Genomic DNA, 272725 nt, shown 5'->3' on the forward strand with positions numbered 1-272725 from the left:
CAGCTTTCCAAACACGAGCATCATCTGTTAAGCCAAAAGCTTTAGATAGGATTCCTGAATGCTAGCCCAGGAGTCCAAGCAGTACAGGGCATATCTTCCCTGTGTCAGCAGACACCTAATGTATTTTTAGTGCTGCCAGAAACAAACCACTCCTTGATATTCCAGAGGGGGGGAAAAAATCTTCTAGAAGTGGTGGTGAAGCTAATATTTTAAAAGACCCTTCCGAGAACTTGCCAGCCTCCTGGGGGAGCTTGTCAACATCTCCCACGTTAAATGAAAGCCACTTTAAAATCCACAGGGGTTTTAAAGAAAAGCTGGAACATATCAAAGCTGCTGGGATGGCAAGCTTCATAACGTGCACAATACATCAACACTTAGAGACAGTAAATCCTCCCCAGCCTCAGGGGAGCTCACAGCCCCCCAGAGTAAGCCCCTTCCTAATGTATCTCTCAAATGAACTGCTAATCTCCTCTCTAAACTTGACAGCTGTCCTGCATGCACTCAAACCCCTCTGTGCTTAATCCTTCTATCATTCTTGTTAAGTCGCTTGTTAGATCATTTTTGCTGTAATATGAAGAAAGACAATCTTTCCTCCAAACCCAAACAAAGGCCTCACTCACCTGCAGTTGGCGTGTCCATAGATTTCATACATATATAGATATGTGTGTGTGTGTGTGTGTGTGTGTGTATTCCCAGGAGCAATCTCGGGCTTTACAAATTCCTGTGGCCAGTGGGAACTCCCACACCAGTCCCCCCAAGCAGATTTCTCAGACCCTAGCAGATCTGATGGCTTCCTGTGCTCAGATCAGCTTGAATTTCTGACATGGTTTCTCGCTGCTCCAAGGGAGCAGAAAACTTTCCCCTTGGCTGGGCAGAGTTTGGCCCGTGGTGTTGAATTCACAGTGCCAACAGCTATTTTTCACTTCTGCTCCAGATGATAGTTTGCCAGGGTTGCTGTGCAGCCTTGCCACAAGAGCTCACATGAGACACCACCAAGACAGCTGTGGTCTCACACTGCCCAAGTCCTGACAAGGACTGCCTAAAGGGGAGTTTGGCATAGTCAGAAATAATCCCAACTTCCAGCTGAGGACAAAGCAGTAGTTTTTCATGCAGTTCTCAGTGTTTCAAATGAAGAACATTTCAAAGCACACCAAAACACCAATCCTTCCTAGAAGCAGCTACTTGTTCATTAGCTCTTCTTGACCACATATTTTATTTACTGCTTGAAACTGATGAAGAGTTTCCCCAAGACATTCATTTGTTCCAATTATCAAGTGGGATTCCCTGCTCTTGCACCAGCACTGTGACTGGGTGACCCCAATCAGCTGGCACGAGGTTGGCGCAAGTCTGACAACGCCTGACAGCTCTGCAGGGACCTAATGCCTGAGTGGAGCTGTTGAGTGCTAAACACCTGGAACATGAGGGTTCATGGCAAAAGTCTGGACAAAGAAAGCAATGAAATAACTTCTGCAACATACCTCAGCACATGAGCTCTGCTGAGCTGTTAGTCAAATAGAGGGTGCTGTTACCGTGGTGCTGGTGACAGGGGTCTATCCTTCACAATATTTTCCTAGTGAGGATATTTTTTATGCTGCTCCATGTTCTTCATCACTCCCTGCATTGGCAGTGAGGGGAATGGGACCCTTTTCCTCTCTGCCTGTAGCTACTCACACTGCTACATGTGATATGAAATTATTCACTCTGCCTCTTAAAACGTCTACAGAAGATGAGATACAACAATTGCTCCAGGAAGTGATGCTCAGCCACTCTGACTGATCACCCTGTGCCCTGTCACCCATCTGTTACCTCTGCCATTCGCTGCTGGCTGCAGTGCAAATCAGGCCCTGAAACACCACTGAGGAGAGCAAAGGTCTGTCACATAACTGTAGCTCGGAGATGAGCTCTGGGCTGAGCCTGACACCCCCTAACTGTGAAATGTCCCTGTGGTCACCCGGTGCAGAACCGTGTCCCACATGAGCACGCTCTGGAACAGGGCTTCCTCTGCAAATGTTTTCAGTACTGAAATGAGTCCCATTTTCCAACCAGAGAATTCATGCTCTGAAACACTGCTTCCAGCCAGCTCTGCTCCCTGCAGCCATCCTGATTGTTGCTTGGTCCTTGATACACCCACTTCCCAGGCACTTCATGCGGCTGGGGAGGCGTATCCAGCCTCGCAGCGCCGGAAGGTAGCCCCTTGGGAAGTATTCCTGATAGCTGAGCTTATGAAACCTGCCGATTTCAGATGCAAACAAAACACATTGGAAAGCTGCTTTACCCGCCAGAGGAACATCTGTTAGACTGACAAATCAGGGCCGTGCACAGGGGAGACAGATTTACTTCTGACAAAACTCCACCCACCCTGCTCAGCCCAGCAGCTCTCACCAGGGGCTGGAAATTAATAGGATCTTTGCATTGTCAACTCCTCTTGCTCAAATGGAAAAGCACACGTGATGTTTCCCAAAGGAGGATATGGTTTCTGGGTGGCCTGATGGAATGGGAACCATTAGGGGCAGCAAAGGGGACTTGCATCTCCCCACCACAGTCCCTTGTCCTGCAGCACAGCAGCTGCTCTGCGAGGACTGGCCAGAGGGGTGAGAGCTGGGCCACCAAAACCTGGGTTCACCAGGCTCAACAGGTGGGTGCTGCGGGACACTGCTGCCTGTCCTGCTGCCCAGGGTGCCTCTGCATCCACCCGCTGCAGACAGAGCACTCACAGGCACAGCACACTCAGGCCCATCCCTTTTTAGGGTTGAATATTCCAGACTGGTCCCCCATACCTGAGCAGCACTCCGGTGAGCGCATGTACCTCCACTCCAGTGAGGGCACGTACCTCACCTGAGACCCCAGACAAACCACCTCTAATTTAACTAATTAAACCCCACTTACTAAGAGGGGTCCAAAGAAGAAATCACCTCTGCCTCACACAACTTACGAGCTCCAAAGGGAAGGCACCTGCTGCCCTCCACGAGTTTACAAGGCTCCAACCTCTTCCCACTCGTACAGCACTGAACTTGTTCTGTCCCCGCATCGCTCTGCTGCAGGCGGAGACCCCTCCCTGCCAGTGCCGGCACGCTCGGAGCGGCACCGCTCCTCCCCGGCGGGCCCGTGCCTTGTCGGGTCCGGCTCACACGGGCCGCTCCGGGTCGTCCTGCGGCTCCGATCCCGACGCTGATCCCGGTCCTGATCCTGGTCTCGATCCCGCTCCCAATTCCAATTCCAATTCCAATTCCAATCCCAATCCCGCTCCCGCTCCCGCTCCCGCTCCCGCTCCCGATCCCGATCCCGATCCCGATCCCGCTCCCGATCCCGATCCCGATCCCGACCCCAGGCCGCCGCACCTGCCGGACAGGAGCGCGCCCCGACCGCGGCCGAGCCACGCCCCCCTGCGCTGCTCAGCCAATGAGCGCGAGGCGGCTCTGGCCAGCAGCCAATGGGAGCGCGGCAGCCGCGCCCCCGCCCCCTATTTGAGGGGCTCCGCGCGGCCGCGCGCTCGCACAGGCGGCGGCGGGAGCGGGCGGCGGGAGCGGGCGGCGGGAGCGGGCGGCGGGAGCGGCTCCGGGAGCGGCTGCGGGAGCGGACGGTGCGCCCGGCGCTGCCCCGCACCGCGCTCGAGGGAGGGGCCGCTCCCATGGAGGCATTCCCGGGCACCAAGCTGGAGCAGCACCGGCACCTCCCGCCCGTGGAGTGCCTGCCGGGCGCCCGCTACGGCGGCCGGAGCCACAGCGCCTGCGGGAACGTCTTCAACTCCTGGAACGACTACTTGGGGCTGGCCACGCTCATCACCAAGGCCGTGCGGCCCGGCAAGGGCTTCGGCGCCGAGCCTCCCTCGGTGGTGGTAGCGGCCGCCGTGCCGCCGGCCGAGGAGGAGGAGGAAGAAGAGGAGGAGGAGGAAGAGGCGGCGGGGCCGTACTTCGAGGGCGCGCTGGACTTGCACGACCTGGACCTGTGCGGGCATCACCATCACCACGGCGAGGGGCTGCTGGAGGAGCGCTTCGCCGACTTCAGCCCCTTCCCCGGGCGCGGCGGCCCCGCCGCCGTGGTGTTCGACTGCTCGGGGGAGCACTCGGGCCGGGAGGGTTCTGCCCACGCCTGGGGCGGCGTGGTGGTGGCGGGGCGGCTGCCGGCGCACCCGCGGGCCGCCTCCCGCCTGCTCAAGCCCGAGCTGCAGGTCTGCGTCTTCTGCCGGAACAACAAGGAGGCGGTGGCCCTCTACACCACGCACATCCTCAAGGGACCCGACGGCCGCGTCCTGTGCCCGGTGCTGCGGCGCTACACCTGCCCTCTCTGCGGCGCCAGCGGCGACAATGCCCACACCATCAAGTACTGCCCCCTCTCCAAAGTGCCGGCGGCCCGGCAGCTCCGGCACGCCCGGACCGCCCTGGGCAGGAAGGGCCGCTAGCGGCCGGGACCCCCGGGTCTCGCCCCGTGCCCTGGGGCGGCCCCGCTCCCTCCCCCGCTGACACTGCCCCGGCCCCGGGGCGGCCGCTGCGCGCTGGACCGCGCGGAGCCCGGCGCTGGGCCCGGGGACTGCGCGGCGGAGATGCGCTGTGTTTGTTTATTGTAAGAAAAAAATATATCTATATGTGATTTTTACGGAGACGGCGAGATCTGACTGGGTGGATGTCCGCGGAGGGGGGGGGTCCGAGGGTTAAACCCACGGCCGGGGAGGTGGCGGGGGTCCCCGGGTGCCCGCGGCGGGGCAGCGCCGCCCTCTGCCGCCCGCCAGCCCCGGCTCTGCCCGTCCCGAGCGCTCCGTGCCGGCGGGACATCGGGCGCGAGAGCTGTTCTTAATTGCCAGTTAATAGCAGGGTATTTAATTAGAGTACAACCCTCCGCCTTTCAGCTCTTAAAGCAAACATCCGAGCGATTTCCTTTGCCAGTTTTAAAACCGGTAAGCAAATCGCGATCAAACTTGCCTTCGGAAATTAACACCTGCTTCCCGAAATCGCAGCATCCGAGCTGGTGCGGTGCCCCGCCGTCACCGTTCCTCTCGTGGGTACCGATGGCGCTGGTCTCGCAGGTCCCCGTGTCGAATACTCAGCTTTAGGGAAAGTCTGAGAGGAGAAAACACCCAAGTGCGTGTATGAAAACGTGATGATTCTGGGCCAGGGTGCAAACGGAGCCCTTTCTGCTGACAGAAAGGCAGTAAGAATGACAAGAGAGCAAGCTTTAGTGCAGCTGTGTTTGTGGTGGAGAGTGAGACCTGGACATGAAAAGAAAGAGACCTGAACAAAGCAGAAAGCTGTGACCATAGGAGAATGGATGAAAGGGAGGTTGTATATTTTTCAAGAGTTCAGAGAATGTGGCTTTAACTCTTTGCAAGTAAAAGAGATCTATCGGTGTGGTTAACAAATATTCTTAACACTACACTGACTGTACAAAGCATAAGAATTAGGCTGGAGTCCTGGACCACACTGGGTGATGGCAGTTCCTGGGTACTGAGTATCAGCCAGGGCTATATCACTTCTAATCCCCAAGAGAAGATAAATTGCCTTTTTTTTTTTGTGTGTGTGTGACCCAGAGGTAGGACAAGGAGCAGCAGCAGTTTGTGGTTTAAGAGCCCTCTGGAGCAGAAAGATGGGTGCTGGAGTTTTCGGTGCAGAGGGTCATGCTGCTGTGTGTAATCCACACTTGTGTGGTTTCCTTTTGAACAGCTGCTCAGCAGGGTGGGAGATGGGGTCAGGAGAGCAGGACAGTCAAGAATGGAGTCAAAACATGTCTGGGATGGGCTGGGGATGAGGATCCAGGGTTCATTATTCATTGCTGCTATTGACTCGCAGCCACAGCAATTAGGAGGGAGAAACTGATTTTGTGTGGAAGTGTTCCCTTAAATCTCCATCAGATGGCTTCAAAGATGGTGTCACGTCTAATTACCAAATGCAGTGGGGCTTGCATTAAATAACACAGTGGCTGCAGCTACCCTTGTGCCAGCCTCCCTCTCCTTGTGCTAAATACATTACATTTTGTCTCTTGCTCTGTGGGGAGTGCACCACGGGCTCTTCTAAGCTGTTAGAAGTTAGATGTGTTTGGTTTTGTGATTCCTGGTCCACATAGGTTAAATCTGTGTCCACCACACATTAGAATCAAGCTCAAGTGTGATGCTGTGGGAAGTGTTTTCTTCTGTACTTTTGTTACCTCCTTCTGGGAAGTTTGAAGATCCTTATATACATTTTAATGCAGTTGACTGTTACTGGACACAAAAGCAAGAAAGATCAAAGAAAATCTGTCTCGGGTGTTTTCTGAGGGTTAACTGGCCGGGCTGGATTGGAAGTGTTTGCCATGTCCCTGCCCCACCTCTTCGGTCTTTAAGTTGCTGTGCAGTACCAGCCCTATTGCAATGCCTGGAAATCCCTCAGGATAACAGCAGATCCTGTGTCTTGGACGGCACTGGCCTTCTGCAGAGCCTGTGTCAGAGGAAAACTTGTATCCACGGCCTGTGCTGCTGCCTGTTGCTCCTGGTTCTGTTCTCCAAGTACTTGCAGCCTTGCTCTGGAAAGGCCAAGAGCTGCCTGTCGTCGCTGCTCCCCAGCATTAGGCATCTCATCAAAGGCTTAACAGGTAAAGTGGAAGAGTAACAGCTTCGAGACCAATTGGGGGTGGGGGAGGCAAAAAAAAAAACCAACAGACCTCAGACTATTGCAGAAGGATGACGAGATTCAGCAAAAGACAGCCCGACAGCAAGGCTCTTCAGTTACTTTATGTAAGCATTCAACAGGACAATTTGCCCTTTAAAGATTTACAAGTGTGAGTCTAACAAAGACCAAACCTTTAAGGATATTTTGATTGGGTTTTTAAAGTAAGCTTCTGTGATTTCTGGCACACCAGCACGCTCCTTGTGGCACTGAGTGAGCAGAAACATGCTTGTTCTTGGTCACTCTGAAAAGGTTATTACAATAGATAGTGTTTGTATTGCTACTTTGACTCTTTAAATACTGGGAACTATTTGCATTGGTAATTTAAATTCTAGGAACAGCAAAAAGCTTAATCTGAAAGCAGCCCAGGTTAGAGCTGCATTATGCTCCACAGAAGAGGTCTATGAAAAGTGAGGTACTGGCAAAAAAAAAGTGGGTATTGGCAAATCAAAATATTATGGTCACCTGTTTAAACCAAATACTATATCTTCAGAGAACTGCTTCATTACAGGGAAATATTCCTGTGCATGTAAGTGATAGAATCTTTTCTATAGTGATATTCTGGCAAGAGGAGTGAAGACAATACTGGATAATCATCCTCCGCTGGTACTAGTCTTGGTAAAAAGCAAGCTACTTCTAATTAGAAACTACTTTCAAATGTATAGATAACTTGGTTCAGCTGAAGTCAGGTAAGTCTGTCCCCATCTTTAGTGGAAATTTTATTTGGGCAGGTTGCTCTCAGTCTGCTGACCAGTGCCTCAGGTAGCTGCCTAGGACCAAACCACAATGGCTATAAAATGTCTTTTTTTTTCTTTTACAGTGCCAGTTTGACCCACCAGATATATAGATTAATTTTTGCTGGAGATGAGTTGCTAAGAGTTGCATGGGGAGGAAGGTAATTCTAAAATGCCTGTTGCCTGGACAAAACAAATGATACACTAAAAATGGAACAAGGTTTAGCAAAGCCGGTAGATTGTCCTCCTGCCCAAGAGAGAAAGGGCTAACAGAGCTTAAAGTGCAGCAAGGGAGGTTTTGATAAGCAAAATGCAGTGGAATAGTTTGTAGTTAAATGCATTACTTTTATTTAAGAGGAGGACCAGGCAAAGTGTAGAGCATTTCAGTTCAAGCTGGTCCTGCCATGGCAAGAAAGGAAGAATTGGGTGGTTTTGTTATGCCACTTGTGTGCCTGCTTCTTGCAATGCTGCAGTAAACCCCAGGATGGGCTCTAGTGCCCGAAGAACAGGTAAATTTTGGATCTTGCATTTCACTGACCTAATGCCTGCCCTTTGTAGGCTGACACCGTCCAGCAGTGCCCTTTAGGTACAGGAGGAAAACTTGCTTACATGCAGCAGTTCCTGCCAATGACAGCAGCCCAAGGACAGTGAAACAACAAAGATACATTTCATTTACAGCAAGACAAGCCTTCCATACCCTTGCTGTCTGAGATACCTCCTGGCTGCCTACCAGCCCACCCTAACATCCTCCTGGCCCTCCTCATGGCCTCATTGAGGCCACCAAGATTATCACATGTCCTGGGCTGCAGTTGTGGCTGTGCCCAGTCAGGAGTGACACCACTGCACCCTGACAGTTCTTATAAATAATGATTTTGTAAAAAAAATTATATCAGTTTTTATAAGTAAAGCACTTATAACGTTTAAAATGCCAATTATGCCCTCCTTCTGCTGAGAACCCTGATGGTCGTCACCCCTGCCCATGGGCTGGGTCAGTCCCTGGGCTGCTCCTGGAAGGAGCAGCACTTTTCATACCTGACACTGCCTTGCTGGAGATTTGTTTTAATCCAGCAACATCTGCATCCATTCAAACAGCAGCAGCCTTACGGTCTGCCTTCTAAATACAGCCTGTGACAGCTTGTATTCTTCTAAGGTTCACTGAAAATTTTAGCTGTTTAACTGAACATGACTCAAACAAGGCAAAGATTGACACAGAACTCATTTGGCTTCATCAACATTTTCAGGCAACCAAATTTTGTGCTCATGTTTAATGATGGCAGGAGGCGGAGGTTTGAGCTGTTTGATTTGGTCAGTAGAGGTTTTTGAGCACTGTCAGTATTGTGTCTAAACTGATCAAGCAATGAAATAAACACACTGGCATGTCTGCAAAGCTCACATCTCCCCAGCCTCTTCTCAAGCTGCCCAGTCCTTAGAATGACAACATTATCGTGATCTCAAATAAAGGAAATTAATAACCCAGATTGGGAAACAGAGCTGTAGCTGGTGCAGGGATCACTAACATTCATCCCTGTGTGAAAGTGTCTTTGTATGGATACAATTAAAATTATGGAACTGAAGGTATAATCACTATTTACATATTGCAAAGGCTGGAGAAGGACAAATGTTGTGCCCATCTTTGAGGAAGGCTGGAAGGACCATCTGAGGAAGCACAGGCCACGTGATTATCCCAGTCCCTGGGAAAATCAGAGGAAGTCCTTTCAGAATGCGTTTTTGGGGACATACAGAAGACAACTGGGAACAGCCAGAATGGAATTACTGAGGGTAAACCATGCCTGGCTCACCTGCCTTCTATAATAAAGTATCTTTGTGGACAAGGGAAGGAGCACTGGATGTTCTTCCCCTTAACTTTAACAAGGCTTTCAACACTGTCTCACACAATATTCTTGCACCCAGCTCAGGATGCTACAGCCCACATAACAAAGGGGGCAGAAAAACTGGCTGATGTCCAGGCTCAGCACCTTGGTCAATGGGCTGGGCTGGAACCATCCTCCAGGCCCTGGAGGCAGCCACAGGCTGACACTGAAGTGGGAGTTCCAGCCCACACCCCTGGGACAGGGCTGCTGGCCAGAGGGATGGACAGGAGCCTGGTGAATTCAACAGGGAGCAGGGCAGGGGCTGCCCAGCCAAGGAAGGAGCCCTTGCAGTGACACACTGGGGGCTCAAATGCCTCTGGGCCCTGGCAGGGGAAAAGGTGAGCATGAGCCAGCAGATCCCAGGCTGTTTGAGCTTGACACTGAACTGTTTGGGCCTGAATCCCAGCCTGTAGAAGGGAAGAATATCCCCTTCAGCTCATCTCATCTTTCTTGTATGCTGTTTGGGGTTCCATTCCCCCCATACAAGGACATTGCCAAAGCTGATTGAGTTCAGCAGAGGGCCAACACAGTATTCAGGGGCTGGAGCACATGCCTGGGAAAAAAGGCTGAGGGGGACAGGGCTTGTTCAGCCTGAAAGGAGGAAGGGGTTTGGGGGAGACCTCACATCAGCCAGCCATTTTCTACTAGGAAGCTACCTGGAAAATTCCAGCTTTCCACAGCAGTGCAGAGAGAGCAGAGAGACATAGGGTAGAAGCCAAGAGAGGCTTAAACTTTCTGAGAACCACAAAAATGACCAGAGAGCTAAAGCACCTCCCAGTAAGGAAAGGCTGAGAACCTGGGGTTATTCAGCCTGGAGAACAGAAGGTGTCACAGAGCCCTAATTGTCGCCTTGCAATCCTTGGAACAGGGCCCGTAAAAAGCATGGGAACAGATTTTCTGGCAATTTTGGTTTTTTTAAAACCAGTCAGATGTTGGTTTTAAACTGAAGGATGGTTGATTTAGATTTGATATAAGAGGTTTTCTAACAGTGAGGGTAGAAAACACTGGCAGAGGTTGTCCATGGAAAGAGTGGATGCCCCATCCCTGGAAACATTCAAGCTCTGAGCAACGCGATCGAGTTGAAGATGTCCCTGCTCATTGCACTTGATGTTTGGACTGGATGACCTTTGAGGTCCCCTTCAACCCAAACCATTCTGTGACTGTTTTCCAATCTGGAGCCAGTCAAACACTGGAACAGGCTTCCCAGAATAGTTGTGCAGTCCACAGTCTTGGAGGTCTTCAAAATCACACCGGAGAAACATGGTTCTAAGTGACATAGGAATTTCACAGCCAGCAGTGAAGCGAGCTCCTGGGTCCCTTCTGACAGCACTGATCTGAGCCACAGAATGCGAAGACAGCAGGAGGTGGCTGAAGAACAGCAGCACCCACTACTCCAGATCCAGTCAGCACTGTTACTGGATGTTCTCTAGTTCCAGACTTTATGGGACTGTATAAACAACAAAAAACACAGTATTTTTTTTTTAATGCTTGGAAAACACTATTGCTCTGAAGGAGTCCTGTGACTCAACCAGCAATGAAATGAAAGGATCCAAAGACACAAAAATCAAGCCCTCAGAAGATGGCTCTGAGAACAAGTTTTTCCCAAGAAAACTACTGGCCCTGGATAACCCAGAGGAGGGCAGGAAAAGGACAAGAGGAGTATTACTTCTGTTCACACACCAGGTTTCTCAGGGAGAAACTATCCCAGGTGTTCTCACTTTCTCCTTCAGCTGGTACAGAATAGGTCTGAGAACAGAAAAGGGTTGTTCAACAGCTGTTCTTCATGAACACATGGTGCAGGACTCACTAGAAAGTCAAGACACTGCAGCAGCTAATTCCTTAAGTTGTTTATTTATCATTGAAGAAACACACAGCAGCAAGTTCTGTGTTGGCTTCAGTGTGACCAGATCATTCCTCGTTGTTACTGCACCCCAGCTTTGAAGTCAACACAGCCATTACTACAGATCACTTTTTTGGAAAGGGAAAGAATTGACCCTGAAGACAAAGAATTGGAGGGGGAAATAGAACAATTTCTCCAAAACCACACATTTTAAATATGACAATATTTATAAATCCTTGAAAGGCATGAATTATCCAGTAATGGAAAAAGCAGTTATGATATTGGCAACAGAAAGTACATAGCCATATGCTTACCAAAACACTGAAATTGTAAAAGCTGCAAGTTTGATTTGTACACTGCAGCAGTGTGTACATTACTGGAACAATGACTGCAAAGTGGCCTCAGAGGCATTATGGATTCAAGTAAATCTACAGAAAATATCCCAGTGTAGCTAATTCACAATGTTTATTGTATTCAATTCAAATTTAAATAACTTACTGAATTTAGATAGTGATAAAGTATCTCAGAAACCGCTTGCCCTCCAAGATACCTATGTAAAAGAGGGCTTTTCTATTTTTTTGGCTAATTATGCAAATTCTTTTAGCTCTGCTTTTTCAATAATTCCACTGTGTGAACAGAGGCGTTTTCAAATTCATGTCCTGTGACAATAATACCCCATTCCAAACTAAGAAAGACTAAAAATAAAAAGGGCAGCCTGTTTTGGTGCAAGAGAGAAGCTGTACTGAAGACAGCTGTTGGGCTTGCTTCTTTTTATTTTAGCAACAAATGACCCATGAAATAAGCATCATTTGAAATTTCAGAAACTGGCATTCAATTTCCAACCTTCTGCTGTGAGTTTTGTGCATGATCAATCTATATGAGTAAGTAATTCATGCTTTCATGTTACCTCAAAACATTGGTTAAAGAATTCCAATTCAGAATGTTTATAAGCACAAATATAACCTGTGGATTCGATCAAATCAAAGCTAAAACATTGGTTAAACTCTGCGATTCCCACTTAACGTCGTACAGTGGTCCACCCTTCCTCATCTGTCTCGTTTTTAGTGCGGCGTACGGGCTCACGCTCCTTCTCTGTTTTCCAGGATCCTTTCTCCTTCTCCCCATCCCTTTCCCGCTCTTTGGATGCTGCTGGGGGAGCAGAAGCTGGAGGAGCAGCAGGAGCAGGGGCTGACCGCCGCACCGGTTCCCGTTCCTCCCCGCGCTCTTCCCTCCTGTCGTCAGCGCGTCGCCACGAGCTCGCTACGGCACAGGAAGAAATAAAAACAACTCAGTCGTGCTCCACCAGCAGCCTGCAAGAGTTCAAACAAACAGCCCCAACCCTGGCAGTGGGAGTTACTGATCCTCAGCCCTGCCAACAGGGAATACAATGACAACAGCCAAACACACGTTTTAATTTTATCGGGAAGAACAGCAGAACTACTCAAACCTCTTCTCAGATTTGGGATTGTGGTGAGCAAGCCCAGTGTCATCTTTAAAATGCATTAACTGCAGTAAGAATGTTCTACTGATGTACACAGTTTTAGGATGTTGTCATTGCCAAAAATATATACCATTATTAGCAGAATTAAAACACAAAAGTGTCCCCTTAGAAATGACTGAACTCTGAAAACAGAAAAATCCTTACTTAAGAACACTTGTGGAAAATGTTTAGGTGTTTGCTGTTAGGAAATTGCTCTTCACTCTACTGGAATCAGAGGTAAAATGGTACTGAATTACATGACTCCACTGGTAACAGCATCTACCACCCTTTACTGTAGGAAAAACAGTTCAATTCCACCAAAAAGAATGTTAAGAGTTCCATCCCACCTCTGTGTGAACAAAGCTGTGGCAGATGACAAGAAGTCAAATACCAAAACTTCTTGATATATTAAAAAAAAATCTCCACACTGAGAACATTCTGCTTTTCTGTCAGCAGCAGTCCCTCATATGATCCCATGTTCTGTTCCAGGCTGCTCCCAAGTGCAGGAACACCCACATTTGGGGAAGAGACAAAATGAGATTCTGAACGTAAGAATCCAGAATTGGAAGATGTGGTGGTCCCTCCAGGCTAAATGGATTTCCTGTTACTGTATTTTTAGAACATAGCAAAGGATTAATAAATATACAAAATTAACACAGGTCTGTAATCAAAACAGGTTATTCGTCAAAATTAATACCATTAATAGTGTGAAACCCATAAGGCCTCATTCAGAAGTATTTCCCTCACATTTTAATGGTTTTAAGGAAAGGGCCAGAAATTACTTTTCTGGGATGTCTGTCCTGATAATCTAAACACAAAGACTTCACACACCCAGAACATAATCCTATGAGAAGTGCATACTTGAAATGTTATCCTCCTGCTGTAGATGTGAAATGCTACTAAGATGGAAAAGAACACAACTACGAATAGTTAAGACTCGCTAAAGAATTCTCAATTACGCCAAAGGTGCTTTTTATTATTTTGTTTATGGAAAGGCAGTTTAAATAGCTGAAAATATAACCTATTCCCATGTGACCCCCTCCCAGCACTGTCAGGAAGAGGGAGGCTCTATGCTGGATGGAGGACTTTAGGGACACTGAAATGAACCTACGCTCTTCCCGCTCGGATCGGAGGGGTGGCCCTCTCCTGAGGGGCGGCTCCCTGTCATCGCCACGTCGGTCTCTCATGTCACGACCACCTCTGTCCCACTCCTCACGACGACTTGAATCCCTCCAGCTGGAAGTTTCCTCAGCTGGCCCTCTCCTCCAACCGCCGTCATCCCTTTGGCCATGCAAAACATAAAACTAAATGTTAAGGTTTTTACCTTTGCTATGGAAAGGAGCAGTAATATATCACAACACAGATATTTACAGACCCAGTGGGTGTCTATTTAACATACTTCCAAAATTGGTTTTGTTTTTCTGGTGCCTAATATGGAATTCTCTTGATAACAGGATAAAAATAAAAATTTAAAAGCATTTTAAGCATTTTGAAATTCCTCCTGTACAGAGAAACAGATAACATCATCCTAAAAATAACAAACCAAAAAGGCCCAAAAATGCCCTTAATCCATTTGCTGCCCTAAAGTGCTTAGTTTCACACGAACCAACCCTTGCTCCTTTCACTCAGCAATTCCACATTATTTCTGTATCAGCAGGGCCCTTTTTTTTTTTTTTTTTGCAGAAACATTCTAGAAGTACTTAAACAGAGAAGTCAGACCTGGGACGCCTGAAACGATCATCTCGATCAAAATCTCTCTCCCTGTCAAATTCCCGCTCCTTCTCATTTTCATCTCGATCTTTGTCTCGATCCCATTCACGGTCTCCTGAAGGTCTGGAGTCTCGGGGAGGGCCCCAGCTGTCCTCACGAGCCTTCTCTCGTTCTCTCCACCCCCCTGGAAGAAAGAAACGAGGAGTCAAAGGAATTTGTGACTGACCTCTTATCCCTCTTGTGGACAAAGAACCCTTTGCTTCTGTCACAGAAACTGGTTCTTCAAGTTTTGACCCGAGGATCCAACTCAAGATGTCTGTAAGAAGTTTGCACATTGAGTGGGAACCACAGAGAAGACACTGTGCAAGCTGCTAAATGTAAAGCCAGCAATGCACAGCTCCTGTCAGGGCTGCCAGGAACAGTCCAGCAGAGCTGGTTGCACCCAGCAGTTTTCAGCCAGAAGCCACAAGGGTCTGGTGCAAAACAAGTGCAAGAAGAAGCAAAGGGTGTAGCTTACACAGCAGATTCCTTTGTGAAAATCTACAAGTGAGGAGATTTTAAGCAAGCAGATTTTTAAAGAAGTTACTGCTTTTTAAAGCACTACTTTAACATATGAGTGTTGTTACCATCCCCTTAACACAGTGCACCCTGAAATACTGCTCAGTTATTTATGAATGGAAGTTCTTTCTTATGCAGCCTGCTTTGGCTTTAAATAGGAAAACTGGAGTGCAAGTTTTGATATTTATGGTAAGTTTTCTAAAGGTTTGGATTACAGAATTAGTGTCTATGAAAGTTGGTGTGGTGCCTGCCAATACGTAAGTGTAAAGAGCCAGGAAATCAAAATCATATCTAACATTTAAACGTCATCAACAGTTCTGAAAAGAATCAGAAACAGCTCTAGACACCATCAATGACACTTAAGAATAGAAATAAAGAATACAAGAATAGTATAATTCAGTTTTTAAGAGACCTCAGGTCATCTAATCCAAACTCTGCTCTAAGATGGACTTTCAGGAAGAGTTAAAAACAAAAAGGGAATGTTAATAACATTATCTCTGTACACATAGAAAGGGCTTATCAAAACCAGACCCACTTGAATGAGGTATCAAAACCCTCCTTTAGAAGGAGATTAACTTCAGACACATAGAAGAGGTAGGGAAAGAGTCCAAGGTGTGCTAATCTAGCGAGAATGTTTCTCTCCCAGCAGAGCATTCAACTCGTATATTTCGGTTTGGCACACAGGGAAGTGACCGGTGTTAGTGTGTGACCTTTAGGTATCTTCCAGACAAGCAATTTTTTTGTAATTTAACCAAATTAAAAGGTTTAATTATACTAAGTAGAGGAGTGTCCACATTAGCCAAATTAATCTAGATGTTTTCAGAGCTCATTCTCCCATCTCTGGCATCAAGTACATTACATCCATTATCTACAAGGTTAACACACACTTTCGAGGGAAGGTTATTATATTACTGTATTTTACCTGGTTTACCAAATGGTCTCCAAGGACCTGGCCTTGAGTCTTCACCCCCACGCCACGGGCCTCTGTCATCATCTCTTCTGGAGAGCCTGTCATCGTCCGCATTCCGCCAGGGTCCCCTGTCGTCATCCCGCCGGGCCATCCTGTCGTCATCCAGCCCACGCCGAGGCCCTCTGTCATCATCCAGCCCGCGCCGAGGCCCCCTGTCGTCATCTGCAGCCCGCCAGCTGCCCCTGTCGTCATCCAGCCCACGCCTGGGGGGCCTGTCCTCATCCAGAGCCCGGCGGGGTGGCCGGTCATCATCCAGCCCACGCCGGGGCCCTCTGTCGTCATCTGCCGCGCGCCAGCTGCCTCTGTCATCGTCCAAGCCGCGCCGGGGGGGCCTGTCATCATCCAGGGCACGTCTGGGTGGTCTGTCATCATCCAGGGCACGTCTGGGTGGTCTGTCGTCATCCAGGGCACGTCTGGGGGGCCTGTCGTCATCCAGGGCACGTCTGGGGGGCCTGTCGTCATCCAGGGCACGTCTGGGGGGCCTGTCGTCATCCAGGGCACGTCTGGGGGGCCTGTCGTCATCTGCAGCTCGCCAGCTCCCTCTGTCATCATCCAAACCACGCCGGGGCGGCCTGTCCTCATCCAATCCACGTCTGGGGGGCCTGTCCTCTTCCCCTTCTCGCCTTGGAGGCCTGTCCTCATCCCCTTCCCGTCGAGGTGGCCTGTCCTCTGCTGATTCCAGAGGACGCTCCTTTTCATCTGCAGGACCACGCCGGGGCAGATCATCCCCTCGCCGAGGCAGATCGTCCCCTCGTCGGAAAGGTCTTTCATCATCTCTGGGATCTCCTCGACGCCAGTCTCTATAAAACCACAGGGAACGAGTGAGAAGTGGAAGGTGACATCCAGGAAAGCTTTACATCAACAGTATCAAACCCCTCAAAGCCATTTCTGACTGCACCCACTTGGCGAGTGGTTCCAAACACAGTATGCAGTTTCAAAATACACCTTCTAATGCCCTTCATTGCTATGGGAAAGCAGTAGGTCACTGTCCCTACAGCTTCAGTAAAGACTAAGCAGTTCATCATCTCCTTCAAAATTACAGTTTGGACAGTCCCCTGTTGGTTATCTGCTGCAACACAACAGAGAAGAGGGTTGGCTTCTACACCAGGTGACAAACTTCAGTGAAGTCTGAAAGAATCAGTATTAAATAATGCCACAACCATCAGTTAAGTATGCCCCTTCTCCAAGCACATGCCACCCTTACACACCATTTAGTCTACTGCCTACAGGATTTTACACATACATTTAGACCATAAACCCTGTTTTTGTCACCAGATTAATTTCTTTATTTCAGGAAATTAACCTTCCTCAGCAATAATAAAAAAGAAACAAGGAATAGAACATCACAGAAATTTATTGGTACCTGCTTCCTGGCATAAGAAGAGAAGCTGCACTGGGGTTGAGTCTCATGGATTAAAAAAAAACCCAAAACATAACAAAAAGAACACCCCAAGGTTTAGAGATCCACTGTGCTACTAAAATGTAAACAAAACCCAGCAATGACTTGCTACAAAACAACAGATGTAGGAGTTGAAGAGGTGAGAACAAAGAGATAACAGTTTGTGACAACTCAGAGTCTCAAGAATTTTGAGGAATTGTAAGCAGTGCATTTCCTGGGTTTGGAAGAATAAGGGAGAATGCAATTATCATTGATCTGTGAGGTAAAAACCAAGCCATGGAGATCGTTAATTTCCATTTAGAGTCAAATTGGATAATCTTCCCCTTTGAAAAATCTGATTATTTTGCCATAAAAGACATGTGGAAGATTGGTTATAATGTTTATCAGATGAACAAGTATTTAATTCATTCAGATACCGTTTCAGGGTCTTAGGATTTTTAAATCTATTTAAACTATTACTTTTAAACTACCACTACTCTAATCCATTTCTAGAAAAGCTGAATGAGAAATGAGTAAGACAAGCTGTATCACTCTGTATGGAAAAAAAAAAAACATTGACGCATACAAGTAAGTGCATTAAACACTTCACAAAATCACAGAATGGTTTGGGTTGGAAGAGACCTTGAAGATCATCTCATTCCACCCCCTGCCACAGGCAGGGACACTTCCATTATCCCAGGTTGCTCCAAGACCCATCCAACCTGGCCTGGAACACTTCCAGGGATGGGGCAGCCACAACTTAGGCAGTATGTGAGTAGTGAAAGGCTTCACCCAGGAGTTTCATCCAACTGTTAGATTCTGCAGTTCACGAGAAAAGTGGATCACTACCAGGAATGGCAACACAGCTTTTAAGGAAAGATGGAATTCCATTTTGTTTATCAAGAGATCACACCCTTCTAAAACATTGTAAGAAATTACTACAGAGAGAAAGAGTCAATTAATTTGCTTCCACTGGAGTCAGAGTGAGCAGTAATGGATTTAAATTGCTTACTGGAAATTAGGCTTAGACACTTATAAAAATCTATATACCTGCAAGGCTAATTAAGCAATAAAACATACTGCCAATTGGAACCAGCAGTGTTATCTCCATCAGCACAGGCTTTTAAGAACAACTAGATGTGCACCACCCGAAATATTTTTAGCTACAGCTCATCCTGATGTGGAGCAAAAAAATGGACAAATGTTAAAAATCTTGTTTTCTACAATTGTATAAACACTGTTCATTATTAATAAACATATCCAAAATAGATGTAAACAAGTGTGAATTTATTTTTATTTTTAAATCCAAAGTAGCTTCAGAATATTCTTCCTTCAGAAATCTATTCCTCCCCGTTCAACACAGTTCTTCAGAACTTAGTTTAATATATGGCATGTTTTCTGCTCTGTGATTCACTCTGGGACTTGCATAGTTACTGTCAGTTTTCTAGATGGAAAATCTCAGAATTTCATCATCCAGGAAACCTGCATTTGCTTGTCATCCTTCCCCATTCTGTATTTATAGCACTGACACCAATGTTTGAGTGGGAGAGAAATTGTTAATTTAAAAAGGAATCCAAGTAAGCAAGTTGTTTATCACACACAGAAGGTGTCTGCTTGCCTTCACATATCTAAGCCAAATAAAACAGGAATGTTATCTGAGCATGGTTCCAAGATAAAACCTCTCTCTCATTCCGAGATTCTTACAAAGCAACTTTATAATAGAACATAATTTTCAGAGATGTAAAGGCACAAGATAATTACTCAGGGCAGCTTTAGCAGCAGCAACAAAATGGGAGTCTCCATACTTTGATCCCAATATAACTGGGGCTAAGTAACCCCTGATTACCTCTCCACTGGTGCTCGACGCCACTCAGATTCCAGCTCACCACCTCTTCTCCAGGAGCTTTCAGACTCCCTGTCACCCCAACGAGATTCCTGCGTGTCAAAAGAAATTAGGAACATTCTCTCTGAATACTTTAAAATGAAGATATTCAACATATAATTTACTTTTGAGCATGTTATGCCATTAAAAACTCACTTGTCCCACTGTAGAACACTAAACTATCAGGAGTTTGAGTAACTAAAGCGTGGTTTTAACTGACTTTATTGTTTCTGGAAGAGTTGAAACAATAATACGGTTCCCCCTGTGCCACATACTTTACCAGTAGGGTAGGATATATGCAAATACACTAAAAAGATTATGAACAAGTGTATGAACAATTGAACAACAGCTACAGTCAGCCATAGCCACTACCTGTTGACACAATGGAGATGTTCTAACAGTTTCACTTTTCCTGGGATTTTATGAGAACAGGAATGAACTTAAGGAATTATTTGCTTTTGTGCTTTCTAATCTCCTCAGGAAATGTAACTGAATACACTGAAAGCTCTCTGTGGCAAGGACAGTTTTGTTCTCAATACCCAGAAGAGCTGAGGTATTAGTGATTCACAACGGTTGCAGGGCAAAGCAATAATCAATCTGCATTCTTTTAAAATGAAGTTAAAATGTCTCTCTCCATTGACAGACAAACCATTTAAGCAAATTTTTATGCCTTAATTCCACCACAAGAAACTAGTTAGCTAAACCATCTAAAACACCTGATTCACATAATCGCACAACCTCTTCATAAGAAGGGTATTCCAGTTTTAAACCCCTCTTTGAAAAGTGTTTTTATTTGCTGATATGGGTTAACCAAGATCTTGCACATCCACTGCTCTGTCTCCTTAAATGCTTTTGAAATGACCCCAAATAACAACGGTGAGAAAAGAATCCCAAAACTGCAAATGGAATTTCTGGGGTGGTGCAGGTATCTCTCTCAGAACCCGAGCCAGCTTTTCCACATAATCAAGTGCCCACAGATAGGAGACCTCTTATGTGAAAAATACCCATCATGATTACCTTACCTGACGGACTATCAAAACAATTTATACAAGCTGGTAACTTATCTTCATGGCGTTACTCAATGAAATATGTATTAAACAAAGAGAAAAGCTGGAGGGGATGAAATTTAAAAGTAGTTCTCTTGAATGGCAGTTCTGAAAAAGTGGGAGTTATGGTACTTACATTCTTTTAAACAATTAAACATTTCCAAGTAACTTTTGTTTTGTTTCCTATTGGACTGGAATAACGAATTCTCCCAGTCCAAGTTATATTTGTTAACAGAAAGTTGCACACACCTCTTGGTTTTATGTTATTGCATATTTCTTATAAAATATAAAACTGCACTTTTATGTTTAATCTGGGGGGGATTTTCCTTGAATATCTACTTGAATTCCTGACTTTTGCATGAGTCACTGCACTTGCTTCCAATAGTTTTCTTTCTATGTTAAAGAAAATTTTGTCCAATATTCATTTCAGTCTTTATTAATTTAGTTTTTAAACAGCTTGGAGATCTTAGTAGTTTCTTTACTTTACTCTATTGCTAAACTAGAGATTCCAGATCCTGAGAGTGAGCTGAAACTGACAGTAATTTAACTATTAAATTAGCCACTCACACTACGACTTCACAAAAAATAAATAAACCTATGATTTTGCAGTGCTAACACCTTCTTTCAAATCTACAGAAGAAGGAGCAGTCAGAAAGAAACAAACCTGCAGGTATTACCCACCTTCCTTGAAAATGGGTCATCCAGACCTCTCCTTTCTTCTTCTCGACGGCGCTCTCTTTCCTCTATCTCCATTTCTCTTTGACGTTTTTTCTTCTCCAGCTCCTCCAGTTTTTTGACTCGTTCCTGGTACTCTCGCTGCTCCTGCTCGCGTTTCTCGCGCTCGATGCGCTCTTTCTCCTCACGCTCTGCACAGTTGGAAACACACAGAGAACTTATTACCAACACAAATTCCATTGCTTTGCTGTATCCACAGAAGGGTTACACAATACAATCTCTCCCCTTTGACTCTATAAAAAATAAACACAAAAAAATACAAGCATTTCATATGATGTGTTTAGCTAACCACAGATCCTGTTTTCTGGAAGTCTCCTAAATCAAAAGCAGTAAGAAAAGGAACCCTGATACATCCATTAATGAGACATCTTGAACAGTTAGCAAGAAAGAAAAAGGTCCAATACCTGTATGTTAATTCAATGTACACACCATAACTACCTCAAACATGGTAGAGGGTCCCTTCCTTAGGAAAGGCCAAACAAAAAAATCAGCTAACAGTGTCAGAAATGTCGATATTCATGACTGCTTCAGTTTTTGTTTGTTTTTTAAATACTGCATTATTATGAACTCTCATACATAAAATCTTCATCCTCCAATTGACAAATAGGGCAGAAATTCCTCCTACAGGATGCCAACCACCTCTTCTCTTCTAAAGCCCTGAAACGGGCTATATGGGCTACCACACAAAGTAATTCACAAAGAAAGGTGTGTGAGTCGTTTACACTTCCGGAGTTCTTGATCTGACACCACCGTTCCCTTTCTTTTCTCTTTAAGATGCGCACAAACAAGTGGCCAGAACTCAAAACTAAAGGCTAAAATCTAAGACTCAATTTTTCATTAGCCTCCCTTACTTCATCTCCTTCTTCACCCATGTCTAGGCGCTACAAAGCTTTACCTTCCTGTCTATGCTGCACAGGTAAGCAAGGAAGGTGCGACAACTGGAAGTTGAAAAGACTTCCTCCAAACTCATGAAGCAGGGAAACCAGACATTAGCTGTGTTACACAAATGGAATGGCTCGAGGATGCAAAGGATAAAAGAGTCACATTCTCAATCTCACCTTTGAGCAGCTGCTCCTCCCGTAGCCTTTGCTCCTCTTCCTCCTTCTCCCTGTAGTAAGTGATGCGTCTCTCCTCTTTGCGCTGCTTCTTGCGCTCCTCCAGACGGTTCCGCCTCTCCTCTGCCAACCGCTCCTGGAACTGCTTGAGTTTATCCTGAAATACCAACAAGACAGCTCAGAACACCACAGCTGTAATGTCTATGAGCTGAGCAGTTACACAAATTGTTAAATAAAGCTATACAGAAACTCGAAACAAGTGCAACATATTAATTTTGCTCCACTGAAAAATGACCTGTTCACCATTTCCATCTCTTCTGCAATTAATTTTGTGTTAGACAATATCCTCCAATTCAGAAGAAAGACAATTAAATCATCATGCACAATATTAGCCTTTTATCTGCTTTTTTGGAAAAGGGATTGCTTAACTAATAATTTATCTGTACTTAAAATACATTACCCAAAATTATCCCTATTATTGCAAAGAATCATATGCAGTTACTAATTTATATTAACATAATACCTCTTCTGCCTTTTTTTTTTGGTAAAGCCAGTTTTTACTGCAACATAGCCAAACAGTCAAAGCTATAAACAGTCTCAGGAAATGAAAAATTTTAAAATGTACAGCAAGAAACAAAGGCACAGTTCTTTCCCTGACCTTGTGGTCTGATTCATTTTTAAATTTTGGAAACACAAAACACAGCTTGAACAAACAAATACTTGAACTGTCAAAATAATTCCCAGATTCAAACATAATGATAATAAAAAAGAGACAAGTATTTCCACCTATTTTTCAGCTTCAGTATGACTGTCAGTATTTACTCCATCACCACAGTAAGTTCAAGTACTTCTGCAGACACAGCTGCCTGCCTATGACACCCAGTGATCCCTTACCAAGAGTATTGAAATCAACAATTTACCCCTCCTTTATTTTTCATATAAGCTAGTCCAGAAATTGTCAAAAATTTAAAGTGATAATACCCTAGGAATGGGCGTAAGAAATTTAATTTAAAAGTCAAAGCAGAAAATAAGCAATTCCACACTTCTGAACCATTTTAAATACTAGTTTGTTTCCAGTTTAATGAAGAATCCCTGGGTCTCAGTTTTAGTTCCTCACTTTAGGGCTGTACTTTGTTAACAATGCCTTGTCTCATGTACCTCATAAACTGTTCGCCGTGATGCTTTGAGCCTGGCTTCAAATAAATCTCTATCCTCCAACATCCTGGAGAGTCTGCTCTTGTGCTCAAGGGCTTTCTCACGCTCCAGCTGCAGGGTGGTGATCTGAAAACAGAAAATATAAAAGTATAACTTCACTATACCTTTGGATTCAATCTACCCCAGCCACTAGAAAGAGGAATTCTCTCTTCCTCTTTCAGAGCAAAGACAGAAAAAATTGCTGTCCACTAGAACAATGAAATCACAAAGCTAACATTTCAATCTTCCTTTCTTTTTTGAAAAGAGCTGGGGAAAAAAAACCAAACAGTGCAAAACACACTATTTTTCATGCATTGCTAATGCACTTTATCAACTGAACAAAAAATTCTTACCCTTTCTTCTTCCTGTTGCTCCCATAGCTCCATATCATGCACTCTTTGCTCCTCATAGGCAGTCTTTATCAGAGGAATTTCTTCCAAGCGTTTTGCTCTTTCAAAATAGTCAATCTGAATAAAGATAACACATCTTTTAGAATGACATAATGCACATAAACCCCTGCTTTCTGGAGAATCCTGCAATATATATAACAACCACACTGGACCATCAAAGGTCAACCCAACCAAGAACCTGCCTCTACCACTGGCAACTAAATGCACTCCCAGGCACAGATGCAGGAATAGAGACAGGCACATCACAATACTCTCTTCAGCATCACCCATTTTCAGCTCCCAGCATTTTCTGTGTTGGAAGTATTTTTATATTTTAAACATCAGTGGATTTTCTCTCTTGTCCTTCTGAACTCAAAGCTTTTCATATACAACAATGTACTTTGGAAAGAACTCCAGCATGTCTGTGGCTCACAGCATGAAGATCCAACTTCTACCTACGAACAGTTCTGAACACAGCTCCTGCTGGCTTCATTTGATGCTTCTCACTCCACTACCCGTTGCAGGCAGTGCAAGAACAACTGCTCCCACCATCAGCTCTTACAACAGGTACACTCTTACAGACTGGTACCACATCCTCTCTCTAGAAACCTGTCAGACAGAGGGGTACAATTTTACAAAGACATTTCTCCCACGGAAGCCAATCCGCATCATTGACAATTCTTGTTGGCCTCCTGTCAAACTTCCAGCTCAGCTGCATCCTTTTAGACATAAAAAACCAGAGCTGCAGAAAGTGCTCAAAATGCAGAAGAACCAAGTTCTCACTGCTGGCAAAGAATGTTAAGTTTGGAGGCCATCATTTAATATGCAAAGCCAAAGACTGGGAGACTTTTTTCCCTGCCTTCCCTATATAAAGTTTTTAAATCTATCTAACCAGAACATAATTCAAAGGCCTTCTTTTGTCACACTACTAAGTTGGGGTTTTTTGTGAAGAACTTTGTAAAAAGCTTTTTTGGAATTCCAACTTAGTTACATCCATCAGATCAGCCTTACAAATATGGTTGCTTTGACAGCTTCAGAGAACTCCAAGAGGAAGCCCTTGCTAACATTCCTTTTATAGAAGCTGCACTGACTTTTCCAGGTAGATCATATTCACTCAGGTGACTACTAATTCTATTGTTTAATGTATTTTCTGCTCCTCTGTCCAGTATAAGCAACAGCTTTACAGGCCCGCAGTGTCAAAGATTCTCACTGGAATCCTTTTAACTAACTTGCGACTTTCTACTTGCCATTTTTCTTCAAACAAGTTTTAAGTGACCCAAGTCACCAACTGTACCATAAAACCCCTGTTTCATTCCTGAATACGGCAGGAAGTCCTGGGTGAGTTTCACCTTGCCCAGGTCATGTGTTTCTATTTATGTCACATTTTCTCACACTTTTATAGCTACCCATGTTTCAGACAGATCCTTTTCTGCCATCTAGGAGGGCTCTAGCAGTGGAGTTTCCTCTGTTTCAGTGAGGACTAACACAATTAATTTAGCATCTCTGTAATGGTCTCACATCTAAACATTTAACCTATTCTGAAAATTTTTTAATTACAAGTCTTCCCAACTACGACTCAGTTCACATCCAGCTTAAGGGTCCTTTTTCAAATCAACTCCATTATTTAGAACGATTTTTGCACCGAAACCGGAGACCCAACTGGTATATAACACATTTACCTTTCCTTAGTATCAAACAATAACACTTCCAACATTATATATATATATGTGTGTGTATGCACATATACATATCAACACAGGAGATCACATTCACTAAAAAACTGTATTGACATTTGTACCCTTCCTGCTTTGTACCTTTTTCTCCTGATTCTTCAGTCGTTCCTGCAGTTCCTTCTTTTCTTTTTCCAGCTGTTCCACTTGTTTAGCCATAATAAAGTCAGGATCCAATTCCTCAAGATCCTACAACCAAGTAAAGTTATCAATACAAAAGGGAGAAGAAAGTCCCACAAAAGGTAGTCTTTACTCCCCCAGGCCAAAAAGGTCCCATCCAAACCCAGAACTGAAGTTTACTTACACAGTCTCATTTCTAAGAGACCGTTTGTAAGACCAATTGCAGGACAAACCCATGAAATTCAGGTAGCCCAGCAATGTAACACTGAAAGCATAACAAAATAACTTCCCACTGCAACAATAAATCACCTACCTCAATATCAATATCTTTAAATGCTTTGGCTCCCAGTTCAGTCTTCTTAATCTGCTCCAAGCGCTCCCGAACAGTTTTCTTTTTGATCTGCTCATGCTCCTGCAGGATCCGCTCCTTCTCCCTCTCCTTTGCCTCCTGGCGCAGCCGCTCTTCCTCAGCTTTCCGGACTTTTTGCAGTTCTGCTTCCCGTTGCTCCAGCTCTTCCTTTTCACGCTGGATGTTCAGACTTTCCAGGCGCTCCTTTCTCTCCTCTATGGTTTGACGGCGTGCAAGGATACGCTGATGCTCCTTCCTGGAATTTTTCAGGAAGGCGGTGACTGCCAGCTGATGTTGTTCTTCCTTCTCTTGCTGGATTTAAATTAAGAATAAGACGATGTAAACAGCCCCTCTTTAAAAAGGAAGAAAGCAAAGCAAATGCTTTTCAAGGAAAACGCGAAGTTAATTCTATTCTGCAAACTTGCCAACTGAGCGGAATTACAACTGTGACTGCAAATCTAATCACTCATCCAAGTGGCACCCGAGGTAGCACCAACTGCCTAGAATCACGTGCACATGGAGAAAGTTGACTGTAAAAGACAGCATTCTGCAACATGGCTTAGGTACGACAGTCTGACATTTTTCTGTCCAAAAATACTGCACACCCAGATGTTATTGATATTGAAATCTTTAACTGCAATGGGTGTGTGGGTTGTTTTTCTCTGTATTTGTTTGCAAGCGCATCACCACATGTACTGTATTTCACCAAAGCTGTTTTGTTCTTTTAAAGCTTTGTTATTTTCCAAATACACTAATAAAAGGGAAAAGTACCCTAATTGACACAAAGCACTATCTGTGAGATGATAAAAAATTAAGTCAACAATTTAAACATTGTCTTTAAAACCATTTTCATTACCTTATAAAAAGCCCTAGGCTTCTACACATCAGAACACAGACTGTTCTTTAAGCAGCCTTCCCACCCCCCAGAGCACCCCCACAGTTCTTTATGGACATTCATGCTGTACACTTGAGGAGGTGTCACTGTGCCAGCTCAGGGAGCTGCCCATTTCCATGAGTCCAGCCAAACACTGCAGCCCAATCAGCTCCCCACACTCCCCCAGCCATGCTGCTCCTGAAATGTGAGCACCCTCAGGGGTATTTTTAGTAACCTCTCACTTCTAGGGCATTCAATAAAAACACTGAAACATCCACACTTTGCTGCAGATATGCACACATTTAAAGATAAATAGAGGTACCGGAAACACAAAAGTAAAAAGCTTTAGACAAATTTAATGATTTTGTGAATTATAACGAATGTGACAAATTAAAAGCTTTTAAACACCTGACAAAAGCGGAAAGTTTTCACCTGAATAGTGAAGGAGAAAAGGGTATCAGCCTGTTCTGTAGCTTTCCTAACCACACAGATTAATATTAACCTTGATACTGTTCTCCAATTTTACAAGTGCAATGACCACTACTGAGTTAAATGAGAAGGATTTATGTCTTGTTCAGCTACTAACTGTACTAACATGTCAAGTGCAAGACTAATTGCCATTTCTATCCATGAATGTACAGTTAAAGCATATTTTTTCTTTCAAAATGACAATCTAATACAATTCACTAATCAAATTTTTTGAAGGGAAAATCTACATAGAAATATTTTTATCTTAAACACTATAAAACAACCAATACGTGTTCAACACAAGGAAGTGAGCATTAGGTGTCATGATAGAGTTCTATTTTTTGCTTTTATATCTAAAGAATATTACTTAGTATTTCAACATGTAAAAAGAATCTAACATGGACATCTTGCCATCAGCCTTTTTTCCATATGGAAAAAATATGTGGTATGTTTGCTACAAAATCTTTCATAAACATAAAAGAAATGAAAATTTACCACTGCTCTAGTAAGAAGTGAAGGTTTAACTTGCCACAACCAAAGCATGCTGGAAATCTGAGACTGATTTATACCTTGCTGCTACAGAACTCTGGAAAACCTCAAATGTGAGTCTGACCTTGAAGCCAAAAGCCCCAGGGAGGAGGAAAGGAAGTGACAAAGACAGGTCAGTTTTTGAGCTGTGGGATGTTTTGTTCTATAAAGCTACATTCCAGGTTTTTCACAACAGCAGTTTCTCCAGGAAGAATAAATGAAGCAGGCTCTTGGATTTTTAAAGACACACGCAAAATTTTAAACAAATCCTAGTTCTGTAGGCTCATGTATAGAGTTATTATTTGCTATATCCTAAGCCTGATATTTTCAAGACCGGAAACTTTAAATTCAGGCCTCTTGTGTATATTTTGCCATGATTTTAGTTATGACCAAACACTAACTAGCTGAGTGCTTTTAAGAATGACTTCTTTACAAGCACAAAAACCTGACTACCACTAAGCTGAAAAAAAAAAAGAAAGTAAAATGTACATCTAATCTGAGAAAACACATTCATTAAAATATAAGCCTTGTCAACATTTTCATAAAACTTTAAATGACTTACCATTAAGTGAGGAGGCTTAATGACTGCAAGAGCCTTAGCCAGAGCTGAGGACATGGCAGTCAGCTGGTTTCTGATCTGCTCAGAAGGCATGCTCTGCAGCTGAGGGCCCAGTGGAGCATCCTCTCTAGTACAGTAATTCAAATCTGAACCAAAACTCAGTGTCCGGGTCGTGTGATCAAGGCGAACCTTTGCAAAAATAGAAAAAAAGGAAGAAAAAGGACTGTACTGTTTATTGAACAATTTCTCTGTTGCTCTGCCTATGACCACCATGAGTCAACAGAAGCTCCAAGCAGAAATTACTTGAAAAAAATTTTGCCATGCCATTCTATGAGAAATGCCAAATTAGTAGGAGAAAAACAACACTTTGAATGAAGGTTTATTTCTATGGTTTAGGAAAAAACCAAACCCAAACAACAACAAAATCAAGGGAAGATGCTGAACTTTCAAAGATTCAATGAAATGAGCACTGAAAGACAGATCACTCTTGCCTCTTCCTCCACATTGGCAACCAGTTCCTTTCCATCTGCAATACATGTGAACCCAGACATCATTTCACACAAGTCTTTCTACAGCACTCACTTGTAAGTCACAATGCCTGGCTGCATCCACAATACAGCGCTCCAGCTGGAAAGCATCCACAAAAGGAACCAAGGTACACAGACGAGCAAACTCAATGCTTTGATAAATCTGGGCCACCTGAATGGGAACAGGAACATTAGGTACTTTTCCTCGATGAAAAGAAATCAGCAATAGAAGTTGTTGTACAAGCCTTAAAGTTAACTTGCTAAATTGTCAACAAATGAATACATACATATTAATGTAATTGTAAATACTCTTGCAGGATTTTATTTCTGTACTGTATTTAGATTAAACCCCGTTCCTGAATAGCTGCTTTGTATGAAGGAGACTGGCAGCAGTAACTACATCCAGCTATGCTGCTAATTAGCCTTCAACTATTTCTTTAGCACACCAGAAATAACACTGCTCATCACTGGTAACGAAAGCAGGTCAATGAAATGTGCATTTTATAATAAAATTACATTAAAACCAAAACCCAAAGCAAAATACCCAAGACCTTACTCCAAAGAGAAGTTTTAAGAAACTTGGTAAGTAATGAAGAAAATCTAGAGAAGAGACTAACTACTGTACCCCACTATCAAGTATAGATACTACAGCTGTACTTAAATGATGCACAAAACTGAAGATATGGGTTATATACTAGAAAAACATATTTCAAAAACAGTCTTCTATTTGATGGAAAGAAAAACTCTTTCAGCATTTAAGTTTCCAACTTAATCTTCCTCCAAAGCATATTCTAACTTATGTATACTTAGGAACATACATTTTCTTTACTCATACCTGCTGCAGAAGGCGAAGGATGGTGTTGTTTTGCAGGTGAGGAATGTACAGCTGCAATTCAGGTTCCTTTTCAGCTTGGTCCTTCACCCAGTTCAGAACCTATCAAAAGTCTGAAAAGTTACTCTATCTGCATTGACCTGTACAAACTTCACCATTAAAGTAACATTTCTGTTTATAGCTCTTGAAACAAGAGCACTTCTGTCCAGATACTGCCCTGTTTTACTGAAGTGCATCCTTTGATCAGAACACTTACAGTTACAAAGCAGAGCTGACAGTTTTTGTATGAAGGCGACTGACAGTACTGGCAACATTTACCACACTGCTAATTTACCTTCAAGTTCTTTTTAGCACCTCAAATATCTTTGTTCCCACTATCAAAGAAAAAGAACATGATGTGCTTCATCAGCTGCAGAATTTACACTACCTAATCAACAGGTCTCACATTATTCTACCTCCAAACACTCTACCTTTTAATAGTAAAACCAGTCATTGGTTTATCTTTCCACTTAGCACACAACCCACTTGCCAGCATATGCCCACGTGTGCACAAAGCCTTCTCATTTTGCACCTTTACACAAATTAACTCAGTATCATCTCCACCAACAAAACCTTCTGATACATTCCCAAAACTCTGCACCTTTATGGAGCCCTCTGAATAGCACCCAAAAGACCCGAGTGAATTTTCATTCTATTTCAATAACCTGGCTTACTATATCAGATGTCATGTACATGTCATGGTAATGGAACTTCACCAAATCAAGGCTACTACTGAAAAATCTGGCAATAGAAAAAGCTAGTTGATATTTACCACAAATCAATATTCAAATAACAGACTATTAGTCAAGACCAATACACACAGAGCCAGAAAAAACCTACCTTGCTGACACGGGCACTCAACTTGAGCGGGTGAAAGTCTACTTCAAGCCAATTGTAAAGTTCTTTCACTTCTGGGACAACATATTGCACTACGTTGAACCTGACCTACAGTCAACAAAAAACCCAAAGATCTCAACATAAATACAATATTAACCAATAGTTATGCTTTAAGAATTTCATATTCAACAAGTTAAACAGGCAACAGATGTGCTTTTTAATACAGGAGACTACATATTTTTCATTACATTCTTAACTGCAGTGACAGTAACTCTACACTACACCACTTAAATGTACTTAAAAATGGAAAAGTAGACAACATAAACAAGGTAAACAGACTAGAGTACCATCCTCAGCCATTTCTAAGACACAAGGCTTACTACACAAATGTAGGCCCACATCCAATCTAAAACCACACATCTCTCTGTTCATGATTAAATTTCTGAAGCCTTAAATTGTGGGTTGGAGGCAAACTGGAGAGGTGATGCAAGAAGAATTAATTCAAATTGTTAAATGAGCTTTGAACCTAAGTTTCAGATATGAGTGCAAATGACTCCAAGAAATTCAAACATTCTCTGAAACTACCCATTACTTAATATCTAATTTGTTTATGAGCATCGTGGGAGGTCTGAGGATAGATAAATCTAACATCCCTTCAAATTTAACACATGAAGTTTTCATGATCACTTAGATCGGTATTTTCCAACATTTGACATCTGACCTGTGCTTATCCAAAACACATTTAAAACAGAAAAATAAGCACTTGGTTCAGTTAATTACCCCCAAAAAACCCCAAAGTTCTAGATCACATGTTTCAGACACCTCAGGGTTTCGAATCAGTATTTGTTGCTTGGGTGACATAAAGACAATATTGAATTTGGCTCTTTAGTGCACACGAGCATCCACTGCCACTGCCATTTCCAAACAGTCCTTGTGAATCTGCAATTAAGTCCCAATTAACCATACAGCCGTTTTAGCTTGAAAATTGCTGTCCCACAGCTAAGCACAGTGCTCTAGAACAGGACTGAGTGTTAGGAAGCTGCTCACCTGAGCCCCAGTACCTACCATGTCATTGATGAGGCTGGCCCGGGTAGGGGGGGCCTGCAGCCCCAGCAGCGTGGCCAGGCGCCGCTGTTTCTCCACGATGATTCCATCCATATCCAGGAGACGAGCAATGTCAGTTCTCTCTGGAGTTATGGGAATGGACAGGGTGGCCAAAAGGACTCGAGTGGACATCCTGGTGACAGAGCAGAAGCACAAGAGATGAACTGCTAGAGAACACTTACTAATTCCTGTTCATAAATGTGCCAATTCAAAAGAGGAACAAGGAGCAGCCATGATGCAAAGCTGTGTAAAAACACCAGAAATAACAGAGGAGACACCAACTGCACCATGAGAGGAAACTGTGAAGTCTTGTGAAGAAAATACCACCACTCAGAAGAGAAAAAGGAAACAAAACCCCAGATATTTATTGACTTGCTCATCTTCTCAGTCAGTAAAGAGAAGGAAGCTTAAACTAAGGTGATGCTAATGTTCACAATACTTACACTGTAGCTTTGTAAAACATCCTCCTTGCTCTAGATTTCTTTTGAAGCAATTATTACTGGCCAATTTAGGAAGAGCTGCTCATAGCCATACAAGTCATCTGCTTCTTTTGGGGTACAATTTAGTTTATTTTTGAACCTAGGGGGTTAAAAATAGATTCTAAGATCACAGCAAGTATCTTTCCCCACCTCTGCATCTCCTCTTGTGTGAGATTCTTTCGCATTTCTCTTGATAAGTGATAAAGGCGGTGAAGGGTGGATGCATGAAAAAGAGCATTTCCTGATTTCCAGAAGACAGTTGAAACTTTGTGATAGTAATTTGCCATCAGCTGTGGTTTGGGTGGTTTCTTAGACAGTGCAAACAGTCCATGAATATCTTCCACTGCTTTGAAAGCTTCCTAAAAAAAACCAAAACAACCAAATACACTACTGTTAGGAAGTTTTTTGCAACACCCTAAAAAAGGAAAAATATGAATTCATTAAAGGTTATAAGACTATAAAGTATTTAATACTTATGAAAGTTGTGATCCTCAGTTTTGTCAGCTACATGAAAATAAATACTTCTTTCCTAATAAATTATTTGAACATACTCCATTAACTATCTGCTTAGAATCTGGTATTTCTGAAAAACTTGTTTCATCTGGATTTTCAAGCTACAAACCAAGAGGAGAAAAAAGAAAAAACAAACAAAAAAACAACGAAAGTTCTACCAGCAAAGCTTGGTTTGAAATGCTGTGCAGAAACACCAGAGTAAGCATTCAATATTCTAGATATTAAAACTTTATTCTTTAGCTCTTATCCTTTCCTCATCTTGGTGCGTGTACCATGAAACATGAACTGCATGGAGCAGAAAGGCTGCAGACCAAGTGTGATGGGGAGCCCTGCTGCATACCTGCCACAGCTCCATGCTGATAGCACTGTCCAGCTGCACCAGCCTGGTCTCCAGGTGCATGGACTGGCTGTCAGGATTGTTGAGGTTGATGGCTGTGCTTTGGTTGTGGTGCCGCTGGATCTGCCCCAGGTGCATCCGCAGGTTATCGCAGAGCTTGCGGAACTCCGCTTTCCGCGTGTACTGCAGGCAGAACTTGAAAGCTGCAAAAATGAATAACGTAAATTCAAAGTGCTCACTAATGGTGACTTCATGGTAGTTCTAAATGGGATTCAAATATGTAAATCAGTACACTTAAAGAAGCTTCATTTGCAGTCAAAAGACATCTCAAACATGATACAATCTGTCACACATAATAAGTGACAATGCAGAGCATTTTCATCTTGACCCCAAAAGACGAAGATGTTTCTACATAATTAAGCTTAAAGAGCAAAGGGAATACTTTAAGTCTCTTTAAAAATGTTCTAATTTATGCAGTGATTCCAGCTTTTAATTTGAACTAAGAGCAAACAAAATCCTATGAATGGCATGAATTCAGGTTTTGGCTTTGTAAAATGTGGGAAAAAATTCTCACTTCATTTAAATATGGTAAAGTCAAATGAAGCCTTCAAATGACTGGAAATGACACAGACAAGAACCCCATCACTAATCCCACAGTTCCTCTCAAAAACCAATCCTTGTTCTGGCTTCTGGAGATATGCACAACACAGCACAAGTGCAGGAAAGAGGTCGAGAAGAGGGGACGGACTGTAGAGGGGGGTTCAAGACCACCCAAAACCTTTGAAGCCCTCCAACCCACTTCCAGAAAGGTCAAGAACAGACTGAGCATGAGAACTGATTTGCATAACAAGTGAGAAACTTATCTATGAAAAGGTCCCCCCATGAAGCCCAGATGCATGTGCACCCCAGGACTCTGGACACCCCATCAGCTGGATCAACACTGGAGTGAGGACTGGTGATTTCTCTCCTTTTCCCTCCCATTCTTTCTCTCTAACCCTCTCTTTAATTCAACCCTCTCCTCTTCCATCCTATTCCTTTATCCAAAACCCACTGCCATGTGCTTAGGCTGGGAGGTCAGGGACTAACATACCAATTTCCATGCCAAATGCGTCATTTACTACTAAAACTTTGTAAACTTTTGAGGACCCTCTGATTCTTGTTGTTCCTTTCGACCACAAGCATCTACAGATCTTGGATATTCCCTTCCCCTTAACGGGGGACACACACCACATCTTTATAGTTCAAGTTTCCATCTTTTGGACCTACCTTGCTGTGCAATGTCATGGTACAGGCGTTCTACTCGAGAATTATTTCGGAGAAGATCCAAACACTGTCTATAGGATTCCCATAGAAATTTAACCCAGGGTGTCAAAAGCAGGCGGTCAGTACGATCCTGAGTGTCTTCTCCACTTACAGCACTCAAAAGAACACTTTAGTCAGGGCAGAGGGGTAAGGAAAAAGAAAAAAGAGAAGTGGTTTATTCCCTACAATTCTCATCCATTTTTCTTACCAGGTTCTAAGATGAGACTGGACAAATCTGAACAGCTACTTGCTGCTGAGTAGTCTATTGCTTATGTTCAAAGCAGTCCCTCAGCTCCCTTTTCCCTTAAAGGATGTAGATAATTATTTCAAACTTTTAAGTTTCAAACTTTGGCCACTGCACATACGACTGACATGTTCAAGCTCCAGAGGTAAGACATCAGAAACTTGTATCCTTCACAAGTAAGCCAAAGGAAACTAACTCCAGGATTTTCACCTTCCCTTTCCTAGCAGGGAGCTGTGTCCTGTACCTCTGCTAGTCAAGTATCACTGCCAATGCAGACACTTTAGTACTTGCTGACACTTCCCTTTTAGTCACCAGCACTGCTGCCAGAGTTCACTTTGTGCCGACATATGACACAAGCGCTGTGTTACGATCCGCACACATCAGAAACCAGACTACTCACATTAACATTTCAAATCCTTTACACATTCTGACATGAAAAAGATGCTTAAACATGTCAGAGGTAAGATAAGATAATCTTTCATTTAGAACTTCATTCCCTCATCACAGAAATGTAAGACTGGGGGAAGCATTCCCAAGATACTGAGACCAATTCAGTGCTATGTCCCACAAGATCCCTTTCTGCTGAACAATCCACTCAATGTGTTAAACTCACAGAGAACCATCTTCCCTAAGCCTTAACTTTTAAAACTATTTCTGAACTGTTTCTAATCTAAAGTCTCAACTCTTGTAACTCTTCTACACCATTTCCAGTTCTGATTTGCTTCCTTGGGTACTACATACACTATTAAACACAACATGTCACCAGTGCCTTCTCCAACACATCACGAAGTGAATCCAGCAAAAAAGTATGAGGAGTCTAGAAAACAGGACCTAAAAAACATTAGATAAACTCTGCTTGTTTAGATGAGAAGTGTGACTGAAAAGATCCATTCTCTAGTCCTCTGTTATAGAAAGGAGAAAAAGGAAAAGAGAGGTCAGTCATCTTCACTGTTTAACTATTAGTGGATTCCTCTGTAACAATTTCTGGCACTGGAAATAGCATGAATAGCAGTGTCCCCCTATTGAAGACACATCTGTCACCTTTTCTTTTTTGCAAGTATTATTGTAAGTATATACTTGTAAGTATTATTTGACTACTACAGCTCTATTCCTACACAACACAAATATCCTCTACTTCAGTAATTTCTTCCATTTTCTATCATCATTCTATGTTCTCATTACCCATCCTATTAATTCTCTCTTGAACGTACTTTTCATGCCCTTTCTTCTATTATCTCATCAGTTAACCAAGCAAGTATAAAGTAACATTTCCTTTTCTTTGTATATGCACAGTGTGGTCAGAAGAAATGGAGGTTATCCCATACAGGAATTACATTGGCCTAATATAATTAACAGCATTTCTACATGAACCATTAATGAGGAGCTTACCACAATAAACTCTCCAATACCACTACAGATGCAAATCCAAGCAGACACTGGAAAGCGGTGACCCAACTCCCAGAACCACCCCCACTGCACATACATTTTGTATTCTTTACTGCTTGCTTTCTTTACTTTTCTTTACTCAGACTTGAGATTTTGTTCAAAGTAAAATTTCTGCTTTTTTCCCTTTCTTTTAAACCTCTAGAACACCACTAGTATTACATTTCAAGTCTACCACATTTATATCTCAACACTGTGAATAAAATTAAGGATACTTTCTGTAAATTGCTACATTTTAAAGACAGGCTGCACACCTTTCTGGAGTCTGAATGTTATCCAAGTCTTCTATGTCCAGTACCATCTGCTGGGATTCTTCCTTAGCTGCTTCTGTTTTTTCTTCAGCTAATTTTAAATAGGCTCGAACAACATCCTCCAAAGATTTGATGTTAACCTACAGCAAAGGCAAAAAAAGGTGAAGATGTTTCCACCCACAATAGGCAATAAACGTTTAAAATGTAAATGCTATAAACCCAAGAACATCTAGAAGGCAAATTAATCCTAATTCACGACAAATCAGTCACTTTTAGATTATATCAGCTGACAGATACCACACTTGCTATAAATAAATTCAATAAAAAATCCAAAGCCATACCTGCTGGCAAATATTCTTGTACTGGTACAATCCTTCTTTTGCCAGGTGACTCTTGCGGAGATCCACGCAGAGTTCCAGGTACTTCAGCATAATTGGCTCGTGGATTTTCTGCCATGTTCGGTGTTTCTTACTTTTCATAACATCATAGAGAACATCAAGGGCAGGCTGCTTTTTCCCAACCTCAAGAAATTCTGAAAGTAAAATCCCAGTTAGCAAAAGACTTGCACACCAGAAGATGCATGTGTTATGCTTAATACAGGAAACATCCAGAATTTAATCAACTCTACCCGAAGTGCATTGATGGTTTGATTTAGCTGGCCATATCAAAAACGTTGGCAACTCAGTGCCAGTCGTTCAGTGACGTAACTGGTAAACAAAAGCTGACCAGCAAATTTACATGGGAATTTCAGGATAGCAGAGATGTCCCTCCATCCATCCAGGCATGACTGAGCACTTCATACATGTGAATAAAATGGACACATCCAGTTTTAAAGCTGGTTCCATCAAGGACAAGGAATACCTACCAGGAGGCTGGTGGGTACAGCACCTACCAAGGGCATTTAATAAGGTGCAAAAAATACAATGAATGTGACTGAAAGAGAAAGTCCTGCTCTCAGGTGAGACAGGGAGGAAGGAAAAAAACTTCACTCAGCAAAGTTGTTCCTTTGTTGGTTTTTTTAACTTCTGAGTAGTTTAGCACTTCAGTTTACAGAAGTTATATCAAAAGCTGCTGCAGTTCAGCTGAAGGGTTGGGCACTTTTTAAATCAGCCTTGCTGCTGAAACCAGTGCCCCATTTATTCATCCCTAAGCAGCTGCTGTTATTAACAGGAGCTCTCAGGATCACAGAAACTCCCACCTCTGATACCCCGCACATTCTGCTTCACACAAAACACAGCAAACCACCCATGAGCAACCACTGAAGCAGCGACCCACATACACACAGACCCTGCTCTGAATGTACTCTGCACTGCAGAACAGCAGGAGAAATGAACACACAGAATGAGAAGCAAACAGGTTTAATAGATAAGATAGGTCAAGTACAGCTAGTGGGAAACATGCCTATTCTTAAAGGCTGAGGGGTAGTTAGTACTTCCCATCAAGTACTTTGGAAAGCACTCCATTCCTAAAGAAATAATGGCAAAAACTACTAGAGTAGGGGCCTGCTCAAGGGGATCAGACATCAGACAGAGCTTCCAAGTTTTGGAATCTTGAAGTTAAACATGGCAAAAGATGTAGACTGAAAGCAGCAGAGTGGTTTTAATTTAAGGACCACAACAGCTCATAATCAGGACTCAGTTTATGTAAATAATGAGCTGGCAGAAGATGAGTTAGCTCCTTTCTAGAGAAAGCACCCTGATACAACTGAAGATAATCAAGGTTACAGTGTGACAGTATCCAGCAGCACTTTCTTATTCACCAAGGGAATTTTAAGAAAGCCACCCTCCATCCCATAATTTACACTCCTGTTCTATCTCAGAGCTGCTTTTGAGACAATTACTGCTTAGCTTTACATTTTATTTATGAAAATTAACTTGAAAGGCAAGTTTAATCCTGCAACAATGCCAGGGCATTCCAACCACAGCCCTCAGTGGTCGATAACCAACTGGACAAAGCACAAAATTAATTCATATTGTTTTGAAACTTTTAATTAACTCTGGCCAAGCAGGTTCTTACAAGTAATTCAAATAATTAAGGCTCATTTAAGAGACACTTCAGTAAAAGCACAAAATGAACCTGAATAATGAAATACAGCACACAACACCATGCTTTGCAGCAGGAACTCTTTAAGTTATGGAAACTCAAACCTGTAACATACAAACTGTAAAGCTGAGCCCATAAATAGCAGTAAGAGTTACCTTCTATTGGTCTTTTTTCTTTCATACTACTTAAAATGCTAACAGGTATCCAGAGTAGCAACTGAAGCTGAGTGGCCAAGAACAGACAATACACATCAACAACTCACCTACTGCTAGCCCAAAATCCTGAATTAAGCTCAGTTTTCAATCTGAGAAAACATGTCATTACAAGAGGTGACAAAGATGCCATGTGCTTTATAGTATCTCTAATACTGAGCAAGCTCAGTATCTGCAACAATAAAACACTCCTTAAAGTTGCATTACATCCCCAGTACAAAGCAATGCCAAATATTAACAACAGCTGAGGGTTGGCCTTGACCTACATTTATCAGTTACAAAGAAAAAACAGCTTTTCTTATATATCTGTATATACTTAAAATCCTTCAAGCTCTTTCTATTTCCAAACATCACCTCTGTATGTTGAAGTCACTGAAAATATGAAGCATATAGTGCTTCTAATGCTCACTTGAGCCTTAAATATAAAACACACACACTGAAACTCTGGAAACTGCACTGAGTGGTCCCATTTGAAATGTCAGTTTAACATTAAACTGCTTCCTGCAACACACAATCTGCCTTACGTACAACTTTCCACCCTTTATTATGCTTGGCTGTGGTAAGACTGAGCCCCTGCAGCTTGTAAGACTTGACACTGCTTGTCCTGTTTTCCATTCAGTCCACTGAAATTCAGGATTTCCAGCATCTGTCTGGAGAACACCTCCTTCAGTTCAACTCGACTCCTTCACTTCACAAAATTTAGTAGACTTGCAGCAGTATAAGAAACGTGAATTTAAATACCAGGAAAGCATCAGTAATAATAATGAGCAGTTTAAGGTCAATATTCCAGAAATGCAACTTGCACACCAGGTACCACTTACTCTACCCAAGAATTCTTAAGTATAATTAAAGTTTATATATTATGGTATGTGCATCTTCTCCAGTGAAAGGACTGATGCAACACATCTTCACCCCTGAATGCTGACTGAAGCTGATTTCATCTTTCATCTTTTTATCTTTGTGGGAAAGACTTTTACTATGAATTTTTGATTAAAAGTCTTAAGGACGTGCAGTACTTTCACATTTTCTTATTAATATACTAAGTACTTGAATAATGCACAGTCCCCAGACCACACAGCCTCTTCTGCTGTCATTTTAAGACCCATACATCATATGTAAGTTGTGGATGTCTGTAAGTGTCATCTTGAGATCAACCCTGTGACAATGAAGGGTCTAAATGGTCTTGCTAAGGGCTTAAAATAGGATACTATAAAAAACAGAAGCGTCAAAGCCATATGTTTGGCCCGAAACGAGCCAGCTGATAAATATAACCAGGCCAGCTTTTATGTGGCAGTCAGCAAGCGACGGCTACAGCGCTGGATTGTCTCCCTTGGTTGGTCTACCAGAAGCAAACCAGTGTTATCAGCCTGTGCAGCAGCGAAGGAGTTTTACCATTTGCGTTCTTACCAGAGTCACGGGAAGGCCGGCATACAACATACAAAGCCCACAGGGGACACAAGGGCGCGGGATCAGCCCGGGTTTGAGATCACCCCGACAGGGCAGCGCGGCCCGACCCGCTCACGCCCAGCCCCGGTCGCCCCTGCCCGCCAGCGGGCTCAGACGCGCGGGATGAGGCCGTGCCAGAGCCGGCCACGGCGGCTCCCCCTTCGCCCGTAGGCGGCCGTGGGGCCCAGGGGAGCGGGAGGCGGGGCCGGGCCCGCTCCTCACGCCCGCCGGGCCTCCCTCGCCTCCGCCATGCGGCGCGGCCACGCCGGCCCGGCCCGGCCCTTTCCCCGCGCCGGCGCCGCGCCGCCCGCTCCCTCCCGGGCGGGCGCTCCCGGGCGGACTCCGTTCACCGCCGCGGAATTCCGGGTGGGCTCTCCCGGGCCGGCCCGGCCGAGGGGTCCCGGGGCGGGCGCGGCCGGGAGCCGGGGAGCGGCGCGGGAGGCGACCCAGCGCTGTGTGTGTGTGTGGGCGCGGCCCGCACTGACCGTTCGCCCGCTTCAGGGCGTTCTCGGGCCGCTGGAAGTACACCGGCATGATGGCGGCGGCGGCGGCGGCGGCTCCTCACGGGGCGGCGGCGGCTCCGAGCTCCAGCCAGGCGGCGCGCGCGGCCGGAAAGGGAGGGAGCGGGAAGGGAAGGGGAGGGAAAGGGGCCCGCGCGCGCCGTGACGGCGGCGGCGGAAGCGGAAGCTCCGCCCGGGGCGCGCGCGAGCCGCCAGGCGGGACCGGGAGGGGATCGGGATCGGGATCGGGATCGGGATCGGGACCGGGACCGGGAGGGGACCGTGGGGGAATCGTGGAAGAAGCGGGAGCGGGAGTGGGACCGGGACCCTGAAGGGATCCTGAGCTAAGGTCGTGGGGAGATCGGGGCCGTGAGGGGGATCGGGATCGGGAAGCGATCGCGGGGCGAGCTCCACAAAGCCCTTTGTCTGAGTGAGCCTTAGACCATACCGGGGTACAGGGGGGTTTGCCGGGGGGCGGTCGGGTGGCGCCGGGCCCCGAGTGAATCATTCGCCTGTCTCGCCCACTCTTGTTATTAGCACTGTTCTTACTGTTCGTTTTTTTACTCTATTGCTGCTTCTAGTAAATTGTTCTTAGCCCAACGCGTGATCTTTACCTTTTTGTATCTCCAACTCTCCATCCTATCTCAGGAGGAGGTGGGGGGGACGTGAGCGAGCGGTGTGTGGTCTGGGGTGTTTCACTGGGGACACTAAACTGGGGAATTCCATTCCTAAACCATGACAGACCTGTATTTTAGTATGGTCTGCATGAAGCAGAGTCATCACTAAGGTATTTATAGTGCCGAACAAGTCCTTTTCTTGTGTTCATAGAATTAATTTAAAAGTCAGCTACCTGAGGTCTGGGTGGCAGCTGTCCCCAAGTGGCTGGGGCCAGTGCCTGTCCTAAGTCCTTGCAGCCTTCTCAGGGGGACAGCTGTGCTCTGATGGGCACTGCAGGTGTGCTGCCCGGTATTTATTGCTGGGTTGGAGCAGGATTTGCTATTGGGCAGCCCACTCCGTGTTTTTGGATCTCTCTGAAGTTCCTGAAAGCCCTGCAGGCTGGGATCAAGACGATTTTGTGTCAGGAGCAGCTTTTATAGTCTGTCTCATCATGTCTCTACTTAGGTGGCAGTTGAATATATTAAATGTGTGTGTTTCATGACTTCCTGAAAATCACATGGCAGGCTGCCCTTTGGTGTGTTCCCTAGCCAGGCAGGGACAGGCCTGGCCTCTCCCAGAACTGCACGTTTTCTTCAGCAGTTTCTGATGCTTCTCTGGTTATCCCAGTTATTTTGGAAGTTTCTTCTAATCAGTGTCATGGTATTCCTAGAATCATTTAGGTTGGAAAAGACCCTTAAGATCATGGAGTCCAATGTTCAGGTACCACTGATCATTCAGACTTGCAAATAAGCTCTTTACATTCTTAATAAGCTTCCTGATGCATGGAGTTACTCAGGAATAGTTGTTCTGCTTCCGTGAGTGTTCCTCACACTCAGTCCCCACTTGGGCACAAGCCAGCCTGTGTGGAAACACAGGGATGTCTGTGTTTTGGGTTGCTCAGGGGTACAACTCCTGGCCGTGACTCCAGGAGGTGGTTGCCAGCAGGGCCACCTCCTTTTGTGTCACATTTCACATGAACCGTGCCCCGTGACTTACAAAGCGAGGTAGCAGAGGGCTGCGGAGATGATGACGGCACTGGAGCTCCTCACTTGGCGAAAGGCTGAGGGAGCTGGGCCTGTTCAGCCTGGAGAAGAGACAACTAAGCAGGGGTCTCATCCATGTCCGTCAGTGCCTGAAGGGAGGTGTCAGAGGATGGACCAGGCTCTGCTCGGTGGTGCCCAGCAATACAAGAGGCAATGGGGAGGAACTGGAACACGGGGAATTCCACCTGAATACAAGGAAGAACTTGTATTGTGCAGTGACCACGCATTGGGACAGACCGCCCACGGAGAGTGTGGAGTGTCGCCCACTGGAGATGTCCAAAAGCCGTGTGGACACACTGCTGAGTGCAGGGCTCTGGGGACCCGCTTGGGCAGGGCGGTGGCACCGGCTGAGCTCCGTGGCCCCTTCCAACTTGAACCATCCTTGGATTCTGTGACGCAGACAACAAAAAAGACTTCTATTTTTCCCAGACCCTTTTTTCCCCCATTACCGCCAGAAAGCAGGCGGGCGGGTCCCAGAGCAGGAAGCCGCCGGGAGCGGGCGGGCGAGCAGCGCTCAGTAAATGGCGGGGAGGCGGGCCCGGGCGGGCGGGCGGAGCGGGGCCGTGAGGGTGGAGCGGGCCCGGGCGGGCGGAAGGCGGCGGAGCGAAGATGGCAGAGCCGGAGGCGCAGCTGCTGCGGGCCGTGGGGCTGATCGGTGAGGGCCCGGGGAGCCGGGCCGGGGCGGGGGCGGTGCCGCGGCCCGGGGCGGTACCGGGGCCCGCTGCGCTGAGGCCGCGGGCCCGGGCGGTGCTGGGGGTGCCGGCTTTGCCTGCTGTAGAGCTGAGCCGTGCACAACTCGGCCGAAGTGTCTGAAATTCGCGGCTTCCGAGGTTTGTGTTGCGAAATCAGAAATAGGGAAAATCATAAATAAGCTAGTCTGGGTGCTTTTTCCTCCATACCGTGCTCATGTTGAATGTGCATTCAAACTTGGTGCTTCTTTCACCTCGTGAAGCAGGTCAAGAATGGAGATTTATTAATATTTAAAAAATAAAAACCGTATCAGAATTCCTGCCTTAAGGCTTAAACCATAGTGGCAGAACTGGATGTCTAGGGTCAGGGTAAGGTGGAATTTTAATCTGATTCCAGGAAACAAACCTGATTAACCCATCAATTTACTTCCTTGCTGCTGTTTGGCATTCTCACAGTGAACATCTTTCCACCATAGAAAAAGACACCAACGGAGATGCTTTGTGGGTTTGGTGTTATCCATCCGTAACAGCTGACCTGAGGACTCTGTTGCTGAGAAAGTGCTGCCTTACAGATGAAAACAAACTGCTTCATACGTTTGTATTTGGCCAGTATAAAAGGTCTTGGTTCTACATCACAACGGTAGAAGTTCAAGATTCTCCAGCCTTGAAAAAGGTAGGACTTGGTGGAGTTTTTCAGGAAAATGCAGGGAGGACTTTTGTAAAGCTTCCTCTGTGGGTTAAGCAGTGTTTTCCCGTGGAGGGAAATGTGAGGAAGAGAAGGGATTCAGGGTCTTGTGTGCTCACAGATGCAGCTCTGTCCAGGTGTCCAACCAGTCTACTTTTCATTTGGCACCAAGACATGGAATTGCAGAATGATTGAGATATTCATTACCCGATTTAGATTCCTCATGTTAATATACAAATGCTATTTCATGCTGCTATTTCTAGTTAATTTGCATTTCAAGTTCAGCATTTTTTTCTCTCTACAAAGTTTGTTTCATAGTGTCCAGAATCTTGTTCCAATAGAACTTGATGCCTTTTTTTCCCAAAGGATCGAGTTATGTAGGTACTTTCTTTTCCACTGCGTTGATTACTGAAAGACAGCAAATATAGTTGTATCTTCTATCTTTTCCTTGTTATGAAAATTATTAAACTGTTCGTTAAGTCTGTTCAATTTTCGTGTTTTATGCAATGTTGTTAAGTAGAAAGATAATGTGGAAATTTTGCACGCCCACAGCAGAATGTTGCTTGCCTTTCCTCACTCCAAGTTTACATTTCGTATGAAATAAAGTAAAATAAAGTGTCTGCCTCCAACAGTTACAGTGGGAGATGCTATTTCAGGAGGACACGTGAGCCTGGTCATTGTCTGCAGACCTTCAGTCTTGTACTCTCCCAGCCCACAATCATTTGATTGAGGAAGTTAGAGTAGTTCTGTTTGTGGGCCTGCTATCTGTGTATTTTTTTCCAGTCTCCTTCTAAATGTGTTGATGCTGTCTGCCTCCACAGCTTCTTTGGCAACAAATTCTGGAAGTTTCCTCCCTGCTACAGGGAAGAAAAATACTTTTCTGTTTTTTAATAACCTCATGAGATTAGAGGAAAGCAACTCTTGTAGTGTAGGTTAAGCAAAAGATAGCCTGTACGGGAGCTGAGTCACATCAGAAATCTGCTATCCAGGCCATTGCTGCACTTAGGAACTTGGAGCCTTGACAGTAAAGTGACCAAGACTGTTCATGTGGGGTCATTAACTGAGCTCTGTGTGTTTCTGTGCCTGTGTCATGTGCAGGTGACCCACTTCTCCATTGTCCTGACAGCCAAAGACTTCAACCCAGAGAAATACGCAGCCTTCACCAGGATCCTCTGTAGGTCTGTATAACAGCTGGCCTGAGGTACTGCCGTGTGCATGCTTAGATCTTGCCAAAGCAAAAGGTTAAATTCATTGTGCTGTGTTTGTTCAAACAACCTGCTGGAAACTCAGTCCTACAAACAGAATCAGATGATAAAAATCCTTGATTTGAGCTTGTCATGAGTTCATGCAGTAAGTGTTGGGTGAATGTCAGATGTGTGTTGGGTTTTAATGTGTGTCTTCTCCAGACACACACCACCACCCTCACACTCATTTTCTCTGAGAATACATGTTTAAAAAGTGTAAATGTTTGGGAAGATGTCAGTGCTGGACTTAAAGGTCACCATGTGTATGGTGAATGACTTGCATCCCTCCACAAGATCTTTCTAGATGCTGCTTGCAGCTCCTTTGAGCTCAGCACAGCACCCAGGGATCTTTTTGCTTTTCCTCTAGGGAAGTGAGAGCCCTCTTCCAACCAAAAGACCTCTTCTAATTTCCTTGTCCTGTTTACTCACTTCCCTTCATGTTCTCATTCTAATGCTCTCTCTGCTTGTTATTTTGCTTTTCCTTCAGTTTCCAAATTAGTTTGGTCCCAGTTCTTGATACCAAGAGTGTTCCTTGAGATTTTGCAGTTAATTGGATGCAATTGTGAGGTTGTTGTGCTCTTGGGACTTACTATATATAATGTAGACTTGGGAATGCCTTGAGGCTTGCCAGTCCTGCAGGGTACAGAAAAACTGAGATTTGTTCTTTTTTGGTGATACATGAAATACTCAGATTCACTGTAGATCATGTTGTTGCTGACTTACCAACTAATACTTCATTTCAAATCCTGGGTGGATTCTTCCAAGCATGATAATAATTGAGTTTCAAATGTGATGTAGCTTTGTGCTATAGCTAACATGGAAAATGTGTAGTTGACAGCTTCAGAGCTATTCCTGAAATATCCTAACCTGTAAAATAGGTTACAGTGTCTCTCTGCTTCCTGGAAGACAGCTGACAGTGCATGGGTTCTCTTGGTGTGTGGTTCTTCTGTGTCATTTTGGGTTCTTAATAAGTGTCAAGGACATACCTTTCTTTCATCATTTAACAGAGTACAGAAGAATTGCAAATGATACTTGGATGAATAATTAAAAACTACCTAGTCATAGTCTGCATGTAATAACAGGAGTTACTGTGGTAGTTGCTTTTTCATAAAGCAGACACCTTCCAAGTCTGCAAAGAATCCTTTGTCTGGACACCTGCCTACACCTTTGGGGTGTGTTTCTGTCTTAGTCCATGTTGGTTCGTTCATAAAATAGAAAGCTGAAAGAGGAATACAGGGTTATTTTATATTCTAAAAGACAGACATGTTTGTGTGCATTGGAAGACTTCTAGTTTAGTATTTAAAACCTCAATCAGGTGTCCAAAATAAAAATTCTTGCCAATAATATTGCTATTTATGATAGCAATATTATTGGCAAGATTTTTGATTTTTTATTTTTCATATATACATTGGTGCACCGATTGCAGTTAAAATACCAGACTCTCCCCTTTTCACACAGAATCTACTTGAAGCATGGAAGTCCAGTTAAAATGATGGAGAGTTACATTGCAGTCCTTACAAAGGGCATCTGCCAAAGTGAAGAAAATGGATCCTTCCTCAGCAAGGACTTCGATGCTCGGAAGGCTTACCTTGCTGGCTCCATCAAAGGTTAATCACTGCCAGAGTCTCTGTTCTGATTCCTTTCTTACAGCATAAAATACAATCTTGTTTTCATGTATGCTTCAAGTAAACACTGCTAACACTCTTACCTGTGCTATTATTATTAAGCTTCTTCAAAAACATCGTAATATCAGCCTATATATCTTCTATAAAACTATTTCCCGTCTTTTCTAGATATAGTGTCTCAGTTTGAAATGGAAACAGTTATTTTATATACAGCACTGATGTTAAAGAAGAGAATTGTAGTGTACCATCCTAGAATAGAAGCTATCCAGGAATTTACCAGGTACTTCATCAATTTCTTCCTTCCCACCTACCCACCCCCAGAAGCCCAACAAATTTTGAACCTTCATTGAGAGAAAAGCCTGTATTTTAGGGAAAAAAAGAAATCTATCTTAAACCTATTTATTGAAATTCTGCTAAATCCCTCTTAATTCTTTAGCTGTATGTTGCTCAACTCAGAGAAATTTAATGGTAGAATGAATGATAAACTCTGCTTGCACTGATAAATTGAAATCTCTGTAGTTCACACATACATATATATACCCCAAATGAGACCTAGTCATAATTGTTCTTTTTCATGGCATGCAATTTTTACTGTGAAGCTTTAGTTAGTGTAAGTAAAGTTCTACCATGTCTCAAGTTGCACTCTAATCTCCCTTAGGACTTTGCCTGCTTTAGTGTGGCATCGACAAGACTGGTCAATTCTTCATTCATATGTGCATCTAAATGAGGAGGAACTGGAAGCCTTAAAAGCCTGCCCAGGTAGTGATAATTTATTAATAAAAAATTAAAATTTAATTTCAGTTTCTGTTGCTGCAAGGTCTTGCACTTTGGAGGGAAAAAAAGGTTATATTGCTATTAATGCTGTTGATCAAAGTTAAACATAATTTGCTTTGGAAAGGGCAAATCAACTGAACAACTTTGTGGGAAGATAATTAGTTCATCTGGTGGCTTTGGGTGGATCCACATCAGTCTGTCCCTAATCACAGATGCGAAGCAGCCTTGAGACTTTTTTGATGCTTTGATTGGAGGGATTGAAAGTCTTCCTGTTGTACAGAACCAGCTCACTTTGATAAGGTCCATTGTTTCCCAACTTCTGCACATCAATAGTAACAATCTTTTTTTTTGAATTCCTAACTCTGAAGTCCCAGACTTCTATTTGATGTCAGTGAAGTCTGTGGCTCCTAAGCACAGGTAGACTTTACCTGTAGGAGTTTGGTCTGTGTGACACACTGCTGTGTGTGCATAGTGCTTAATGCATGATCCAGGAAGAGGCTCTTGCTTTATGCAGAGGTTACTATGACACATCATGTGGCCATTAAGAGGCTTCTTTATATAGAACATGAGCACGGAGACTACTCATCTTCAACATTTCTACAGCTCACTAAGCATCTTCAATGGAGAAAAACTGCTCCAAGTTTGCTCATCTGACATGCTATAAGTAAGAAAATCTGTTGGGTTTATTCCTCTGTTCCAGTCTAATACTGACTTCGTGACAAGAGGCTCCAGGGTAGAGATTTTTGTAATGAGAAAGCTGCAAATGAGTAATTTTAGTAGGAAGGTAGGAAGAGTTTAAAATTTCAGATTGATAACTTGGTGATTTTGATGTAGTGTTAGCAGTTCATCCATGTGGAAGGCAATTTTAGAAGTTGATTATTTCAGCTCCTTGGAAATGAAGCATCTCCTGAACACTTTTTGAATGATAATATCAGAGCAACCTCCTGGGTCCAATGAGTATTTTGTCAAATACTCTTAGAACAGACTGTAGGACTGTGGTTTTTTGTTTTATTTATGAAGATCCTAATCTTGCTGAATTCTGTGCTCTAGGTTACATCGCTGGATTTACAGACTCTGAAGTGAGCAGTAGATCAGACCTCTATGATGTGTACGTGAATTTGGCAGACAGTGAGATTACTGTTTCCCCTGTAGTAAAAGGTTGGTCACTGTTTATATTTTGGATTTAGAGGCAGTTTATTCCAGAGTTGACAGTAATTGCTCAGCCTTGTTGTAGGTCAAACAATCTTGATCCTTCTTCCATCCAGGTTTTGAAAAGTCAGTATGTAATCTTCTGTCTTAATTTTATTGCCACCCTGGAAGACTGGGTAAAGTTGGAATTTGGAAAGATGTTCTTTGTCTTCCAATGAATGCACAGTGGAGATTTTTGTAACATCCATGTTAGACGTGGAAGAGACTTTCAGCTGAATGGAGAGATGAGTCTTTGGAAAAACAGGGCACTAAATACTTGAAGACTGGGGACTACTTGAAAGAAAAGCTTCTATGTTCCTTATCATCTGCTTAGGGCCACTTCAGAGGTACTGGCTGTTGATACAAGGTTATTGCTTTTACCAACAGATTTCAAATGGCAGTCATGAAGAGATTCCTCAGTTTGGTGTGTTATTCGTATGCATTTCTAGGTATCACAAAAAAGGTGATTTTATGTGTGGTATTTGGTTCTTTTTCTTACACAGAGGCAATGACAATGGGAAAACTTCACAAAGAAATTGGACAACTAATTGTTCAATCGGCAGAAGATCCAGATAAATCAGACAGCCAAGTCATTAAGGTTAATATTTTATTTTTAAATCTAATTATCTTCTATTGCTAAATCTTGGCAGAAGGAGAGAGTAGGAGGAAGAGTGTCCTGAGAATCAGCCAGTCTCTTCTACTCTCTGCCTTATTACAAATGAGCATTTTATTCATCATGCAGGTTTTTACAGATAACTTACTTAGTTTACATTATCTCTTGGGTAACTACATTGCTGAAGGAAGTTCGGAAATTCTGTTGATTATAAAGACTGGTTTCTCAGCTTTATTCCACAAGGCATGGATTTTGCTCAATGCTGTGCCAATAGTATTGGCAATACCTTGAAAAGGTCCTGCTAAATATGGCTTCTTAGCTATAAAACCTGATTTTTATGATGATGGCATTTTTTCACTTCTTCCCCTATCTAATATTGGACATTTCACAACTGAGTGAATTAGTCACAGAGCTCAGTAAGGCTAGGAGAGGAGTGGCTGTGCTCCCTTTATCCAGTATGGCACAAGAGCAGGCTGAAGAACTGTTGCAAGTTTGCCTTAAAGCAGATTTGGTCTTTATTTTAATGAGCTATTTTTTAATCATTATTTCCTGTTTTGTTCTGTATTGATTGTTTTTTATCAATGTATGTGAAAACATTATAATATCTAATACTATATTCATGGTTGCTTGTTTTTCTGCTCCTTAAGGACATTTCTCTGAAGACAAAAGAAATCTTGGCTACTTTAGCCTCACTTACTGAAGTTTCTGATGGCAATGAAAAGCCAACCCTTAACGCCGAGGCCCTGAAACAAAAGCGATTTCCACCAGCCACAGAAAACTTCCTTTTTCATTTAGCAGCTGCTGAACAAATGCTCAAAATCTGATTGTGATGCACTACAGTGTTACGGATCAATTCAGAAAAGCTGTCTCTGCCATCCAGATAGGTATACCTGGTATTTTATCTGAAAAACTAAAGGTATGAGTGAATGTCATAGTTACCATGATAAAATGCAGAATATTGGAGCTTGACTGGGAACATACGGAGACATATTTGGGAACATTCCTGGTGTCATTATCTCTCCCCAACTCTAACTATGTATCTGTGGCTCCTGTATTTCACACCACAGAGTGGATATCCAAGCAGCACAGGCCAGTGTGTCCAGGCTGTGGCAGACATCAGGGTTGTTTGTCGTGTACATTCCAGAAGCTGGGCAGCTCTGACTTGCCTGCCTGGGGCCTGGAACAGGGCTGCAGCACATGTGCTGTGAAACCAGCACAGCTGGGATGTGCTGATCTCTGCACAGGGGTACCCTGAACATGCAGCTGGTCTGAGTGCTCCTTCTGGGCTTCCAGGGATATCAGCCTGTCAGATGCTGTTCTTGCTCTGGACTGCCTGATACCTGGAAATCCCAAATAAATGGACAAGTTCTCTCTTTCTACTTGAAAGTGTCTAGGTGTGAATAAAGGATGTCTGGGAATATCTGATGTGGTAGCCTTAGTATGAAAAGGAAGGGATATTTTGAAGCTCAGGTGTGAGGTGAGCACCTCTTTTGGACTCCTGCCTTAGAGGTTTCCCCCTTTCACTCCGTCCCATGCCTTTGATGGAGGGATAAGATACACAATTACTGTGCTTGAAGTGGGGCTTCCTAGGGGGGTCATGGACAAGTGCTGCCATACTGCTGGAGTCATTTAGGAAGTTGTTGGGGTTCTCAGCTGAGAAGAGACCTGGCCATTCATTCCTGATCCACATGAGAGAAAGATGAGTCAAAGCCTTATGGGCTTTTGAGGAATGCTCAAATGGCCAGGTAGCACAGGTAGAGCATCAGCTTCTTGAATGACTGGGGCTGTAACACAGGTACTGTCTGATGGTGCTCTGTGTAAACAAAATCTAGATGGAAACTTTTGAAGTCATAGTGAAAACTGGGAAAGAGTTTAGAGAAAATTAAGATTTGCCTACTTGTTTGGTTGCACAGCCATAAGTCAAGAGAATTTTTTTTCTTTTTTTTTTCCTTTTTTACTGAACAGCCTGAAACTAACTGCTTTACAATCTTCTGAGAAAAATTTAGAGTCTTTGTAGGGAAATGCTCTGAGCCAAACAATCTGTATTTGTTCAGAAATGTCCACAACAAATCAGTCAATTCTGCAGTAGCACTTTGTTATAAGAAAAAAATAACCTTTTTCCTGGCCTTTGTACAGATAGGCTGTAGCATGTGGTTTTACATAGAGATTTTATACTTATGATTAAAACTTTAGTAACCAATATTTATATTGTTAAATAATTGGATGTTTGCTATTCTGAAACTGGTAGAGCTCATCAATAACTATGTGCAGGCAATATTGGAAAAAGAGTTGTCCTTTTGCTATGTATGATACCTTAAGGAAATCTGTTTTAGAATGTGATTAAGGAATGTGGCATCTGTTGTATAAAATGGGTGGTTATTACAGTCAGGAAATGAAAGTGCTTCAGAACAATCTCCTATTTTCAGGGGTGTAAAATTCTACTTTAAACACTTAGTCTGAAGTTTAAATTCTGAGCACAGTAGCATGTAATTTTATTTAAACTTCTGAGAAAAATATTGCAACTGCCTTTGTTTACCTGTAAGTGCTCTACAGCTTTTTTTCCCCTTTTGCCCATTAATGGTTTTTGTTAATGGTTCTTTAATATTGCTGCTTCTGTTTTGGGACCTATAAAACAGTCACAATAGAAGAACTGCAAAACTATGCTGAAAATTCTATTCAGGACCTACTTTAAAGTCCACTGAAATGGAATTCTTTCACCAAGGGAAACCTGAATCTGCTTCAGCGAGCTGTCTTAGCACCACAGTGCAACTGAGAAGAAATTCCCATCGTTTCTTACTAACAAACTGCCTTAAGGCGTATCTAGAGACAACCACACAAAGCAGAGAAGCTCAAGTGCAAACTAAACCTTGAATGCCTGTTTTGATTTCTGTTTTGGAAATGTTCCAGTTGAAGATCTCAGTGTTGTATTAGATCTCCTGATGTTTGTGCAACACAGATGAAATACAATTTTGCACTTAAGGAGCTGGACTCATAGCATGGTTTTGCCTATTAAAAAATTCCTGAACAGTCTAGCCTTTAATTTATGTAAATTTATTCTTGAATAGTTGTGACCATGGAGTCACAGGCCTTAGCTCTTAGTTTTGCAATACTTGGATTGAGCTATGGTTTGGTATTTAGGTTGGAAATGTTCAGACACTTCTGTCATTGCTGATTTTATCATCAGCACTGTACAAGATTTATTGGCCTCCCTCAGCTTCAGTGCATTCAAAGGATTGTCTTAATGTTCTTGCATTTTCCTAATGACTTTTGACACTGTTTCTTCTCAAAAAGGTTTAAAATAAACCAGAAAAATCTGCAAGGTCAGAACAGGAAAAGATTTCTCTACTTATTTCTTGCTTCCCTTTCCCCAGGATGCACACAAGCAGACTGTGGGTGCAGTTGCTCTTTTGCAGTCAGATGACATCCTTTGTTCCTCCTAGAAGCAAAGACTGTTTAAAAGGGAATTTTTATTGATACCTTTCATCTTACTGCCTTTCTGTTCTTGGAGAAATACAAAATGGTGAATGGTTCCAGTGCCATAACATCTCCATTACATTTGCAGAAATTGGAAGGTAAAGAGTGAGCAGGGCAGAGGCCTGTAAAGGGGAGCAGGATCAACACTCAGTCCCTGCAGTTGAGATTTTGCTGACTAAATTGGGTTACTTGCTTTACTGCTTTCATCCCTGTGGTTTTAGTTCCTGGTATGAGCTGCCTTGTTTCCCCTGCAGGCAAATATGTGAGGGGGATAATGTTCAATGGAGAGCAGTGTAATGATTTGTAACCTGGAAAAACTTGACACAGGACATCTGACAGAGTCCATCTTAAACGTCCTGGCTGCTTCTGCTTTTAGCCTCTGACTGCTCCTGAAATGGCTACTGGGGGTTTGCTAATTGAAGCAGCTCGATTTCTAGATTAAAAACAAGCTGTAAAGCTCAGTGTAGGGAGTTCCCAGCTGCCTCATAGTGCTTTACACCCTTCCCTAGGCAGCTGTCTGGCTGAAGTCTGAGTCAGAGCATCTCTGGTCAGGTGAAGTCATTCCTTGGAGCTGCTGCATGATGTGGGACTCAGGAGGAGACTCCAAAGACTGGGCAACAGCTCATTCCTGAGTGACAGTGCAGCACATGGTGTTTGCTGTCTGAGTGGGAAGGAGCTGCAGTGCAGTGCAGTGCCTCCATCCTTCCTTCCTCCACCCCCGGCATGTGGGGAAAAGGGAAAAGCAGCATGGATGTGTTACAGGCCTGGGGGTAAAGCAGGGACACAGCTCCAGCTGAGAAAGGCTTTGATCTCAGTATTTCTTAACATGGGAGTGGCTGATTTTTTTTTTAAGCTACATTAAAGGGGCCTGAAAGCCTCATTGGATTTTCCTACATGTCAAGATGACAAGCTGAGTGGGTGAGGCACAGCATCTTGTGCTGTACTAAGACTTCTGTTTTCCTTGAAGCTGAAAGCTTCCATCTGTTGTCATTCACCACAACTTAAACTGGTTCCACCACTAATGCAGTCTCTTAACACAAGGGCTAGCTAAGGCAGGAGACAGACCTGCCTTGGGCTGGTATGTTGTTAATGTATTCCACATTAGAAAGGGGAAGATTTCCTGTAGTTGCTGACTCTTCCCAGATCCCTCAACCATGATGCTTTGCTGCTTGTGCCAGTCTTGTTCCCTGACTTGTACCTCTGGCCTGTCAGGTGTCTGGTCCTGGCAGTTCTCATCTCAGGGACTAGTTCAAGGCTGAGGATGCCAGAGCCTTTTCAGCAACGCATTTTCCCTGCCCCGATTTGGGAAGCAGCTGAGTCACCCAGGCTGACAATTTAAATGGCAGGTGCCTGCCCTCCTCTTCTGGAAAATTCTGGTTAGGGCAATAGAAGCATTTATGAGAATGGGGGAAAGGGGTATTTAATAATCCTGAGGGAGCTGAGTTTAATATGGCAAATTTCAACTCACGTATTCAGTAAGAAGCTGGTGGAGTTTGAGAAGGGGCAGCTGTAATAACAGACACTATTACCAGACCTATTCCAGAAGCCTTACTCATGGAGTTGTAATGACATCAGTTTGCTTAAAACATCCAAGTGTGGTGCCAGTGAATTTATAGCTTGTCTAGTTACCACGATGATCCAAAGTTCACCAATATATTCTCTTCTATTTGTTGGCCTTGGTCTACTCTTAGGTTTTGGGTTTTTTTCCTTGTTCCCACTGTGGTTCATGTAACTAGCATTTACTTTAGCCACTCTTAAATTATGTTTTAAAAAGGAGTGGGGAGTGCAGGTCTTCACTGTAGTGCCAGTTCATGTTTACTGAGCGTGGAATCACACCCCTTCTGCATTTGCCTTTGGTATGTGACTGAAATAGGATTAATAGAGAAACATGGGTTTAGATGATTTAACTGTAGGATGTTATCTGTGCCTCTGCTATTAAAGGTTTGGAAGGAGACAAACACTTGACTCAGAGAGGCAGGCTGAGGCTTAAGCCTATTCCACCTGACCCTGTGGTAGAATCATGGAATGGCTTGGGTTGGAAGTGACCCTAAAGACCATCTAGTTCTAACCTCTTGCCATGAGCAGATGATGTTTGGCTCAGCAGACCCTTTGGTCTGACACAATACAATTATCTTGTTGACCCTGATGAGATTTTACCATGTACTGAAGACCATCACCCACAGAGGCTCAGTGGGCCTGCAGAGTTCGGTAGGTGTAAACAATCCTTTACCTTTCAACATTCACTATAGTCCTCCAGTGGAGCAGTGCAAACTCTGCCAGCTTACAGACAGTATCCATATGGTAATCCTGGAACAGCCTTACAGCATGTTCCCCTCTAGTTCTAGGTCCTTAATATGTGCTGCTGCTCCTCTCTCCTCTTCCCTCATCTGACCTTTCCCTCCAGTAAGTTGTTAGAGGAAGGCTCAAAAAAGGCAGAACTCAAGCAAGAAATTAAACTCAACCCCCAAACTTCCTGCTTTTGTTCAGTGCCAAAAGCACAGCAGAAATCTCTTCCTGCAAGAGCCCAGGCCTGCTATTTTCCTTACTTTGCTCTATGCTGCTCTCTTCCTGTATGATGGATTGGGAAACCATTGGTTTCCTCACACTGCAAAACGAAAGCTAATCCTTCAGCAATAGGAGAGCAGTGACCTGTGTATTGTGCCCCAAGGAAGTTAAATTATGGCAGGCTTTGGAGGCTGCACTTAGGATAATCACTTTCACATAAATAATTTTACATTATTTAGTGCATTTCTGTCCTTGTCACACAGCCGTAGCAGCACTTCACGAAACTATAGGCAGGGGTTGTAGGAGAGATGGCTCCAAAAAATCACTGAAGATGTTGTCATAATCACAGGGTCTCCTCTAAGCTCTTTCTGCAGCTCTTCACAGACAGCTGAGGGTCCCTGAATAATTTCATAGGGTCAGCAAAATGTATCACCTCGCTGACCAACATACCAAAATGATGCCACATATCAAAAGAGCTTTCTTACCATGGATAAATACTGCCAACCTGGAAGAGTGGGAATTCCTCATTGTCCATCACAAGGTCAGAAAGACATGGGATCTCCTCATGGCTTCAGTGTAAAAAACCAGGTTCTAAAGCTCAAGGGACATCAGGCCTCACAACTCCTTCAAGGATTTTCAGAAAGCCAGGAATCAACTGGTAGTTAAGTTTGACACTAATTTCCTGAACACTTTTTAAAAAACTAAATTAAACCAATATTCTATTGCCATCAGGGGTCCTTTGTCTAATACTGCTTCAGGGGCTGCCTCACTCACATCTCATCCTCAAAATGGGCGTTTTCAGATCACTGAAATACACAAAGTGTTCTGAGAAGAACCAGCTGGACTTTACCCACAGGAGTACTGATGTCAAAGCCTTCACCAGCTGGGTTCCTAGAAAGCAGTGTGTCAGAAGTTGCAGCAGCAGAACAAAACTTACGTACTCAACAGTCGTTTAATTAAGAAATCAATCACCCGAGGAAGCAGAGAACACAGGTTGTGGCAAAGGCTGTGTTACAGTGCTTTTCTAGTACTTTTCAGCATCAGGTGGGGTGTGTTTATCTGCTCCAGGCTGGGGCTGGCAAAGCCACGTTGCCAAGTTCTGCCTCTTGACAGGCCACACCATCGTACACCAGATCTGGCATGTTTGCCACCACAGAATCACAATTCAGTCACAAATGCCAGTGGTGCATTCAGAATTCACTTGGATCACATGTTTATATATAAATTCCAGGCTCTAAATTCCCCTGTTGTAGAAGAACTCTGTTTCTTCTGTAGATGACAAAATTTCCGGTTCAAGATCTGCTCGCTTTATCTGCAACATAGGAAAAAAGGGAATCAGCACCACCACAGCCTGGTAAGTGAATGTTAAGTCCTTGTTACTGCACTGCACTTTGCACAAATTCAAGTACTGCATTCAGTATTTGGGACTTAGAGCTCTTTGTTTATTTGGGGATTTGAGGGATTTTTTGTTGTTTTGGGGCTTTGTTTTTTTGCTCCTCCAACATTTTCTACATGTGCACACATATGGGAAGCAATATTTATTATTTAAGAATAGTGACATTATCTCCATTCACTATAGAATGACAGAATCATTTAAGTGTGAAAAGACCTTTAAGATCACCAAATCCAGCTGTAAATATATTTTGGTGACACCCAGGAGAACTTCTGCTGTGGGCTGAGTGAGCCATTGAGAAGGAAAGGGAACAAACCAGCCCTACTCTCAGTACATAATTCCTCAAAAGTCCCCTCATTTATGTTCAGTTTGATTTGTTGTCGTAAGAGATCAAGAAATCAAAAAAAAAAACCCCAAAATTAAAATGTCAGAAAGTTTAGGCAAATAAAAGAAACCACTGAAAATTGCAAGAGCCCAGTCTGTGATTTGCTAAGAATATTCACAGAGTGCTGATAAGGGAGAGGAAACAAATGCAGAAAGGCTCCTCTCATCTGGCCTTCTCCAAAGCCCAAGGTTCAGGGGCTACATCCTCCATTTAAAACCTGCCAGGAAAGCCTTCTTTCCCAGGAAACAGATGACACTTCCCAGTTCAGCAAGGCACAATGAAGAGATGTCCCATGTGAGCAGGTTTATCTCTCCAGTGAGCCCATGCTGACTTTGTGTGAAAGAAAAAATTCTCATCTACATCTTGCCTTTCTCCTGCAGGACTGACCACAGTGCTGAAAGAGCACTTAAAGATTAGTTCTGACCTTGCTTGCTTCTGTTGTGAATGTCTGATAAATCTACATTGAAAAGTGTAAATATAAATAACACACAATGCAACTCAGTCCTGTGAGCCTCTGCCTGGTACATGGGCCTTCACAAGCAGCCTCTCTGCTGCTGCCCCATTTTAGATGCACCACGTTAATCCTGTTGATTTTTTTATACATGGCCTTCAGACTGCTGGCCATAGTTCTGAAAGGCTGATTTAATGTCACAATAATCCTAAATCAATTCCTGTGAAAGGACTTACCTCCCCACACTGCGGGAACATACTAAATGAGACTGGCAGCATCCCTGCTAGGACTGACGTAACCACAAACATTCTCACTGGACCCAAAGCACGAGGATTTTTAACAAATCTTGCTCTGTCCAAGACATTGAAAAAAGTATGTCAGTATATTGAAAAATAACCTGACAGTGACACAAAGAGCATTAGCTATTATTTTACTGGTTGAAATTACACTGAAATTAGTCATAATCTAGGTTTATGGTTCCTAAAGATGTTTCCTTACTCCATTTCTTATGTTCTTACTCTTAACTCCCCGTGCTTTCCCTTTATTTTGTGCTTGCCTGCAGCATTTTCCAAGCCCAGACAGTCAAGATTAAGAAAACAACCAGCAAGATCCAAGTGACAAAAGGAGAGAAAGTACATTAGTGCTTTAAAGTGTCTCAGTTCTTTGATTAAGATTTTTCTTGCATTACCCTCTTTCCTTACACATTTAGTTCCTGTGGACAGTCCTGCTTTGCCTTGTGCAAAAATTTATTACTTGACATATATATTTAAAATTTTATTTTACATCTGCATTTGTCTTCTGGTAACAGGAGTCCCTTAAGCTGATAGGGAATCAATTTAGGCAATACCAAATTAACTGACAGAGATGATCCCTACCTGTACTATTTACATGACAAAGATCATGATCAAAAGCTCAGGGCGGGCTAAGAATCCTCTCATAAAGCATACAATGTATTCTTCCTATGATACAGGGGTTTAAAATGTTGCAAAAGCAAGAACATGGTTTACAATACATGGAAAATTTGGAAGTTGAGATCTAGCTTCAGTTGCAAATTCAAGTGCCACATTACCTCTTTTAAAAATACAAACCTAAGCTAAGTGCTGTGAACAACCTTGATACAGACATTGGAACTCAAGGTTAGGGAACCAGAGGTAGGTAGGTGCTGGAAAACAGCTTGTCAGGAGAGAACAAACATGGTTCCTGCATGGGAGCAGAGAGGAAAACCTCACTCCTGCAGACCCTCGAAGCATGGGTTCAGACATAACCAGATCCACTTAATGATCTAAAAGAATCACAGCAGCAGAACAGCAACTTCCCACATCATCCCTGCTACCAAGGCAAGCAATACTGCAAACCAACAAATGGCAAATGGTAACAGCCAGACTGAAAACCAGAGCACCACTGACCAGGCAGCCCCAGCCCTTTGCAGTGCCTCTCACCTCTGCACACAGTACATGAGCACTTCTGGCAGGAGGAACGTTGTCCCAAACAAGACTGCTCTGGACAATGCCGTTTCCATAACAGCCTTCGGGGAGAGAGCAAACAAGTGGTGTCAAAGCAGTGCTCTGGGCAGCTTCAAACACTGCCTGCTTCCCTGAGTGCTTTTCTGTCGAGCACTCTGGAGTTTAAAGCAACAGGTTAATGAGGGATAAAAACATCTATTAGAGAAATTCTTTCTTAAATGGAAACTAAGAGACAAATACTCTGTTTATTAGTGAGAAATTCCTTAAAAGGGAGGTGAAACTACTGATGGGTTTTCCTGCCATGATAATAATTTTGCTGAGACTTGCCTTTTTGAAGTTGTGCTGAACTTCATACAATTGGTTATACCTTCTGGGCATCCTAACTAGCCTGTGTTAAATCAGAAGTTCTCTCTCCAGCTGTCCCCAAATCCTTATGCTCATCCACTTGTTTCCACAATACAGGGCTTTTCTCTGAGGTGTCTCATCAGAAGACCCAAGAGTCTTACCTCCTTCTGGAGGTGACATGGGAAAGCAGAAATGCCTGTGCAAGTGTCTCTGGTACTCACTACATTGGTCTGGGGAGGCAGCCAACCCTTGAAGACACAAGGGTTGTGGAACTTGGTTCCAGAAACCTAATCCAAGCCTGCCCAAAGATTCAGCACCTGATGTGGGATTCCTTATTCCATGTATCTAACCCTATCTACCCTCAGCATCACATTCTGCTCTTAGCAGGGAATGAAAGTCACATCAAAGAGTTCTCCACCCCCTCACCTACCTTCTCACCAGCCTTCTTAGACACTCCTACAACCTTGCCATTCCTGTCCATCACTTCTATCCCATTATCAAATTCTGGGCTTCTCACCATTGCCACAGTAAATGCACTCGTCAAACCTGCAGGGTTAAAGGGGATTTTGCTTATTAAATCCAAAAAGACTGTCTCAATAGTAACATTCATCATGATGTGCATTTTACATTTCCAGTTCAACAGTTCACAACTGAATAACGTGACAGCTTCAAAAGAGACTGCCCCATAAAAATCTGCTTGGGATGTGAATCTTTATTTCAGAAGCTGGATTGAGACTGTAAGGCTTCAGTCCTAAAAGGTGCTTTGTCATTACAGTTTCAGAGCTATAAAATCATTTCCATCCAGCTCAAACCATGAGAACTTTGTTCCTAAGAGAAAGTAGAGGGATTTTTGTTGTGGTTAGGTTTTGCCCTGCTCAGCACAGAAGACAAGACCCTGAAGGGAATAGGGTTTCAGTAAAGACTGCATCCCTGCATTGAAAGGAAGGGCATAGACTGGCAAACTGACCTTGCCTGAAAAAATAGATTTCTCTTTTTATTAGTTGTTGGTAGGGCTGTTCAATAAAGACATCCGTGTACCAAAGGACACTTTGCAAATGCTGGACTAGCATTAGTCAATTATCCTCAGGCTTCTCTCTACATTTAAGAAAATGGAAGCACATTTAACACCTGCTTCAAAGGAAACAAGTCAGAAACCTCTAATGTACGTCCTCAGAAAGATCTGAGTAGGCATCTCACATAACTTGAAACAAAGGAGATGACGTGTTTTAATTTTATCTATTTTCCCTTAAGAAAGGCCTAAATTTCTATAATGGCAACAGAAACACAATTAATGACATTAAATACTTAAACATGTCCTGGTGCAACTTCACCACGGCAGTAGAGCTGTTGTGGTAATGAACTGAGTCCCACTTTCCTTGCAAGATTAATAATATCCTGCTGGAACACAGCTCACTTCCTGCACTCCCAGAGCGATGTCGCACTCTGGTGTCACGGATGTGCCACGCCAGGTCATGTCAGTGCCACTGCTACTGCCCTCCTGATGTGTCCTGGTGCTTTCAGGTATGTGTACAAAGGTCACAAGAGTGCTCTGCAGCTCTGAGACTAAAACCAGCAAGAATCCAATGAGGTTGCGGTCACTGCACAGTGAGAGATGTCTCCCACAGAAAGGAGAGGGCCAGCAAAGGCAGCCAGAGAAGAAACAGTGAGACCACACCTGTGCAAGAGCAAGAAAACTCTACAGTCAGGCAGGCAAATGGCCCTCAGACCAGCTGCATGATGCACAGTTTGTTTCTACTCACCAAACAGAGGAGCAGGTAGCAGTTTTCTGACAACAAATTGCATTAATGGGCTCTTCAACATGTAACGATTCACGGAGATAAGAGGGAAAGCCTAAGGCATGGAGAGGAAACAGGCACCTTTCATTGAAAAAATGTGCAGCATTTCAGTGTAACAGGTTAGGAAAATAAATCTGTGACTTAGTACATGGTTACCATCTATGAAAACAAACAAATGCCTTGGTTTAACATTCCAACAAAATATACACCTTGTCTAGTTAATGAAGGTGCCGTAATCATTCTTTTAGATAAGAAGAGAAAACATTATGATAAAAAAAGCATTCAACATTATTATGTAGAGGACAGCAGCAGTGTGAATACAAAGACAGAAAAAAGAAAAGAATTACCTCTAATAGTCCTTGGACATTCATCCAACTGCACTGTGTCACACACTACTCTCTCCCCCAAACAGGATGTCTGGTTTACTTCTGTATTTTTCCTGATTCCTTGCAGTTTTAGCCCAATTCTACATTCCCATAATAACACTTGCAGGATGTTTCATTTAGGAATAAATGGCCAGGACACCACCTGGCCCTTAGAGTCTCCCTTGGAGGGCAAAGGGAAGCACTCCCACAGTGACCCATGGGCATGGCTGCCTCCCCAGACCTCTGTAAGCCCTGAGCAATCCTGGCCAGCTGTTTTGCTCAATGGGTAGAGGTGAAAGTCCCTCTAACAGAAGCAGGGACAATCACATTTTTCTGCCAGCAGCTTATGAAAATCACTGCCTCATGTGGAGAGTGAGGAGAGGCATTACAGAGCCATTTACACTTGTGATGAGTGTCATGAGGATACCTGAGCTCATCCTGATGTAGCAAACTCCAGAAATCACAAATTCCTATTCCAGCAGAGGACACAGTGTCAGCTCCCTCCTGGAAGGCTAATTTCCCTGCATCCAGTGCAGTATTTTCATGGCTATGCTGTTCCTGGGATTTGGGCAAACACTGTCCAGCACTGATGCCTGCAGATTTCACCACTTGTTTGGAGTTAGATCTCCTCCACGGCACCACATCAAAAATCAACTACAACACCCCAGTGGCTCACTCTGTGTTTGTAAACACTGGCCAGTTCCTCTCACTACCTGTTTTCTAAGCTTGCAAAATAATAAAGAAAATGACACAAGAGGCAGCATCAGAGGAAGCCAAGCAAGATAATGGCTGACAAAGGATCAGAAAGAATTCTTATTCTGAACAGTTCTGTGGCAAGACATCAGAGTGGAGCACCAGAGCAGAGTCCTGAAGGGTATCTGGCACTGTGGTTACCTCAGTTCCTACTCCTTCTCAGGAGAGCTTGTCAGGAAGGCAATCATTGAGCAAATACTTACACCAACACAGGCTGAATAGGAAACAGCTCCCAAGCCAAGAAAGAGCTGCTTTCGTTGAAGTGAGTATTCCTAAGGAGGACAGAAAAACCACACTGCATAAGTACATCATAAAACACCTGTAAATGAAGTTCAAAATGGTATTGTACAATTCAGATGATTACAGAAATAAAAATCAACACATACTTCAGCCTTTGGGGTGCCATTTCCATTTATCAGGGTGAATGCTGTGGTGTATGTGTGAAACACGAACTGCAGAAACAAGAGATTGTAAGAAAACATGAATTCAGGATGGAGACTAGAAGACCTGTGAAAGCAGAAAGAAAGAAGCAATTACCTGCCAAAAAAAAGAAGGCTTTGCCTCACGCTGAACAGATGAAATGATGACCTAAGAGGAAAAATGCACAAGGAAATGAGGTTTGATGAGTGTAGAAGTTTTTGGTGCAGGAGCACCAGGAGAACTGCTGAGGTTCCACTGGCAGCAGTGTCAAAGGCTCCAGTCAGTGCCCAAAGCCACCAGCCTTGGTTCTAGGCTAGCACATTCTCTTGTTACAGAGCTGACATGCTCATTTTTCTATTCAATAGAAAGCACACAGACACATGGTGGCAAAACCTGTGCAAGAATATTGCAGCAAGATGCTTTCTTACCCAAAAGAAAAATGCATTTGTGCCATGAAGCTTAAATAGATGCAAATAAAATAACTAAGGTAGCAAAAGGCTAATTAAAGAAATGATTGAGAAAGGGTGAGATTGGTTTTGCTGGGGATAGGAAAACTAGATCTAACTGATCAAAGATCGAGGATTTTAGGAGTTAATTCCCAGCTCCTTCTCAAATTCAGACAGTGAATAAGAACTTCAGCTTTAATAAACCACAGCTTTTCTTGAGGCCTGACCTCCCAAGCTCAAGGTGTGTAACACTTTCAAAAAACGGAGTCAATCAAGATAAGAATACAAAATATCAAATAAGACGAAGGCTAAGAATCTCCAAAGCTTCAGAGAAAGATCAGTAATTGATTTAATTTTCATTGATCAACCATCTTTATTATTAATGCCAGCACTGACTCTAACCACATCTATGAGAGCACATTAACGTGTAAATATAAAGAAGAAGTATTTCTATTAATTCTATTAGTGCTCTTAATGAATTTAACAGCCATCAAGGCTTTCATTATAGTTTCTAGCAGTGCCATGTAAGTTCATTCTGTAATGTCTGTATGGAATGACGTATCTCAGGATGTACACTCATAGGCCAAACCCAAAGAATCTAAATGAATAAACATGCACATAAGTAGTTACAAATTTCATGAAATGAAATGGTGCAATTTTTGAGCACAGTAACGAGAGTTCATTTTTATATCTTTGGTAATTTATTGACAACACCATTTCCTACTTGCCAATGCACCAATTATCTACATAAGAAAAAACTGATATTCTGGGTCTGAAACAGAACACAAGGCTCCAACTCCTTCCCACTGCAGTTCCAGATTTTTGAGGTTGATTTTTGAGGCCTTGCTCTCAGTGCTGAGCAAGTTCACCTTGCATCAGAAAGCTGTCCTTCACACATGAACAATCTCTTGGAATGCTGCTGGAGAAGGGTAGCTAACAGCTTTGGACTTCCAGGGAGGTTCTTTAAGGGCTCAATTTCCAGGTTACTCAGCACTTCCCATGAAACAGATATCTTTCAAACAGCTTGTACTGAAGCTACAATAAAGCCCCAAAACTTCTATTCCCTCCCTCCATCCCCTGGCCATGGAAAATGTAAGCCTTGCTGGCTGCACACTGGCATCTGTTATGATTACTCACCAAGGGAAGAGTTATGGGCATGAAAGCTATAAAGAAAGAAAACTTTATTTCAGTAAAAATAACGTCTGTGAGTGTAGATGGATGGTCTTGAGCAGAAAATTCCCCTAACTTCCCCCTCTGGTTCCATCTCCAAGTAAAAAACACTGCCCACAAACCCCAGCATCACCATTAACTTCAACCCTAAGCTTTGTCTCTCACTCCTCACTCAAGAAGCCACAATCCCTGCTCACAGTTCACAGCCAAAAAGAGCCCTCCTGAACTCCACTCACCAGGGCTGCTTGGAAACCTAATAACTGAACACAAGTCCAGCTCTCTATTCGAAAAGTGAGGCAGTAACAAAAGCTGCCACAGTTGTGAGTGGTCACAGGAGATAATCAGTAAATAGGCTCAGTATGGTTATGTCTGATGAACAACCTGTGCTGCCTTGGCTCCCTAAACAACACCCCAAGCATGCTCTGTCTGTCACCAGAAAGTAAATTCATCCAGCAGCCACAGCCATCAAGGGAAAAACTTAAATTATAGTAGACAATTAAATGTGGAGGAATTTGGGAATTTATTCTGCAGTGACAAGAAACAGAAACTGATCAGTGTTTCCATCTAGATGAGCAGATTATCCTTAGGAAAAATCCCTCAACAGGACCATAGGAATAAATAAATAAATCTTCAACACATATAACAATGCAACTAACAGAACAGTCTACCTGCTTTTCTACATGGAGAAGAGTGTCACTGTGCTATCACAGCAGCTATTTCCCATGAGCTATTCCCCCTTGATGCTTAGTCACACACACAGAATTTCACTTACAGGAACCTACCTGGAGGTCTGAACAAAACAGGAATTATCTTGTCTGTATCAGGATGTACACTGGACTTAAATAAAAAGAAGAAAAAAAAAAAAGCAAATTAGAACATCTTTGCCATACTTGAATAAGGAAAAAAAATTCTAAATATTTTGTAAACTTACCAGACTTAGCACGAAGGCTTGTTTGGTCTACAACAGTTGGAAAATTAGGTCAGTAATTAAATTTCAGAAGAGACTGGGAAAAATATTCCTTTTAAATTTATTTTATGTCTTTTTCTAATAACTTCCCTTTATACAAAGTATATATATTTATGTATCACTTTAATTATATTTTCCCCTAAAATTTCTCTCTATATACTCCCTGTTGAATATAAAGCACTCACATCCCATGGGCTGTGTAACAGCACCAAAGCACACACTAGGGCAGAACAGAAGGTTAATCTAAAAAAGTTAAAACTAGTAGGTACTTTAAAACATAAAACAACAATTAAGTATGGCTAAACACTTATGTTAAGATTTTAACTGCAGTCCAAAATACCTGATTATTCTGTATGGGCTCACTTAGGGTCTTCTCATTGGTTTGTATTAATAACCTGGTGCTTTTTATTTCATTCTGTATTTGAGAAAAAAAAACAAACAAAAAACCCTCAGATTTCAATATTCTGAGTGCAATATGTAAGTTATAAAACACTCTAAATACAAACCTAGAAACTAGTGATGCACCTGTTCCTCACCTGACCAGTGAAAGCAAGAACACACCTAGACACAACTGACAATCATAGAAACTTTTAAATTATTGGGATAATTCAACTGCTGGCACAGCAGCCATGGGCTGAGCAGGGCTCCTGAGATGGTTGTGCCTAGAAATGTCCCTTGGTTGATGTGATCCCATACAGAAGTGCATACACGCGTATTTCTGTTTATCGTAGAACTGTGGAATGCTAAGCTCGGGTTGGGAGGGACCTTAAAGCCCATCCAGTGCCACCCCTGCCACGGGCAGGGACACCTTCCACTGTCCCAGGCTGCTCCAAGCCCCATCCAGCCTGGCCTTGGGCACTGCCAGGGATCCAGGGGCAGCCACAGCTGTTCTGGGCACCCTGTGCCAGGGCCTGCCCACCCTCCCAGGGAAGAATTTCATCCTAATATCCAATCTAATACTGTCCTCCGTCAGTTTAAAGCCGTTCCCCCTTGTCCTATCACTCCGTGCCCTTGTCCAGCTCTCTTGCAGCCCCTTTAGGCACCAGAACATTGCATTCACTGCTACATTTCTCATATATTTCATTTTCCCCATTTCACAGCCCGGCAAAGCCACAATCCCTGAGGTCTCTCGCTCATCTCGACCCTCCCTGCGCGCTACTCACGGAAGACTTCAGGAGCAGCAGCGGATCCAACGCATCCGCCCAGAGGAGAAACCTCTGGAAGAAAGACTGAGGAAGACACGTTTAATAGAGACGAGGCGTTATTGCGGACCTGCCCTAACCACGCTCCGTCCCCACATCCCCTCCCGTCCATCCCCACTCCCGACCTGCCCCTCCGCCCTCCAGAAGCGCAGGTTGGCGTCCATGGAGCCGCGGCACCGGAAGGCGCCGGCGGGCCCGGTCCGGCTGCCGCACGCTCCGCCCGGGCGCGGAGCCGCCGCGCCACGGCCCGCGCTGCCGGCAGCGCATCGCGGTGGGGAGAGGCCCCATGGCCTTTTCCCTTTCCAGCGGCTTCCCCCGGGAAGGCAGAGCGAGGAGGCTGCGGAGAAACCCCCGGGTCCTCCGCGGGATGGGGGAGGGAGGAGAAGGCCAGGCCAGGTGAAGGTCAGGGGGTCGGGGCCCCGCAGGCACAAACCGGCCACCCGAGGTGTGGCAAAGTTCAGGTTTATTGGAAAAATTCTATGGTTACATTTCACAAAACAGCCAAACAGTGGGACTGAAAAGACTTGCAAGTACTGGAACCTGGAGCATCAGCAGGCACGGCGGCACATGAGTCTCATTTTTTTATCATTTGTTACCTGGGAGCATTGCTCCCCGTTCTAGAGCTAACCTAGGACACACCAACCACGTTGCCAAGGCGGTTCCCTTGTGCTTCTCTGCTCAAAGGGACAGAAGATGAAAAACAGAACCCCCGAGTGTTGTATTGATCTGTGCAGCCCTCCAGCATGGGTTGGTGTCCATGGGCTGCTCACCATGGGCCGTGGCAGCTGTGAACCGCTGTGAACAAAGGCGCAGGACGGAGCTCCCGAGGCAACGCAACACATCCAACTTCCTCAAAACGGAGAAACAGGACTCGGGGGAAAGTGAAACAAAAGCAAAGCACCACACCAGCTGCTAGTCCATGTTAAGATTATTTTATTATAGCTATCGAGATGCTACATCAGTTTCAAGCAGCACAAGAATCAAGCAAATTCAAGTGACAGTAAACTCGCCCTAAAGCTCCAGTAAGTGCACTACGGGGGTTCACGTTTTACCATCTCCCAGACAGAATTAAAGTTCATGCTTGTCAGTGCTCCTGAGTAGCTGCACCTGTTTTTTTTTAATGGCACATATTTACATTCATTTCATGTTTTAGTGCATTTACCCACAAAACCAATGATTTTTAAATTATTTTTACTTGTTACATTCATCTCTTCTTCTGCAAAGTTCATTCAAAACAAACCATGTATCAAAATTCTATCCTTGTATTGTGTCAAACTTTTAACAGATTTTAATGTTGTGTGAGAAAAGGAAACGCAGGACATTTTCTGGTCCTAAACTAGTTAAGGAAAGAGGGAAAAGCCAGTGGAAGGCAACTGTAACTTGTGTACTCATCACATTCAGGAAGATGATTAATGGTCACAGAAATCCATGAAACTGAAGCTGCAGAAGATAGGGGGAAAGCCTTAGTTTTACCCTTTTTAAAGCAAGACAAGGGAGTCAGTAAATATTTTAGCATTTAATTTCTCCTCAAACATGAGAAGAGGAGAGCTTTTATTTTTATTATAAATTTTTACAATCACAGCTGTTTTCCTAATGTCTTCAGTGTATGGTAACTAAGGGTTCTGTCCACATATCTGAGTGTTTATTTATGCACTTTTTCAAAATATTCTTTGGAACCTTCTGGGCTTGGTTTGATCTGTCAAGAAAAGAAAGTTTAGTTATTACTTGGTACAGGTAAGATAAAAAAATGACAGATTTGACACTTTATCCAAGAAAATCCATGCATACTTTATGAAAACAGTAATCTATTTCTGTTTCTGCACTTGGTTGAAAGACAAAAGTCTAGATCATGTACAACTCCTACTTGAAAATTTCAAGTATATAACACATTTTTCCTGTTAAATTACAATGTATTAAATAAGTAAAAAAACCTGAAATCAGATAATGGAGACTACACGTCAAATTTGGAGTTCTAAACACAATTTGCATATCCTAAAAGGAAACCAGTGAACTTTCTTCACAGAAATCCAACATTAAGTATCAGACAGACCAAATTGGTCCAGCCAATAAAAGCTTCATGTTTAGACAACCGGCAGGGATTCAGTCAAGCCGCTCACATTCGAGTGGATCCCAGCCCTTCAGACATGCACAAACAGGGTTAGGATTCTATTTCGGAGGATTCTATTTAGCATTCAGCAGGCACTCACCGTTGGGGAGTCTGGAGTCCAGTTAGCTGGGCACACCTCTCCGTGTGTCTCCACGAACTGGAAAGCCTTCACCAGGCGCAGCGTCTCCTCCACGCTGCGCCCCACGGGCAGGTCATTGACGCTCAGGTGCTTGATGATCCCGTTTGGATCAATGATGAACAGACCTCTGGAATGGAGCAGGAGTTCAGGGAAGGCAAATCACATTTCAAGGCCAAAGAAACTGGATGCACAATTTCAGCAAGGCAGTTAGTCCTAGATGCATGTATCAGTTAGGAGCAGAACTACAGCATTTGGTATCTTGTTTGCTAGCAAAGTGATCAACTGCTATAGTACTGTGAAATTACGAAGTACACATGGAGACACTTCAATGGAGGCAGAGCAAAGGGAGAACTCAAAGGTCCACCTGTACTTCAAAATTGAAAGCTGGCATCCTGCCCATGTCTTTTTGATCAATCCTGTAGGTACTGAGTGAAGAGCTGCTTGTGCATTATGCTACTAAATTAAATCCTGTTGCCTACAAATATTTGTGAAAACCAAAGTCACAATCTTACCATACTAATTAACTTAATCTGTCAGTAAACAAGACAAAAGTTCCTGATGCAAAGAGATCAGGAACTGAAGGTCTCCAGGAGACTCCTCTCCAATCCACTGTTTCTCACGGACTACTATGGAAAAAAAAATCAGAAATTGCCCTTCTATGCTGCTCTTTTTCCTTAGTGACATGGAGCTCTCCCCCTCTCTCAGAGCAGAAGGGCTGGCTTTTCCCTGCACACTTTGTCAGAGAGGCCTGGACCCGTTCCCAGCCATAATGGCCAGGTGTCCTTTTCCTAGGGTGGGATCCAGCCATCCTGCAGCAGAAGTGACATCTCAGAGTCCTCACTCGATGCCAGTTCCCTGCAGGAGGGCACAGTGTGGCTTATGTTGGTTAGACTGGGTTGGGTCACATCACACCAGAGCTACCAGCAGCCGAGCCTTACCTCAGTGCTATGCCAGGTCCTTCCAGCAGCACCCCATAATCACGGGAGATCTGTTTTGTGAGGTCTGACAGAACTGGAATATTCATTTTGCCCAAACCGCCGCTCTAGAGAACAGAGTAAGGTTCCACTTGGTTACAAAATGTTTCATAGGATCCTCCTTCCTGGGCTGCTGGATTCCATGCTCTTGGGGGTACAGTAACAACAAAACACAACCATTCATGCCATTCTGCTCCATGAAAGGAACCAAGTGTGTGTGGTGTAGCTTGGGTTTGCTTTCTTTGTTTGTTTTAAAGTAGTCAGGGACATTTTGTTTCTTTGGAAAGTGAAAACTTCTTTTGCACTGAGCATTTTAAAATTGCTTATTTTGGTGGTAAAAGGCTACCAATGGCAACAGCCATAAATTTCCAGAAAAACTTCCTTTGTACCCTATTCAGGAGCTTTGAATAGAAAAATTTCTACTGCATATTTAAGTGATGAACATGATGCAGTACTGCATATTTTAGGATGAACATGAGGGGGAGGGAAGGGAAACAAACCTGTGAACAAAGAAACTTTGGAGCACATGTCTAATGAGGAACAACTGAGGGAGCTGAGGCCATTAGGCCTGGAGAAAAGGAGGCTCAGGGGTGACCTTATCACTCTCTATAACTGCCTAAAAGTGGGTGTATCCAGGTAGGGGTGAACCTTTTCTCCCAGGTAACAAGGGACACGACAAGAGGAAATGGCCTCAAATTGCACATGGGGAGGTTTACATCAGATGGCAGGAGAAAATCTTCACAGAAAGGATTGTCAGGCATTGGAACAGGCTTCCCAGGGCATGGGAAAAAACACGTGGATGTGGCACTTGAGGACACAGTGGTGAACATGGTGGTGAGTTGGACTTCATGGTCTTAGAGGTCTTTTCCAACCTTAAAAATTCTACAATCTCAAAAACAATGCTCCTACCAGCACACTCAGTATGTCAAAGTTCTGCTGCTCTATTCAGTGCACTTTTTTTGGTTTTGCCTCCCAGAAATCAATTTAAATATTATTTGAAGAGTCAAACAAGATTTCTTTCAGTTTTGCCACATACTGAGACTGCAAGAGAGATAAGCTCTCTAACCTTGAAACAAGGCTGGAGTTTGTTAGCTTTGCTATTCCTGGCATCATCAGTGAATTACTGTGTAATATCAGCCACTCAGACCCTGATCCTGCAAACACTTGTCTGCAACAGAGTTCCCTACAGAGCTTTGAGCACAGATGTCAGAGGAACCAAGGTTTCAGCTTCTCTGGGTGTCAGTTTCCTGCCTGTGCCACCATGGAATTCTTTGCACCCTTTGCAGGGTGTTTTGAGTTGGACTCGATGATCCTTGTGGGTCCCTTCCAACTCAGAATAGTCTGTGCATCTGTAAAATATTATGTGCATGACTGACATACCCTGAACACCTGTGAAGTCAGGCCACCGTCACGCTGCTGAGCTTTGAACAAAGCATGCAGAAAAGAAATACTCTTGACAGGCTCGGCCAAGGTGTATTAAATCCAGCAGACTCTCCTCCCTCTCCTGCATGTTCCAGTGGTGCCAGAAGGCATCCAGCCTGCAGGACTACTGCACACTGCTGTCCACACAGGCCGGGACTGACGGCACAGGTGCTTCTGCCCCTTCCTGGGACACTTGTGGGTCTCTGAAACTACCTAAACTAGACAGATGTTTTATATCATCTAAAGCATGTATTTTTACACACATCTGAAAGAAGCTCCTCTCCAGTAAAAGGCTGTCTTTATCTCTTTCTTCCCCTAAAGAAAGCCAAAAACCTGCATTTGTACTGCAAGAGCGGAACCCCTTCAGCAAGTAAGAGTTAATGATACAAGTGCTCCAATAAACTGGTGGTTCTTTTGCTTCCATCCTGAAGCCACCACTGTTGGCTATTTGTTAACAGCAACGACCACACAGCTGCTGCTCCTTTTCTGTGATAGTTTTTGTGCATTATCAGCTGTCACAGGCACTTTGGGAGAGTGACATGTAAACTGAGCATTTGTCTTTTGAGATAAATGCTCAAGGATACAATGTAATCAACAAGACTATCATCACAGCAAAACAAGTTAAAAACCCAAACCAAATAATTAAGAAAAAGAGAAAGGAAACAAAAGACAGAGGTCAGAATTATGTCATCAAATGTAGAAGTTGATCACATACCACTTTAGGAAATCTTTTAAAAATCAGCATCGGCACAATTGTTTATTCAACTCCTCTTCTCTGGAGCTCTTGTGAAAAGAAACCAAACCAACAGAGAAAGCCCCCCAACAAATACTCGATTCATACCTTTCGTGGTGTATTTATCCAGGCCAGATGACTAAAATGAGAGTCCACCGAAACTGCCACCACCTCACAGTTCACGTCACGGAATTCATTTGCTTTGTTACTGAAAGCCACAATTTCCGTGGGGCAGACAAAGGTGCTGGTGGGAAGAGAGATCAGGCTGTAACAATTCTGCCATCTTCTCTTGAGAAGACTCTCATGTCTGTTTCTAGGCACTAATGCAGAAGAGCATTTTCTTTAGACTGATAATTTTAGCCATTTCCTGCTCATGATTAGTTTCAGTCTCAAATAAACAGTCATAGCCACTCAGATGGCACACCAGTTACCATCTGTCAGTTCTAGGCAGATTCTTTACAAGCATGGAGAAACTGTTCCTGCTAGGGACAGAGTTTTTGGAAACTATAGTAGAAAGGACTGCAGGTTAAGCCCATCTCCATGTGCCCAAATGCACCAGGATGCTCTTGGCAATTCAAGTCTTCTGGACAGACTGACCCCCATCTTGTCATGTTTTTCCTTGAAGCTGTGTAGCTGCAGTTCTGCTGGCCCTGCTGCTTCAAGGACAGTCTCCAAGGCAGCCCCTAACTGCAAGGCAATGCCCTCACCCCTGGGATCTGACTGTAACAGGAACAACAGCCAGCTCCTGACGCAGCCCCTGCAGTTAGAAGATGCTCTCCAGACATCCACTGCTTTAACACACAATGGCCACGTGCCCCCAATCTTATCACTCACGCTCTAGAAACAGGCACATCTGCCTTGCAAGACCGGCCCAAATCGGGCAAAACCAGGAACGACCTGCAGCGCTTGTGATGACCTTCAGCAAGGCAGGAGGCCCGTCGGGAAGGGGAGAAACCCGCACTCACAAGTCCAGGGGGTAGAAGAAGAGAACCAGGTATTTCCCCTTGAAATCATCCAGACTCAGCTCCTTGAACTCTCCGTTAACCACGGCCGTTCCCTTGAAGGACGGGGCGTGCTGGGTCACCGCCGCGGCGAACCGCGAGGCGCCTGCGGAGGGGAAAAAGCAGAGCTGCGGGCCGGGCCCGGGGGCGCTCCCGGGGCGCGTCCCCCGCCCGCCCTCCCGCACTTACCGAGGCTGAAGGGACGGCGGGCGCAGAGCGGGGGCCGTGCCGTCCCTCTCCTCCCGGCGGCGGCAGCCACGGGCACCTGCGGGGACAGGGAGGGTCAGGGCAGGGCGGCGCGGGCAGGGGGCCGGGCCGGGCCGGGCCGGGCGGGCAGGGCCGCGGGCGGGCCCTCACTCACCGCGGCGCGCAGCAGCCTCCCCAGAGCGGCGGCCATGTCGAGCGGCGGGCGGAGCGGGCGGAGCGCCGGGGGCGGGAACCGGGGAGGGGCGGTGAGGGACGCACAGGCACGGAATCACGGAATCGATGGGGTTGGGAAAGGCTTCTGGGACCATCGACTCCAACCTGTGGCCGACCACCACCGGGTCAACCAGACCATGGGCACCGAGTCTTTCCTTGAGCACCTCCAGGGACGGTGACTCCAGCACCTCCCTGGCAGCCGATTCCAATGTCTAATCACCTTTTCCGTGAAGCAGTTCTTCCTAATGTCCAGCCTAAACCTCCCCTGGCGCAGCTTGAGGCCATGTCCTTTTGTCTTGTCATTTCTTACCTGGGAGCAGAGCCCGATCCCACCCGTTCTGTCAGGGAGTTGTGGAGAGTGATAAGGTCCTCCCTGAGCCTCCCCCAGGATAAACACCCCAGCTCCCTCAGCCGTCCCTAATAGGACTTGTGCTCCAGACCCTTCCTCAGTTCTATTGCCCTTCTCTGGACCTGCTCCAGCACCTCAGTGTCCTTCCAGAACTGAGGGGCCCAGAACTGGACACAGCACTCAAGGTGTGGCCTCACCAGTGCCATGTCCCCGGCGCTGTGCCCGGGCTGAGCCCGCCGGCCCCGGCCGCGCAGGGCTGGGTGGCCTTTGCTGTGTGCTGATACAGCCCAGCTTGTGCTCAGAAACCTTCCAGATACACGCCTGCAATTGGCTCTGACTTTATTGAACTCACTCGGATTATAGTTACACAATCACAGAATATTCTAAGTTGGAAGGGATCCACAAGGGTCATCAAAGTCCAGCTCCTGGCCCTGCACAGGACACCCCAAGAGTAACAGCATGTGCCTGAGAGAGCTGTCCAAACACTTCTTGAACTCTGTCAGGCTTGGTGCTGTGCCCACTTCCCTGGGAAACCCATTCCAGCACCCAACCACCCTCTGGTTTTTTTAAAACCTGGTGGTTTTTCTAATATCCAACCTAAACCTCCCCTGACTCAACTTCAGGCCATTCCCCTGGGTCCTGTAACCGGTCACCACAGGGCAGAGATCAGTGTCCGCTCCTCCTCTTCTCCTCATGAGGAAGTTGTAAACTGTGATGAGGTCTGCTCTCAGCCTCTTCCAGGCTGAACAGACCAAGTGCCCTCAGCCACTCTTCATACGGCTTCCCCTCAAGGCCCTTCACTATCTTCAGAGCTCCTAGCTTCTTTCTTTCTGTTCCTTCATCTAAACAGTTAAACCAAGTTGAACCCAGTTTCTCTTCTGGGTTTTAGTAATTTCTGGTTTCGTATATTTATTAATATCCACAACATTTTAGAAAGGGTGGACCTTGTGAACTAGAGAAAAGTCTGGCTCTGCTAGCAGGATAAGCTCAGCCATCAGCATCTGGGGCCAAAGCCAAAGGCAGCCGGAGCAATGTCAGCTACCCCTAGGATGAACTTAATAAATGCTAAATCCGTACTTCTGAACTTATTTCTGCTACTGATCCGTCTGCATGGTCCAATCACCTCGGTAACAGTGAACCCTCTGAGCCTTCAAAAGAGGGAGGGCTGTGTTCAACCTGCCTGTCAGGGTTGATAAGTAGCTCGTATTAACTCTCTAGTATGCCCAGGAACTGTTTGGGGCAGCTTTAGTTGATGTTGTCCAAAAGTGTGCTGAGACCTTCCCGGGCATTTAACATCATGGCCAGTTTCAGTCACTGGCACCTTTCTGGGACACTCCTGAATTTATTAATCCAGGTGTAGACAATGACAGCTGGAAATGTGGCTCTGATAATCTTCTCAAAAAAAAAAAGTAGCTCCCAGTAGAGCAGCCAGAATAATGTTATCTACTCATACATGCACAGAGATAACTGCGTGGGCTTGTGATGAAGATGGAGGTGCTCAAAAGGGGATGATGAAGATGGAGGTGTTCTGCAAAAGGGTATGAGAGATGAGATGTTCTTACAGTCAGGGTGAGGTGAGGGGGAAGAAAATGTGGACAGTACAAGACACAGATACCCCAGTATGGGGTGCACCTGCATAGTAGTGTAACTGCTTCCTGCATGCACTGATTTCCTTTAACTCAAATAGGCATCACTGGTGCTTTGGATTTAGAGGCTGTTCCCTTCAGGCTCAACATCTGCTAACAAGCTCTGAGTGCACAAGCACAGCATGGGGTCAGGGAACTACCAGGATCTGAGTTAAGGAACTTTACCAACCCCTTGCTTCTCATTAGCGCTTCATTAAGGAACACCTGAAGGTGTGTGAGAGAGAAGTTCAGTTTTGAGTCTTGCTGATAAACCAGGGCTGCTGGAAAGTGCCAGCTGGAGGGGGACTCTGCTGGGAAAGTCACTGGCTGAGCGACAGGTGTTGTTTGGCAGAGCTACTCAGATTATTTGCATGTTGCCTAGAATTTTGGGGCACTTTTGCTTAAAAATCCCTCAAAATATGAAAGTGGAAGCCAGTAAACTATTTGTACATTAGAAAGTATGTCAGGTAGAGTGTGGGTGAGCTGTGCCCTAGTCTGCAGCCTTGGATTTGGAGAGGGAAGGAGTGATTGTGGAGATTGTGACCAGGGTAGAGGTGTAGAAGGTCTTTGTGCCTGCTGCCAGCGGAGCAGTGTGCAGTGAGGGTGAGCCTGGGACACCTGTGGAGCAGTGGCTGTAGGTGGAGAGCAGCAAACCATCAGCCATTACCTGGGCTGATTCCTTTCAGAGCAGTGCAGGATGGCATGAGTGCATTCGTGTCTGAAACCTGGCACATGCCCTTGGACACAGAGACGAGCTCGCCCAGACGAGTGCCCTGGGACTGGGCAGCAAACTCTGTGCCCAGGGGAGGCCGGGCTCCTTTCCCTCAGCTGTGGGAGCTGCATTGTGGCAGCCAGAAAAGGGCTGTTGCTCGGATTTCCTGAGGATGGCTGTCTCATCCACAGATGATTATTCACAACTTCTAAGTTGATGTATTCTAAACCGATGTCCTTCCCCCCTCCCCGGAAAGTTGTATTTGTTTAAAACTCTTTGTTTAAACTCTTGGCTTGCAGGTGGGGAAATATTGCTCACGCTTTGTTAAGAGGCAGCGTAATTCAGCTCAGACCTCTGTGCAAATGCTTGAACTACTGCCATTTAGCAGGGGGTATTTTCCATTTTGCTTTTTACTGAGCATCCCTGCAATCTGAAGATGGACCTTGTCACTACCAAAGAGCACTTGATAAAAGTTCCTTTTTCCTCAGCTCTGGCTCTTGCACAGGTTAGAGCAGCTGCTAAACCTGGTTCTTATTGACACCCAAAGCTCAATCTACCGAGTGATCAAAATCAATCTATCGAGTGATACCACATGCACATCTTTTTCCAAAGCTTTTTGTTGTCTCCTTTGCTCTCTTTAAGCCTGATTCAAATTGAGATGTGAAGTTGGTGAAAGACTCTCCAGGGGTTTCTGCAGGCTTTAAGCAGAAGTTGGTATACAAGGTGCAGAGTAGTCCATAAGGCACTTGAATAGATAATGGGAGATGTGAATGTTCTTTTTGGTTAGGATACTTATCTGACTGCTCCCATTTTGTGCCTCTCTTTTCCTGTCTGGGAATAATTAACTATGTCATTCTGGTGAAAAACTACAACATTGGTTGATAAAAAATACTAGATAATGCTTGTGTGACATTTCCATTATTGTTTTGTAAGTGTTAGATTTTAGAGAGCTCTTTGAAAGATCGTCATTCACACAACAAAATTTTAGGGGAAAAGTAGCTGTTTCTCTCTAAACTTGACGAAAGGGATAAGGAAATTGCACATCAGAACTGCTGCTGTGGATCACTGAGTGGCAAATTCTGTGCAGAGTATGGGATACCTATGGCTGCTTGCTTAAAAAGAAAATCTGCTCATCTTCTACAAGGTTACTTTATTCCATGTGCTCAAATACTGTAACAATCATTTGTCCTCTACCTTGAGGAAACAGGTAAGTGAAAAAGAGGCTGGGAAATGGAAAAAAACCAACAGAGGCATAAACATTTTTATTTAAACCAAAGCAAAAAGTTTGGCTTAGGCAACACGATGCATCACCCCGTGGCTGTTGGTAGATGGCAGCCTCTGTCCTTGCACACAGGGGCGCTGGAAAATATTCCAGCTGCCTGCAAATGCTCTCACAGGCCTGTGTGCTCCCACCTGCTGATACCCAAGCTCAGCAGGAGGAGAAAGAATTTGCCCATTCGTAGTAATAAGTTTCAGAAGCAATTCCAAGCACAACCAGCTTAGAGCTAATCATGAACGGGCTTTACTGCGTTAATTGAGTGTTATAACATGGATTTAGGAGATAGCTGCTCTTGGGGTGTGTTTCCAATTGATAAGTATAGGCAAAAGCCTTTCTGACATCTGGTTCGCCAGGGGTCTTACCCTGCCATTTCGAGGCGGCCGTGCTGAGGCCAAGCGGTTTTTCTCTGGTGGCAGGATAAAACTGGGTGTGTTGCCGCTGTGTTTCTGGCTGGAGCTGTGCGAGCCCACCCTGCTGATGACTCATCCTTGAGTGGCTCAGAATATCACACTGTGCCTTGCTGCTTCCCTGTTCCTATTACACTGATGCATTTGGGTCTCGCTTGGTGTTGGCGTTTCATTTACAAACCTCACTTTTCCTATAAAGGAAAGATGGCTGCCAGCCCTGCTTTACCCTGATGTTCAGCACTTTTAGGTTTTTAGGAGTCTCTCCTGAATGACTTCAGATGGAAATCTTAAAGCAGAACGATTAAACACATTAAGCACCTTTGAAAGCACATTTTTCAGAATATGAATGTTTTGCTGGTAGCCTGTCCTTTTGTTTTTCCTTCCAATATTGGCTGCTTCTGCATGTGATTCAGACTAAATTTTCCTTTTTCTCAAAGCAAGGGTTGAATCAGGATCTTTAGGCCAGCAAAAGAGGCCTGTGTTCCTTCCCTGCATTCCTTCCCTACCACCCTGTCTTTGAGTCCACGTATTTCAGCACCATTTTACAAGAGTGAATAGAGTCAGATAAGCAGTGGAACAGATTTACAGGTCTCCTGATTCCTTCTCCCTCATTCACAGAGAACCTGACTGTTCCATTAAATCAGGTGTGGACATAGCTTGAAATTAAAGGACTGTGTCACCACAAGAGAAAATGGATATAAATAAATCTACCTCTTCCTAATTTTTTTTTTGTTGGTTTTGTGAACCAGTTGTTCCAGGTGACAGGAGAATTAAGATACTGACAGCTGTGAGGCAGTCATGAGGTAAGAGTCCAAATGCTGCAGTGGGTTTTGCAACAGCCAAGTGATGGACTTCCTGTGCAGTGGTACTTGCTCTGGCTACACATGGGAAGCCCCATCCATGAAAGGGGCCATCCATCTCAGGCCTGTGTCATACATCAAGGGTATAATCAGGCTTAAAAATGCAGTAGGAAAGAGAGATGCAGTGAGGACTAATCAATTTGATTTTGTTTTTCCAAGTAGCACTGGTGAGTGCTAGTGAACACATCTCCTTCCGTGTCCTAGTGCACCACAGTGAGTTAGATTTATTAGAAACAAAGGGGGTTTTGTTAGTTAACGTAAGAATAATGAAAAAAACCCTCTCCATTGCTCTTCCCAATAACCCTGGAGTCAAAATTGCTGCTCTCCATGTAGATGTGTAACTAAGACACACATATTATTGCAGACCCTCAGCAGCCTGGTAGCAGAGCTCAGCTATCTCCACTCCCTGCGCTCAGCCACATTTAAGTTACGTGGCTGCCTCGGGTCCACTTCAATGCAAAGCCGTGCAGCTGAGCTGGAATAACCCCTGTGGCAGCAGCACACGCTGCTGCTTGGCTGTCCCTGCTCCTGTGGGAGCTGGGTAAGTGTGCCTCTGGTTGCCAGGATCGTGGAGCACGCTGGAGCTGCGCCGCACATGAACACTAGGTAGCTCCATGGGATTTCCAAACTCCAGACAGATCTGTCGTAACTCTTTTGATAAATATGTTTGCCCTTTCAAGAATTAAATATTTGAAAGTATACAGGACAACATCAGCATGCTGGAGTCATACTTTTGTCCCACAGGGCAACACTGTGGATACCTCCACATATCTAGAGGTACATATAGATATTAGATAAAAGAGGAGCAGAAGAGCTGTTTGGTGCACATGCTGATTTCCAGTGCAACTGATACTTGAGCTCTTCAAGATTTGCCCTCTTCATTCAGGCACCTCCATAAAAATAACTCACCAAACACAGTCAGTGCTCCCTGTGGAGTCTCCCATGAAGGTAAATCCCTCTCCACTGGACAGCCTCATCCTGAGGTGCAGCAGACGCAGTAATCCCACTGCTGCTACAGTGAGTGGTGCTTTACAAAATGGACACTTAGACACATGCCTTCATTTGTTCTTTGGAGAGAGGAGTTGCTTGTAGCATTAAAAACATTCCATATAATAAAAGTTCTGTCTTCCACCATCAGCCATGTTGTGATGTTTGCATTGTCCTTATGATGATCATTAGTGGGAGGCTGGGCAGGGATGTGAAATGCACTTAGAACTGAGCATAATCTGCTCTGTTTACATCAGTGCTTGCACAGAAGAGTTCAAACAACAAGCAGGGCAGATGCTCCTTAGGAGCCTCGTCTCTGTGCTAAGGCTCTGGTTTCCAGGAAGCAATTTCTCCCTCAAGAATTATTTAATCAGAGAAAAATCTTCCGGTACTTACAGACACAACTGCTGCTGTATAGAACTTGTATTACAAAGAAAGTAACCACAACATGGAACGGCTCTGAATGTTTTTCTGAAGCTACAGGAGAGAGGCTGTGGAAGATTGTACATAGCAGTGCCACCTGCTATGCACAATAACTTTCAAAGGTCAAACCTTTGACACTTAATCAGGTACAAAAGGCATTTATTGTAGCAATTTTACCCCCAAGGTATTATTCATTAAATGCATTTCTCATCTATTTCCTATGCTCAGAAAATGTGTTCTAGGCAGTCTGCAAGCTCTGCTATTGCAAGTCATTTCTGTGTGGCTGTGCAAAGAAATAAATTGGTACAATAAAAAAAAGAAGAAAAAAGTAGTGTCTATGCTCCACTTACAAGAAGGTGCATGTTAATTTGATTTGCTTCGTGTGGATTTAATCAATGCAAATACAGATGGGGGAAGAGTGTCAGTGGGAGTAATGGGTCGTTTTTATTCCTCTTTCATTGCTTGACCTGCTGAATCGATCTACCCCGTTGCTAGGAAAATCAGAATCATGCTGACATGAGCATCTGTCCTATGTAGACAGGAGAGAGTTTATGTTGTAATCTAGCGCTTAAAATTCACAAACTTTCCGCAAGTGGCCGATGCCTCACACAGCACCTTACAAGGGTGAAAACAATAGTGTGGCAGAAGACATGGGATTCCCTCAGGTTCTTCCTTAGGGGGCTTTTGAGATCCCGAGAAAGGCGAGAAGCTCCGGCCCGAGGAGAAGGGCTGAGAGGGGGAGGAAGAAGTCTGCCGGTTACCGGCGACCCCTTCCCACGGGTGTGGGCACCTGCGGGGCGGTGACGAGCACGAAGAGCGGGGCCGGGGAGCCCTGGGCACGGCGGGCAGGACAAGGCGAGCCCCGGGCCGCCGCCGCGGGGTGGAGCGCGGCACCAGGGCTGTGCCGGGGCCGGGACCGCGGGAGCCCCGCGCATCGCCGGCACCGAACACCCACCCCCGCCGCCCGGGACGCTCTGGCCGGCCCCTGCCCGTGCCCCTGCCCGTCTTCTCCCCCTCCCCGAGGCGGGCAGTGACCGCCCCTCCCTGGGGACCCTGCGCGGCTGTGGAGCCGGCGCCAGGTGCGGCGAGGCCACTCCAGGACTACACGTCCCGGCGTGCCCAGCCCGGCGGGGCCGGCGCCTGCGCGGGGCTGCGGGGCCGCTCCGCGGTGCCACACCCCCGGGGGAGGGAGGCAGGAGCGCCCGAGCCCTCAAACCACCGGGGGAGCCGGCGGGGCGGAGGATGGAGTAGCGGGGCGCGGCGGGGCAGGCAGTGCGGGGAGCGCCGCCTCCGCCCGGGGAGCGCGGGGGAGCGGGGATGATGCGCGGGGGGACAACGCGCTAGGGGCAGGAGGCGGGTGGTCGCCCGGAGACTCCGCACCTCGGAGTGACGTCCTGCTGCAGTGCCGCTGTCTGCGCTGCCCGAGCTCGTCAATGGAGCTGGAAAACATCGTTGCCAACACCGTTTTGCTGAAAGCCAGGGAAGGTGAGAGAGCGGCGGGAGGGGAGAGGGGGCTGGAGCATCCTTGTCGCAGTCGCCTCTCCGCGGAGCGATGCCCGCGGGATGCGGGCGGGCACCGGTGGGGATGCGCGCCGGTCCCGCCGGCGGCGGCTGTCGGGGTGCCATGTGGCTGTGCCGGCGTTGGAAACGGCTTGTTTGAGACACAGCCCCGGTGAAAAGGAAAATACCTCTGTTTTTCCCTGTGCGCGGGGGTTTGGGAAAGGAAGTGAATGAGATTGCAGAGATTACAATATTCACCCATCTCTTCCTTCCCTCTTCCCGCCTCCCCCCCTCAAATCTGGTCCCACAGATTGTGCTATTTCAGCGTCTATTGTTAAAGGTCAGCTGCAGATGCATTCATTCAAAAGGGCTTAGCAAATCTGCAAATAGCTTTCCGCGCCGTGTGGTGAGACCGGCAGGATCGTATCGCTTCCCCGTACAGTCATTGCCTTATTCGGCGTTATTAGGTGAGATCATGTTGCTGCAAACATGCCCATTGTTGAGAGCGTGTTTGTCCCCAGCCGGAGCCGGACAGAGGGGCTGGGGGTTCAGCCCCCAGCCCGCGGGTGGCGCGGGGGTCTCCGAGCGGGGGCTGTCCCCCGCGGCCGCCGCCGCGCTCGGGCAGCGGGGATGCTCCGGGCGATGCCGGAGCCGCCGGCGCGGAGCCGCCGCTGCTCGGCGCGGGGCGCCTGCAAACACGCTCGGCTGCCGGCTGCGGCGGGGGCTCCCGGCAACATCCCCGTCCCGACCCCGAGCACTGGCAGAGCCGAACAACCACCGGCGGATCGGGCTCCCGGGGCTTTCTTTCCCCCCGTCGGGAGCGGACGCGGTTTCCTCTCTCCGCGCGGGCGGAAATCCTCCCGCGGTTGCGGAGCGCGGGGCCGGGCGCTGGGCACGGCGGGGCCGGGGGCTCGGGGCTCCCCGCCGAGCCCCGTCCGCCCGGGAGCATCCCTCCGGCTGGAGCGGGAACGCCACGCATAAGCAACACGTCTTACGGTTGCGGCATCGCTGCCAAGACGCGATCGCCTTCTGTCTGCCCCAACTCATTTTTATGTTTTTGTTTATTTACTTGCTTACTGCTTAAAATAAGGCATTTTTCCAAGCCCTTGCTCAGAGTTTCTTCCCTGAAAACACTTGCTGGACCAGGCGGTTTTAGGTGCGGTACAACCTGCAGCCTGTTTTCCGCTGTCTTCCGAAGCGCTGGAGCTGCCTGCGAGCGAGGCTGATCACCGCTTGGGTGGGCTTCAGCTTCGGTCACTCTGAAGCTGTGGAAGTACGAGTAAAGCAGCGTTCATTTTGTAAGGGAGATCATTCAAATAGTCCTTCCGTGGAGCGATCCTTTCGCTGGGAAAATAACTCAAATTGTAAAATAGTGTTTATATAACTCACAGGCTGTTGAACTTTTGAGGCTTAGCTAAAGAGTAAAGTCCTGAGATCCTCTCAAAAAAGCTCTACAAATAACAAGGGCAAAGGTGTTATCCCATTCAGCATATCAGTGAATTATAACGTTTTGACTTCTGATGGAGATCTTTTATTTTCAGTTGTCATTGTTAATGTTGTTTAGGATGCAGTTGTTGCTACCAGTTATACAATGCCGGTTTAGATTTCAGTAGACTTTAAGAGTACTTTAAAGGACTGGTATTAATTACAGTTATTGTGTGTTGTTTACAGAGAGCTGATACTTTGCAAATAATTTCAAATCTGCCGCTCAGTTTTATGGTCCTTTTCTACCATTCTCAGGAAGATGGTTACAGTCATGTTGCTTTATTGTGTTAGAGTTATATTAAAGAAGCTGTCAGCTATAATCCAAATGGCAGAAATTTATCAAGGTTTCCTTCAAACTCCATACCAACTATTCTTTAAACCATGTATGAACCTCTAACAACATTTTTTGGAGGCCTGGTGCTAATTTATTTTTAAAGCCCTTTTTTTTTTTTTTTTTTTTTTGAGAGGATGTGAATTTTTTTAAATGAAGAACCAAGGGCAAATGATGTACCTGACATCAGAGCCACAAGTATTATTGCTGTATTAGATAGGTTGCCACACTTTAGTTATCATTGCAAGCTGCTGTGAGTAAAGTTGTTTTAAAATTTGCAGTGAGTAATGTAGGTGGCTTTCGTTGCAGATGAAGAAGACAGACAGCCTATGGAAGACCAAGAGTAAAAGCAAGTTAATATACTGAGGATTCTGGTATCTAAAATTAAGTTTGTTCCAGGTCCTGCAGACTCCATCAATAGATTTAGCTGGGTGGACACGTAGCCTAAGCCAAGTACGTGCCTGTGTGTTTCCACTTGTGAAGTCAAAATTAAAGCTGTATTAGCTCAGTCACATGCTGGTTGGTGCCTGCAATGGGGTTCCTAATGTTAGGAGAAGAAAAATGATGGGATCCACTCTGCAAATGTTAGTAAAGGCAGAAGTTTTGTCAGATTTGCAAGGGGAACACAAACCTACTCTCAGTAGCAAAGAGAATTTCAAAGAGAGGTTTAGGTAGAGCTGCAGTGTGAAATCCAGCAGTGAGGACATTCGAGGGAGTCAGAAGTAGGGCTGAGTGGCCACCACAAATGTTTTATAGCAAATATTGATTTAAATTTTGCAGCTCTTTTGCTCTGGCCTTGGTAGATTTTTTTTTTCCTGTGGTCCCTTGTCTAAGTTCCTTCACCCCTGATGTAAAGTGAGCTTTTGAGCTGAAATACCAGGGGGCAAGTTTTACAACTGCTACACAAATACTTGCACTTAAATCCTTATGATCACAATGAGAAGCACACCCAGAATTAACTGATGCCATGTGATACATGAGTAATCTTATTAGAGCAACAAAAAGAGTAAATGTGGTTCACATACAAAAATGCATTTCAGTGAATAATTTCAAGCAGAGAATAAATTTCAGGAAATTTTAATATTTTTGCAGAATATGAAGGTTTTGACACAAAATTACACATAAGGTACTTGTTATACTCAGAAGTCTGCCAGTCTGAACATGTAAGAATGGAGATTTACTGCATTTGAAAGTCCATTCATTATTTATTAGGAGCAAATTTATTCTGTTTCCTCAACTATAATTTCTCATTTCTTGAGTGCAAAGTCCCATTTCACAAATCACTAATCCCTTTTCAGACTGAATAGAAAATACATCTAGTTTAATTATAGAAACCAAATAGGTATTTGGGAACTATCTAGTATTGCCTGGGGAGAAGAATAAGATCAGAAGGGAAGACAAGAAAGATGAGAGTCATAAAAAGAAAATCAAACCAGTAACAATTGCAGTCATTTTGTGTTGAGTAAGAACCCCACATTGTATGGTGGTAAAACATTTATCTGGATCTTCATGGAATCACAGAATGGTTTGGGTTGGAGAGGACCTTAAAGCCCATCCCATTGCACCCCCTGCCATGGGGCAGGGACACCTTCCATTATCCCAGGTTGCTCCAAACCCCATCCAACCTGGCCTTGAGCTCTTCCAGGGATGGGGCAGCCACAGCTTCTCTGGACAACCTGTGCCAGGACCTCACCACCCTCACAGGGAAGAATTCCTTCCTAATATCTAATCTAACCTTCTGCCAGTTTAAAGCCATTTCATTGACCTTTCTTTTCATCAGCCTTCTTGTTCCTGAGCCTCAGCAATGGTGTCTGAGCCACAGAATCACCCAGCCATGAGTACTGGAGATCCACCACGCTGTCAGCAGCAAGTCCAAGTTGGGCAGTGAGTCCCAGTTCACTTTCCCAATTTGTGGCTGTTTTACCACAGGGCATCATCAGAAGCAAGGAGCCAGGAGAGACCAAGAACTGAGTCTCAGAGGAACTTTATCAGCCCTAATCCACGGAAGTTTTAATCATATCCACAGTCTTGAATCTGCTCTTGCCTGTCAAAAACAATAAGCTGATAAAAGACAAGTTTTTCAAAGAGATTGATGATTAAACTGCAGTGTTTGTATGAACAGTAAACAGTATGGTCAGGAAAGCATGACCAAGGCATGGTGATTACCTGAGTACTCTTTCTCATGAGCCATTCCTTCCCAGCTGTAAGATCAACCTTCCCTGATGTTTCCTGCTGCTTCTGTGGGCATGAGCTTCCTCAGACAACCTGAAACACATTTCAAAACACAAATACAACTTGACTCTGAAATTGCAAAATCCTCTACAAATTTGTACAAACATACAGACAATTCTCACCACTTTGAAGTTTTAATGACAACTGTGATGTATAATTTAGTAATTAGTTTTAAAGCAACCACTTTGTAAGATGAACTATGTTTTTTTGTCAAACCCAGAGTCTCTAAAGTGCAAAGTTTACCATATAAAAGGAAAAAAAACCTAAACCTTCAACTGAAACCACTGAAACACACTGCAAACGCAATGCAAACCACTGAAACACAATGCAAATGCTTTTTTCCCTTTTTAGGTAGACTGGAATTCTAAAATAAGCTTATTTATGGCACCCAAGCAGAGCCTTCTTTTGGCCTAGACAAAAGGGTGACCTTTTATATACTCTCAGAATTTTTTGATGAGTGCACACTGATGCCATATAACATGCAAAATGTGCCTGTTCATAAATTGCTGTATTTTTAGCTTGCTTTTTGCAGGATGATCACAGGAGAGATTTGTGTGTGTCCTTATTGGCAAAAGACTAGCAATAAATCCTAAACATGAAGCGTGACTGCTTTCCAAGAACTTGGCTGCAGAGCAGTTGGAAAAAGGGCAGTAGAACAATGAAAAGCATATTTTGAAGGAAAGAAGGTGGCTATAGTGGCAGCCAAAACTCCATGGAGAATATGGTTATTGCAACTTCATTAACCAGTGCATTGAATGCAGAATCTAAGACCCTGTCCTCCATCCCTTGACATAAACCCGAAATACTTTGTATGGAAAATGCTGGCTCTGTAAGCAGAGGAAGCTTCCATGTGGTGTCTCAGTTTACTTTTCTTTCTAGAGTTCAAGAGAAACTCACCATTGTAATAGCTTTCAAAAAAAGTATTTCAAGAATGGAATCAGCCATTGCTTCAGATGCAACAGGGTGCTTTTAAGCAGTAGTTTAAAAAAATTAGATTCCTTTTGAAGCCCAGGACCATTTCTTTCTGGGGAAAAAAATTATCCAGAAGAGTCAAGACTATTTCATTATATTTTAACTAAGGTAATTCAGAAACAGGATTTTTTCGGGCCTTTGTGGAAAGAATGTATAAGTCTGAATCACTTCACAATTGCTTTTTAGAGACAGGAACTAGTTCTGTAGCCACACTTGGCTTAGGGCAAATGTGTGTGTGTAGAACTGGCTCAAAATACCTTTCCTGTGTCCTTTTTTTGTATTTTTGCATAGCAGGGCTGATGGAGAGCAAGGTAGAGCTGTAGCTGTACCCTTGGTGGGCACTCTGGGGTTCTCCCTGTGGCCAGTCACCTCAGTCTGCAGTCATGGGCAGCAGAGCTTGGGATGTGGCAATGCTGGAGAAATCAAGAGCTCTTCCATCCAATCTTTTTCACTGGAGACAGGGCCATGCTCCTTCCTGTGTTGTTGTGTGGAACTGTTATGGCCTGATTGGTATCTGCCTTGTTGGGTTTGTAGGCATCTAAAAAATATTTAGTACTGAGCCAGGTTATTAACACAGAGAACCTATTATGTAGTAAAACTTTTAGTACAAATGTTAACTGTGGAAGTTTGAGTAGAACTACTTACATCTGCTCCATTAATCTCATGGGATTGCTTTCCTCAAGTGCAAAATAATAAATCTAGGAAGAGACTGCCTGTCTCTGTTATCAGTATGTTCTTTTTCTGAGAAGGCTTTAACTTAGTGTTGCTGAAATTATCCACTCGGAAAGGAAATTTCAGTACTTATGCAAGACATTGACATAACTTTATGACTTTTTTTTTTTTTTTGTTAGTTAAGAATACTCTGAGAACTTAGTCAAAATTACTGGAAAGAGGTGGTTTTAGTGATGCTCTGCTGAGTGTTGCCAGAGCAGCAGCACGTGGATCAGAACTAACCCACGTGTCTTTGTGATAAACAGCTCCAGAATTAAAGTCTCAAACACAGTTGTGCCCCAAGATGAGCCCTAGCTGTCCATGCCTTTGTCCCTAGTGAGTTTTGGATGGGCCTGTGCTGTCCCATTTTGAAGGAGAAACAGCTTAAGAGGAATTCAGCAGCTCTGACTTTGCTGCTTTTAGGGCCCAGGGGTATGTTGCACCTGTTTGGTGGCTCATATTGCTTCCTTTGTCTTGTATACCTGTGGACAGCACAATGTGTCACTCCTGGGAAAAAAAAACACAACAAAGACCCCACACTTGCATCCTGTCTGACTTCTTGGAAAATGAGCTCCCTATCCAGGTACTGCTGTGCTAGCTGAGAGCTGCTAATGATCTCTTCCCAGCTCAGAGGATGAAGACCTGTGTGCTGAGGACTTTGATGCTTGCAGTGAAGGGTCTGAAGCCCCAGTTGTGTTGTCAGACTTACTGCAGATGTGTTCTGATCCCCACAAACCTCATGGTACCTGCATGGGTAGAGACAGAAGTTGTGGTTTTGTTGTTTGGTTGACTGATTCTTCTCCCACACTGGTTTTCTGCCAGTGTTACTCTGTGAATGACTTCTGGTTTGTATTGATCCAGGGAAAGCTACAATATCACATCCGGATCCATATTGTTGCACTGAAAAAGTTTAAAAGCAGATTGTTTGATCAAAGCAGTTACTGTGCTTGTGTAATATTAGTCAAATCCAACCAAATAAACACAGGTTCTGGACAGAAAAATGGGAGTTAGGGATCTAACTCATGCTCATCTGAGATCTTGCCCTGGATCTTTATTTTGAAAATATTCTGTGTGCTGTATGAGTTTTCTGTGTGGCAGTGGGGAAGAAGAGAATCGGTTGCCCCTTATTTTTACTGGCATGTAATCTAAACAATAACAAGATGATATAATCCTAATATTTCTTTAAGACCACAGGATGTGAAATTAAATTAAAAGGCCAGGAAAATAAAGAACCCTGCAGTTTGATTACACTCAGCTGGATTATCTTTGTAATTATTTTCCTTGGAAGATTTAAAAATGCATACAGCTTTGTGAAAAAGATTAAGCAGGGAAACCAAAATTAAAGTAAACAATCTAAGGAAAATATTGCAAAGATGATGGTATATTACTTAATTAAAAAAAATGCACAGAGTTGCCTGTTCAAAATGAAAGGATGGAACAAAACACAGGTGAGGAGGAAGATGGATGAGGCTGTTCAGCTGGCTCAGCTGCTTCTAGCTCATATAATGTCCTTTCAGATATAGATAGGTAAGAAACTGTCAGAAGCAGTTATTCAGGGAAGAAGGGCAGGCTGAAAGGAGCAGAATTACAGGTACTCGAGCTTCAATCCAGACCTGGAAGCAAATAATGCAAACAGTGAAGGAAGGCCTGTTGTCTGTGCTCCAGGATGAGAATAGTTATTCACAGCTAACTTTTTGGTGGTGCAGCCAAGGCTGAAAAATTTCTATATCCATCATTTCCAACACCTAGGGATGTGTTTGCTATGCATGAGTAGTCCCATGGACTTCACAGGGGCACTGCTTGCTGGTTGGAAATGCAGCTTGTTTGTGCTCAGGGATCAGCCAGTTCTCACTGCAGCAGAGCTGTTCCAGGCAGTAAAACCACATGGATAGAGCTAAAGGGAAACTACTGGAAGCCATTGGGGTAGGCCTGCTACAACATCTTGTCCCTGGTCTGCCATGTACTTTTTAAGGTATGGAACATTTTGGTATAAAAATGACTCCTTTTATGGGTCTGTCTCTCTAGATTTTTTTTAATTAGCCCAAGAAATCTTGTTGGTTTTTTTTTTTTGTTTTTTTTTTTTCTGGTTGAATTTCCCTTACTCCCATCTCCTTTACTCATGTAATCCCTTTTGTACAGTTTTCATTTTTCCAGGTACTTCTGTTCCTCACCAGTTAAGGTCTTGCCAAGTTTAACAGGTTTTGTTCTTTCCTCCTTCCAGCCTGTCAGCTTGGATGGCCCAGCTCAGAATTCTGTGCGTTCAGTCCTCAGTTGGAGTTCCCTCCCAGCCGTGGGTTCCTTGTGCCGAGGGACAGATTGGCCATGCAGGGAGGCTGAACCTGCTCCTCACCCTACCCCACCTCAAAACCAGCCAAAACAGCTGCTGTGGTGGGGATGGACCCTGGGGAAGGGGCAGGACCACAGTGGGTATTTCATCAGGGTATTTCTGAGCAGTTTTGCCTTCTGAGGTTGCTGGTGGAGCTCCCTGTTGTCCCCAGGATGCTGGCGAGGCAGTTAATAAGCTGGAGCAGCTATTTTTGCCTTGGTTGAGTATTCTCTTGGGTCCCATTGAATGCATGATTTCACTGTGAGCTTGGCTTTTCCTGCTAGGCTGAGGTTATGTTGCAAGTTCTAGAAGTTACCATATTTTTCATACAATTCCTCTCTTGCTTCACTACTCAATGAGCCAATCTTTACCTTGTGTGGATGTGGAGAACGACGAGTTCTTGGATGCTGTTTGCTAGTTCCCACTGCTCCTGAACCCATCCCTTTTTCCTAGCATCATTCTCCCAGTGAATAAATTTGGATGATTTTATTTCCTCTCCCTGTTGGACTAGTCTAAACTTTTCTAGACTGAAATTCCCATATTTTGTTCTTCCCACTTCTCTGTCTAGTTTATTTTCCCTGTCTTCTGTTTCTGACACCACCTTTGAATTCGAGAAGTCTTTGATGTACTGTTTAAAACACATTTAATTAGTTTGGATTAAATGTCAGTTTCCTGGCCACATGTAAGGCTTTATGTATTTACACTCTCCTATTATCCTTGGTTGCTCTTTGGTCAGTGTTTAGTCTGTGTGACAAGGCTCCTGTCTAAAATTACTGAAACTGTTCTTTTTTTCCTCTCCATGCATCTGTTATGGGAGACCTTCATGGCTTTATAGGAAGTCTTTATTTACAGTGAAAGCTTTAGACTCTGCCTGCTTCAGAGTGCTCCCTCAATTTTATCTTGTGTGTCTTGGGAAAGGGCCTACCTGCCAGGAGAATGGAGAAATTCTGTAATGTTACAGCGGTGTTCACTTGGCTGCATCTGCAGAAGGCACTGATGGAGGATCTCATCTTGTGGGGAAAAAAAGAAAAGGTTAAAAAAGGAGAGAAATGCAGGTGGAAGAAGAGGAGATTCAGAAACAAAGGGAAGATGTCAGTGATGCCAAGTGAAAACAGCACCAGTGAGTCCTCTGTGACACTTCTGTCAAAATATTCCTGTAGGCAGTGCAAGGGAACTGACACCTGTAACAAGCAGATGAGTTGGAAAGAATGGATGCCAGGCTAAATCATCATTTACCCAAGGTTGCCAAAATATCTGTGGAAGATGAATATATATAGATACAGATTCATTCATACTGGTGTTGTTTAATGCTTGTCCTTAGCTTTCTGCTGATTGCATCTTCCTCTTCCCTCTTAGGTTAGATTTTGTTTCTTCCTGGGAATGAAGTTTATATTGGTAATCTTTTTCAGCCAGTGTTCTCTCTTCCATCTTCTTCAGCTTTGGTTTTTACAGACTTGGTTTCTTTATTTTCCCAGTGTTCTGGCTCTCTATGAAGGAGAAGAGGTTCTAGTGACAAGCACTGTGGAAATCAATAGGGTTGCTTTTTGTAGGGATGATCTTGGTACTTGCAGGGCAAACCTTTCTTCAGCAGAAATCAGTGGAACAACCTACTTTTCTTCTTTTGTTGCACAAAAATGCAGCTGCTCACCCTCCAAGTTTTGCAGAGGAAATTTTACTTGGCTATCAGTTATGGAAAATTAAGGGAATCTGGACACTCATTCTTAGTCTTCCTATGAGAGGAAGGATAGTTGCCAGTGCAGCATTTGGAAGCTGTGAAAAAGCTTACAAATACAGGAGTTTGGACTAATCTATGAATAAACCCTTTCTATCTCCCTCCTTAGCAATTCCACATCTACATTCCATCTTTGAATCATGGTTTTGTGTTTTCTGAGGATGCCAAATTATAAATCATACGTTGACTGGGAATTCCTCATGAAGCACACATCTGGGAAAGTTTGTGCTTTGTTTATTTCAGCAGCAGCAGAGTTTCAGGAAGAACTATCCAGATGATTTACATATGATGCAAGGTTCTCTCAGGGTTACCATACACCTGTCCTGGAAGCCTTGTGTGTTTAGTGCACATCTCCTTTCACTTTTTGCTGGATGAGAGACAGGAATGGCTCAGGAATGAAAAGAAAACCACAAAACTTTAGCACTCTGGTTTGGAGAGCTGGTGATAGAAGAGAAAAACATTTGAAGTAAATCTCCTTGTCACATGTCATTGATGGGCACTGAAGAGCAGCAGGTGCCTGTGGAAAGGCATGGATAGCACAATCCTTCCTCAGGCTGATCTTTTCAGCCTCCCACCTCGAGGGACGTCCTGAGCAGAAGGTGGCTTTACCCTGTGGAACTTAATAGAGGGATCTATCCTTTGTAAATGTATTTAATCCAGTTTTTGGATCACATTTCTGCTTTTGGCCTGAGCAGCTTTCTGTGGCAATGGGTTCCATCCTGTAACAAAAGCATGCAAGCTTCCCCACATGTGTCCTTCATGAGGGACTTGGTCAATGTATGACTTATGTTTTGGCAGCCTCAAAAAGCAGTCGTTGTGAAGACGTGGAAGTGCCTTGGAGGGGGAAAAAAGGGAATTATTCACAAATCAATCAAGTATTTCTGGGTTTTTGCTGTGTTGGTTTGGTTTTTTGTTTTTTTAACGTGTTGATTTCATTTCTTTTGCAATTCCTATTAGATTTTATAACCTTTTATCATGTCCTCTAATAAATACTGTATCTCCAGACAGAAAGTCCAACTCTGTCATCTCTGTCCCTTTGCATCTTCTAATTCTGTGTCCTTTTTGAATTGGGTGACCAAAACTACCTGACACTGGTGTGCACTGTGGGCAGTGACACAGTAATGCTGACCACATCATACTTTCTTCTTGTCACCATTTTAACTTGATGGATTTTTGTGTTTTTTCCCCACTGCCACAAGTATTCATTACTAGGCCTATTGCTGGTGACCTCAGACATTTGTCTCCCGAGCTGCAGTGTTTAATTTGGAGCCCATTTTTTGGTGGATATAGCAAGAGTTGTTTTCCTTCATGTGCAATACTGTGCTGTCTGACACAGAATATAGCTTTTTTTTTTCTTCCTAATTTTTAAGTGATTTAGAACTGCAAAATACTCCTGCAACTCTTCGCAGACTGTTTTTGTTACAACTGTCCTGAAGAAATTAATCTTGGCAGCAGATGCCAGCTTGTTTTTTATCTCTTTTCCAGACCATTTATAGATACACTGAATAGCCCAAGTCCTGTTGCAGGTCTCTGTGGCACCCTGTGAGCAGCCCTGCTCCACTGTCAAATTCTAATCCCTGATTTTCCATCTTGTCAACTGCTACTGACTCACAGCAGGGCCCCCTCTCCAGAGACAGTTTTGTTTCTTAAGAATAGTTGGGGAAGGTGACTGTCAAGAAAATCACTGTTCACAAGTGTCAAAATCCACCTGCCCAGGCAGCTGTGAGTACAGCCAACTTCTTCCAGAGGTAGGGAGGAAAAGGGAATGAGAAATGTAGGAATTTGCCAGCTGATGGCAGTGTTCGAAGGAGCCATTCCTGAGACAACTGAAGATTGGCAAAGAATTCAGGGTTGCACCAAGGGCTGAGGAGCAAGGTCCCAGGTGAACACTCTTAAAGTGGGCACTGTAAAATGTACCCATCAAATCTCTGAGCCTGTTGTAAGGTCGGTGGTCACTCCAAATGCCCCAGAGGAATGTGGTACCTGCCAGTGGGCCACTGGCCACAACACGCTGAGAAATAAACCCAACCCAAATCTTCCCCCGTCCCCAAACCCTGCCAATCCTGGGAACCAAAAAAAAAAAAGAAAAAAAAAAGAAAGAAAAGAAAGGTGCTTTCAGGTAATTATTCTTCAGGACCTGTACACTAAATACTTGCCTCTGTCCATGCATGCATGCACAGGATCAACCTCTTTCATCAGACAGCCTAATCCAAAATCTCTAGCAGGTCTCGGGACATTTGTTATTCTGGCTCATGCAGACCTCCAGCTGCAGAATGTTTATTTGGCTGTGAAAAGTCTATGAAGTAACAATCTTTGATGGATTCAGCATATTGTTTTCCTTTTTTGGGATGCTGTTTGCCTTCAGCTGTCATGGGGAACACATCTCTCTTTCTGTGTATCAGAAATACCAGAGGCCGCAAAGGGCTGTGGATGTGGCACAGGTAGGAGCCTGCACTGCACAGAGCTTGCCTAAAAGTAGTGCTGTAATCTGACTGCACAACAAGTTAATGTTTAACCTTGGCAGCATTTCAGGTTGCTAATAATTTATCCTTGCTTAGTAGCAGCTTATGGCTTCAATAATACCACGACACTGGGATTGTTCATGGAGGCAAGTGAAGGAAGTAAACTCTGGCTCCGTGAGCATAGTTGGGAAAGCAGATAGGGAAATTTATTATTTATTGAGTGACCTCTCCGAGACCTTCGTGTGGTGGTTGATATAAACAAACTGGTAATTGCAAAGAGTGAAGTAAGTAGAAGGCAGCTTTTTAAAACTTATGGGTGTGCTGTGTAAATGATGCTTCCAAGATGAAGCTCAGGTCTATATGATACAAATCTTTTTCAAAGGGATTGTTGGAGTATATTTTTAAGCAAACGTTTACCAGCTGTGTGAAAGCATGAAGCTTGTTTAAAAGCCCAGAAATATTTTACAAGGTGAGGACAGAGCAGGCTTTTGTTCAGAGTCCCTGGCCTAAATTTTAAAAAATACTTAGTGATTTTCAAAGAAAATATATTTCAACTTTTAGATACAATGAGCTGAGAAGAAATTGAAACAGGCAATTAAATACTGGGTGTTAAACTCTGTTAAAATGTGCATTCTGTGCAGGGAAGAGGTAAATGCTGGAAGTCTGGCATGTTTCTAGGGCCAGATACCAAGGAGGGCAGACAGCAAAGCTTTGATCTCTGCCCTTTGTTCATCTCTGTGCTCTGGTTATCGCTCGGATCTTGGGTTGCAGCATCACATCTTGAAAGGGGGAATGTAGAAATGCTGCCTGTGTGAATCTGCCAGTGCAGGTGCCAGCTGAAGATGCCATTGGATAAACACTGAAGCAGGTAATAAGTTTCAGACGTGAATTGTCCCAAAAGGTGAACAATTTGTTGACAGAGGCAATTTGAGCAGTTGCTCATCAGTGAAAGTAAATGCTTCCCATTCCTCGCTCTTGCCTTCTTGTGTAAAAAAAAAAATCCCATTTTTGTATAAGTTAGTTAGAGGGCCTGATGCCTAATTCCAGCAGATAATTGTGGGAAGACTGTTTTTTAAGGAGGTTTTGCTTGTTTCATTAAAAAAGTGATGAGATTTGCAGATGCTTTGCTAGCATAGATATGCACTATTACTACTGTTACCTTTTCATCTGGACTGATTGCAAATCCATGACTGTGTTTTAAAAAACACAAACAAGTGATGTATTAACTCCTCTAATATCTCACTGCAGATGAAGTTTCATTTGATCTTAGTAGATGATGTTCAGCTGGAGGATAAAGCTAAGTTTTAGGATTGCAAAGTTTTGCACAGGAGTGAATTTTACTTTTTATAAATCTTACTGTTTTCCTCTAGGGAGGGGGAAGAGGGAGAGAAATAGCTTGACAGGAATCAGTTGTTTTGCTTTAAGAGAATGTGAGGAAACGGTATCTTCCAATAAATACAGATTTTATTGAAGTTGAGTACTGTGACAAATAGTTTAGACTTAGAACGTCAGATTTGGTATGTAAGCAGAGCAACTCCACTGAGATTTGAGTGCATTGCTAAGATTAATGAAATATACTTTGTAAAGAAAGGCAATAATTCACTGGGTAAAAATAGGCAGCATCTTAAAGACCTTGTAAACACAGCTATTAATTTTACAACTAGAATCTTATACTCTTTGTCTTAGTCTGAGAATAATGCCACTGCATTTCCTGACACTACTCAGTGGGTACAAATTCAGCTCTTAAATAGATTTTTAAGTAGATTTTGAAAGTAGCCACAGTTGCATTTTTGTTTGCATGCTTTGTCCACACTTTGGAACAGCTTCACGATACTTCTACTGTATAAAATATTAATCTCTTCCCTCTTAAGCCATCACCCACACCACAAATCCTGCTTGATACACTTGCTGCAGACACTAAGAACAATACAGAAGGAGCCACAACTGACATGCCCCTACTTTTCTACCTACTTACTTCAGGATTTAGCAATCTAAAAAGTACTCCTTGGTGTGAGGCACTAAGTTCCACCCCCCCGCCCCCCCATTTTTGATTCTGCTTAATGCTTAGTTTGATGCTGTAGTTCACGTTTGATTTGAGGGAAGAGGAATCTCTTCCCCCTTTTCTTCCATAACCTCAGGTCTTTAAATTTTTATTCATTCTTTTCAGTATGAGAGAGAAGCTTTCTTTAGCTTGACACAGCTTTGTGTTGATCTTTCCAACAGCTCCTGTCTTATGCCACCATCTTGATCTTCTACATGAAGTGTATATTTGTTTTCTTTCAAAAGAAGGAAGCCTCAAAATTCGGGCAGGAGTGAAAGGCACAATTCAAGATCAATGGTATTAATTTTTTATTTAATGGAACATGGCAAAGTCACCATCATTTTCCATTGACCCCACTGGCCATGAGTGCCTTTTTTTTTTTTCTTCTAAGCTAAAAAGCACAAGAAAGCATATTTGGGTGCCAGTTCCTTTAACTTTTGAGAAGTAAGCCAAAGGCTCAGCTTACTGCTTATGCAGGAATATCAGTAATCACTTTATGTCAGTGGGGTGAGCACAGAGATCACAAATACAATTTACTGAACTCTGTGAATTTCATTGGGTTTTTTAAGATTTTCTCCTCGCCTTTGCAATTTACTGTTTTTACCATTCTTGCAGGGTCCTAAACCTCTATTTTCAGACTAAAAACCACAATCCGTTAATTCATCTCCATGCAGTAACCTGCCTATATGAAGAATCAGTCCAGATGGCGAGACTGGTATCTGGATATTTAAAACATAATCAAATGCCTGGGCTTTCATGTTGATCTGTAACAACTGGCACAGACCTCAGGGTAATTTGTGCTCTGACTCCACCTTGTTTTTAGCAGTGAAGGAGTGTTATTTGACAAGCAGCTCCTTTTCTGGCCAGGGTAACTCACATACCAACCACTACAATGTAGTGAGAAGTGATGAGATGTGACCAGGCTGTCATTTATAAATGTTCCTGTCTGTGGCTGCCTGTGTCTGCCTGTGGTCATGCTGTACACGTTTTTCATGAAGACATCATAGTACTTCTTGAATAAAGCCCCCTTAGAGGATGCTGTAGCTGGCCTTTTGAGTGGTGGGAATTACTTTCCCTCTGCTGCATCCCAGCTGTGCAGTGCCATGGGGCTCATGGTCCCTCCTTGCCAGCCTGGGATGGGGCCAAGTGAGAGGGCTCAGGGTATGGCCTCTTCATCCAGCACCTGGGAGCAAGAAACTTCCAGGCCTAGGAGACATATCAGGGACTCACAGCTGCTTAAGAGGGGTCTGGGACAAGTTAGAAAGTGAGCAATTTTTCTAACTGTGAGTAAATCCTGCAGCTGGAAAGAGGAAAGGACTCAGGAGACTGAAACTGGAGTGGAGCAGGCCACCAAGCACCATTCACAGTTGTGTATCCCAGCACTGGCATAGAAGATGGGTTTTTTTCTGCCTTTTAAGTTGTGATGGATGAGGCTGGAGATCAGGAGCATGGTCTCTACCCCCAGTTAACGTTGTGCATCTGAGGCAAATGTTTCATCTTTCGTGGTCAAAATCTCTTCTGCAACCGACCTGTGTTCTGTAAAGCAGCTGAACGTAAGGATCTAATAAAGGAATATTAATGCAGGTGTCTCTGTTACATGGAAAACAGAGTATGCAATGACATTCCCTTCTGCTGTGGGAGCAGCATGTGGTTTTTATTTTCTGTGTATAAATCAGCATATTTTATTTGTTTTGTAGTAATTTGTAATACATGGATCAGTGTATTCTACAGGAACTTACACTAATTGTTCAGAAATGATCCCCTGTTTAATTGTTAGGACTAATTTTTCAGCCTGGTTCCTCAATTAGCTGTGCCATGTAAGCAAATTTTAAAAAATGCATGTCATCATTAATTATCTTATAGAGGAGTCATGATTAATGCCACACTGACGTCCAGGCAGATCAAGGAACATTCCTACAGCTGACACCCAAGGAACTTTCCCTTTGAAGTCACTGTAGACTTTGGCTGGTTGAAAACCTCAGGACTTTGCCCAGGTTGGTTGTTCTTCTCAAAATTAGTTAAACCAGGTGAATTCTTTCTGGTTCTTTATGACATTTTTTGTAGATGACTGCATATCATGTTCTTTCTGAGACACTGAAACCAAGCATAACTCACATTTTCTTAAGTATCCATATTGGACCACCAAAATTTGTAATTTTTCTTTATGGAATGGCTTAATGAAATTCTTGGAAGTTTTCTGAAAGCTTTAGAAAATCCTGGTTTGCTTTCTCAGTTTTGGGCAGCTCTGTGCTGACACGTGAAAGGGAGTATGCACATACCTTATAAGCTTACAATAAGCTCTCATATATTGAATTTAGCAACAGTTAAAAGCTTATAGGTATGGAAAGCCTCATGTTGGCACTTAACCTTTCCTCACAGAGTTGGCTGCTAGAGGCTATGTCGACAGCTCAGTAATTTCACAGAAGTGACCATTAGTGTTTCCTGTCCTCCTTATGAACTTTAAAAATATTCAGTGTTTACCTCTGATGATAGTAGCACTGCAGATGCAGAATCCTTCAGTGCTGCTCAGTACTGGCAAGCACAAGGAAAGATGAGGCAGCCTCTTCTCTGAGCAGCATAAAGCTTAACTAATCCATGGGCCCAGATGGGCAAAGTGCAGGGTGAGGAGCAGGCCCTTGCCTGTGGTCCTACAGAGCACAGAGAAGGCAGAAGGAGGAGGTCCCTGGAGACTGTTGATCAAGGCACTCACAAATCTCAGCTTCCCCACTGTAGCAGCCATTTGCAGCCCATGAGGTTAATTCATGTTATTTTACCTCTTGGCTATAACCAGTGGAGAAAGGTGTCCTCTCATGCAGCTTCAAATTCTTGCAACTAAGAATTTGAAATTGCAAATAGTTCTGTGGCTGGGAAAGCATTTTGCCATAGCTGCCGTGAGGTGCAAAAGTGTGTCGGTTGTAGGGCTGCTGGTTTCCTCCAAACAACTTTACCCAAGCAGATTAAGATCTGAGGTTTTCCAAAGTACAAGTGCAATAAAACACAGTGGAAAACAAGAGCTCTGCTATACTGTGGCTAGCTATTGAACTCACAAGGGAATTGAGACAGAACGTGCTGCCCACCCCATCTGACAGCAGTGGGATTCAAATCTTGGTTTGCGTCAACACAGTTGTTGACAACAAAAACTGAAGAACTGCTCTGGAAAGCACTGAAGAAATAACTGTTATGTGGGAACCCACAGCTTCTCAGGGGAAGGAGTAGAAAGAAGGAAGAGAAAATCCTGGGGCCTTTGTTCCCAAATGATAAAACTCAAGACTCCACGTGTTCCCTGTCGGGAAGGTTCAGCAGTGTCAGGTGGATTGCGCCAGTGCTCCGAGCAGTGAGTGGGGCTCCCTCTGGCTAAATCATCTGCAGCTTGGTGCCACTTGTGTCTCACTGCTTCCCTGAGGCGGTGTCAAATACCAGCATGCATCAAAAAAATAATGGTGATAGCAAGTTTTATTTGCAACCTGCTCTTTTCAGTAGGAGTGAAGGTTTTCAGGCAGTTCAGCAGAGTTAGGGCTTGGCTAAGCTTTACATTCACACAGGTGCCTCCCTGTGATCTGCAGAGGCTGTGAGTGAATAGCTCCCAGCAATAATTGCTGCCAGTGAAATATGGAGCTAATAAATGTCTGCAGTTAGCAGCAAACTGAATAACATATTTTAAATAGTAAGAGTAGTTTGAACTCCCCTAAGTGTAACAACATGTAGCTGTAGACTTTGTTAATGAATAATTACACTGTAAAATTAAGCATATGGAAAATATTTTCATTTCTGTTTTCTGATTTATAACTTAAACACTTAGAGACAATGTTCTTTCCTGCAAAGAAAAATAACTGGTGTATGGACAGGTTATTAAAGATATTTGATTTTCACCTTGGAATATGACTTTATTCCCTAAACCCTTGTGTGTGGGGAAATGTATACATGTGAATAGTTCACTTGCTTCAAAGTAGAACACATCTGGCTTCAGGGTCTACCTCTGAAAGGTGACTTAGAAGCAAAACCTGTAAGAATTTCAAAAATTCTTCTTAAATCTTTGTATCATTAGGCAATCATCCCCAAGTCATTCTGCTTCAAGGTCTAGTCTGGGACCTGTTTCCAAAGTATATGAACACCAGTAGGTTTTGCCAGTTGGCAGCCTGGGACCTGAAATATCTGTTATTACTTAGTGCAAGTACACCATGCTACAGACTGTGATTTAGAAGGCTGGTGTTTGCAAATCATTTATGAAAACTTTCTTTTGTTTCATCTTGTAAAACTTCGTAATTCAGCTGCTGCCCAGGGTATTGTTAAGCTTGAGGGTATTAAGTGTTGCAATGTTTCTGTTTTAAAATCACAGTTTTAATGCATTTTAGGAGTTTCGAATTCCAAAAGCATTCTCAGAACATGGAACATTTCTCATTACCAAAACTGATGCTGAAATAAAGTATTTTTTTTTCAAAAAGTGAGTAACCCAGCTCAGTCTGTGGTGTCCTATAAAACCTTTCAACTTGGGGGATGGCATGTATATGTAAGTAACAGGCTCCCAGGCTTAGGGCAAGATGTTTTGATGCTGCTGATGCTGCAGAGGCAATTCTTTCTCAAATACTTCAAATCAGTGTAACTGGAATTTTGGCATCACTGCCTTACATTGCTCCATGTCAAGTCAGGGTATTACTTTATTTGGTTTAGGAAATGTGTTTGTGCAGCCCCTGTTTATGAATGGTACCATAGACTGGGTTCCTCAGCCTAAGACAAATAGCAGTGGAATCTGATGGAAAATGCACAGCCTTAATAGATGTGCTGGTATGCCTTGTTGAATTGTGTTGTTGTATTTATTTTGCTGGGAAAGAGAAAACAAGTAATTAGCCAAGAAAGCTCACAGCTGCATAGCACACTCCCCTCTCTCCTATATACACACAGTCTATTGGTGTACACAAAACTGGCACTAATGAAACATAAATAGATCCTTTTCCTGTATGGAAAAGACTTAGCATTGAAAGGGAATGAAAGCAATGGGATTCTTTGGAAATCCTAGTTATTTGGGTTCCCACTTTGAGTGTTAGGCTCTAAAGCTCTCTGTGGTTCCATACATGGTACGAAGTCTTCCTGGGTTTCTTGGGGTTTCTTTTTTTTGCTTTATGTGTTTGCTTAGACCTGTTGGGAGATGGGATCCTTTTTCTGGATTTCTGTAGCCACATTATTTGCTGCTTCCAGCAATGACCCCTTCTTCCAGAATCAAAGCTCCTCCTCCTCCCGACAGCCATGGAGCCTCCAGCCGTGTTTTAATGACATTCACCCCTAGAACAACAGCCAGGTCCCAGCTTCTTTTGCTGTTATCTGCCCCCATTTTAACTTTCTGCCTCAGTTCCTAAAAGCAGTGTTGAGCAAGAGGCTTGGCAGCTCTGAGCAGTGCTGTTCACACCATGCTGTTGCCCCTGCACCTTGTTCTTTCTCAAGCTAAAATAGCCCCACTTGCAGACCTGGCTGTACACCAGGTCTCAGCCACTGGCTGTCACGTCTGGTCTGTCCTCTCCTGCTTCTCTGAGCAAAATGCCATCATGTCCTCTGTCCTTTCTTCACCTACAGCTCCTCTCAAGATTATTGTTTTGAGAAGCTCAGCAGCAATGTAATGAAGTCATGGCGTTTATTTCTAGGCCTCCCTAACATTTCTGGTCAGAGATGCCTCATGTTCCAGGAATAGCAGGGTCTGCACTGTGGTACTCTGTGCTCTTCAGGACTTTGAATAAAATTCAAAGAGATCTTCTGCATTTTATTTTAAAAGGGGAAAAGGTGATCTGGCTTCAGATAAGACAGGTTGGATTCACTTACATAGACTTCATGAAACATGGCAGGATCCTACCCTTCAAAACCCTCCCAGTAGAAACAAGCTAATGAATTCCCTGTTACTGTTCTCATAGAGCACCTCAGAAGTAGATAGTTTTCTTCTTTAGTGAAACACATTTCCTTTCAAAATCTGTGCTTTTTTAACAATTACTTTTCTGTTCAGGCAGTCCCTTGACATCAATAGAAAACCTCCTCTGAACACCTTAAACCTTCTCTTTGAATGCCTCTGAAAAGTTCATGCAATTGGTTAGGGAGGTGCTAGCCCAAGTTCAGCCCCAACTTTCCTGTTATCTAGCAGAAACCCCTCATTCAGACTTTCTGCACGTTGCATGGAATTTTCTCTTCTGTCTGCCTGAATTTTTGGAGAGCCTTAAACACTGGCAGTGGCTCTGCAAAATTTTTCTGGGGAGCTTGGTAGAAGCTGAGCTGGAATGGTGACTCAAAACGAAAGTAAAGACCATAACATCACATAATTCCCCAGGAGACTCAGGTTCTGCTTTCACTTTGCCAGCCTTGTGGCTCTGTGTGCAAAGCTGGGGCTGTTGGACCCTCAGCTCCACAGAGCTGCTCTCAGTCAGTCCCTAAGGGCTCTTGAGGCTTAAACCCTCCCACCTTTGTCTCAGAAAACCTTCCTTTAGCAGTATGTGCACTAGTAAAGTGCAGCAGGAAGGTGGAGGATAGCTTATAGACAAAGATAAATTTTCGAGGGGTTTCTTCTTCCCATAGGCAGAGGTGGCATATACAGGAATAATTTAACTCCCCCCCCCAACTGTTTGTGTTTCGTGGTGACAGATTTGAAAGGTACCAGTGACTAAGTTAGATAAACTTTGAAATGCCTAATTGTTCTGTTTTTCAAACGCACCCTCGCAGTAATGTTCAGTACTTTAATAACAGTTTCCTTAGAAAGTTCAAAATGTTTTACATGTCACGATGCCAGAAAAATCGGCTTGTAGGGAAACAAAACAAATATGTAACTCTTAATGGGAAAGGTCACTTTTCTATCCCTTCCTCCTACCTGCTGAAAAGAGTTATTTAACTGTGTGTGTTTGGCCATCTGAAGTGGTGCCCCCTCAAGCTTTTCTGCCTGCGCCTCCCTTTTGGTGAGGAGAGTTTCAGTCTCTTATCACGGCCCTTGGCTCTTTTGTGTGTGTGGAAACAGCTGTTGCCACATCTTTATCGTGAGTCCATGAGCAGCCCAGCAGCAGCCAGGGGAGCCTCGCTGGCCACAGCAGATTGTGGCACCGCAGGGGCAGTCGTGGGTGCGTTGATCCCCCCATGGCTCAGGGAGCCTTATCTGGCCAGGACCTGGGCCAGGCTGCACGGAGCTCTCACTTTGTTTTCCCTCCTCACAGGGCTCCTGTCCCCACCAAAACTGCGGCCCTCAAGTGCAGCGGGCGGTCACGTAAGAAAAAACATCAGGGAAATGCTGGAGCGGGGATAAGAAGAGGACGTAGGCTGGTGATGAGATCTGAATTGTGCGTGCTTGGCAGGCTGATAAGGTGGCTGAGCCTAATCAGAGAGTGGCCAGGCACTGTTCGGGGGGACAATCGGTGTCCCCGGGACACAATGGGAGGGGAACTACGTCCTCGCACGCACACAGAGGGAGGAAGCCTCCACTTGACAAAGTGGATGTTTTAACTGGAGTTATTTTCTCCAGTTTCGCCACTGCGCAGTGGCAAAGAGGCTGCTCTGAAAGAGCAGCCAGAGGAAGTGAAGTTAGAGAAAAGGATCAAAACGGGTAATCACTGAATAGCTGCATTTCCATCCTGTCTTTGTATGACACATGTTGTTGTTACGTACAGACACAGGAACATGCAGTCAGCTGAGTGACAGTTGCAGAGAATTAGTCCTTTGCACTAATGGCTGAAACCGCTCAGAATTTGTGCAGGAGATGCCAACACTTTCTTCCTGGCTGTGATTCCTCTCCCTTTGCTGCGGCATTTCTTGGGACTCTCAGCTGGCCTTGCGGTGATAAACTCTGGTTCTTACATCTTTATCTCGAGGTCCACAAGCTCTTCTGCCAGTGCCATCACCCCATGTTTGCCTCATGGTACAGTCTGACATGTACATAACCATTTGCCTTGTTTTGTGCCATTTATAACACTCAATTCCCATACAAAACCCCTCTTTCTTTATTTCTCCACAGGAGTCTCTTCAGGGTTTATTATCTTTTATCTTCTGCCACTTGATACATTCACAATTTAAAAAAAAAGAAGTGATGTCTTGCAGAATGCTACAAAAGGCCAGAAAGCTTTAGGACCTCTTGTAACTATTTTACGGTAAATCCTGCTCAGCAATCCTTTGAGCACACCTGCACTACATCTGGCTCTCCAGTAAAGGCTAAACTTGTTTGCCTGAGTTCTTTTACTTTTTAATAACATACATAATTTGGACTGTTTGTATATTATATTAGGCACTTAAGAATTGTAGGCAATTTTGCCTAAACCAGAGTCACATCTTGGACTGTACTACTGGTCTCTGAAATCTGGATTTTTTTCTAGTGACAGTAACTAGAGCCAGATGACTGGGGAAGGTGTAATGCTTTGACTGTCCCATAATAAAATATTTGGGAAAGGCTTTTTTTGTTGCTCACCAGGGATCACTGGACAGCTGAAATCTGATGCTTAGCACTGATTTTTGATGTGTTTGACCCAAACACCCACACATGCTTCCTAATAATTTGCTGGAGATACAGCCCAGTCCTGCATTACCCCTCTGAGAAGCTGAACAGCCACACCAAGTGATCTTCTGCAGGCACCTGGACAAAGCAGCTAGAGAAGCAGCTAATCCTATTCTTAGCTTGGCATGCTGGTTATCTGTAAGAGGACAGTCTGCCAGAAATGTCTGGTGACATATTTGTCCAAGGGAGGGAGGCCTGTGCCAAGATGCTGTGGGTGCTGCTGAATGGAGTTGAGTTTAGGAGGAGAAAAATCTGTGAAATGTGAACTCAAAAACACAGCTGTTGTTAAAGAAAATGAGAAGCTGTTCCCACCAACACAGATATATTCAAGATACAGATATTTTTAAAAAATTATTTTTTAAGTATCAGGAAATTAAACAGTAAATGCTGCGGTGTCAGCCAAAGTTAACTCTACCTAATACTTTTGGCTTGGCCACCAGAGGTGGTAGCAAGCTGTACGCGCAGTTAAATGCTGTTTTTATTTCATTTCATTTTAAACTTAAAGCCCTTTATGCAGGTTAAACATTCTGGGACTTGTGCTTGACTGTCACCCAGCAGTTTGGGCTGGGTGTGCGTAACCCGGCGGTGAGTACGTGTTACAGTCCTGCCTCTGTGCCTGCTTGGAGCAGTTAGGAGTTTGTTAGCAGCTCCAGCAGCAGAGCCTGGCTGCACAGCTTGCCCAGAAGCAGCCTGGGCTTGGGGGTCTCCTTGCAGTGCCTGTGCTGGCTCAGGCTGGCAGCTGCTTGTGGATGCCCATCAGATCGTTGTAAGCCACTAAGGATGAGAAACAAACCAGCAATTTAAGAGCAATCGCAATACCTGGCAAACACAACTGCTCGCTGTTGTCTGAAATCAGGGCTGCTTCTCTGCAGGGCATTCAGTCTGCCACAGGCTCTGCCAGGCATCCTGTGAGGTGCTTTGGAGCATGGTCTGCAGGCACCCACCCCACACTGCTGGCCCTGGACCAGAACTCCCTGATGGGAAATCTTGTTTGCTATGTGTGTTTCCAAAGACCCCAAAGTCAGATGCTTAAATCAGGAAGCCTGAGGTGCCTGAGCCCATTTCTGCCCACTTTCCTCTGTCTGGGTGTCAGAGCCTCCTCTGCTCCTCTGCTTCTCTGGGGAGAGAACTCTTCAGTGATAGCTCCGCAACATGGCTGGGAATCCTTTTTCTCCTGTGTTTTTTAGCAGTGATCTCCTGTATTTTTTAGCAGTGAATGCCAGGCAGGACTTAGGCTAAGGCTGTAGTGGTCAGGATGACTGTGGTGGGCACTGGCGAGGTTTTGGCTCTGGGAGTCCCTCAGCACTATCTGGGCTGGGGCTGACCCTGGCAGGATCTGCTCCTGCAGGACCTAAGTCCCTCAGTGCTTGAGCTGGAAATCTTCAGGTGCTCCTGCTGCCACCTGGTTGGGATTCTGGTGCCGAGGGTGAAACAGCTATTTAGCTTTTGGTGCCCTCTGCCCATCAGTGTGGAGACAAGAGGGACTGTGCCTTCTGCATTCTTTGCTCTAACCATAAGCAGAGGTGGAAGCTGATCCCTGTGGACAGGTTTCAGCTGTGCTCAGCTGTGCCCTGAAGAACAAATGGCATTGAATTCCTAAAGCCATGAATTTCATGTGTGAATATAATATAAAACGTCAGTTCAGAAGAAAAATATTTGGACCCATGAGGCAAGGAATTGTTTTTTATTATCTGCATCTTGGGTTACAAATCCGTTTTGATAAATGCAGACAATACCAAGTCCATTGTTGTTGGCACCCAAAAATAACAGATAAGTTGTCTTGGGCAGTTCTAGTGGATGATGTCCAAAGATGACAGGCTTTTGCTGCTGATAAGTTCAAAGTAAATGTAGTTTTTTAGGTGTATAGGAGAATTGTTGTTACCTCTGGGTACTGAGTGTTCCTAGTCCAGTTACGTAAGAGCAAACAGTGACGAAGTTGGCTTGAAGCCTTCTTCAAGGTTTATTTGGATCACAAAGAGAGTTCCCTACTCTTTACAGAGAGAAAACTGGGTTGATTTCACACTTGAAGCCATTCACTATGAATGCCTGTAGCAACACCTGGCAGAGGTCCCACTATCAGAGAATGAAGGCACCAAACTGTGTATCAAAAATACAAGAAGAGCAAAGCAGCCAGGCAGGACATCTCTGTCAAGGAAATTGATGTCCCATTCATTCAGCCCTACAGTATGTTTTCCTTAGACATCCTGTGCCTCCTTCAGGGTTTTAAAATGAACCATAACAACTTGTTCCTGCACACAAAGCCTGGTACTCATTTGTACTTGCCAGGTCAAGCTCTTTGCTTGCATGAGGGCAGAGACCCTCCACTGAATCAGCTTATTGCAGGGGGAGCTTCCCAAGTTAAAGCAAAGTTTAAAAACTGCACTCCTGCTAATGCACAGAAATGAAATTTAATGCCGAGTGATTAGGCTGCACAAGTCACAGTTTGTGCTTATTAATGAGAAGTTTTCAGACAAGAGGCAGTTCTGGGTTTACTTTTGTTATGCTGAGGTCTCATCTAGGGCAGTAATATTGGTGTGTAGGGAAGGGGCTGGGGACAGGCTTGCTTCTGTTTCTTTCCCAAACTCCATCAGTGTCCTGCTGAGCCTGTAGCAAAGCCTCTTGTCACCTTGGCCACTGTTTCTGTTGATAAATGACAGTGAACCCAGTTTCTCACCAGGGTGAATGCATCATCAGTCATTTAAGAAGTACTTTAAGATCTTCATAGGCTTGCTTTATTCTACAGAGGAATAAAATGTATTTACTTCTGTATGTGGTTGTTGCTGTGATACATTCTTCAGCTTTGTCTATCTCTCTTATGCTTTTTCTAGCAATCCCTGCTCGTAGCTGTTTCTCCTCTTTATGTCCTTGCAGGAAACAGGCCATTCCACATTTGATAGTTATTCCCTTCACCCAGGAGCAGTTTAATTCAAATTCAGTTCAATTGTGCATGATCTTTGCTCCCTTCCACTCCGTATTGGTAAGGCAGCGGGAGATGAATGGAAGATGCCTTCATCTGCATAGATTATGAATGGAAACTTCTGAAAGCAGGTGGCCGAAAGTGACAGGGTCAGGAGCAGGTTTAAGCACAAGGATAGCTTGAAGGTTCTTTGTGACACCTCAATAACAATAGTTAATAGGCATTTTTGCTCCAGCCTTTGAATTTGCATAACCTAGGGTGGAGAGACTACTCCCCTGATCTGCTGTATGAGTGCTGCAGTATTTGTGGCCAGTTCTGGTATCCACAACATCATCCCTCATTCCAGTGTTGTGAACATTTTCAGTGATTAGCTGGCAGAGGGAGCCCTGGCTGGCCTGAGAGCTTTCCCTTGCTGTTTACTATCATTATAATAAGATATTTGACCCATACAGTAATGGCTTTAGTGGTGGGTCCAAACCAAAATCTTTGGATTCTAAATGCTCTAAACTTCGGGACATGGTCAGACCCAAATTTTGTGGCTTGGCACAAACTCTGAATGAAATGAAACCAGACATGCCTAGGATTAAAACTCTTTTAGAGTCAGAAGCCTTACTTTCTTTTGAAAGAGTTTGATCTCTGTTGTTTGAAGTGTTTCTTAAGACTTTGCAAATGCAAGGTTTCTCTACAGTTTTTTTCCCCCCCAAATCCTTTCATATTTGTGGATTATTTTCATAGACTTCTAATATTATTTTCCCCTTGATTTTTGCCTATGTTTTTGTCTCTGTAGTGAGAGGAAGAATTAACACAATGGTAGCCTTGATGTTTATAGGCTTCAAGCCTTTTTTTGATGCTGTGCAGATAGATGTGCACTTTTATATGCCATGCTTGGAAAATATACTGGTGATATGGTTTTAATTTGAAATTGGTCTGACATCTGAAGCTAAACATCTTAATTGTTTATCTGATGCTTTCCCTGTGTCCATCTAATGCCTTCCCTTTGGAGACTTGTGTGCTATTGAATCTTTGATACACAAAGTCCACTGCGTGCCAAACTTTGAATGTTACAGAGAAATCCTTGGATTATGTGCAATGCTTAGGGAAAGCTTTGAATGCTACCAGATCTCTAGAGAAGGACTTGAGGATCCTGGGCTGAAATTTTTTGTTTTGACACTGGTTTGTTACTTGACAGATGACAGTCTGATTTTCCTGACTATTTTCGGGAAGAGCACGAGCATTTTCAGCGCTCCTCTCAGCAACTCACTTCTGCCTTCCCGAAAAGTCAGATCACAGGCATTTCTCTTAACCTTTCTGTTTACTCCCTTTATAAACAAAGATTAAGGGGACCTCCTTGGGAAGTTGGTGTTTAAATCTGAGGAGCTCAGCGACTGGATCTGCCCTATGGGGAGGTGGTCTGTGCTTGCACACCTCAGGGATGTGCGAGGCTGGCACAGCAAAGAAATGAATGGAGAGTTGATTCTCCTTTCTCCTGCTGGGTCTGCTCGTGGTTCCTCTTCCCTCTGCTGAGCAGAGAGTCTTGTGGATGCTTCGTGGCTGGCAGAGACCGCGGGGCTGCAGCTGGCGGCCTGTGGGTTGGAGCTGACCCGCAGCGGGGCCTGGCTCTGTGCCTGTTCCTTGGAGAGGATGGGGAATGGGAGCTCGGGCACAGCAGCCCCACTGCTGCTTATTTGCAGCAGCTGAAGACCTGGCCTGGGTAACTGGAAGGAACACAAAACATTCCTGAGTGTGGAGGGGTTCCATAGCTCAATCTGGGGCTTAGGAGCCTCTCCATATTCTTTATTTCAGTGTTTGTGAGGTTTGTATTTTTATTAACTTCAGAGGCCTGTCAGGAGGAAGCCGGATCAGCTCAAGAAGAGCGTGGTTAGTGCTTCTTGTAATGCTGAATCCAAGTGCTCCAACTTCTTGACATTATCAGCACTGAAATAAAAAAGAAAAAAAGGAAAAATAAGCTGAACGTGGAGTTTGGTACATTGTGTTGATAATGTGAGCGTGGTAGACATCCATAGGTATACATTCTAGACATACATTTATATGTCATGCCTGAGGAGAAAATTATTGTAAAAGTGTGCTTCCTAATGCATCATCCAGACCTTGCAGCCTGAGCAAAACAGCGAAGGCTTACTCAACTAATCTTCTCCTAAAGATAATACCGTGATATTTCATGTCATTTTGGGGTGGTTTTTTTTCCTAGCAAGATCTGTATGCATTTATCATACATTAAAAGGCTAAGGTAAATTATTTTCCTCTAGAAAATGCCAGCTGCAGTAAATCCTCCCTGCTTGCTACTCCTGTAATGGAGGGCTTGGCATTTTAAAGCTGTTGACTCACCTTGCTTGCAGGAGTCCCCTTCCTGCCATCTCACCTTCCCAGCCACCAGCTCCTCTGCTGCTCCACTCACTCTGTCGATGGTCATGGGATGCTTTTCCAGGGACCTATCCTGATCCTTCACATGAGGCTGTGTTCCCATCCCTGTGTTCTCCAGCTGATCCCCACTGGCATCCAAGGGGGTATCTCGTCACTTACAGCTATTCAGGGACCCAAATTAGCATCTGTCCCCTTAAACTCCTCTCTCATTACCTGCAGCCCCTCGAAACCCTCCTTTCAGCTGAATGCTGCCTGTTTGAGGTGCAGGCTGTACTGTACCCAGGGAGTGCATGGTGTGTGTATGTACTTTGTGGTATGTCCTGATTGAGCTCAGCATGCTGCTCTCTGATACTGCTTTATGACAGTAGAAATGTCTGCTTGTGTGTAATGTCACGTCCTCGTTGTCATGTTTATTCTGTGGCCAGCATTGCCAGTGGGATCCAGGCTGTACCTACAGAAGTGCTTTATGCATCTGTACATTTTAAGAACCGAGGTTCATCACTGCTTTTCCATGTCCCTGCGTCTCTGCCCAGGACTCGGTATCCAGAGCTCCCTTACACAAAGCTGCCTGGCAATCCAGGCTCATATTCTTTCTTCAGACTGGCAGCAAAATCAGGCTCCTATTCTTTCTTCAGACTGGAAGCAAAATTCCCAACTCCTGTTTTTTGAGCCGCTTGCCTGGTTTCTGTTGCTGCACTGGGTGAGGGTTTGGTGCTTCATGAACTCACCCTTCCAGCTGTGGCTGGTAGGGACATTTCAATATTATTAAAAAAAAAAAAAGGAGTGGGAGTAAAATACTCAAGTTTTGCAGCGAGGCTGCACTGACAGTTTTTAAATGCTTATTTGTGCTTTCTTGTGCGTTAGCACTGGAAAATGAGAATGTGAGGGTGGAGGAGCACAGCGTTTTGTAGCGGCACCGCCTCTGTGCAGCGGCGGCTCGAGGGACGGGCATGGCGTGGCTCTGCTGTGGCTCTGCTGTGGTTTAGCTGCTGGGTGTGAGTGGCTTGGCCACCACCAGCCCCACGTTATGTAAAGGTTGTCTGGGCCAGGGTTAATTCTATTGCCACCAGACTTCAGCGAAAGTAAATACGCGGAACGTTGCATAACCCGAGGGGAGCAGTAGGATGAAAATTATGGTGCCCACAGATTGAGTGGGGAGGGTTGTGGGTGTTGGGAATGAGTAATTTAGAACATCTGCAGACTTTTTATTATTACTTTTTTTTTTTTTTTTTAAGTGTTTTCCATTTCCCTGCTTTGTGGTAGTACCTTTCTTAAAAGACCTGGAGGCAATGTTGTGTCCAGCAATAGGTGAATTTAAAGGCTTGGGTGCCTTTCATTTAGGTTAGTGCTGAGATGCAGTGCTCAGAATCAGAATCCAAATGTTGCTTGAATAATCTCCATTTGCCAAGTCTATGAAGAAACTTACCCTACATCTTCCCAACACCTCTCCTCCTTGTGTCCCCCAAAACTGGGGTGTTTGTGTAGGAAGAGATCTGCCATTTCCCACATCAGCATTAGCTGCCTTGTGAGGTGTTATCTGTTCCTTTGTGGCAGAACTACAGTGCAGTCACTGGGGTGGACACCCCTTCTACAAACTGGTGTGTTCAGACCCTCAGTTTTGCTCTCTGTTGATATTTTCCCCCTCCATCCCCACAGGCACAATAACATCAGTAGCACTTACAGTTTCCTTTCCATCCAGGAGTGTTTTTGGTTTTTTTAGGAAAGCTGTAGAAAAAATAATCCTCTGCTTGCAGATACAGATCTTCATGCTAGTCTGGATATGCTTGGATATGTCCCATGCTTGGGACAGGGCCAGCTGGACCTCTTTAATGTTCAGCTTTCCCTTTTTTTTTTTTAAATCTGTATTAGATATTTGAGCATTTCATTCCTTTGTTGTTATATTTCAAGAGAGGAGATACTTCTTCTTCCACATGCTCAGTTTAATCAGAGGGCTGAAAATAGGTGTTTGGGGATTCCGATGTTATTTATTTTTCCCTATTAGGTAATGAGTCACGAGTAAGTGACAACACTGTCTCCAGTCAGAGGGAGTCAGAGCTGGTGAATGCCAAGGACTTGTCTGCTAATGATGACTTTTAACTGCACAGTCTTACAGCTGTTCTCTGAACCTCACTCTGTTTCAGGTGTGGCTTTGGCCTTTTATTATTCCTCCTCCCAGCACACTGGAAAGGACATTTCACTCTTTGTCAGTGAGCACACGTCCTGAGAGGTCCTGAGTGCTTTTTCATCCCAGTAAATGGAGGGGGTGTCACAGCATTGCTCAGTACTCCCTCAGGTACATCGCAGAGGCATCTGTTGGCAGGAGCACTCACGAAATTACCCATCAATATCTCTGCATTTCAGCTGTCACATACTCACTGCACTGATAGAAAGTCACGTGTGTGGGCCAGGCTGGGATGGCTTTACTGGAAAGATGGCTAAAAAGTCATTTCTCTTCCCTGGGAGACAGAGAGTGCTCAGGATATTCTGCTTCATGCACGTGCCACTTACAGCCAGATATTTAAGTCCCGTTCAGTTTAACACACCTCTTAAAATGTGCATACCCACTGCTGTCTCAAGATGCTAAATATTAAAATTGACTGAAAAAAATCAACTCCTGTTTTAGTTGTTGCTCAGGATCTTTGCCTCAGTGCTGTAGTCCTTTTTGTTATGGTATTGCTCTGATATGAAGTAATTTCCTCTCTTCAATGATAAAAATTAATTACTTTTAAGAGCAGAATGAACTGTATGTTAAAAAGCATTTACTTTCTACATTAAAAAGTACAACTGACTCTTAAGTCCAGGGGAAAATTATGTTGGCTTTAGGGGAAAAGAAAAGTAATTACAAATAACTGTGTGCAAAGCCAGATGAGATTGACTGGATTTTGAGGAAGATGTATCTTAATCCCTTGATTTGACAGTCGCCTGGCAGTCAGAGCAGGAAAAGAAAGTCACTGAGGTTTTTTTCCATCTCTGTATGGTGGGAAATGCACATCCTACTGCAGAGATGGAAAAGGAGCAAATAACTCTACAGGGCAGCATGACAATCACACACATGTTCTTTTCTGGAGAAACAACCCATAGTCGGGGTATTCCTGGTTCCCAGTGACAGGAGTACCACAGGCTCTGCCCAAGTCTCCTCCAGATCTCTCATGTGTGTTTACATAAATGCTGTGGTAGTAAATTACGGAGGGTTTTTTTGGGGTTTTTTTGTGTAATGTGTTCATCAGAGTTGTTGCTCCAAGACCCAAACAAAACTGGAACCTTGCCATCCTTCTGCTGTGGCAACACAGGAATAAACTGTTTATGGGCAAATAGTTTGAAGTCTGAGACAACAAAAAAAGAACAGGTAGAAGAGAGGGATGGGATCCATATGTGCTTTATGTGCATATGGACATGCTTTGTTTGCACAGAGGAGGAACAGAGGCATTGTAAGTATCTTTTTTTACCTAATTTTTTTTAGGCTTGAAACCATGGCAGAGCAAGGTGTGGCACTGTCCTCTCTTCAAGTCCCAAAGCACTCCTTACCATTCTTGTTTTAGACCAGAATTTCTTACTCCCTACCCCCCAAACAGGGGATTGAATTGCATCCCCCCGAAACAGGCTACAGGCACTTGCAGATCCTGGATTGCTCCCACAAAATTAACAAACCCACGTGTGTCTGGGGGCTGCAGAGCTAATTGCCACCTCCTAAAGCTTCCTCTTGTAAAGAGCGAGGCTGTGGTCAAGCTGTAAAAGAGCAGCTTGAACAAACATGTTTGAAGTTTCTGATATGTGCAATAGTTGCCTATAGAAACACACCTAAGGAAGACACAGGTTTCCAAAAATCAGGGTGATTGACCTGGGATCCTTTCCTATGTATTTCAAGTCCACAGCAGCCCAACCCCATGAAAACAGGTCCCCTGTGGTAAGTTTAAAGGTAGAGCTGGGAATATTCAGAACTGCTTTTATGGGAAACAAAGAAATGGTATCTAGCACATATAAAAGCCATAATACATGGCAAACGCAGATGTAACGTGGAGCTGCAGGCCAGTGAAGAAAGAGCAAAGGTGTAAAAGCATGTCAACAAACATATAAAAATGACCTCAAGGGGATCTGAATGCAAGGAAGAAGAAAAAATCAACATGAACACTATATTCCTGCTGGGAGAGGGATGTGGGTGATGGGAATTCACTGAAACACCCCCAAATGTCAGAATAAAACCTGTGGCCGTGGGATCCAGAGACAGGGAAAGGGAGAGGATAGCACCAGCAAAGAAATGAAATCTGTATATAGCAGTTCACACTATGCTGAGCAGGAATATTAATTCATTCTTTTTCTGTGAGTAAAATAAAATTGAAAAAACAAATCTTGACTAATACTGATTAGGGTCTTAAGACTTCACTTATTCTAGCAATAAATACTTGGTCTTTTGTATACATATGAATATATCCACATACATTTATATCTATAGTGTGCTTCCTCTTTACTGATAAAATAAGATTTTAAATGTAACAAAATAATTAATCATGTGCATCACCTTTCAAAAGAAGGCTTGGGCTGTTGGATTACGGTTTAGAGATGATAAAGGTCCACAGTTTAGTGTCACACACATCCCACCTAAATTATTCACATGCCCTTCAGGCTGGCCTTGGCTGCCCTCAGGACCCTTGGACGTGAATGCACATGTTGGGTCTCAGGCTGGGATAATTACGTGTGTGACGGCTGCTCGGGTGCAGGGGGGGAAGTGTGAAAACAAAAGAGCCTTGAGTGGCTTCCAAGGAGGCCCTGGGACCACGCTAGGGAAGTCTCTGTGCTAAGGCAAACCAAGTCTCCTGAGGCTCCTTTTCCCCAAGTGAGATCTGGATGATGTGTTAGTTTCTCTGCTTAGAGTGATCAGAATAAACCCCAGTTTGTTCTGCTGGTGGGTGTGAGCTAGGCAATCTGCTTGTGCTTTCATACCAGATGGGTTAAATATTCCCCACCCTAAGGGCTAGTTTTCACAAGGGCAGGCAGCACAGGAGGAGAGGGAGCTCGGCCAGTGCTGTGGGAACACGCAGAGCCATGCAAAACATGTACTGGGAATGGGGATCCATCCGTCCTTGCTGCCTGTGGCTGCTGCCTGTGTCAGACTCTGGCTGTTCTCGCTTTCCCACCAAATCTCCCACAGCTAAGCAGAAAGTGGCACAGGCTAAGAGGCAAGAAGTGGTTCTCCTCCATCAGTGCTGGGTTTCCATGCTGCTGGCAGGTGGGGATCTGCTCAGGGCCTTCTTCAGGCACAGAGAGTGACTGCAGAGCCAGCTCGTTTTGCAACACGAATGAATTGGTCACCTTCGTAATTCTCTAATGAGCCTTGTGTTGGTAGTGGAGATGACTACAGTCGTGGGTGAGAGGTGGAGATGGCATCTCCTACATCTGAGCTTGGGAAGACTATCTGCATCCCCTTAGGTAGCAGGATAGGGCAGATGGCACTGGCCACAGCACTGGGATTCTCTGGGAGCACAGGTCAGGTAGGAGCCAGTCTCCTTCCAGAGCAAGTGAAGGGTTCCCTTTGGCCTCAGTACACAATTCAGAGCAGGCCTCATCACTGAGGGCAGGCAGCCTGATGCTCCCCTCCAGGGCAATCTGAAGTGCCGGAGCAAAGCGCTCAAACAAACCTGGGACAGTGGATATTCCCTGTCCTCCACTTCTTCCATGCTTCCAGCTGAGCAGAAGAGTGAAACTCCTGCTGTCGTCTATGGAACAACATCAGTGCAGCTTCTTAAAATTCCCTGAGGTCTTTGCTTGGCTCAAGTCTTGTCCTAGATGGCCATAAAATGTTGATGTTTGATTTTATGCTTGGTTTTTGGACTTTTGCTACATTATGCACTGCCAGACATTGAGGTCCACAGTGAATTTTGTTCACTTACTATGTTGAATGTTAAAAGGAAATAAAAATTCTTGTACTTCAGGCTTTAAAATGTCCTGTAATGCAGGAAGAGAACCTCAAGTACATTTAATGCATTTCATCTACCAGAAGTGCTTTTAAATGATGACTGCATTAAAAATATTCCTCAAAATAAGGCAGAGAGCATTGGATATTTATCGACAAGTAGAACTGCAGATAAAAGAGGCGGCTGGTTCAAGGTTTATCTCTGAAAATTACTGAAGCCTTCACAGAAAGGTTTTGTCAGGTAATTTGCATATTCATGCATAATTTCTCCAGTTGCTGTATTTAGTTGATAATGCCTTTTTTTAATGCCGTAATTAAAAAATTTTGATCTAGGTTACACTTCAATTGTTTGCTCAGATGCACCAAAGCAATTGGTGTTTTGTTTACTTGCTGTTTTAAATACAGCTATTACCTGTAAAACGTCAGTTGTAAGGAAAATCTTCATACCTGACAAATTTCTGGGAGGACTTCCCAGGTAATTAGACTCTGGACACTGCCATTTGAGAACCCCACAGCTACAGAGATGCTTCTAGGGAGGGATGGAGGAGGAGATGGATTAGGAGGCAAAAGAAGGATGAGAGCAGACACCAGGAGAGTTGGCTGCAGCAAAGCCCAGAACCACTGATAGAGTCTGTCAATTCTTCTTTAGCCTTGAGGCAATGAAGATTTATGTTTGTTTGTGAGGGCAACAAGAAGAAGTTTTCTTCATCAATCCATTCTGCAAACGTCCCTGGCTGGTAATCCCACACTCAGGACTGCAGGCTGCTGTCGGCTGCCTGGAACATGGAAATCTTACTCCATGGGCAGTGTTGAAGCAAATGAGATTCCAATTAGGACAAGTACAGAAAGCTGTGAAATCTCCCATGTGCAATTTCCTTTTAGAAAAGGTTTCTCCTCTCTCACGTATTAGTATTTCAGTGAAATACTTCACTGAGACCGAAATATTTCGCTTTCCACTTGTATCAGCTGGTGTCGAGTTATATCATTCTATAATAATGTAGAAATCTAAATCGTGAAGCTAAGATGATGCATTTTGACCTTATCAAATGGTAGTATTCCAGACCAGTCAAGTCTGAATTACCATTTTTAGTGAAAATGTTGACAAATTGTGTATCTTCTCATGGAACACTTGAGTTTAATGGAAGCATCATTTCCCAGTGGGAAAATGTGCCATTAAACAAAATGTCAACAGCTGCTGGGCTGGAGAACATGCTAGTGGACAATGGGAGGGGAGGAAAAAAAGACGCATGTCATTGACACGCACATACACAGTTGATGAAATCAATTTCAATTTACTCAAGTTGTTCTAGCATCACTTTCAATTGCATATGCCAAGGAGAAAGCTACAGCATCCAGCTGTGGGAATCAACAAGACAATTGTGTGGCAGTCGTGAAAAGAACAGTCAGCAGAGAAATTATTTGCATTTGCTTTTCTTGACAGCTGATATTTTCCTGACAAATTGCTGCCCTTTGTTGTTCTAGCTGCTTTGAAGAATCAACCCACTCAAGGGGGTGGTAGCTTTGCCCTCATTCCTGGCTTTCCATCAGCTGGCACAGGTTGGGGAGGAAAACAGGTGACTGAGACAGGAGGAGGAGGTTGCAGGCCATGTAGCAGAGGTGAAGTTGGAACTTCACCTTAGTTACTAAAGACATGCTGTGGACAGGGTGCTGCTCCAGTGATGCTGTTTTCCAGAGCTGTGGGTGTTAGGGGGGATTTGGGCAGGATTGGTGGTAGGGAAGACACTTTCATGGCTTGACATAAGCTGGTGACCATCAAAACGAACAAGCCTGTGAGGCTGCAGGCTGCTGAGAGAGGCAGAGGAACTGTAAAATTAGACATCTTCTGCCTATGGAAGTGTGGGTTTGTGCCGCTGAGAGAGGAGGACACGAGAGATTGTCAAGGCAGTTTGCTTTTAAACTCCAAACCATGCAGCTGTGCCATGGGATTTCTTTCCTTAGTGAGCCCCAGCAAGGAGGAGGTAGAGGGAAACTTTGGCAGCAGGATGTGCAAGAGGTGCCTGTATCAAATATGCAAAATTGTTCCCCCGGGATTTCCCTTCAGTGGGGTCATATTGTTGTTAAATGGATTGTTAAATAGGATTTAAATAACTTATTAAATGGGGTCCCCAGCTGGGTGGCTCTTAGTGGGCAGACTGTTCCAATTATTCTGGATTTGCCCTCCTCATGCAGCAGCCCTGCCCTGTCTAATACCAATATTTCAGCAAAATTCACTTTTGCAGTAATGTTACTCTATCCTAGGATCTGGGCCAGGCCTTTATTTCTGCTAATTACAGATCAGTCATTCTTTTTCTTTTCTAAATGTTAAAAAAATGTGTTTTATGTGCAAGAATGGCTGATAAGTGATACACCCACAGGAACATTATATTTTTCTAACATCCGCCTCTGTGTTCTTTCTCTGATTTGCCTGCCACTGTCTTTGTAGAGGATCTGTCTCCTTCCCCTAGCACTGTTCCCTGCCTTTTAGATGTTTTCTTTTTCTTCAGCCACCCTTAATTCCTACCACTGCTGCATCACAGTGGTGGTGCTTTTATTGCTTTTTAGTGCTTTATCAGTTGGTGAGTGTGAATTTTCTCTTTATTTCAGGCATTCTTTGTAAATCTTCACTAGGTGCTTAATGGTAAAACCTCACCCCCACCATTCTACTTCATGAGTGGGCTCCTGGTGGGACCAGGGCAGGACCAAGAGTGACAGAGCAGGAGCACAAGTACCATCTAACCCCTTCCAATACGTGATCCTATTCTTAAAGCCTGTTTAAGGTGCTTTTTGTGTAGAATTCTTCAAGATGTCTTCTGTTTATTTCAAAATAACATCTTTGGCCATCAAATGAGACTGTTATGAATGCTGAAGTTGGCACCAGGGTTTTCTAAATTACACTTTAGGCAATAGCAGGAGACTCAGTGATAAAATGGTGGTTTGCCATTCTGAGCTGGCCTTATACTGGTGAAGATGTTGTGTGTCAGCACTGATGGCCCTGACTCATCCAGTCCTCTTGAGAATAAACTTTGAGGCTTTGGGCAACATTTTCAAAGTGCCTCTGTAAGCAGGGATCCCACATCCCCTCCTTGTCACCGAGGTTTGAACTTCAAAGTGCCAGAGGCACCACACACAGTGACTATTCCACATGTGAGGTGTGAGGAGTGCTCGTTGCCCTTTCCCATGACTTTGTGTTTGTTGTGGTGTGAGGGCTCTCCTAAAACGTGTGCCTTCTGTGCAGGAATGTGATGCTGGGATCTCGGCAGGTGTTGGAGGCACCCAGCCTTTGTCTGGGTCCTGTTCCTGCTGCCATACAGCAAAATGAGGAGAAACTATCTCCTTGGAGTGCTGAATCCATCAGCAGAGGTTGAGCTGGCTCTTGTTTTCCCCTCAGTCCCAGGGATGGAAATAGAACTGGAGGGAGCTGGGGCACCAGGAGCAGCTTGTCATACTTGAACTTTTCATGTGGGAGCACTGCTCTGTTCCTTAGGCTTACCAGACTGGCAGAAGTGATGTTCCTTGCCCAAGACGACTGTTGAGGAGTTGTTTTTTTAGGTTCCATATTTGAAAACCACCTATTGCCTGGGAGGTCTGAAGACGCATCTCCTACCTTGGGGTGACACGTGTTTGTTGCACGTGTGTGGAGGAAGGGCCATTGCCATGCTGTGCTGTGGATGAGGAGGTGTCTGAGAGGAGCAGTCTTGGCATGCCTGGCCAGGAAAAGGCCTGGAGCCAGCTCCTGAGAAGGCACCTTGCCGTTCTTGAGAGCAGGCCTCAGCACAGGCTGCCAAAAAACCACTGAGGACTGTGAAATCTGTTTTCTGGGGAAGGAGCTCACACCTGGGGCTAGAAACACAGCTCTCCTTCCCAGTCTTTCATGGCTGGGGCCCATCACATGTCTGTCTGAACTCACTGCTGTCCAGCAGTGCCTGTGCCAGTCGCTTCTTCTCCCTCCTGTTTTATCTGGGCTGCAGGGCAAAACTGTCTTAAGTTCTTCACTGGGCTCTTTGAGCTTGCTGTGGGAAGTCTCCCTTGTATCTGGCTGCAGTGAGTGTGGTATGGAGATCAACAGAGTGTGGAAAACTACTGAGAGCTTCTGGGAGGGGATGGTACACCACTGCTTAACATAATGTGTGGCTGGAGCCCCACAGAGCTTCCAGCTTCTCTCTTGTCTGTGTGTGGTGCCAGGTCTCAGAGGACAGGCTGGGGATGAATCCACTCTGACCATCACTTGGCCGAGGCAGGAGCAGCACCAGAGATGGATATGGTGCATAGTGTCATCTCCACGTTCAATAACAAATAAGACCACAAAAGTTCTCAAAATAGCCCTCCTTGGGTTTGTGTCAGGGCATCCAGGAGAATGTCAGCCAGGGACAGGTTATGAGGGCCTGGAAGCTCCCTCACTTCGCTGACCTACATCCTGCCTGCAGGATACCAAGAACTCTCTACAGGACACAAGATACTGGCTAATAAAGGATGAACAGGAAAGTCACAGGAGTGCAGTTACGTTGCCCTGCTGGGTTTCACATAGAGATGCTACGAGCAGCATTCTGGTGTGACTAGGGTATCTCAGCTGAGGTTTTTTGGATGTACACCTCTGCCCTGGTCCCTCAGGAATTGCTGCTGGAGCAAGCCCAGGAAGGATGTGGAAGGGGCAGTGCCATCTGGAACACAAGCTCTTGGGCAAGGGGCAAGTGATTGACCATCAGCTTTGAGCTGTGCTTGCTAGACAAGTCACCACCTCAAATATATTATTTTCTCCTTCTGACCATCACACTCCCAGACACGCTGCTGCTTTGGAGGCCATCCCAGTGTCTGCATCCCAGCTTCTTGGTAGCATTTGAAGGGTTGTGCTTCTCGGGGTGTCCTACTCAAGGTGTGTTAAGAGAATCCTTGGAAGTACCCAATAAAGGCATACTTGATTCTGTACACAGGCCCATCCTGAAGTGCTTTAAGTCCTGTTTCCTGAGGCACTTATTTCTTGGTTGCACAGTGCTTTGGTTTATGGCAACAGGAGAGAATGAGTCTGAATTTCAACATCTGGCTCTTGGAGGCTTGAGAAACTCATGTGATTCACAGAGAGGGTTTTCATGATCAGTACCTGCTAGTCCCTGACCAGGGCTGGGGGGCAGCTCTGCCCTCTGAAGCTTTATCTTTTGCGTAGTGGCTGTTCAGACATGGCCTTCACTCCTCCTTCAGCGGGCACATCTCATGGCCAACATGTCAGCAGAGAAGCTGAGGGAAACCCTGCCAAGAGTTGCAGTTGGAATACAAAAAGTGTAACCAATCAAGTGACTTAAGGGATTTCTTTAAATCAACGAGGAACCCCTTTGACATCCTGTCCCTCCAGCTGTCACCATCTGCCTCTGCCATGTTCTTGGGAAACAGGGTCTCACCTGTGACTGAGGGGGTTTTAAAGCAGAAAGAAAATGTGGAGGTGATTACAACATGGATTCAAAGCCTCACCTTCCTGGATCTGCTTTGTGCTGATCCCTTCCTGAGGAACTAAGCGTCCCAAGGGCTGCTGTGCCAAGGTGTGCCTGAAGCACAGGTCTGGTGGCTGGGGTTCAGGAAGGGCAAGTGTCAAAGCCACGATGCTGTGCTGCTGTGAAGGCTCTGTGCCCTCCTGAGATCTCCATACATCAGGTAGGTTTTTCCACTCTGAGACAAGCCAGCTTTTGGGCAGCTTCTTCCCGTGCAGTGGCACACACACACTGCCCTGCTTCAGGGGCTGGCCGCAGGTTTTTAAATGTTAAAAACATTTGTCTTTTATTTCTGTTGCCGTTCAATATTATGGGAAAAGATGTTATCACAGCTAATCCGTGCGGTGTCTCTGGAATTTCTTGGCCTGTGAAGGTTTATACTGCATTCATGTATTCCATGAATTGGGCACAGGTTTTGCTTCCGACAGCAGGAGTTTTTTTCAAGGGCATCTCAGTAAGATGAAAGTGTGGTCGCTGGCAGAAACCACAGTGTCAGACTACGGTCTTGAGGATGTTTTGAATGGCTCTGTATTTTAATTCTTGATTTCCCCTGGCATTTAAACAACCAGCAATTTATTTGAAATCCTAAGGGGAGAGCAAAAAGAAGGAGAACTGGAGGAAATGCCTTAATTTAATTGATCGGACTATTTTGAAAGTTCACATGTGCCCTCTTTTTTAGAAAAAGAGATAACTAGAGAATAGAAAAAATACTGTGGAAAATCATACTGAAGCTTTAGCATGTTTTTTCATTGTTGTTTTGGGACTTCTAATTATATTCTAGTATGCTGGAATGATACCTAGTGACTGAAAAAAAAAAAATTGGGCGTTAGGGCAGTCAGGGGCATAATGGGGAAAAAATGGGCATGAGGGGAACTCACTGCTGCAGCTTTTTGGCGGAGTCCCATTTCTTGTAGGAAGCCTTTGAAAAACCCTGGTGCTATCACGGTTATAAAGTTTGTGGTTTTGCGTAGGAAGAGTAAGAAGAAGAAAATGAGATCTTGTACGTCAGGGTATGATCTATCCTTTGTCTCTTCCCCAGCTTCATATTAAACACTTCAGTAGGCATTTTCAAACATTGCTGTGTGAAGTATCAAGCAGAAACAATGACCGAATGCTGTGATTGAGGCTGGGAAACCTTAACCAGTAACTTGCAGCTGTGTGTGTGAGTTATCTGCAAACTACATCAGCATTGTCTTATGTATATCAAAGCTGATCATTTCCTATTTTGTTCTAACATACCTGCACTGCTCTGTTGAGGCTGCAGGAAAACAGGAAAGGAGGAGGGTCTTTGCTGTAATTTGGTATCTTGTTCTTCCTTTGTGATGCCAAAACATTTGTGAATGAGCTTTGACCCTGAAGTAGGCTGAGCCGGTAAGGAAATTCATAATTTTCTGTCCATTCATGTTTCATTCACATTGTTTACCTTTTGTTTAAACAAGGGGTTTTTGTTGGGTTTTTTTTTTGCCTTGTGGAATATTATTCACCCATAAGCCCATAACCAGCTCCCCTCCCCAGTCCTTCCAGCCTTTGACAGCATGGGCAGGGTGAGCTGTGCTGGGGTGTAAGATCAGAAAGCCTGAGAGGTCACACAGAGGATTCACTCAGGCTTTAAGTGTACCATCAATAATATTTCTTAAATTCTGTAATGTGATACGCCATCTGCGCAGAGGGGCATCACTTTCTTCAGGTGTCCTACCCAGAGCTCGTGTACAGAAGTCCCTATTACAATGTTCCACCAGTGCAGCCATGAAGATCACTGGCTGTATTGCTGACATACTGACAGCATTCCTTTCCCTTCAGATTTTGCTGCAGAAAGCTGGCATTTAGCTATTATGGATGCATCTTTTCAAACCTCTGTTTTCTCTTGCTGTTGACCAAAACTTGCTCTTGATGCGCAGCCATTATCACTTTACGGCTGCAACACCTGCAAAGGTGGCACATGGTAAAGGAAGGTAAAGCATAACCAACCAATACACTGAAAACCAGCATAAAGTTACATATGAAACAGCCTTGTTCGTGAGAGCAGGGGAAAGCTTGCACACAAATGTAGGATCAGATAATCCTGGTTAAATGTACACCATGGTGTAATCAGATTGTGCTGTTGGTTTGTGTTGTTGTAATGGTTTTTGCAATAAGCAGCTTTGCTCAAAAGCCTGGTGTTCGTGCAGAGTGCTGTCCTCTCTGGGGGTGTTTCTGAGGGTGCTGGGATGTGTCTAAATGGGCCAACTCAAGGTTGCTTCCCAGTTCTGGTGTCCCAGAGGACCCGGGAGCCATGTGAAGCTGGGAAGCTCCACTGCAGAGGGGGAGGTGGTGGCAGACGAGGCTGTCGGTCCTTTACTGACCCCGGGAACATCTCCACATGGAGCAGAGCATGATCCAAAAGTCCCTGACCCTAGAGTCCAGGTTTGCTGCAGACATGTGAACAGCAGTGCCACGTTGGGGTGGCGTTGTGGCCAGGCTGACTGGCAGGGGCTCTCAGCTGGTGCAGCCCTGCTCCCAGGGAGCCTTCCCAGTGTGCCTGCTCTGCCCATGCTGCCCCACCTGCCCTGGCTACTGACTCACAGAGAGCATGGACAGCCCCATCTTTTCCCTCAGGAAAGAAATGCATAAGGCTGGCTATAACCCCCCCCTAATTTAACTCACAGGTCCATGTTGCTTAAAATCTGCACCACAAGCAGGACGCAGGTTTTCTAAGAGCTCCTCAGAGCTCACAGGTGTGAGATGCCATACAGAGAGGCGTCAGCAGCTCCCCTCTGACACGACCCTTTCTGTGTCCGACGTACTTTTTTCAGATCATGGCTTTTGGCGTGCCCCAGCAGCTGGGATGGGTTAACAGCAGAGAGCCCTGTGTGAGGCAGATTTCCGATAGCCAGGGCTCAGCAGCTGAATTTGTGAAATAATCCCGCCGGCTTTAATCAAGAGAAGAGACTGCGAGAGGCTTGTAAATTCCTACAGCAAAATTCTCATTCACGAAGCAGATCCTGCCTCCACTATGCTTATCTCCCTCCCTCTGTGTGCAGAGCCCTTGACGTCAATGGAAGATTCGCTCTTTCGGGGAGAGCAGAAGACTGAGGTCACGCTCCGCCCTGCAAACAGGAGAATTATGTCCCTGGCATTGAGGCGAGAAGGCTCTAGGCTTTTGCACAAAAGCAAAAAAGGCTTGAAACAATGGCATGCATAGAAAAATAAGAAGGTAGACGGAATGCAGGAGAAGCATTTGGAGCTGTATCAGCAGGTGGTGGAAGGATGCGACTCTCGGCTGCGTTTAAAAATGTGCAGTTTGGCAGCCATGAATGGTGTGGAGGATTTTCGGTCATTCATCCCTCTCTCCAGCTCTGGGAAGGGACATCTGTCAGCCTGGGCAGCAGTCAGTGGCTGCAGCACGCTGTGCTCATAGCCCAGCACATTTAAATCAGCAACCCAGAGGTTAAACTCCACAGCTCAGCCACTGGTGGCCTCAGTGATATTTATAGATTGCATTACATTTGCTGCAGCTTTTATGAGCAAAAGGTACTCCTCATGGTTAAATCATCAGAGGTTAAGTGTGACCAGTTGTAGTTAACCTCGTGATGGATGTTGCTATTTTGATTTTTTTCCTTGTATTTGAGAGGACTGAGCATGTGGATTTAAGAATCTCTGGACAAAATATTAGATTTATTGTTATTATCAAATTCCATTTATAAAGCTGCTTTTGTTGAGGAAGTGCTTTGCAGAAATTAACATTTTACCTAGCTTAAACTTTGGAATAGTATCCAGCCCATGCAAATTAAACACTGCCATTCCCCTCAAAGAACTGTTTATTTCTTCTCTGCAATAAGGGAAGTGAGTTCCTAACTCTGCGGGGAGCTTATCGCTCTGCAAATGAGGTTTGTAGCTGCACAGAAATACAGCATAGTTCGCCGAGGCCAAAAGCCAGCTGAGGTGACCAAAGCCAGGAGAGGTGTCCCTGGGCGCTCCCCGTGATCCTGGGAGGGAGGAGGGATGTCTTCTGCAGGACAGTTTCCTCCCAAGGCTCGAAGTCAATCAACATGTGGCTCAGGCCATGAATCTGGGAGCGTAAACGGGGAGTTTGTGTTGCTTTCATCCCGTCTCATGTTCCTGCCGAGGCTGTTATTATTCACCATTTACCTTCTCAAAATATTGAGCCAATTAGAAAAGCAAATCTCTCTTTTGGTGAATGCCCAAGGGTGCAGCTGTAACGATGTGTGTTCTCCGCAAGCCCTAATTGCGGGTGTCGCAGTTGCGCCTGGGACTGCCGAGCTGAGCAAACCCAAATTCCTGTCTGATATATTTTACACCTCGGCCAAGCCACACTGAGTGGCTGCTTTTGTCCAGCTTCATAAACCGGGTGGCTGAGGCTGGGCAGTGCTGGGATGGGAAAAGCAGCTACGGGGAAGGAAGGGATGGCTCTTGGGGAACGTCATCCCGAGTGGATGGCAAGGGAAGGTCCCAGCTGTTGGATCAGGCTCTGTTGCTTACAGACTGTGAAGTGCCAGTGCATTTATTGAAATGGGGGCTGTAATCCTTCAGTGTGAGATACAGAGAGAAGTTTCTGGGTTTTTTCCTTGTTAATTATCACACAGGTGGTTTGTGAGTGTTATTAATCATAATGGAGACACGGCTACTCCTGTGTGCCGTCAGTTACATTAGATAGGAATCTAAGGTCCTGGTGTTGCAATCCTATACTTCTCTTATATTTCCTTTCTTGTAGTGAATTAAATAGCATATTCTAAAGGTTTGCCTGCATGAGGGTGTGTATGTTGGTTGAGAGATTTCAAGCATAGGAAAATTTCAGTATGGAAGTCCAAGAAGCTGCTCTACTTGCTTTTACATGCCCCTTTTGCCCCCCTGCATGATGAGAGCAGTACTAACTTAGTGAAGCCCTTTATTAAACTCCTCTGATGGCTCAGGCTGCCTGCCATTAGTGCTGTTTCATACATGATAAGTGGTATTGCTAAGCTTCCTAAAATGAGTATAACAATCTAACTGGTGCCCAATGGGATATCCATCTTGTGTCTGACTACAAGGAATAAATTATGCTCTCACACTGGTAATTGCTCATGGCTGGGTTCAAGCATTACAGTCCTGCAATGCTGATGATTAGAACTGGTCTCCCTCTTTTATGCACAGATGCTCCCTGTGATCCACTTCAGTGTCTGCCTTGGCTTCTCCAGATTGATTGCTCTTTGCAAAAGAAGGAAGACACAATTCTGCAAAAGCTTTGCAGGCAGCTAGGGCCTGATTTAAATTCTGAATATAACTTCTGATGTCTTCTAGGTAGTTTAAAGAAATATTCTTGGACATTTTTAGTGGTTCTAAAAATGGGGTGGGTCACAGAAAAACAGCATTCAAAAAGAAATACCTTCAGAAAATACAGAAGTATTGAAAAAACCCGTAAAACTTCATGTAAAATTAAGTTGATTCTGAATGGAAGAAGCAGAAATAACTATGAATTTTTTCTCCTTAAAATAAATTCCCCAAGCTCCTTAACAAGACTGGTGACAAAGCAACGTACGAAGTTCTGCTCTACGCTTCACTGCCTATTTTCTCACCCTCAGCTTAAAAATAACAGCACTGTAGCACCTTCTGTTTTCTCGTGACGTCTGCACACACTTTATGAATAATCTTTAGGGGGAACGCTGTGCTTGATCTCTGATTGGGATTTTCCCGTCTTACCCGGTGTTGACTTAACCCTGCTTCCAAGAAGTCAAGAGTAAAACGCCCATTGATTTCGGTGTGAGCAGATTTTGACTTTTCAGAAATGCTCAGCCATATGTGTTCTCGTTTTGGAAGTATCATGTGGTTGCATTTGGCCCATGTCGTGTTTTAGTCACTCAGAAAGAACACGCAGAGTTCCAGCCTGTCCTTACCTGCCCTCACGACTGCAAGAGCTGAGGGCCTTGGGGAGGTTTTGAGGGCCAAAGGTTTTGCTGTTGTCCTGTTTGGGGCTTTTGCTTGTTTGTTTGTTTTCCTTCCCAAATTTCAAGAAAACATTTCTATTCTAAGACAAAGGGAATACAAACATTTCTAATGTGCTGTGAAAGATAAATCTGAGGAAAAAAAAAAGTTTGAACTCAGCCTATATGTTTTATTTGGGAATGAATGGTAACAACAACTTTATTCCTTATGATATAATGTAGTATTTTAAAAGGGGTAAAAATAGTTTGGAATCAGAAGTTGAAACACTATTTTAATCTTACTAGAGACCTTTTAAATTTCCTTAATTTAAAAATAAAGTGTTATCAGAAGCGACACATCTGTGAAACATTTACTTTTGGCTGATCGGTGTTTTCTGAGGGAAAAATGTTTCACTGAAAATTTCTGTCTGGCTTTAGGGTTTCGCAGGCTTTAATGTATTTACACCCATTAATATCAAAGGGAGGCTTAGGAAATGCTCTTGGTTCATGTTATGTGCTGGAAACTGATTGAGGGCAAGATGAAGGGCTCAGAGTTGAGGTGCTGTGGAGCTTTAGGTGGGATGAACCTGCAGGCATGGATCAGAGCCCGTTGGGATAATGGGAGTTTCAGCAGCTGTGAATTAGGAGCACAGCCCATTAAACCTGCTGTTCTCCTAGGGTAATAGTCCCTGGCAGAGGGACTGGGTGAGCAGAGCTGTATCTGCCATCTCTGAGTCCATCTGTGATCACAGAGCCCTTCCTTTCACAAGGTGTTTACACAGCCTAACTCTTTGCCTAAAATAATGTGAGAAATCTGTGCTAGAAGAAGGACTTAAAACTAATCCTTCCTGGGTCTGAGGTTAATGTCCTTTCCCCTGGATTGTCTTTCCTGGTACCGTCCCTATCCTCCCATCTGCTTAGTCATCTGTAAGGTAAGCTGAGCATGGTAGGGAGAGCTCCTCTCCAGCCAAGGGTGTAAGCAAATTAAGAAGACAACTGCAATTAATCTGTGCTTTCTCCCACATTCCTTGTGCTGTGTCCTGCTGTCACCATGTGTTCTCCTCTGTAGTCACTGAGGGATTTTCGTTGGACATGGTACAGCTTTTGAGCATGTTTCCTGAACTAGATCTGCTGGTTAAAGGATTTGCTGTCCCACTCACATGATGATGGCACATACCATCAAGGTTTCCCATGACTTCATGAAAAAAATAATTGCAGTCTTTGTGTCATATGGTTGTTCTGGTTTAAACACACTGGTTTGAGCAATGTGAGTTGGAAGGGGAGGCAGCCTGTGACTTTGAAAATGTGCAAATCACCCAAAAGAAATTTGTCTCAGACGTTTTTATGGTATTTCAGTTGGAGTTCCACAAAAAGTACAAAAAATAACACTTTGCCTAAAAACAAAGTCCCAAAACAAACAAACCCATAATAAATAAATGCTTGCCAAGAGTCATAAAAATCTTAAACTGTGATTTAATATCCTGTCTTTCTTTTGTCTTAGTGGAAAAGGTCATATAGATGAAAGACATCTGCTGTTGTATCTTTCTTGGATTTCAGGGCAAGACCAAAGTCCTATTCTTGGCTTTTTTTTTGGTGTGTGTGAGCAAATTGCCATAAATTCCTTCTATTCAGTTGTCTTTATGTGTCAGCTCTTGAAGAAGATGAACAGGCCTGTGGCCAGTGATTTCAAATGGAAAATCCCTTGTGTTTTATGCATGCCTGTTGCAGTCCATTCCTAGAGGCATTTCCCTGAAAGGAGGGAAGAGAAGAACAAGAGTCTCCAAGCCCCTATTCCTAGGGTTGCTTTCAGGAGTAGGAAGGATGTGGAGGCATGGCAGTTCAGTGTGCAACAGGTCAGAGACAGAAGGTGTTGTCAGAGGCTGGTAGTCAACAAGAGGTGAAAAGAGGACAAAACTGGAGAATAAAATAAGTAGTTAATGCTGGAAATGCTAGAGATGGGCAGAAGACAGAAAGACAAGAGATGTCAGGGTGAAAGTGAGGGAAAAGACCTGGTCTGACTTGCTCTTAATTTTTCATTGTTCTTTCCCTCGCCATGTTTTTATTGAGTCTGTTTGAAATGCAGTCAGCTCTGGACAACAGTGCATTTACAGTCCTTGATTGTTCCTGGCAACTTTTAATGTTTTTTCAGTAATACCACCCCATTTTGAAACATGGGCCTTCCTCAGATAGCAGTTGTGTTGATGAGTGGGAAAACTGTGACCCCCTGAAGCCACAGGGGATGAAATCCTAACCCTTGCTGAAGGCAAAGGCAGCAACCCCGGCAATGGGTTCAGGATGTCACGAGGAGTGCTTTTGGCTGCTGTACTGAGCTGGAAACTCTTTGGGGATGGGATCTGTGTTCATGTGTTGCCTTGTACAAAGAGGTCCTGAATTTCTTGGCCTCCAGGCACTGCAGAACAGCAAATGCTAAGTTGTCCTGTGAGCAGTGGAAGTAATTAAACATTGGTGCCATTGGATCCTCAGGTGTCTAGTAAAGGACAAGTGTCAGGCTTTTCTCAGCAGATGCTGCTGCTCTCTCCAGCTGCTTGTTCTCTCAGCAGTAGGAAGATGATGTGCAACCCCCTGGACAAGTGACCAGCCATTTGGAGTTGGTGGAGGGGATCCACACTTGTGTGTGTTCTCTCTTGAGAGCTGAGCAGCTTAAAACAAATTTAAGAATGCTTTTCCTGCTAGCATCTAGCAGCCCTAGTTTTCTTACGTCCTCTGACAATATCAACTGGAAAACTTCTCAAGAAGAGTGGGTCTGGTTTTGGTTTGGCTTTTTTTCCTAATTAAAACTGGGCATTTAAACTGCCTGTGATAATTTCTTTTCCCAGTTGCACATGTGGAGTGTCTCAACAGCACTGTAAAAGTCATGCTAATTTATGTGAGGACAAAATTAATCTTTAAGCTGGAAAAGCTTTTGCTATTTTTGTTTGCAAAATGCTTTTATGTCTTCAAGTAGAGGGCACTCCTGAAAAGCCAAGGGTTGTGTTGGTTTTATTATTTTTATTAATATGTTTTAAAAGCAACTCAGAAATATTTTACTTGATTTCTGAAGCCAAGGCAGCAAAGCACAAACAGCTTTGTCATCTACTAACGTGGAAAATGTGAAACAGAATAGATGCACCTTCTGGTTCCACGCCCGCGCCCCCCCCCCATCTTTGTTTCTCTGTTTCTGGGAGACAAACATTTCTTTTTTAATAATTTAGAACATTTCCTTTTTAGGTATAAACTACTAATTATTTATTTTTATTTTTACTATCACTGTAAGCACTCTTCCACATCTCCCACATTATACTCCCATGAAAAACTTCCATACCAGCAAGCCTTGGAAAACAGCACTTACTCCAGAAATACTCTGCACTTATAATTTGGTGCAGAGGGGACTCCTCAGTTAGGGTCCTTACCTCTCCCACTCTCAAGGGACTTGTTGAAGGGACTTGCTGGCATTTGCAGTTCCCGATATAATCAGCTGGAGTTGTATGTGCTGGACTTGAGGCTGTTGTGGTTGAGAGCTGGTTCTGCTCTTGAGACACTAGCCAGGCTTTAGGGAAATCACTCCTGCATTTCAAGAAGATTAACTATAGAAGAGCATAGAAAATAACTGGAGATCCTAGTAAGACTGAAAGTCTAGCCTTTACCTTGGAAAAAAATCCTGTGTCTTCATGCCTATGGAGGCACTTGAATGTTTGCTGGAGACAGAGGGAGGTTGTTAAATCCAGTCATTCCATCAAAGGTGGAAAGCGCAGCCAGGACAATCCTGCTTCCACCTGCTACCCTGACACCCTGTGTCCCCTGTTGAGAGGCCGAGGGTGGGTCTGTGCTGTGTGAGGTGCAGGAATATCCACAGGCACACAGAGAGCCTGTGCCAAGGAGCTGCCAGAGCCCCAGCCTCCCTGCCTCCTCTTGTTTATGCATGTTTTTCCCATAAGCACTGTTTTCAGCTGGGGTCCTGTTTGTGTTATCATTTTAATGTTATTTTGGAATGTTAACTTCAGCCAGCTGAAATTATTTCCTTTTTGCCCCCTTACTGAGAGGGTTTATTAATATCGAGTTACACAGGAAGCAAATTCTCCTGTTATCAGATTGTTCTGTAGGCACTTTTCTTTTCCTCAAAAGCATAATGGTGAACTTTATCAGTGCTCAGTCATTTGTTTCCTATTAAACACGAGTAATTAAGATGCTGTTTCGCTCACTGGGAAGAGTTACTGACCTGTTTTGTCTGTAAATGTATCTTTAAATTAGGAGACACCTGAAACTGGTAGGAAGTGGGTATTAATTGGATTCAAATTCCATGAGCACAGATTGCAGTTTCCCAGTGGGATGTGGTAAATAGCCGTCACCAAGATAATATTAATTACATTATCTCCCAGAATGGTCCCAGGAGGTGCTAAAATAGCATATGTGCCACTTGGGCTTAGATGCTCAGACACGAAGATCAGTGTTTGCTGCCGTGTTGCTCAGCACAGTGCGGAGCGTGTTGCATCACTGGGGCAGTCGGATGAGATAAGGAGGCTTGGATTTTCTGAGTAGTTGCTTGGGGTTTTTCCTCTCATGAGTATGAAAATCAGAATATTATCTAAAGCAATAGCTGAATTTCTTTTTTCTGTCTTGACACCTGACAAGGAATGATAATAGCAAGCCTGAAAAATGGATTTCATAAAACACCTGAACGGAAAATGTTTCTTGCTGCAGAGATTGTGATTTCCTTGTAGATCTGTTCAGCTCTAGAGTGACTCCAAGTGCCACACAAGCAGTACACAGACCTCGTTTATCAGAATCACACTCCATGCCACTGACTTTATACCCAGTGATGCCCCTGGCATTGCAGTGCTTTGCCCTGTACCTCCAGCACTGCTACAGATTGTGTGGGCTGCACCCTGACCACTGCCCTTTCCAAAGCTGCAGCTCACAGGCCTTTGCTTCAAAAGCCCTTCTATTAGTTTTGCTCAGTGGGTAGGACATGGGCCATGGGCCCTGCAGGGACAGTTGTCTGTCCAGTCCCCCCGTGATGGTCAGACCATCCTCACACTGGAAGTGCTGAGCCACATGCCTCCCTTAGCCCTTGAGGACCATGTTAAGTCTTTTTAGCCTTTGAGGACCCAGCAGCCTTCCTCCCCTGGGTACTGATTCGGGGCAGAAGCAAGGAGCAGACAAATATACTGTTCAATGATGTCTTGTCATGAACTTCTCCATTGGCAATTGAAGTTCAGCAAGCTGGAATCATGCGGGATGGAAGCCTGGCATTGGAGATGAATTAACTCTAACCTGATAATCAGAGACTTCTGTCTGGGCTAGAAAAACGTGGACCTGGTGGTTTGTTAGGGACATGCTGGCAGACACTTAAAGACAGCGATGCTAAAGGCACCATTATAATTAGCTCAGCCAGAGACTGAGCACAGAGATTGACTTGAAAACCAGCGTGGCTGTTCCGTGGTCGTCATGACCTCTGGAGAAAACACTGCTGAAAGAATACTTAGACTTCAGTCGCCTAATTCAGTGTTACACATCCTTGTTAACAGTGCTACATGTTACCACTGTTAATTAAAGGTATCAGCATGTCCCATAATTAGGGGACTGATTTACCCTAAGACGTCACGTTACAGTTCTCAAAAACTGACTGGTAGGTTGACACTGTGTTTTTTAATATTCAGAAAGTGCTTGTTCCTTGTTTATGAAGCTTAAATTAAACACCAGAGGGGTTCACGGATATTGGGATGAAGGGGAAAGATGTGCCCTACAGTCTCTATCACAACAGCTCAAAACTAACATAACCACCTTAAAACAAAGGGAAGCTTTCATCCTTGTTCCTACAGCTACACATGAAAACCTGAATTGAAATGAGATTGAGCAACGGGGAGAAAATAAATAAGTAGACCTCATTCTTCCCTGTGGAAGTTGTTTCAATAGAGGAGTATTAGCCAGCTTCAGAAAATGTCACTAACTGGGTGAAAGTGGTCCCCTTGTACTTCCCAGTTTCCTTACTCCTCCCATGATGACAATTTCCACTAAGAGATGCATTGTTTAACCAGGGTTGTGCAGGACAATGAAAGAGGGACATTTTTGGAGGGGGAAAATGTAGAGAATTTTTTGCTTTTTGTAATACATTCTGGTGTATTTTTTTTTCCCTGTTGCTGTCTATTTTTCTTCAAAATGAGAGGAAACAAGCACAGGCTGATTTTTATGGTGCAATTCACACTCCTCCAATTTTTTTTTTTTTTTAATGCTTGTATATTCAAAGATCTAGATCTGAATTTTTTTATTAAATGCAAGCAAACGATCTTTCTTTCCAAAGTGAGCAGGGTAATCTGTGTCTGCTCCACTGAGCCCAGAAGGTTCTGGTTTGTGCTGGAGTTAGCAGCAGTTTCCTACAGTGACTTCGTTTGACCTGCACTGCTCTGACAGGCTGGGGCTGGCAACAATCTCAGCCTCAGCCATCAAAACATTCCTTTGTAGCCAAGTGTCCTTCTGCTTTCTCTGAAATATCTGGTGTCAGTTTTAACAAGAGGGGAAACAGACGTTCGTCACCATTAATTCACTGGACAATTAAGCCACTGATCTCTGACCTCCTGCCATTATTGGCTTTCAGAGCCAGGGTAAAGACCCCACAGATATCTGTTCTCTGTCATTCCCTGCGAGCTGTCCTAGTATTTTATTTACTCAAAGGCTTAGCTCTTGCCCACCACCAGCCAAATGTATGTGCTTTGTAATAAAAATTGCTAATAAGCTGTCCCAGGCAGTGGCATTAATCTCTGAGTGACGATAACAGCAAGCAAAGGGAACAGCTGGCTGTCAGGAAGGCATGTGAGTGGGAATCATACATTTATTTAGATTTATGTACATATTAGAAGTGCCCATCCCTGGCTGCAGCTGCTTTTGGTGCTTTGGGCTACCTTGGACATCCAGACCAGAGGCAGGGGCTTTGCACTGGAGGTATGGGTGGTGTGGGATTGCTGCTTGGTGCTGTTTATTCTTCTTCCTTCATCTTCCAGGCTATGACAGTGCGTAGCTTTTGCTCCCTTCTGGAGTCCCTGGTGGTAGGATCGTTGCTGCCACACTGCTCTTGGGGGGCTGATGGCCCAAATCAATACCATGTTTTAATTCTGGCCCCAGGGCTGCAGTGAGAGCCAGTGGAAGTGCAGGACTGTGTGAAGGATGAGGAAATAGTTAATCCATCCCTGGCACAGAGCTCTGTTTTGTGTTTATTAAGACGGCCGGGTGGGTGGGTGGGTGGGAGAGGCAGCCGAGCTGGGCCAGCTGCTTGCATCATCTGACGCTTACACCATGCAACCTTCAAGCCTCATTTTTTAGTCAGTGCTTTTGAAGCACTTCATTAGCTAATCAGAGGAACCCTCTGCCTTTGCTCTACAAGTTTCCTTGTTTTTTGTCTTCTACCTTCTAATTTTTTATTTTTTTTTTTAGTTCTGCTTTTTGTGTTGAGTCCTTCAACTGGTAGCTATAGTAACACCCATGAATGAGTGACTGTAGTACACTTCTACAGCCCACTCCCCTCAGGAAAGCTGTGCCAGGCTGTCACACACCTGCAATGGCTTGGCACCCCCTCTTTCAGGGGTTTCTCCAAACAGCAGGGACAGTCTTAGCTTGGGAGCCAGCTCCATCCTGCTCACTATTTGCAGCTGCAGCCCACAGTATATTGTGGCAGAACGAATGAGTCACTGGCAGAGCAATCTGTTGCATCAGATAATCACAGATTACCTCCATTAACCCAAATCCCTTCTGTAACCTTTTACAATAATGATCCCAAAAGCTGACGCATGCACTACTGTTACCATCACGTCTTGGGCTGTCAATGATTTTTAAAGAGGATGTTTTCTGTGGTTTCAGGGATGATCTAGCAGGCTGTGCCAGCAAGATCCACAGAGAGCAGCTGTAGGTACCTTGTTGCTGGAGAAGATGGGGCCAAAGACAGGCTTTGTAGCTAAGTAAGGGGGAAGTCTCCCCTAAAGCCGGCCATTTCCTTTTGCATCAGTCCTGTGCACCCCCTTACGCCTTTTCCCTGGTATCCACAAAGAATCTCCTTCCTCCAAATCAATGTCTGTGCCCACACCTTTTCCCCTCTGCCAGGTGGCCACTGCAACTGGCAAGTGCTTATTGTAGCCAGGCATCTCAGGGGGGTTTCACCCCCTCTCCACGTTGTCCCTATGGCACGTTTGAAGGCTCCTCATCTGTCTAGGGTTTAATGTATGCTTTATGCATGTGTCTGAGAAACTGGTGTGTTATTTGACCACAGAGAGCAAGGAAGATGGTACTTACCTGCTTTTATGGGGAAGAAAGATGTGTCTGGTCCTCATCCCAAACAGAAAGTGACCCAGTCTGAGATGTCATGATGCTGTCCTGTTTTTCCTGGATGACTCTGGAAGCAAAAGGACTGAAGTGTCACAAAAGGGAAGTTCCCCTAAAACAGCTCTGGCAGTATAGCTCATACACATATACTAAGGAGGTTCCCAGCCTAATCTTCACCATTTTTAACACGGATTTCTGGGTTCTTGTCAGAACATCTCAAAGCTTTACCAATTCTACCAATTTGGTGGAACTAATAAGTCAGCCAGGCCTAATAAAAGAGCCTGTCTCAAGCCATTAATTTTTCATGACGTTTACCAAAAATCTTTTCTTTAGTCTTGTTGGTGAGTTTATTTAGGTGAGGGTAAAAAACCAGAATAGAACATAATTCTCAGAGCTTGGCTACAGACTGCTGATAGGAACACTTGAATTCTCACCTCCCCTCCAGCTGGATCTCCTCCCCACAGTTCAGAAATACTCCTTGTAAGACTCAAATGTCAGGAACACAGAGGCCAAGTTATTTTTTTAGATACTGCAGAACTGTTTACAGGAGAAAAAGCCCACACAGCTCTTTGACAGGGACAGACAGAACCCACATCGTTTCCTGCTCAGGGCTGGGTTTTTGCATGTTCTCCCTCTGGAACTGGCATCGTATTTTTCAGGAGAGCTGAGCCCCATGTAGTTGTCTGTACCAGGGCCAGGTTTCCCTGCAGTCCTTCTGTCTGTCTCGTGTTGCTAAACATCAGAACTGCACCTTATGGATCAGCAAATCAGCAGAGCTTTTTAGATTTCTAGTCATTTATCTCAGTGTCTAACTAGAACCCTGGAGTCCCTGTAAGGTATTTTGGGTTTAGGGGCCAGCCCTAAGAACATTTGGGCTGTTTGAGGCACGCAGCTCTATCCAGGAGCACTACACATCCTTCTGGGCAGTCTGTGTGGGCAGTACATGGTCTGTATGTGGGTGATGGGTTCATAGACTCATAGAATATCCTGAATTAGAAGGAACCCACAAAGATCATCATCCTAACCATGCACAGGACCACCCCAAGTTGCATTTGCAGGTTTGGGTTTGGAGGCATTGGTTGGTAGCTTGCATGCTTGTTGCTAAACAGGGTAATAAATATATAGAACAGGTCATAAGTTTAAAAGCCATTGCTTAAAGAGGAGTTCCTTCCTGGAAAGATGTTATCAAGCCCTATTCAAGCAGGATTTCTGGAGCAGGGATTTGCATTCTTCCTTTGGAAGAATGGGAAGCACTCTTACAGTCAGTGTAACTCACAGCAGTGCAAGTTAACTCAAAGGAGTTGGTAAGAAATGCTGGAATTTAGAGTCACTCAAACATCCAGCTATGGGGAGACCACGTTCCTTGTTTAATTCTTCAAAGCATGTGACAGTTAAGAACATTTCTGACAAAAGAATCTTCCTTTCGGAGAATGACGTTTTGTCAAAAATTAAAGGTTTGCAGGAAAGTGTCTGTTCAAAAGAAAAGATGATTTGCTTTTTCTACCTTCTTATTGACAATATAGAAACATCATTTTAATGAAGTAAAGAATGTCAATTTGCCATACCCATTTTGTTCCAGTGATATAATATCTTAGTACTCTATTTGATATGTTCTATGATAATGTTTTGACATTAGAGAACTGAGATGACTCAAATGTTATCACAGTGAGATGGTTTAATGTCTTTAAATCAGAATTTTGTAGAACTTTGAAATATGGTCTCAACTCCAGTTTGGAGGAAAGGTTCACTGAGAGATTTAATATTTTCAGCAGGGTGATAACCTTGAATCTGAACAGCTCTTTTCAAAAGCTTGGTCTCCCAATGATCCCAAGTGATCATTGTTACTGAAGTGTGACAATTTTTTTTCTGTTATCCACACTATTGATGGAGAAAATACCTCAAAAACCCCCAGACAGCCCCCCAGACATGTTGAACCACCCAGTACATGGCAGTGCATTCTAAACCCAGCAAAACTGCCTGGGTTTGTGCCAGTAGCCTTGTTTACTTTGAGGTCAAGAATAGGAAATTAAAATTTCGGGCTCTTCTTAATTTTACTGTTTTAGATTATAGCTGGCTTTATTTTTGTAAGATTTACTGTTTGTTTGTTTTTTAATAGATTGTAAATCTGCAGTAGACTTTGTATCTTTTGGATTATTTTTGTTTGTGGCATAAAAGCCAACAGTCTCTTTTTGCTCACTTATCAGCTGCAGATAAACACAATGCAGTTAAATACAAGGTATAAAAGAGGGAGACATCATAATAGACAAAGTATAGGTGTTTATAGAGGAGGAAATTAAACTGCATCCAGGGAAATTTGTGACCTGTTAGCATAGCAGTGAAATGTAAAAGCAGTATATGTGAACTGACCCACATAACCCAAAGAAAACTTGTTCAAATAATCTCAAATATGCATTAAAAATATCCAGTGGAGGATGTAGGCAGAGTTGTATGGACAATGCCACAAATTGGGATGCCTGCTTGAGACTAACAGAGGAAATTAAAGGCCTGTTTTCTAAGTTTAGTTAAGTCCTTTCAATGTGCTCTGACCAGGCATAAAGGTAGCTTGTGTAAAGACGCCTTTATATTCCTAGGGTAGTAACAAAGTGGCCTTGACATATGATAGTTAAGCCCTGAGGATCACTCTTCAAAGACTAATCCCTTAGCTTTGTCTATCCCTTCAGGGCAGTGGATGTTACTAAAGCATATTATTAACATTATTATTAACATAAAAAACGTGTTGTTAAAGTCATGTTTCAGCCTCTCATCAGTATTTACAGTACTACCTGACCTCTTCTTTGAATCATAGGTAGATATTCCTGCAGTGTTTATCAACACTGACTTCTGTAAGCCACCATTAATAGGACTTCAGATGCCAGTTGCATACAAAATATTTTGCCCTCTGGTAACCAGATTGCAAAGCCAACCTGGCTCTGCTGGGGAGAAGCTTGTGCTTGTGAAATTCCCATCAGTGTGGTTCTGGAGGCTTAAACATGAAATACATCTGCTCTTCATTTCCAAAAGGCAGTGAGGTGTTTTGCACAGTGATTGTCAGGCTTAGGTATTTGTAGCACCCTTATGAGCAAACGTTCTGTGACAGCAGGGGAGATGGGCACAAAACCCTTACCATGGTCTGTGGCTCTTCGGAGCCGCGCTCATCAGAAAAGGCTGCGGGAGATAAGGACAGATTAGCGTCGATAAGAGGAGCTGTGTAACGTGATTCTCTTCTGAGGGCTTGCAGTGGACTTTTTATTGTATCTGATAAAAGAGAGCCTCTGGAGACCGGTCTGCAGAAGCACTGCACCCCAGTCGATGGTGGACACCCACCGGCTTTTGGGAATCCAGCCCTCATGCTCTTTGCATTTTCATTGGGCTGACAGAAGGGATTCATAGAGGTTCCTAATGGTCTTGTAAGTGCTTGTTTTAAGCACAGATTAATCAGGAGTATCATCTAAGATCTTTAAGGAATGAAACTGGGGGTTTTTTTCTGCTTTCCCAGAGAAGAAGGGCAGGATGAAGGGTGGAGAGCAAGCAGCATCTTTCATTCTCTGAAAACAAGCCAGCTTTATTTGCTAGTGCAGCTGAGTGTAGGTGGGACTAATATGAAAGAAGAATAGTGAACCTGGGAGAACTTTTACATGAATCAGGTCTAATAAGGGTGAAACTGTTTGCCTTAGAGGCTGGATGTATTAGACATGAAAAATCCTAGGGGAAAATGATGGGCTGGTAAGTTTTGTTCATGCTGTCTCATTAGGATGAGGCACTCTAGGAGAACAAGATTAAAATTAGTATTCTTTTCCTTCACAAATACACAGTTAATCGTTGGTATTCACACCCACATGAGACATGAGGGCATTCAACAGTTCAGGGCGTTTGCCAGGATCATAAGAACAGCCTGCATCTAAGTTGCATAGATGCTAAAAAAGAAAAAGAAATTGCTTGGAAGCAATACACCTCCATGTTTTGGTAGCCATATCCAATTAACAGAATTTGGAACAAATTTAATGTTTTCCAAATACTTCAGAAACAGCTTTCCAAGATCTTCCTCTGAAGCTGTCTGCAGTCCATCCCGTACTGGCCAGACCTTACTCTAATATGGCAATTCCATATATAACACAGAGCTTCAAACACCTCCATGGGGCAGAGTAAAGAAGGGGTGGCAAGAGGAAGAGGAGAAGAAACGCAAACATCTTTTGAGTGGAAATAGGACACTAACCATGTTTTTTTTTGACTTTTAATATTTTTGGAGTTTGTTTCACTGCTTTCACTGTGTAATCAAGGCCTTGCATTCTGAGGGTACAGAGCTCTGTGCTGTTGTTGGGAAGGCCTTGGGTGATAACCCAGGTACTGTTGTGAAATGGAAGATAGAAGCTGTAATCATCCTCCAGTGATCTGTGGATTAACCAGATTGCAGTTAATACAGCTGAATGGAATATTTGGCTGTCTTGGATTAGCCAGGCCTGGCAGCATGGGGTGTACTGCTGGCTTATCAACTTGGGCAAGAACAGAGCAGCAGTAGGAAGCCAGGTTATCCATCCTTAAAATCCACCTTGCACAGTGGCATGGTGCTGGAATAAATTCATCCAGCAATATGTTTTACTCTGTGTTGTGAATAATCTTCAATCATCTGAGCAGGAGCATGGCTTGATGCTGTCTTTAGCAGAATTAACAGGCTCAAAGCCTTGGCTTCTTCAGCTTCATCTTCAGCTCTGTCCTCTGATTTCTCATGTAATTTTGGACAAGCCACTTAATATCTCACTGGCTTAATAATATTTTCCTGTCTCCTCTTGATGTTAGGAGAGTAACTATATGCTGAATAATGGAAGGGAAAAAAAGGTGGGCACTTTAGGCTAAGGGTAGCTCCTGCTGGCAGATGTTTTACATGTGCACCTCTGGTTATGTCTCTCTCCTTGCAGGCAGAGATCAGAGCTAGATTTGCCATGTGGCATCACAAGATGATGTGATAAATGCCATGTATTTTTCAGTAGGTAAGATGTAGAGCAAATGCCTTTTGTTTCCTGCAGGACTGGTTGACGTGTTAGAGAATTAGCTCCAACCCTCAGTTAGCAAATGCTGAGTTGCTGAGTGCACGCAAGGAAGTGGGGCTGAGCTTCGTGCTGTTCTGGCAGCTCACCTTTTGTCGTCAGCAGCAAAGCAAAATTTTAAAGCAGTCAGACCCTCCGACACCACAGGATGGAATTTACATTTAAAACCTGGCACACCTGTCAAGTCCTGCCCTGAGAAGCTGCCTTGAAGAACGCAAATCCTCCTGCACGGAGTAGACGGTGCAAAGGCAGCAATCACAGCAACGTGTGAAAAGCTTCCCTGTGCAACCTGCACCATGACCTATTCAGAGAAACCTCCCCTTTTAGCTTTTAGCTCCGCTAGACAATTTACTCTGCCTCAGCTGTCTCACTGCATTATGTCCTTCAAACCCCCCCAGAATTAACGTTTGGAGCCAGCAAACACTGCTGGCTCCACAAGAAAAGCTGAGAGTGGAAAGGTCAGGTCGATTAAAGCACTTGATCAGAATCTTTAACATAAAGACGTCACAAGCAAAACAGTAACGCTACTTCACGCTCAGCTAAGAGCAAATGATTCATCAGACAAGGCTGCTTATTTTTGGAGGATAGCCACAAAAGAGGAGAGAACATGCTGGCTGTATTGATCACGGCTTTAACGGGGGGCCGCAGAGCCCTTCCCCAGTTTTGATGGAAATTTAATGTCAGAAATACATCATCCAATGTAAATACATCAATATATATTTTACACTGAATGGATTTTAAAAATGTTCTGGCCTAGCTTAGCAGAATCATATCACCTCTGCACAAATCTCAGAGCTGTCACTTACCGCAAAGGGCTATTTTGCAACATTCTGCACTGCTTGACGCTGCTGAAGATGCAGCCTTTTTGGGAGGACTTCTGTAAAGATGGCTGGAGAAGCAGGTGTGCTCTGGAATCACTAGTGCTTGTGCCTAGAGGGTAGACCTTCAGTGGGTGAAGATGTACCAGTGTTGAGCAGATGCATCCTGAAGGATGGTTTCATCTGGCTTATCCCTGCTGCAGCCTCTGTCCAGAAGTGTTTGGAAATACTGTTGGAGCAGGCACTGCTGCCCAGGCAGCTGCACATCCCTTGAGCAGAGAGCTCCTGCCTGCCCCAAGCAGTACCTCTGTCTGACCCTTGGTAAGCACAGAGTGGGTCTCTGCAGTGGCAGCAGCCAGAAATGAGGGGCACATGGAGGTTTATGTTGGGTATCAGGAAAAGGTTTTTCACCCAGAGGGTGGTTGAGCACTGGAACAGCCTCCCAAGGGAAGGGGTCACAGCACCAAATGTGTCTGAGTTCAAAAAGCATTTGGACAGCACTCTCCAGCACGGGTGTGTTTCTTGGGGTGTCCTGTGCAGGGCCAGGAGTTGGACTCCTGGATGATCTTGATGGGTCCTTTCCAGCTCAGCATATTGTAGGATTCTGTGATTCTAAGATAAATGAGTGTGAGGGAAAACACACAGAGGAGAAAAGTTCAGGGAAGAAATGGTTCAGAGAAGAAAATGCAGCTGTAGAGAATGATTGGAAGAGAGAAGGAAGCAGGAATCCCTGGTTGGAAGGATCACTTTCCCAGAGGAGTATGCGAAGGGAGGGTGCAGGGAGAGAAGTGTAGTACAGTGTGATGAGGCATAAGGGCAGGAGCATTGAAGGAAAATGCCCCTGGAAGAGAAGGAAAAGAGGACCAAGTGGAGGTGGCAGCCTGGCATGCAGGAGCCACTGTGCAGGATTGCAGGACTGGGCTTTTGGGGACATAAAAGCCAGTGAAGACCCTTAGGGCTGCTGAACCCAACTTCTGTGGCCACTGGCAGCCAGAGCAGAGCCATCTGTGAACAGATGTGCTCAGGAGTTGGTGAACAGATGATCACAGTGCTCTCACCAGCCCACAAAATGCTTCCCAGCACCTTGCAGCCTACTTAAGGCCCTCAGCATGCAAGACCAAGAGAGCAAGACAGGCTCTCTGATGCTATGGGCAGAGGGATGGGAAAGGAAATGACTTCAGCAGCAGTGGTTGGGATGCACTGAAGACAAGAGGTTGAAGCAGAACTCATTACAGACATAAGGGGTACGCCTGTGTTGCAAAATACTGTGTGGTGGGGAGGCAGTCACAGCTCTCCATGCTTTCCTGCAGTCTAATTCCTGGAAAGGATAGCAGGGCTGTACTCCTGATAGTCCAAACATGTATGGCCAGTGCAGATATCTCTGCTCTACATTGCATACTGTAAAAATACAATCAGTTCCTGTCCATAAGAAGTTTAAAATAATTCAAGACTCTGTGATGGAAAAACCATTGGCCACCAAAAGCAAAGGAATAAAAGATGAGATGCTAAAGAAGCACTCCTGTGCCAAAGGTGACACTGTGTGATCAGAAATGCCCCACAGAGAGTAATACTTGTAATTTTTTTCCGAGGCTCCTGTTTTCTCTCTGGTGGTCTGCTACCTTTTGAGTCGGTGCTCTCCTAATTTAGCCTGCGCTGTCGTGAAGGACCCAACACACTCTCAGTCTGCAACTGTGACTCTACCAACCCCTCTACAGAATTAACTCAGCTCTGAATTAGTCACTCAGCGTGCCAGTGCATGTAAAATAGACTCAAGTGAATCAGATTTTGTGTGCAGAGACTGAATTGCAATAAATACAGCGACTCGGAGAATCCCGGTCTGCATGTGGGCTGTCATGTCCGGGGGGATACTCCTCCTCCGCTGACTGCGCAGCCTCTCCAAGCAGAACAGAAGAAAGAACCAATAAGAGATTTTTTCCTCATGAAGCTGTTCTTTTTCTCCCACAGTTCTCCTGTGGAAGCAGCAGTGACCAGAGTGTGTAACAGCAGCAGTAGTGCCGCGTCGGCAGGATCCCTAATGCGAGGGGTGGGAGGGGATGGCAGGAACGGGATTTTGATCTTTAGTTTTCAGCACTTCCTTTGGGATAGAATCAGGGCTTGTCCCAAAACCAGAATGGGGGTGGATATCTGTGTTGAAAAGGTGTGAGCTGTAATTTTACGAGATTGTTTGGTTTGTGTGAAATGACTCTTGGTTGGGGCAGAGGCGATGCTGTCATCTAAACTGGACCTGGTGGGCCACAAGCCTGGACTCCCGACTTTTAGTGAGCTGATCTTCTGCCAGATGCCACCTCCTTGGTCTGTTCTAAGCCCAAACAAGCTCAGATTTGATCGGTATCATGTAGTCATAAAATGGTTTGGCTTAGAAGGGACCTTAAAGGTCATCTAGTTGCAGCCCCCCCGCCATGGGCAGGGATATCTTTTGCTAGACCAGGTTTCTCAGGGCCCCATCCAGGCTTTCATTGAGCACTTCCACGGATCTACCTGTGCATCAACCCACAATATATCAGCTTTAATTATTAATGGTATCCATAAGAACTGTGACTGGGCAGGTAAACTCTAGGTGGAACTGTGGTACTATGCCCCCAAAGCAATCTAATCCTGGTATTTCTCTCTCTGCAGGGGGTGGAGGGAAACGCAAAGGCAAAAGCAAAAAGTGGAAGGAAATCCTGAAATTCCCTCACATTAGCCAGTGTGAAGATCTCCGAAGAACAATAGGTAAGAGCTTTTCCCTTCTTTGGAAGTATTGCACAAATAAAACATTCCATCAGAACTGGCTCATTAGAATGGCCTTAAAGGCACTCATCATTACAGGGAATCAGTTTACAGGTGGGCATGCAATGCACATTCCTCCCATGGTGCTGCCAGGGAAACTCAGCGTTTTCTGTTCCTAAAAGGGGCTGTGGACCAGGAAGGAGAGACTGGAATGATGCACTTGCAAGGCAGGGCTTGGGGCTGGCAGCATCCAGGCCCTTTGTTTTCCATACACAGGCTCCAGGACCCAAAGGGGTTTCACATCTGGGCAATACCTGGCATGTAGGACAGGGGCTTTCACTCAGTCTCACCAGCCACACTGGTCCTGGCTGTAAAAACATGTTCAGAAATGAATCCCCTCATCACATCCTGTATTCCCTTCTAATAAGTATCACCTTATCTGGGAGGAAATGAGACTTGCTGACTGCAGTTGAAGGTTAGCATTAATTATAGTCTGGAGGTGATGTTTGAAGCAGCAGCCACTGCTTCTGCCAGGCAGGTTTGCTCAGCAGCAACATCCTCTTTTCACAGCCACAACACTGCTTTATGGAGGTTTTTTACAGGACATGTAAAATTTCTGTAGCACTGCATTTCTCCTGCTCATACGTGCCAAATTTCAGCATTCTTTTGACTGCTGCCTTGGCAGACAGGGCTAGCAGCTATCTCCTTCTGCATTCTTCACTGGAAAGCCCAGGATTACTGGTCTCACCACAAGAGGTTAACTTCAGCATTTGAGGCTCCTTTTCTCTTCTACACATAAAATCCAGCCACTGGCAAGGAATGAATGAAAGGCAAGAATCTGTAACAACTGAGATAACAGGCAGCATAATTTGTCTAACTGGGGTGAACTCCTGAGGTCTGAGTGACAGTGCCCTGGCACTATTTACATTAGAAATCCACAGCATGTTTATGCAGAGAAAATATGTGGAATGTTTTGTAACTCTTTTCATGGTCTCCTTCAGTAAAATTTTCTTCTCTCACCTTCTGTTGTAGAGCTAAAAGGTGGTAAAGAAAAGAGGGAAGGCAGGAGAACAGAGCATAGGTTTTTCCCAGTTGACAAACATACAAAGCCTGACCAATTTCTGAAGGTACAGAACCTGCTGGAAGCAAATCTGACTTAATATATTGTAATTTCTGAAGGGAATTCTCCCCATTGTTCTGTCAGCCTTGGTTTCTTAAGGGGAAAATGGCTCCAGATTAAATGCTCTCTCTTTACAAAGGTGTGCTATCCTAAAATGAGTAGTCTTAAAAAATTTTCTGCCAATTATTTCTGCTTCTGAAATGCTATTTCTGGCTTTTGTGTGTGTGTGTGTGTGTGTGTGTGAGCTTCATCCTAATGTAATTTGTTTCTCTTTTTTTTTGGTGAATGATTTGGTGATGTAACCAGGCAAGGGCCATTGTGGGATCTCTGGGTGGATTTGGTTTCAGTCAGTACAGTGATTACCTGTTAACTGGGAATTTTAGCAACTGCTTTTCCACAGTGGGAAGTAAGGTCCAAATTCTGGTTCTGTGACTCTGATTTTTGTCGCTTTCCCACTGAGCTGGAAGTGATTACACAAGGAATGAGGCACTGCTCAGCCTGAGTAAGGTCTCCTGTCCTTGCTGGCTCTACCATTTTCAGTAAATACCTGAAGTTGAAACATCCCAGACAAACAGTTGTCCAAACGTCTCCTTGCTCATACAGGGTGTCTGACACATCTTGGATGGGTGGGTCTGTAGCATTAAGTTGTTTTCGTGTGTATGGTTGATCCAAGGTGCTCAGGACAGATCCACTGCAGATCCCTTGCACTGGGCTCTGTGCTCCATGGACACCCAGGAACAAGTACTGATCACTGCAGTCTGGCCTTAAATTGCTTCTTTTACTGCCTCTGCTGAGGCACAACAACTTCCCTGGCTTTAACCCTTCTTCATTTGTTATTTTCTGCAAGTCCTTTAAAAGGATCTCAGGATTTCAGAGAACAAGTGTCTCCACAGGTACAGGGAATGTACTGAAACATCTTTCTTGGCCCTTCAGCTGCTCTGGGATTTGCAGGTGATTCAATGTCTTGCAGTGTCTGCACATCAATCCCTCCCCTAACAATTTGTTAACCTTCTAGTCAGTGCTAGTAATGAAATAGAGAGCCCAGGAAGGCTTTTTCCTCCAAGGCCAGGCTGCATGGGGCTTTTAGTGGAAGGTCCCTGCCCATGGCAGGGGGATTGGAACTGGATGGCCTTTCCAACCTTCCAACCCAAACCATGGTTCTAAACTTTATACAAGGAAAAGGCTACAGCATAATTCAATTTGTTTAGAGAGCAAGACAACTACAGGCAGGTTCTGCTCATCACAGACCTCTCTGCTGCCTGTCCTCCTCCCAGCATTTTCCATCAGACAGAGTCTTGCCACTTTGGTTAAAAAAAAAATCGCCGCGAGTCTTAGAGGGTTGGATGAACTGGAGCACTAGGCTGTTGAGGTTTTGTTGTATTCCTCTTTTCTGGATGCTTCTCAACAGCCTCTGGGGAAAGGCTGGAGGCAGGAATGGGATGGACTTTTTGATTTAGAGCAGTCCTGGACTGCACAGCTTAGTTTAATGCAGCCATAAGCTATGGATGGAAAATGCTGCTGTTGTAATTGTGGCAGCACAGCCTACATGTGTGTATAGATGCCCACATTTTGGTGTAAAAACGTGTGTGCTTTTGCACCCCGCTAAGATGTACTGAAAAGAGTCTGTGTCTTAAAAAAATAGTGTAGTGTGAAAAGAAATCTGTGAAAAACAGGAAGGCTGAAATAAACCAAGGGGCTGCGACCTGTGTTGACACAATTATGAGTCAGTTCATACCTTTTGGTTACCTCTGTGTTTACAGGAGACTCTGTGTTTGACTATCCATCATCTGGTGTCTCACTGAAAGACTTGCTTAGTAAAGCCCTTTTTTCCCCTCCTTCTTGTGCACAGAAATAAAATTCAAAACACCCGAGAGAAACACTGCTTTTTGATAAATAAACAAACTCTGGAAACATCTTTATTAAAAGTGCCATTTAGCCAAGGAGCTATTTTGTTGGACTGGACTTAAAAGCAACTTCTTTTCTCCTTTCTTTTTTGTCCAAAGTACGCAACACCTTTTGCAGGGAAATTCAGTGGCCTTCATTGTGTGCTAATTAAATAAGCAAGGGAAGCAGGGATGCTGCACTTTGCTGGGCTCTGAGAGAGGCTTGTATGCTATGAATGGCTAATGCATGTTTCCATTTGCAGCCCTCTTCCTGGCTGTATTTAATTGTATTAAAACAGCCGGCCCTTTCCAGGTTGGAAGATTTCCATATTGGCACCAGAGGCCCAGTCAATCGATAAAAACTGATGTTTGAGGCATAGTTACCATGACTCATGTGATGGATGCTGCTGTAGATGGGGTTCTGCTATCTTTAAAACAGATGACAGCTTAGCAAAAGAGAGATGTTTCAAGGGAAGAGAAAAAAATAGCAAGGAGCAGCTTTGAAAGTTCCTGCATTTGACTCGACATGAAGAGATGCCACAAGTTAGAGATATCCACCAGTTTAAAGGCCATCAGTAAACAAAAATCAGTAAAGAAAAAGTTGTAATTTTAAAGGCCAGAGTGTCTGTGATGATAAAAGATTCTGGATGTCTGCAAATATTTCTGAATGACGCAAAAGGTTCTGTTGGTTAAAAGTGTGGAATTTTTATTTATTTTGCTCAGACCCATTCTGTGCTTTTTTCTTGCATAAAAAAACTGCCTGGGTGAAAGAGTTGATTATTCTGATCTTTGGCAAATTTTCATTTTCAACTGTCCAAATGCTATATAATAAATCAAGATTTTTTTCCCCCCATAGATTGAACCTTGTGGGGAAGCTGCCACAGAATGTGTCTGTGTTTGTTGCATAGAGTGATTTGTTGCATTATTGCAGAAAACTTTTAACTCCTGTGGTAAAGCAGTTTCTGGTTGTGCATGATGCTCAGGTAGAAGAGAACTCCGAGGATTTCTCTTCTTAATATTTTTATTCTGTGAGATTTCACAGTCAGAAAGATCAATGCTGTTAGTACCAATTTGGCCATTCTTGGTTTAGAAATAAAAATAATCCTTCCTGTGCCATTTAACCTCTTACATGGCATTTGCATCCCATTTACCCAGGGTAAAAGCAGCTTGAGCTTCCAATCCTGGCACATTCTTTTCAGTATTGTTAAAATTACGCTTCTGTGTGAGAAACACTTTGTAGAGTTGGTGAACAGAGTAAGTGGGACAAAATTGAAGCCACAGAGTTCACATGCTCACTTTTTACAAAAGCTGGCTCTTTTCTCCCCCACTCAGTCTCTTGGGTATTGCACTTTTTCAGACATGATCAAGGCCTTCACCTACATGATTTTTTTTCAGTCACTTTGCAGTTTATCTGCCTGGAGGCACAATTGGTGGTGCAGGCTGTGCAATGGGATTCAGACACTTGAGTATTTGTGGATCTTCCTAGAAATGCTTTGCAGCCTGCACTGAGCTCCATCCTGTGGCAGAGAGCCTCCTGCTGTACCCCTGCTATCTCATTCAGAGGTAGCTTGGACATCCCTGCCCTGCTGCACAGTGCTGGCACATCTTTCAGGAATTCCCACCAGTGATTGTTTCTCGGGTTTCTTGACTCCAGAGGTTTTCCAGCACTGCAGAGAGAAACTCATGGGTGAGGGATCTTGCAAAAGCGAAGTGTGAGTTTCCAGGCTTGCTCAGGAGGGATGCTGTCCCTGAGAGACTGACAACATGGCCTGTCAGTGTCCATTGTGGGATAACTGTGTGGCACCGTGCCCCTCTTCACTGGGAATGGCATCACCCCTGGGGCTGTATCCCCTCAGGGGATGGAGACGGAGGCAAGGAAATACACTCCATGTGCAGATCCCAGAGCCTGAGATCATGTGGTGGTGTCGTATATGAAGCTCAGGCACTGGAACTGGGAAAGAGAAGGCATCAAAGCCTGGCCTGATCAAAAACACAAAGAAGCAGACAATTTTCTCTCCACCAAATTCTTCACCTCTGGTGTTTACAGTGATTAAAAAGCATGGTTGGGAAATGTAATCCTGAAGCCAACAAATAGATCAAAGGAAGGAATTGCAGCTTGCCTTCCACTGTAAATAACCAAGCTCAGCTGGTTATAACTTCTGTGATTGTCTTGTAGTATTGGTCTGAATCCTACACCTAAGGCTGGTCTCATGTTTTTGGCTAAAACCAGAGCTTAAGTTTTTGAGAAATATTTTTTTGGTAGAAAGCATTCGCTTTCCTTGGAAAAAGCCCTTACATTTTCATTGGAAATAGTTTTTCAACAAGCAGTCAGGATTCCATGGCATGAAACAACCGCAAGGGGAACCAACTTCTCTTTTCCTTCCAGATGTGTAGGGATCAGGGTAGCCGTGTTGGGAAGATGCTGGTTGGGGGTGTGTGTGTACAGCCAGAGCTGAGTACCCAGCAGAGAGCTCTACACCACTTCTGGAAGGAACTGGGTTTTCTGGAAACCTGGGGAACTGGAATTGGTAGAGTAGAAAATGCTGTCTAGTAAAAATATTTAAATAAATAAATATGACAATGTACTGTATCATTGTTATACTGTTAATTGGGATATATTTCTAGAGAAATTCGTATCATTTAAGGCCCAAGCTGGTAAACATGTAGGTTCCAAAACGATTTTTTAACCACACAGGGCGTCCCTTTAAAATCAATTGATGCCAGGTTGGGGTTTTTTTTTTAGCAGTCAGAATCATGCCCTGTATGAAAAGCAGTTATCCCACGTTGGTGCCCTTAGATACCTGCAACATAAGACACATTTCAGTCACTATCAGCAGCAGAGAAGGCATGCCTTGCTGTTGTCTCCCATCACCCAAGTGCCAGCGCCTCACCTGGGTGTTTGTTTGCAGCCCAGGTGCTCAGGGGAGGGAGTGGGGCTGCTGCAGGAGCTCTGCATCACCCCCGGGGTCACCGGGACCTGAGGGCTTGTTGTGGGTGATGCCATGGATGCTGGAGTGGTACCTAACAGAAAATCTCCTGGGATGAATTATCTTCTATGGTGGTTGTCTGCAAGGCCAGTACAGAAAGAGCAGAGAGAGGAACCCAAGAAGAACTGAAAACAAAGTTGGAAGGACTGCTGAAAGCTGTGGATAGGATTTATTGCTCTGGAAAAAGTTATGCAGATTTTTTTTGGATTGCATTAATGCAGAAAAATACCTCGAACTGATTCATTTCTAAAGGAGAAAGAAAGTCCTTCCCCTTGACACCATGCACTTCACTTCCCCTCACTTTCTTTTTTCCTTCTTCTGCAGTGGACACAACTTTCCCCTCTCTTCCTCAAGCCAAAAGGTCTCTGTTGCTCCTTCGAAGTACAGCTTATGCAATCTTTCCAGCACAGACCTTCCTGCAGAGTTACCCTGTAGTTTCTTGGACTTGACGTCCTGTCCTGTATCGTGAATACATCTAAATTAAATTAGATACTCTTCAGGGGCAGGAACTGGCCACATGATAGAAACAGTTCCAGCACATGAAATGATATGGCTGACGTCAAAACCATATTGTTTGTTTACAAACCCGCAGTTGGTTCAGTTCCTTTCTTTAAAATCCTTCAGATTCAACTGTAATTCCATCATAAACATAGGTTTCTAGTGCTCAAATGTGGACAAACAGAGCAATGTTTGGTGCCCTTGCAAGATTAGCTGTATCCAGTTTATAGCTATGGGTGGAATTGAGAAGGGTTGGGTTTTTTTTTCTTTTCCTTGCAATTTTCTTTTAATGCCATCACAGAAAGTATGTGAAAAACAAGCTGTTTTATGCATCTAGTGAGACTCAAGACTAACGCTGGGAGAACAGGCTGCTTCCAGGCTGCTTGTGCTTGACAGCTTCCAGGACGGGAAGGGGACGCAGGGGAAATGAGTTGAAATGATCTCAGTCCACGTTCTATTTACAGAATTTATTTCACAAGACTTAATCCATTAAGTATTACCTTGGCAGGGGCAACCCAGAAAGAAGGCAAGAAAGACGTTGCTGTTCTCCATAAAGATCGGACAGCAAATCCACGTTTCCTTAACAAAAAGTGAGCCCACACCAGTCATCCTTCAATAGAAAGCCTCCTAAGGAACAAATATTATCACTACATGTCTGTATTTGTGTTTTGTGGCAAAGACTGCATTAGCCTTTGCAAATTGAGAAGGAAAAAATTGCCACGACTTGCACACTTTGAATTACTTTCCAACGTTTTTACAGGGATATGCAGGAAGGGAATTAGAAGAGAATATATCCTTTTACAAGATCCATTTCATCTTTTGCTGAAAATAGAAGTAGGTATTGTGAGCTGCAGGGTTTTTCATTATCTCATTAGGTAATATGAGTCATTAAGGCTAATTAATACTTACGCAGTGATTTGTAAAATGCTATAGAAGTGCTCACGGGTCCTGTTAAATAGTAGTACTTACTTGTTAAGGAAATTTATTTTAAAACCAATTCAGCATTTGCTGGGTATGGGGAATAAGAGCTAGGGCTACATTTATGGTAAAACCTTGCTCTTCTCCCTGCCAGACTCTCTTGTAGCTTTGCTCCTGGTAGTGATGGGAAGGTGGTGGCAGGACAAAGCTTGGTTGGCTCTGCTCTGCTGTGCTGGAGTCAGTGAGAAAGTTTCCCTTAAATTAAACTGTACAGGAGCCCTCTTAAAGTGGAAGGGGGGAGCTGCAGCGGGGAGAAGGGGGGAGAAAAGATCTACCAGACCTACTTTATAGGGATGCTGTGAAGTGAACAGCCTGAAATCCTCACCTTTGGGGACACCCTCAGACTTTTAGGGAGGGATGGGATTACACAAAGTTAATGCTTCTTGAGGAAAGGAACTCATTTGGAGTAGCTGGTAGAGGAGGTGTTATTTTGACTTGGCTTCTGCTGGTTGCTACAGAGGCCTCTGGGATTGTGGCTGGGCTTTGTTTTAGGTTTTTCTGGGAACAGTCATGCACCAGGGAAAGTGCCCTAGTGGAAATATGGCCTGTTGTTGTCCTTGTGCTCATGGTTTCTGGCTTTCAAGGAAAAGAGAGGTTGAGTGTTTTTAAGATAATCCCACACCTATCTTTTAATTCTGATTTCAAGACAGCATGAGGGAATTCACATGTGGAATGTTACAAGCCTCATTTTTCAGTGGTTTGGCTAAATCCCTGAAGTTGCTGAGAGATTCCATTTATTTTTCAGGTGATCACTCTGTGCTGCTTTGAAAACACTTGGAGGTGATAATTTGAAATATTTCTCTGTACTCTGTAGGTCAGAAATCAGGACATGGCCATGAATTCTGCTAAATATTGCTATTAAAATAGAAGCCACACTCGGCAGGATCAAAGCAGGAGCTATGAGGCCATTTGTGAACAGAGCTCCTCGTTGTGCCAGCAGTGTTATTTACTTCTTAATCACATTTTTACCATGCTAAACTAATGCCAGGGAATTCTAAGACAAGTAAAATAAAATATTCTCTGCCCTACTACTGTCTCTTAGCTGGACTAATGGAAAGGATGAGTGAAAGTCCAATGTAGGGAAGGGAAACAAAATCATAGAGCAGGATAGTATAATGCAAACTATGAAAATATCTCCCAAGTTTGGGCAGGATGGTAGACTGATACTTGATTTTGTTTAAGAACTCCCTGTTGTCCTGGCATGGGTAAAGCCAGTGCAAAAATGGTTCAACAAATAGTCTGAACTCCTATAATCCTTAAAAAATATGTTATGGACCAAGACATTTAACTTACAATTCAATTTAGTATATTAAGAAAAGTGTGAAGGGTTTTACCTTTCCAGAACAATTATTGATTAATTTCAAAAGATGGGAAGTCTCTGTGGTATTAAATGACACACAAAAATGTAATCTGTGCAGATGGTTACAAACTTCTTTGTACCTGCCAGATTTCACCATCCTCCAGCCCTGCACCAGCTTTCTGTTTGTACAGTGGCACTTTGAAGGTCTCTCCACGTCACACTGATTTTCTGAGCTCTCTCTTGGACGAGTTAGGTCAGTGTTGACAGATTGGTGAAGGCTGTTCTCATGAGCAACAGGACCTGGCTCAACTACATACAAGTATTTGCAATGTTGAAACAGCTCTCTATAAGTAAGTGCTTTCAGGCTTTCATAACTCCTGGTTCAAAATATTTTTGGCATTTGTAAACATGGCTTATGGAGAAACATGAAGCACAGGAAGAATTTGGTGTAAGTCACTTCAGAACTATTCTGATCAGTCCAAACAAACAACGTTCAGCACTTGAGCACCACCAGGTTCGTCACATTTGACCATTTGTAGTGGGTATAGTTTGTTTCATGAGCAGTGACTTCAGCACACTGAGCTTCAGGAGAGGTCCAAAAGGGAAGTAGGGACCCCCTCAAAGGTCCAATACTGACTCTATAATGCAAAGGAGAGAAAAGTGTGGTGGGGAGCTTACTGAATACCAGGGAATATTTGATTTAATGTAGCAAAGTATGACATGTTTATGCTGATCGGCTCTCCAGCAGCCAAAGCCAACTAGCAGCCCTACTGCTTCAAGCAAGATCCTTTTCAGATTTCCTTTTCAGATCTCTTCAGCTGAACCTGCTAAGCCTGACCATGAGTAACTAGGTGGGAAGTCTTTGGGAAAGACCTCTGTGCTGGTGACAGGCTGGGCCCCTCATGGGAGGGAACAAACCTGTCCTTGGGGTGGGAACAACAGCACTGTTGGCTCCTGGAGGCCTCTGTGTGCCCAAGTCTGTGCCTGAGGAGGATGGGGAATGGAGGACAGGCGAGTGGGTGAGCTGGGGGGAAAAGATGTAGGTAAAGAAAGATACATCCACTTTGTATCATTAGTGGGAGTATTCCCAAGGCTTGTTCTGCTTGTGGGAGGAGAAGAGCCAGTATGAAAAGAGCAGCTGTTAAGCAGCCCCAGTGCTGGGAGTGGACCTCATGATTGTCCTTAGCTCCATGGAGACTTTCTTCCTCTAAGGTAGAAACTCTTTCCTTCTAAGGCTGCTTTCATCCCTGCCGAGGAGACTGTGGGTGTCCATGGGGCGCCATAACCTCATTATCTTTTGTGGAAAAAAAAAGCCCAACCAACTTCTAAAAATACTGTCTATGTCAGTATTGTCTATGCCAGTGTGACTATGAATCAGTGGTCAGAGCTGCGAGGGAGAATTACAGCCTTTTCTCCCTGTTCTTTGCCATGGTCAGCCCCAAGTCCTATGACTGGGACTCACGTCTTTTTTAGAATCTACTTCAAAGTCTCCTCAGGGGCCGGGGGCCTTTCTTGTGAGTTAAAAATCAGCTTGTTTAGGTGAGATCTTAAGGAGTGAAAGGAGGCAATGCAAAGTTTCAAACTTGGCAGAGGAGCTGCCAATGCAAAGGTTACACAAGGTTGTGGTTACTCCCACTGTGCTCTGCAAAGGGCTCTGTGCACTAGCGCAGACTGGGATTACAACAGGGCCAGCACAGAGACAGGGAAGACATGGATCCACCCTGTAGCCATGTGGTTTTCGCAAGTTTTCTGGCACTCACTGGCCTCTGTTCCAAATCCTAAAGGAGCTCTGATGGAGACCTGCCATCCCTGTTCAAAAAAAGGGGTAGGATTTTCTCTCAATAGCATCCTTGAAGTACGTGGAAAGTAACCATCACCCACAACCAATTCCTGGTAAAGCACCTATAGACTCTGAAATCTATGGAGTGCTCTATTAGTGCTCACTGTGACTCATAGCATAGGTGGGATATTCCTTTATTTTCTCTTTGTTCGTATCCTATGAGAAAACTTGTCCTTCCGCATCCCCAAGGACAGATTATAGTTTTTTCCTAAACCCCAGTGTTCACTGCAGGGGGTTGGACTAGATGACCTTTAAAGATCCCTTCCAACCCAAACTATTCTATGATTCTATGATTCTAGCCTTCTGTCTCACTCATTGCTGGAGGCTGATGATGCTAAATCACATCTCCCCAAAAGCCTTTATGCTTCGTGTAAATTAGCTGATAGCTTCCTTCTACTGAGGCAAGTCAAAACAATGCTTTAGCTGGCAGAATTATGTGGAATTCTGCCTCATCTGTTTTTTGCCTCCCATCAACAAACTCGTATTTCCCTAACAAGTCCTCAGATCTGGCAGTTTTCCAGGGTTTCCCTTTTTGGTAGGCAGCAATAAGGAAGGGAATCTCATCTTGCTGCCAACTCACCCACTTACAGCATGCATTGGGAAGGGATCAGAAAGCCTTTCCTTTGACTGCCTCAGAGAGAGAAGGCACTGGAAGTTCAGCTGGAGGCTCTGCCTGTGAGATGTGGGTCATCAAGACAAATTAGACAGCAAACACACCCCTTTGCTTTTCTTCCTGCCTTTTTTACCCTTCATTGAAGCAAATTTAAGTCCTGGTGACAGGTAATGCATAGATAGCCCTTGAAAGGGAGATGTCGTGTGTACCTCCCAGGCAGGTGCAGTCTGACTTCCCTCTCTGTGCTCTGGTGCAGGGTGGGGGTACAATGGCAAGAGAGGGAATATTCCAGTGACCAGGATTGCTCGCCCTTGGCCGGCTCTGCCAGCCTGGGTGCCAGTTGTGGTGGTGGGTTCTGCATAGCTGTGGGTTTGATACCAGGCTGGCTTGCCAACTGGCAGCATGAGCTGGGTGACTTTCAACTCCACAAATGCCATGCCAGCATCTGTTTCTCATCCTACAGCATTTTAAATAATGCACATTTCCAGCTGTCTTCCCCTTCCTTCCCAATTCCAGAGTGCAGTTTGCTGGTTTCATGCATTGCTCTGGGATGCCTTTCCAGGCTGTGCAGTTGGCATGCAAGGCAGAGCTGGTCAGGGGGCTGCAGGATTTGATGTGAACTGTCCATGCCCTCATCCTCCAGCATGAATCAGAAGAAATCTTCAGCTGTGAGGAGTCCTGCAGCTTGTGGAATGCGTTAATTAAACAAGAATCTCTGGAAGAGGTAAAGTGGTAGAGGTCCTCTGCAGATAATTTGGCAGCTCCCTAATACAGTATTCATGGCTTCAAGTCTCTCAGGGAAAAAAAAAAACCAGCTTTATAAAAGGTTTTTTAAAGCCCTGCTTTCCAGTAGGAATATATTTGAAGAACACCGTGAAGGCTGTGGAATCATGCTGCTCCCAAGCAGAGTAAAGATTAAATTCCAGTACTTTGTTTGGGGTAAATTGCTGACCTTTGTCTTCAGCATTAAAGCCATCTGAAGAAAACCATTCCTAGCATGCAGCAAGATGAGTTGCTTTTGCTGGATTCTCTCATGCATACAATGTAATGGTTTAATATGAATATAGCAGGAAACAAGGAAAATTGAAAGCATAATTCATTTTGAATGGCATGATGTAAGAGGTGATTTCTTTTAAGGAGCTAGAAGGCGGAGGGATCAGCATTGAATATTTTAAGTAGGCTCTTGGAACAATCCCGTAACAGACTTCCCCATCCCTCCCTCCTCTTAGCACCGTAAGTTTTATGTTTCCTGCTAGTTTTCTTCCATTTATAGACTTTAAGCCTTAATCAGAACAGTTTTACTTATCAGGTTGTAAAAATCCTTTATTTCCTGTCCCAGTAAGTCAATAAGTGTTTGCTTCTTCAGCTCAGTAACAGTTCCCCATTCTGCTTTCTGGGCAGATTTACTCAATATCACTGCAATTTCTACCCACTGAGCCAATGTGTCTAGGCACAAGCTCTTCCTGCTGCATTACAACTAAGCCTTTTCTACAGCAGCCTTACAATTCCCCAAATTTCTCCTCCCCCTTCAGAGCCTGGGAAAGCAGATGGACCCTACAGGATGACCTGGGGGAGGGTTATGAAGTCCGGGCTGTTAGAGCTGAAGTGGGGCAGTGCATTCCAGAGGAGGCAGCCCTTGCACCAGGAGTGTTTGCAGAGCTCCAGCCCACACTGCCAAGCTGATCCCGAGCTCTCCAAGCGACTGCAGTGGCATGGCCCGGGGCACGGGGACAGCAGATGTCTGATATTTAGGCTGTTATGGTGTGGTGTTTTCCACTTGAGCTGGAGCTCAGCTCCCAGCTAATGACAGCCATGGGAACCCTGTGCAGTGCACAGCCGAGCAGGGCACCTGGCAGGAAAAATCCATTGCAAAGCATCCTGCTGCTCTCACGCATCTGAAAGGGGAGACGGCACGCCGGAGGCTGGCAGAGGCAGGAGTCACTGCAGAGAGGCCCGTAGTCAAATGTCAAGCCCACAGTTTTCTCATCAGCCATAAGGAGAAAAGCACTTGGCAAATCCAACCCAGCCCTGAACCTGAGTGACAGAACAGCCTCCTTCAATCTGGCTTCTCATAAATGCTGACTTTTTCAGGGTGTTTAAGTAAATCAGTTTTATTCCCCACCTCAGGCTTAAAAGCTCCAGTTATCTCTCTGAATGCTGTTGGATTGGCCTGTCACTCAGGTGCCCTAGACTGTATCCAGTGCTATCCAGATGTGATGTCCTGTCAGAGCTCTGCATGTGAAATAAAGCTAGGAATGGTGCAGATCTCCCATGGAATTAAGTCCTTGGGGTCAGAGAATCGGAGCTTGGCATTGCTCTGCGGCTTCTGTTGCTGAAGAAGGGGAAGGCCATGTGGTCAGTGTCCTGTAATAAATATAGCTGACCTATCTGAGAGAACTGCTGTGGGCAAATAGTTATCTGTGGCCTGGAAGAAGTTATCAGTCAGCACAAGGAATGTGGACTCTGGGTTGTATTCAGCCCTGGAATCAAACAGATCGGGGTTAAAGAGTCTGAGAACATGGCCATGGTAAAAGATCTGCTCTAATTCAGGGCAAGGGAAAGTGAATATAAAAATTAATCTCCCAGGCAGCATGAAATGAGTAGGAGAACATTAACACCACCATAAAAACCCATCATCAAAAGGCAAGATCAAATGCAAAACCAGCACCACAACAGACGTTCTGGTTTTGAACTGGTGGAAGTTCTCATGATCTCTTGACTGAGTTCCCAAAAGCTCTTTGCCCAGGGCCCTTGCCCAGCAGCCTGTGATTTCCAAGTGTCGTTGCATGTGGTTAATGCAGTGGGCATGGGAGCAGCCTGAAAAGAGTGGCAGCATGGCCTTGTGAAGAAGTAGCAGGAGCAGCTGATGTTTCTGGAAGGCTTCCCCCAACCTGCAGAGGAACGTGCCAGGGTGTTTCATGCTGGTGCCCGTTGCAGCTGGCATAGCCTGGCAGGCATTTGTTATTTCGAAGTGTGCATGCACTGTCATTTCATGGTGTCGATCTATGCTACTTTAAAATAGGATGCTTAGAAAATGGATCGTGCTTGGACCTCCTAGTCTCTAATTTGCGGCAAGCGAAATTTATGCCCCTATTAATTTTAGAGAAAGGTTGTTTTAAGGCATTGTCTCAAGCATTTATTCTTATTATTAATGACCTACTGTAGCTCTTTGAAACCTCTGCTCTTACCCAGGACTCAGCTGCCAGCTACTCATGGACAGTGAGACTTGTGGGATCCAGAAATGAAGTCAATGCCGTATAGCTGGACTGATGTAGAGCTGTGAGATATGATCTGATCCCAGACACAAGTAAAAGGTGGTTTCTGCCCTAACTGTGGGCAGTAACAGTTTGTTAATCAGTGATTTCTTACCTTCCGTATTTTTTTATATTTTTTTTACGAACCCAAATATATTCCAGCTGAAATGTGAATACCTACATGGAAATTTTAAAGCTCTAGCCTTGCTTACTGAGCTTTTCAAAGTCATTGGGCTCCTCTGAGTACATGCTGAAAGACATGGTCTGTTCCAGGTGTTTTCAGTTATTTAATCAGAGAATTATGGGAAGGTTGGAGTGAAGAATACAGGAAAATCTGATAAAAAACTTGGGAAGATAAATTAAAATGTTGTCTCACAAGAATGCTGAATTGGGAAAAAAAAAAGAAGCAGACCATTTCAATTATATGAATTATCTGATTTGGAGAACTCCACAGTACAACAGTTCCCACTGAAATCCAGGGACTTCGTGTGAATTCCTGGAGTATTTTGCAACATTTGTAAAACTTTTCACAATGATGGATGAAGAGGGGAATTATCTGAGTAATGTACTACAGTACTTTTCAGTGAGGCTGTGCCAAGGGCAGCACCAGGTGACAGGATGGATGAAATCAGACTGATCAACACAGACACCTAAGGCAAAGGGAGCATTGTCTTGGGTCTGTTCAGTGGAAATATCATTTGTGAGAGACTCAAGCAAATTATTCCACACTAGAGCCAGGTCTGGCCACTCTTACTGATCTAATCAGTCTCAACTGACAAGAGTAACCAAAACCAGTTTTCTTAATTGTGCTAGAAATTTTACATCTTCCTTCTGTCACATTTTTGCTGACTTCCTGCCAGTATTTGCACAAGCTGTTGTCATTGAACAGTGTGGATTGATTCTGGGGAAAGTAAGGCAAGTCAGCCATGCTCACCATGTTGACTGTGTGATTCAAAAGTGGTTTGGCCACTCCTAAAAAATGAAGAAAGAAAATTCTCCTGGTCCTTGGCTGAGGATAAGGTGAATACTTTCCAAACACCCTGATTTCCTTTCACTTAAAGCCCAACATCCAAAAAATGGGGAGACTGTCGTCACATTTATGAGTGAGTTCATTTGAGAGCATGATGATCACTCAAGGGAATCTGGCCAACAGCACAGGGTGGAAGAGAGACCTCATGCAGATGGTTGGTTGGTTTTTCCCCCAGGGGACTTAGCTGGGACACTCCAAGACAAAAGGCACTTGCTCTCACCCACAGCAAATGTTCTCCAAGTGCTCCACCACATTTGGCAGTTGCAGCCAGGGTCGACTCAACTCTTGATGTTGCCCAGGACTGTAAATTCTGGTCTGTGAAGTTTGTTGTGAGAGGGATTATCAGAAGAGATCTTTTACTTTAGCTTGTCTCTGCTCTGCTTGGAAACAGCAGCCTATATGGCGTTTCTTATTTAGAGTAGGATGTTAAATGTAGTGTCCTGGCCAAATTCCAGCCTGGGTGTTTATATTCTGCTCAATTAAATGCCACTGCTGGATCATTAAGTGAAAGCAAACTGTGGTGCTTGTCCTTTGCTAGTAATGTATATACCCTTAAGACCTGATTTATGGAGAGGCCCATCAACCCTCCTCTGAGAATCACAAAGTCATGATTCACATCAATAATGATAGTGTGCACTAGACCAGACCTTGTGGATTCTTTTTCTTGTTTTTTACTTTGTAATCTCAAGGTTTATTTTCTTGCTCTTGCACTATCATTGCTTTTCCTACAGCGTTAGTGTCCCTGAGTTATCACATGATATATCTCCAGTGTGCTGCTGTACCACAGGTCCACTCAGTGGGGGAAGGATAAAAAGCCAGATCTTTTAAATCAGGGTAGTTTCTCAAATGCATATTTTTTCAAGAGGCTTGTTTAGTCTGTTTCTGTTTTGCCAGAACATGTGTTTTTAGGAGTCTCCTGCTTTCCCTGTTTAAGTCATGGTTCTCTTTTGCTACATCAATAGTAGTGGTCGAACCTGAGAAGACTTGGAAGGTGTCTTTGACAGGCATCCAAAAGCAATGAGTATTTATTCACATTCTCTAAACCTTTCCACTCATCAGGGTAGGACTGCCCTGTTTTTCTGTGTTTATTCAGTGCCTAGCACCATGCTCCACTCCATATATTCTTGGTTCTGTGCCATGATTACCCATTAGCACAGTAAAATAATCTTTATTAGTAATAATACTACAAATTATTAAGAGTGAATGAGGAGATATCACTTTGCTTTCCCATGCATTGCTTCTTTGGGAGAAGGTATCTATTCCAGCAAGGCAGTTCTGCAGAGATACAGTAGAGATCTACTCCTATCTTCTCTTTAAGTCTTGTATCAGAGGCATAGCCACAGGTTTCCCCTCTTTGCATGCCAAAACCCAGGTATTTATTTATTTTTTTAAAGTATTGATTTAATTATCTTATTTTCTAGGTGCAAAGAATGGTAGAAATTGTTGAGCTGCAGAGAAGTGGTTTGACTGAGCCATGTCAGGTGTACTGACCCGTTGAAACATAGCAAGAATCCAGGTTTTGCCTAAAAAGGATTTGTGCCATGAGATGGAGAATCAGTTGCAGATCTCATTAAGGCCAAGTACATTTATTTTCTTTTTACCTGAAGCATAATTAATTCAAGAAGCGAGTTCCACAGGTTATATTTTTAGATACTCCTGAGCCGAGATAAAAAAGAGAAAAGCTGGTCATTTCCTCATAGCTGGGTTGCAATGAACAGGGCAAGAACAATAGTTTCTGAGGGGGGGATGGTGGCTCCAGCCTTCTTCCATGAAGCAGCTGGAGGCTGGAATTCACACATGAAGGACATGTCTTTGTAAATGTTCTGAAAGCAGCACGACAGAAATGTTGTGCTGTGACTTGCATAACGTGTAGCGCCATTTCCCAACAGTTTCATGCACACCATTGCTGGCAGAATCCAAGACCACAGCTCTAATGGCAAATTCACATGGGAACTAAACACGCCCAACCAACCTCAAGCTGCCTTCAGATCCCTTGACTGAGGAACACTGCAGCTGTACATCTGTTTTTTCACATGGGGTTGGCCCCATCCAGAGGGTCAGAGCTGTGTTAGGGATGATGCTGGTCATGCCCAGACAGTAAAATGATCTTGCCCTGCAAGTGCTACTTCCTAGGTTTTCTTCTTTACTTCATCTCCACAGATGAGATCAGTGGAAAGGAAGATGGGGAGGGAATAGCATGGAGATTGCAAAACATGCTGGGAGAAATGTACTTTTCCATGCATGTCTTGCTTACTGGACTGCACATTCCTCTTTCCCTGATGACAGTATTATGTGATGGGTTTTGCTGGTAGCTAGGCAGCTACCCAAAGCAACAAATCCAGGTGCCAATGAAACTTTCCATTGACTGAAGTGGGTTCGAGGGCAGCAGTAACAACTCACAATTCAGTCTCTTCTGAGGCCACAACACAAGGTCCCATGCAATATTTTTAGCTGCAAATTATTCCAAAATCTCTCTCAAAACATAATCTGTACTTCATGCTGCGCATCTGTACCAAGGATTTAGAAGAAAAATGGGTTATTAGTACCTAATTTACATTTTATGTCTTATGCTTCCTGGCAAGTTAAAGCTGTGGTCAATGGTTCGGCCCCAAATGGCCTTTCATTACTCAGGCTGTCCAGACATTCATAACCTTATGAGTCCTTACCAGGGAGGCTCAGATTTGTGCCAGAAGTATTGGAAGAAGAGAGCACTCATGTGGAATATGTATAATGTAAGAACTGACTGGAATTCAAGGAAAGTAAGGTAATATTAATCCTTGATAAGCTGATAGAGATGCTTAATTATTTATTACAAATCATAAAATTATACAAAACATTGCATGAGTCTTATGCAGTCGCTCTTATTTTTCCTCATCTTCTGCTGTTTTATGTTTATCTATTTAGGCTGAAACTCTGGAAAAAGAAGCTGCTTGTGTTTTGGTTCCCATATGACCCTCAAAGATAGCATCCTCTGAGAGTTTTCCAGTCAGCATCCAGTGAGGCTCCCGAGTCAAGGTCCCCAAAAACCAGCAGGCAGGACAGAACTGGCCCTGTAACACATGATAAATAATAACAACACTTCTCCCAGAGCCAAACCTTCTGAGTAAAGGATGCTGTTACTGGTGGGCTGGGTAGCACCATCCATTATTGAATTTGTCCAATATTGCACATTATAAGATTAAGATCTTGCCAGAGTTACGTAGACTGAAATTTTCCATGATGGAAGTTTTCTGTGCTACAATTTTTCTTCTTTTTTTTTCTTTTTAATTTTTTTTTATTAACACTAACAGTCTGAAGGTGGAAGCCAAGATTGATCAGAAAGACAAAGAAGTAGCTATTCCTTAAATATCCAGGCTAAGTTTGAAATCTGTTGCAGTTTCAGAGGATGTTAGTTTCATTGCACATTGCTGAGGGAGTTGAGAAGGTTTAACAGTATTTTGCTGCAACTCATCTGCCTGTTCATCCTCTCAGTCAAAAATGGAAGAGGCCATTTAGGGTACATTTCAGGGAAGGACCCCATCTTGAGGATCTCTCCATGCTTTTCTGTCCAGTGGAAGAAAGCAGCCACTTCAAACTGAGACTCAAGAGTCTTGCAGGTGTCTCCCAAAGGGTGTCCACTTGGAGAGCTGTTGCAGAGTTGCCAGTGTGCAATAAATCCATATCCCACTTCTACTGCTGCACACTGTAAGCATGGGACACAAGTGCTGGGATCAGATGGATTTGGGACCCACAGTCTAGAGAGATTGAAATTGACTGTAGAAGTGGAGGAAATTTGCTCATCTTGGAGGAAGTAGAGTGGAGGAGCAGTACTGCTGGAGAAGATGGCAAAAATTGGGAAGAGAAGGTGAAAGAAAAAATAGGGGAATCACAGTCCGCAGAGTCTGTAGAACCGAGGATGATCAGCTAACACAATTTACAGCTTCTTTCCCAGCTCCCTACAGCACCAGCAGAGACACTGACACCCCCGTGTCAGCGCTGCTGGTATGGGTATCACTATGAGTGGCAGCGTGATGGAGTTTCTGTTTCAAAGAAAGCGTAGGAAAGAGCTCAAGAAAAGCTGTGTTGAAAGAACATTCTTCAAGTTGCCAAGTCGCAAGTTCCCAGCCTTTTGTGTAAGCTCTTCCAAAGAAGACTTTCTCCATTGGTCCACAGGAGTTTGTTTTTTTTCTTCAGTTTTTCAGTTCCTTAAAAGCTTAGGAAATTAAGCATGCAAAAATATGTGTTAAAACAATGAGCACCTAAAATAGATTTTGAATTAAGGCTGCCTATGCAGCTTAAATTCATCTTTCAGTATATGTCAAATAATTAATTGTCTTCCCCAGGAGCCCTAATGCAGTCGGTTCAATAGCCTGAGTTAGTCTGGGGGTGGAACTGGGTTTTCTAATAAAGGATCCTAGAATGGCTGACTCATTTATTGCATGAGGTAAAAAGGTATGTGATAAATTTAAATGGGGATTTGCAGCATCAAAGGAAATGGTCTCGGAGCCAAAGCAATTGAATAGCATACTAAGGAACTGAACAGGGATAGATCTTCTGTGATGACAGGCAAGTCACTTAAAATTAGTTTTTCACAGTTGGCCTCTAATTGTGCTTTTTCCATTTTCTGAGTAGTTGCCTTAAGATTTTTGAGTCTCAATTACCAACATGTCCAACTGAAGCAAATGGAAGATTGGCTTTGGACACAGAGAACAGCATATAAAGTTAAATACACAGAAAATCAAGTAGCACCAGTCAGTGGGTACTTTTTACCTTAATCTTCATATGTTTTAGTTCCCCATCTGCAAAACTGGCTCTCTGTCCCCCAGAGGTGGGGTGCAAATGGATCCATGAATACACTTGAGGTATTCAAAGGCTGCATTGGAGAATGTCACAGAAAGGTCCATGGGGAAATGAATCACTGTGTCTTCAGAGCAGGCCTGACTGGTGTGCAGTAAATACAGTCCAGGGCCACACACTGAACCAGAGGAGAGGACCAAACACTGAATAGCTGCTCATTATTAAGCACTGTCCGTCCTGTGCGCTGAATGAGGCAAAGGCCCTGTGGGAAAAGCAGTTTGCAGTGATGTAATTAAAGACTGTACCAGAATGCACACACAGTGAGCAGTGGCATTCAGGCTGCACCAACAACTTTAATTTAGGTTTTTCCTAGGTTTTGAGGCTTAGCTTTGCAACCTCAATCACGTTCCTTTAATAATTTGGGGTGCGTCGACGTAACACTGCAGCTGAATTCTTCCTTGTGGAATATTATGTCTTAAAAAAAAAAAAATTCAGTAATCAAAAGTGAATGTGTTGCATTACTTCCTGTTTGCTCCCCATGCTGCTACGGATAATTGCTTCTTTCCTGCGGGTGGAATGAAGACTGTTGAAGTCCAATGGCCTCAACCATGGGCTGCTTATTCAATGTGGCATGTAAGCAGCAGGGATTTCCTTGTCCCTGGCTGGAGACCTGCATACTTTACCTCTTCCATGCAAGTAGGATGAAATTAATCAGTGTTGGTTTTCTCAGCAAGCAATGAAATTTCAACCACTGCAATGTCGGAGGAGGAAGACTCCTCAAAGGGGACCAGGAGAAAATGCATGAATGAGAAGTTCCTGCCAAGACATGAACACTACACTTGAGTGTGTCTGAAACGTTGGGTGCAGAGAGTAAATAAGCCCCATGACAGGTCCAGCCTAAATACCCAGCACTTCCATGGCAAGTAGCCCATACTTTCACCGACCTTGGCATCGAGACGAGGATAATATTTTTGCAAGGATGAACGGCACTCAAACAATGTCTCTAATGTTTGAGTGTCGTTGCAAGCATGCTTTCCTTTCAGATCAGCCATGTGGCTCTTCGTTTCCATCCCTTTCCCCCTTTTCCTTTCAGAGAAGTACATTTTATGTGTCTGCTGAAGAGGAAATCCCTGTCTTCTGTAGAGTTCCTGGGCTGAGGACCCAGAAGACAGTGCGCCTCAGTCCTGGGAATGGAGCTGTTAACCCTTAGCTGATGGTTCTCTTCCAGCCTTGCGCACTGTGCTTAGTGTTCCCATATCTCACTCTCACAGGAGAAGCTACCCATCTCTAAAGTGATAATTACACACAGCAATCCTGAATTCTGTATTTTGAGAACTCCCAGCAACTGTTGCACTGACTGATGAGGTGACAGGAGCTGTCTATCCATGCACATGGACACAGAATATTGCTGGTGAAGCCACAGCTTGCTCCAAATATCTGTGCCCCAAAAAGCCATATACAGCATCTGCCCTACCCATTCTGGAGCTCAGCATGAAAGTACAAGCACAAGAGGCTACTCTGCTTGGTAGAATTGAAGGGGCAACCCAAATCTAAGTGGCTGCCCCATAAGTGATCCTTCTCCCCATGTCTGAGCATCCCTTCACATTTATGGCCTCAGAGCAGGTGCTTCACACAGAGGGAAGGTGGTGTCACCCAACCGAGAAAAGGCAGCGTGAGCTGTTGCACTGTTCTTATTTCTGGCCTCATCCACCTCACCTCCTCGTATGTTCTTGACAGAATAACTAGGGAATGGTTTCTCATGTAATTGTGAGGCTGCTTTACCACACCAGAGTTACTCGTTGCCGTGTGGCAGTCTGATATTAAAGTTTATGCGATAACCAGATTAGATTTCAGTGTATCCAGGTGATGAATTTGAGCAAAGAAATGTCTTAGTGGGTCAGCACCTGGCTGGAAGGGTGCTGGAGAGGGCTTCAGGCAAGCATTAGGATCTCAGTTACTCATTTATTTCTTCAGATCCAACATGTAGAAGAATCCTCTTCCAAGTGAGAACTGTCTAAATATGTTTTCAGTATCTAAATGCCCTATCACTGCTTATGAGACAGGCAACCCTACTTCAAGTTCCTGTTAATTTTGCCTTCTGTTCACTGAAATTATTTCAGCAACTTTGGAGCTGATAGTCTGGGCTTCTTGTTCTGCAGATCTGAACACCATTATTTTGTGTTGCTGGATATTTGTGGCTGTATGTTGAAATTTAGGAAACAAAATAGGGGAAAAACACTTCATAAGGGTAAGATGTTTTTCGTATCACAGTATGAAAATAAACCAAGAAATGAGCAGGAAAAGAAAAGAGATAAACTGAAAAAATTCAAATACTAGAATAACTTCTAAAACTGCAAAAGTTTTCACATATTTTCCTTATGACAACCCAGTTTTCATAGGAATGAAGTGGAAGTTCTCTCTAAAATTGCCCTTTTGTTGTTGTTGTTTTTGTAGACCTAAGTAAGACTGTTCATGATTTTTTGTGTCTGGACACAAGCTACCACACCCTCTGCATCCATCCCAGTAATTTTGTATGAAGGGATCCTTGGTACTGCAGACTTCTGTCAAAAAGGAGAAAAAAATACTTGCTACTGACAATCCCCCTCTTGCACAAGTTACTTTCAGTGCATTTGGAGTTTCTAAATGACTTTAAAATCTCTTTGCCACTCCACATAACAATTTTACTCAGCAGATCAGCTCCTTCACGCCCACTCAGAGGGGGCTGTCACTCAGCAGGCAGTCAAATCAGCCTGTCAATATAAACCCAGGCAAAGTCAGTGTCTGTATTATTACAAATAAGCCACTTATAGTTGAGCAAAAGATCCAATTAAGTGGTGATTTAGCAGTGTTGTCACAGGTCAGTGGTACCCCTTAAAGTTGTTGAGGATTGATTATGTTTTTCAGTATATTATTGTCTCTGATTGCTTATGTTGGTGGTAGAGCTTATTGTGCAATTTTTGTTAAAGGCTGGGATTGACAAACACATCTAAAATAAGTGGAGTTTCACCAGTGTGGAGTTTTGTTGTACTTGAAGCTTGGGGTTTCAAAATATCAGGAGAAAGAAAAATACCTAAGAAAATTTAGCAATGAAGTAATAACAAGTAATAGCATCTGCTATTCTGTTAAAGGATTCACTAATAAAATGGCTGGGATGCTTAGGACTTGCAGTGACTATTGAACAGCATGCAGAGTAAGTAATCCCTGTGAATGGCTTTATTATGTGCCTGTCAGTAACGTGTGCTGCCTAAATATGCGCTCGCAGAGTGACTGTGCTGGTGGCTCTGTGCACTCTGCTGCTTACTGACCTGGTAGAAGTTTAGTCTTGATAAAGGAAAGCTGCTTTGCTGTCTACCTGGGCTGGTTTAGAAATCAAAGAGTAGTTTTGCAGAAGTCTTTTCGTCTTAAGAAAGTGATTCACAAGATGTCTCCATTAGTTTCCTGGAATCGAGATGTTTATTTTGTGCTGTGTACAACAGCAACAGTTCTGTAGATTTCATAACATTAAACATTCAAATTGCAACTTCTACTGAAATTTTCTTTCAGCATGTGTTACCCAGAATGTCACCAGGCAGGAGTCTAAATAACAGCGCTAGACATAAAATAAGTTTGGTATTTCAGTTAAAAACTTTCAGACTGGACGTAAAAGTCCCAAATAAAAAAAAAATCTCAGTAGCTACGGTCTTTGAGAACAAATCATCCAGTTCTGTCATTCCCATCTGAGGCAGAACAAAATGAGAACAACTAAATGTTTGTTCCCCGAATTTCCCAGGGCGTTTCTGAGGTGAGTTTTCATATTTCTTTGAGGGATTTTTTTTCCAGTCCTCTGGCCTGGCCACAGAGACATTGTTGAAAGTCATTTAAGAAGATAAAGGCAAACTCCTTTTCTAGCCAGGGTGGTGGTCAGGGTTATGGTGTGGGCAGCCCTTCCCCTGGGGCTGCACAAGTACCACATGAAAGTGTGGGAAATGGTGGTGGGGCATCTTTTGTGATCAGTGTGAAGCAGTTTGGAAGCCCACCATGCCCTGAATACCTTTGTGACTGGCCACAGAGGCAACTGTTCAAACGCTGTGCTTGGGAAACCTCACCAAAGGCATTGATCCAGGGCCATGTGCTTTTCAAGTGTAATTTATGGGAATGGAAAGCAGCTTACTACTAGTAATGGTAGTTTTTTGACTAGAAGTGTAGCACACCTGCCCATCTGTCAGTCAGCCAGTCCGTCTGTCTCCCTGCTCTTTTTTGCTTTTTGTTCCCTTTCTATGCACTGTTATTTTAACTGGCAGCCAAATGTAAAAGAAAGGATGTGTTTAAGAACATGGTACCTAATAATTTAAGTTTAAAAAAAAAAACTTTAAAATATTCCCACTGCACATTCGCAATCCAGATTTCCTGGCGATTAATCCTGGTGCACGCACTTCCGCTGTCATGCTGGTGTTGACTGTGGAACTGAGAGACAGAGTTGAGTGGTTTATTTGTGTAAACTGTGCTTGACAGAGGTGGGAAAACTAAGGTGAGCTTGATCAAAGAGCCACTGGAATTGATGGGAATCTTTCTGTCTGAGTTGGTCAGCACATGGTGCTGATAACACCAAGGCTGGGGGTTCAATCCCCATATGGTCCATTCACTTGAGAGCTGAACTCAATGGTTGGATTCCTTCCAACTCAGAATATTCTGTGATACTGTGATTTCATCAGGTTTAATGAATGTCTTCATTACTGGCAGCAATTATTTGTTGTCTTTCCCCACACCCCGTATTTCATACAACAGTATTTTTGCTTCTCTGACTGAGAGGCTCAAGCCTCTTAATGGCAAGCTCCATCTTCAGCTGAACCTTGACCCCGCAGTTTCTGCTTTTGGACATGGGGCTTGGTCAGTGACCCATACGGAAGGGATGCAGTTGCCTGAGCAAGTAACTTTTAGAAGATACCAGAAGTGTTGGGGGAGGGCTGGAATAACTCAGCAGAGTAGCTCAGATTTTGTTAGGATGAGATTTTGTCAGGATGAGATTTTGTCTTCCACTGGCAAACAGCCTGGTCTCAGGGCAGAGCATTTTCTCTTTGCCATCTGACTGTGGTCCTGGCACAAAGCTGGATGACCAAATGTCTCCCCTGTGAGAGCTGAGGGTCCCTCCCCAGGTTCTGGACCCCACTCATGTTTTCCTGTGCAGTGATTATATTGAGCTCACAGGATCTTGTTTGATCCTCCTCCTGCTGCTGCTACAAAAAGGGTGGGTGGGTTGTTATCCCTCCTGTCAAAATCTTTGTCCAAAATCAACAAAGCCACAAACGCGTTCTGGTTCAAGTACTCATGCAAACATGTTTATGCAACTGCTTGTAGGATTTGACTTTCAAATAGAATTCCATGAGCAAAAGCTTCAATACAGCTGCCTTCAAAAAACAAATGAGAAGATCCATATGTATCACTGAAGGGTATTTAACTGTGAGTTTGTTCCAGTATTCTCCAAGCATATTTTCCATATCAGTCCAACTGGACTGTTTCCATCTCCAGTGTAATGCTGCTGTGATGTGTGGAGTTTATCCCTGTAGCCTAATACCATGAAAAGAGTGGAAATAAGGGAAGTTATACAAAGCAAACACTGTCTGCATCTGAATACTTACATTAGATGTTCGATGATCAGGAGATTAAATTTTGTTTGTTTTAAAAAAGACAGCTGAAAAGCAAAGAAAATTAAGTTGGCAGGACTTAAAAGCAGTTTGGGGTAATTCCATTGTCTCAAGTAAGCTTGATTGCATTCCTATTTTTAATTAATTAAACTTAGATAGTCAGTGCCAGAACAACGCTTGCTGTAACAGCATAGATGAGGGTCTCCAAGTCTTTTGTAGAAAATCCTAAATTCAAATGGAAAAAAAAATAAACCCAGGCCAATAAATGTGTTCTGCCCCAGTACTTCGTATGTTAGGTCTAGAGCTTTCCTCAGCAATGAAGGACTGGTTTGAACTGCAGACTGGGATGAGCTGCTGTTTAGAATAAGGAATCTATCAAGCCATTATCTCGTCATAAGTCTTACATATTTCCATATTTTATTAAAAAATAAAGAAAGCAGATGAAATATTTATGGTTAGAGAGAGTGTGCTTTTGCCACCAGCAAGAGAACTTCATCACAGCCCTTGGCTTCGGAATTCCTGTCCAGCACCTGCACAGCTCCAGACCTGCCAAGATAAACACTCTCCAAGACAGAGGCTGCGTCGTCGTTTTTAATCTCTGTGAAGTGCCAGGTGAAGTTCTGGAGCAGTATAGTGGTTAATGTATAAAAAGACTCTGCTGTGCTCTCCTGGACTAAATTTCCGCTCCGGGAGTTTGCGTTGCAAGCAAAAAAATAGCCAGGAGCCACAGGGCCATCAGCAGCACTGGGGCTCCCACACTTTAATGGACTTCTTCTGGCCACGCTGCTCGGAGGGAGGCAGTGCCAGTAGCCCTGTTTTATAAATACAGCATGCCACTGAGGTCTGCAGGGCACAGAATATTAGTTGTGCTGGTAACTGAATTCCCACGGGAGCCTGGATGCTTGTATTAGGCTTTTATAACATAACTTACTGCCACAGTTTATAGGAATTTTTGAATGAACTGAAATGTGACATTTTTATTCCTGTCTTGTGCTCTCTAACCATCTGGCTTGCCTCACTTTTTAAATGCATTGCTGGAGACAGGGTGAATGGAGAGTCCTCAGCATCTTAGTCACAGGTTTCCATTGTAAAACAGCCCCCCTCACCCCCCAAACAACCAAAAAACCCCCCAACCAAACAAACCCCAAACCCCAGAAAATAACAGACAAGAAGGACAAGGAACTTCTCTGCTCTTGCTTCCTCCCATTCCTGCAACATTCCCGAGTAGGCACCATGGAGATCCCTGTCTACATTACTGTAGTTTTTTGGTCAGGCTCTGCAATTTAAACAGCAATATCCCCGTTTCTTCATCTGAAATGGTCCCCTATTTTCAGCTTCTCAAAGAGAACAACCTGATATGTTTTGCACTGCAAGTACCTGGGTTCCCAGCAAAGTTCACAAAGTCCTGACTGGCCATGACATCTCCAGGACTAAAGACCATTGAAAAATAAGAGTAAGAATAAGAAGGTGATAAGAGGGTCTTCAGATGTATTAACATGGCCCATCTTGGGGTTTTGCTTTTGAACAGAAGGATTATCTTTTGTATTGAAGCATTTTTATTAGAGATGGAAAACCATCATTTGTAGAATGCGAGAGCTGATGTTCCAGCTTTCCAGATTATTCTGAAATACAAGAGCAACACAGACACTGTTAATAATGCAATCAAAGCAATTTAAATCCTTTTAAAGCATCCACAAAGGGTCCTTTGATAAGAAGCAACTTTCATCAGCCTGAAAGACTAGGCAGTTTAGTGTGTGCTGTTTATTAAGTTTATACATAGACAGTGGTAATTCCACTTTTGGCTGGAGAAGAGCAGCAGTAAATTATAAGACATCTTTATAAGCACCAGTGTTAGACTTGCTGGTTTTAAATGAAAAATGTATTTATATTAATATAGCTCTAAATGGGGTTATTCAGTGCTTAAAGATGCAATTTGTTTTCCATTAGTACTCTGAATGGACACTAAATAATTCTGTAGACCTTAAAGGCTTTGGTCTTTTTTTTGACAAAAAGGAGGAAATTGCTGCAAGTGCACAGTGTATGATGGGCTGTGAAAGTCTCTTTAGTTCAGTTGTGCTGCATATTTTTTAATCTTGCTCTTAGTTCCTGCCTTTGTCCTCCTTTTCATTGTGTGTCTCTGTAAGGAAACGTAAATGAAGAAAGCAAAGACGGGTGAAAAAACCAGAAGTGGTTTTAGATTTGGGCTGCGCTGAGTAGGATTTCTTTTAGCAACATCTCTCTAAGTTTGATTGAGGAGGGAGGTGTGCAATTTTGGGACCTCTCTAGCTGAAATTTCCATTGATCTCAGGGATGTTGGGCATCACTTTGACAGGCCCCAGCCCTTTGGGAAAACAAAGTTTTACTTTTGGTGTGCCAACAGTCTTAGGAGCTGACTGCTACTCCTGTGGGCTCCAATGCTGCTCCTATTGCCCAGCTGGAGTGTAGAGACTGAGGCATTCAAATGCTTTCTTCCATTAATTTGGGGTGCTTTTTGTTGTTCTGGAACAAAGCACGTGAGAGGAAGAGAGCAGCAGACAAGTGATAGACTTGGAACATCTGAATGCTTTTGGGTCACCTTAGAGAAAAAAAATAAGGAAGGGAAGATGAATTCTAATCTTGGATCATTGAGCATGAGCAGGAAATGAACAATTAAGTCTTCCTGCATCCTCTTCGGGGGTTCCAGGTGTTGGTTTGTTTGTTTGTTTGTGGGGTTCTGTTGTTATTGTTGTTTCGTGTGGGCTTTTTAAGGCAGCATAATTACTTTGCATTTGGATCTTACTCAGTTTTCATCTGATTTAATGCCAAGGATAGCAGGGATCCAGAGGTCAAGTCCAAATGTTCCCATGCAGCAGCGTGGTGCATGTCTTCTTGGCAATTCTCCATGCATTTCTTTGGAAAATCTGCTCTTGGGATTCCGTATGCTGGAAAATAAAACACTGTATTATGTACTTAATAGATAGTACATAAATACAATCCTTGGCCACACCAATAAATGGCCAAAAAGCTGAAAGGATGTTCCTGGCTTTTGTAGACTTTAAAAGTGAGATTTAAACTGAGCTTATCCCTGCCCACAGACATCTACAGGAAGAAGCCTCATCAGCTGATAGCAGGGGTTGGATTTGCAGCTCTTCAGAACAAGTTGCAGAAGTGCAACTTTTATAGCAGTCTCACTGAGACACCTGCATGTTACACTGAATATCAAGGGTTATCACCCAGTTTTGTATTTCAGCACTAACCCATCAAAACCCACAGGTATATTGCAAATGTGACAGAGGAGGGGGGATCTGGTCTCTGCATTTTCTCTCCAACATGGCTAAGGTGATATTTTAGCCAGCCAAAAAAATGCAAGGTATTTAAGTGAGAAATTAAGACAAAAATCTTCACATGGTACAGGGAGGTTTTTATCTAATTAAAATATTAGATTTTCCCCCCTTTTAATTGAAAGTTGGGGATTTCAACATCAGCAACTCTATTACCTTGTGCTGAGTTTTTCACTTCATCGATGGTATGTTTTGACTGGTATGAAATTTTGTTAATAGGACTCTTTTTCTTAGGCATGGGCTCAGATATTTTTCAGAACCTTACCAGAATATCTGTTAGGGAACAAATTTGTCCATAGACTTTGAATTGCGACAGCATTACATGTGCAGGTGCAACTATTTTGGTGTGTTCCTTGTGCTGGGTGCTCTTGAAATTAGTATTTCAATACATAAGCTATGAAGTAAAGGGAAAAATGAGTCAGTCAAATTATGAATAAACATAATTTATCTTTATTTATCTTATGAATGTTAATTATGGCATTTTATCTAATACCTTTTCTATATTAATCTGCGTTGTTGCTCTGTTAGGAAGACGGAGAATTCACTTGCATTGTTTGCCAGAGATATTTTCTAAATAAAGAGTTTGGCGTCAGTGAGAGGTGTCTGCTTTCCCAGGACTTTGACCCACCCAGCTTTTCACCCCCATTTTGGGTGACTTTGCAGGTGTTAAACAGGATGGCGCTGAGGCAGGAGGGTTTGACTACCAAAGATATCACTCTTAGAGCTGTTTTAGTTACACTTCATCATCATAAGCATATGGTTTCACTTCCAAGTGTTTAACATTTCCATTTCCTCAGGAAATCATTCCTTCTATTTTTCAAACTTTTGAAACTGGATGGATATTTTTACTGGCAGGCAGAGCGAGAGCGACACAAGGCTCAGCCCCAGCCCAGGAGAGCCCCTGGCTGCAGTCCCCGCCTGCCTCGCCGTCCCTTCCCTCCTGCAGCAGCTCCTCAGCACGGCTCGGGGTGCTCCAGCCGCGTCTCTGGGGTGCAGCACTCTGTTAAAACACTTCTGCCTTCCTTGCTGTAATAAAACCATCCACTCCTTTTTCAGCTTTAGCTGAGAGACGTGTTTTTCTTTCTTAGTCCATTCCGGGCCCATGCATCCCAGGAATTGGTTGAGTGCAGACTCCTTTAGCTGACTTAGTGAGGCCAACGGCGAGATCAGGGCCTAAGAAAATAGTTTGTGTCACCTACAAGGAACGAAAGCATTTTCATCATGTACTTATTGTCCATGTTGGTACATCCAGCAGTTAAATGCACATGACAGAGCAGTGGGTGGCTCCAGGGCACTGCTCTGCCTGTTGTGTTTTCAGAGTGGTATTTCATTTGTGGTATTTCCTTTTTCCTCCTTAGGAATGGGTCACCCTTCTCACGTGTTGGCCAAGCTCTGTAGAGCAGGAGGAAGCCTGTGCTCATCTCTTTTTTATGTTGTGCTTATCCACGTATGTCATGGTGTTTAGCTGCTTGTTTTCTTTCCCTGCTGTGCTATGAAGTACAGGTATGGATGTGCAATTTGCACACGAATTTAGCTGGTATCACTGGCCCTTTGAGTAGAAGATCATCCTCTGCTACCTTGGGTGTCACCACATCATAACAACTTTGATAAATAAACTGCATTTTGTACAGCCAGCATTGTCACTGTGCATCAAATAGTGCTGTACAAGAGAAAATATGGGCCAAACCAGCTGATTATTGTGTTTGTTCCGTTCTGTTTTACTCTGTTATGAATGCAGACAGTCTCATTTTTTGCAGTGCTGGTTTGGTATGGGGAATCTTGCTGTGGGTCTGGGCTTCTTTGGGGATTGAGTCCTGCCACCAGGCAGGCTGTGTGCTGCTGGTATTTGGGGTGTACATTTTATGCATACCCTCACAAGAGTGAGTTAGTCAAGGCAGCAGAAAACAGCATCAGGTAGATGTAGTTAAACCTTCACACCTCCCAGGAGAGCTCACCTGAGCTGCTGAGCCTCTGGCTTCATGCCAGCCTCTGAGATGTTGTGAGTGGCTGTTTTGATCCACTCTCCTGACTCCTTCACTTCCCTTAGCGCTGTACGTGTCTGCACATCCCTTCAGCAATTACTCCCTAAAAATGCCACTTGGTCAAGCAGCACAAGCTGGTACCCCCCACAGGGACACCCCAAGGCTGCTCCGTGTCCCAGTGATCCTGCTGGTTTTCCCACCACATGTATCAGTGCCGTGATGTTCCGTGCTGAAGGCTTCAGCTCAGGCAAACAAACCAGTGCCGGGGGAAGGCTGCTGATAATTAGACTGGAGGTCAAGTTAGGATTTACACAGTGATTTTGATCCAGTTTTACTTGTGAGAGAGTATCAAAACATTGCAGTCTTCTCGATAGATTGAGTGATACCCTGATCCACAATGGAATGGCAATGCCAGCAAAAAATGATGCTGGTACATGGTTCCCAACTGCTTCAGAAGACCAGACCCAAGCAGGACCACACTGAATTAAAAGCAATTTCAGCTATCTCCAACCTGTGTCTCCAGTGACCACCCTGGAAGTGCTTCAGGAATCAGTTCCTGCAGTAGAGCCAGGTGCAGCACTGGGCAGGCTCCCGCCTTCCCCTTATAAAAGGCAGCCTTGGGTGCTCCTGCCCACTGTCACCCATGTCACCCAGCTACAGGGCAGCAGTCCAACCTCATAGAGCATTTTCTGTTCAGGACAAATGTACCCACAGGTTGGTGAGGCCCTGGCACAGGTTTCCCAGAGAAGCTGTGGATTCCTTATCCCTGAAAGTGTTCAAGACCAGGTTGGATGAGGCTTGGAGCACCCTGGGATAGTGGACAGTGCCTCTGCCCATGGCAGGGGGTGTGTGACTAGGTGATCTTTAGGATCCCTTCCAACCCAAACCATCCTGTGATTCTATGATGATTCTGTGAAGTCGAGGTTTTGCAGAACATGGTCCCCAGGGCACAAGCTGAGATGAGCTGGGTGCCTTCATGGCAAAGGTGAGCTCCATCACAGATGTGTGCCTGCATCCATGGAGTGGGAGGAGCTGAAGGACGTGACGGGGCCAGAGCAAAGGGGGACTCAAAGACATTGCAGGAGCAACTCCAGGCCCAAGAGAGAAGTAACCAAGGCACTGGCAACTTGTGTGGGTTTCGTATGTCTGTTTGCAGTGCTGTGTTATGTGTTTAGAAGCTGGTTGTTTCCATAATAACAGCAAGTGCCATATGGCAGCGAGGAGGGTGGTGAGAAGAATGCCTAAGGAAACACAGTATGTTGTTTGACATGTGTGTACTTGTAGAGGAATAACGTGTCTCAAGCAAGTATTGCTGCTCCAAGCAGGCTGGGGGATTTTCTGCTCTCACCAGAAAAATATCCAAAGCCCTTGGCATTTGTGCTGGTGCAATGCCAGTTAATGACACCTGCCCTTCATCCATATTCTCCTGCTGATAGTCCTTGTGGTGGGCAAAGAACCTTTTGCTTTGCTGTGAGTGATGGTTCTGGATGCACCAGCACAGGGGAATGGCATTTAAACATGGCTTTTGAGGGGAAATACAGTTCTGTAAGGAGTGCTGTGTGAAACTGAAATGAGCCAGATGCCATCTGCTCCATCCATTCCTTAATGCTCAGCAATTAAATAGCAGAAATTTTGAAACCTTTGAAAATGCATAGTTTATTATAATTGTTTCATAGAAAGCGGGCTAAGCCCTTCCAGATATATGGGGCACTTCAGTGCATATCTAGGAAGCATCCAGGAAAGTCTCCACAAATTCCAGCTTTTTCTACCCTTTAATGCATGACTCATATTTCAAGGACTTGTAATTTGCTCCCCACATTCCCACCAATGCCACCAGCCCGAGCTGTACCTCTACATACATTTCCACCACAGAAAAATATGAAATTATTTTTTCATAATAGCTGAGTGGCTTTTGCTTGACCTTTACCAACATCAGCCCTACAAAATTCAGCCTCTCTTAATTGAGTCTTAAAGCCATTAATTATATTTGTATTTGGATACCTGAAACGTGGTGGCAGGGAGAAGGAGTTTGTTTTGTTCTGGGGTAGTAGTCCTGCACTCACTTGCAATGCTTTAAACTCATGAGCAACCCAGAAGGCAGACCTCTTCTCATTTTCATGCTTCTCTTCTTCTCTTTATTGTCTCCAGAGAGAGATTACTGCAGCATATGTGAAAAGCAGCCCATCGGAAGGCTTCTCTTTCGGCAGTTCTGTGAAACTCGGCCCGAGCTCGAGTGCTGCATTAGGTTCCTCGACTCGGTGGTAAGTCAATTCTTGTGGTATTTTGGGGTGCTTTGCAGTGTTCCCCTGACAGAGGAGACTCCTCTGACCCCAAGAAATCACTATTTCATGGGATTTTGTGTCTAAAGTGCTGGAGCAGGCAGTGGAGAGGGCTGGCCCCAGCAGCAGCCCGGCACTGCTGGCGGTACAGGGACACACGGGGCTGGTGCCAGCCTTGGGGGATGTGAGCCACCAGAGAGGGGTAGGACAGTCACCCCCCACAGTGCTGCTGTGGCCTCCCTTCATGTCGACACCCAAGCACTTGAGCTACTGTGAATAATGTCTTCTGATGGGGGTGTAAGCCTGCAGTGCTGGGAGGCACTGGGAGGAAGGGGAAAGTTGAGAATGGACTGACAAGAGAGGATGGGGAGTGTAATAACCCCAGGATCTCTTACCAAGCCTTTTCATCCCTATAGCTCAGGATGATTTACAAAGGATATCCTGATAATCACCCTTTTTTTTCAAATAGGAGAACAGAGGCACAAGGTACAGAAATAACTTGATTGAGGTCACTGAGAAACAAATCTGCTCCATTTTCCACCCCAGTGAGCCATCATTTAACCCAGCCACTGAGCATCACCCCCAAGCCCTGGGGGACCTGACACCATTTCCCAGTCTGGCAGCACTTGGCCATGTGTACTGCCAGCTGTTCACAGTGGAAAAGTCTCTCAGTGACTTTTTGTGCTGGGAACCTTTGGAAGTGGAGGGTATTGATCAGCCAAAAGGTGAAATGGTACCAGAGAGGAAGGTGAACTTGTCCCTTGTGAGTGCCTGTGGGGTCCCGCTCCCTGGCTAACACTGACAGTCAGAAGCAAAACAATGCATACCAACAGGAATAAAATTGCTTTGTTTGCACCATGGTGAAGCTATTCTGAAGTACAGGGAAATGTGAGGATTGCACTGAAGCTGTAAAAGTAACAGTCTGGAGAGGACATGTGGTCTCTTAAGGTTTGTGTTACTCCTGCAGTAACTACAGCAAATCTACAGCATCACAGAAAGTGTTGGACAAAGTCCTATTTGAATCATGAAGCTGGTCATGACTTCCACCTGTTGTTCCCAGCACGGCTTGGGATTTTCTCTGGTGAAATGTGTAGCCATCAAGGAACACAAAACACGTGGCAAACACTCTGTGCAGCTGTGCTCAAGGCCAGCAGGCAGCAGGACACTTTGTGTACCCTGAATGTGTTTGTCCTGCACTGAACCAGTATTGTCTAGTGAGACAATCTAGTAACAACCTACCAACATCCTTGTGAGAGACTAAGCTCTCTCACACCTTTGCAGACGCCACTGATGAAACACCACACACCCATCTGGGGGGAGGCATCCCCGCAGAAATGCCACATCAGCTGTGCCACCTGCAGCCCCAAGGAGATGGGCAATGGCACCTGCAGAAATCCTTTGGAATACAGCCACAAAAGACTGCTTGGAAGTGGTTTTAAATTCAGACAGAAGTGGCAGAGCCATGCTCAGTTTGGAGGGGGTTAGTGGGGCTCTGTTCCATTCTCTTGCTGCCCCGCAGCTGCATGCTGGTTCCAGCAGTGCCCAGGGGCTGTGGAGGAGAAGCCCCCACTGTGCAAGCCCTGCATGCACTCAGGGCATGCCACTGACAGTGGGAACAACATCTGGGCACAAGGAAAACATCTGTTTCCCCCAGTGTCACCGGCCCCAGGGCACTGTGTGACAGCCTTGGCTGCAGTGCTGCCAGAGCCTCTCCGTCACGCCGGCTGCCCGGCCCGCCTCCGGCTCTGGGAATTGAGGGCACTGTGTCATTTCATCCTCCCAAGCCCTGTGCAGCCGTGACAAGCACTGGGACTCGGTGTCCTCCTCTCATCCGTGCAGCACAGGCTGCACTCCTCCTGCAAAAGCTTGTGTTGGCACTGGGTTTGTTTTAAAGGTCTGTCTCCGAGCAGTCCCGAACTGATATTCCCAAATCCTTTTGCAAAGGTGTGCTTTGCACCCACCCCAAGCTGCTTTTGCAGACTGGAGCTGCCCTGTGTACCTTTACTGGGCCAGTGGTCTGTTCCCAGTTAGGCTCAGACTGGCACTATGAGGATATGATAAACAAAATGCCTGGCTGGGTGGAGGTTTGAATCCTTATCTTTCTCTCTTCTTTTTAACACTAATTAACAGCAGTCTCCTTTGTTTATTGATTTCAAATTCTGTATAAACTTGCTCCCAGCCCTTGAAAATCCCTGGATTAGGCAATATTAAGGTCAAGCAACACAGCCCATAGCCATTAAATTGGATGATTGCTACTGAAATTTGCCCAGCGGGGTCACACTCTGTTTAGTGAGTAGTGGGATTCAAGCCAAGCCCTATGTTAGGCAAAAAAAGCCCTATAATGAGACCAGGAGTCTGACTTTACAGCCCCAGTCTGAGACCACCAGGAATGTGAAACCTTTTCGAGACCACCTGCTGTAACAAGCAGGAAAAGCCAAGAGCCTTCATTTTCTTTCGTCTTAGTTATTTTTCTAACATGAGATGCAAAAATTAGCTTTTGTGTAATGTCAAATAAAGGGAAAAGATAAAAGGGGATAATATTTAGTTCATGAGAGACTCACAGAGCTTTTTGCACAATGAAAGGGAGGACCACCTCTCTTTTTCAGAGCCCATCTAAGTGCCTTTACCAGGTCACAAAGTCACTGGCAGGAGCCAGTCTTTGATGCCTCCCAATTTTTTATACAGTTTTTTAACTCACGCACTCCACTGTCTGCAAGGAAAGAAGCAATGGGGGCTTCTGGGTGAAAACCAGAAGCTGAGTCAGACATTAAACAACCTACCAACATCCTTGTGAGAGACTAAGCTCTCTCACACTTTTGCTTCCAAAGCCTGGTAGAATCATCCAGACCTTGCAGACCAGAATATGTAAAGAGACTAAAAAAATCCCCTCTTGACTGGACATTTATGTCAGCTGTTGTGTGAAATAACTAACCTGGTCTGATGTAGTCTTCTGCAAATCTGATTATGGCAGGATTTGGGGATTTTTGTCTGTTAAACAGTTGTTAAGCTGCTTTCTGAAGGAAAAGGATTTGGATCACTAAATTCTGCATGCATGTAGGTGTGTAGCTGTCAGCTCCCTCTGAAACCTGTGAATACCTTGGCCAATTTCAACCAGTAGTTGAGATGAAATTGCTCAGAGGCATAAAGTCTTTACATGTTTTCTGAGAGCAGTCTTTGGGTAATTAGTCACAATCAGTTGTAGGCCAGACTAACATGGCATGTGGTTTGTAAGCAGTAGGCCCCAACATTAGATGATAACAGCAATGGGAACAAAGAGATGCAGAGCTTTGCATCACAGCACTGCTGGAGCTGTGGCTGTTTGGTTCCCACTGCTGCTGTGGGACCAGTGAGTGCTTGTCAGTGTGTCTGTCTGTCTGTCTGTCTGGGAAATGGAGCAACAGCAACCCCTTCTCCCAGCTGGCACAAAGGGCTGTAAGGACAGACAGCCATCTCTTGCTGCGGATATTGTGCAAACAAACTCATGACAGAGGTGCTGATTGCCGAGATAAAATATCCACCCAGCACCCATGTGGCTCTGAAGGCATCGCGTGCTTATCTGGGTGCATGGAACCACAGAGATCTCCCTTGAACAGCTCACCAAACCCTGATGTAGCCATTGAGATGGAGGAACTATGTGAACATAAACTATTATGGTTAGATGGAGATGGTTTATGATTAAATCAGCTCCTCTAGAAGCCCTTACCCAAGGAATCATGCACAGCCCTGAAGCACACTTTGCTCTGCTTACAAATATTTTAGCGACATCGTTCAACTTTGGAGCTGTTGAAAGACAGCCATTAAAATGAAGTGTGACGAGCTGTGTTTCCTGTGCTGAAAGGCAGGTCAGTGAGCAGGGAAGGTGCTAGCAAGAGGTGTTTCCTTCTCCACAGCCAGTGCCTCCAGCACAAGAAGGTGGCAATTCAGTTCAGCAGGGACCTCTTGCTCCTCTCCCCTTCTCAACAGCACATTTCCAGGGTGCCAGCTCCTGACATTTCCTTCTCCTCTCCTGTGATTTTATTTGCCATTATAATGAAGACTTCAGACCCAGATTTAGGTTGACTGGAGGAGAATGTGGACAATTTTGGTCATTATTTTCTCTCTAATGTGAACAATATTAGGGTTTTTTTGCACTGAAGTCCCACAAAAATACACCCTCTGGTGGAAAATAGCCTTGCTGCCTCTTTTGCCTCTTTCTGCTTGTGATATCTGGGCTCAGGGGCCGGGGTGAGAGGCGCAATCTCCTCGGGTGGACTTTTCAGCTGAACGCCTCACTAGACATTGCACTTATCTGGGGTGAAAGGATGAGTGAGCATCCATTTAATGCCATTTGTGAAAACCCTGTCTTGCTGTTAGGGAGATTTCGTTTGCTTAAGTCCCTTTCGTGGTATATAAACCATCTGTGTATGTGTGTCTTAAAGCTGTTCAGGCTTTTTCCATCAGAAATGCCAGTTTGTTGATATCAACAAACTCATTAACTCAAAATGTGTTTTTAAACAGTCAAAAGGACTCTTTTTGCCCTGCCTTTAAGTATGAAAAATGTGGTTTCAAGTTCACTTTTCATTTAGAAATGCGAGTTATTATGAATCCCAGCTGTTTGGGGTTTGCCTTCCAATTTTCAGTCACAGATTTTAAATCTCCAGCAGAGGCAAGTGCAAGGACAGCCACTGAGGACAGAGCAATAACAGGGCAGAGCCTGGAGTCTGAGAAAGGAGTGAGCAGAGAGAGATTCTGGGGATAACAGAGGATGGAGCTGAGAAAGTGGAGGTGTAAAATTGGGACTGAAATGCCAATAACCTCCTGCAGATGCTCAAAAGGTAATTCCACTGTTCCTGACTTTTACCAAGAAGCCCAAACTGCTCTGGTGGGAGTGTCTGTTCCCATCTCCATCTCCTGGTGGGTACAAGGGATGATGATTCCTGTGGCCATGCCGCGCTGCCACAGGCAACCATCAGCTACCTGCTGTGGGAGAGCATCCTCCCAGATCTGCAGAGAGATCTCTTTGGATGTGTTTTTCCATTTGCACATATTTTTAAGACATCAGTCTTAGGAGCTCAGGAGCTCAAATAATATTTAAGATGAAAATCAAATACTAGATAAATTGGTGTGTCAGAATTAATGTGAGCCCGCTGTGGGGTCTCTGTGTCATTGCCCTGGTAGTTCTCCATCCATCACAGGCAGCTTCCAGCCCCCAAACCTGGGCTGTCCCTGAGCCCGTGGCCCCATCCCACAGCCAATCACAGGCTAGATGTTGCTCCCTTTCCCAGCTGAAGAGCATTTTTCCATCTGATCTCCCTCAGCCCATCCTGAGGGCAGCTGCTCCAAAGGGAAGGATGCTTGGCACCCCCATTCCTCCATCCAGCCAGGAGTCCTTCTGTGGAAGAAGGAGCCACCAAAGTAATACTACCTCCAAAACAGCAGCCAGAAGAAAAGTTAGCAGCAAGCAGTGGCCAGCCCACATCCTCTCGCCATTTGGACTGAAGGATCTGTGCCTGCCCACAGAAAGAGCCTTCCCTGCAGCTTGTCCCATGGAGTCAGGGTGATCGTAAATCCTCCCCTCATTTATGGGCTATGAATAGGGCCCTGTCTGACCTAACTAGGGCATGGAGAAGCTATTAGACTTCAGAGCAGGAGCCTTGAAACACATGCCTGGATTCATCAAAGGAATAATGGAAAATATTTTGTTCCACATGGATTTTAAGTAGCGATGTTATTTCTAGAAATTAGGGATTTGCATCCCTAATGTAGCCATGCTTTTGAGTATTGGGAAAGAAGGGGAGATACCTTGTGATTTAAGCACAAGACCAGGAGTTGAGGACCTTGATGGCTTCCCAGGCAGGTGGCAGAGGGAGCATGGGGACATCCCTGTCTATCTCCTGTAATAACAGGTCACAGCTGAAAATGTACCAGGGTCTGTTGCTGAATAGCTCAAAAATGGCACTGAAGGGAGAAATAATAATGAACTTAGGAACAAAATGGAACAGGCTTCTAGTGCAGATCCACAGTGAAAGCAACACTGTGCACAGTTGGAGCTTATGGTTCCTTCTCACATCCTCACTTGTCTGTCACTTCCCACCTTCGCCACCACCATGTCACATTTCCTGGGAATGTCAAATGCAAGTATAATTAAACTTTCCTTTTATTCTTTGCTGTCTATCTTGAGGCAGAATGAGATACTCTGTGTCTGTATAGGTGTGCACTTAGCTCTGCATATGTTGGATCCCATCAGGAATTGGGTTTCAAGACATCCAGTTCTTGCTGAATTTCTGTCTTGTGGTCTGTCCTGTTGTACAGTTCCAATGAGATGTAAATGTTATAGGTTATTTGTGGCAAAAAGGACATCAAATTTTTTGACAGTTCCCTGGTGCACTTCAAATAGCAGATGATGGCTTATAATCAGGTTTTATTTGCTAGGGAGCCAATGTATTATCAGAGTTTGAAAGCAAATGAAGGAGAGAGAAATCATGGAGAAAAAGGCTGCTAAGATGCTGTAAGCATTTCAGAGTTCCTGTACTTTAAGAGCTGAAATGACCCATACTCAGATACCATCTAAAAGGACGGGAAATTGGATAAAAGATTTTTCTAAACCCTTGTATTAAGTTTTATGAGAACATAATCAGTTTCATCCCCGAAATGTTCACTCAAAAAGAAGTACTGCACTTGTGGATTTTAGTTTTTGGTGGTTTTTTCCATCACTTTTATTTGTGCCATTATCATTTCCCAAACCAAATCAGATCATAATTCCAGATTGTTCGAGCAACCTGCTATGCCTGTGTGTAAATATGCAGCTTCAGACTTGAGCTGCAATAGCTAAATGAGCACTGGCCAGATAGAAGGGGAATAGCATTATTACTACATTGTGGTTTCCATGTCATTCCTAGGCTTGCTTAGCAGGGGTATCCATTACAGCCAGCCTGCAGATTTATTGCATCCAGCCTGGAGCAGTACATACATCTTCCAGTGGGCAGTAGTTCTGAAATTTGTTCTTCCAAGTGTTTGCCAGTTCAGTCTGATTTACCTTCTCTTCTTTTTTTTTTAGCTTCCTCCTCATTTATCATCACAGACAGCTTGTATTGGACCGGGTTATTTAATTGGTTTGGCAGGATTTTCTGGGATCTTTTCTTTAATACAGTCATGAAAGCTGTTAGGCTGTCTTCTTTTTTTTTTTTTTTTCTGGAAAATATTTTGATCCAAAGGCTAAAGCTTCATATCCCAGGCAGTGCCAAGCAGGAATGTGTCTAGGAACTTGTTGTCATTTAGCCACTGGGGTCCCCTGCAGCATGTGTTTCCCTCGAATGCCTGCCATGGATCCAAAACTTGAACTGAAGTGATTAATATCTTCGTGGTACACATGTAATGCTGCTTTTGTTTCTAATATAAACATTTTCCTGAAGCTCATCAAAAGTCAGTAATGCTTCAATACCTAGCACAGTCAGAATTTTAAAATGTAGGTAGACTTTGTGTGTGAGGATGGGGTGCTCCCTTTTTTAATGCACTAGGGAAGCCAAAGAGAATTTTGCTTATAGTGTCTGTTCCTTTAAATAGTCTGTCTTGTCTCTTCTTGGGCCTAAGAAATCTGCCTGAGAAATCAGCCTTCTGGAGGGACTGAGCCAAGGATCACTAAAAGTGATGGGCAGGTCTCTCTGCTTTGCACAGGTATTGTTAGACCAAGGTCAAGGCATAAATACATAGAAAAGACACATTAAACAAAAAAAGACAACATATTGAAGAATAGATACATATTTTCACCTGGTACTTGAAATACCCTGTGGCAGGAGTTAACAAACATTCACTTTCTCTACTATTCAGAGAAATGATTTTACCTTCTGTGTCCACCTTCCTTTTGAGCAAAACCAAATGAAGCTGACGTCTCTTGTCACTGAATGCTTTCTGAAAGCTGGCTTGGCAAGGTTGTAAAATATAATTTAATTAAATTGTATTGGTGTTAATTAAGAGACAAAGCCCCAGAAGATGCATCACTAGGGTCTGGTCAAAATATAGTGGATGGTTTTTAATGAGATTGTGTGTACAGGTTTTACTTCCACCAGAAAATGATATTTGTCCTTTGGATTTTTCATACAGAGTGTTCTGTTAAGGCCACATCCAAAATGAAGTTATAATGGTGAAATATGAGTGCAAATATTGACTTTTATTGTTTATATGTCTGTTCCAGGCAGAATATGAAATTGCTCCAGATGAAAAGCTGGGAGAGAAAGGAAAGGAAATCGTGATGAAATACCTCACCCCAGAGGTAAGGAGCAGCCAAAGTGGCATTACTGAAGGAATTCTGCAAGGCACACCTTTACTAAACAAGGTTGTTACAGGCTTTGTAAGCCAGACTCCTAAAATTTATGGTGGCACTCTCCAGTGAATAAACCTGCAAGTCTTACACAGACAGAAAAAAAATTATAATGCAATCCAGAAATTGACTTCTAAGGATGAACTTGACTTACCAGAGGCTTAATTCATCTGTGAGTGAGGAGAGGGCTTCTCTGGTCTCTTCTCAGTGTGCAAAGCTATGCATTGGGGGTGTAATGCAAGAGACCTCAGCTGTTACCAACAGATGCCCCAATTATTTCCTATGCAGCTCAGAAGTGGTGGTGCCATTTCATATTCTGTTGTGCAGAAAGCACAGGCAAGAATGGCCTTTCATAACAGACACTGCATTTTGGTACACAAATCCCCACTCCTCCACCAGCACCGTTTTCCCCAGGGTGAGCAGGGACGCTCAGGACTGACAGGGGACAGTGGGGTTTGGAGCTCAGAGGTGCTGTCACCCGTGCTTGTGTCCACCACGGTGGGTCCTGAGAGTTGCCTCTCGGGGCTGTGGGAAGGAGAGGAGCTCATGGGAGCCTCCGTGTCCACAGGGTGGCACTCCAAACAGAGACATGGATGTGCTGCTGGAATTTGGGACAGGCTGCTCTGGGACTAACCCTTTTGGGGGGGTTCCAATCGTTTCCTGACCACATTTCACCTTTGCTACCGAAGTCACTGCCAGTAAGCAGTAAACATCCAACTTCAAACACAAGAGCAATCCTAGGATTTTTCCTAGGTTGCTTTCCTAAGAGTAATCAAAGACGTACAATTGCTGCTTCAACTGTTTTACAAGAGAAATACATTTGACCTTCAGGAGAATTAATCACATTTTTGGCAGATGTCTTTCTGGAGGGTTTAAATGGTACAATATGTTTTGGAGGTGCAGGGGCAGAGCAGACCACTCTTTTTCCAGTCAGTCATTTTCCTACAATAAACTTTGATGCATACTTTCAGTTATCTCAGGCTGCATTTTGGGATCTGGTTTCATTTACTGAGCCTGGCTTGTTTCATGTGCAGCCATTGAGCACTGCCAGTATGAGTTCCTGCTGCCCATTCATTAGGGGCATGAAGTTCCATTGCTTTTTAAATCCACCAAAATGACCTTTTGTCTTAAAATTCCTGTCAACAGAAGAACAAGCGACCAACACTGAGGGAGAATATTTCCCACTGCTCCAGTTCCCATCTGGAAATGCAAAAAGGCATTTTGCTGATAGCAGAGCTAGTAAAGTGAGGGAAGGATAGCATTGCTCCACTTCAACCAGTTTTGCTGCAGGTTTCCAAAAGCCCTTCACTGCTGTCCATTGGCTCTCCTGCCATCCATAGTGCAGCCAGAAGCACATGGAATAATTTAGTGAATGTGCAGTGAAGACCAAGCTGAAAACCACTGCTTCTTCATCAACAAAGAATGGTAGTGTTACAGGAAGGAAAAATACTGGGACTCCAGAGCTGGAGTTTCCATTCTCTGCTGTGCCTCATGCTTCTTATTTGACCTGTGTACCTGGTTTCTCAGAATGTAAAACTGGCGCAGCATATTTACAGTCTGTCCTGAGACTTTTCTGGTATTTGCAAGTTAACTTAACAACTCTGAGCAGAAGGAAACTGGATGACCTCCAGTGGTCCCTTCCAAGATCACCCGTTTTGTGATCCTGTGAAACACAGAGATGCTCTCCTTCACTTGTAATCTAAACCTGACTCCCTGGTGCTGGTGGTTTAATGTCTGCATTGGTCTTGCTGCACTTTTTTTCCTTAATGAGGAGCTTCTGCTTCTTCCCAGAGGGATGTGGAAACCCTGTGTAGCAGAAAATACTTCCTAGAGGTGAGGCTGACTGTGCTGTAACAATGGGTCAAATACTGGATTTTCTAATAGGTGTCCCATACAACAAATACTTAAAAAAATAGAGCAAGGCCTGGGTTGATTCGATTTCATTTCAGATACCTAACCAAACTAGTCATATTAGGAGAGCAGATGGCCCTACTGTCCCTTCTTGTCAAGAAAGAGAAATAAGTATCTCCAAAGGACACAATAAAAGCCATCAGAAGTCAATGATTCAAAGCCAGGTTAGATGTCTGCAGTCCAAACGGATGAATCTGGACCCAGATGTCCTAATGGAACACCATCCTGGCCTGCAAAGAAACTTTCTTTTCATTGGAATCTGCATTTCTCCATTTAATTATCAGTCCCTTGAAAGGTACAAATTGCTGCTGATTCTGGAGTCTTCTGCTTTCAGCTGAAAGCTTCTTTTAAGTAGGTGTGTGTCTGTGCTTCAAAGAACCTGATTGTCTTGATACAAAAATAGTGTGACATACAGCTTGACTGATAGAATAAAATTATAGGTTTAGTTCTTGGACAGATAATTCAGTCTTATAATGTGAGGAGTATTTTTCCCAGAGTGCAGGATCAGAAGCACAGTGAAAACAAAAAGTAGACTTTGTGCTCTTTAATATTTATAAATGATTTTTAGTTCTTGCTTAGGTTTTTAAAGGGCATACATATTTAACATACAGCGTGTCGGTATATCACCATTCCAAAGGGCGTTCATTTGCATAGGGAACATGCACTTTATTCAATAAAACATACACTTCTTGCACAGCAGAAAGGAAGAGAAGGCACTTTCCCAGATGAACAGACCTCACAGCAGGACTCCCAGCCCCGTGTGACTCACGCAGCCACTGCCTGTGAGACGGTGCCACCGTGCAGGTGCCGGGCTCCACGTGTGGGAGCAGCGAATTCCCGCTGGGAGAGCTCCTGTGAGAGCGCTCAGCATCCGCCCCGAGGCCACTAAACAAACCCAGCACTCGACAGGATGGTAGAGCAGGGAGGTGCTTTTGCAAGTGATCACAATTCAGGCTCTCCACAGCTTTGCCATCCTGAACTGCCCCTATGTGCTTGTTGGGGAATTGAAACCTTTGGCCTGGTGGACAAGCAGCTCAGGCTTCCACCGTCTCCCTGACCTACAGGCAACAGCAGTGACAAATACAGACAAACACCGGCGCCTGGAGGGGAACATGACTGGTTAAGGCCTCTCAAAGAAGGGATACCTAGGAACAGCCTCCCTAAGGATGTGATGGAATCCTCATCACTGGAGGTTTTCAAGATGCTGTTGGGCCCTAGATCATCTCATCTAGGCTCCCTTTCCCATGAAAGGCCGGACCAGATGGTCTTCAGAGGTCCCTTCCACACTGAGCTGTTCCAGGTTTCTGTGTACTCAGGTCCTAGGAAGACATTAGTATTCCCTCTCTCTTGCCTCAAGTTCACTGAAACAGCCACATCCAGCAGCCCATTCTGAACTGTTTGGTGGGAGGGAAATGTAAGGAGCACATGTGATCTTCACACTAAGAATGCCAAAATACGAGTGTTTTCATGGCTTCTGTAGCAGCTTCACTTGAGGGGTGAGCAGGAGGGTGAAAACCCACAGGAGAGGTGTCCTGTAGCTGAGGGAAACATTCTCTGAAGAATTATTCCTTCTCCCTGCACAGGAGTAGCACAATGGTTGTCACACCAGCCAGGTCCAGGTTTCTTAACTAGAATCTTGCTTCTTTAAAAAAGGCTTTAACAATTTCCATGAAAAAGGCAGTTAAAGCTGCCTGCTTGACTTCATAAGCCCCTAGGGCAAAAGTCCAACCCACAGGAAGTCTAAAATTTCTGAGGTTGTGAAATATGATGGTAAAAACTGCTAAAATGAATTGGTCACAAATATTTCTTCCCTGTTTTTTTCCTAATCTCAGCAGTCGAGTGGAAAAGGTTCAGTTTTAGGTCCAGTTCAGTCTGTAAATGGCTCCCTTGAACTGTTGAGTTAAATGGAACCCAACCTGGCTTCATTACCTGACTGCTTCTTGTACTGGAAGAGGAAAGAGATATATTTACCTTTGTACTGCTTTTCAATTGGAGTTTTACGTCTCCATGCAGCATTTTTGCCTTCCTGCCTGACAGCTGCCATGCCTTACTCTACTAAATCACTATCCCACTATTTGCTTTTTCACTGTAAATCACCTTGAGAGACGCTATATAAAACTAAATTGATTTGAAATGGCTCTTAAGACAGTCTCCATATGCCATTATAGTTTATATTTGGACTCAGCTGGGTACTAAAAATGTTACTGAACAGGATGTCTAATGTGTATTGTTATCCCCATTAAAATACTTCACAGAGTATGAAGAACGGCAACAGCATTAATTTTCTTATCTGAATTCCTGTCCAGTCTCCTTTCCTCCAGGAAATGCACAGAATAAAGGCCATGTTTGCACTCTCTTTGCTGCAAGAGGTTAGCTGGGCACAGCAATAAACTCCTTACTCCAGTCTAAGGCTAGCAGTGGGGATTTTGGTAAACAAAACTATGTCTTTGTTTTTATGAACAATTATAGGATAAGGAAGGGAGGGAAAAATCCCTTGAAAGGGGCTCTGGCTGATCAGCAATGCCTGACCTTCCACTTGTCTACTGGCTAAAATGTGCCCTTCTCTCAAATCAGTTGTTTATGGAGAAGAAAACAGAAGTAAGATGGGTTAGATGGAATTAAAATGACACATGAGCCCTTCTGCTGGGCCAGGCCATGCAGCTGAGTCAGGCTCCTGCTCACGGACACCTCTCCCAGCTCTGTGCACCATCAAAGTAGTTTCCTTTTGGCCATTGCTTTGATCCTGAAAACAAGGATCTTGGCCTCTCTCCTTGAGACTTCTTCCCTCCTTCCTATTTTCACCACCAAAATAAATGCAAACTTCAGCACTTGTGCTTCTGAGTGAGTCATCTTTGTTGATCAGTGAAGCCCTTCCATCTCCCAGAAGGGAAGTTTCATCTATCACTTCTTGATGATTCTGGCTGAATCCTGCAGGTCACACCACACCAAGAATTGGATTCAAGTCCTGAGACCTCTTTCTCTAAGTGTTTAGTTTTACTACATGCCTCCTGGGGAACATGTTATAATTAGTTTTTGGGATGGCCAAGACAAAAGCTGAATGCCGCTCTATGGAAGCAGTAGAAGATAGAAACATTAAGCTTCTGTAAAGCAATCTGCAGAGTTTAATGCGAGACAGAGGCTCTGTGTTTTGAAAGGTGAGCCTTCAGGGACTGTTTTCTACATTGTTATCTTTCTCCTACAAATTCAGCTTGTATCACTTATATCCAGCAAGTCATCACTGTCCCACTGTAAGCTTATTATCTTGCTGATAAAAGGCCAACACAGTATCAGCCAGTTTTCACTGGCTGCAGTGGATGGCCCCTTAAGACTTGGTCCAAGACTTATCTCTACAGCTAATTTTCAGATTTTTCTAAACCATTTCATTAATGACCCAATTGAAGTAAGCAATGAATGAGGTGCCTGTCTGTCCACAGGGTGTTACATGGACTCGGGATGGGCTAGAATTATTTACTTGCTCAAAGCCTTATTCACTGCGTCCTTTGGGTTCCTATTAGGAGACTTTTCAGGATGCTAAATGCTTAAGTAGAAATCCTGGCATCACTTGAGCCAGGAGAATTTTGCTATTTAATTAATTACCCTGGGACTTTGCCCTTTGCCTCAATGGATTTCTCATCTCCCCTTTCTATTGACTTCACTACTCTACGAGTACCATTTTAGCCAGACATGATAGCATTACTTAGGGCTCTGCTTTGCAGCTCGCTTAATCGATACATAATCCAGTCTCCAGAGAAATCAATGTATAACTCCTGTTGTTGTTGCAGAGACAGCACAATCAATATCTCTGCTGATCACTGTCTGAGTCCAGGAAAGTACCTTCTCAGTGGGCATTCTGAAAAAGCTCATCTTTCCAAAGTTCAGTTCTGGGAAAATATCTGAGAGGCAGAACGGCAACCGTGTTAGTCAAATTAATGCTTTCTAGTCAGAATTTATTTTGATAAGCATTTGTCTGTCACTGGGGCCGGGCCATAATGTAGTGTGGTAGGGAAGCTGAAAAATCACAGTGTTGCCTTGATTAGGAGTCCCTTTGCTGTGGTCTCAGGCAAAAAGGCTTTTTTCTCACGGTTTGCTCGAGTCCTATTTCCTCATGCTTTACCCACTGTTTATAGTGCAAATGTTAGTTAACTAAACACTTACTGAGGGCTTCTGTCTCTTGCAGTGGTGCCAGACTGCAGGAGAGTCTATGGAAACAACATGGAGCCTGCCCTGTCCTGATGCTGCTGTCCCAGATTAGGTCCTTGGGTGGTCCTGTGTCCTGTCCTTTAGACTTACTTAGGGAGGGCTGCATTTGCAATGCATTTGCTCACACTGGTAGAAGGTCTGGGCTGGAGTCATCCACTGGTTTTGTGCTAATCAGTGCTCTTGAAGCTCTGCTTGTCCTTCCCTGCTCTGGAGAGGTTACACTCCCCAGTGTACATGCCTCGTAACTGTTTGTCATTTGTGGTCAGGAAAAGCATTGGGATGCCGTGGTCATTGGGCAAAAGCCTTCTGGCTTCCCTGTGTTTGCTGGAATTACTCTGACTTGAGCCTTTAGAAAATGGAAACTCGTTTCCACTAATGGATGTCAGCCACACATGTAAACCTGGCTTACATCTGTCTGTGAGGCAGGGCAGGCCCCCCAGCCTGCTCCAGCTCCTCCCGGAGAACAGCCAGGCCATTCGAGAGGACTCTGCAAACAAAGAGCAGATCTGCTCTGGGTTATCTGGCAACGGGAGGGCTGTACTTGCCTGCCCTTGGCTAATGAATATGCTAATTATAGTGTCCTCCTCTCTGTTTCAAGGGTCATCTTTTCCCTATCCTCTCTGCATGCCCCTCATGACTTACATTCGGTTTGTATGGATTATCCAGTGGCCAGGGAAGTTAATTCTAAAAAGCTTTCAGGTCCATTCAGCTTTCCCAGAAACAGCTTCTTCTGCCTGAAAATTTTGCCCACATGGGAAAAAAGGAATCAGCCTTTTCCAGCTGTCTGGAACACTGACTTGCAAAACTTCCAGAAATCTGCAGGAGATGGCTTTTGTGTGTTTGCACAGAATGACATTAAAATAGACCTCCAGTGAGTCCAGCCTCTTGCATTCCCAGCACTCAGCCTTGGAGGCATCTGGATTGGAGAGATGAGATGACTCTTTCTTCCCGCTGGCTACGGGGAGCCCGGGGAGACTCTGAGTGTCTCAGCTTTTAGATGTTTAAAGATTGATGAGGTGAATTCCTTGCTAGGTGTAATGCAGAATACATTAAATTACCTTGCATGGCATATCCACACAGGCTTCTCTGCACAATTTCTCAATAGTTCAGGAGTCCTTTCAAGACCTGACCTCCACAGCCCTTCCATCCCCCCACTTGCTGCAACTCTGCTGATTTGGTTCAGTTTTGGATTTCTGAAGCTAAAAGCATAATGGGCCAACTAATGTCTCCCTGAGCTCGGGATTCCTTGTGCTAAACTCAGAAGCAGTAACACGCAAACCTATGCTTAATCCCAACAAAGAAGAGAATGAAGAGGCACATGGTGATAATGGAAATTAATCATACTTTATTTCTCACCTGATTGCCTTGTAATAGGAAATTAGGATTCTGGAAAAACATCTGGAGACTTCAGCATCTGAGTAGCCTCACAAGAGTGGGCCAGGGCAAATTCAGATGAGGTGCCTGAGGCTGACACCTTTGGCTGGGATGATGCAACTAGAAGAATCAGTAAACTGATAAAGTTAGATTGTGCTATTTTAACTTGGAACCAGGAATCACAGGATTACCGTAAGGAAGGTTTTAAATTTCACAGAAAAAAAAATATATTTTATTTCCTTGAAATATTGCTAGGTAAGTGTAAAAAGTGAGATTTATTTTAAAAGTCTTTTTTTTACAAATTGATTTAGAAATAATCAGCACATTTAAGTTGTGGATATGTGACACTTCAAGCTATTCGTGTTTAATATTTCTTCCCAATAATGCAGCAACACTTTAAAAAGTCACTTAACCTGCTTGCCAAGCCTCAGCTAGTATGCTAATTTATTATCTTTTAACCAAGTCAGACTCTGACCTGAGTCCAAAATCAAGCATACAGGAAGTTTATTATCTTGCACTGATGTTTGTCCAACTAGCCAAAGTGAGGAAGAGCGGAATATGCCACTGCAAACAGTGTGTCATTCCCTACAATAAATGTCTTCCCTTCCTGTTCTTTGCAGATGGCTGCTCCCATATGACTGCTAATGGATTGTGTGATCCAGGTGATATGGGAATGCCCTGTTTCCAGCAGTGCTAGCAGTGATTTTGTTTGCCTTCCTGGGTGTTTCCAGTCTTTTTGTGAGTGGGCCACTGGTTCCTGCCTGATGGTTGTTTAATTCGTTTCCTAATTCTTTCCAAGACCTTCCTGGACTCTCTTTTGGATTTTCATTTCTTCATTCAAGTGTTTCCTCAGGATTTTGACCTGCTAATGGAAAAAGATGAAGGCAAATTCCATAGAATCCCCCTGGAAAATGATGGCAAAGCAGCCATGGAGTGGAGCTCAGTGGGGATCAGGCTTCAGCTTGCAAGGGAAGGGTTACTCCTGTTTACAGCCTTGTGTCTCAGGAGTGAATTCAAGCAGGGATCTGTTTGTTTTCCTGCAAGAAAGCCATTCAGTAACGTTGAGGTTGTAAATGAGTGTTTATATGTTTAGGAATTTTTATTTTTTTTTTATGGAACAAATGACATTTGGTTTACCAGAGGAAGCCAAGCTATGACTATTGCAACATAAGGTTGCTTGCTAATGTTTAGGCCATCCATCACTGCAGGAGAATGTTGAAAGGTAGGAAGGTCCTGATAAAAGGCTGGACACTGGATGTTATCCAAACCTATTAAGCACATGTGACAAGAGAAAAAAACTTCTTGAGAAGAGAAGCTTTCAGAATTGTCCTGTCATGTTTGCTGCTAGTAATAGTGGAAATACCATTCTTTTCCCAAAAAGCTTTATCAAACATCTGGCTGCTTGTAGCAATGCTCTGTAGCCATGGATCCCTTGGGTTGCTTACAAAAGTGGTTCTGTGACACTCCAAAGGATTTTGAGCAGCCTCACTGTGGGGTGGATAGAATATCCTGCTTGATATCCACCTTCTCTTCTACTCTGTCCCTTAAGCTGCCCCCCTCATCCTGCTGACAGGTACAGGTTGTTTAATCTCTTTTCATCCTTTAACATGGGTGCAAAATTCTTTTAAGGCAGAAAAAGAGCAACAACAAGTAAACCAAAACTTTCCCTTCCCCTGCTTTAAAGCGAGTTTATTTAAAACAATTTCAGCTGGCTGGTTTATGAGCACCCCTCCACCAATAAACCTATTGTCTGCAGAAAGGAGGAAAAATGTGTTTCTTTGGTGAAGAAACCTCTATGAGCATGCTTCTAAAGAATTATTTAAAAAGTATGGGTAGGAAAGGACTAGGGTTTGAAGATCCAGAAAAATACCCTGCCAACCACTTCTTGTGAGGCCAAATTTCTCACTAATTGAAGTCAAAAGCATATCTTTTGACCAGTTTAGATCCTTAAAATAAGCTGTACCAAAAACCCCATAGCTGGTTGGAATTGCGGCGAGTGTTTCTGTTTAATTGAAGAGTATAAAGTCTGCAGCTGATTCACTGGACTTGCAAAAGAAGATGATGAAGCAACTAAATTTTGTCTCATGGGACAATTTGTTATTTCAAAATTACTTTCTATGAGGCTTTGGCTGTTTAAGCTCTGGTCACCTATAGGAGCCAGGAAGAATTTTCTCCTTCTTGAGCCTAGGCAGCCTTTTCTCTTCCTTTGTTGCTCCAAAACTCATGTTGTGGTTATGCCCCCAAATTTCTCTGAATCAAGTAAGTCAACATTCCAAGGAAACCACACTTTGGACTGAAGAGCTTTATGTAGGAAAGACGTTGACTCACACCATGCGCATGGCAGTTGCTTGTTTGCCACAATTGGGAGCCGAAATGGAGTTTCTAGAAAGGAGTAGCTACAAAAATGTCTACTGACAAGAGGAAAAACAAGGTATAGCCAGATAGCAGGCCCTGTTGGTGACTAACAGGAGAGCCAAAAAATAATTCATATACTTCCTATGCACTTGTCAGAAAGGAAACCTCAGAGGCTGGTGTTTTTCCAAGGAAGGGCATAGTTCTGGACTACAGGTTGTATCCCAGCACCAAAGAGGAAGAATGCTGGAAACCCAGGGAGGAAACTTGTCCTTTTTCTGCTGCTGGGCTTGCTGAGGCAAGGAGTCCAGGGCAAGTGAGAGAGCCTGAAGCTACATTAGATCTACTGCAAGAACTGAGGTGGTAGCATGGCCCTTTGTTTAGCATTGGTACAACCCCTCCAGGCAAGAGCATGCCCAGCTGCTTGCTGAGGGCTCTGTTGTCTCCAGTCATTGTATTTTTCTGTGTGTCAACATGTGTTTTGATAGCTTAGTAGCGTATGAGGGAAAACAGATTTGTCATGACTCCAGCTCAGCTTGCAGCTACAAAACAAACCCCACAGCTGACAGGCGCTGCTGATTTGCTTCCCTCAGATACCAGCGAGTGATCCTGCCCTCAGTACTGAAAATGCCATTTGGTCAGGGAAGAGGATCAGGCTCAATATTTTCTCTGCCATTGACCCTCTCTGTAATCTTGGATGAGGTATTTCATATCTTTGGCCCCTGCTCCCACTCCAGGGCTGATGAGATTGGTTTGCTTTGGAAGCTCTGGCTCTCATGACGTGTCTGTAGGGCCCGGCACTACTGGCCCCCATCCTTAGGTGTCATGTCTGCACACTGTTGCAATAGATAAATTGCTGCTAATAACACGGGGCCTTCCATACTCCCCATCCACCTCACTGCCAATTCCTACATCTGTCATCTCAAAGCAAATATCCTGGAATTATGAAGCCTTTTGCTTCACTGGTTCGCCTCATACAGACCCAAATGACTGTGGCAGGGAAAATAAATAGTGAAAAAGAAAATGCAGAAGTTGATTAGTTAAAGCTGCTCCTGATGTAGAATTGGCTGTTTACTACACTTACAGCTAAAACTGAACAGATAAGATCAGACACAGGGAAAGGCAAAAGAATGTTCCAACATTTTTGTGCGTAGCACCAAAGGGCGTTAGGAGACTGCGTGTGCTGTGACGGTGCTGGGATCCTTTCCCTCACCAAGGGAATGCCCAACTTTGATTTCCCAAAATCAAAATACAGCCCAGACATTCCATCTCCTCATCCGCTGCTCTCCTCTGAATTTCATGATAGGACTCAGTGATCTTAAAGGTCTTTCCCAACCTCAAGGATTTTGGATTCTCCCTGTCAGTGCCTTCACACTTTCCCTCAGTCAGTCCCTGGCTGCATGGTCGGAACTTCCCCAGCTGTAGCTTGGACTGCTGGATAAAGCCAGAATTTCCAGGTTTTTGTGTATGAACTCTTCTCGTCCCATCATGCATCATCTCACACAAAAAGTTCATTTTAGCCTGTTTCTGTCATCGTTTTGAGGTCTCTACTAGTGGCAAATCTGTGTGGAGATTTTCAAACAGATTATATGTGGAACATTGCTGTCAACATCTGAAAATACACATATCATGAAGACAAATGCTTGGAAGCAGAGACAGCTCAAGAAAAGTTACAGCTTGAACTTTTGTCCATTGACTGAAACGTTTTTAATTGTTTTAAGCTAGTTTGTTGTGGAATGTTTTCATAACCTGAAACATAACATATGCTGCACGTTATTTATTTTACGCAAGTGACTTTTAAAATAATTCATTATGTTTCAGTATCAGCTGCATGCCTGAAACTTGCCAGGAAAGCAATTGTGTTTGTGACAGAAGTTTGCATGAGGTCTATTCAATCTAAAGAGTGTGGCATCTTTCTGGTTCATATAGTTTCTGTAGTGATGAACAGTCATGCTTTAAGGCACCCTGATGACTCACATTCACTGGCAGGAGCTGGTATGAAATGAAAGCCTGTACTTCTAGGTTTCTATTCTTTATTCACTAATTGCAAGCTACAATTAGACTGATTTGAGGAATCTGAGCATATCTTGCTTTTGTTTAGCTCAGTGAGACTTCTTTGATTTCAGTCACAGGTGATGATCAGATCTTCTGCAAAACACATCTCTTAACCTTCTGCTCACTGTTCTGTAAAATACTGTGAGATTGCCACCTAGCTCGTAAAGATTTAATCCTGCAATGAAGCTTTAATATTTTGAGGTCCTTAGGTGGAAGTCACTGTGTAAGGATGAAGAATTACCTCTGAACTATGGACCTGCTCTGTTTCTTGCAAAGTCAGTCTGGCCAAACTCAATGCTCTCCCTTTTTCTGGTCTGAAGTTCAGGGTTCTGCAATCCATGTCATTTGTTTTTTTGGGACACAGTGATGATTGAGACGAGTCTTTGAAGTGGGACTGTTCATTTGCAAAGAGGATTCTTATTCCTTTACTCAGAGCTACAGGTTTCCTTTGGTCAGCACTCAGTGTACAAACTCCCTTCCTCATCTGTTCTCAGGGCCATGCCATGTGCCTGTGTTTTATGAAGCCCAGTGTTTTGCAAAATCATTGGTACAAAGGACTGGGAAAGGGCTCAAGAGCCTCTTGCATTGAACAGAGATCAAATACACTTAGATGATCAACAGATGTCTGAGTGCCCTTGGAGGTCTTTCAGACCTCTGAGAACAGATTCCACAATATTCATAGGCCTGTTCTTCTGCTTCCCTGTGTGAAAAATTAGAATAAGAAGCCTTCATATCCAATTAAGTAGATTTCTTCACATCATTCCCCCAGTGCAGAGCAGAATAATTGATCCCTGCCCTCTTTATTAAAAACATTTCTATATTATAAGACCTTTATCAAGTTTCACCCTTGCTTTTCCAGACTAAATGGATCTAGTTCCTCGGTGCTTTCCTCTGGGCTCTTTTTCCTAGGCATGTTTCTTAACTCTCCAGGCACTTGGTGCTCTATAGGTTTCTCAAATGGTGGTGACCCCAGCTGGATATGTCTTTAGCTGGAGTCTCAACACATCCCTCTCAGTCCACTTGGTCACTTGGGCACTTTTCCTGTGGAAACAGCAGCGTTAAACACAATGAACCAGCTCGGCCCGTGCAGGTTCGTGTTGTGCGTGCATCTGCTCTGGGCTCTGTGCAGTTCTGAGGAATACCTGGGGACACCTGCTTCTCACCTCACCCCCATTCCAGAATTGTGAACCCCAGCTTCTGGGCTGCCAGAAGAATGCTTCTGCTCCTTGAAAGTGCCAATCTCTGCTTGCTGGCTGCCTGCTTTCACCTCCACAGGCTTGGAGGCAACACCTGTAGTGCACCACACCTTGACTGAGGTCATGCACTGTAAACATTTGGAAGTTCTCTCATGAGAAAAGGTAGAACAAATAACAGATTTTCATTAAAAAGTAAAAGAGAAGGTCTTCTGAATGCCTCCCCTGGTACTGCCAGCACTTCAGCTTGTTTGATAAAGAATTTGATTTGCTGATAGATCAGCAGAAGGTCGGATGTCCCCCACACAGTCACAGGGGAAGCACTGTCTGAGAGATGTTGTGAGTCCCATGGCAAACACACAGAGGTGACTTTAGGAGAAGGTTTATTTGCTGGCTGTCCTGTTCAGTGAACTCAGCAAGGGCTGGGTCTTGGAGGTCTGAGTGAAATAGCCTGTAGCAAAAGTTACAGAGCTGTCAGAAAAGGAGAGGCCACGTTTTGAAGTGTAGCTATGGAGCATGACATTCAAAGTAACAGATAATGGGGAGTCACACAGCCTGGAAGCTTTCGTCTGATCTGAATCAGATTTTTTTTTTTTTTTTCTACTTTTCAGTACTTCACTGGGGTGCCAGGACATGGGCAGCACCAGGCACTGCTGCTGGACAGGACTCTGCTGGCATCCAGACTTTTTGTAGGCATGAACACAACTAACCCTGAGCATGTGTGAGACATATCAGCTGTTCTCATGCCATTTACAGAAAGGGAAGAGCAGCTGAGAGGAACTCTTTTGTCTTATAAATACAGAAAAAATAAAATTTAGAAGTGGAGATTTTTCTCAGGGTGGGCTAATGGCACTCAGAAGTAACTGAATATCCATTTCTTGTTTCTCAAATAACCACTAACACTATTCCTAGTGGCATTCTTTTCTTAAAAATTAAATGGGAGAGTATCATAAAACTGAGATATTTCTTTGCCAGCAAAATATTTGTACAAAGGTTTTCAGTTTCTGGCCATAAAGGAGAAGGTATGGGAGGTAGGAGATTTTGGTTAAAACCTGGTAAAAGTAGTGTGGACTTTTGGACTATTATTAAAATGTCTGGTCAAAAAGGATAATGTGATGAGAGAAAATTTTGTCGTAGGATCAATTTAAGCACATCTTGTGTTACCATGAATCTGGTTTCAGTTCCATCAGCTTTACCCTAGTGTTAATCAGTTGATTTGCCTGGCATAATTTCTGATTTACATTATCGTACACGAGATCAACAATGACTTTCTTTGCCTTCAGGAAACAGAATAGCCATTAGGGGAAATATGGGACTATACTTGTTATAACTCCCCAGAGTTTTGTTTTGAATGCAAGAAGGTGTAACTGGTTTCTGCAGGTGTTTCTGAAGAGTTAGCAGAATATTCTTTGTCACAAGCTCAGATGTAATGGTCTTAATCATGGTGTATGGCTCTCCTAGCTGCCACAGGACATTTAATATGTTGGAAAAGGTGTCTCTGTTCCCTTGTAAAAGCCAAATTTGCTTTTACAGCCATTGCCCATAATGCAGCAGGAGAATGGTGTTAATAACCATTTCATTGTGGCTGCAGAAATCTTCTGCACCCCTCCAGGGAAGAAGCAACTTTTTCATCTGTAAATGGCCAAAGTGTTACCTTTGGAAGCTTTCACTCTTGGGATCCAAATGCTTCCTTGCACGCATAACCTGTGCTACCTAATTGTTCTCCAGGGGAGCAAAAGTAGGTTGGTGGGTTGGGTTTTGGTTTGTAATTGTTTCTGGCTTTGTTTGAACTTCTGAAGGCTGTGGGTATGCCCTGTATTCACACACAGAAAATGGCAGCCGTGGCTATTTAATGGGAGCAGTGGGAACTGTGAAGTCTCAAGGAAAATCTCAGGAAGGATCATACAAAGGCTCCCTAGAACTGTAGGCAGAGTTGGAAAGGGTTGGGTTTGTTTCTCCCAGGCACATGGTGCCCTGAGCTCTGTGAGGGGCTGTAGAACAACACGAAATGCTTTGCTGGGCCTACAGAAGCTTTGGAAATTATCAGCCTGTGGAAAAAAAAAACCAGCTCTTTTTCTTGTAATGGAAAATGGAGTGGTCTAGGGAAGTGTTTGCACTGCTCTGTAAGGCTTCAGTCCATGCACAGGATTTCAGTGTGTTCATGTCTTTGCCTACCTTGATATTGTTACCTTGCTCCCAGTTTGTTCAGAGGAACTAAAGACTCAGAGGTCAGCAATGAGTGGTTTTGAAAACCCAAGTGGTGACTGTCTCTCCCACAAACTTGGAAAGAGGAATCACAGTCTGTGTCATTTTTAAATACTTCCCGCATTGTCTTACCATTTATTTTGCTCATTCTACCCCCCTTTCACTACAAGAATTTAATTTCCTCTTTATGAATAAGAGTTAGCTGATGCTTATAATTTTTTTTTAAATGTCCTTTGATCTCAGACAAAGTTTGATGGAACTAGCACTCTAGTAGTGTGTCATAGGCATGATCCTCAACACTAACCTCAAGGCAGCTTACCTTCCACTGGGAAATTAATTTCCAGTGGGAAATGGGAGTTGCCTGGCATGAGTAAGAATCAGGTCACTAGTCTAAATGACTAATTATGCAGTTTAGTACTTAGCTTTTGGATTCTAGTTTTGGCCTCTAAATGTACAACAAGTTCCAGATGTAATCAATAGTAACTTCAGTTAGAGGCCCTGGTATGGATTTTGCAGAAGTGCTGCTCCATTCACATCAGAAGACACTCCTGGTCCACAGCAGTACCAAGACTGTGGAGTTCATGGATGTTTCTGTACCCTGTAAGTCAGAGAGATGATCATCTTGGACTGGGGCTCAGACCAGTGGATTCATACAGCCACGTACCAGCTCTGGGCTACCAGTGAGCATTTGTGTGCAAATGTGTATCCACTGAGTACATAAATTGTACAGGTATTCATTCATCTGGTTTCTAGCCAAAATCAACTGAAATACTGCTAATCATTAGGCTTTTGTTCATATCTGAATATTCCTTTAAAGCCTTTGTTTTAATCTGTTTCCCTGTCTTTTCCCCCAGTAGTTTCAGTGCTGTAGGACTGGAAAATAGGACTTTTGGGGTTTTTTCCTAGTTCTTTCATTGCTCCCCTCTTGCCTCTATTTACTTTCTTGAACTAAAATGGGGACTTAATTTCATTGTGGGCATGTATATTTACCTCAGTGATCAAGCAGGCTGAGAAAATCTGGCTTTGTCTCAGTCTCTCTATCTTTTAGATGATAACATGAGGGGCTTACCTACCTCTCAAGAAACCATGAGACAAGAATTCTTAATTATTAGTAATCTACTCTGCCTGTGATTAAAAGTGGGTGTCCCCTAGATATATTTTGACGAGGAAATAGGGGAATATATTGAGGAAATGAGGAAACATTTCAGCAAGGTCAGAGGTATCCGTAGCACCTTCTGCAGATTGTCTGTCAAGGCTGAGCAGTGAGAGTGCCTAACACAGCATGCACAGACAGTTCTGTAAACCATGTTCCTATTTAAAAACATTGAAGTGGAACAAACTTACTTTTTCGTGTCACAACCAGGATCATATTCACATTTCAGCAGTGGGAAGGAAAAGATAAAAGACTTAATTCAGCTTTCAACATGCTGGAGATTTTCTCTGGCTCCACCTCTGCCCCTTCCTCTGTCCTCATTCCCAGTGTTTTTGAACTCTGCCTGCAATGCATTTCAGTGCTTGCCAAGACATCTCTAACTAGGGGTGAGTTAATGAGAACATCTGGCCAGGAATGAGGGATGATGCTCTGTGACCCACCCACTCAGCACATCTGGTGGTTGTGGGCATGGATGGGGGACGTTACTGAGCATTAAAGCTTCTGCAAGGAAAGAGGATTTTATCATCTATGGCTGGGTTTATTGAAAATACCCAAATCCAATTGGTTATATAAAGGGACTTTCATGTACTTGGGAGAAATGCCTGTAAATAGGTGCACACACACACAAATATACACTTTGTAATATAATTACAGTATACAGGCGATGTGTAAAAATGTGACTGCCTAAAAAACTGTCTTTTTAGGTAATTAGTCCCAAAAGTCCTAAACTGGTTAACCATCAAGGCATATTGCAAGAGACCTCTCTTTGGTAAGGGCTTTTTGAAGGGCTGAATATACATTCTCTCCAAAGGGAGGAGAGGATGAAAAGAGTTTATATGCTTGCTTGGCAAAGTTCCTTTTTGAAATTATTATTTTGAAGCTGCTGAATTATTTTTGTCATTCTAAGGATGAACTAAGGTGTCCAGATACTTTTGTGAACATCTTTTTATGTTTTGTATTATGTTAGATGTAGATCTGTATCAGTAAGTACCAATGCTTCGCTCTTGTTTTGCTTTGCTGGTTAACAAAAAAAAAAAAAAAAAAAAAAAAAAAGAAAGATGGATTTTTCAGACTGCACAATGAATCACCCATGAAGTGAAAACACTGGGCAAATTCTCTTTTGTTTAATAGAATGGCCTGTACACAGTTCAGGCCAGCACATTTTTCATGGGATGCAAGGGAGCAGTTCAAAGAATTGGCAAGGAGTGGGTCCTGCATATTCATGAGGCTGGGCAAGGAGGTGAAGGTACAGGAGAAGGCAGAAAAGCAATGTGAGGATAGAGTGGAATGTGGAGCGAGTTGCCACGGTATCCTATTTTACTGCTCTTTGACGTAAAGCTCCTTTGCTTTTACACAACCGCTGGAATTGAATGGCAGCAGCTCGGGACATAAATAATGAATGTGCCTCTCACATGTTAAGAGGGGAGAATCTGCACCTCGTCACAGAGTTAATGTGCCCCTCTCTTTTCTCCCCAGTCTCCAGCCTATGTGCCCGAAGTCAGTCGAGAACTTATCCAACAGACAGAGGAGAAGCTCGAAAACAGCCCCTGCAAAGAGCTGTTCTCTCCCTGTACAAAGTAAGTATAACACGACACCCGAACATCACAGGGTTGCAGCCAGCAGCTTGTAAGGAATGTGTCAGACAGAGACATTTCAGTCTGAACCTGAGGCAGGTATCTTTGGCTCCTGCTCACAATCCTAGAGGCAGAGCTGACAAGCGGTGAAGTCATTTCATCTGAACAAAATATAATAAATATTTCCATGCCATTATATACACTACACACAGGCACTTACTGTTTCAGGTATTTGACAGAGTGTTCTAGCCAAGTAAACCAGCCGTGGGTTTCATGCTGTGTGAAAAGAGCTACAAAGATAATGTATCCAAAGAAAACATCTCTGTTTCAAAGTGAATAAAAATTAAGTGGCTATACAGTCCATTTAGACAGAGGAATGTGCAAACTTGCTCCGCATGGCTTTTCCAGAAAATCTTCACCAGGAGAACAGGGCTTCTTTAATGCTTTCTGTCTGTCTGTGGCGTTCAAACGAACGTGCATTATTTCACCCTTTGTCTGGGAAAAGGCTTATCAGTTTCTGCAGCGATTTGTGCCATTATGTGCTAAAGCTCCAGGTATGCAATCTGCATTTGCAAACCCTGCCCCGAGCGCGTCCACGCCAGTAGATCATAAACCAATAAAAATATGAAAAGGAGGGATCATCACACGCGGGCCCATGTGGTTTCTGGCTGAGCACGGTTTGTTTTCCCTGGGTGATGTAATGGGGATTTGTAAAATTTGCTCCGCTGTCATTCATTGTTTTGACTCATTTCATTGACCTTTTCTGGTTTCAGTTATTCTCTGCGTTGGTAGGAGCTGTGGGTTATTTCTGGCCTTCCCTTATAGCACAGGCAGTCTCCTTGCATTGGCCTGGTGTCCTGTAGAGATGCTCTGTAGCTCGCACCACTTGTGGGTGCCAGTCCCAGCGACAAAGGCAGAGCTGTGCTCAACACAAAGCCCCCGGTGCCTGTTTCCAGTTCTCCAATCGGTTTGAAAGCTGACAGTTCCCTCTAAAATGCACTTTGTTGTTGCCAAAGAGGGGAGCTAAAAAGCAAACAACTGCTGAAAGGCAGCTATTGTTCTTTTAAAATACGTGCAGCTTTTAATTAACTGAATGGAAAGGGGCGAGCATTGGACACCACTTAATGCAGGCTCCTTCCTTCATCCCAGCTGAAGCACAGGAATGAGCCAGGTTTGGGACCTTGTTAATAAATATGCTGATCATTTCACACGGACTAAAATGAGGTCAAAAGGAAGTTTTAAAAACTTGCTGTTGGTATTTACTGGTAGTGAATGATGTTAATTTTGGAAGGTCTCACAGTCAGACCAGAAAAGGGAGGCATACATACAAATATGAGCCCTGCTGTCCTGTAGGAGCAGGGATGGGATGAGTTTCATTCACATCTCCACAGATAAAAATCAGTCTGCAAAAAAAGAGTGTGTATAACAACTTCTGCTTCTACACTTAATATTTTGACTGTCTGCTCCTGCCCTCCTCCAAGTTCACCTAGAATTCTGATGTTGAATTTGGACATTTGTTAAGGCAGATTAAGACTTACTTTTTATTTTATTTTGTAATCTTTAATCCATGAGGGGAAACTGTTATGATCTATGTCCAGTCAAAGCTAATGAAGATAGCAACAATTTGACTTGTGCATACTGAACATGTGCACCTGCCTTCTCCAAATTGATGGTGCAAGAATTAAAAAAAAAATAAAATATTGCAACAGCTGAGAAATTCCAAAAATACCAGCTCATGAACAGGGAGGAACTAAACTGAGGAGACACATTACTCATGGTGACTTGTTTGCTCAGAGAACTGCCCCAGGGTAAGGCATAGACTATCCATTCCCAAACAAGAGTAGTTGTTCAGAGAGGATTTCCTCCTTCCAGCAAGATCTGGAAATGTGTCTGTGTGCCCTTAGACACTGACACAGATGTGTCTGTATACACCCAGACAGAGATGCTCATTTCTTTGAGCATTTTTCATCCAAACCCAGCTTCTGTCCTGCCAGGGCTGCCAGTAGAGGTGGATGCAGGAGCCCCAGTAAGCAAGGCAGGAACCAACACCAGCAGTTGTTAAACAACACAACCACCTTCATTTTAGGCAACACCCAGCTCAGCCCATGTTTTCTTAGTTCCAAACCTCTGGCCTTTCTGACGGGGTGCCTGATGCTCTCTGACTCTTTGCTGCCTGTCACGAGCAACAGACTTTGTTCTCACATTTGCAGACTGACCTTTTTATTCCTTTATTCCTTCCATTATGCAAAACAGTACATCCACTGCATGAGCCCCAAAATTCTTTTCTCAATCCAGAAGCAAATCCACATTCCTGTTCAGACTTTTCTTTCCTCTGTTTTTTCCTATGAAGCACATAGCTGTTAGGAGATCCCCTTTGACTTTAGTCACAAGTACTAATGCTTCTCTACAGCAGGAATTGAAATGGATCTTTTTACTCAAAATGGTGCCTCTGATCGTCCCTCTTTGACAGAAATGGGCTTCAGCCAGAAATTTTCTATCCAGATGTAAATGTCCCTCAAAGTTTGGGAGCTCAGTTCCTGAGGGTGTTGTTTCAGTTTACACATAGAAGCAAAGACATTCGGTGTCTGGTGGCTAACAGCCTCTGTAAAAGTCCATTAAAGCCAGTGGGAGTTGCCCTATGAATTTTCAGCAAGCATCACCAGTATTCAGCTTGTATGAGGCCTCCTGTTATGAAATGCATCAAGCACATCACTTTGTTTCTAGATTGAAACAGTGAGTAAAATAAAGTACAAAATAAAGTAAAAGTAACATAATCCTACCATACAAGATATCTGGATTTTTCTCCTCTTGTTTTGTTTCTCTTTTGCTCCAAGTTCAGGATTATAAAATGCTTATATATCCTTTTCATCTGAGATAGATCTGTCCTTGACCACCTCAGTGGGGAGCCATTCCAAGAGTACCTAAACAGCATGTACTTCGACAGGTTTCTCCAGTGGAAGTGGTTGGAAAGGTAAGTGTCACAAGATTTTTTTTTAAATAAAAATAAATAAAAAGGTTTATTTTTACTTTCCATGAAAAGTCTGTAGAATATGCTCGAATTCTGACAGTTGAGATAATGTTTGCTTCTACAGCTCCAGTGTTCGACCATTTAATGGTCTTAGGTACATTAAACATATTAGGTATGATTAATGTGCATTCAGCAACTTCATCTGTCTTTCTGTTTAGCTACCCTCTGAACGTGGTGACATTTTGTCTGGACCAGTTGTCACTGTTATTAAATCACTCTAAACAGAGAAAAATGTGGCGGATAGGTCCTCTCACTGTATTTATTGGCTGGACATTCCTGAGCACATTCAATAAGCAGGCAGCCTTAGTGTGTATTAATTTGCAAGGAAAGGGGCTTGTGCATTTCCCTTGTCAGGGAGTGCTGTAGCAGACGGTCACTGCTGGGTGACAGTGACCTTGAGCTGAGAGAAGCCCCATTTTCCACGAATGGAATTAATTACGGCGGATGAGTTAGGGCCGGATCCATGAGCGGTGAGTGTCAGCAGGATGCCTCCAGATCAAAGGAGCTGCCAGTTCCTCTCCCTGGAAAGCTACAAAGCTGCTGCTCAAGAGGGGTGGGCAGAGGGAAGAGCCATTTCTTGCCAAGACATGCTCCACATGCCATCTTTCCTGAGCCCAGCATTTACTCTTCCATTTCAATTAAAAAAACATTGGGTGATTCATCCCTAGCCAGGCTATTTCCTATCTATTTTCACATTCGGGATAAGGAATTTTCTGAAACGCTTTGAGGATTTTTTTTTTCCATTCCCCCAACATGTGTGACAAGCTATTGGATATGCCTGGTTTAAGAAGCTGGGAGAATTGTTTTTAGGATTAGCAAAGGGATGTTAGTAGCATGGAGTGATCAACACCTCCTGACAGCCTGCTGGCTCCAGACGAGCAGTGACACAGTCCATTTATTCCAGGGACATTGCTGAACATGTAGTTATCACGACTAATTGTTGCTTTTAACCCCAAAAGCATTTGCAGCAGCCTCATGGAAAACTGAAAATAACATCTTCTCCTCTTCTAGTTTTGACTTTCTGCATACTCTTCTTCCCCCACTTAGGAAAACAATAATGGGCATTAATGAAAGGATTCATTTTGGCATTTATTCCTCATTGTCATCAACCTCATCATCCCTGTGGTGGGAACAGCCATGTTACTGTGCTCCCTCTGCCGGCTGGCTGCCTGCCAGAGGGGAACAAGGATGACAGGAATATTCGTATCCACTGCTAGGATCCTTGTAAAACCTTGGTGATGGAGTGGTGGATACAAAATGGGATCTCGCTGAACCTAGAATTCTTCTTCTGTCATGTTATAAAACTTTTACAGTAGCAAAGTAAAAGCTGGCTCTAGAGTTGGAGCCATTCTGGAAGAGCAGATTTTGTGGGAAGCCTGGGAGATTGTATAGGGATCATGTCAAGTGATTTTTGTGGAGCACTCTGTCCTCAGGGACAGACTTATTTAACCTTAATTTGGCTCTTGCCATCACGGCCTTCTTGCCCGTGATGTTCCCCCAGGAAGCAAGTAGCCCAGAGGGAATGGACTGGCTTGGACCTTGTCTTCCCGCTCTCCCAGCCTGCAAATGACACATAAATCCACCTCTGCTGCTCCCAGCATTGTTTCTGCCTTTGACTCCTATAAGTTCCATGTTTTGTTTAAGACGCCAGAAGTATTTTCTGGTGGATTGAATTTCGGATCGCTTTTTCTCATCTTGCAGGCCAAGCAAAGCAATGTGTTAGCCCATCCTATATATGTCATGGGTATTAATATCTTACTGGAAGATCTCAAGCTTCCTCTTTGCTTAACAGAGGCCAAGGCTGTATAATGGAGATTCAGAACCCTCCTTGGTCGTAACATGCTAGTAGAAATTATACTGATGACTCACTAATGTGTTGTATTTTATTACAGCTTAATATGTTGGAATTGAAAAGTTCAAGCCATACATAGTATTGAAGTAATGTAATTACATCATTATATATTATATTATATAATACGATTACCTTGAAATAATGGGATTATGAAATATTTATCTATTTTGCTTTTCAAAAGTATGCTCTGAAATAAATAAATCACAGAGAGTGAATTAAACATAGTGTGGTGGTGGGGGGGGGGTTATTTATTTATTTTATTTTCCTCCAGGCAACCAGTAACGAAAAACACATTTCGGCAGTACAGGGTACTGGGGAAAGGCGGCTTTGGGGAGGTGAGTAATTCTGAAACTTTCTGTTCAGAGTGTTTCTTACTTTTTAGGCGCTGCAGATACAGGAGCCTGTGATGTTTCATTAATTGCTGACAGTTCTACTTAACCCCTCATGACACTGTAATCTCAAAAGGACACTTTTGAGAGTTACTTTGTGTTCATCTGTTGCATTCACAGTGGAATTAGGGTCACACCCTTATGTGTATTTTCCTGGTGTCTGGAGGTGGCAGCAGAGGCAGAGGAGGTGCAGACTGAGAGATTACAATCTGCCCAGACAAAGGGAGGTGGGAGAGGAAGCAGGCGGAGGAAAGTGAAATAATTAAACCAATATTCCACAGCAGGTTTGGAAACAGTAGTCAGTCCCCCAGCTGCCCCCCCCAGGCCTGGCTCGCTAAGCCGCCGTCTCTCGCCTTAAAAGGACTAAATCAGAGGAGATGGTGAGGAGTAAAGTGCAGCCCAGACACAGCGTTTGCTTCGAATTACCCGGCAATTGTTCTGCTCAATTCGCAGGTCTGCGCCTGCCAAGTGCGAGCCACGGGGAAGATGTACGCCTGCAAGAGATTAGAGAAGAAGAGGATAAAGAAGAGGAAAGGCGAATCCATGGCACTCAATGAGAAGCAGATTTTAGAAAAAGTCAATAGTCAGTTTGTAGTGAGTATTGAGCTCCGTGGCACTCGGCTCCCTGCTCGCCTGCTGAGCGCTGTTCTGGTTTGAATCCAGTGTCTCCTCCATCTCCTGCTCCTGGAAAGGTGCTGGAAGCTGAATGCCTTTGCTGTGCACCTTAGCCCTGCTCCATGTACCTTTGCCGAGTTTCATTTTAGTCTCTGGTCCATGAGAAATGCAGCAGTCAAGGGGCCTGTGCCTGCCATGGGAACACGATGTGTTTTGCAGCCTTGGCTTGCATCACAGCTGCACCAGGCTGAGCTATTCTTATCCAGTGTGATTACCTGAATTCCCAGGGTCTGGGAGAGAGGTGCTTGGAGGAGACTGAAGGAGATTCAACCCAAAGAGATCAGATGAGACTGGCTTGTAGAAGCATCTAAGCAGTGAAGTGGAGCTGGTCTCCCTGATGCAGGGCTCTCCTGAGTCACACCAGCTCTTGTGCCTCCTTTAAAACTTGCCTTAGATTAAAAAAAATAATAAAAAGAGAGAGGTGTTATCTCAGCATGTGTCATATTCTTTATACTTATTTCTGTGTATACAACAGATGCAAGATGTTTACTTACCTCTGGCAGAAGCCAAGAGGATAGAACATATTTAAAAGTGATGAGTAGATTTTGGCCAGCCTGATTTTTCCTTGGGCACCCACCAGAGCCTCTCAGGGATGGTGATGACCTTCATGTCTCTGTGGTGGTCCATTTGATCACCCCAGGCTGGGATATCTGAGCCTTCCAGGGAACTCACTGAGATGCAAAATGGTGCAGCAGGAGGTGTAGATTCCCTTGATTACTAAGATTTCTCATATATGGGAAAATATGCCTGGTTTTAGTATGTTTGTCCAGTCTCTGAAGCCATCTGAGCCTTGAGGGCTTCTGGTGATAAATAGGCTGGATTCCACAAATGAATCTGTAAAATCCTAACGTCTGATTTTTCTGTACTTTTTTAATGCATGTTTGCCATTGTAAGGAAGCCCATTGACCAAATTCAGTCAATGTAATTTTTTCATTTTCTAGAGAAAATCTTTAATGCAAAGCTAGCACTTCCTTCTTAGCAGCCATCTGAAATGTCACAACTGTGCTACAAATGTTCTTCTAGGTCAATTTAGCCTATGCCTATGAAACAAAGGACGCACTGTGTTTAGTTCTGACCATAATGAATGGAGGTGACCTGAAGTTTCATATCTACAACATGGGAAACCCAGGCTTCGAGGAGGAAAGAGCTTTGTTTTATGCAGCAGAGATTCTTTGTGGCTTGGAAGACCTACACAGAGAAAATACTGTGTACAGGTAAGCACTCTCTGGAGTCTTAGGATGTCTTTTCTGGGTAGGAAAGAATTGTCTCCATCCTCCCTTCTCACTGTGGTGCTGTACATCTGAGATGCCTGAGTGCTTTGGCTGAAATTTCGCAGAGCCCTGTATAAATACAGCATGATACAGTAATCATGGAAGGAAGCAGTTGCTTCCTTAAATACATCCTGTCTAAATGGTACAGAACAAGTGCAAAGCTCCCCAAACCCTTCCTCAGCATGCACTGGGCAACATAAGAAAGTGATGGAAGTTCCTTTAAAGGGATTTCATTAAGGAATCTAGTTCCTAGTTGGGATGAAATGGACATCATTCCATCCAAGCCTCTATTTTAATTAGTTAGATTATATTGCATGAGGGGCTGTAGCACGTCAGATGCGGCACAACTTCTGTTGCAGAGGGAGTGCAATCCCAAGAGGGTGTCTGAGACACAGGGCATGGATTTATACTAGTGTGATTAGCTAGATGGGATCATGGTGATCCTGGCATGCCAGCCATGGAAGGGGGCCCATTCCCAGCCACACAACAGAGGCATCCTGCTGGCAGCATCCCACCATCCATGGGTGCAGCCAGCGGGCACAGCACTGCCTGGCGCCGCCGCTGCCACTTCCAGGAGGGCAGATCCCAAGTTCTCAGATTCCAGTTTGGCTTACAGCTCTATACAAGCACTTTTCCAGGGCAGGCTGGATAAGCAGGCAGATTGCAGACAGAGTTCTTGTGACTCCTCGAGGATTTTTTTTCTTTAATCAACAGCCACTGTAGTTGTAAACAACAGTTAATGTTTGTCTTCATCATCCCAGCTTGTGAAATCATCGTTGCTGGCATTCACAGCCGAAGAGGGCCTGTGAATTGATGAAAGAACTTCCAAGGACAATGATTAATAGACAATAAGATGCTATTTTTAAAAGCCAAGCCATGCTTTAAATCATTTGGTGTGCCTGTGTGTAATATGTATGATGCGTATGCTTGCATGCATAGAAATTGCAATATTGTTGTTCCTTGGAGGAGATCTCTAACAAACTGCCACTTGGTTGCCTTAGATCTTGCTAGCTGGCACACAGAGGGCAGACAGATAACATGCTGATTTAGCTGGTGCTCGCCCAAGGAAGAGGTTTTTTCTTTCCCCAAGGAGCAAAATGGTACTAAGTGTTTAATGTCAATTGAAAAATCAAATCATGAGTGAAGTGTCTGGCTTCCTTTTCCTTTAAAAAACTGCCTACCACATTTAAAAACGTTTTAGGAGGTAATACAGTGTTTCACAATCACATTTTATTGAAAGAAAATAAAAGACTGGTACATTCGTAACATGGCTGGTAAAATGCCATGCTAATGCCATTTTCTAACAGAACAAATCAGATCTGGCCACCTAAACTAGTGTGTGGCTCTGAGAGAAATGGCACCTACTTCCTTAAGCAGTAGTTTTCATGCTACTCTTAAAAGAGCTGCTACTTTACACCTCAGATGGCACATTCATTTTGGTGATGAATGATACTAGATCCTTGTAGGTGACATTTTCTAGCAGTATTTCAGGAGCATCTGCAGAGACCCCTCATTTGTAATAGCACAGCGTGTTGTGGGACCCGTGAGAAGTGCTATATAGGTCAATAAAATATAGCAGCTAAATGCTACCGCTTTCTCAAGGCGAATAATTCATCACAAAACACTTATTCCTCAGACTTAATTTCATTTTCTATAAACAAAATGCTCCTGAGTAAATCACAGCGTTGGAAAATGTATCCCCATCTCCTGGGCCGCTGCTGACGCACGCTGCAGACGTGACCCGGGAGAACAACCAGGCTCAGAGTCAGATTTATCTCATTCAGAATTCCCTTGTCAAACATGGCACTCCTGTTACATTTCTCAACGGCATCATGTTAGTAAAGGTCAACGGGTTGGTTGTTCATGGAAAGCAAGTGTAAAAAGCTGCTGGTTCTCCTCAAATTATTTATATGTGTATATATATATATATATTTCTATTCTATTATTTATAATATGTATTTATATGTTTGTTTCATATTTTATAGATATGAAATACATATAAATGTGTATATATATATGTATATAATGTAACATTTTTTTGTTTATATTTGGTTATTTGTATATTTTTATATATGTAATGTTTTTAAATTTATTCTATAGCCATGCCTGGAAGCTCCAGTCAGCATCAAGTCCACATTGTCCCAGGCATTGCGCAAATACATGGTAAAGCCTTGTCCACAGTGATTAATTGAGTTGTTTAGGCTGTCCTGCACAGCCAAACAATTGCCTTTTGAGCATGGGCACAGTGCCAGCAGTTTATGTTTCAGTATGTTTGGGCAAGGCTGCTTTACAAATAGGAAGCTGGGCCTTTGGGAAGTAGCCTTATGTCCACCAGGCAGTTTTATTCCTCCTGGACATTTCAGTCATGAACCCTTGGAAGTGCTGGCCTTGCACAGGAAGCCAGCCTTGATCCTGAGGAACCAGAAATCTGAAAACAGGAACGACAGCTTATGTCTAGGAGGGGAGGAAGGCTTCCTCTAATTGCCTTAAATTGCAGAAGACTGTAAGGACTGAACTGGTGTTCTCAGAGTCCTCATGGACTTTTCCTCATTCAAAGACAACATTTCCCAAATTGCACGCTAGATTCTTGTTATTGGCCCCCAGTTACAGTTTTAGGTGGGACTAATAACTGCTGAGTTACTGATGATGAAGTAACTGAGGAAGGCTTCAAGGAGTTCTTCAAGGAAATAGTTCTTACAGGATTTGGAATATATTTTTATTTTTAAAATTTATTTATAAAAATAAATAGGAGATGCCTGTGACCATGCTGGTCCAGCATTGGAAACCTTCTGCTGATAGGCAGGGAAAGCCCACAGTGGTATGTTAAACAAAATCACAGCTTCTCCTCAGCATTCAGCTGCCCTTCACATATTTCTGCATTGTTTATTTGAAAAGTAGGCTTGGTACCACTGGGCACTGAGTGAGGTTTGTCTCGGAGGTCAGGAAGGTCTGAAGCAAGCAAGAAGAGGCGATTACTCACAGTGCTCTGTGTTCTTGCTTGAAGTAATAAATATAAACAGGACAAGTTTCAAAGTTCCAATCTTGGCATTGTTAAAACTATAAAATACCCCTCTCCATTCACAGGAAAATTCATGATGCTGGAATGGTACAGCTTGAGAGGTGGCGTGGGCTCCTGCCCAGGCTCTGTGCTCTGCCCTGTTCCCTGGTGAAAGAGTTTCTGTTGTCCACGCCCTCTCTTTGCTCTGTGCACAGCAGTTCCTCTTGCTGGGAAGTAACATCACCAAGCTGGTTCACAGATGCAAGGAGGCCTTACAAAAAGAAGAGACCAAGCACTGCTTGGATTTGCACCAGGCTGAACACTGTCTTAAGATAAAAGCCAGGGCATCATGTGGTGAACTGAAGCAATCCTGTTTTCCCTGCCTCACCCAGCCACTGGTGCCTCATTCAGGCTCCTGAGCCAGCACAGCCCAGTCCTGGGGCATGGCCCTTCTGGGACACTCCCTGCCCAGCACGTCCCTATATCCCCTCTGACACCTCTGTTCCTGTCTCCCAAGCTGGCTTCATTCCCACTCTGCACTAGCAGGATGGGAAGGAGCCCTTCAGGCTCCCACCTCAACAGCAGCCCAAGAATAGCAGCAGCTGCAAAGTTGTGCTGCTGGGCTTTGGAAAGGTTTGGAAAACAGCCTTGGTCAAGGAGGGGACAGCGTGGCTGGCCTGGGCAGCACCTCAAAGCAGCAGCTGGTGGAGCAGGTTTTGTGCAGACAAACCTTTCAGAAGAAGGATCTGCCAAGGCTCTGCTAAATATATGAAAATTGAGATTATTTGCTTCAGAAGTTTATACCTCTCCCAGATTTGGGACTTTTTCTTTTTTTTTTTTCAGGAACAGTAAAAGGCACATCCTTGACATCAGATTGACCACCTTGCCAATTTTCATGGCATTGCTCCAAACCACACAAGCACTAGAGTTTCACAAATGTTTGCAAGAAGAATCTTAATCTGGGCCCAACATTCCCCCCTCTCCCCCACATTTCCCAAACTTAACAAAATTATTGCACATGTATGCGATTGCATGGGCACACATTCACATACTTGGTCTGAGTCAGATGCCAGACATAGAAAATTTGAGCCCAACAGGTCGTTATTTCCATTTTCACATGTAAATAAAGTATTTTAAAACCTAAAATCTTTTTTTTTTTAGGTAAGATTTTATAACAAAAAATGCTACAGAGATCTAGCAACAGACAGGACTATAGGGGTTCGTTTACAGGGCTTACAGGACTAGATGGATGAGTCCATTATAGGGTAGATTAGGAACTAAAAGCTTGGCTTAGTGAAAAATTGTAAAATTGTTTAGAAAAAGACATATGGCTTCAGTCTATCTGTGAAGTGAGTTGTAAAAGGTTGTATTGGTTTCAAGAGTTCCTTGCTGTTTGAGTTGAGACTCAACTGGTTTATTACGAGTAATAAATGCACTCACACAGTTGTAGGGTTGTGTTATCAAAACCAGCTTCATACCCATAACTGCTATCTTTCATTTTCAGAGATCTGAAGCCAGAAAATATCCTGCTGGATGATTATGGTAAGTCTCGGAGGTTTACAGAGATGCTTTCACAGGAAAGTAGATTAAGTTAGTTTTAGAATATATATTGCACAAAGACAAAAAATGCTCTGAAGTGATTAAGAGGCTCAGCATACACTAATATTCCTGTCTTGGGGTGGGAGAGCTGCTGGAGCTCGGTGCACAGATGGAAGGAAGCAGCCGTGCCCTCAGCAGGGGCTGTTCTCGAGAGCTCGGCGTTGCTGGGGCTCTCTGCCTTTCGTTGTTGTTTTTCCATCCTTGTTTTAAGGCTGATGCAACACAAAGGGAGTTCTGATTTCTAAATCTGTGCTTCCCTCTCCGGTTTTGAAAGTACTTTCATCCTCTGCTGAGCCAAGTCGGGTTTTATGCAAACCCAGGTACCCATTCATTGCTGAAGGCAGCAATAATCAAATCTTGTGCTGCCTTGCAGACCAGATGTAGCCTCTTCAGCCATCACAGAGTTACGGAATTGTGTCAGCCCATCCATCCTCTGTGATCAGTTCAAGATACTTCCCCACAGCATGCTTCTCTCTGCCTTTTTTCATTGGTTTTAAAATACCTAATACAATCCACTCCAGTCCACAGCCTCACTGTTAACATTTATTTCACTGCGTTGTAGTGCCCTTAATGATTCCTCTTTTCCATATCAATGAAACGGCTCCAATTCAGTCATTCAGAACACTCTTTTCTTAAAATGCCCGAGCAGTAAATTGCAGGAGTATTTTAGCAATGACCACAGTTGTGGGTTTTGGACTAATTTGGGTCAGGTTTTATATCTGCTTTGTGTTGTTTTGTTTCTTTTTACCTTCCAGGCCATATTAGAATATCTGATTTGGGTCTAGCTGTTAAAATCCCCGAGGGTGAATCAATCCGTGGAAGAGTAGGAACAGTAGGGTATATGGGTAAGTCTTCCACAGCTCATCTTTTAAAAAATTTGGTGAGATTACTTGAGTTTTAGAGATATTTCTGCCAAGTAAGCTTAAGAAAAAGAGTAAAAAACATTCACATTCAGTTGTGGCCAGTTCCATGCAGCAACTCCCACAGAAATCCTGATAGTGGAAATCAGAAGAGGGTGAAAGGATGGACCTCTACAGCTCTCAGTGTGGCTGGTCTATCTAACCTTAAATCAGCAAAGAAAGTTGAAAGGGGAGACAACTGGGATTCTAGTGATTTTAGTGTAGATTTATCTTAGGAGGGTTATGTGCCAAAATAAAGGTTTCTTTCTAGTTGCTGCTTTGTGTAAGAGTTAGAATGTATTTGTATGGTTATGATAAAATGGGTAAATCTGCACCTTTGGTCATCTTGACCAGGGTCATCTTGAGTTTTCCTCTCTGTGCAGGGGAGGCTGCATAAAAGACAAGTAGAGATTTGTACATGGGTTTAAAAAAAAAAATCACTCCCTTATTTAGCTAGATCTGTTTTCAAAATTCAATGTAATTATTTTCATGCATTCTCTGGGTGGGCATATTTCTTGGAGTAAAAATTGCTTATGCTTATTTGACTGAATAGAAACTGGCTGATGTGAGCCACTGTTACACCATATGGAGACTTTAATGAAAGCAAGCAAATCAGTTGTCATGTCTAAATTTTGTTATCTCAGTGTAAGTTTGCGTGCACACTAAGGCTCTGTGCTTGTGAGCACGTGCGGATGTGTGTTTGTACCCATGCATGGAGGTGAGGGTGCCTGCAAGACAGTGACTATCTTCCCAAAAGCATTGTGTGGGGTTGCAACACAAAATTAATGGATTGGGGTTTCTTTAAAGGGGAAAAAGAAAAGCTATAAAGTGACCAAAGAGACAGAATTTGCTTTTGAAGAAATGTCACGGCTGTTTACAGGATGTGTTGCATTTAATTTCTTCCCTAAATGGAGAAATCTGGAGGAGCTCTTAAGATTAGGTCTCTGCTTAATATTTAGATCCAACTTCTTTCTGTGCTTTTTTTTTTTTTTAATTGGACTGAGTTGGTAGAGAAGTCAGAAGACAGCATGCACAAGGCATGTAGCATGTAGAGAGAACACCATGGCATGTAGCATGCTGCATTTCCTGTAATGCCATCAACTGAAATCAGGAGGTATTTTTGTATCTTACCCACCATTCTCTGTGCATGTGTATTGAGTCACCAAAATGAAACTTCTGGGCATTTGAGTGTTTTGCCTGTGTAGACACCAAGCATTTCCACAAGGCATCTCACTCTCCTCCACAGCTCCAGAGGTGTTGAACAACCAGAGATACACACTGAGCCCTGACTACTGGGGGCTAGGCTGTCTCATTTATGAAATGATTGCTGGGCAATCACCATTCCGTGGAAGGAAAGAGAAAGTGAAGAGGGAAGAAGTGGACAGAAGAGTGCTGGAGACAGAAGAGGTGTACTCCCATAAGTTCTCCGAGGAGGCCAAGTCCATCTGTAAAATGGTAAGGGGCTGGAAGGCCCAGTGTGGGAGCTGTGACTGACACAGTCTGAGCAGTAACAGGGTACCATAGAGGGGCTGCAGAAACAAGGACTAACCAAGCTCATCTGTGGATGGGATGACTGCATTCTCTATTCATTCAAACTGTGTTTATTTGGGCTTGCTTCTCCATGAGATTCATCATGGTCATCCTGAGCCCTTTCCAAGGTTTTATGGCCAAGGGAGCGGTATCTATTCTCATGAGACTTTGAATGTTAGTTTGCAGTCAAGAATGCATTTCTGTCTTTTATAACCTTGTAGAAAAAAATAAAAAGGACTTGATGATGCAAGAATCTGATTGTCTCCTGCAAGGAACTGCAAACCCCACCCTTCCATTGTCTTTGGTGAGAGCTGGGGGTAAGCAGGACAAAGATTATGCAATGAAATTATTGTGACACTCAAATGTTGTCCCAGCCCATCTCACTAACTTTCTTAGCAGCTTTTCCCCTGGGGTGCCAGGGTATCCAGCTTTTCTTAATACTGTTGAGCCGTTCTTTAAAATGTTTTCTCACTCTTTCAGCTGGTAGTCATTTTCGTAGGACAATAGCCATGTCTGACAATGGAAATCCTCAATCCCTCTGAAAAATCTCAAAGCTGTGTCTGAATTCATCAATGTCTTGTTGACATCCATCTTTAGAAGGCTGAATTGTAATTTGGAAAAGGATGTGGCCTTTTTCTGGGTGTTGTTTGCTAACGGGTGAAGTCTCCTTCAGACACAGTGACATCTGTGTTTGCTGGTAGAGGGAGAACGAAGGGGAGGAAAAGTCAACAAATAGGTAGAGAGAGTTTCACCAATGTCTTGTGCAACAGGCAAGCAAAGAGCAGATCCACAGCACTCTTGTTGGCTGGCTGCGTGAAGAGACACTGAAGTCTCCTTGCAAAATATTAATGGTAGCACTGCCAAGTATCATGCCTGGAAGTCATTAACTCACAGTGCACCAAGTCATTCCCGAATCCTCGGGGTGGTAATTAACTGACATCACTGTTGATAGATGCTCCCAACCATTTGCTGCCCTTAATTGGTGATGCAGAGCCCCCAGTGAAGCCAACATGGGAGGATCTGGGGCAGCCTGTTGGGGCTCTCACAGACTGTCCCATGTGCCCCAACAGGCTGCCTTCTCTCCTCAGGTAGCATCTCAGCTCCCACCAGGTGGGGAGCAGCATCTGCTGGAGTGGCAGAGAATTTGTGTGGGTCCTGCTGTTAATCTGAAATGGAGATGTGAGGCAAAAATTATATCTTGCTGCTTGAGGCACAGAATCAGAACAGTTTGGGTTGAAAAGGACCTTTAAAGATCACCTAGTCCAAGCCCCCTTTTCTGGCTGACATACCTGTAGAAGCCCTTCTTGTTACTCTTTATGTCCCTTGCATAACAGAAAGAATATATACCTTGAAAATAACCATGAGAGCTTAAAGCTGAGAAGAGCTGAATGCAGCATTGATGGGATAGCACTGTAGTTGACCTACCACACTCCCAGGGGAGCAGACAGTCATCACACTGTAGTGGTCATTTTCATCTTCCAGCCGTGGAGACTATGGTTTCAGGGAGTCGGGACCTCAGCAGATCATCTAGTTAATTCTCTTGCCTCAGGGAAGCATGGACTATATATAAATTATTCCTGAAAACTTGATCACTGCTGCTTCCCCTATCCAACCACGTGGCATGTTTATTGAGGTGGTTTGTGCAAACTATTAATGGATCCAAAGATAACCTTTTCCTTTCTGAGCATTAATATCTTAAGACAGGAGGAGTCTTAGTCCTGATGCTGAGTGGGATGACATTTGTGGTTTCCCATCCAAAAGTAGTTTATTTTATCAAGTGATGTTTTATAAAAAATCCATTATTCAAACATATTTTCTTCAATTCTTTTTGCTTTTTATATTGAAAGCCATAACTTTTGTTGCTTGCCATCAGCATCTTAACAAGGAAACAAAAGAGTAATAAAGTACCCATCATATCTGCAAAATGAAGCAAAACGTTGCAATACATAAATGAAACCTGAGCCTTCACCAAGATCCAACACAAAAGGCTTTCCCATAGTGGACTCTTCAGAGCAGGAGTGAGGAAATGTTCCCCACCATGTTGCCCAAACTTCTTCTCTTCAGAGCTTACTCCATGAGCTAATAGCATCACCACCAGGAAAGACATTGTCTTTATTCATTTACTCATATGCAAACCCTCTAGTGTCACCCCACGTCAGCCTTCCCCTCCTGGATGTTTGTGCCCTTTTGCATTTTTGCAGGCGCATATCATAGCTCCCATTAATCATCAGCCATCCCATATTTCCATGTTTCATTTTGTAAGTAATTTCCCATAAATCAGACCTCCTTTTGGACTGAAATGGAGATGAATAACAAATAATTAGGAACAGGGGCAGCTGGCTTTCTGGGAAGCTCCCCAACCCATAGTTCCCATATAACATAGCTGCTCCTGGTGTGTTTTTTCTCTGAAAAATATCCAGTCTTTCTAGGAAATGCTCTGTGTTTGTTGTTGCTGTGCCCTGTCCTTCATTGATGTACATGTGTGTTTGCCCTGACAAGTGCAGTCATGCATCCAAAGATGTGACTTGAAGTGCATTCAAGTCAGCAGTGTTAGATGGGCCCACACTGCTGTGCTGCTCTGTCACTCTGTCAGTGCCCTGCTTGTCTGAATTTCCCACAAATTTGTCTTCCCTGATGCCTTTCATCCCTGAAGCTCCCATTTTACTCTACCCAAGGGATCTCTGATGAGAGGGTGAAAAGAAGACAGAGCCAAACTCTTGGTTTGGTGTCCTGTAACAGGACAGGAAGCAACGGAAACAAACTGAGACACCAGAGTGTTCAGTTCCCTCTGAACACTGGGAAACATTTTTTCCATGGTGAAGGTAGCCAAATAGTGAAACAGGTTACCTAGAAAGGCTGTATAGTCTCCACACTTCGAGATACACGAAGCCCAGCTGGACAAGGTCTGGAACAATCTGCTGCTTTGAGCAGGGGGATTGGACTAGACAATGTCTAAATGTGGCTTCCAGCTTCAGCTGTTCCATGTTTCTCATCTCCATTCCCTTTTCAAAGTGCATCCCCAACCAACTAAAAGATAATGGGTTCTGTTTTCCTTAAAAGCAGTTTCTTCCTGTTCCTCACTCACCATCAGGAATTCTGTCATCATACAGCTACTCCTGCTGCTGCCATCCCTCCTTTCTGCTTTCATCCTGTGGAAATCAACATTATGAGTTTATCAGTTTATCAGTGCCCAAGGATAACTGCTCTTTCATCTCTTCTCTCATTTAGTAATTGACCATAGTATTGCTTTTCCACTCTCTAAAAATTGCTTCAAATAATATGTTTACTTCAGTGTCAGGGCTGAACTTTATCTAGGTGATTCCTTAAACTGCTTGATCAGCTGGGTCAATGGAAATGGTTTTAGCATTCCCCTTGTCTCCTTTCATGAGCAACAAGTTTTTGTTTCCCTTACTCCTATAATTTTAGGACTAACATCTTAGGACTTGGAATTATTTTTTACATGGTATGATCTGGATATGAACTGGGATCACACGAAGATAAAGTAGCGCTTTGGGGACTTTGGGCTTTTTTTAGCAATCCTCACAACAGTTGTTTCTTTTAGTAAAGGAAGCAAAACAAAGTAATGGAAAAAAGTCTCAGACACTGCACAGTTTGAATCCCCAGGGGGGATCAAATGAGTGACATGAAAGTATCAGAGAGCTCTTTATATCAAGTTCTTGATGTAACTTCACTCCTGCTAACCAAGACTCTCTTTGAAAGTCCTGTTCTAGTCGTGCTCTGCCCATGAACTCTGTAGACTAAACCCTAACTGGCCGATGTCATCTGGAGCCATTGTTACCAGAACACAAAGCTCTGCTGTTTGGCATCAACTTCATGCATGATTGGGTGGCCCAGGCCATCTCCAGATTTGAAACTCTGTGACTTATCTGCAGGCTCTACTGTAGAATTACATTTAAATTATGTTCCATGGGGTCCCTTGCACTGCTGTCCCAGGAGGGCTTGTCATCAGCCTGATGTTCTGCTCTCTATTCATATTAAATAAACCCTTTGAAGCTGAATTAAACAAAAGTGTAGAGATGACTCAAAACATGCTGTTGTTACCTCCATTTTCTTTTCCATGTCAGATTCCCAAATGGGATGCATATTTCAGGCTCTTGCACGGGTTTACTATTGCAGAAAGCTTCTGGGGCTGCAGGAAAGGGTAAAAGACTCATTATTCCTAGGAGAAAGGAAGGATTTTCTCTTCTGGAAAATATTCTAGTCCATGCTATGTCTTGATACCCACAACAGGAGCCAGGAAGAATGTCTGGTTTCACCTGTTGCCATCTCTAGAGCTGGCTGCATCTCCAGCTTTTCAAATTCCATTCATTTATTACATTTTTCTCCATTGTGACTCTCCTGGGCCTCTCAAGAGACTGGCAGCTGCTCCCCTGCAGCGGGGTTTTGCAGGAGAATCCTCTCCTTTCTATGGTCTTTCAGTCCCAGCCTATTCCCAGTGGCCCATTCCCTTTTGTGTCTTTCAGCCAGCAGTGGCCAGCCACCCACAACCAACTGCATTCATGCTCCAGAAACTTCCTTCTTGCATCTGAAGTTACTGAATACTCCCTTGTTTGTCATGGAGGAGCCCAGGAATGCCCAGGCAGCCTTTTACCCTCTTCTCTGACCACTCCAAACATCTGACAGCCTGACAAGGGTAAATTCACAGATCAGCTTGGTCTCCCCAGCTAGTCCAGAATCCACATTGCAGAGATGGGAAGTAACCCCCTTTTTCGTCCCTTCAGAGCTGACTTGAGAGCAGAGGCTGCAGAGGTCTCCTGTATCTTCTCTAGGCAAGTCCAAATCTGTCCCTTCCTACCACCACTTGCTCCTCAGCTGTTCCTGGAAAGTCGAAGGTGTCATTTCCAAAAGCATATCAGAGCCACGGGTACTAAAAATGGCCTTTCTGCCTTCAGATTCTTCTTTCCAACTGTCAGAAAAGTCCTATTGACATGAGAATAAAATATTAAAAGAACTTTTGATTTCCTTGCCCAACCAGACTAGAGCAAGCCCAATTCTGCCTGGGAATTCCAAAATGACCTTCTTCACACAGGCTAGAGCATATAAATGTTGGGACTAATAAAACCCAAAAAACCCTCACAACAAAAATCCTAGTCTCAGGACCATGAGAACTCGAAGTCTAATGCAATTATTTGAAAGCAAAGTATCCCTCTTTCTTCTAGCCAGGGAAAGCAAAGTTGAGAAAAGTGCTCTGAGAAAGATCTTTTGCAGTGAGCCAGATGGATGTGGTACAGTATCATGTGAATCTGTGTGCTCGGAGAATGGCAAGGCATAGGGATGTTTCCTCAAGTGTTTTTACATTTATGGATCAGCCACTTGTGGTGATCTGTCAGCCCAGATGTCACCACCTAGACAGCATCAGAGGCAGAGGAAACTGTGGGGAAGAAAGGGATGTTGCTATTTGGAAGCTGAAAGTTGCTATTGTAGCCAGCACCAGTGGCTTTAAAGTCGTTCGTCTGACTGTTCAGTCTCCTGCTATTGCTGCTGCTGCTGCTGCTGCTGAGGCAGAAAGACCTGAGCAGAAAACTCTTCTGTCCACAAAACCCTTCACCACCATTTCTGGCTTGGCTGCTGCCACTGCAGCTTGCTCAGGACCGGTTGGAGAGTGGTCTCTGCACACGTGGGGCACACGGATTGCCAAAGCCATTTGCCATTCTCAGGCTGGAAATGAGGCCCCCAGCAACACAGAAGCAGAACTGAGGTGGCTGTTGGAAGTCAGATAAGAAAATCACAAATGCCCCCTTGGTAGCAATGCCCAGTGGCAGCAGAGCATTCAGAGAAGCCTGAAGATCTGTGACACTGTAAACCCCTGATAAGGACGAGAAACCTCAGCTCTAGCCAGGCACCAGAGGAAAGATCACAACGTGACATTAGCAACAAACAATTATTCCCGAGTTCCCCCTCGGTGAGACGATGTGGCTGAGGCAGCAGCCCAGGCAGAAGCTGCTGGGGCACACAAGCCCTGAGCTGGGCACACAAGCCCTGAGCTGAGCCCACAAGCGGCATCTCCAGGCAGCCTTGCCCCAGCGGGGAGCGTGCCTGGCTCCCGGTCCTGCTCCTGCAGGGCTGCGCCCGGGAGCGCAGGACTCGTCCCCAGCCTTCCCAAAGGTGTTTGCATCCTGTCATCCGCAGCTGGGATGGTCCCGGGGGTGCTCCCGCGGGCTCGGTGCCTGCCCGGGCTCAGAGAACCCAGCCCAGCCCCTGCCCCGCCTGGTGCCGAGCCCCCCGGGGGCTTCGCTGATGCTTTCGGTGCCATTCCCGTGTACAGCCCGGCAGTGGGCGGGGGCGAGGGGCGAGCGCTGCTTCTCGGCCCGACTGCGGGGCAGCAAAGCCGGGGACAGAGGCGGAGGAGCGACGGGAGCTTTCCCATCCCCTGTGCCCCGGGAAAAGCCCCCGGGGCCGCTCCCGGCCCCTTCCCGGAGCAGCGATCGCCGCCCGGCCCCGCCGCGCTGCCCTTTCCTCTGCTGCCTCCCGGCGGCACCGCCCGAGCGGCTCAGGAGCGCTGATGGAACCGCAGGAAGGTTTGTGTTGAAGGGATCTTAAACACCACCCAGTCTAACCCTCTGCCATGGGCCTGGTCCACCGGACCAGGTTGCTCCAAGCCCTGTCCAAGCCTGGAGATGGGCACCTCCAGGGATGGGGCAGCCACAGCTTCTCTGGGCAACCTGTGCCAGGACCTCATCACCCTCACAGGGAAGAATTTCTTCCTAATATCCGATCTAAACCTGCCCTCCTCCAGTTTAAAGCCATTCCCCCTTGTCCACGTTGTGGCATGCCCTTATCCAAGGCCCCTCTCCAGCTCTCTTGCACCGGAAGGTGCCATAGAGTCTCCCCTATAAATATCACGGTGTTTCTGTTCATTGAGTTGCTTATCTGATAGACCAAAGATGCTGAGTTCAATTGGTGTCCATTGGTACCCAGGAAACAGGCAGGACTTGCTGCAGCAGGTAGAGGTTGTGCAATGCCCTTCTCTGAAAGCAAGCAAGGCAGAACTGAGGATAGTTGCTGGGCACTGGCTCCGTGGATGGAACACCCCTTGAGCTCAGCAGAGATAAGCCCACAAGGTTCAATGTGTCGTGTGATGCCCTAGAATGTAGTGCAGTGGGTGAAGGAAATACATTTTTTGTATTTTTGGTTTTTCCTAAGCACCTGTTCTTCTGAGGGAAAACTATTCTCACCAGTGTAACAAACAAACAAAAACAAAAGAACTGAGACAAAGCACATGGAACTTATGAATGTGCATCTTTATATATATTAAAGGTATAGTATATCTTTATACTAGGTTATGTCAGACCTCCTGTTGAAAGTGTTCACTGAAAGTAGGCAAAAGAAATGGTCTCTATTATGACTGTAAATACTTTACAGCAGGTGATTTTCAGAGGATTTCACCAGCATGTAGAACAGTGCAGTCCTAATCCATTTAACTTCAGCTTTTAAGTAACAGCAGTTGCAGCTCCCCTCTGTACTTCCTTCTGGGCACATGCAAAAACAAGTGGAGATAAAAATATCCTTGTGGAGCTCTTGCTTTTCCGACACTCTCACCATTCCTCTCGGCACATTTCAGCTCCTCACCAAAGACGTGAAGCAGCGGCTGGGATGTCAAGGGGAAGGTGCAGCAGAAGTGAAGAGACACCCCTTTTTCAAGAGCATGAATTTCAAGCGGTTAGAAGCAGGAATGCTGGATCCTCCCTTTGTGCCTGATGTAAGTACGACAGCAAGAACCCCCAGTGGCCTCTTTCAAGAGGTTTGTTTCTAAAATAGCTCCTCTCTCTCAGGGCTGTCATCGCTCCCTGCATGGGTAGCTACCCTAGGAAGGTGTGATAACTGGCAGGGCTGGAGTGGGGAGGCTAGGAGGAAGAGGAGAGAGGGCTCTGTGGGCATGTGGATGCAGGGTGGGTGGAACTCCATCCAGGCTGGTAATCTGGGGCTTGATTGATTCCTACTCCTTTTACCACAGCCTGCCTGTATGACTCTGGAGGCACTGGGAACCTTTGTATTCCCTTATCCACGGTACTACTGTGAAAATCAGTGTTCTCAGGACCAGGTAGTGCTTGGAACAATCAGCAGTGAAGGCCATATGTGTGCATACAGGCTTACAGAGGTGAAACCAGAGTTACAAAGTCCAGAGCTCTATGGATTATCATGGGAGCAGTAGTTTGTTACAGAGAGTCTGAGCCAGGCTCAGCTATCAAGTGTCACCTTAAGCAGAGAAGGTGACTTGGACCTGAGAGAGCATTTGGAGCTTTTTTGTGTTCATGGGGCACGGAACCCAGCACTGAGTCCATACTCAGATTTACACACTGGGCTCACACATACTGAAAGTCTTTGTTGCATTGGCAACAACAAAACTTTTTCCACCCTTTTGTGGTATCAGTTTCTAGCCCAGTGTGCAGAGCTATCTGATTATTTCCCTCCTGCAGGGCTCTCCTTCTGGCTGGAGCTTCTATCCTTGAAGTCCCCATATGGTTCTAAGTAAACACTGCCATTTTAACATATTAAGGAAAGTAACATCTTGGCAGCTCCCATTCCCATTGCTGCAAGCTCCACCAAACCAAAGTGGTTTGAGCGCTACAAAAGTTTACTTTAGTTGCTCTGGTTTTGCTTTACATTTTACTGTGTGGCCTAGTTATTCCTGCCAATTAGCCCGTGGTGTTACGACCTGCTTTAGTGGGAAGAAATAAGAGACAAGCTACTATTTCTTTCTGGTGTAGAAAATTATAAAATTCTGGGCTCAAATTTGGGATCCGCCAGAGTGTGTAAAGACTGTGGCACGTAAGGCCTAGAAGGCACCTCTTAGAGACGAATTTTCAAAAGCAAAGGCATATAAATTTTTATGGCTATTTATTGGGAACTCAAGAGCTCCCCTAATTTAATTTATTTGGCACTTCATCCATAGATTTCCCAGTCTTTACTGAAGTCAGCTGAATCACCCAAAGCTATATAGACAATGGCAGAGGTTGTTACCCAAACCATGTCCCTCCATCCTCTTCTACGTTACTGCATCTCCATAAAAATGTTGTGGATTGCAGCTGTCAGGAATGGAGAGGGATACAACCTTCAGCAAGCAGGATTTCTGTCGGGAGTCAGCTTGATTTGTTTGGTCACAGTGCTCAGAACTAGACAAAATACTGCACAGTTGGACCCTGGGCTGTGCAGTCCTGGTACCACGTAGAGACAGTAGGATTCGACATGTGCTGGGGTTCAGCAGGTCAGGCTGGTCCCACAAGCCACCCCTCAATTATCTCTGCACATCAAAAGGTGGCTGTGCCGTTGATGGGAAGTCTCTGGGCACACCCACTGCCTGTGACAGGGAGCCAGTGATGGCTCTTTCTGCTTCCCTGGGGCTGACTGCCAGAATATGAGCTGAAAGTTGTGTCACTGCAAAGAGTTTTGTCTCTGTCATCTCAGAAAATTAAGTAGTTCAAAAAGGGAAAGCCATTTGACTGTTTCTTTGAAGAAATGCAGCCAAGTTAAAAGAGTTAATAGAGGTAATTCTGGGCAGCTTCCAGCAGCTGAGCTATTAATAAAAACAACGGGAAAAATACCAAGCCTCCTCTGTTTTCTTTAGAAATTAGGATACATTCCTCTAAACTTTTAAGCAGCAAACTCCACAGCTATCTGGGCAGGAGGGCACTTCTATCTGAGGCCTCTTTCCAGAGCTCTCTCCAGTGTGCCACTTGTCGACATTCTGGTTTTCTGTTGTCCCCTCTCTAAATGAAAAGACTACTGAAGGGTTCCATTTTTCTTTTCTGGCTCTTTCTGTCCTTTTCCTCTCACCTCTTAACCAGATGGTCCAGGGATGACTAAAACCCACTTTGACTGATGTTTTAAGGACTTCAGAATAGGAAGCTTAATGTGCTTAAAGTGAAGTCAGCCTTTGATGATAAACATGCGGGCAGAGCAAGTTTGGAGAAGGAGGATGCAGACACACACTTGTTAGACATTCTCACTTGACTGAGTCTGTGAATGAAAGCACATGGTCCGACTCAGAAATATTTTTCCTCTTGTCATTTCTCCATTTTTTTCTACTAACATAGCCCAGAGCAGTGTACTGCAAGGATGTGTTAGACATCGAGCAGTTCTCCACCGTGAAAGGAGTTAACCTGGACCAAACAGATGACGATTTCTATTCCAAGTTTTCCACAGGATCAGTGTCTATTCCATGGCAAAATGAGGTAAGGATGTATCATAGCAAAATTACTGCAATAAACCCCATAACACAGATGGTTTAAGAGGAGCTCTATGTTTCCAGTAATATATAGCTACTGGATAACTTGCCAGACTCTAATGCTTTCATGAGTTACAAATGGCCTCTTTCAAGATCTGTAATGTACCACAGATGTCAGGTTCAGGTGACTGTATCTGTTGGCTCTGTGTATTTGTGTAAGTTGGCAAGGATCCTACTGTACTTCCTCCTCCTGGGTTTCTGCAGAGGTGTTTCGACAGCTCTCAGGACCTGCTGTGGTACAGTTGGAAATCCCAACAGAAGGATTCTCCACTGGTGACCCTGCTCTCACCCACTGTCTGCAGTGAGTCCCAGCTGCAGCAGTTAACTCTGGACCCTGAACTCCTCCAGCATTTCCATATCTGGGTCTTTATTTCTGTTTGATATCAAAACACAGCCAACAATGGATTTCAGAATCCAACTCTGCATCAAACAGCATCTCTGCTTGGGCAGAGGGGTGCTAATAACTGGGATTTTGTAGGTGTGCCTGTCTTTGCCTGATATTCTCCACAATGGTAAAGAACAGAAAGTTTTGTGGGGCAGCTTCTGACAAGTCTGATGTGCAAACACGCAGAGCAGACTCAGCCTCTGTTTTTCATACACTCTGTTTGCCCTCTACAGAGACCAGCAGGAATCCAACTGTTAACTCTCCTCACACACTGCTGACTTTGAACAACCTAGCACTACAGGAATTTATTTAGTGCAGATGAATAATTCCTTTTTTCCTCTCTCACTGTGTTCCACTAGATGATAGAAACAGAGTGCTTCAAGGAGCTGAATGTATTTGGACCAAATGGTACTATTTCACCAGACCTAAACAAAAGCTACCCCCCAGAGCCACCCAAGAAAGGATTGCTACAGAGAATATTTAAGCGACAGGTGAGATCTTTTATGACTAAGACCAAGAAACTCCTGTAGATGCCTGGTTTCACAGCCCTATTCTGGTGGTATTTTTGTTAGAAGAAAGGCAGTGCATCTTAGAGAGGGCTGGCTCTCACAGTTACCTGCATATCCCAGGTTTTTCATCTACCTTGTGTGATGTTTTTTTTTGCCACCAGCAGTTCCAGTGTTGCTCATGAGTTTTTATTTCCAGCAGTTGAAAACTTCTTACCCGACCTATTTTTCAGTGGTATGCTGAAATGCCTTTTGAAACTGTTCTATGGTTTTGAGAAGTTCGTTGTGGAAATCCTAGATTTATGTGTTTAAAAAAAAAAAAGAAAATGCACGTTTTGAGGGAGAAAGTCATGGCAGGAAACCAAGCCATTAGAGAAGAGAGCAGCCCAGATAAAATGTGATGTGCAGCTTTCACAAGGCACCGTGGCACCACTTGCAAATGTCAATAACATTCTTAGACTGGTCTATTTCTGTAGGGCTAAAAGTGTGCCTGAGCATTGGCAGGTATCCTCTGTATTAGTCAGATTTAGCAGATACTGACATTTTGCAATGAATTGATTTGGCTCCTGGAGCTTGAGTGAGTCTTCTTTGCTTCATTCCTCAAGAACCGCCATGGTTCTGCTGACCTAGAGAGACTTCAGGTAAGAAAATGAAGAATATTTTGCATCTGAAGATCTTAAAAAAAAATCTTGCAGTCCAGTCAGTACCATAAAATGAACAATGTTGGATTAAAAAAAAAACCACGGTGTATTTTGGAAATCTAATTGTCATTGTCTTCCTACAGCATCAGAACAATTCAAAGAGTTCTCCAAATTCAAAGGCCAGTTTAAATCACCACATAAATTCAAATCACGTAAGTTCAAACTCCACTGGAAGCAGCTAGTTCCAACTCAGTCCTATGAAACAACGTTGCATCCTTCCACTATAATCTCTGGAGCTTCTGTGGATGAGAGAACCTCCACCGTTGAGTGAAAAATGAAAATATGGATCTCCCAAAATGGAGATTTTCTATCCATTCCTTCCAGTGGAGCCTCACATTTTAAGAAGAAATTTCCACTCAGGTCTGTTTTTGGAGGTGGCACTCAAGACTGTGTGAATCAAATTTGTCTCTTTAGAACATTGCAATAGAAATTCAATGAACATGACTACTTGCACGTATTTAAATAGCATCATACTAGAACTGAATTTTGTCTTTATTATTTTTAAAGAAAAGTTTTGTAAATTTCTCTATTGTCTCAGTTTACATTTTGTACATTTGTATTTAAATGAAAGTCAGACTTTGGAGGTGTATATTTTCCAAGCAGCAGCTGTAAAGCCATGTGTTTTAAGACATTTTTTTAAAAGAAACAAAATGTGACTCAAGACTTCCAGAGCCTCAAATGAGAAATCATTCTTTTTAGTAATTCTAGAAAATTCTTCATAAATCACTTTATCAGATGGGGGTTTATTGACATGCATTTTTATGGAACAGTTTATTCTTAATTATTTTACATCTGTATATTTGGTTTACAGCAACACTGCATACATTTCTCCTCTGCATTAGTTTGTAATGTCTCGCATTAAATGCTAAAAGACAACATTTTGATGCATTCAAGAATGCTACTTGCTATGCTGAAGGTTTGTGATGACTTGGGACCAGCACAGCTGAGATTTGCACTTACTTATGTTGTTATTCCATCAAAGGCTTTTTAGTTAGAAAGGGAGTCCTGTTTTAGGCTCTTTTCCGTCACTGGTTTTTATGCTGTTTCTAACGACACATAGAACAAAGCTGAGGGAGAGGTGGCCAGGAAAGCAAATGTCCATTTATTTTTCTAGGACTTCAAACCTGCACCTGCTGAAATGAGAGCAAAACTCAGTGTTCTCCATGCTGCAGTCAAAAGCCCAAGGCCTTTCCACAGCTGCCCATATCAGAGAGGTAGCAGGAGAGAAGTTCAGCAGTCTGGTTTGTGCCAACCATGAGATTTGTGACAGCTTTGTAGAGCTGAGCTGTGGAGGTTTAGAGTGGGATCTGAGCTGCTTTTGGGCAGTAGCAGAACCTACAGGCTGTGGCTGCACTTAAAATACTTCCATGTGTCATGCAAATGCCCCCTGACACATGCCCTCAATTAGATCCTCAACTGAATAAAATGCCAGTATGAAATAATAACTCCCACTTCCAGCTCCATCATTCTTTGTCCAGGATCCTTTAGCCATTGACAAAAACTCTGTCTGCGCTAGGATAAACAGGATCAGGCAGGATCAGTAGCAGTACCTCAGGCATCAAAATCGTGCTCTTCTCAAGTATTTCACTATTATTGTTCAGAACACCAGATCAAAAATATGGTTACTTCCCTCCCACAGGAATTGGAAAGCCTTTGTGCCCCCAACTGCAGGCAGGATCTGTAGAGCCCAAAGTGTTCTGTAAAGCATGTTGGATCCCTGTGCTCTTTACAATGTTGGCTGGACTGTACTGATGATTTTACACCTTTGGGTCATCAGGAACGTCTGAAGGCCACCCTGGTGCGTCAAAAATCCTGTTAAACAGTAGTGCAGCTATCCCAGGGTCCAAGGAAGCGACGTTCCAGTGGGAGTCTTAATAGCCCAAATTCATTGGACTGCCAGGTGTGTGTTCTGTGTGGCCAGTGCTGGGGGGGAAAAAGATGGAGGTTAGTAGTGGCAAATCCCTGAGTGAGAAACACGCAGGAGTGACACAGTAAAGCAGCTTGAAGTCATGAGAGAGAGACAGAACATGGACTTGCATAGAGCAGCTTACAGAGAAAAGTCAGGGAAAGGACATGAGGCTTCATCCAGTCTCCCATGTTAGATGGTGGCATTGCAGATTGTATAGAAGATGCAAGATTTTAGAGATGTTGCTAATTTGGCATGTGAAGACTAAAATTTTCATTCTTCACCATCTCCCAGTATTGAGAAATAACAGCAAACCCCTTACTGAAGGTGGTGAACAAATTGCAAATACTGATTGCAGCTGGCCTTGTACCTTTCAGATGCCACCAGCCTTAGCTAATGGTGGATGAGGTTTTAGCAACAGCAGTGAATGAGTTTGTAGTCCTGCTCTCCTTTCAGCCAGGCCAGTCCTCGCTCAGAAGCTCTAGGACTCTGGCACTGGGCACTTAGGGACAGTGCAAAAGCCCTGGAAGGATGGGAGCATTCATTCCCTCTGGATGCCTGGAGGACATTATGCTAGGCTTGGATATCCTGAATCCTCGAGATGGCCTGGAAGAAGGATGCACCTGAAAGCATCAAGTCTGGGATGGAGTCCTCTGTATCCCACCTCCTTGGAGCAGTGAGAGAGGAAGGAGAGAGACAGAAAACGACACCAGTTGAGGGAGATCTCGTGCCACATCCCTTGAGTGTCTCTGTCCTGTCTGACAAACTGCAAACAGTGTTACCATGCCAGGGCAGCAGAACCTTTCAGCACCCAGCCCTGGAAGATTTAAAATCCATCAGAAGTGCTAATGAACATTCCTAGGGATCTTCTTGTCACATTTTGCCTACAACAACAAAACCTGGAAGATTTCTTTTTTATTGCTTCTTATTTGTATTGGGATTTTTTTTTTTTTAAAATTTTTTCAGCTTACTTTGCACTCAAAGCTGGAGTAGGAGCACAGTCCTCACATTTCCATTGTGTGACCAGGTGCAACTTGCGCCCAGAATTTGGGTCTGAAGCCTTGTCAAGGCAGTGCCCTGCACAGCCAGGCTTCCACAGGCGTTTGGCCATTGGCTCTGTGGAGTCAAAAACCACTGGGAACTCTGAAAAAAACTTACAGCTTCATCATACAACCTTGGAGAGCATGTGCAATGAGATTTTTAGTATTTTGATTCCAGGTGAATTTTGAGATGGATTTGCACATAACAAAGGAGTAGAAAGGAGTAGTTCTGTAATAGCTTTCCAGACTGATTTATTTTCTCTATCTCCCTTTCAGTTACCATCCAAATTCTTTCCAAAAAAATGTATATGCTCAGATCTGGTTGCTTGTTTTCAATAGACAGATGAGCAAACTTAGCTCTTTTTAAGAATCAGAAATCTTTTGCAATCTGATCCTGAATTATGCAAGCGTGTCTTTTATTTTTAAATCTTTGTTGTGTAATCTGATGAACACTAATTAGTTGCAGACTTTCATGAGTCAGGTGTTTGCTATTCATTTTCTACAGTGTCTCAAAGTTCACTTTTCCCACTGTTGAGTGAGAGGCTTTTTTTAAACAAAGGAATAATGAAGGAAAAAAATAACAAACTCTTAGGTGTGCATTCTTGACCTGGATTATCTAAAAAGAGATTTTTCACAAGAATGGCCGTGACTCAGATGTTGTTTCTGAACAAAAACCTGCTTGTGAAGCTCGGAAAGGTGTGAAGATAATCAAACTAAACAGGTACTGGAGATCAAACTGAGTGTTAGGGAGCTGCAGGATTCAATATCGCAGCATTCACCTGGCCCTGCTGATTAGGGACTCCTCGTTCCTGCCAGTTCAGGGACATAACAGCTCTCCATAAAAACAGCTTGATACCACCTCAATTTGCAGTCACCCCAGAAACTATGGCTGAGAGTGCCATCAGCAGTAGGAATCAAACTTGGCTGACCCAGTAAAGACACTGATTCTTTAGGTCATTCACCCAGACCTTGGAATCCAGCCTGAGTTCTTTGCTCACGTTTCAAATCCATTGGATCTTTTTCAGTGGCGATGCCTCAAACTTAAAAAAACCAACAGGAAACTGACCTGCAATAGTGGTAAAACCCTGGGCAGGATGGGGAAGACACCCAAGCTGTGAGCTCTGGAGGACTGTGTGTAAGTCCCACTTGGCTAAATCTTCAGCAGGGGGGCAGTGGCAGCTGGTACCACGCTGCTGCACGCTCTTCCTTGGGTCATCGTGTGTTGGTCAGAGTGTCTTCAGTGACCTGAGAACTGCACACACAAAGCCATGTTGCACAGAGGGTCTGACACATGGCTCAAACACAACATTGTCGCTCTGAGGGTCAGAGGGAACAGTTGGATGAAGCAATTAGGAATCCCCCCAGCCTGCATGGATAGCATCACCCAGGTCTGTGTGTCCCAGCCTCAGTCAGGAGCTCCCTGCCGAGGCTTTTCTGAAAGAGCAATAAATGCACATCCCTACAGCACAGCTGCTGCTGCTCACCAACATCCATGGAACAGGAACTGGCTCCATTGTGGAAAAGATATGGGAGTTTTCACCTCTGCTCCACAATTAGTTGTGATCATTATTTTGTTCAGTTCATATCTGTAATACTCACTCAAGTCACTCAGTGCAGAGGACATCATTCGTCAGGCATTTCCCATACAATCTTTGGAAAGATTGGATTTTTCTTTGGAAGAACATCCTTTCTGTCTCTTGGCACGTGGACTGTCCTCCGTCACGTGGAAGCCTGCAGGAGCTGTAGAAGTCCATACTTAAAGGCTCTCCTGCCCAAGGATGGTCCCAGTCTGTCTCAGGCTGCAGAGAGGTACATTTGGCAGTGAATTTTGAAAGAATCAGTCTGTTCAGTGGCTCCATGGAAAACAGGAGATTCCAGAGTTGTCTATTTAACTTAAAATACTACTAATGATTTAGAGTACAGAGAATAATTACTAACACCTTCATGATAAAGTTAAGAGAAAGTCTGCATCAGTTTAAAACAACTCTTCTCTTTTGTGTGCTGGGCAGGACACACTTTGTTTTATGCTAAATAATACCAGAGTGCTGGCTGGTAGTAATGGTCTCTCCTTAAATGCAAAACCCGAAAAGATAAAGAAATTGGTTCCAAGAATTTGTAAATTATTTCTTTTAGGGAAAGTAAAAAATTTCATCAAAGAAGGTGAAAGCCAACAATATGCTACAGTATGATATGCTGACCTCCCCCAAATGTCTCTGTGATAATACAAATACAATCTGCTGCAGTTGGATCAGCTAAGCTGGTGTACTGACAAATGGGCTTTATGAAAGAAACAATTATAAACAGATTGCTGCCTATTCATGAATATTACTGCTGGCACATAGGTATTCTCCTTGGTTTGTGTTACTGGAGCCAGGAGTGATGGTTTGTATTCCTATTCTGACTGTTTTTCTTCACTGCCCTGGGCAAACCTCTGTGCAATTTTGTTTTCCCATTCTCAAACATGGAGGGATGCTCTCTGTCTGTCAATGGGAAGCACTTTGGAGTCTGTGCATAAACCAGATCAATATCAACTCTTTGTATTATTATTTAAATGAAATAGGCTTAGTATAGCTGCTTTTATTTACATGACTAGTGAGATGACTCTCCTAAATTAGGACTGGTTTTGTTATTGCTTTGTCTTAGTTCCTTGGAGATGCTGAAACAGAACGTGCTGCACTTCTGTAAGACATCTCCAGCAGACAAAGAGGTGACAGTGCAAATGTTTAAGTATTCATTTCTTGCTGAAGAGCTGGCAATTGTGGCATTCACATGAAAACACTTCCTCTGTTTTTAGATTGCAGATAAATAATTATGAGGAAGGGAACAAAATAACATTCATTGGTTCAAAATTTTTGGCCAAGCCTGCAAAGGATTCCCTAGGTACCAACTGAGTGAGGTGCTGTGTGAAGTCCCAGAGATGGATCTGTGGCAGACTGGGTCTGGAAACAAAAGAGGCAACATCCCTGGGGTCAGTGGGCTCTGAAGGGGAACTCCAGGTTTTCTGGAGTGGTCCTGTAGAGAAGATTCACTCCGGGAGAAGAAACATCTCAGATAGTGGCTGGATGGCAAATGTATTTTCCTTTCTCATCACCCCACATGCAGCTGTTAGATATGTTAATTAGCAAGCTCAAACGAGTTGTTTCATGTGTATTGAATGCGGTCTCCCTTAATTGCATTTCTTTTAAACACTGGACACTCTTCTAAAAGACTGAACATTTTAGCCTTTTGAAGCTGAAAGCTGTAAAAACTTTATTTTGTGTTTCTGAGCAATGTAGATAGACCTAAAGATTTCATGAACTATCATGTGGTTGCCCATATCTGACTAATAATTAAATTGTAAAATTGCAATTTCATATTAGGGTTAGTCTTTTCACCTGCTTTAAAAACTAAAAATCATATTTGGTATATAAACACACACAGAATATCCTTCTGATTGAATTTCAAGAGCATATCCAGGAGTAAATGTTTTTAAGCACTTCTAATACTGTAGTCTATAAGAGGAACAGACACTTCTAAAGCAATGTTAAAAGTTGTCTTTCATAACTAAGTCAACAGATCATTTTTGTAATAAATTAAAGCAAGTGTTCTCAATTAGAAGAGCTAGTGGCTGTTGGTATTGTACAAAAAAAAAATCATTCTAATATCCAAAGGGTTAGGGGTGGGGAGGGTCTTTTTGGTTTTGTTTCTCTTTCCAGGGAGATCTTTAACATTGTTCGATGAAGCTAGTTTCATTTTGAGATTGTTACTGAAGATAAAGGCTTCTGTGTTCTATGGCTGCTTGGATTCTTCGTACATAATGTCCTAGTAATGTCACAGTGCTGCTGTATTTAGATCAAACCACTGTTTTGATTGGGTTTTTTGGCTTTTTTTTTTTTTAATAAATTCCTTAATTTAAATAAATGAAAACTATATGTTTTGTTTTAATGAGGCACGAAATTAGAGATTCCTCAGGTCCTTGGGATCCTGAAGAGGGTTACAGTGAGAGTGGGGTGCAGCCCATCTCTTCCTGGATGCTTTTGTGGCTTCATGTGTTTTGTATTTTCTGTCCCACCACATCTTCACAGAGGCTGAGGGAACCAAAAACCAGCCTGAGGTTGTACCTCACTTTGTGCAGGTTCAGGTTCTCATCTGAAAGCAGGTTGTGTTTCCCCTGAGACCGCCCTCCCCTGCCTCCCGCCCTCACCTCCCCAGCCTCCCTCTGCACCATCAGCCAACACAATTTTTGCAGCCTCAGAGGTAAGGTCAGGGAGAGGGTGACAAAATCACAGCAGGGACACGGGCTTCAGAAGGCTTGGACTGTGCTTTTAAGTGAAGTGAGCACTGCCTGATTTATGAGGCCCTACAGAGGACTTTGCCTAAGCTCCAGTCAGACAGAGAGAATATATTTACAGAAGGAAAACAACAGCTGACCAACGGTGCTGTTCAGTGTTCCATACCGAAAGATCTAACACAGAGATAAAGAGTGGCTGCAAAATCACCAGCAGGAGAGTGATGATGCACTGCTTTTTCTTTAAGAGGAGAAAGAAGAATTTTTCAAAGAGGCATAAAGAATATTTTTATGAGACTCCTAATGGCAAGCAGTGTCTGCATCAAGTTTCATGAAAGAACACTGAGAAAACAGATTATCTGCATGAAAGCAGCAGCTACATCCAACAGCTAAACTCAGTAAAACCTAAAGTAATAGACTATATAAATTCAGGTCATGCATATTATCACTTTCCAAACAAACCCAAGCCATTTTTTCACAAGGTTTTAACAATCTGAGAGGCTGTGAGATGAAATTTTATTTCTTCTCTTAACAGCTCTTGGTGGGTTTTTTTTTTCTCTCTGTAACTTCATGTCTTTTCTATGCAGCAACATCTAGATAATGTTCCCCCTTGGGAGATCTAATCTTCTTAGACTTTTCCACTATCTCTGACATGGGATGTGCAGCTTCTCAGAGGAAAGTCGTGACACTGTTTTGAAGGAAATCCAATTTAAAAAGCATGTCAACTTTTTTTAATTCCTCAGGGTGCTTTACAGATGAAAAATACCATAAATGGGCCTGACTGTGCAATTTCAGGTCGATGGGGTTCTTCTGGGGGAGGAAACACTACAAGTTTCTGCCAAGTCAGACTCTAGTTTTTGGGGTTTTGAAATTCTGTTTCACATTTGGTATTTAGTAAAAGTAAAAAATAAAATGCGGCCTGTTAAAAACTGGTGCTCTGAATTGTCTTGAGTGGAGAAGAGGAACTGCCCAGAGGCTGAACAGCTTGAATAGCCCATTTACAGATGCTCGAGTAAATCACAGAACCATAGAAGGCTGGAAAAGACTTCCAAGATCATCAGGTCCAACCTTTGACCAAACACCACCTTGTCCACTAAACCATAGCATTAAGTCATTCCTGGAACACTTCCAGGGATGATGATTCCACCACCCTCCCTAGGCAACCTGTTCCAATGCCTGACCACTCTTTCAGCGAAGAAAATACCTGATTTTCTGGGTTTATCTTTAATTTATTACTGCTAATTCTTTTCTTAAGGAAACTTTGTTGTCCTTCGCTGTCAGCAAATGTCAGTCACACCCTAATAGTGCACGTCTCCAAATACCTCTGTTAAATGGCAGAGGTCTGCAGAGAGGCTCAGGATGCTCCAGACCTGCTAATCTGCAGTTGTTGCAGTGTGACAGACATTAAAATATCAGGAGCAAAAAGGCAGGCAGTTTGCCTTTTCTGAAAAGCTTGTAGATCGGAAATGACTTGCAAAGCCAAACTTCAAAAGGACACATTCAAGTGTGCAAAGCCACATGTTTTAAGAAATGAAAGAATTAAGGTTGCCTGTGTCCCATTAATACTGTTCCTTTCCCCTCATGCACTGTTATTATTATGCCCTCACATAATACCATGTTACTATTATGCATTCACTCCTGGAGGAGAAACTAACCTCTGGCAAACTCAAAATGAAAACCAGATGCATCCCTTCAATGGCATCTGCTAATGCATTATGGGTTTCAGACTTTCTTCTAAATCTTAAAAAAAAAAAAAAAAAAAAAAATATATATATATATATCTTTTTTTTTTCCTGCAGGGAAAATCTCACCTAATTGGCTGCTCCCTCCATTTGCAGCAGGAAGGCAACTGGGAATTCTGAAAAATTCATTTGGCCTAAGTATTTAGTGCTTTCTCCCACACACAAAGGACTGAGAGCTCTCAGTATCCCATCTCAGTTCCCTTAGATTATCTTGATTCCAGGATGGGGAAAAGGTTGTGGAATGAGTCTTATATGTTTCCCTTCCCTTTTTTGGGGGGTGGAAACTCCTGGTTGTTTCCTGAGGGAGCTGGCAGAGGGATGTGAGAAGTTCCTTAATCTGCCCTCCCATTTCCACATATCTTCAGAGTCTGAAAGACACAAATATGAGGCCCAAGAGCTGAGGAGGCAAAGCAGAAGAAATATTTGTGTAAATAGGTGTTGGGAAGAAGGAAAATATGACCTGCAGAAGGGACAAGGCACACCTTGAGGCAGGTTTCACTAGGGCTGAAGAGATGAGAGGAACAAGGAGGGAAAAGTGATGGAAGGGATTCCAGTCAGCACTGGAAGGGATTATGTGTAGCCAGGGGCATGGCTTACTTGTTAACTCACATTAAAATAAGTCTGAAAGCAAAGAGAGAAACATCAATTCAAACCACAACTGTAATGAGGAATTTATTGCTGATGATACCACAGGCAGTAATAGATCTTTCTGGAAGCTTAAAATCATTGCCTCATTTTGGGTCTGATATTCACTGTGGAATTAAACATTGACATTTCCCATAGTAAAAAGATCCAGCTGCAGCTGACATTTTATACTTACATGACCACGATAAACATTAAAATACAATAAACAATTTGAAGTTCAGATTACATTAGGAATTCACTATGTGGTTCTTGGATTTACGGTAGGAAAGAGGGAAGGAGCCTTCTTTCATACTTAATTCCATCATTCTAACTTAAATCTTGCATTTTTTCCTCTTTGCTCTTGCAGTGGTTTTTGAGTCAAAGGTTTTTGAGTCTGCAAATGAAACCATAATAGCTGATCATATTTAAAAGTAGATCTTATGTCTGTGTTTGCTTCTTCATGCATCAAACCCTTGCAGTGATCCACCTGGTGATTACGTGTGGCAATGAGTGAAAATCAGTAATTTCTCATCAACTATTTCTGTGTCAGCAACAAGTCACAGTAAGAACATCAACGAGTTGGGCCACAGTGACATGATAAAAGCAAGAGGTTTAAAACAAGTGAAATAACAAGGCAGAATACAACATTCTTTCTTCAGATTAACTAACACAAACTGCACAGCAGGAAACAAGCTGCTCCTCTGACACTAACCACCTTTTTTGAAGGCAACTTAAGCATTCTAGTAATACATGCACATATTTAGAACACTGCTATAAGCTGCACCTATGGCTCAATAGTGCTGATTCTTTGCAGGAAATAATTGAAAACAAATATATGCAATGTTAATCAAAAACAATCCCTTAACAAGCACCTTTCTGCATCAGAGGGGACTGATACACATGAGCTAGAATCAGAATGGTGCTGAACAGGAACAACCCTTCCTGGGTTCTAGGACTGCACAAAAATCTGTAACCAGCTCCAGTATCACTTCTTTTGTACAAATGCTTCTAGAGGAGCAGTGATGTGCATTGTCAGAAGATCCAAGAAGTCACCCATGTTGAGCTTTAGGACGTTCTGGGTTTCCTTTTGATCCTGACACTCCATCACTCCCTTGCTGTGCTGGTTTGCTGAGCTGCAGGACTCCTCACCCTCCGTGCCATGGCCCAGCACCAGCAGAGTGCTGCAGCTGCTCCTGCGCTGAAACCCTCTCTGGGCCAGGAGCAGGGGCTGGTTCTTATCTGCCTTTGTTTTCCTTTTGGACCTCTTGCTTTCGTAGTTCCCCAGCTCCATCAGCCTCTCGTTGAAGTATTCCTGCAAAGGTTTGTCCTGGAAGCCAGGGCTGGTGGTCTGGTGGCCTTTCAAGCAGCCTCCTGAGGAGCTCCCCAGGCAATGGACTAACGAGGCTCTCCTTGGGAGACTATTGAGTTGTGGTGACGAGCTCTTCCCTCTTTCCAGATCCTGGAAAATTTGGTTGGAGGCTGGATTTCCCAAATAATTTCTTGGTAACTGTTTTAAATAGAGGGGGAGGGAGAGGCAGGATTGGGGGCAGAAGGAAGAAGAAAATCTGAATTAAAGTATGCTGGCTTAAATAGAAAAAGGATCTAAGGATTAAGGTTCCATACAGTAAACAGCTGTTAGACAGTGTTTGAGATTCTTAATCCAAATTCCCTGAAGACCAAACAATCCCTCTCTGGAACAGAAGTCCATCAGGTTGAGGTTAATGCTGAGCACTTTTACCTCCAGCTGACTGTGACGTACTGCCACAATTTTGTGTTGCCTCTGTGAAAATCTTAACTTTTTGAAATAATTTCTCACTTGTCTGTCTTAATAGAACTTTAGGTTTATCCTTTTCAAATTCCATTAGCTTGTAGCTGCTATTTCCCAAGGCAAAACTTGATCCCACTTCTAAGAGATTCTTTTTTCCCCCCTTTCTTTAATCCCAGGTAACTGCTGAACTGTAGTGTATTTTTACAAGAATTGCAATTTTCACATACAATATATTTCTACATCTTAAAACGATGAAGATTATTATTATTATTATTATTGTTATACATAATTTTTTCTCCTCCTTTCCCATTACAGGATGCCTCTCTCCTTTCTAGCCAGCCAAATTAATACTCAAGTTATTTAAATAGTAAAGGAAGACCCGGTCCAGCCCCCATTGATACACTTGGGTGTCTTTAGGTTGATTTTGGGGGAACATCCATGCTGTGAGTCCTTTTATTGACTGGGAGATAAAATTTTGGTAGAAACTCACCATGTAAAAGGTTGCCTTTCCGGAGTTTAATGTCCCCTGGATTTTCAAAGTCCCTGCTCTGCCATTTGCACCTTTCTCACAGGTATTCCAAGACACCCTGGCCTGTCTCAGCTACCAGGAGCAGCGGCTGGTTTCTGTACAGCAAGTTAAGGCAGACCATGGCTTTTTCTCTGAAAACCTTAGCAGTTTGGCTTGAGAGAAGAACTGGTTTATATTATATTACTGTTTCTAATCAATAAAAAGAAAGACTATACTGTTTGTAGATGACAGCCACAGCGGGGTCGTGGAACATTTTGCAATCGTTTATTATGCCTGACAATGCCTTTGGTATAAAAAAAAAAGCCATCACTCACGCAGTTTTTGACAATCTCTAATTAAGTCTAGATACTTGCTCAGGGTCCAGCCACAAATCTGGTTTGAGAGCCTGGCAGTGTCTCAGTAGGGCACTCCATCATCAGCCCCTGGCACGCTGCCTGCTCGTAATGAATGAAAAACATTGAGCTCAAATGAGTAGTAGTGGGTTGGACATGCCATGTAAACTGAAAAGCAATCAAGTTTTTGATCTCCCACTATTCCATCACACTTCATTCTGGAAGGGACCCAGCAAATCTGATGTCCTTGCCTACAGTGGTTGTACTTTTGGAATAAGTTAGGTAATTGAAGAACACTAAAACCTGACTGAAGCACTCTTCCTAACTCAAACTTTTAAAAATGGTTTAAAAAACAAAATCAACCTAAAAATAATAATCAGCTTTAAAATGTAGCAGAATAAAAGTCTTTCAAGGTAAGTTTTTCTATACCCAATCACAGCTCAGACTTTATTATCATATCAAACATCAGCTTTCCAGAGCATAAGGGAATTATTCATCCTGCAGAAGAATAGGTAGCAGTCACCATATATTGCAAAGAGAGTTCTGGCACACAAACCTTTACATCCTGGAAGCCTGGATATTCTGGGATGATGGGCAAGGCACACCTGCTGACAGTGTTTGACCACTCGTTTCGCCGTCCTAGGACAGCAAAGGCCGCTCCTGGAGAGAGGGGATTGCCCCAGCTCAGGTGGATTTTCAGCAACACCAAGTGCCTTGAAGTGTTTTATGTAGCAAGTTCTCAGGCACAGCATTGAGGCAGGCCTCTCCATGTCAGCAGGATCCAGAGGAGTTTGGAAGCAGTGTGTATTCCAGAATAACTCTCTCTCCCAGTTTTCCTCTAATGCATAATCTGGTACCAGGGAATCCCTCGACAACCTGCAGTGCCCGGTGCCAGCAGACACAGCACAAACAGCTCCCAGCAGTATCACAGGCAGGGGATGCCTTTGCTGAGGTCTGAAACCCTCAAACCATTAATGCTGCTTTTATCCTCTGAGAGCTCCTCACAGAAGGCCAGCAAATCTGAACCAAGAACGCAAAGGGCTCAGGTGAGGGGGGAATTTGCAGGGATTACAGAGTCTCCCACCGTCATCTCAGACAGCCTGATGTGGCTGCTGACGTGGTAGCAATTAGAGAAGATCAACAACCACACGCAGGAGTCGTCACTCAGCCTATTTGGAGCAGGCAGATCACTGCCCTTGTGACTGACCAGGGATCCCTGACACCAAAACACTCAGGGCTTTAGCTCAGCGGGGCGAAAGGTGAATTAAGTCAACACAGTGAACCAACAGTTCAGGAAAGACAGTGTAGGAAGCTGCAATAAAAAATTCCTCCCAAGAAGTCCTATGCCACTTGTCTTCCTCGGTGTGGTTGGAGATGGGCTACAGCCCTGGAGATCTGAGGAGGTCCAAACTGCTTCATTGTTTGTGTCAGGAGAGGCATGCTCTGCCTTCGAGCAGCCCAGCACCAGTGCAAGTTTGGCAAGAGACCATGAAAACAGCAGGACTCCTTTCAGCCAAAGATGAGCAAATGTTCCCAGCAACAGCCATAGCTGCCCTGAACAGCTTACAACCCACGTAGCTCAGAGAAAGGGCAACCAGGGAAGCAGCTTCAGAGTTTTGCTTTGGAGATACATTGGTGGTATCATCTGCTGGAAACAGATAAACGTGTGTAGTTGCAACAGTTGGCATATCATGAGCATATCATGGCAGCACAGGGCTCCTTACTGTCCCCAGGGACAGGGGACACCTCCTGTCACTGGGAGGGCAGCACCTCTGTTCCCTGCCCCACTGGGGCCAGTTTGCATGCAGAGCTTTGGCCCTGAGGGATGAATTGACTCTTCTCCATCGCACGCTGTGGAGCCATCACTGTGCTCACTGTACTTGTGGAAGGAATACAGAGGGGATTTGCAATCCCCTCGCCCTCCAGGGCTTCTAGCTTACTCGAGGTATTCATAAATGTTTGCCCACTCTGAATACATTCATGCAAATGTTTGCGGGTGTCCTGGATGAACTACAGATCCCTCTCAATCCAGGGCAACCATAAACATTTGCATGCACGTATTCAGAGCCCTGACTGTGCACTAAAGAGCTTTGGATGTGATCCACGAGACCATCAGCTGGATGCAGGTCAGGGCTCTAGGCTGCCTGGCAGATGGCTCAGGGCAGGACCCTCAGCAGCAACACCCCCCTGGCTGCTGGACCAGCAGGTCAGGAGTGAGAGAAGAGCGAGATGGGAGCCCAGAGAAACACTTCCACCCAGCCCTTCTCTATCCAGCTGCAAAGGTGCAACACTCCTTTCCTTATCAGCTCTGGCATTTTTTCATTTGAGGGTAAAACAACTCTCAGGCAGAGAACAAAACTCGGTGTGAGTGGCTACTGCAGCTACACCCCCACCAGCCCTCAGGGGTCAGGGTCTGTGCCCACAGCTCTGTATGAGCCACACACAAATTCAGATACGGGGCTGACAGTAACAATTTGCATGTAGAGATGTCACGATGCTCACGAAGTAATGGAACTGTGAGTCATCCCTGCTGCAGCCCTGATTGTTTGCAGTGCTGTTGTATACATAATGGTGCCTTCATATAGAAACACAATGTGGCCTTGCTAGGAGTACCTGAGAAAAAAATTTCAAAAAGCACTAAAAAGATTTCCTGGCAAAGAATTTTCCCCTAAAAGGCTTTCCTTGTCCCATTTGGCAGAAAAAAAAAAGTATTAATTTTTTTTATTACTCATCCTTCAAAGATTTTTCAGACACTCCCTGAGCCACAGTTGTTTTGGGGATATGTTCCAGCAAACCCGGATCGGGAAATCCCTGTGGACAAGCAGGAGGTGGGTTTTGTCTGTGGGTCTTCAGACCAGGTCACTGCCTCCAGGTCTAAATGCCTTCGGGCGTGTAGAGACAGAGCAATCTGCATTGCAAAGTGCCTTACCCTGCCAAGGGGGAGAGAAAACAGCAACAGCAGGAGCCCAACTCATTTCACTGGCGAGAGAGAGCTGTATTGTTTCACAGACCAAGGTACTCGTGGTGCTGCCCACACTTGTCGCCCGGCTCAGACAGATGAGAGCTGTGTGACATAGCTGCCGCTGCCACGGCTGGCCACACGTAAAGAGTTCCCTCTTTCCATTTAAACCTGCAGCCTAAAACCTGTCATTATCAAAACCCTGTTCTCCCCTGAAAGCATTTCCCTGGTTCAAGTGAGACACCAGCAGCTTTCCGCTTGTAATTGCGCGTTGTGCTTATTGAATGTGCGAGCGCTGCACACAATGGGTGACTTCCATGGAGCTGGGAAAAAACAGTCCCACGTTCCTGCTTTCATGGCAGGTTCTGATTCTACTCCCGCCGTCTGAAACTGGAGTTCATGGAGTTTGCTCTTTTATGACCTCCTGTTCCTTCTTGTGCCGTGTCATTACTGCATACACTGGGGCCAAGGCAGTTCCCTCTTCAGCAAAACTCTCCATCCTGTTTAATACACAGCTTTGCATTATCCTTTGAACCTCCCGCGAAAAGAAACATGACTTTCAGAAGTGTGTAGGCTTCAGTAGCTATCCACCTTATCTACCAACATTTAGATTATTTTTTAAAGAATTTTTTTGATATTTTAGGGGACAGTCACACTCCTCGTGTCAGATCAGGAGCTCAGGATGTGCCCAACCTGCATCAAAACCCAGAAGGATGCTCGCCTATAAGACTGAGAGCATAAGGAAACAAGAGCAAAGTGAAACGCACAGTAAATCTCTTCCTCAGTGCTGTTGAAGGGATGCCACTGCTCCAGCACGCTGTCCTGAACTAGAAACAGTCCAGAGTCTGCCAGGGGACCAGCAACAGTCCTGCTACAACACCCAGAGCTCAGGAAATCCTCTCTGACCTGCCTTAGTGCCTACAAAGCAGGTAGGTGCTTTCCTCCAGCCAGCCATCCTGGACCAAATGTGACATAAATCTTTTAAACCATGAGGAGTTTCTGTGAAATTAGGATAAGTGCTGGCTTGTAACACCTAAGAACAGAGACAGAGAAGTCAGTCCCAAATCCCTGATAAGCCAGAGTCACGCAGGGTTGCAGGGGAGCCAAGGAGAGCTGAAGTTCCTCTGACAACCCAGGTGTCTGAAACAATGCCCAGAAGTGGAAAAGATGAGAGTGAAGGCACCAACTCCATTGCTGCTGACCACGGGAGCAAAGTGTGTCATGAAAAGAGAAGCAATGAGCTGTTCCTGGCACAGAACAGGGCCCTGGTCCCTGTTCCAGGAGTTGGGGGTGGGAGCAGAAGTAGAATTGCAAAAAGCTGAGTCAAAATTTTGTCTTCTGATGTTACTCAGTTCCTCATTTAGAGGAGGCCTTGGTCTGGCCCGAAGAAGAAGTCTGGGCTATAGCATTGCCTCTGCATCCCGAGTTCCCCCAAACTTTAAGGTGTGACTTCGTATCACTTGGAATTATCTCACCTCCACTTGCCAAGAAGAGCTGTGTGTGTGTGGGTAGGGGTGAATCTATCCCCCACTTTACTTTGCAATCAAAAACCCCTGATCTCACTCACACTCTTTTGACCTCAGACCAAGTTTCATGCGTCTCTTCCTTTCTCAGACGGGTAATACTCTTAAAGGAAGAAACAGATGGCACCCGTTTGCAGATGTCAAATGCTTGCCTCACGTGGCATGTTTACTATTGGATTTTCACCAGAGGCTCGTGGCCCAGATAGTGAGATTTTAGTTGTAATCACCAGCTTGAAACGTGAAGCAAACACTCACTGACTAGGGTCACTCACTGCTTCTGATTCTCTTTTAAATCATTTGTAGATTGGAGTACAGGAAAGGGATTAAATGCTCGGAGTGCAGGAAGAAAAATATTGGAAGTGGATGCTCAAGAAGAGATAGAAAAAGAATTAAAAAATGCAACTGCTGCACTCCTGGGAGGGAAAGGGCAGAGCTACAGAAGGAGGGGACCCACATTTCTCAGTACGTGTGAAGCTGACTTGGGAGCAATGCTGGGCGTATTTGTGATGAACACTCTGATTTACACTCTGCTGTCCTTCCATGCAAACTTCCCCCCTGAGCAGCGGATGGGGCAGGTGTGACCCTTCGTGTCACAGAACAAAGCAGCTGTTAAGTTGTGAAGTTTGCCGAGAGCACGGCTCTCGGGGCTTTTGTTTCTTGCTTTCTTTTCCTGTTTTTGAGTGCAGGTTTCTGAGCTTCCTGGCGGGGTGGCTGAAAGCGCAGGGAACGCGCTGCTCCCTCTGGGAGAGCAGTGCTGAGCATGGGGTGTCCTCGCCTCTGCTTGCAGCTGGGCTGTGTCAGGAACAAATCCAGCTGGACCTGTTGAGCCCCGTGGCAGTTTTGTGGCACTTTTACAACATTGCAAATCTCCAAGAAAAGTGCTCTGTAAGGTAAAAAAGCAGCCTCATCCCTCTTGATTCTGGAAACTAAAGGGGAACATTTAATCACAGCGCTGACATTGCCTGGTGTTTCAGACACATGAAGCCAATGTGGTTATTCCAGAAGCCAAAAGTGCCTCATCTACCTTCATCCCATGGCCCATCCATGAGATCAGCTCTTCTCAGTGCTACCAAAAAATGTCTCAGTGCTACCAAAAAATGAGGGACATGAGCACGATTAGAAACTCCAGGTAATTTTCCCAGGGACTGCCCCCTTGGCGGTCTGGGTCTATGCCACCACAACTGCTTCCTGCTGGGGAAGCAAGGAATGGGTTTTGTCTCCTTTCCCTGAGAGTCATGAGGCTCTGGCACAGGTTGCCCAGGGAAGCTGTGGCTGCCTCTTCCCTGGAAGTGTCCAAGGCCAGGCTGCACGGTGTTTGGAGCAACCTGGGATAGTGGAAGATGTCCCTAAACTCCAAATAAAACACAGGGTCCCTAAATCCCAAATAATACACAGACATCCCTAATCCCCAAATAACACACAGACGCCCCTAAACCCTAAATAAAACACAGACGCCCCTAATCCCCAAATAACGCACAGACACCCCCAAACCCCAAATAACGCCCCAAAAACGGCCGCCACTCCGCGCGGCCCCAGCGCGCCCTCTGCCGGTGCTTCGGGGCCGTACGGGCCGGGGGTCCCGGGGCTGCCAGGGGAATTTGGGAGTTCTGGGGTTGCCATGGGGATTTGGGGGTCCCGGGGCTGCCAGGGGAATTTGGGAGTTCTGGGGTTGCCATGGGGATTTGGGGGTCCCGGGGCTGCCAGGGGGATTTGGGGGTTCTGGGGTTGCCAGGGGGATTTGGGGGTCCCGGGGCTGCCAGGGGGATTTGGGGGTCCCGGAGTTGCCAGGGGGATTTGGGGGTCCCGGCTCTGCCGTGTCCCCCTCGCACGGAGCTCACCGGCAGCGGAGCCTCCCCACCCTCGCAGGGAAGAATTCCATCCCAATATTCCATCTGTCCCTGCCCTCTGGCAGTGGGAAGCCATTCCCCGTGTCCTGTCCCTCCATCCCTCTCCAGCTCTCCTGGAGCCCCTTTAGGTGCTGAAAGAGGCTCTAAGGTCCCCCTGGAGTCCCCTCTTCTGGACTAACACCCCCAATTCTCCCAGCCTTTCTTCACAGCAGAGATGATCCAGCCCCTGACCATCTTCTCAGCCTCCTCTGGCCCCCACCACCAGGTCCGTGTCCACCCTGTGCAGAGGACACCAGAGCTCCATCCTGCAGCAGGGTGAGGAGGACATTTAGCAAAATGCTACCTCTGGCTCCAGCTGCAATTTTAGGTGCTGTTTGTGCCTCTGAAAATGCCAGCATTAATGTAATGGTAGAGGTTGTACCTCTGGCTTCTGTCAGTTCAAACAGGCACCTGAGACAGGTCCCCAAAAAGCAAATCTATTAATGGTGTTAATTCAATGAACCTGCAGCAAATGCAAAAGCTGTCACCTGATTAAATCACATTCAAATTAGTGCTGTTATCTGTAGAAATAAAAAATGGGGTTGCAGCCTTGGTGGAACACGTGTTTGCAAATCCTCCCTAGCCAAATGAGCTGGGGCAGTGCCAACCTGTGGCATCTCCAGGCTCCCAGAAAGGATTCAGTGCAAGGTACAGCCAGATGTGCTTCTGCCACAGCTCCATCTATATCAGCACAGCTGCAACAGCAGCAAAGAGAAACCTTAGCTCGCTGGCAAAAAATAAAACCAAAAAATACCCCCAAGAAAACCCTTCTTTTTATTTTTAACACAGAGGTGCACCAGAACTGTGTAATACATCCCAGTGTTAGGGGAAAAAAAAAATAATCATGGAACAGGTCACATGGAAAACAGTGATGCTCACCATGCTGTGAGCTGTGATTTTCCTTCCTTCAGCTCAGTAACAATTACTTCTCTTTCCTGTCACTGTCTTTTTTCCCCTGTTGAAAATTGGTGGTTTTTATAAGGTGTTTAGGAGGGTTTGTGGTCCAGAGGTACAAACACCCCTGCCCACTGTATTTATAAGCTTTAAAGGAGAATATGAAGGGGGGGGAAGCAATAATCCTGTTGTGGATTAGGCCTGTGCAAAATAGAAGGGTGAAAGAGCAGGGTGGAGACCACAAAGAGCAAAGAGAGGGTGGGTGTGATGTCTGCACATCCTCTGGGAAGTGGGTGCTTCGTTCTGCTGTAGTCCAGATGCTCATAAATCTCCCGTCCTTGTGAGGCAAGATGTGTCTTGAGGCAAAATGCTGCTTGATAGAAGATTGCTGCCACATAAATAAAATTAAAGTTGTCAGGACATACCCATATCATGATTCTGGAGATCTTAGTTCCCAGCTGAACTCACTCAGAGGCAAATTCAGGAACAACAGTGAGGTAAATAATGGTTTTCAGGGTATAGCTACAGCTCCCTTGCTCTCCTAGTCTCGGTCCCGTCAGTCATTTCACACAGGACCAAAACTAGAACTCGGCTGAATGCAGACTTTTTCTTTGTCTATGTCATTATGGTCACTACAATGTCTTTCACAATTTTATTTAGCACACCATGAAGACCTTTTGGTATACAAACTGATTTTCCCCCTTCTTTTTCTATGCAGTATCAGAGCTCTGTTGGGACATCAGTTATGTACACAAGGACAGCTGACCCTTAGCCCTGTAATCTTGATCAGAGTCTACCTTTGGCAGCTTCCAGCCCTGCAGCTTTCCCTTTCCATCTACTCCCACCCCTCTGAGGGTCAGTCACATCCTTGGGCATCCCTGTTTGAAAATGCTGAGCCCTGAAAAGGCTCAGCACCTCTCAGTTCTCTTTTCCTAACTTGTAGCCTCTCCTCTGAAGCATGGGGCAAAAATGAAAGAAGAAGAAAAAAAGACTGATTCAGGTTTTGGCAGCTCTCCTCTCACAGAAGAATATTCCACGCTTGCACATGAAAGGGAATTTTTAGCCAACCAGAGCAAAGAGTCAAAATAACAAACACAAACAATTACCCCCAAAAAATTGCCACACTCAGTGGTTTTTCTGACTGCTGCTACTGGCTCAGTGAGAGGCTGGTTCGTTGCCTAATCTTGAGCTCAGAAAAAGACAGATCATCTTGAAGTTTACAGTGCTATTGGCCCAACTACAGAGGATAGGATTTCCCTCAAGCCTTTGCCCAAGGCCTGATGATGACTCCAAAAACAACAAGTCGCCTTGAGGTTGGAAATTTTGCTTCAGAGAGAGATTTTGTTCGCGTTCTGTAAACGATACACAAATATTGGTCTGAGTGGATGGAAAATGCTTAAAAGCTGCATAACAGAGTGAATGAGACCAATCCCGAGATGGAAATAATTTCCTTAATTCCTTGCAGCACTGCTGTCACTTCCAGCCATCTGTTAGCTGGGGAGTCACTGATAATCCATGGAGCAGCTTGGGTGATGAAACCTCCTGAAAGCAGAGATCACAAAGAGCTCACTTATTTCTCTACAGTAGAAAAGGAAGTGGGTGGGGAAAAGGAATGAAAGGATGAAACACACAGCTCATGCCCTCCTGGCTTCAGGATAAAAGATTTGCTCTAAAAAACCCCTGGTAATTTCATACTTCCTTAACGAGAAATGGTGTCCAAGATGTGGAGTGAGCAGCAGTCAGAGGCAGAGTTCTATGAGCCAAATCATCTTCATTATGTGGTAGATTGTAATTTTAATCCCACTGGTCTTCCCCAGGCCTGGGGATTTTCCAAGCAGCCTGGTCAGGATGTTGAGAACAGCTTTTAACAGTGGCTGATTGAACACTGCAAGAAAAGCAAGAGAGATGGGTTTCCCATTCATTCAGGGAATGACTTGCACCAAAACTCTGCCCCTGAGGTCTCACCGTGTACCAGGGTTCTCAGTCTCAGTGAAAACTGTAGCAGGGTTGCCTTTTGTCCGTCATGTTTTGGAGTTTCATATTGTTTGGTATCTCTTTGCAGACTAAGAGGAGCATGAGCTTCTCCTCTATGCTCTCTGCTGTCAGATCCATCTCTGTGGCACTTCAGGAATGCAAAAAGGACAGGTTTAGGTTGTGTGTAGTGCAGATGCATAAAAAATGTCTAAACCTAGTATTCAAACCGCGGAAAAATTATGAAATCATAAACACAGAAAACACAGAAGAGGAACTAAGAAAAAAATATGTTCAGCTGTTCCTCTGGACTGCAGCTTGAAAAAGAACCTGAAAGGTTTCAATTTACCTCCAAGTCAATGTATTTTTTGGTAACTCTGGGAGAGTTTCAGTGAGAGTTAGCATCACTTGTTCAAATATTTCAAGTTCCTACCTTGTCTTAGTCACGACATGGGAAAACACTTGAAATCTATCTAATCAAGTGGTTCACCAGCTGAGATAGACCTGATGAAAACCACATTTGTTAACGCTGATACAGCTCGAGCTCAGCTCCTGCCAGCTGAAGTGCAGCCTGGCACATCACCCTGTCCAAGACCCACTGACCACCACGATCCCCCCTGGGATTCCTTGGGGAAAATGTGCACTGAGGGGCTGCCATGCTCCAGTAAGGGCACAAACCGACAGATTCTGCTTGAAATTTATATGGCAAACAAAAGAAAAAGCCCCCGTGTCAGGACATCCCACTGACAGCAGATTTGGTGCTCGCCCAAGGCACGGAGCAGTGGATAACCCCCCTTCCCAGCCCTGACCTACAGCCCTGCTTTTCTCAGCCAGCCTTTCCTGCTGGCTTGCAGAGTTCTGTGCAAAGTGAAACAAGAGCCCAAGAGTAACACGGGGGCGCAGGCAGGCACTGGGCTGAATTTTGGGGACACGACCTCTGGAAAGGCTGGAGCAATAGGACAGCGTGGCAGGAACACGGGTAAGAGCACCCAGTCCCCAGGCTGCAGCATTCAGCATGCTGGGCACTTGGGAAAAGTCCTGTCTTTGGGTGCTTCAGATGGGCACAAGGCAGGAACAGCAGCGGGGGAAGGGACAGCTGCTGGCCCTTTCCTGCAGCACGTTCAGGAGCTCAGAGCGTTCGTTATCTGCTCTGCAATGCCAGCTTCAAAGCCACTTCAGCTTTCTTCTGCCCGGGGATCCCCCCAAGTTTTGATCAGAGCGACATCAGCTGCCTTTACTGACAAACAGAGCCGCCTCAGCATTTCAGCATTTCTTGCTGACAGAAAGGCCGCCAAGTGCGTTGCATTTGAGGAACCAGCAGCTGCGACCTTTCCCTGCGTGGACTCTTACTCCAAGCCCCAAATCCCTACGCGTTATTCAGCCGAGAGCCAGGAGAGGGTGCTGCTAAATTTGGCGATCATCCCATTCCTCCCGCAAGGAGCCACATGCCGCCTTTCCCTCTTTCTTCCCCTGCCATCCCAAACCCCTTGGAATGGGGCGCTTTTTAACCCCTGGCTGCGATGGATTTGCACACTGATCAGTCAGGATATAATAGCCCTGATGATGAGAAGCATCTTTCACTTAATTACAGCCAAGCTGCCGAACTGGAGCGATCAGAATTCCGGCTGCAGCTGCTGAGCACTTGTATGGCAGCACAGCAAAGTCACACAGATCCTCGGGATAAAGGATGCCCCACAGCTCGCTTTGAACTGTGGCTTTGCCAAAAGCCCTGGGACATGAGCCGTGTTGGATACAAAACAAGAGGAACTGCCTCTGGCACAGGGAAAGGATCACTGTCATGTAAACAGTGCTTCTGGTTTGTCAGGGGCAGACATTTGGCAAAACTGGGTGACTGTGTAAGGCTTGCTGCCCTGTTTTAGGATGAAAAGAGTTATAAGCAATTTATAAAAGGGAGAATATACCACTTTTCAGCTTTGAACTAGTCACAGAATGGTATGGGACCTCTCTGCATCACAGACCTAATTAGTTTTTAGCCCAGATGCAGGTGCTACCCACTTAAAATGTCTGAATCTTCAGTAAAAAAACCAGCACATTCCAAACTGTTATCCAAACATAAACATTAAAATCTTTTTCTCTCCCTCCCACTGATTTTTCAAACCCTCCTTCTCCACACCAATGGCCTGGCAAGTGCAGTGAAAGAAATGCAACAGGAACAAAAGAAATGGGAGATGGAGCAGGTACAAGAGGCATCTTCCCCTGTTCAAGTGAATTTCTGCAATTCGTTCAGACCACAGCCCAGTCAGAAGTGAGCCCCACTGTGCCATCCCTTCTTCCAAGGCAAAACCCAACATCCTAGGACAGACTGTGAACTGTGTTAGCAAGGACTGAGAGCAGAAATGGGTTAACTATGGGACATGAAACAATCTCAACCCAAACTGTGTTCATAAAAGAGCTGTCAGCACACAGATTTGGTGTATTTGTAGTTTATTTTTTAGCTGAGAAACACAAAATAGGGTAGAGTTTAAGGCATGCAAACAGGCATGAAACTTCTCTTGCTTGTTTTGTGTGCTCATCACTTCTGTGTAAGTTCTATGAAGAGGAGTAGATCCTATCTTTAATCTCTACATAAAGCAACTTTGAGCACCCACTTACAGCCTGAGGTTGGATGCAATGTTTACAGTTGTTCCTGGAATGCAGGATTTATTTCTAGGGAAACAGTTCTTTATCTGTCTGTGTGATTTGTTCTGTGCCACGTGGAGCAAGTGTCACCTACTTCCAGAAGTTTGTAATAACACAAACTTTCCCTACATATACACAAATTGCAATTACAGGCATCTGCTTGCATGGTTTTAATCTGATTGCCCTTTTACTGAAAAATACCAATAATCTGATGAATAGGAAAAACATCTTTGCTTTCTGCACATTGAAGTCTACTTGTTGGTGTTCTAAAAAAAACCCCTCAAACCAACCCAGACAGCACAAAAACAATGGTCCAATCAACTTTTTACCTCTGAGGTAAAAGAGCAACTCAAAGATTAAGGATTTTGTGGATCAAGTTACATTAGATTAGAAACATAACAGGTATTGAAATAAACATCATAGGCACAGAGATGCTGCTAAAAAATACATTTCCTTTTGAGTAACTTTTGCCTTGTGGTCGTGTCAAGCACCTTTGTGTCTACTCATGTAGGGTGTTTGCTCTTAGCAAGCAAAGGCAGTACCTGATAGGGAACATATTGCCAAGGAAAGTGTTCATAAGCAGCTACAAACTTATTTTCTCTCTTCAACACCCTACCTTTGTTCATACAGCTCCTGGTTTTATCTTCTATTATTACCATTTTAAAACATGATAGTCAGAGACTCTTTTCTCCCTTGCTAATGCATTTTTAAAATCAATATGATTAAAAATGAATCTACTGCGCATCCATGTGATGAATGTGGTAAGAGCTCATTCTGCATTTTTCCCATGAATGTCCCCATGCTGAGTTTTTTAATATCACTAAGACTAATGCAGCAAACACTGGGAAAAAAACAAATCCCGAGTCCTAAACTGGTTAAGCTGCCCACTCCCAAGGGCTTCAATGCTATCAGAAGTTCTGCCCTCTGCTGTGGCAGGCATGAAGAGTTTGTTATTACAGTGGATTTTCAAAAGAGGTAATCCTGAGATTACAAAGAGTTGGCAAGTCCAGAACTGGATGGTTCCATTTCCTAGGCCCCATCAGAAAAAGAAAAAAAGAAAAAAAAAATTCATGCACATGTTTAGTTCATTCTCATTCAGTAAAACATTGAAATACAGCTTAAGCAGGAGGTCAAATACCACTGAAAGTGCCTGAAGTAATATGACTTCACCATTAAATCTTTCGAGAGCATAAAAAGAACATTAACTCAGTGCATAAGAACTACACCTTACATCATGCATATGGAGGCACTGACCTCTTCTTTGATTTCCTAAAAATGAGCAGGGCATGTAGCTCTAGGGGAAGAATCAGAACTTCCATCCCCACTTTTACATCTAACTAGGGAAAAGCCCATGGAAACAATTTTCTTCACACAATACCTGCAAGAGTGGCTCAGAGTTAAAAGAAATGATCAAGTCTACCAAGTGAGTTTGCATTCTCAAAAATGACAAACTAGACTTAGATTTTAAACATTGATAGTGACAGCAATGTATGAAACATATCTGGCCTTTCTGACAAAAAAAAAATAAGTACAAAATGTTCAAAAGCTAACTGTGCATTTAGATTAGCCAGCACATAAACAAAAGTTCAAGACAAGCAGTGCAAAATATGAAAGAGTAAATAATGAGAGAGTGGGAAACAGCCAGACTACAGCTGCAAAGCTTGTAAATAGAGCAAGTAGCTAATACACTTTCCCAGCTTAAACTGCAATTTAGTAACACTGCAGTGAATTAATCAAAAAGTATAATGAACACATGAAAAACTGTATGCTGAAATGTGCTTTGCAGTGCTGACACATTCCCAGGACAACATGGAATGCTCATTGGGAGCATCTTCCTCTACCAACCTTGGATTGCGCAGGGCAGAAAGAAACTCCCCTTGCTCTCAAGCTTGATGTGAGAGTGGCTGAACCCCAAAGCCAACTCCCTGTTCCACTGCAGCTCTCCAAAATCACAATTAGGAAACCCTGAAATACTTCTGTGGGGCAAACAAAACTCGGCAGGGTGATTTGAGCAGAAAAAATGGAGTAAAACAAAACCAGATTTGGTTTGCTGGTCCTTTGCCAAAGCACTGCTGCTGCACAGAGAGGGATTGTTCAGAAGACCTGGGAGAGACCAGATGCTTTCTGATAGCAGCATCTGATGTCACACTGATATGAGGGACATGCCCCAGCCAAGCTTTGCTGGAATCAGTGTGCCCTGAGAGGGATATCTACTATCACATTTCCTAATGGCAGTTAGGAGTTCTTCAGAGATCCTGTCTCTTTTAGAGCTTTTGTTCCCAAGGGAACAGAGGTTATCCCATCCTCTGAAGAAGGTGATTGTCTACTGCAAAAAAAAAAAAAAAAAAAAAAAAAAAATTGGGGGGAAATTTAGGAGATACAAAAATGAAAATCATGACTAGGGAAGTGTTTTGATTCAGCAATAAAGGCAAAGCAAAACAGATATCACCCTGAAAGAACAAAGTCACACAGGAAGGGATTGGATTCTAAAGAGCTTAACCCTGAAAGATGCTGTCCCTTTATGATTAAATTTGTTATGAATGACTCACCCACAAACTAATGTGAAATGTACTCCTCAACAGCTTCTCCCAGCAGATCAGGATGTAAAAGCTAGTCCCAAATAAAAATTACAAGGCAAAAATAAAAACCCAACCACGCAGTCTCCCATTTTGCATCACCAAGATGCCTCACAAAAGAAAATACAAGAATTGAAAGCATTTTAACTCATGAAATATGAAAGGCAACTCACGCTATGGAGGAATACCTCAGCCTCTTAGCTGGGAAACAGTCCTTCCATGGGTGCTTGGTTAATAGCTATCATGCAAAAACAATTAATCATTCAAGCAATTAAGAAGGTAAGTATCTCCTAAAAAGGTTTTGAGCTTTCCAAGCCCTAAATGCAACTGCTATAAACCTAGACTGTTCCTGAGTGTAATTTCCTTATTGTATTGCCTCTCCTGAAGAGACCCATTGTGTCTCATGTGTTGTAAATTCTTGATGCTCTTTTAGCTGCAGTCTGAGCCTCAGGTGAGTTCTCCTCTTGCTCCTCGCTCTTCTTATGGTTTAGGAATATGTCTGACTTCAGGAAGCGGCTGTAGCTGTCATACTTCATGAGATTGAATATCTGGGAAGAGGGGGGAAAAGAACACAAAGCAAACTACCTAAGTAAAATGAGATTTTAAATGAGAAGGACACATTAATTCTAATGCACTTTCCTTCTGTTTGTACTAGAGCATTACTACAGAGCAGGGCATTAAGGAAAAAATACACTTCCAGCTCTCCACAGGGGCTGCATGTAGCAAACAATGCTGTAGGTCCCATGGTCACTGCCTGGCAATAACGTCCACATTAGTTTAAAAATCAGATTATAGTTTTCACAGTAGCCAGCTTTGCACACCTAATACTGAAGGTGAAAGGTCCCAGGCCAGGGTCACTGAGTGGGATGATCAGATCCTCCCGTGTTTGTCCCTCTGAACATCTCTCTGAATGTCTGGAAGGCATTCAGAGGGACAAAGCAGAGCTTTGAAGAAACAGAGGCACCTTTTATGCACCTTTCTGACTGCAGTGACTCCTGAACATTGCAGAGTAACTCAAGCAGAGCAGTGGATAACTAAGGAAAGCCTCTAAATAATTTACACAAATACTGAAACATCTGGTTTAGCCAATGTTTCTTAAAGCTATGCCAATCTTCCCATTCTTTTTGGACCAAATGGCAAGACTGGTCTCAGGCAAATTGCAGGAACCTGCCACAAAGAGCTAACCTGATACAGATGTATTTTGCCAGTTAAAACGTGGGTTTAAATTGCTGGTGGATTAAATTTGTGTAAATACACTTTTCACTAGGCCAAGAGCTTCGCACAGCCAGCATGGAAACATGAAGTCAGCCCCAAGCACAGCTTTTCTCTCCCAGGGCTTGAGTTCAGGCTCATCCCTCAGCATAACTGCTGCTCTTCTATTTATACCCACTGTGGACAAAAAAAAAGCTACAACTCTTTTTGGAGTTTTCTGAAAACAAAGGGGCTGGGAGAGGAGCCTGGAATCTGTTCAGGTGTCAAGGTCAGGACTATATTTTGCTTGGTCTTGAAACAGAGGGGACAGGAAAAAAAGTAAACTTCAAAACTATAATTGAGGCAAAACCAAAGCCAGCATCACCCTCAGCCTATTATTTCACTGGTGGAGCCTCTCTGAGTCATGTTTCAGGACTGATCATTTTTTATGATACTCAGAGTAACTGAATTTCCAAGACAAATTTCTGGATTCTGACCTGCAGATGTGGCTACTCCATGTGTGGATAACTCATCTTTACCTTTACAGGCCTCACTTCCAACTGATACTACAACCATTACCTGTTTGGCAGGAGGAAAAAAAAAAAAAAAAAAACCAAAAAACAATCTCAAACTGCTTTTTCATTTCACATCCTCGAGGAACCGGGACAAATACAGGCAAACACCCAAAACTTGACTGTTCTTGTCTGTGCATTTGCTAAAGTAGCTCCCTTACAAGTAAATTACATGGTGGATTTTACTAATCACTATTTCTTTACATATTTAAATATTTAAATTCATGTCTAAAACTGTGGAAATATTATTTTTTAAGATACATTTTGGAATATGAAAAAAAAAAAATCCCCAAATACCCACTCTGTATAGACTCTGATCTTCAGGATCTTAACTCTTCCTGAGTTAAGAAAAGTCAAATTTTACCTCCCAGCACTGGCTAACTATAACATAATTAAATTCATCCAACCAACTCAGGGGAAAAAAATTGTAAGGAAGATGTTCCCTGTTAAAACGTCACATCTTTGTGAAGAACTTAGACCCCTCTTGCTCCTGGTATCACTTAAAGCATCTCCCAGAGAGAAAGAGCATTGAAGACCGAGATCTTCTGCAGTCTGGTCAGCCAAATATAGAGAGAGCAGAGTCACCACGTGCCAAAGCAGAACCCTCTTTCCCCCTCCCTCCCTGCCTCCTCTCACTGCCTTTGTGGAGCAGGAACATTTACCCCACAAGTATTTTGAAGCACATGAAGTATGAACTACTCTAACACCACTCCATTCAGCACAAACAAATGGCTTGGGGGCAGTTAAGGCCACCCCATGGCCCCAGCCCACACCCCACCAGATCCCCAGTTAAATCAGCAGCTCTCTGGAGACCTGAAGCTGTTGTTACCAGCACTGCTGTAGAGCAGAGTGTGTCTTTCCAGCTCTGCCTTTTTCTACTCCAGACCCACTGTGCCAGCAGTGGTTAACACTGCTCTTCAGAGAGCAAATTACGCCACTCTTCATAACTTTATAAGGATTGAAAACCAGAGAAGACCATAACTCTTCTGAGCCATTATCTAACAGCAATAAACAGTAGCTTCAAGCACTGGAATCTTGCAATGACCCACAAATGCTCTGCATTTGTTTTTAAAAGCTCGCAGAATTTCTTCCCACACTAGTGGGATTCCTCTACCACTAGTCCAGTATGTTTCCAGTTCAGGTATTACTAATCCTTGGCTCTCCACGTGCATGTCGTTTGTGAAATAGCAAATATTTTAACTCCAGTATTCTCTCCAGCTTCACTCGTACAGTTACTCACCCTGAACTGCAGTGCTGAGCTCTACCAGAACATTTCTCTCCCTTCCCCCAAGTCAGAAGTTTTCCCATGAAAAACTCTGTTTCTTCACATGGAAATTTGATTTCAGGTATTTCCACTGCTAATGTCTTGGAATCTGCCTGAAAAACAGCAGAGCCTTTGCCCCTCAGACCGCTCCAACTGACCCAGCCAGTGCCCAACCAACGTATTCAAATACCTGATTGAAATGGGCTGAAAACACTGTTTAAATTGCTGTGCTGTTTCTCCACAAAAGGAAAGAGCCAAATGGAAAATACAGGTAGTCCTGAGGATGGTACAGGAATTAAAAATAGTACTGCAAGTGCTGGAAAGCTGCAGATAAGAATGACTCACTTCATAACTTATGCTTTGAAATCAGCTGAATATCAAGAAAATTTACCACCCAAAGACATGCCTGCAAAATTTCTAATTTCTACCAGGCCTCCCAAGTTCCTCAGGAAAAGGCAAAGCAGAGACCAACTCCTCTAAGTCTTGCATGTTACGGAAGAGGAGGGTTTTCAAAAAATTGTGTTATATTCATATCAATATAAATACCAAAGCAAAGTAAAATAAAGAATCTTAAGCTGTCAAGGAAACCAGTGGCAACTACAAAACAAACATCAGCAATGACTCAGAACAAGTGAATACACAGGAAAATGAAGGCACTGAGTTAGTCAGGGCGATTCTCAAGCCACCCACACAGGAACCCAGGAGAAAACTCCATCCAGTTTTCCAGGAAAGCCCTGAGTTGGAATTAGGATGATTGTAATGAATCTCTTAATTAATTGGTCGTAGTGAGATGGGGCCAAGAACCTGGAATACCTCAGAGCAGCTGCATTAATATCCCAACATGGAATCAACCCAGTTCTGTGCTTACCTGTTCAATCCATGCCGTGGCTAGAAAGCAAAGCTCATTATAACCAGACAAAACTGTGTTATTGAAGTAAATAACTTTACCTGGTCCTGGAGCTTCTGAAACATGAGAGGGTGAGGTGTCTCCAGGATGGTCTCACTCAAACGGGACTGCCCTTCAACATTGACTTGGGAGGAAGCTTTACTGGACAGGAAAGTCATGTAAATTTCTTTAGCTTTTTCCTGCATCTGCAAAAGGACATTTATTTAAAAGAATTATTTAAAATGGAATTTATTAAAAGAATTATTTCCTGTGGAAGTAGTCTCTGATTGGGTAACGTAATGTTTTGTTGGAGACTTCTGTAGGTCACTTCTTGAGGTTCACGTCCTAAACCCAAAATATATTCTGAATTTCAAAAAAAGTAACAAATACACATAGATTAGCCTACTTGTGTATATTCATTTGTACTGGAAGAGAAACACCTCTACAGGCCAAAGCCTACACCGATATTAGCAAAAGCTGCCAGTGTTCAGCAGGTTGTGATGTCTGAATCTCAGTAGCCAGTGTGAGACTGCTCAGCATCATCAGCTAGACCTTGTGTTCACTTCTGAGAAGACTCTTTTTCCTAACAGATCATCAGTATGGGCAAGAAACACAGAGGAAAAAAACCTGGGAGCTTACTACAAGGGAAAACGAAGTGAAGTTAGTGTCTAACTCACACCACTGTCAGGCAACCTTGTCACACCACACACTTTGTCTTAACCATGACCTCAGAGCAGCTCACCTACAACACCAACTACACGATTAAAGAAAACACCAGCTACTTGGCTAACTGGTAAAGATAAGACTCTCAATAGCCTCTGAGAACTGATAAATAAGGGTGTGACCTGCATAAAGCTGTTTGTTGGTATTTGCCCTGATTTCAGAGCTCTTCCCTTGTCAAACCAGTAACAGTGATAACATCTTGACCCCACCAGCATCCTTAAGCTTCAAAGCAGTGAGGGGCCACAATCCCCTGAAATTCAGTGAAAGACCACCTTAACCAGACAGTTGGATAAGAGGAAGCCAGAGAGGAGGAAGAGACACAAGCCAGGCAAGATCCAAGCCCCGCTGCTGCAATCTGAATTCTGCAATCTGAAAGCAACCCAGCAGCAGCTACTCTGGCTCATCCTGAGCCCTGGGTACCTCTAATGAGCAATCACAGCTCCAGACCAGCATCAGCTAAAGGGCTGCGCCTTTGATGGGGCTTGAAGGAGGAAGCATTTAAACCCAGCCCATGAAGGAATCTCAGAATTACTTCTATGTTTTACAGCTGAGGTACATTTACACTTGGGGATAATTAGAAGAAAAGCTGCATGTGTTTGAGCATTCAGGGGGCCTAAAGAGTTGACTCACTGCTGAAGGGGATACCCATTCTCTAGTATTCCTATTTAAAACTCATTCATCCGGGGGGTAGAACATTATGTGTCAGGTGCATTAGGCCACAATGAACTGTTTTTAAAAATTTCCAACTTGTTTCACAACTCAGGGAGGACTGGGTCAGCCCCTTCTGTTCTAAATGGGCAATTAATCCAAGAGATCAGACTGCTACAAGTGGCAAAGTTAATGTCCTAAGGCAGGCACAGGGAAGGGGCCTTCAGCTATTATTGCATGAGCAATTGTATTGCCAGTCCCACCTAAACAACTTTAGAACCTCCTGTATGGTTTCAACCATATTTGAGAGAGGGGCAAAGGACTGAGAAAAAAAATTACCCTCCTGCTGAGTCAATGGAAAATCAGCAGGAGAAAAGAAAGGGAGAGGAAAAGCAGCACATGCACCAAGGGAAAAGCTGCAGTATATGCTCAAAAGTTTTCTGCTCTACTTGAACTGCCAGGGTGTGTCCTTTGCTGCTGGCTAGTCAAGGCAGGAGTAGCTCCTCACCAGCCCCAGCACAAGGTGCTGCTTGTCCAAGGCCACAGGAGCAAGCTGGGCACTGCAGAAAAAGAGCAGAGGGAGGCTTGAGAGGAAACACAAAACTGGAAGTAACTGTGAGGAACTTTAAAGAGCGTGGAGGGGAACAACAGGACTGTGTGGGAGGCTGGTGAAACAGGGAGGCTCTTTGGATTTTGTGAGGAAGAATAACAAAGAAAGGAAGTGAAAGAGCTGTGCTAGGGAGAGGAGGCCATTGGAGAGACACAGGGGACCTGGCTTTATAGCAGTGGGGAAATATGGAAATGCACAGCTGAACGTTACAGATTCTGCTGCAAATAGAACTGCTCTGCCATGTCTGTGCTTCAGTGGTACAGCAGCTGATTAACTACAGCTTATAATTTGCTTTAAAAAGAAAGAACAGTCAAAGCTGCCAGTGTGCTCATACACCCCCCAAGTGTCACTCAGGCAGAGCCAGGTTCAGGTGGAGGAGGCAGAGATTGTCCCTGTTCAGTCAGTGGCATTCTCTGCTCTGCATCTGCCTGAAACTAAAGCCTCAGCACAGGGGACTCTGCTCTGGAACTAAAAGAGCTCCTAAACTGGGATCTTGTTTGCAGGTGGTTATTAAAGGATTTCTGGCAGTCCTCAGCTCCATCTGTGTGCTCGCCCCAGTATCCGTGCCAGATTCCCATTAGGAGCACGAAGTTCTGTCTGCAGCACCCCCCCTCGCTGTTTCAAGTGGATACAAGATTCTTTCCCACTTCCTTTCCTAAGGTCAAACTCAGCTCCCAAGCATGTGTGGTTCCCAAATGAGGTGAATGGGAGCCCCAGATGCTCATCAGACCAGGCTCCCAGCAGCCAGCAGCTGTGCAGCATTACCCAGCCCTGCTAAACCCTTGCTACATTCCACATGGGCAGCAACAGAAGAAACTCCTGAATGCACAGGACTTTGTCCTGGAATCATTCACTACAAAACTCCCAACATGGATATTCTGGTGGGTTTTAGCAATAGCTGAAAATATTTCCCATAAGCATTTATTACAATCTGTAATTTATTTTTGAAGCTCAGCTTCAAGAGGAGAAACATTTAAACCCTGGGAACATGTTGTTTATTTCATTAACAGTCACAAATGCAACAACACATGACAAACCCCAACAAAATATTTAAAGTTAAATTTTATTCCCTTATCCCCACCACTCCCATTTCAATAATTAAATATGTGCCCTAACACAAGGGCCACATGGGTGGCAGCAGAGCTCACTGCTACGAGTGGGCTTGACCTAATTGCTTTCTCAATCTTCACTAAATGTTAAATTTCTATTTTAAATTCAATTTTAAAGGATTATCCTTTTTGTTGTTGTTGTTTCTAAACTACAGAAATGTGTCTTGAGCTGAGGGGAAAAGTCTGTGCCTTCCTGCTGCAAGAAGATGAGCTGAACCCAGTTCATCTAAAACCTGGCCAGACCAGCAATGCAGTCTGCCTGCTGCCTCGCTCTGCAGCTGCCAAAAATCTCCCCTGCTCCCATGAATCATCCACCCTAATGGAACAGCAGCCTGTGCAAAACCAAACACTGCCCCAGGCTGACACAGGAAGGATAACAATAAATATCCCTGGCACAATGGGTGCTTAACCCACTGCTCATGTGCTGACCTTTGGGCAAGTTTAAACTGACCAAGTAGAGTCCCATGCCAGCACTCTCACATCAAGTAATCAAAAGTTTCTCTCATCCTTTAAAAATCGGGGGAAAAGAATCCCATTCATAGAATCATGGAATGGTTTGGGTTTGAAATTACTTTAAATGTCAGCTACTTCCAACCCCCTGCAGGGACAGGGGACAACTTTGACTAGATCAGATTGCTCAGAGTCCCATCCAGCCTAGCTTTGAATGTTTCCAAGGATGGAACCTTGGTTCCCACCTCTCTGGGAAACCTGTTCCAGTGTGTCACCATCCTCACAGTAAAGAATTTCTTCTTTATACCTAATCTAAACTTGCCCAATGTCAGTTTGAAGCCATTCCCCCTTGTCCTGTCCCTCCATCTCATGTCCAAAGTCCCTCTCCAGCTCTCTTGGAGCCCCTTTAGGCCCTGGAAGGTCTCTCTGGAGCTTTCTCTTCCCCAGGCTGAACACCCCCAGCTCTCCCAGCCTGGCTCCAGAGCAGAGCTGCTTCAGCCCTTGCAGCATCTCTGGACTCGCTCCAATCTGGGTTAAATTGATATCAGCTTCATCTGACCAAGAGTCTCTGGGTCTATGAGTTAATCTGTGTGGGAAACCAGTTTTAAGGAGAAGCAAACTACAAAACAAGTAAAAGACTGTTTTTAGAATACTGTGCTCACAATAGAGAGAGATGCAAAGGGATTTCTGCAAGAGTCACTTTCAGAAGAAAAATCCACGCTTCACGTTACCATAAACACTGGAAAGATTTCTATTTTTAGTGCTTTTCCTAGCTTTGTAAATTATCTAAACAAAGCCACCCATAAGCAGTAGCTACAAAAACTTACTGTAAGTCTGTGTCATTCTAAAGCACATTTATTCAGCAAGTTATAATAATTTGGGCAGCACCAGACTCCAAGATGACCAAGCTGTGGAATGACTGGTACTGATTAATTAACCTAAATAGAACCTAGTTAAGCCTCTGTCCATTCATTTGGCAATTCATTGAAGGATTCACTAAGCTCCTATCCCTGCACATCACCACTTTCTGTACTGGCATCCTAAATTAGCAATCCTAAATCAGCTAAAAATATGGAAATCATTTAGCAAGGGAAAATATGATTATTATCCCACTGAAGGCGTGGGACTTCACAGAAAAGTCGACTGACTGGTTGTGCTTTCCTCAAGACTTTCTGCATTCGTGGACCTTAATGAGGGAGGGAAGCAGCTGAATACACAAAGCTGAAACTACTAAATGCTACAGAGTTCACAGTCAAATTGAACATTTCCCTCTTCTTGCAAAAAATAGTATTGTTGTATTTTTATGGATTTATCAATACCAAAAAAATACAACTAAGTCCAGCACACTGTTCTGAGGGGAATGTTTTTTTCAGCGCAAAACACAGGATATTTACAAAAAGTAGACTCTCCTCCCCAAAATACATAGTTTGGAAAAACAGGGAAATTGCTGTTGTTGAAAATGTGCTGGGAAACTGTTTCAGCTGACAATATTTGACTGAGAGGAATCCTGCAGTGTGGACACAGCCCTCTTACACCTGCACTTCATAACACCTCTCCTAGCCCAGCTCTCCCACCCGATTCCTATTCCTTGGCATTTCTGATGTTCCTCCAAGCACATATAATCCCACTTGGAAGAGGTTTAAGGGGCATTTTCCCACTCTCACCTCTTCACGATGCTAAAATGTGCCATGGCAACAAGAGGTGCACTAAGGTAAAAAACATAAAAGGGGGATTTAAAAAAAAAAAAAGCTTTAGGAGTCTGACTCTCAAGGACAGCGATGCTCACTTGGAGTTTTGAAACTACTTAATTTCATGCTCACAGAATCTTTCTCTTAAAGAGCAGATAAATTTAAATTTTCTCAAGAAAACAATGAAACAAACAAAAAAAAAAACCACACAAAACCTTTTTCAGAAACAAGAAGACTAAACATGGTTCATAGTTTAGGCCTGGCTCTGTGGGCTTCAAAGTCTAAATGTGAAAGTAGATCCTTTGTTCCTGGTGGATCTAAATGTAAAACAAGATCTAAGTAGTGGAAAAAACAAACAAACAAAAAAACCTTACAGGAGGTGGATGGTTGAAAAATTTTCCAGTAGAATATTTCCTACTAGAAAGAGAGAGCTGTCATCAAAATGAAAAGGCTCTGCAGGTATACATCAATTTGGATAAATATTTAAGCAAAAAAGTTTAAACAGACCCCTTCTGTTTTGTAACTTGTAATTTCATAAGGCAAAATATTTTCTTTTGGTGCTGTAAAATATTTTTGTTTGTGCCATTTGTTATTTTTATGTTCCACTGAGACATCACAGTGGTGTAAATTTCCATGTATTAGCTGCTATGCTCTAAAAAAAGCTCTGAATGAAATACCTTTATATTTGCAAACAAGATGATGCAACATCACTGAATTAACAAAAGTTTTGCTACTCCCTAGAAACTACAAAAAGTTCAGTTTTCAAAACATGGGAAACTTGACAATTTCAGCAGTTTGTTTTGATTTGAAGTAGAACTGGCTTTGTTTCCAAACAATTCCACCAGGATGATTTTAGTGCAATTTCTTCAAATATATTTATCTGCATTCACATAAAGCACATTATGCAACAGAGATGTTTTAGCTCCAGCTCTGCTAAGTAAACTTTGTTGACAAGCAGAATTTATTTAGGAAACATACCTGCTTTTTTCCCTGTGTTTTCTTAAATTCTTCACATGCTAACCAGAACAAAACATTTTCTTCACTAAATTCTTTCTTTAAAAATTCCTAGGAAAGCAAAAAACAAACACACAAATGTTAGGATGCAATTTCTCAGTTGGTTTTCCCTCTTCCTACTACAGCTATTAGAACTAGGAGCTGCCTACAATTAACTCAACCGTGAGTTTACCCAACCCAGTGCAACAGAACCACTGCATCTGTGCATCTGCACAGCTGATACTGAACACTCTGATATTCTGCACTTTGAAAGCACATTCCAGGAGGATGATGAGCTACATCTCATCTCAGACCATAGCAGTAACTCACAGGAATGATCTCCTCAGTCTCCCTTAAATAGCTCGAGCACTTTTACAGCCACTGCTCAAAGGGAAATCCAAAAAATATATTAATTCATTACCAGGTGAGTAAAATGAACTATTTTAATGAGAGTCACAGATCACTTGGGATTCTCATGTAGTACCTTTCTGACTTTTGTAATGAGTAAAATCTCTACAAATGAAAGTGTTTCTAAACGTGATCATCAGTGGCAATAAATCCACTTAAGCAGACTGAAGCAGAAGATGTAGCTGTGTTCTCTGTGCTGTTTAAACACAGCACATTCCTCCAAAAGTGAGGCATGCTTTAAAAGGGGAAAAATGTACATTAAATTTATTTATGAAATATAATGACTGAAACTTTTATAGCTCTGAGATCATCAGTTTTCTCTTTCAAGTGTTAGAAAACAGAGACTAAGTAATGCCAGGAGTTAAATAGCACCAAGATTACTTTTCCTTTTTTTTTTTTAAGAATTCAAAATCAGTGTTTTGTAATTCTTGTTTACCTCATTTCCCAAACCAGTCTGGTAGGAAACCATTTTATCCCAGTGCATTTTATCAGTATGGTATGGCAAAAGCACTTTCAAGTAGGCAGTTCCCATTCGTACATCCTAAATGGCAAGAAGGCCTTCAAACACCAACTCACCACCCTCACCTAATTAAACTTCAAGCCATTTTGAGCTGCACCAGCCCACACTTTGTAGTAAACTGAAAGGGAATATTTTCAGTAGAGCTGCTAAACACAGAGCAAGAGCCACAGAGTCATCAGATTGCTCCTGGTAACTCATTGCTTAAGGACAACGTGTGAGAATCGAGAGCCCGGGATCTCAGTGATAAATAATGCTTGGCAGGAGGGATCAGTGGCTCAGGGACTGCAGTTTATCCAACAGGAACTTGTTAATCCTTGCAAGAGCAGATAGATCCCGTTAGAAAGATGCAGCCTAAAGTCTTGCACGTGCCTTTGGAGCACAGGCTGCAGTGGCAGGGGGCAGAAGGTGCTGCCTCAGCAGCTCAGCCAGCGGCACAGCTCCAGCTCTGCTCAGGGCACGCATCTAGAGGGATGTGTGCCTCTGTTCACAGCACTGGCACAGCTGCGCCCTTCGTGCTGAGGCTCATTCTGCTTCAAAACCTGACTTTGTTTTACGGAAATATCCATATTTGATATAGCGACCCTAAACCGTTTCACTCCTTCCGGGTCTTCGAGGAGGCTCTCCAGGGATGTGGCCCATTTCGAGGTGCCTTTCAAGGTTTGGTGGCTGCTGCTTGGGTGGCCCTCGATGTCATTTATCTCTGGGGGGAAAAAAAAAGTTGAAAACACCAGCATCTTCTTTAGAAATTACAAATATCACTCACACTGATGTCTCCCCCATTTCCCCCTGCACCCTTGATTTCAGCTGCTCTCTTTAAAGGAAACACCATAAAACTGAAAATAAAGACACACACATACAGACACTTGAAACCTGCTTTGCCTGGAAGGAGGGAAAAATTCCTTACAGCCATACAATTCAGGAGCATGTAAGGAGGCACTGACACTGTTTTATAGCAGTTCAAGCACCTTCTGCCTGGGGAACACAATGACCACAGTCCATATTTTGTTCTGGCATCGTCAACAACACTGGGTGCTCTAAAGCAACTCCTGGTCAGTCACACATGTGAAATTTATTTTTAAGAAAAGAATCATCACTGGAGGCTGGAGGTTGGGTAAAAGCAGAGAGAAAAAGAAAAATAATGGTTTGTTCAGCAGAAGAACCAGCCCAAGATGTTAACCCAGTCTAATGGGAGGAAAGACACCCAGCAGAAGAGCCTCACTCCAGCTCAGTCAACCTGGTTTTGGGCAAGAGGGTGATGTTTGTTTCCAAGTCCACTGAAATTCTCCTTTTATAAGGTGTACTGGACTGTGCCCACATCTGACCTCCCAGCCGGCCTTCTCACAGATAGGAAAGATGGAATACAATTTCTATTTTCTCTATCCCAGGGACAAGTGCATTTCATTTGAGGCTGGTGATGGCAAAAAAAGCCCTGTTTGCTGGCTACCCTTCAGAAAACCTATTACTTGGAAAAATTCCAGGAATGCTATTGCTCATCTGAAAAACTCTAGCACAGACGTAAAGTGCTCAGCCTCCTCTCCTCACACAAAATGCCCTGGGAAGAGAGGAGTGAAGTCAGAAGGATAAGAGCTGCACTTCAGGTCACTACGCACTGGAGAGATGCACAGAACTCTTACTGTAACCAGCAGAGCTTCTATTTATAACTCCTCAATTTCTCCCTACCATCTTACTGGAAATCTGGATCTGACTAACTTCTGCTTAAGCTCTGCTTTCAAAAACTCTTCTTTCACCATGAAACTAATCCTCACTAAGTATCTCAAAAAACAACCTATGCAGAAATACTATATATATTACACATACAAATACACACTACCAGATGTTCTTTCCAGGTGGTAACTGGAAATAATGCAAAGGTTAAAGCCCTACAGAATATTGGCATGACAGCAAAGCCTCCTGAGCTTTGGTTGGTAGGGACCTGTGGAGTCTGTTTTACCAACTGTTCTAAATGAATGAACATCTCTGCTGCCTTGATAGGAGAGGGGGTTTTGTATGAAAAACACTCTGCTAGCTTAAAGCTCAGCAGCCAGACCCCAAGGATTGTCTCCAAACCACAGCTGCAGCCTTCACATGCGACATGAGCACAGCGAGTTAACACCGCCTCAGTTTGCCCCTCTTTGTGCAAAAGGATGTGGTTCTTGATTAGCACGTGAAAAAATTTATTTTAGAAACCTGACTCAAAGTATTTGGGCATCTAATCTCAGCAAAATCCGTGAGATTTGAGTGGGAATGGCCAAGTATATTGCAGCAGAACACCAAAACCCCTGAGGAGCTGGAATGCGTTGTTATGATCCCGCTCGCCTTGGAGGGGAATGGCAGCTCTGTGGGTGCAGCTGCTCGTGGCCTGCAGAACCAGGCCATTCCCTCACTGAACACAGGATTTAGCACACAACACAAGGGGGGAACATTTGATTTCCAGTGTTTCTTTTCCAGCCAAATCTGAAGTGGACATTACTGATTACTTTGAAAAGCATGTGTTTCAATGAGCCAATGCAGACCCAGGCCCTTGAGAACCTAAAAAAAAATTCCGGTGAGCAAAGGCCGGAATAACTCCTTCCACAAACCCAGGATACCTCAATCTGCTTCTCTTCTGCTGCTTTGACTGATCTCCCATTTTACTGCTGGCCATTCTCTATCCTCCCTGATCATCATTTTCCCTGGCTTCCTCTCCCTTCTAGCCTACCCAGCACAGCCCAAATCTACCCCTCCATTTATGTTCTCACTCCACTCCTCCCTGCCAGCCTCCAAACCCTGCTCTCTCCTACGACCCTGCTCCCCTTTTCAAACAAAATTTGGTTTTGAAGGGAGGACCTACACAACTTCTTCCTAGCGTCCATTCTGTTGAGCCTTGTACAGGACAGAGTTACACGGTTTGTTTCCTCACTTAACCAGCTCCCCACAACCCCAAAAATACTGTGGTACAGAGACAAAGGTTGTCTGCCCACTGCAGTCCTTCCATTTACCTCTTGCCCCACTTATTCAAGCCGGGATGTCCCCAGGGCAGGGGCTGTGGGATGTCTCAGGTGCTCCAAAGGTGCAATCCCAGCTCAGCCCAGGCTACAGCTCCCAGCACTGCCCACCCCAAGGCTGGGGACACCAGGCTGAGCACCATTAATCCCCATGTCCAGTGTTCCTCTCCAACCACCATGAAACATCAACATTCCCCCTCAGCACAAACATAAATAGGCTGCACGTGACAGTAGGAAACACTCTGAAATGTTATGAGGGTATTAAAACTGCTGGGTATTTTTATTATATCCCATTAAAAATGCCATCTCCAACATTTATCCTAACACAAAAGTGACCCGATACCTCCCAGTCAGGATCATAACTTCCCACTCCACATACTGGTTTCACATAGCAGATTTGATATGTGATTTCCAGAATTTTTAAAAGAGTTTAAAAGACAGCAAAGAGGTTTTCCCCAGAAATGACTCCAGAAGCTGATTCCCAAATCCATCTCTATTACTAAATTACCTTAAAGATGATACTTTCAGTGAAGTGCAAATTAATGAGTTTGAAACAATTTATCTGAGGAGGCAATATAGAAGTAAGTGTAGTTACATGAATGATCCTCCTGACACCTATTTCTCCCTGATATTTGTAAAAAGCTAACTTTTTCCTGTTAAAATCATCTACTGACAAAGTTAGGTAATATACCCTTGGAAACAACAAGCCTGATACCATTGTTTAACAACAACCAAAATGTACATACATTTGTATGATCATTTAAATGAGGAAGGCAGACATTTGCTATTACTGAAAAACGGGAGATAATTTTGTGCATCAAAAAGGGCATTACAAAATGGCAGTTCTCCCACTAGTATTTCTGTAAGAGTTAACACCCAGAATATGCATCAGATGATAAACGAGCTAACTACATTTCTTACACTACAGTACATTTATTACATTATAATACACTAATTAAATTTCAGAGCAGGGCTTGCCATCTTTTACACGGGTTAGGAACCGAGAGGCAGAGAAAGGCAGCAAGACACGCACAGCAGAGCACAGTTGTAAGAGTTGCTGCTGAAGCAAACTTTCCACTGAGTTGGAAATCTGCTTCAGAGACGCAGCCGCTCGCACAATGTGCAGAGAGCAGCCAGCTGCTCCTACCAACGCAGCAAATGATTAAGTGCTTCTTTTAACTGCACCACTCTTCAGAGCACTCCATGCTAAGCCAGCAAACAGGCAGTTGCATTATCTGGAGCATTATTTTAGAGGTAAACCTCGCAGAAGCTGCTTTCCCACCACACAATAGCACTGCAGCAGCAGGCTGCGGATAAAGGCTCTTTGTGCGCGGCAGAACGGTAAGTGCAGCACTAATAACGCTGTAATTATCAGCTGAAGAGTGCTATCAAAAATGCCAAATATTTGCATCCCCCAAACAGGAACGTGGACTGAAATCCCAGGAAGTGTCGATACCATCAATATATACAACTTTGCAGGTCAGAACTCACAGTCCTTGCCCTTGTTTTTGACAAGCACGAAGAACAAAAACCTGTGGGAACCCATCAAACTGAGTGATTCAGACACAGCTAATTGAGTTAGACATGCTGCTCACTCTGCCTTCCAGAAGCACTGCACATTACAACGGCTTCCCAAGCTGCTGCCACTCTCCAGCTGTTGATACCGTGGCCTTTGTGGCACCATATCAAGCAGCACAGACTCACGCCCTTTGCAGAATCCCGCTGAACACATCCCTTCCTAAACGCCTGTTCTGCCCGTCCCCTTCCCACACACACCTTCTGCACAGCCCTTGTAAAACAACAACTGCCCCACAAACACTCACAATGACAAAAGCACCATGCAAACAGCATATTCCTTATTCTGTAGCTAAGCATTAATGTACAACAAGAAAAGCGGCTTCCATTTCTTTTTGAGGAACTTGTGATCACACCTCCCCTTATCCACCTAGATCATAAAGCTGCGAGCCATGAGCCTTTATTATTACTTTAAAAGCACTCTGAATACCTTGTCTTGTCCTACAGTCACCAGAATGCCTACCCAGCAACAATCACCAGTCTGGAATTAATAAATCCAAGGTATGAAGCAGTGGGAAACTTCATAAGCAAGCAGCTGGAAAGGGAAAATTCCCTTACTTTCCATGTATCCAAGCATCAGCGGATGAATCCTCACACAAATTTTTTCCTAGTAGCAGCTGAATTTTAGACCTTTTTGCTACAGCAGAGCTGTCCTTCACACTCATTGGTTGTTCAGAGCATGAGGTTCAACATCCTCTTTCGACCGTCTCTAGCAACAGATGGCTACTGGATTCCACTTTTAACTATAAGGAAGGAAACTGAAGGGACGTTCCTCTTTTGTAGCATCTCTGGAAGCGTTCACCAGACATATATCCTTTAAAACACCCCCTTCCCGTCTTCCCCCCCGCAAAAAACCCCAACCCAAAAAAACCCCCCAGAAAACCCAAACAACTCTAGACAAAGATCTCATCTGGCTTTTCTTAGAAAGACTGCAACTTCTCCCTGCACATCATAAAACACAGTGTTATTTTCTAGGATTTGGAGATTGCAACTGTTGCCCCAAATGTCTCAGCAGTGACATATATCAGGCATCACCCCCTTGGAACCGACAGACTGGCAGCATCGGGGATAGAAAACACACAGCCACGCCACACCGCCTGTCTACAGAGAGAACCGTGATGTCCTACATTATTACTCCTTGGAAACCCCCATTCCAGCTTAAAAGGCTCCCTCCAAAAGCAAACTCCTCAAAGTCAATTTGGAGTTCGAACAACCACGCTCTGATGTCCTGGGCTATTGCCTCGCCGCTGGTAACAGCAGCAGCTCCGACTGAAACTTGGCTGCCGAGGCACAAGCCCGAGCAGGACCCAGTTCCCTCTTCCGCGCTCAGCGGGAAGCGCCGCGCTCCTTCCCCGGCGCTCCCAGAGCCGCATCCCCCGCGGCCCCGCGGACTCGCTGCGGGCCGGAGGGGCCCCGAGCAGCCCCGGCCCCGGCCCCGAGCGCCGGCGGGGCCCAGGGACCGCCGTGAGCTCCGCGGTTTCCCCGGCGGGGCCGCGGGC

At 44.1% G+C, this 272725-nt stretch overlaps 8 protein-coding genes and 1 non-coding gene across 16 annotated transcripts; 3 read left to right on the forward strand and 6 right to left on the reverse strand.

Moving 5' to 3' along the window:
- The first annotated feature begins 3524 nt into the window (after positions 1–3524).
- On the forward strand, positions 3525–5339 carry NANOS1 (nanos C2HC-type zinc finger 1). Its single transcript, XM_042019442.1, has one exon. It carries the CDS (start codon positions 3629–3631, stop codon positions 4397–4399), a length of 771 nt encoding a protein of 256 aa, XP_041875376.1. The 5' UTR covers positions 3525–3628; the 3' UTR covers positions 4400–5339.
- Positions 5340–11069: 5730 nt separating this feature from the next.
- On the reverse strand, positions 11070–40333 carry EIF3A (eukaryotic translation initiation factor 3 subunit A). 5 transcript variants are annotated; one of them, XM_042019441.1, is made up of 23 exons: positions 40197–40333; positions 36352–36542; positions 36014–36150; positions 34037–34200; positions 32774–32973; positions 32071–32279; positions 31403–31574; positions 30341–30445; positions 29465–29563; positions 28685–28801; positions 28106–28291; positions 25638–25985; positions 25289–25393; positions 23439–23552; positions 23050–23172; positions 21895–22048; positions 20783–20967; positions 19020–19108; positions 16308–16595; positions 15748–16157; positions 14277–14451; positions 13669–13838; positions 11070–12337 (listed from the first exon to the last, which is right to left on the reverse strand). In XM_042019441.1, the coding sequence occupies exons 1-23, from the start codon at positions 40243–40245 to the stop codon at positions 12096–12098; spliced, it is 4032 nt and encodes a 1343-aa protein (XP_041875375.1). In that variant the 5' UTR covers positions 40246–40333; the 3' UTR covers positions 11070–12095. The 5 variants fall into 5 exon arrangements, with proteins under 5 accessions (XP_041875375.1, XP_041875373.1, XP_041875372.1 ...); XM_042019439.1 differs by having other exon boundaries at positions 15748–16247; XM_042019438.1 differs by having other exon boundaries at positions 15748–16277.
- LOC121660331 lies at positions 28997–29129 on the reverse strand. The gene has a single exon (XR_006014609.1). It is a non-coding gene; the product is annotated as a small nucleolar RNA SNORA19 (small nucleolar RNA).
- A 2122-nt stretch (positions 40334–42455) lies between the features above and the next one.
- Positions 42456–52053, forward strand: DENND10 (DENN domain containing 10). 2 transcript variants are annotated; one of them, XM_042019443.1, is made up of 9 exons: positions 42456–42566; positions 43077–43273; positions 44384–44463; positions 45988–46136; positions 46323–46434; positions 46813–46913; positions 47979–48086; positions 48620–48714; positions 49377–52053. In XM_042019443.1, the coding sequence occupies exons 1-9, from the start codon at positions 42521–42523 to the stop codon at positions 49551–49553; spliced, it is 1065 nt and encodes a 354-aa protein (XP_041875377.1). In that variant the 5' UTR covers positions 42456–42520; the 3' UTR covers positions 49554–52053. The 2 variants fall into 2 exon arrangements, with proteins under 2 accessions (XP_041875377.1, XP_041875378.1); XM_042019444.1 differs by lacking the exon at positions 42456–42566 and adding an exon at positions 42724–42741.
- Positions 52054–55641: 3588 nt separating this feature from the next.
- On the reverse strand, positions 55642–66091 carry SFXN4 (sideroflexin 4). The gene is made up of 14 exons (XM_042019445.1): positions 65990–66091; positions 65826–65891; positions 65003–65077; positions 64627–64653; positions 64478–64532; positions 63663–63688; positions 62197–62247; positions 62046–62111; positions 61863–61931; positions 60506–60596; positions 59176–59291; positions 58377–58462; positions 57174–57288; positions 55642–56020 (listed from the first exon to the last, which is right to left on the reverse strand). Exons 1-14 carry the CDS (start codon positions 66026–66028, stop codon positions 55943–55945), a joined length of 960 nt encoding a protein of 319 aa, XP_041875379.1. The 5' UTR covers positions 66029–66091; the 3' UTR covers positions 55642–55942.
- Positions 66092–66780: 689 nt separating this feature from the next.
- PRDX3 (peroxiredoxin 3) lies at positions 66781–72703 on the reverse strand. The gene is made up of 7 exons (XM_042019447.1): positions 72602–72703; positions 72430–72505; positions 72205–72346; positions 71348–71483; positions 69049–69152; positions 68072–68237; positions 66781–67560 (listed from the first exon to the last, which is right to left on the reverse strand). Exons 1-7 carry the CDS (start codon positions 72635–72637, stop codon positions 67507–67509), a joined length of 714 nt encoding a protein of 237 aa, XP_041875381.1. The 5' UTR covers positions 72638–72703; the 3' UTR covers positions 66781–67506.
- Positions 72704–80592: 7889 nt separating this feature from the next.
- GRK5 (G protein-coupled receptor kinase 5) lies at positions 80593–235800 on the forward strand. 2 transcript variants are annotated; one of them, XM_042019448.1, is made up of 16 exons: positions 80593–80787; positions 142983–143078; positions 176426–176538; positions 184727–184804; positions 202772–202872; positions 205748–205840; positions 208021–208084; positions 208592–208732; positions 209837–210027; positions 214587–214624; positions 215437–215526; positions 216827–217035; positions 224693–224830; positions 227166–227303; positions 228101–228232; positions 229032–235800. In XM_042019448.1, exons 1-16 carry the CDS (start codon positions 80736–80738, stop codon positions 229128–229130), a joined length of 1773 nt encoding a protein of 590 aa, XP_041875382.1. In that variant the 5' UTR covers positions 80593–80735; the 3' UTR covers positions 229131–235800. The 2 variants fall into 2 exon arrangements, with proteins under 2 accessions (XP_041875382.1, XP_041875383.1); XM_042019449.1 differs by lacking the exons at positions 80593–80787; positions 142983–143078; positions 176426–176538 and having other exon boundaries at positions 205744–205840.
- Positions 235801–238549: 2749 nt separating this feature from the next.
- LOC121659899 lies at positions 238550–243134 on the reverse strand. Its single transcript, XM_042018512.1, has 3 exons — positions 243097–243134; positions 241713–241869; positions 238550–240034 (listed from the first exon to the last, which is right to left on the reverse strand). Exons 1-3 carry the CDS (start codon positions 243132–243134, stop codon positions 239513–239515), a joined length of 717 nt encoding a protein of 238 aa, XP_041874446.1. The 3' UTR covers positions 238550–239512.
- A 9683-nt stretch (positions 243135–252817) lies between these two features.
- On the reverse strand, positions 252818–272045 carry RGS10 (regulator of G protein signaling 10). Of its 2 annotated transcripts, XM_042019451.1 has the most exons (5): positions 271785–272045; positions 267249–267367; positions 265725–265811; positions 259581–259724; positions 252818–256153 (listed from the first exon to the last, which is right to left on the reverse strand). In XM_042019451.1, the coding sequence occupies exons 1-5, from the start codon at positions 271801–271803 to the stop codon at positions 256007–256009; spliced, it is 516 nt and encodes a 171-aa protein (XP_041875385.1). In that variant the 5' UTR covers positions 271804–272045; the 3' UTR covers positions 252818–256006. The 2 variants fall into 2 exon arrangements, with proteins under 2 accessions (XP_041875385.1, XP_041875384.1); XM_042019450.1 differs by lacking the exon at positions 271785–272045 and having other exon boundaries at positions 267249–271645.
- Positions 272046–272725: the final 680 nt, after the last annotated feature.

The sequence above is a fragment of the Corvus kubaryi genome, unplaced genomic scaffold (genome assembly GCF_017639235.1).
Source record: "Corvus kubaryi isolate FWS band 111438036 unplaced genomic scaffold, C.kubaryi_AGA036_p1.0 138, whole genome shotgun sequence".
NCBI classification, from domain to species: domain Eukaryota; kingdom Metazoa; phylum Chordata; class Aves; order Passeriformes; family Corvidae; genus Corvus; species Corvus kubaryi.

Coding starts and splice junctions, on each gene's coding strand:
- SFXN4 (XM_042019445.1), bottom strand. CDS start 66,028: ATGGACGCCAACCTGCGCTTCTGGAGGGCGGAGGGGCAG. Junction 65,078..65,825: donor TGCTGCTCCTGAAGTCTTCC/GTGAGTAGCGCG, acceptor TCTCAAATACAG/AATGAAATAAAAAGCACCAG. Junction 57,289..58,376: donor CTCATGTACTGTGTGCAGAG/GTGAGAGGCACT, acceptor TGTCTTGGACAG/AGCAAGATTTGTTAAAAATC.
- RGS10 (XM_042019450.1), bottom strand. CDS start 267,401: ATGCTGGTGTTTTCAACTTTTTTTTTCCCCCCAGAGATAAATGACATC. Junction 259,725..265,724: donor AAACACAGGGAAAAAAGCAG/GTATGTTTCCTA, acceptor GTCCTTTTGCAG/ATGCAGGAAAAAGCTAAAGA. Junction 256,154..259,580: donor TTCAGAAGCTCCAGGACCAG/GTAAAGTTATTT, acceptor CCCTCTTCCCAG/ATATTCAATCTCATGAAGTA.
- GRK5 (XM_042019448.1), top strand. CDS start 80,736: ATGGAGCTGGAAAACATCGTTGCCAACACCGTTTTGCTGAAAGCCAGG. Junction 217,036..224,692: donor CCAAGTCCATCTGTAAAATG/GTAAGGGGCTGG, acceptor GGCACATTTCAG/CTCCTCACCAAAGACGTGAA. Junction 227,304..228,100: donor CTATTCCATGGCAAAATGAG/GTAAGGATGTAT, acceptor GTGTTCCACTAG/ATGATAGAAACAGAGTGCTT.
- PRDX3 (XM_042019447.1), bottom strand. CDS start 72,637: ATGGCCGCCGCTCTGGGGAGGCTGCTGCGCGCCGCG. Junction 72,506..72,601: donor GGAGGCTGCTGCGCGCCGCG/GTGAGTGAGGGC, acceptor CTGTCCCCGCAG/GTGCCCGTGGCTGCCGCCGC. Junction 67,561..68,071: donor GGACTCCAGACTCCCCAACG/GTGAGTGCCTGC, acceptor TTTTCTTGACAG/ATCAAACCAAGCCCAGAAGG.
- NANOS1 (XM_042019442.1), top strand. CDS start 3,629: ATGGAGGCATTCCCGGGCACCAAGCTGGAGCAGCACCGGCACCTCCCG.
- EIF3A (XM_042019436.1), bottom strand. CDS start 40,245: ATGCCGGTGTACTTCCAGCGGCCCGAGAACGCCCTGAAGCGGGCGAAC. Junction 36,151..36,351: donor ACAAGAATATTTGCCAGCAG/GTATGGCTTTGG, acceptor CCTTTGCTGTAG/GTTAACATCAAATCTTTGGA. Junction 25,394..25,637: donor TTAAAGATATTGATATTGAG/GTAGGTGATTTA, acceptor ACTTGGTTGTAG/GATCTTGAGGAATTGGATCC.
- LOC121659899 (XM_042018512.1), bottom strand. CDS start 243,134: ATGTATTCAGAGTGGGCAAACATTTATGAATACCTCGA. Junction 241,870..243,096: donor AACATTTATGAATACCTCGA/GTAAGCTAGAAG, acceptor AAACACTTCAAG/GCACTTGGTGTTGCTGAAAA. Junction 240,035..241,712: donor CAGGCTTCCAGGATGTAAAG/GTTTGTGTGCCA, acceptor TATTTAAAACAG/TTACCAAGAAATTATTTGGG.
- DENND10 (XM_042019443.1), top strand. CDS start 42,521: ATGGCAGAGCCGGAGGCGCAGCTGCTGCGGGCCGTGGGGCTGATCG. Junction 44,464..45,987: donor TTCACCAGGATCCTCTGTAG/GTCTGTATAACA, acceptor CTTTTCACACAG/AATCTACTTGAAGCATGGAA. Junction 46,435..46,812: donor GCTATCCAGGAATTTACCAG/GTACTTCATCAA, acceptor AATCTCCCTTAG/GACTTTGCCTGCTTTAGTGT.